Source organism: Podarcis raffonei, chromosome W (genome assembly GCF_027172205.1).
Source record: "Podarcis raffonei isolate rPodRaf1 chromosome W, rPodRaf1.pri, whole genome shotgun sequence".
Lineage (NCBI taxonomy): Eukaryota > Metazoa > Chordata > Lepidosauria > Squamata > Lacertidae > Podarcis > Podarcis raffonei.
The window spans coordinates 3,269,932-3,558,289 of NC_070620.1; the positions used below are offsets into that span (position 1 = coordinate 3,269,932).

General features: G+C 45.9%; 2 non-coding genes and 1 pseudogene across 2 annotated transcripts; 2 read left to right on the forward strand and 1 right to left on the reverse strand.

Annotated features, from left to right (window-relative positions):
- Window positions 1-35,769: 35,769 nt before the first annotated feature.
- Window positions 35,770-35,840, forward strand: TRNAQ-CUG (transfer RNA glutamine (anticodon CUG)). The gene has a single exon. It is a non-coding gene; the product is annotated as a tRNA-Gln (tRNA).
- Window positions 35,841-100,262: 64,422 nt separating this feature from the next.
- Window positions 100,263-208,991, reverse strand: LOC128406111 (inositol polyphosphate 5-phosphatase OCRL-like; annotated as a pseudogene).
- TRNAQ-CUG (transfer RNA glutamine (anticodon CUG)) lies at window positions 171,940-172,010 on the forward strand. Its single transcript has one exon. It is a non-coding gene; the product is annotated as a tRNA-Gln (tRNA).
- Window positions 208,992-288,358: the final 79,367 nt, after the last annotated feature.

The following is a 288,358-nucleotide window of genomic DNA, read 5'->3' on the forward strand; positions in this document are numbered from 1 at the left end:
CTATTCCCTGGGTGCCACCACACTGTTCTGTCTGTGTGTTTGGAAGGGAATGGGAGCTATGCTCCCCTCGGAGACACGCCACTCCTTCTTCCTTAGCTGTGTTGCTCAACAGTTGAGGCAACCTTCACAGTTCTGGGATGCCGAGGAAGCAAACCAATAGTCACGTTCATCTGTACTGGCTCAGTATGACCTATTCTGACAGATGCTGCCTTTCATATTCACACCCAAAGCCCAAGAGCCTTTCTGCTCCAGAGATCTGGGGCTGAACCCGGGATCTGCACGCCAAGGCTGGAGTAAGAAAGAGCCCTTGCCAGCTGGCCACGTTGGGCGCCTGCCTGGAGAGTGGAAGCCGGGGGTTGGAGGGACATCGTGCTGCTCCTGGCAACCCCCACCCAACCCGACGTCCTCCTCCGCCTGAATCCTGCTTCCCCTCGTTCTTCTTCTTCATGCCTCGGGTGTTTTCCTGAGTGTATCTGCAGAACAACCCTCTGTGAGGGAGGCTAAGCTGGCCCAAGGACTGGCCCAAGGTAGCTCAGCCAAGTTGCCAAGGCCAGCGTTTAAGACCGAGCATCCTTTCCCCTCAGATGAGAAAGCCGGGATGAGTCATGCTAGCAGCCTCTGGCCTTGATGGGCTTTGAGGCAGCCCAGCCCCCTTCTCTGCAAGCAGGCTGCCTCCTGGGAGGAGCAGCACATTTCTGACGGGACAGAAGCGCACAACTTCCCCCTCCCACTTGCCGCCCGCCCCAGTCTTTCTCTGGCGGCTCAGTTTCAGTGCGCCAAGCGGCACATCCCAGGTGGTAATTTGGGTGGCGCTGCTTGCAGAAGAAGAAGCGGCTGGCACTAGCGGAAACTCCCATTGTTCTTCTCAGGTAGGACTTCCGGGATCCAGAGGAACGTTTTACCAAAAAGTATGGCTCGACTACTGATTTACCATTTAAAGGATGGCAAAAAGACCCAAGTTTGGCGGACAGGTGAAAAAACCCACGAATTACATTTAAAGTTCTGTAAGATGCAAAGGAAAGCTTGTGTTTTAAACTTGTATTTTACAGCTTGTTGCTTGGTGCGGTTAACGGAATGGGGATATTGAGAAAGAAGAGACTTGGAATTAGAAGGTTAGGATTTCAGGTAAGGTTACCAGATTTTTTTCAAAGAATCCGGGGACACTTTTTCAAAGGAGAAAGAAATGTTATTTTTTTAAAATCATTTTTAAAAAAATAAGAAGTAATACCTTCTCTTCTGGGTCTCCTCTGTCGCGTGGCCTTCCTCTGGGCCCCAGCCTGATCTCTTGGAGTGCTATCTGCCGTGGAGTAGGCTCGAGTCAGGCCTGGGCTCGGCCCCGTGTCCTTGCCCTCCTGGTGCTCTCCTACCTCTCTTCCTCAGTGGCCGCAAGGTCGGGGCTCCCCTCTTTTTTCTCCTTCCTCTTTCTCTCTCTTCCTTCTCCTTCTCCCTGGGTTGGCTCCGGGGTTTTTTCTGGCCCTGGAGCGCCGCTGGGCAGTCGGCCACGTGGCCGGGTGCTCTCGCTCCTGCCTCGATTTGGGTCCTGGGGGGTGTGTGTCAGCGGTTCCCCCAGTTGACACGCCGGGCATCCCTGGTTCCCCCTCGGCAGTGGCAGCGCAGGCGGCAGTCTCAGCAGCCCGGAGCCAGCCTGGTAGTGCACTTGGCTCTGGCTGTCTTCACGAGCTGCTCATTGCCGTGGCACCCGCCATTTTGCCTCGCGGGAAGTCCCCATATGATGTGTCTTGTGCCATTGAACCAATCACGCAACATTCCTTCCCTACTAATAAATCTACAACACTTAAAATATAAATCTGGGGGCTTCGCCGCAGCGGCCAGACCCATGCTTCGCGGAGCCGGTTCCCTCCGGAGTTCAGAGGGAACCCGCCATTAATCGCTGGCGCTGACCGGAAGTCCGAAGGTGGCGCAGTCTGGATGAGTCCCTCTGTCTTGCTCTTTGGTCACTGTGACCGAGCACCATTTTGGGCCGATCAGGATCTATGGGGAAGGGGATCCACCCAGAAGTTGTGGAGGGAACGGGAAGAGAAGCTGGGTCAAGAGACTGGCTCATGTCAGAAGGAGGCCTGAATGCATCCTTGGCGAAGCCCAGGGCAGGGCAGGAAGGCAGCATTGCCCAGCGGGAAGGCATTCGGAGGCAAATCATCAGCAAGGAGCAGAAAATCCCCTCCCCTTCCCTCAAGAAGACTGAAGAATCTCTAGTCGGCCTTCAGGTGAGTTCAGCATCCCAGGTCTCTGGGGTGTTCCTGTCCATTACAAAGCTGACTCGAGGCTCCGTCAACTGAGCCCCTACACTCCTTGCGTACATGAAAGGGGCACAGAAAGGATGGGAGGCAGCCTTTTCCTGGAGCCGTCTTACCTGCAGCAGTTCACTCGCTGGCTGCTGACCCTTTTCCTCCGTCACCTGGATGATCCTCTCAAGAGAGGAGAGTTTCCTGCAGAGTCTGGCCAGCTGCTCATCCCTTCTCCCTGCAATCTCCTTCTCCACCTCTTCCACATGATTCAGCAGACGCTTTTCTTCTTCTTCTTCCAGGAACTGGCGCAGTTGTCTCAACTTCTCCACAGTCTTCAGCCTCTCCGTTTCTGAGGAGGTCTGAGTGAGGAAGATGGTCTGCCTTCAAAACATCAGCAAGAGAATTAGGATTTGAATTGATCTGCTTCCACCCTCTCAGCTCACAAGTCCTCAGGCAGAACCCCTCAAGATACCTTGTATTCCTCGACAGCCTCTTCCAGAGGAATCACCTCGTGGTGTTTGTGGTTCTTGGATCTGCCCCAAACCACACAGATGGGGGCTTCATCCTCCTTGCAAAAGAGTTTCAGGGGCTCCTGGTGCTTCTCACAGACTCCTCCTTTCCCTCTGGAAGACTGAGAGTCTTGGCTACTTCGACAAAGGTAGCCAATTGCCAATTGCGGACGAAGCTCCTTCTCTGGACTCCAACTCGGCCTTGAGGACAGGAAGCCAGCCTCCTTTTTGCCCCGCTCCACTGGATCAGGCCGGACCGGCAGAAGTTGTGCCCACACTCTGGGATGGTCCCTGTGTCGTAAGAGAGTCAGGGTCAGAGAGGGGAATGAAGGAGAAGGACCCTACCAATATCAAATAGATCATATTTGCCTTGGGGAATGGATCCTTTTTCGCTGTATCGAATTGTATCCTTTTTGCTGTATCTTTCTCATTGACTTTAAGAATGGATCTGAATGTATTTTTCGACTCAAATGTATTTTTCCTCAAAATGCTGTACTTTTCTAAATGTATCCAAATGTATCCGAATGGGTTTTTGTATTTCCCCCCAATCTCATCGCCTAGAGAATGTTCCTTAAATGTAACAATCACTTGTTCCAAATGTATTTGATTCAAATGTATTCGAGTGTATACTTTTATGGGAAAACGTAGCTAGGAAAATGTGGATATATATATATATTGCTTATAGTGCCTTTGAACGGTCAACATTCCACCCTCTATCCTTTCACGAGCTGCCAAAAACACTCTCCACACCACACTGCCATCTACTGGGTCCACAAATAATACCATGAATACACACAAATACAAGCTCTAAAATAAATTGGTTTTATTTTCCCATAAGTATGCAAGCATAAGATTATCAAACCCGAATTGATAGCTATGCAGAACAGGATTCCCCCCCTCCCTCCATCGGATAGCTGCCTGCGCGGCTGTCTTTGAGGGGGGTGGAGGGAGGAACGGGCGGGATCGACATCGGATAGCTGCCTGCCTGCCTACCTACCTGCCTGCCTGCGTGCCTGAACATGCCATGCCCCCGGGGGGCGCTGCGACCGGCGCCCATTCGGAAGAAACAAGACAGGAAAAGGAAGGAAATGGGAAAGGTTTTTGTAAGGCCCCACTTTTCACATGGTGTCCTGTTGTGTGGTCGGAAAGTACTCTTTATTGTTTGATTTAGGTTAATGTCAGAATAAAAGCGAGTTCCTTCAAAATAACACATTCCTTTTTATCTTACCAATTTCTCATATTGTAAGAAACGGAAGAAGAAACCATCGAGAGCATTCATATTTTCCTTCTGATCAATGAAGTCAAACGTTACAATTATCCATTTTAGAATGAGCACCTATCGGGAGAAGACAGATCTCAGTAAGCCAAAGCAAGGCCAAGACAACCAACCCCTTCTGGAATATGGTCAGCGTGTACAACATCTAGCCGAATCATCACCAGGATAACTAAGTCAGACTGGGGGAAATATCATTCTTCAGAACCAAGACATCATCACCATGCTTTCCAAGTTACCTGAAAGTCATGAGAACACTTGCGAGCACAGAGCCAAGAGACAGCTGAAAGAAGAGAATCCTCTGTTAGTACGGAAATGGGAATCAGAGTCTTCAGTAGCCTAGTGCTGATCACTGTGCCTGCAAGACCTTGAAAGACACTGCTTAACATTCTGAACATCTTCACTCTTGATAATTTCTCACAAGCTCGAAGCAGCCCCGGTTCTTGTTAAGGGAGAAGGCAGGGCAATGCAGCTCCCTTGACATACTTTGCTGCCAAGGGGAAAGAGAAGAAGCCAAAACATGTTTTCTTTACCAAGCTTGGCACTGAGTGCGATGTTCAGCAAGTTCTGAATTTCTTCTGGTGCCAAGCCTCTCTCTTGCGCAATCTTTTCCACAGTCTCCAAAGGACTCTGCAAAGCTCCCTGCTTCCGTGAGGCACTATCTTGAATTAGGAAAAAGGCCAAGTGTGATTCAAATCCATTCGAAAAACCATCCTCATGCATGATGGCCTGTCCAATGGCTTGCTTTACCATCAATTGGCAAGGGAGCCCCATTGAGATGCCATGGCATTTGGAAAACTCTGGAATGCTGAACTTGCCTTTTGCTTTCTTGCTCCTTCGTTCAGCGGGTAGGGAGGTGTAGGTCGGGGCAAGTCGAAAGCTTCCTTGAAATTCCTCAGCCCCAGCCAGCATTGCCAATGGGCAGGATGATGAGAATTGTAGTTCAGCAACGTCTGGAGGGCCAGAGGTTACCCTCACCTGTTTTATCGGTTAGTGTGCTAAGATCTGGGCACAAGCCCAATTCAGCTGACGGTACTTAACAAGGGCTTGCTTTACACAAAACATGAGAGCTAATACACTATTCTGCTCCAATATACGAAACAGCCCCTTCTCGAGAGAAAGCTCAAGAAAATACAAACTTCGGGCTTTGTAGATGGTTGTAAAGGTTGCTGAAAGGTTTCTAGTTCACTAGTTGGAAACAGCTTCCAGGCTAGGCAGGACCAAGGTTGCTTTGTAACTGTTCCTGTCTGCCTGCTTGCCATCGTGCATATTTGTAAACCATTTCTGCCAAAATATATACATCTGCAATAGTAGATTCTGGAAGCAGACCCTGCAAGAGTGCACACTCCATGAAGTCCATATGAAGAGTGTTACGGAATGGAGGGGGGGCATATGAACGAAGTCTTACTCCCGAGTAAGAGACGTAGAGCCCGAGGCGATGACCTCAAGGGAACCCTGCCACACTAGGACTCCCCTCGCCCCATCACAATGTTGCACCAAGCACCGCACAAAAGTCCAAAACCCAAAGAAGAAAGCGCCATTTTTTTTCATTTTTTTAATGAATATTTATTAGCATTTCCAAAGTAATACAAAGTACAAAGGCAAGAAGCCCAGAATAAAATTTAAGATATTAACTGATGCAAAGGAAAGGGGTGGATTTGCCCTGCCAGACTTTAAACTTTACTATGAATCAGCAGCGTTCTGCTGGTTGAAAGACTGGCTGCTTCTTGAGAACACAGACATTTTGGATTTAGAAGGTTTCAACAATGTTTTTGGGTGGCATGCATATTTGTGGTATGACAAGGTTAAAGCACATAAAGCATTTAAAAACCATATTGTTAGGAAAGCATTGTTCAATGTTTGGATTAGATATAAAGATTTATTGGAAAATAAAACCCCAAGGTGGTTGTCACCAATGGAAGCGAAAGCTCAGAAAAAGCTCAATATGGAGGCCAGATGGCCGAAGTATTGGGAAATTTTGTTTTTTTTAAAAATAAATATTTATTAAGATTTTACAACACAAAACATTCATCATTTCAAAATGTATCCTTTCCATACATAAAGTTCACATTTAAAAAAAAAAACAAATACAACAGAAAAACAAAAATATATAACAGAAAAAAAGAAAGATAGAAAGAAAAACAAGAAAAATGAAAAACCCTTTTTCTTAAAGTTATATAGTTCCATACCCCTCTGTCTTGACCTCCTCACATCCCCCTTTTTTGTGTTCCTCCTTATTCTAATCCAATTCAGCAAATTCAAAACCTTATTGGACCATACTTAATTTTACATTCTTCTAAATATTATGTCCCGATTTTCCATTATTTTAATCCATATCTCATCTTGTGTACTATGACATAATAATGTTCTGTTCATAACCCCTTGTCCTTTTTTAACATTCTTCTTTTAATTCACCTTTAACCAAGTCACACAAACCCTGTTTCCTTCACTTCCCACAACATATTAACACTCCAAGATTTTACAATATTTCTGTAAATAGTCCTTAAACTTTTTCCAGTCCTGTTCGATCAAATCTTCTCCCTGGTCACGGATTCTGCCAGTCATTTCAGCCATCTCCATGTAGTCGATCACTTGCGTCTGCCATTCCTCCACGGTGGGTAAATCTTGTGTCTTCCAGTACTTAGCAAGGAGTATTCTTGCTGCTGTTGTTGCGTACATAAAAAATGTTCTCTCTTTCTTTGGCACCCATTGGCCAACTATGCCCAAAAGAAAGGCCTCTGGTTTCTTAGGAAAGGTACTTTTGAATACCTTCTTGAGTTCATTATATATCATTTCCCAGTAAGCCTTGACCCTTGGGCATGTCCACCAAAGGTGAAAGAATGTTCCCTCAGCTTCTTTACATTTCCAACACTTGTTGTCAGGCAGGTGATAAATTTTTGCAAGCTTGACTGGGGTCATGTACCACCTGTAAATCATTTTCATAATATTCTCCTTTAAGGCAATACATGCCGTAAACTTCATACCAGTGGTCCACAACTGCTCCCAGTCAGCAAACATAATGTTATGACCTAAATCCTGCGCCCATTTAATCATTGCTGATTTGACCGTTTCATCCTGCGTGTTCCATTTCAACAGCAAGTTATACATCTTTGACAAAATCTTAGTTTTTGGTTCTAACAGTTCTGTTTCCAATTTTGATTTCTCCACCTGGAAGCCAATTTTTCTGTCCATATTATAGGCCTCTCTTATTTGATAATAATGAAGCCAATCTCGCACTTTGTCTTTTAGTTTTTCAAAACTCTGCAGTTTCAATCTGTCACCTTCTTGTTCCAAAATTTCCCAATATTTTGGCCATTTGGCCTCCATATTGAGCTTTTTCTGAGCCTTAGCTTCCATAGGTGACAACCACCTTGGGGTTTTGCTTTCCAGCAAATCTTTATATCTTATCCAGACGTTGAACAGAGATTTCCTGACAATATGGTTTTTAAATGCCTTATGCGCTTTAACCTTGTCGTACCACAAATATGCATGCCACCGAAAAACATTATTGAAACCTTCTAAATCCAAAATGTCCGTGTTCTCAAGAAGCAGCCAGTCTTTTAACCAGCAGAATGCTGCTGATTCATAGTACAATTTAAGGTCTGGCAGGGCAAATCCACCTCTTTCTTTTACATCAGTTAGAATTTTAAACTTTATTCTAGGTTTCTTGCCCTGCCAGACAAATCTAGAGATATCTCTCTGCCACTTCTTGAAACAATCCATCTTGTCCAGAATTTGCAAAGATTGAAACAAAAATAACATTTTTGGCAATACATTCATTTTTATAGCTGCAATTCGACCCAACAAGGAAAGCTTCAAATTAGACCAAATTTCTAAGTCTTTTTTAACTTCTGACCAACATTTCTCATAGTTCTCTTTAAATAAGTTCAAATTTTTCGCGGTCATATTAATCCCTAGGTATTTCACTTTCTTAACCACCGTTAAACCTGTTTCATTCTGAAACCTATCCTTTTCCATTGGAATTAAATTCTTCTCTAATACTTTAGTTTTTACCTTGTTTAATCTAAATCCCGCCACATGACCAAATTCTTTAATCAATTCCAAAGCTCTTTTCATACTAGATTCCGGCTCCTGTAGAGTTAGAACCAGATCATCTGCAAAAGCTTTCAATTTATATTGTTTGGCTCCGACCTGAATTCCTTTAATAGACCGGTCCCCTCTAATCATATTCAGCAGCACCTCCAGGACCGAGATAAATAATAATGGAGAGATAGGGCAACCCTGACGTGTTCCTTTTTCTATCATGAAATCTTCAGTCACCACATTGTTTACAATCAATTTTGCTTTTTGTTCTGAATATATTGCTCCTATACCATTTTCGAACCCCTGTCCCACTCCCATCCCTTTCAAATTTTTCTTCATAAAACTCCAAGAAATGTTATCAAAGGCTTTCTCCGCATCAATAAAAACTAGGACAGCTTTCGTGTTGATATTCCTTTGCAGCAACTCCAAAATGTCAATTATATTCCTTGTATTATCAGATAAATGTCTGCCTGGGAGAAAGCCTGCCTGATCCTTGTGTATTACTTCCGCTAACACTTTTTTAAGTCTATTAGCTAAAATGTCTGCAAAGATTTTATAATCCACATTCAAAAGGGAGATGGGACGGTAGTTCTTTAGTTGTGTCTTTTCAGCTTCTGTCTTAGGTATCAATGTGATGTATGCTTCTTTCCACGATTCAGGCGCCCTTTTCCCTTCCAAAATCTCGTTGCACACCTCCTTTAATGGTTGAATTAAAAAGTCTTTCAGAGTTCTATAATATTTGGAGGTTAGTCCGTCCGGTCCTGGAGATTTGCCCAATTGCATGTTCTGAATGGCACCTTCAATTTCTTGTTCTGTAATTTGCTGATTCAATATCAATTTATTTTCTGAAGATATTTTTTGTAATCCATTGGTTCTTAAAAATTGGTCTATCTCAGTTTCTTTCTGCAGCCCTTGCATATAAAGTTGTTTGAAATATCTCTGAAAACACCTTCTGATCTCCTCCGGGTTCTGTATATTTTTTCCATCGATCTCAAGATTTGTAATCGTATTTAGCTTCTGTCTTTTTTTCAATTGCCACGCCAGTAGTTTCCCACATTTATTGGCTGACTCAAAAGTCTTTTGTCTCATTTGTTTAATTTTCCATTCTACTTCCTCATTAATCAGTTTCATATATTGCACCTGGTATAACTTAATCTCTCTTAGAATCTCTTTTGAGTTTGGTTTAGCTCTTAACTTCTTCTCCCCTTGTTTTATTTTCTCCAAAATTTTCCCTTTTTTCTCATTTTGGGATCTCTTTTTTATTGCATTCTGTTGAATCAGGAACCCTCTCATGACCGCTTTGCTTGCGTCCCAGATTGTTCTTTTTTCAACCGTGGTTCTCATATTTATTTCAAAATAGTCTTTCAGAGTCTTTTGGGCCTTCCTTACAATGTCTTGGTTTCTTAATAAGGTGTCATTCATCCTCCATCTGAAGGAACCGATGAGTGTTTACCGCATTATGGTCGGAGCAGGTTTTTGGGCAGATTTCCACCTTTTTTATCTTAGGTGCCAGGCCTCTAGTTGTCCAAATTTGGTCGATCCTTGTCCATGTCATTTTGGCTTCAGAAAAGAACGTTCCCTCTCTACCTAGGGGGTTTTTAGTCCTCCAGATGTCAATCAAGTCCATATTGTCAGTCACTTCAAAAAAAGTTTTTGGTAGTCTGCCCTCTTTCGTTATGATCTGTCTTTGTGCTTTGTCCATATTCGTAGATACCACTCCATTCATGTCTCCCATCATGATAATATTGTTATAGTCCATAAAGTCCATCAATGTCTCATGCAATTTCTTGTAAAACTCTGATTTCCCCTCATTTGGTGCGTAAATTCCTAAAATCAAGAATTTCTCTCCTTGTATTTGGATTTCAATTGCCAAGATTCTTCCTTGTTCATCTTTAAAAAGAAACTTTGGTGATAGGCTTTCTTTTGCATAAATTGCCACTCCTCTCTTTTTAACCTTGTCTGATGAGATAAATTCTTGGCCTAGTTTTTTATTAATTAGCACTTTTCTGTGCAGCCTAATCACATGTGTTTCCTGCAAGCAAATTATGTCCAATTGTTCCTTTTTTAATAGATGGAAAACTTTCCTCCTCTTTTCCGGGGAATTCAAACCATGAATATTCCAACTTAATAATTGCAGAGACATATTGAAATAATGTTATTTTCCTCCTGTTGCTCCCAAAAGTGGTGTCTCTTTCTCAGGATCTTTCAATCCCCCAGGTGCAGGTGTTGGGCTAGATGATCCAGGTCCTAAATCACTTGGCTCTTCGATCCCTTTCTGAAGGTCTTCTCCGTAATCGTTCAAAAATTTGTCTTTGTCTTCCACCGATTTAATTTTGACTTTTTTCCCTCTGAAAGTAAAGGATATCCCCTGGGGGAATTCCCATCTGAAGATAATCCTGTTGCTCCTCAGTAGTTGCACCAAGTCACCGTAATTCGCTCTGAGCTCCAACAGATGCTTCGGAATATCCTTATAAATTTCCAGCCTTGAGTCTTGGATCTCTAGAGGCGTCTTAAAGTGCGCACTCAGAATTTTGTCTCTTTCTTCCCTCGTTCTAAGGGAGATCAGACAGTCTCTCGACTTAATCTTCCTCCCTCCCTTTCCCAATCTGAATGCACTTACAATTTTAAAGTCCTTTTCTTCTTCCAAGGGCCAAAATTGTGTAAATTCTTTTGTAAGGTACTCAATTAAATTTTCCTTATCAATTTCCGGTACAGATCTGATTCTCAGATTATTTTCCTTATTTTTCAGTTCGATCATAGACAGCAGTGCCTGATGTTCCCCTATCTGTTTGCGCATAGGTTTGATTTCTCCTTGAACTTCTTCAACTTTCTGCTTTGCCTCCTCAGCTATTTTACGATTTGCAGTAGTGTCTTCCACAAGCTTTCCAATGGTTTGTGCATTTAAGTTTACTTGTTGGGTCAGGTTGTTAATGCTTGCAGTATTTTGGTCTATCTTAGCTGACTGGTCAGTGACTTGTTTACTTAAACCTTCCAATTTTTCCAAAATTTTGTTTAGCACTGAAGTAAAGTCCCCTCCTGAGGCCATTCCTTCCAGCCTAGGTTGTTCTATATCTTCCACTCGTGCCACAGGAATTGTGGGGACAGATGATCTGCGTAGCTGAGAAGTTAAAGTAGTTTGCACTGTTTTTGCTTTAGCTGATCTTGTCCTTCCACTCATACCCCTTCTTATCTATGCGTCAAGGTCAGTCTCACAGTCTGTCTTTCTCATGGAAATCCCCGAATCCACAGATGGAAAATTCCCCCAGTAGGTTGCCAAACTGAGTTGTTCCACTAGAGGGATACTGTATTCAGGAATGTTCAAAAATGTCGCAGTTCATAAAAGTTAGAAAGTTCCCTCTAGAAGTTAAACAGTATCCAATTTACAAAAAGACCTTCAGGCTCCTCTTAAATCCCTTAAATTTCCACAGAGTTACTCTTTAACAGAAATGAATTGTCCCAGCAAGATGCGAGATACTAAGTAACAGTTCCAAAACAGCCTTCAAATTCCAAACCCTGGCAGCTCAGTAACCAGGGATTCAATATTTTCCAGTCACAAAGTTCAAAGAATAGGCAGGAAAAAGCTGATTTTTCACCCTTCCACCCCACAATAAATTGAGGGGGGGTCTTTAGACTTGATGTGAGAGTTTGAAACTTATTTAACTCCAAGTCCGGGGCTTGGGTTTTTTTAAAAAGTCTTTGCTTTGTTCTTGCAACAAAACCCGGGAGACGGACTTCCTGGTTGCGTCTCCCGCTTGTATGCCAAATTCATAAATTTATCTTCTTAATCCAAATTAAGTCCCCTACTTACGGGTTGAAGTTTGTAGCCAAATAGTTCCCAGGAAAAGGGTCAGCGCTCACCGACAGCAGCTTAGCGGCTTCACTCCGCAAAAAGAGCGATCGACTCACAGCACCGCGCCACCCCCGACACGATCCGGAGCTCCTTACGGGGTCCCTTCACGTAACGGAGGAGCGCTACAGGCGCCCGCCGAGTCCCACGACCACAGGCTATCCCCACCTGTGGGTTTCTGACGGGGGTCTCCGCTTTGCCGTAGCGGACGACCCGTTTTTGCGGAGCTTCCCCTTCACTAGTGAGAGGGGACCGCCATTGCCGTTCGCGCCGCCCCCGGAAGTCCAGTATTGGGAAATTTTGGAACAAGAAGGAGATAGACTGAAACTGCAGAGTTTTGAGAAACTAAAAAACAAAGTGCAAGACTGGCTTCATTATTATCAGATAATGGAGGCTTACAATTTGGATAAGAAAGTTGGCTTCCAGGTGGAAAAATCTAAATTGGAAACAGAACTGTTAGAACCCAAAACTAAGACTTTGTCAAAAATGTATAACTTGCTGCTGAAATGGAACACTCAGGATGAGACTGTCAAATCAGCTATGATTAAATGGGCACAAGATGTTGGACATAACATTATGTTTGCTGACTGGGAACAGTTGTGGACCACTGGGATGAAATTTACGGCATGTAATGCCTTAAGAGAAAATATTATGAAAATGATATACAGGTGGTACATGACCCCAGTCAAGCTTGCAAAAATTTACCATTTGCCCGATAATAAGTGTTGGAAATGTAAAGAAAATGAAGGTCCATTTTTTTCACCTTTGGTGGACGTGCCCTAAGATTAAGGCTTTCTGGGAAACCAGAGGACTTTCTCTTGGGTATGGTCGGCCAGTTGGTGTCAAAAAAGGATAGAACTTTCTTTATGTATGCTACAACAGCAGCAAGAATACTTATTGCAAAGTACTGGAAGATGCAAGATTTACCCACTCTGGAAGAATGGCAGATGAAGATGATTGACTGCATGGGATTGGCAGAAATGACTGGCAGAATCCGTGACCAGGGAGAAGAGTCGGCGGAAGAAGATTGGAAGAAATTCAAGGACTATTTACAGAAATATTGTAAAATTAATGAATGTAGAATGATGTCAGATAGAAATTAAGGGGTTTTTTTAGCTGTAATGTTTTGAGATAAGGATTTGCTGAATAAATAATTTGAATTGGACTACAAGAAGGGGAGGTATGAGGAGGTCAGGGAAATATGTCATTGAAAACTAACTATTGTGAACTATATCTTTAGGCTGAGGTGGAGCCAAGATGGCGACGAAGGTAGTAGCCTAGTTAACTTTGTCCGCTTTTAGATTAAGTTTTAAGTAGTTTTAAGTAGTTTTTTTCTTTAACCCCCTCTGGGCTTTTATTGTTTTATTGTTTTAGATTAGACTTCAAGCAGTTTTAAGTAGTTTTTTAAACCCCTCTGGGCTTTTATTGCTTTATTGTTTTACTACCTGATTCGAGCCTCAGCCTTGCTGCCTTGCCGCACCCCCCGCTGTGCATTTGGTGCTGTGGAGCTGAGTAATCCCCTGAAGCGAATGAGTGGGGAAGGGAAGAGGTCTGGCCTGACTCCCCTGCCGTGAAGGGATCCCCCGTCACTGGAAAGGAAAAAAACTCAAGGTGGGTGATCGGAAACACCAAAAAAAGGTTTGAAGCAAGTCCCCTTTGAGTCCCGCCTGTGTGAGTAAGACCGTCTTCAGCAAAGCAGGCTGATAAAGAGGCTCGGCTTGGAAAATAATTACCATCCTTCACCTTATATCAATTAACCCCCAGCTTCTATCAGCTTTTATCAGCAAAAGGACACTGGGAGCTGACGGAAGAGCTCTCAAACCTTCCTCCCTTCCTCCCTTTTCCTGCTCCACCAAAGAAACATATTGAGAATTAGTGCTTGCTGATGAGCTAAGCAGGAGAAAGCTGCAGATACACCCACATTCATCCGTCGGTCCTGCAAATTAGGTAGAAACACTTGGGGACAACTGGCTTTCTAATTGGAAGACAACTACCCAACATGGTCCTCACCAGAAAGATATGTAAGGAGTTGGGTATCTTGCCAGATACGCCACTTAGCCCCCCGGGACCCGGAAAGAGACAAAGTAAAATTATAAATTATTTCCCTAAGAGGGAGGAATGCATGAGCGAACAAATTGAACTAATTATTGACGAAGTCACTCCTCCCCCCCTTACTTATCTTGAACGGTCACATTACTTCAAAGAGCTTCAACAAAACTCTGGAAATACAAATTCCCCAAGAAGCTTGGCGCAAGAGCTAGTTCTAGCGGAGAAACTTGAGGAAAATATTTCTGTCACCTATAATCAGCGCCCCCTGGCAGAATTAACAACATGCCACCAAGACCAGGCGCCCACTTCTAAATATACTCAAACTGAACCGAGTGATGGCCATTTTCAGGCCCACCTCCAAGATATAAATACAGACCTTTTCAACATAAAACATTACTTGACAATAACAAATGGGTTATTGCTGACCCTTGTGGAAAATTTTATTCCCCAACCAAAAGAGACAACAGCAACTGATGCACCCCAAGTGCATAAACCAGATGAACTTGTGCATAACCCAGATGAACCTGTGAAGATGAGACAAGCAGTAACAACCAAGAAATTGCAAAAAAATAGACCAAAAGCCAGGGAAAAGAAAACTAAGAACATTAAAACAACAAGGAAAATAAAGATAAGCCGACATAAACAATGGCAGAAATTATTTAATTTACTCCCATCGGACTCAAATAAATCTGCTGCACGAGATAGAAAAGAGAAAGGCAGGAAGGGGAAAAAGAAGTCATCGCCACAGCTAATGGCTAAGGTGGCATCTCCGAACCATAGTTCAGAACTAAATGGGAGGATGGAAGCAACGTCCCAGAGCTCTGGTAACAGTTCACTCAGTGAGCTAGAATCTGGGGGAGAAGTGGTGCCTAACAATGAAGGCAGCAAACCGCTTAGCAAACCGGGAAATGGGGACGATGCAATGCCCAATCGTGATGACAACATTATACAAGATCGGCAAGCCTTTACTCAGGCAAGATGTTGGAACTTGATTTTAAATCCCCAAAAATTGGTATTTACAAACTTCCCAAAATCAAAGGGCTTCCTTTCAGGGAAAGATCGAAGAATGAGCTCCTTGAACATTCTGAATGATATATTGCCAGGAGCAGTCAAGCCATATGACATTACTTCTGTAGATTATTTGCATCATGATGGTTGTTCAATGAGAGCAATGATCACATTTAGAGACCAGAACCTGGCCAAGTTTATCTACAGATCAAGATATATATTCTCAAAGGCCCAGATAAAAATTCTCAGATTTTTTGAAAACAAGGCTCCACCGAATCCCCTTCTGGAAACTAAGCATGCAAACCCTAGTAAGGAGAAACAACCTCCCAGAACCTGGCCTGGTCTCCAGAAACAAGAGCCTCAAAAACTAAAAAGGAAAGATGCTCACCTGCAAGACCTGCAATCTCAAGAGAATGAAGATGAGGACCTTTTCTCCGTGGAAGAAAATGCCTTAATTAGGCAATTTTGCCATTTTCCATCTCCAATACGGACTGAAATATTGGAAAGACTAGATTTGCTAAGGGTTAAGCTGGCTGGGAGAGATATAGATAAGGAAATTAATGTGGACGCCCACAATAAGGACCAGACTTCCTATAATTTGAATCCTATACAAGAACAAAACCCAGCGGCCTGTCGGCCACGTTACCTTCAGACGGTGGCTGAGATTAACCTACCTCCAATCATGGAAGCCCAGCACACTGAAGAGAACACCACACCACCTCCAACAAGGAGAACCATCCCTAAGGTGAACTCACCAGGCTCTTGGGACAAGCTGAGGTACCTAGACGAGGCAGAATTAGGCCATAATCAGGTACCGGAAGAATACTTACGGAAAGAGATAACACACTTCAAAGGCCCGGTGACCACTAATGTCAGTATTCAACACTTAACAGCCGAAACTATAGAACACTTGGCTAGTTTGCCATGTATGGAGAGCAATGGGCCGGCTCCTAAAAGAGTAATCCCTAAAAGCACCTTGGGAAATAATTGACAAAGATCAGACCAGAGGCAAACACCAGCCGGCTCCCTATCTCCGCGGAAATTCGACATCATTAGGTTTAAACCGACTCAATCCTCACATACAAATCAAGCAAAAGCAGTTCCTTCCTTTAAAGACGCATCCAATCCATCCCAGAGCCTTAAAATTGTCTCCTGGAATGTTAACGGCTGGGCGACAAAGCAAATGGATCCTGAGGCAATAAACTTCATCTCTTCTTTTGACAATGTGTGCCTTCAAGAGACCTGGTCCCAACAAAGTATCGCTCTCCCTAATTATTGCTCCTTTAGCTCCTGTGCTCGTAAACTAACCAACAGGGGTCGCCCCCAAGTTGGCCTCGCCTGTCTTATTTCAACCAACTTATCCCTCACTATTTGCGAGGAAATTAAATCTTCCCCTTACTTTCTCACTATAAAGATCCATCTTCCAAAGACCAAAAGCCCATGGTTGATAACTACAGTATATCTGCCCCCGGTAATCAATGATTTTGACCGCAATGAAAGGTGGTCTGAACTTTCGTCTTGGCTCCATGATCTTCAAACAACTAACCCAGGACTTCCCCAAATCCTCTTAGGCAATTTTAATGCAAGAATAGGTCCCAACGACGATGATATATTATCTCCCGCAGCACTCTTGGACAATCCCCTGCAGCCCCCCTGGGGAAACAGATGCTCTCTTGATCCTATAACAAATGCGTCGGGGAGGCTGATGGCCCAAATGGCCATGAAAAACGATCTTTGCATCGCGAATGGTAACATCACTCCCTTGTCTTCGCAGCAGTTAACGTGCATCACTTCCCGGGGAACCAGTGTTGTCGACTACATTTTATTGACGCCGGAGCTATTCTCAATTTCTACAAAAATGGAAGTGGCTGAATATTTTGGTGGTGACCACCTTCCATTGACTCTATTGTTAAACCTAATAGAGCCATTTTCAGCCCCCTCAAATTATAGTTCCATGGCACAAAGCCACCCTGTATACAAAACAAAGAAATGGACAAGCCTCAGTTCCTCTCTTGCCCTGGACATACAAAAATCATTTGATATGTCTGCTGTTCCTTCTGACCCAATTCTGCCCGCTGACCAATATCGGAAATTAATTGATGCTTTCTCAACAACTTACACAACCACCACCTCGCCTATCCACCAACGCCTCTTCTCTGAATCACCTTGGTTTGACAAGGAATGTAAAGCCCTAAGAAGGCGAATTAGGAAAATGGTCAGAATCATCAAATTTTCCAACGGCCCCCAAACCCGTGCAAAGCTCATAGATACTAAAAGGACACACAGAAACATGATTCATTGCAAGAAACAGCAGCACATCCTTGAGGCTTGGTCCACTCTTCGTTCGGCTGTAGAGAGGCATGACTCCCGCTCCTTCTGGCGCTTAGTTAGACCTTCGGCACCACTCAATTCAGCTACCCAGATTTCCGCTGATGAATGGATTGCCTATTATTCAACCAGTTTCGCTTCTCCAAATCATCTTACAGATCTCCTCTTGTAAAATTATTGAGTGTTAAAATGCCATGGGTAAAGCATAACAGATTTGCAGCGATAAATGATTGGATAAGAGGGAAGAAAGGGGTTAAAGAAAGGAATTAATAAGTAATTTAGACCAGGGGTTGCTGAAAAAAAAAAAGCTCAAAACAGGGATGCAGAAAAGGGAGGCATGGGGAAGTCGCTGAAATTGGGTACATGAAAAAATTTATGAAATTATACATGTTTATATGTTTGTTTGTTAGTGTTTGTTGTTTGTATTGTCTTATATTATATGTTGAAAAACCAATAAAAATTTTATAATTTTATTTGTTTTATAAAAACAAATCATCTTACAGATCTCCTTCACCCCCCGTCGGACTTCTGTTCCTGTTCTCTTAGTCCCACTTCTTCAATAAACTTTACCTCAACTCGCATCTTCAACAGCATAATGTCCATGCGAAGGAATAAGGCCCCCGGCCCAGACATGGTCCCGTTGGACCTTTTCCTGACTGATCCTCTTTGGTGGAGCGAACAGCTGACTCCTGTATTCACCGCTATCTCCTCCGCCCTAGACATCCCCGACTCCTGGAGAGAAGCTATAATAGTTCCGATCTTCAAAGGCGGCCAGCCAAACATCCCTAGGAACTATCGCCCCATCAGTTTATTATCTATTCCGGGGAAAATATTTGCCGCTGTATTACTGGAAGAACTTCTTTCATGGGTCCAGGAGAGGAACATTCTACCGCTAGAACAGATTGGCTTCCGAAAGTCAGCATCAACCATGGACCACTGTCTAACTCTTTATCACCTTGCCAGTAAATACTCCGCACCAAGGCAAGGCCACCTATTTGCCGCTTTCATGGACCTGGAGGCCGCCTTTGATTCCATTCCTAGGCAGAGATTATGGTCCAAACTTGCCCATCTGGGAATTGATCCGCACCTCCTCTCCCTAATTATTTCCCTTTATTCAAACACCACAGCTTGCGTCCGAAGTGGTCCCAACGGCTCCCTTACCACTCCATTCCCAACGGCCAAGGGCGTCCGACAAGGTTGTCTCTTGGCCCCTCTACTGTTTAATCTTTATCTTCATGATGCAATTCCCCCTTTGAAGCTAGCAACTAAGTATCCTCCCCACTTAGCAGGCCACCCCGTTGCTTCCCTTTTCTATGCAGATGATGCCGTCATCTTATCCAGAACAGCTGCGGACCTGGCAAATGCAGTTAATGCATTTATTGCCTATTGTAAGGCGGAAGCTCTTAATATTAATTATAAAAAATCGAAAGTCCTTCACTTCACTCGTTCCCGCAAACTCAAGCTGGAGCCGCTTAAGATCACAGGTGGCTACTTAGAAAAGGTAAAAGCCTTTAAATATCTAGGCTTAATATTCACTTATAATCTCTCCTGGACCACCCATCTACAATCTGCCTTTCTCGCCGCAACCACGACCTCCAATGCCATTGTCCGATTTTACCACCAGAAGGGCGGCAAACACCTCCCAGTAGCAATTCAAATATTTAATGCCAAAGTTGTTCCTAAATTATTATATGGCTGTGAAGTATGGACTACAGCAATATCAGGTAACTTGGATCGCCCACTTCATATGTTTCTGAGATCTCTTTCCGGTGTCCCGAGATGCGTCTCAGGTGCAGCCCTACGACTTGAGTTCGCCCAGCCCTCAATTGTAAAACGAGCATGGTGTCGAGCCATTTCCTATAGCTCCCACCTACTAGCATCGGATGCTCGAATTAGAGGTGGTTTTTCCAATCTGATCCTAAGAGATATTCATAATTCCCCTTGGAAAACTACAATTAACCTCAAACTCCGCTCTCTTTTCAATCTGAATTGCAAAACTGTTCTTAAATTAGAGTGTATCAGTCCGGCGGCCCTACCTTCAATTAAAAAGAAGCTACAGCAACTTGACTTCTCTAACACAGCTGCCGATGCAAGAGGGCCGTGTTCAGGCCTAGTCCTAGCTATTCCTCCCCCTGAAGGAATCCCTCTATACTGCTTCACAATTTCTTCGGAGGCTAAGCGAAGGGCCTTTACCTGTGCCCGTCTCAACTGTTTTCCTACAGCAGTTCTGTCGGGTCGTTATTCCAGAGTCCCCATTGCAAACAGAACATGCACCTGTAATGACACGGCTCTGGAGACTATGGAACATGTAATGCTCTTCTGTCCCAACTGGACAGATGAAAGATCTCGGTTTTTAACTCCTCTCATGAACAAGCTTCATCTCCCAATCCAGCCCTGGATAGTGTCCCTTTTTTTGCAGGATTCTGACTGTTGGATTACCGAGATGACAGCTAACTTCCTGCTCAGTGTGATGAAGAGGAAAGCGGCACTAACTTCTTTTTTAACACCACAGCTGCAGTCGATACACTGCACAATCGAACGAAGTTCCAAGTAGCTTTATTGTACAAGGACAATGGAGCTAGGACAAATCTGAGGAGCTGAAGGACCCCTTTAACGATCCTCCTCCAGCCTCAGCAGTTTTTTGTCTTTTTGTTTTTGTACTATCGGTCACTCGATGTTTTAAATCCCCTGTTGCTTCTGTTATCTCTTTTTTCCCCTTTTTTCCCTTCTTTCCCCCCCCCTTTAAGTATTTGCCCAGGACGATATCTACCTTTACCTCCCCACCCCCATTTTATGTTGTTATTTCTATGTATATCATGCTATGGCCACACGGCTAATGCAATAAAATCTATTGACTATGTGTTTTTAAACTTTTTTGCTTTTTGTTTGTATAAAAATTGGAAATTTTAATAAATATCTTTTTTAAAAAAGTACAAAAACAAAAAAAACACAACAAAATTAAAAACACATAGAATTTCCATTACTTACTTTTCTTTTAACTTATTTCTCAGACCTCCTCACATCTCCCCTCTCTGTATTCCAATTCAAATTATTAGCTCAGCAAGTCCTCACCTGATTTAATTCACCTTAGAAACCAATTTTACTTTATCTACTCTTAGCTCTCATCCAAACTTGTTCATCGATACTTATTCTTAAATCATTTTTTAAGATCGACCATAATTCCCTTCCACGAATTTCCCAATTTTCATACAAATAGTAATGCAAAAAAAGAAAGAAAACAAATTATAATTATATACCCTTTAAATTCCCAATTTCTGTTCCACCCATACCCCCTTCCCGGTTTCAGTCCCCAACAAATGTCTATCAATCTCAATTTACAGTCAGCCTGGAGATCTAACATCCGAGGCTCTTAATTCTCTCTCACTTCCTCTCTGCCGGTTTTTTTGATAGTCCTTAATGTTAAACACCAAACCTCGGAGAAGCTCCGGCCCAACACGATCCATATTTCTTCCGTCCAAACCTCCATACTCAAAGGTGAAGCCTATGGGGTGTTCCAAATCTTGTTTCATGTTCCTTTCAAGTCCGTTTATCCCCACAGCTCCAACCTCCACCTTAATCAAATTTGTAATCCTTAGGTCTTCAGATCTCCACACGAGGAGATCTCTCCATTTTTCACTCTCCAATTCAGGCCAGACTTTCCACATCAAGCTTTTATTTTCCTTTGTTGCCATCATGTCTTTTTTTAAAAAAATTATGTTTATTGAAATTTTCGAAAAAGAGTATAAAAGAAAAACAGAAAAGAAAAGAAAAGAAAAGAAAGAAAAAAGAAAAGAAGAAAAAACAACAGTTGAAAAAGTTTACCTTAATTACATTCCATATCCAATTTCCTTGCCTTCCCCACACCTGCCCTTCTTGTATTCCAATTCCAATTTTTAGCTCAGCAATTTTTGTCCCCTCCACTTTACCTTATTTCCTCTAATTCAATTTACTTAATCAATTTTAACTTCTAAACCTCAATCTTTAAATTTCAAAACTTATTCTTAACATACTTTTCCTAAATTCCTCCATCAATTTAATTAACCTATTTAAACTTAAAAATCTCAGTCTTTACACACCAACACTTATTCTTGACAATCTTTTGCTAAGGTCGGCCCTAAATCTCTCCCCAAATTCCCCATTTTTATGTTAGTGGCAAAAACCAACTTAATTAAAACAGAATTATATTTTTACACCCTTTGGATTCCCGAAGCCCTACCACCCCCTTTCCCGGTTTCGATCCCCAACCAAAGTCGATCAGTCCATCCGAAATCAGCCTGGCGATCTCACATCCGAGGCACTTAACCCTCTCTCAATTTCTCTGTGCCGGTTTTCTTGATAGTCCTTTATCTTAAATTCCGAATCTCGAAGAGTCTCTGTTCCAATAAGGTCCATATTTCTTCCAGCCAGACCTCCATATTTAACAATGGAGCCAAAATCTTGTTTCTTACTTCTCATAAGTCCAAATGTCCCAAAGGCTCCAAATTCAACATTGGCCATATTTATATTCCATATGTCTTCAGATCCCCATAAGAGGAGATCTCTCCAATTTCCATTCTTCACTTCCAACCAAACTTTCATCGTCATGTTCTTATTTTCCATTATTTCCAACTTAACAGGCCTCTGGCTCTCTTTAGTCATCTGCAACATCCCAGCGCCTCCTTCTTTCTCATGTTCCTCTTTAAACGGCACCTCAAATGACTCAGACTCTTTCTCCTGTTTGGCTGTAAGGATTTTTGGATCAGCAACCACACTTCCCTGTTCATCTGCAGGAGCTTGAATCATATCCTTTCCAGGTTCAGCAATTTTATTTACTGTTCCCTTCATTGTTATTACATTCATAGTCAAAACATTTGTCTGCTCCTGTAGATTTCCCAAGAGATGAAAGGTCTTTTCCAGTTCAGCCAGTATTTTTCCACTTACAGCCATTTTTGTAATGTCCTGAACCCCCTCTAGAGGGATTCTAGTTACTTAATGACAAATTAACCTTTTCTTCTTTATTTTTAACAATTTGTTACCAAATAGTATCAAATGTAACCAGCAAAGACAGCAGAGACACAGTTCTCCTTTTTTTTCCAACTTTGACAGCTAGTTTGACAGCTGTCAAAATCTATAAACCTCTTCCGCAGGCTCTCTCCCCGATCGCTCCCGGGTTTTGGGGGAGGGGTGAATTCCGTTCTCAATGTTAGCTCTTATCCTCCAGCACAGTCACTTAAATTGGCCCAATATAAAGTTAATTGCTCTTTTCCACAAAAAGAAAGGCATTCACACAACCTTAGTAATAAAATCCTTGCTTTACGATGTTTACAAGGCGGGTAGGCTGACTTCCTTTTAAGCACCTTGCCCGATCTTGCCGAATTCCCAGAAATAAATTTCCCTTTTAAGTCCAATTACCGTGTTACTCACGGGTCGTTACTTTTGATCCGAATGTTCAAAGGAAGTAGTTAGCGCTCTCCATCCATGGCATGCGGCTTCACTCAGCAGGGGAAGCAGTCGAACTCTCAGCACCACGCCACTCCCGTCCCCCGTTCCGAAGCCTTTAAAAAGGCTTCTTTGCGGGTCGGGGGGCGCGAATGGTGCCCACCGAGTCACCAGGTCCACAGGCTTCAGCGCCTGTGGTTTCTAAGGGTCCCCGCGTCGCCGCCGCGGCAGGACCCGACCCCTGTTGAGCAGATTCCCTCCGGAGCTCGGAGGGAATCCGCCATTAGACGATGGCGCCAACCCGGAAGTCTCCTTTGTTGCCATCATGTCAGGCATCAAATTACAGCTCTCCTTTGGCTTCTGCAGAATTACAGCTCCTCCTTCCTTTTCTTTAGGGGCAACATATATCTCCTTCTCCAAATTCTCAAAGCTCTCAAGCTTCTCTGTTTGTCCAGTTGGATAGGCTTCCTGTTCCAAATCCTTATCAAATTCATTGATGGTATTTACTGTTAAGTCCAGAGTTGAAACACTTGTAGCCAAAACATCAATTTGGCCTTGTAGCTTTCCCAAGAGAACAAATGCTCTCTTCAGTTCAGCCTGAATTTTCCCTCCTCCAGCCATTCTTGTAATGTCCCAAAACCCCCAAAACCAAAAATCTGATTAGTTTGCATCAGCCTTTCCTTATTTTCAGCAAATTGCAACAAATGTAACCAGCAAAAGCAACAGAAACAAATTTTTCTTTTCCCGTTTTGACAGCTAACTTGACAGCTGTCAGACTCTTCAATACCTCGACAGGCTCTCTCGCGGAGCAGTCCCGGGTCCGGGGGGGTGGCGCTTCAGCTCCCAAATTTAATTCTTTGTCCGCAGGCTCCCCTGCTTCCAGTAAAATTTCATATAATGCCAAACCGTGAAATTAGGATCTTTTGCAAAAAAAAAAAAAAGAAAGAAAGAAAGAAAGAAAGAAAGAAAGAAAGAAAGAAAGAAAGAAAGAAAGAAAGATTCTCTCGACCTTAGTTAACAGGTCCTTTGCTTTAAGATGTTTACATAGAGGGAAGACGGACTTCCTGTTTACGCCTTCCCCGATCGTGCCTAATTCATAAATTTTTTTTCTTTAAAGTCCCAATTTCCATACTACTCACGGGTTGTTACTTTAGAGTCCAATTCTTCACAAGAAGAAGTCAGCGCTCTCCGACAACGGCTGTGCGGCTTCACTCCACGGAAGAAGCAGTCGACTCTCAGCACCACGCCGCTCACCCCGTACCGTTCCAGAGCCTTTAAAAAGGCTCTTTCGCAGCTCGGGGGGCGCAAAAGGTGCCCGCCGAGTCCCCACGTTCACAGGCTTCACCGCCTGTGATTTTTAAGGGTCCCCGCTTTGCCGCAGCGGCAAGACCCGATCTCGCGGAGCCGATCCCTCCGGAGCTCGGAGGGAATCCGCCATTAGTCGATGGCGCTGACCCGGAAGTCCAGAAAGCGCCATTTCTGACCCCGTATCCCAATGCTATACACGATCGATGTATTTGATGAATGAACAATGTATTTGCATGAGGATGCGCTCTAGCCAATCAGATGGCGTTGAATGTAGCCCTTCAGCCAATCGCAGCAATGCCATGGCTCTGCAGAGGCAGCTCAGCTCCAGCTGTTTTGCACGCTCCACTGAGCGCTGACAAGGTGATGACAGCTCCCGCTGCGAGAACAACGGACTGAGTCAATTGAAACCTCGTTACCCTGTTAATCCAATCAAAACTAGATGATGTTTAGTCGTTTAGTCGTGTCCGACTCTTCGTGACCCCCTGGACCAGAGCACACCAGGCCCTCCTGTCTTCCACTGTCTCCCGCAGTTTGGTCAAACTCATGCTGGTAGCTTCGAGAACACTGTCCCACCATCTCGTCCTCTGTCGTCCCCTTCTCCTTGTGCCCTCCATCTTTCCCAGCATCAGGGTCTTTTCCAGGGAGTCTTCTCTTCTCCTGAGGTGGCCAAAGTCTTGGAGCCTCAGCTTCAGAATCTGTCCTTCCAGTGACCACTCAGGGCTGATTTCCTTCAGAATGGAGAGGTTTGATCTTCTTGCAGTCCATGGGACTCTCAAGAGTCTCCTCCAGACCAGAATTCAAAAGCATCCATTCTTCGGCGATCAACCTTCTTTATGGTCCAGCTAGATACAATGTAGCAATGTCAGGCCAGGCCACTTCCGCAAAGAACCGTCTGTATTAAAAAAGCCTAAAAACACTTGGAAATTCATAGAAAACCACTGGTTTCACCGATTCCCTTCATTCCACCGCCAGTCTGCTTCGTTGGCCAAGGACTTGGGAACCCCTCGGTCCCTGCCAGAATTCCCCAAGCGGGATGTAATGGGAATTGGGGTTGCTTATGCGTAAAACTCCAAACTGCTCCAAGCGGGTTGTATAGCTAAACCTTTCCCTAGTTTGACAGCCCCTTACAACGCGACTGTCTCAATCACTGGCAGAATCCGTCAGTGGGCGTTTCCTGAACTTCTTCCAACATAAAAATTCCTTGACAGCCAGTCTCCGCCTAGCTTCTCTGCGCGGAAGCCTTCTGCGCAGAGTAGGCGTGCCAAGCGGAGGTCCTGCGCTCTCCCCACTGATCTCACTGGAAGAGTCTCGGAGCCTTCCCTCCGAAGTACTCTCAGCCTCCCCTTTCTTCCTGGTGTCACCTTGGTTTCCTTCCCCAGCGGAAGCTCTCTCTCTCTCCTTGCTAGTTCCCTCCCCTGCATCATTGGAGCGACTTCCCTCTCCGCTAATCTCTGATGTCAGTTCCCTGACATCCACCTCCCTCCCAGGCCCCTCCCCCTCCCCCGTCCGTCCCGGGGACGGTGAAGCGGGAAAACCCCGGAAGGAGCTATCCTCCTCCTCAGTTGATTCCAACACCGCTCTCCACCTGCTGTTCTCTCTTTCCTCTGCCCAATCTCCCCAGTCGGATTCCTCTTCCTCGGATCTCTCCCCTTCCTCCTCTTCGGAGGCAGGAAATCCCACAAACTCTTCTTCATCCTCCGTGTTGCCAAATTGCTCCTCCCAGAACCTCCCTAATGGCTTGGGCTTCCTTGGGAACCTGCGATGAAACTCCTCCTGCAGACACTCATCCCTGATCTCTTCTGCAGGAACCCAAGTGTTCTCCGATTCGGGCTCCCCCTCCCACGCCACCAAATATTCCACCCTCCTCCCTCTCCACCTTGAATCGAGAATTTCCGCTGCATGACCACTGAGTTCCCTTTCCTCCACCCAGGGATGCCTGGGTGTTTCTCTTTCTTGTCCCAGAAATTCCCTCCCTTCCCTGTACGGTGAGAGTAAGGACCGGTGGAACACCGGGTGCAGTTTCATGTTGGTGGGCAATTTGAGTCTAAAGGTCACAGGATTAACCTGTTGTGTTACCTTGAAAGGTCCCAATCGCCTTGGCCGTAGTTTCTTACACCCCCCTTTGAACGGTAACCCTTGGGTAGACAACCACACCTGGTCCCCCACTCTTATAGTTTCCCCTTCTCTGCGGTGCTTGTCTGCCTGCCTCTTGTACGCTTCCTTCGCCCTCTCCAGGTTAACCTTAAGTTGTTGGTGTAAAGCCTCCATTTCTTCCACAAATTGTTCGGCCGCCGGTACACTCCACCTTCCCCCCTCCTCCCCTGGGAAGGCCCTGGGATGACACCCGTAATTGGCCATGAATGGACTCATCCCCATGGACACATGTTCCGCGTTATTGTATGCAAATTCAGCCAGCGCTAGTTTGTCCACCCAATCGTTCTCCCTTTCGTTGACGTAGCAGCGTAGATACTGTTGAAGTATGCTATTAGCTCTTTCTGCTTGTCCGTTGGTCTCTGGGTGTCTGGCCGTCGAGAAGCTAACTTCAACTTCCAGCAGTCTCATGAGCTTCCTCCAGAATCTGGAAGTAAATTGCCGGCCTGTGTCGGATAAAACCCTCAAGGGGGCACCATGCAAGCTGAAGATGTGATCTACAAACAGCCTAGCTGTTTCCTCTGCAGTCACTGCATGCGAGCAAGCAATAAAATGGCACATTTTAGTCATCAAGTCAACTACCACCATGACTGCTGTTTTCCCCCTGGACTTGGGTAAATCAGTCATAAAATCAATTGATACCCCTTCCCATGGTCTTTCTGGTGTGGGTAAGGGTTCCAGTAACCCCGCGGGTGCTGCCCTCTCTCCTTTAGCTCGCTGGCAGCACTCGCACCCCCGTACGTATTCCCGCACATCCTCCCTCACCCTTGGCCACCAGAACTGCCTGGTGACAAGCAACATGCTCTTGTGTTGACCAAAATGTCCCGCCGTGGGGTTGTCATGCAGTTGTTTGAGTATTCTTCTCCTCAAGTCCCCTTCCGGTATGTACAACGCACCCTTATAGTACAAAGCCCCCTCCTTAACCTCAACCCCCCCCTGATTTTCGGCATCTCGAATCTCCCTGATTTTGGTTTGGGCGTACTGGTCATCCCTCGTTAAACAGGCTAGTTCTTGTCTCCCTACCAACACTCCCCCACACACCCATCGGTCCTCGGGTATGACATGACGTACTTCTGATACTTCCTCTCATTCCGAGTACTCCGATTTGCGAGAGAGAGCGTCTGCTCTGACGTTTTCCTTCCCCAGCACGTACCTAATCTCAAAAAAAAACTTGGAGAACTCCTGTGCACATCGCACCTGTCTTTGGTTCAGGACTCGCGCAGTCCTCCAATATTCCAGGTTCTTATGGTCCGTGCACACCTGGATTTTGTGCTGTGCACCTATTAGAAAATGTCTCCAGCGGCGAAAAGCCTCATGAATGGCCAGCAGTTCCCTGTCATACACCGTGTAGTTCTGTTCTGACTTGTTCAGCTTCCTTGAGAAAAAGGCGCACAGCTTCCACTCTCCCCGATTTCCCGGCTGGAGCAATACGGCTCCCACCGCTCTGTCTGACGCGTCTGTCTCCAGCCTCATCGGCTTCTGCAGATCCACGTGTAAGACTTGCTCTTCCGAAGCGAACGCCCTCTTTAGCTTTTCAAAGGACTGCTGAGCCTCTTCCGTCCATTCAAACTTCTTCTTGCTGCTGAGGCAATCGGTTATGGGTGCCGTTAAGTGGGCGAAGTTCTTGATGAACTTCCTATAGAAGTTCCCAAACCCCAGGAACCTCTGCATGTCCTTCCGGTTCTTGGGAGTCCTCCATTCTAGCACCGCTTGCACCTTGCCTGGGTCCATGGCTAAGCCTTTGTCCGACAACCTGTAACCCAGGAACTCCACCTCTCGGGCGTGGAATTGGCATTTCTCCAGTTTGACCCACAGCTGGTGCTCCTGCAGCCTTTTCAGCACTTCCCTGACGTCCTTTACATGCTGCTCTTCGTTCTCCGAGTAGATTACCACGTCGTCCAAGAAAGCCACGCAATTCTTGTACAGCAGGGACCCCAGCACGTGGTGCATGAAGGCTTGAAATGTGCTTGAGCCTGATTGTAATCCGAAGGGCATAACTAAGTACTCAAAGGCCCCCAGAGGGGTGAACATGGTGGTTTTCCATTCACCCCCCTCCCTCATCCTTATCAAATTGTACGCCCCCCGAAGGTCCAACTTGGTAAAGACCTTCCCTTTCCTTTTTTTTTTTTTAAATATTTTTATTAAACAATTTTTTATACAAACAAGACATACATAAACAAACAAAAGGCAACAAAACAAAAACAAGAAAAAAAAACAAGTACCATTTCATATCCTAATTTCTTAAACCTTTCTTCTTCGACTTCCTCATGCCTCCCATTTCTGTATTCCAAATTCTAGTCAATTGCTCAGCAAATCTTCCCTTATTTTATTATAAATTTAAGCTAATCATTCTTATTCTCCTTGTCTTAACCATTACTAATAGTAACCATTTACTTTAGTCCAACATCATTCTAACTGTCGTTGATTTTGTAGTATTTCTTTAGATAGTCCTTGAACTTTTTCCATTCTTCTTCCGCTGCTTCTCTTCCCTGGTTTCGGATTCTGCTCGTCATTTCTGCCAAGCCCATGTAGTCCATCACCTTCATCTGCCATTCTTCCAGTGTGGGTAGATCCTGTGTCTTCCAGTACTTTGCAATGAGTATTCTAGCTGCTGTTGTAGCATACATAAAAAAAGTTATATCTGTCTTTAACACCCCTTGGCCGACAATGCCCAAGAGAAAGGCCTCTGGTTTCTTAGGGAAGGTATATTTAAATACCTTTTTCAGTTCATTATAAATCATTTCCCAGAATGCCTTAATCTTCGGGCACGTCCACCAGAGGTGAAAGAATGTACCTTCCTTTTCCTTACATTTCCAACATTTATTGTCAGGCAAATGGTAGATCTTTGCAAGCTTGACTGGGGTTATGTACCACCTATAAATCATTTTCATAATATTTTCTCTTAAGGCATTACATGCCGTGAATTTCATCCCGGTGGTCCACAACTTTTCCCAGTCAGCAAACAAAATATTATGACCAATGTCCTGAGCCCATTTAATCATAGTTGATTTAACCATTTCATCTTGTGTATTCCATTTCAGCAGCAGATTGTACATTTTTGACAAGTTCTTAGTACTGGATTCTAACAATTCAGTCTCTAATTTTGATTTTTCCACCTGGAAGCCAATTTTACTGTCCAATTTAAACACTTCATTTATTTGATGATAGTGCAACCAATCTCTCACCTTCCCTTTTAATTTCTCAAAACTCTGCAATCTCAATTTGTCCCCTTCCTTTTCCAAAATTTCCCAATATCTTGGCCACTTCGACTCCATATTTAACTTTTTAACTGCCTTAGCTTCCATTGGCGACAACCACCTTGGAGTTTTATTTTCCAGCAAATCTTTATATCTGACCCAAACATTTAATAGTGCTTTTCTGACAATATGGTTTTTAAAACTTTTATGCGCTTTAACCTTGTCATACCACAGATATGCATGCCACCCAAAAATATTGTTAAAACCTTCCAAATCCAAAATGTCTGTGTTTTCAAGAAGCAGCCAATCTTTTAGCCAGCAGAAAGCTGCCGCTTCATAGTACAGTTTAAGGTCTGGCAGGGCAAACCCCCCTCTTTCCTTTGAATCCGTTAATATCTTAAATTTTATTCTGGGCTTCTTGCCCTGCCAGACAAATCTAGATATGTCTTTCTGCCACTTCTTGAAACAGTCCATTTTATCCATTATTTGTAATGCTTGGAACAAAAACAACATTCTTGGCAATACATTCATTTTTATAACTGCAATTCGACCTAACAAGGAAAGCTTCAAGTTTGACCAAATCTCCAGATCTTTTTTCACTTCTGTCCAAGTTTTTTCATAATTGTCTTTAAATAAATTCACATTCTTGGCTGTCATATTTACACCCAGATATTTCACTTTTTTAACCACAGTCAACCCCGTCTCATTCTGAAACCTTTCTTTTTCAATCTGTGTTAAATTTTTCTCCAATACCTTAGTCTTTAACTTATTCAATTTAAATCCTGCCATTTGACCAAACTCTTGAATTATTTCCAAAACTCTTTTCGTACTAGCTTCTGGCTCCTGTAAAGTAAGTACTAGGTCATCTGCAAATGCTCTCAATTTATATTGTTTAGCTCCGACCTGAACCCCTTTAACCAACTGGTCCTTCCTAATCATATTAAGCAAAACCTCCAGGACCGATATAAAAAGTAATGGGGAGATAGGGCACCCCTGACGTGTCCCTTTTTCAATCTTGAACTCTTCTGTTACCACATTATTTACAATTAATTTTGCTTTCTGTTCAGAGTATATTGCACCTATACCATTTTCAAACCCTTGGCCTACCCCCATCCCCCGGAGGTTCTTCAACATGAAACTCCAAGATATATTGTCAAAGGCTTTCTCGGCGTCCACAAATATCAAAACAGCTTTAGTGTTTATATTCACTTCCAACTTCTCCAAAATGTCAATTATATTCCTTACATTGTCCGACAAATGCCTTTTCGGGAGAAAGCCCGCTTGGTCCCCATGAATCTCCTCCATCAAAACTCTTTTCAGTCTCTTTGCTAAAACATCAGCAAAGATTTTGTAATCCACATTTAGTAACGAGATGGGTCGGTAGTTCTTAAGTTGGGTCTTTTCAGTCTCTGTCTTTGGTATAAGTGTAATGTAAGCCTCTCTCCACGTATCGGGTGCCTTCCTCCCCTCCATGATCTCGTTGCAGACTTCCTTCAAAGGTTGTATAAGCCCTTCCTTCAAAACTTTGTAATATTTGGAAGTCAGTCCATCCGGTCCAGGTGATTTGCCCAACGTCATGTTTTGAATGGCATCTTCTATTTCCTGTGCTGATATCTCCTGGTTCAAAATTGTCTTACTTTCCTGCGAAATCTTTTTCAGCCCATTTTCCTCGAGGAATTGCTGTATATCCATTTCCTTCTGCGGCCCTTGTGTGTAAAGTTGTCTAAAGTAGTTCTGAAAACAGTTCCTAATTTCCGCTGGGTTACTTATGTTCTTTCCTTCCACTTCTATATTTGTTACCGTGTTGAGTTTTTGTCTCTTCTTAATTTGCCAAGCCAATAACTTGCCACATTTGTCAGCAGATTCAAAAATCTTTTGTCTCATTTGCTTAATTTTCCACTCTAATTCTTGATTCGTCAGTTCCATATATTGTGTTTGATAAAGTTTGATTTCTCTTAAAATCTCTTGTGATTTTGGCTTCAATCTAAGTTTCTTTTCCCCTTCTTTTATCTTTTCCAGAATTTTTTCCTTCCTCTCATTTTGTTTTCTTTTATTTAATGTATTTTGTAAGACCTTCCCTTTCCTTACCCTGGCCAAAATGTCGTCAATTCTGGGCATTGGAAATGTCACTGGTTCCAACACCAGGTTCAAAGTCCGGTAGTCTACGACCAATCTGGGCTCTTTAGAGTCTTTCTTGTCCACAAAGAACACTGGACTGCCCCCCACCGCCCTTGATTCTCGTATGAAACCCCTCTTCAGGTTCTTGTCAATAAACTTCCGCAACTCCTGCATCTCCCTGTCCGACATGGCGTACAGCTTACCCACGGGCAGCTGAGCCCCTGGGAGTAGGTTGATCTGACAGTCAAAGGGCCTGTGAGGGGGTAGTCTATCAGCCTCCTTCTCACTGAAGACTTCTTCCAGGTCTGCGTACTGAGATGGTATTCTCCCCTTTTCTCCTACCGCCATCCCTGCCACCCTTGCTACTGCCATCCTCTGGGTCTCCCCTCCATGGCAGTGCTCTACGCAGTGAGCAGACCCAAAGGTGACTGTCCGCTGGTGCCATCCCACCACTGGATCATGCAGTGCCAGCCAACTCATTCCCAGTATGATTGGTGGTCCTGCTAGTGTGGCTACGTGAAAGGCAATAGTCTCAGTGTGTCTGGCGACCCTCATTTTCATGGGGGGGGGTCTGGTGGGTCACTCCCCCCCCCAGGAGTTCTCTCCCATCAATGGTCGTTACTTGCAAGGGGTGTTCTAGAGGCACTACTTGGAGCTGGTGCTCTAGTGCAAAATCCCTGCTAAAAAAGTTACAAGAGCTGCCTGAATCCAGCAACGCCTTCACCTTAATTGGGTGTCCGTTAGGGAGTTCTAGTATCACCTCTATGGCTATGGCCGCTCGGGGAGGGTCTGGTTTGGGCACCTTTACTGGTTGCTCGCCTGGCTGCTGTGCCCGCTCTCTGGCAGCCAAGCATTCCCGTTTCCCTGCTCTTTATTTCTTTCCTCCTCCCCCCCAACTGCCCCCCCATTCCTTGCCACGCCTTTTCTGAGGGCAGACTCTGGCAAAATGTCCCGGCTGCTGGCAGAGAAAGCACGTCTTAGTCGTTTTCCCCTCCTTCTTGCGAACCTCGCTGGAGTTTGAAACCCCGCGCGCGCACGCTCCTCCAATCTCCATTGGTTCCGCGGGCGGCGCAGGTTGCTCAGGCACGTCCGGAATGCGGTTGTCATACCAACGCTCTGCTCTCCCTTCCCGCCTTTCTAGAGCGCGCGCCTCTTGGCGTACTCCCACAGCCAGCGCCATTTTGGTCAGCTGGTCCATCGATTCCGGACGGGGTGCACAGGAGAGTTCATCTTTTACCCAAGGGGATAAGCCTTCCTCAAATAACATTTGCACTGGTGCAGAACCCAGTTCCCACCCAAGTCTATGGATCAGCATTGCAAATCGCGACCAGTACTCTCTCACTGATTGGTTCCCTTGTTTGCACCCCATCAGTTCTTTGCGGGTCACGCTCTGCTCCACATCACTCGAGAACATATGGTCCATGGCGCTAAAAAATTTTCTCAAATCCTTCAAGGCAGCATTCTCCGACGCCATCAAGGGTCGGATCCAATCTCTGGCGCGCCCTTCCAGATGCCCTACCACGAAGGCTACCCTCCCTGCATCGTCTACAAAGTCCTCGTACTGCAGGTCCAGCGCATACTGCACTTCTGTCTTAAATGCATTATAGTCTCTGGGATTGCCCCCAAACTTCTGCACTAGTCCCGGTACCTTCCTTGCGATGGGGGTGGGCTTCCCCTGGGCATCCTGAGTCCGCCTTTCATCCAGCCGCGCCGCTAGTAGGGCCAGTTGCTGCTCCAACTCTCTGTTTCTCTCCTCCAGAGTAGGTCCTCCTCTGCCCCCCTCTCCGGCGCCGGCTCCTCCAGTTTGACTCATGATGCTGCCCCTGTTTCTCTGCGCACAAGCAACTTAGAGGACTGATGGATTGCTGTAATGGGAATTGGGGTTGCTTATGCGTAAAACTCCAAACTGCTCCAAGCGGGTTGTATAGCTAAACCTTTCCCTAGTTTGACAGCCCCTTACAACGCGACTGTCTCAATCACTGGCAGAATCCGTCAGTGGGCGTTTCCTGAACTTCTTCCAACATAAGAATTCCTTGACAGCCAGTCTCCGCCTAGCTTCTCTGCGCGGAAGCCTTCTGCGCAGAGTAGGTGTGCCAAGCGGAGGTCCTGCGCTCTCCCCACTGATCTCACTGGAAGAGTCTCGGAGCCTTCCCTCCGAAGTACTCTCAGCCTCCCCTTTCTTCCTGGTGTCACCTTGGTTTCCTTCCCCAGCGGAACCTCTCTCTCTCTCCTTGCTAGTTCCCTCCCCTGCATCATTGGAGCGACTTCCCTCTCCGCTAATCTCTGATGTCAGTTCCCTGACACGGGAGGTCACGTACTCACAGGAAGGTACTTTACCCGTAGGTGACAATCGCTGGGCAAAAGCTCTCCTCCGGACTTACCCAGGCGGCAGACTATGCAAACCAAAGTTCTATTGTCCTCTTGCAGTAGGTGCTTAGAATGTACTTCCCAAGACATATCCTGTATTTGCATGTTACCCCAACACATTCCTCCTATGTTAATCATGTATAACCCTCCCCTTTTCTGATGGAGTGGTGATGTTTAGGGAACTGTCTGCTGGGATAAGATAGGAACTTTTAAAAGTCCTTGTCACTCCGTTCTCGGGGTTCAATTCCTCTCTGAACCTGTTGCGCAATCAACTTTGGTCTCTGCTATTTGCTCCGGTTGGTGGCTGGACTCCTTCTTTGTTCCGCAGGGACCCACGGGCTCTGAGCAGCCTCCCACCTGGATTTTTCCATAACAACAGAAACTCGACTAACCCTCTTGAGAGAAGAAAGGTGGCTTTTGCTCCCACCGCAATGTTGTAATCTAAATAAGCACATCTTCCTACAAGTGAATAGTAGCCACCTATCTGGGGGGAAATAAAGTGGTATGCTGAGAGACATGGTTACGGTGGAGAGCAAATCTGTGTTCAACAATCCGAACATCCAGAGAGAAACCAGATGGCAGCTTTTTTTTACTGTGTCCACAGAACTCAATGAAAGCCAACCAATGGTTTTGCAGTTGGGGTTTTTTTTGGGGGGGAATGCTTAAGTTTTTTGTTTTGTTTTTGTTAACTTTGTGTTAAATATGTATTCTGTAGTTGACTTCCTTTGTAATGTTTTATTTTGAAATCTTTAATATTTCAGTTTTTTGTTAACTATGTTGCTTTAACTGTATACTCTATATTTGACATTCTTCAGATTATTTTATGTTTTAATATGCTGTAAACTGCTTTGAATTTTTTCTTGAAAATATAAAGTGGTATAGAAATGAAATTAATAATAATAATAACAATAATAATAATGTTCATTGAAATGTTGTGTCTAAAGACTGCAGCCGATGGAGAGATCACCCCTCCCTCAATTTTCTATCAGATTATTTCGATTTGGTAAATAATTCTTATTGCTATTCTTATTGTATTGATTATTATAATTGATTTATGTAGTTCTGACGGTTTAGCTGCCTTGAGCATGAAAATAGAAAGGCAGGATACAAACCTAATCTAATAAAGAGCCCTCCTCCTCCTCCTCCTGAGCCTGGGGCAGGACCGTAGCCTGAGAGAGAGAGGGTTGCACAGTTCCCCGATTCTTTTGGAGGAATTCCACACCACACATTTAAAGCTCTTACACCACTTGAAAGAGTCCAGGCTTTCCCTCAAGAATCCTGGGAACTGTAGTTTGCCAAGGGTGCTGAGAGATGTTAGATCTGTAGCAAACAGAGGTTCCCAGGATGTGTTGGGTGAATCTGTGACTCTTAGTGCAATGGTTCTTGAAATGTGTGGTTGTGACCATTGTCCTCATAACAGCACTGGGGTTCGGATTGCAGTGTGTGTGTGTGTGTGTGTGTTGCAGAATGGTTTAATTAGCTCATTCTCCTCCTAGCACATCGTCTTCATTCAACTCTGGCTGCTGAATGAATGCTTTCTTATAATCATTCTTATGTTTAAGTGGGCTTTGGCCTCCTTCCAGACAGCAGCTTGAAAGGGAAGCAGAGGAAAACTCAAATGATGACAGAAGACAGGGGCATCCAACAACCCAGAGTTTTGGTTTGGATGTGACACTTTGAGAATTCCCCAAGCCATCCCGAAGCCCCCATTTCACTCTGGTCCATCTGAGTATCTCCTTTCCACCCATGCCTCCCCTCCCCCCCAAATATTCACAATTAAGAAATCAGAAAACAACCCCCACCTCTCTTTCGACAGAACTAGATGGAATGATCAGGCATAGCAACTCCTGCAGAGAGGATAAAACCAAAATGTTTCCAAGGGACACATTTATCAAACAAGATATCTGCCCCTAGCTCAGTCAGTAGAGTGTGAGACTCTGCATCTCAGGGTCGTGGGTTTGAGCCCCACGTTGGGCAAAATATTCCTGCATTGCAGGGGGTGGACTAGATGACTCTTGTGGTCCCTTCCAACTCTACAATTCCGTGATATCCTGTGAGGAGTAGTCAACTGAGTTTTACTCAGAAGAGATGCGTCAAAATCAACACAGCCACGTAATTTGTGCCCATCAATTTAAATAGGTCTGCTGTGGAAAGGACTGATGTTGACTACAACCCTGATGTTTTCTGATTATTTTATAGAGCGTTTCCCTCAATACCAAAAAATGGAGGCAGAGACAATTTACTGAATTTCAAAACCACCGAAGCTTTATTGAATGTACGAATCAATTTATTACAGTCACAAACCAGAATATGGACTTATACAGAGATAGAGAACATGTAGAAGAAGAAGAAGAAGAAGAAGAGGAGGAGGAGGAGGAGGAGTTTGGATTTGATATCCTGCTTTATCACTACCCCAAGGAGTCTCAAAGCGGCTAACATTCTCCTTTCCCTCCCCCCCCCAACAAACACTCTGTGAGGTGAGTGGGGCTGAGAGACTTCAGAGAAGTGTGACTGGCCCAAGGTCACCCAGCAGCTGCATGTGGAGGAGCGGAGACGCGAACCCGGTTCCCCAGATTACAAGACTACCGCTCTTAACCACTACACCACACTGGCTCTCATATATATGTAGGTTAAAATCAAAATCTATAAGCTAGAACACAGTAAAGAATACAGATGTGAAACTATTAAAATGTGTAGTTTAAGACCTTAACCGCTAATGTAAAATATGCATGTCAATGCTTTATTATAATTAAGGCAGGTAAAATAATTATTACTCTTAATAGTATTCATTGCTATGAGGCTTCTTGAAGCAATTCAGAATACAATCAACATTAGCAGAACACTTTCCTTTACAAGGACAATTTTAAAAGCAACAATTTAGGACTTCCGGAGGGCGGCGCCAACGGCAATGGCAGTCTCCTTCTAACTACGAGGGAGAAGCTCCGCAGAAATCGGGTCTATCCGCTACGGCGCAGCGGAGACCCTTTAAAAAACCGCAGGTGGGGGAAGCCTGCGGCCGTGGGACTCGGCGGGTGCCAAAAGCGCCCCCCCAATTGGCAAAGGGACCCCGCGAGGGGCTCCGGAGTGGAAGGGGGGTGGTGCGGCACTGAGAGTCGATCGCTACTTCTGTGGAGTGAAGCCGCTGCAGCTGTTGCCGGAGAGCGCTGTCCTTTCTCCTTTGAAATTCGGCTTTTAAACTACAACCCGTGAGTAATATCTTCTAAAGTTAGAAAGATCAAAGGATTTGTTCCTTTGATCGGAATAAAAGAACTTCAATTTGGCTCTGAAGTGGCGAAGACGTAAAAAGGGAGTCCGTCTTCCGATTTTATAGACAGTATTAAAGCAAAGACTATTGGAACAAAGAACTGTGAAAGTTGAATTAAGAAGATTAAATTTTAATGTCAGATCTAAGAACCCCCCTTCAGAGTGGGGGGGGGAGAAGAATGTACCTTTGAAGGGAAAAGTGGAAGGAAAGAAGAGACCACCACTTAATCCCTGACTTTGGTCTGCCAGGAAAGTGGAAAGTATTGCACCGTTTAGTGACATTGTAACTTGATGTGTTTAATCTGCATTTGAACTGAATTTGAAGGACTCTCTTTGCAACTGTTGCCATTCTATGGGAGAATTGGAAAGTAAGAGATACTGCTGCCTTTAGACAAAAGTTGCTTTGAAAAGAGCATTGTTGCCATTGTGCTCCCCTAGAGGAGGATTGGGATACAACTGAGGAATTTCCACTGCAGCTGGCTCAGAGACTTTCTCATAACAAAACAAGTTAAGTTGTGAGAACGACCTTGGGACTTTAAGATAGAGCTATGGATCAAGATAAACCCCAGGAAAAATCTACAAGGATAAAAACGAGGCAGCAGCAACGAAGACAGTCGATACCAGCTCCATCTCTCCCAGAAAAAGAGGACACTGGGCAGACAGGAATAAAGGGAGTAGGCTCTGATGAGACATTAAATGCATCACTTGACAAAATATTTGGAGCTTTGGAAAAGTTGTCAGCTAAAATTGATTTAAACACTACAACCATTAGCTCCAATACACAGGCTATTGACCGGCTGCTCCAGGAATCTAAAGAGACAAGGAAAATTGCTGAAGAAGCAAAAGAGAAGGTGACGGAGATAGAGGGAAAGATATCTCCGATTAATAAGCAACTGGAAGATCACAAGGCCCAACTATCTCTAATTGAACTTAGAGACAAACAGAACAATTTAAGAATTAGGGCAGTACCGGACGTGGAAGGTGGCAACTTGTGTGACTTTCTTACACAGGAGTTTGAGGAATTTTGGGAACTTGAGCCAGATAAAGATTTCAAGATAGTGAGTGCCTTCAGAATTGGCAAAGGGGGAAGAAAGAACAAAGTGAGAGACTGCTTGATTTCACTTAGATCTAAGGAAGAGAGAGACAAACTATTGAGCCTTCATTATAAGAATCCATTGGAGATACAAGATTTGAGAATTGAAATCTACAAAGATATTCCAAAGTATTTACTGGATTTGAGAGCTAACTACGGTGACTTAGTCCAACTGTTAAGAAGAAACAGTATCATTTTCAGGTGGGAGTTCCCTCAGGGTTTGACCTTCAATTATAAAGGAAAAAAAGTGAAGATAAGATCAGAGGAGGACAAAGTGAGATTTTTGAACCATCACGAGGAAGACCTACAGAAAGAGACGGAAAAAGAGCTGAAGATATCAAGACCAGGAGACCTGGACATAGGGAACCTAACATCAGGCATGGAAAAAATAGAGAAAGCATTACCACCCAATGATCAAGAACAACTGACGGGAGCAGTTGGAGGGTCTACAGAAAAACAATACAATGTCTCTGCAAGCACTAAGTTGGAACATTCGGGGCCTGAATTCCCCTGACAAGAGGAAAACAATCTTTCATTTGTTGAAAAAAGAAAATTTGGACTTGATTTGTCTGCAAGAAACCCACGTGATTAGAACACATAGGAAAGTATTGATCAACAAAAGAGTGGGCCAAGAATTTATTTCATCAGACAAAGTTAAGAAGAGAGGAGTGGTGATCTATGCGAAAGAAAGTTTATCCCCAAAATTTGTCCTTAAAGATGAACAAGGAAGATTTGTGGTAATTGAAATACAGGCCCAAGGAGAGAAATTTTTGATAGTAGGTGTTTATGCACCAAATGAGGGGAAATCAGAATTCTTTAAGAAATTGCATGAGACGTTGTTGGACTTTATGGATTATAACATCATTATGCTTGGAGATATGAATGGAGTGGTATCGACAAATATGGACAAGTCAGACAGACAAATAATAACAAAAGATGGAAGACTACCGAAATCTTTTTTTGAAATGACAGACAATATGGATTTAATTGATACTTGGAGAACTAAGAACCCCCTAAGTAAAGAAGGGACTTTCTTTTCTGAAGCTAAAAAGACCTGGACAAGATTTGACCAAATCTGGATGACCAGAGGAATGGCTCCAAAGATTCGAAAGGTGGAAATCTGCCCCAAAACTTGCTCTGACCATAACCCTGTGAAACTGGAAATGAAATTAACAATGACTGGCTCCTTTAGATGGAGGATGAATGACACCTTGTTTAGAGATCCAGAAATTACTAGGAAGGCCCAAAAAATGGTGAAAGACTATTTTGAGATAAATTTGAAGACATCAGTGGAAAAAAGGGTAATCTGGGATGCAAGTAAAGCTGTGATGAGAGGATTTTTGATTCAGCAGAATGCAATAAAAAAGAGATCTCAAGAAGAGAAAAAGGGAAAGATCTTGGAAAAAATAAAAGAAGGAGAGAAGAAGCTCAGAGTTAAACCAAAGTCGCAGGAAATCTTGAGAGAGATCAAATTTTATCAAGTACAATATATGAAAATGACAAATCAGGAGATAGAATGGAAAATTAAACAGATGAGACAAAGGACTTTTGAATCTGCTAACAAATGTGGGAAATTGCTAGCATGGCAATTGAAGAAAAGACATAAGTTAAATACTGTGACTAACCTTGAAGTGAATGGAAAGAACATACAAAACCCACAGGAGATCAGAAACTGCTTCCAGAGATACTTCAAACAACTTTACACACAAGGGCCGCAGACAGAGTCTAAAATTGATCAATTTCTGAAAACCAATGGATTACAAAAAATTTCTCAAGAAAATAAATTATTGTTGAATTCTAAAATATCAGGACAAGAGGTTGAAGGTGCCATACAGACTATGCAACTAGGAAAATCTCCAGGGCCCGATGGACTAACCTCCAAATATTACAGAACTTTGAAGGACTATTTGATTCAACCACTAAAGGAGGTTTGCAACGAAATTATGGAGGGGGGAAAGGCGCCGGAGTCGTGGAAAGAAGCCTTCATCACACTTATACCTAAAACTGAGTCTGAGAAGACACAACTCAAGAACTATCGTCCCATATTCCTGCTTAACGTGGATTACAAAATTTTTGCTGATATTTTGGCTAAAAGACTTAAAAAAGTTTTAGCAGAAATGATACATAAAGACCAGGCTGGCTTTCTCCCTGGTAGACATTTGTCTGATAATATGAGAAATGTAATTAACATTTTGGAAAAGTTACAAGTGAATATTAATACAAAAGCGGTTTTGACATTCGTAGATGCGGAGAAAGCCTTTGACAATATTTCTTGGACGTTTATGAAGAAAAATTTGCAGGAGATGGGGGTTGGACAAAATTTTGAAAATGGTATAGGTGCGATTTACTCCGAACAAAAGGCTAAACTGATAGTTAATAACATAGTGACAGAAGAATTTAAAATTGAGAAAGGGACATGACAAGGCTGCCCAATTTCCCCACTGCTCTTTATTTCAGTCCTGGAGGTTTTGCTAAATATGATAAGAAGGGACCAGCTGATTCATGGTGTCCAGGTTGGAGCAAAACAATATAAACTTAAAGCCTTTGCAGATGATCTTGTATTGACATTACAAGAGCCAGTACCTAGTACTAAAAGGGCTTTAGAATTAATCCAGGAGTTTGGTCATGTAGCAGGTTTTAAGTTAAACAAGTTAAAAACTAAGGTTTTGGAGAAAAACTTGACACCAATGGAGAGAGAGAGGTTTCAGAAAGAGACAGATCTGACATTAGTAAAAAGGGTAAAATACTTGGGGGTGAATATGACTGCTAAAAATGCAAATTTATTTAAAGATAATTATGAGAAATGCTGGTCAGAAGTGAAGAAGGATTTAGAGATTTGGTCGAATTTGAAGCTTTCCTTGCTGGGTCGGATTGCTGTTATTAAGATGAATGTATTGCCGAGAATGTTGTTTTTGTTTCAATCATTACAAATCATTGACAAGATGGATTGTTTCAAGAGGTGGCAAAGAGATATCTCTAGATTTGTCTGGCAGGGCAAAAAGCCCAGAATAAAATTTAAGATACTTACTGATACTAAAGACAGAGGGGGGTTTGCCCTGCCGGACTTAAAACTTTATTATGAATCAGCAGCTTTTTGCTGGTTGAAGGAATGGCTACTTCTTGAGAACACTGACATCTTAGATCTTGAAGGTTATGATAATGTATTTGGGTGGCATGCATATCTGTGGTATGGCAAGGTTAAAGCGCATAAAGCATTCAAAAACCATATTGTCAGGAAAGCACTATTTAATGTCTGGACAAGATATAAAGATTTTTTGGAGAACAAAACCCCAAGGTGGTTATCACCTATGGAAGTGAAAGCTATGAAAAAACTTACATGGAGGCCAAATGGCCAAAGTATTGTGAAATTTTGGAACAGGAAGGTGACAAGCTGAAATTGCAGAGTTATGAGAAGCTCAAAGGGAAGGTGCGAGACTGGTTACATTATTTTCAAATAAGAGAGGTTTATAATCAAGATAAAAAAATTGGTTTCCAGGTGGAAAAATCAAAGCTGGAAACAGAATTGTTGGATCCCAATGCTAAGATATTATCAAGAATGTATAATTTGCTGTTGAAATGGAGTACTGAGGAAGAAACGGTAAAATCTGCTATGATTAAATGGGCACAAGATATTGGTCATAATATTTTGTTTGCCGACTGGGAGCAGTTGTGGACCACTGGGATTAAATTTACGGCATGTAATGTCTTAAGAGAGAATATTATGAAAATGATGTATAGGTGGTACATGACCCCAGTCAAGCTTGCAAAAATATACCATTTGCCCGATAATAAATGTTGGAAATGTAAGGAGATTGAAGGTACATTCTTTCACCTTTGGTGGACGTGCCCGAGGATTAAGGCTTTCTGGGAGATGATTTATAATGAAATGAAAAAGGTATTTAAGTATACTTTCGTGAAGAAACCAGAGGCCTTTCTCCTGGGCATAGTCGGCCAATTGGTGCCAAAGAAGGATAGAACTTTTTTTATGTACGCTACAGCAGCAGCAAGAATACTCATTGCAAAGTATTGGAAGACACAAGAATTACCCACCTTGGAAGAATGGCAGATGCAAGTAATCGACTATATGGAAATGGCTGAGATGACTGGCAGAATCCGAGACCAGGGAGAAGAGTTGGTGGAAGAAGATTGGAGGAAATTTAAAACTTATTTACAGAAGTATTGTAAAATGTATGAATGCTGATGACATTGAATTAAAATGAAGGGGTTCTAGTAATAAGAGATAAAAAATTGAAATTTGGGAGGTAAAATAAATAAGGATAAAGTAGTAGGATACGAATTTGCTGAACTAATTGTTAAAAAGGGATATAAAAAAGGGAGGCGTGAGGAAGTCAGGAAAATAAGTTAATTGAAGATGAATAATTGGGAAAGAGTGATTTGTGTTTTTCTTATTCTACTTTTTGAGTGTTGATTGTCTTTTTTTTGTTTTCTTGTTAAATGTTTGTATTTTATGTATCGTGAAAGTTTGTATTGTTGTGCTTTATATTTTCTTTGTGTTTTTATTGTTTTACTTTTCTATTGTTAAACTTAATAAAATATTATTTTAAAAAAAGCAACAATTTAAAAGCAATAAAAAAGTAATATTGCATAGGAAAGAATTCTAAAACAACAGCAATGATCACAATTAGCAACAACACACAATGAAACAGCAAGCAAAAATTGCCACTCTATCATCGCTGAGCCTTGTAACTTGTGTCTTATCCCCATAATCGAAACTGACATCAAGTCTTATGTCATCTGGAAGAGAATGAAGGAGAAGAGAGATGAATTTCTGCCACATTTACTGATTCACCAAATTGACCTGGCCCCCATTCCACCCTATTTACAAGGAGGCTTTATGGATCCTGTCTTTGGTGGCAACGACTCCTTCCAAGCCTGCAGTTTGGCCATCTTTGTGCTGTGACAGGATTTCACAGCCACATGACCCAGGAGGTCTGCATCAAGCAAGGATGCTGCAGCTACTGAGTGGGCTCTCCTTAGTCTGGAAAGTGCGTCCCATGTCCCCAGGCTGTGGGTGTTACCTTCTTTGGGGCAGAAGTGAGCCAGCTCCAGAGGGACGAGAGCATGCTGTAGAGAAAAGAAAAAACCGTACTGGATCAGATGACTGATCTGATCCTAAACCCTCCCCCCAAAAAAAAAAATAATAATGGGTGCAAGAGAACATGGAAGCAGACCCAAGCCAGGGAAGACTTGCTTCCATCATGGGATGAGTGAGTTCTATTGCCTGGCCCCAAGGTGGAAGTGTAAGATCAAGGAAGAGGGCAGGAAATGTCTCCAGCCTTGTCCGGCATCCCAGGGACACACATTGTGTTGTGCGCCTGATACCAGACTGTGATTCCTCCTGTGGGAATCCTTTCACAAGCCACTCTGGGAGCCTCTTGGGGCTGTGAAGGTGCCAAAGGTGAGACACTTACCTTCAGGCAACTGAGCCTTCTTGCACAGGACATCAGCCAGCTAATGCCACTGGCTGCCAGTTGCCTCTCCGCTGCAATCGCACTTGTTGTGTAACCTCTCAGTTCCTGTGGGAGGAAAGGGGACCTCAGAATCAGGAGGCTGGTCTGGGGGAAAGAGGCAGACCACTGTGAAGCCCTTTACACTCTCAGAGAGAGATCCATTTCTGTTCTAAAATGGCAATGTCCTCCAGCCCCAAATTGTAGCTCTGCATCCAAGGCCCTCCTTTGGCTATCTGGGCAAGTGGGCCTTTGCTGGCTGGTCCATGTGGCCAGCTTGCCTTACAAGAGGGGAAGGGCCCAAGAGGTGCACTGCTAGGTGGCGGCTTCTCCATGAAAGCTTTCTAGGTCAAACAGCCACTGAGGCCATCAAGATACTTACATTCATCAGCAAGTTCAGGGTCTTGGTGCTTGGGGCCTCCCAGACAGCGGCGTAGCGTGGGTTGTCAGCACCCGGGGCAAGGCAAGTAATTTGCGCCCCCTAACCCGTGGATTTGCGCCCCCTAACCCTACAAATCTATGCCTATGAATGATAGTCCCTCCCTCTCTCTCTTTCTCATATTCCAATTGACTCCCATTTCCGCCGATCGATCCCCAAAGCTCTCACCCAGCGAAATTCGTGCGTAATTACGCTTCGCCATCCCTAATCCTGCCGCTTCCACCGGGAAATCATGACAGTGCGTTTCTCCTCTCCAAACTTTCCCCGGCCCTTTGCCGGCCGGCGCAGCCCTTTTGGCTACGAGCTCCCCTCCTTCTCTGCCCGCTTCCGACCCCACCTCCCCGTCCAGCCTCCCTACCTCCTGAAAAAAGGCGACGGCGCCGAGCAGGACACCCCCGCGGCCATCGGAGAGAGGCGGGGCCGAGGGAGGCGAGCCAATGGGCAAGGCGGGGCGGGGTAGGTGGCCACGGGGGCGGGCGCTGCCGCAGTCCTCGGGTGGGCAAGGTAGGAGCAGGCGGAGGCTGGCCGGCCGCTCTGACAATAGGGGCGGGCCGAGGGCAAGACACGGCTGGGCCCTCTGGACTCGCGCCCCCCCAGATGTTGCGCCCGGTGCGGCCGGCACCCCTGGCACCCCCCACGCTACGCCACTGCTCCCAGAGGAGGCCTCCCAGCATCAGAGTATAACGTTCCTCTAACTCCTGCAGGCAATGGCAATGAGGGAGAGGATGCGCCAAGCAGGGGAAAGAGAGATCAGATGTTGAGCAATGGGAGCAATGCTTAAAGCGTGTGAAGAAGAAACAACAACTACAGAAGTCAAATTTCAAGGCTAACAACTTACCTGCTTGTGGGGCTCAGTTTTGACCTCAATGACCGCCGCAAAGGCTGCATGCACAATCAGGCTGTGGAGCTTCAGTGGTAATTTGGGCTTCATGAGGCTGGAGAGAAGGAGGGAAACCTTTTTAGACTCTGTCTCCTTGGAGTCTTCCTCATATTGGTGGGGGGGGGGAGCATCAAATACATGTCATTCTCTTGAAGTTCTAGTGAATGCATGTGTTAGCTTAAACCACTTTTGACAATCAAGCAGCGTATCAATTTTACAGGGTGAAAATGAATAAAGGTAAAATTAAAATAAACACACGAGGGCACTGTTTATGTGGCAGTCTACCTGGCACTTGGTTGCAAGCCTCTAGGTCTTAGTTAATCCCACCCCTAAAAGCTGAGCCATTTCGCAGTCATCTCTAGACAACATATCTTCTATTTTCTCTCTCACATCTCCACTCATCCTGTAAATAGTTGCTGCATAAAGAAAGCTTTTTGAACGCAAGAAACCCAAGAAATTGTAAGCAATTCTTCCAATCTAATTCACTGCAGTGGCAAGGTCTGGTAACACCTTTCCACATTCTGCTCCCCTCCCGGCCCCCCCGCCAGCTCCTCGTCAAGCTCAAAAAACCCGGTATACCTCAGTTGGTAAAGGGCTTCCAGCGCCATAGCAAGGGCCAATTCAGGCTGCGTAAAGCACGCAATCCGTCCCATGAGATCCTGATAGAGAACAGAGGGCGGAGGGGGGAAACGTCAGTTCCCTACGGACATCAGGTGGATTCCTCCAACCCCAAACTCAGTGCAGGAATTGGCAATTTCATGCCAAATGCCTGCACAACCCTTCTCTTGGCCAGACCCCGCCAGTCCTTCCTTCTGCCCAGCATCCCCCCAATCCCATCCCCAGCTCTCCTGCCCCCCTCACCCCTGGATACCTCATGCAACCTCTCACTCACCGCAATTGCCTTGACGGCCATCTTTTTGGAGTACCTCAACCTGTCCTTTTCTCTGGCGCGGGCCTCCGAGCAAGTGGCCAGCACGCAGCAGAGCAACATCTCATCCTTCTCCAGTTGCTGAAATGGCAAGAGTCAGGCTGTCAGTTCATGGCAGGAGGGCTTCTCTGCATCTGAGACCGCCAAAATGGGGGTATAAACAGCACTGGTGGGTGGGGGGGTGGGGGGGTGAGGGATTTCGTATGTACTGTGCTGTTTTCTCAAATACTAACCACAGGCGATGCCCAGACCCTGCCAGTCTCTGAACCATCTGCAACAAGAGAAGAAGGAAAGGACATGGGGGCAGATTAGTTCATTTCTACTTATTTTCCACAGTTGAGGATTAGAGCATTAAGGCCACCCCTCCTTACGCTCCAAAATGAAAAGGAAGCATTTGCTCACGTGGACCCACAGCAACCCTGGACTTCTTGGGGACTTTGCGGGTCCCCTTCTTCTTGCGGGCTGCCATGTCCCTCAGTCGCCTGAACCTAGAAGAGAAGGAGAGGGGCAGACCTTGTTGTTGTTGTCGTTGTTATACCGCCCTATACCCACAGGTCTCAGTTACAACCAGTGCTTTTTTCTGGGGGGATGCAGGGGTACGCACACCCCAAAACATTTTGTGAATCTTTGCACTTTTGTCCATTTACTGTACTGCATTTATTTCCCCCGATTTGAACTATAAAATGGTGATTTTCTTGAGTCAAAATGAGAGTACCCCAAACATTTTTTTTAATACAAAAAAAAAACACTGGTTACAACATAAAAATCGCAATATAAAAACACAAAATGCATAATAAAGGTGAAAAACAACCCAGTAAAGCCCCCTCCCCAACACATTTCAAAACCTGAGACAGAAGCCTACAACCAAAATGGGGTGTGTGTGTGTGTAAGAGAAGACAGGGAGTCTTTGCAGCATAGCCATAACACAAATACGGGTAGCCTAACAGTTGCAGGCAGAGCCGTGTCATTTCACACACTACTTCGGCTGCGGGACATCGTATCAACAAGGAAAGGAGCATTTGGTGTTGTCAGAGGCTCAGGAGCAGAAGAGCAGGGGAGAGAGCAAATAGAGAGCGGAGGAGAGGAATCAGAGGGGAGCGTAGGGGAATATGACAGTGACCCGAGAGATTCCATGAGCTTCTCCAGCGAATCAGAAGATTCCCAGGAGGGGGCGCCTATGATAAGGGCGAGGGGAGTCCCAGGGGGGACGATCCATGAACAAGGAACCAGAGGGGACTCCCAAGGGAGTAGCGGAGGATCAGGACCAGTTCCCCCACCAGAGCACAGGGGGGGGGAAGAGTCACATGAGTCAGGACCAGCTTCTCCTCCAGCGGGGAGAGAAGATGAGTCAGGGGTAACCACGCCCCCATCGGGGAGTGGGGAAACGGAGGGAAGGCCAGGTCCAGCTAGCCTCCCCGAAAGAGGGAGCAGTGACACAAGTGTAACGGTCAGAAGGAAAGTGGGAGGCTGCGCGCGCGCGCCAAGTTCAAATGTGGAGGAGCGCGGGACAGCAGAAAACCCGGATTGGGAGCCAGGTCCTAAAGCCCGAAGGAGGGGGGGAGAAGAGTCGGGGGACTCAGCGTCAGAAGAATCTAGGAGGGCTGAAACTCCGACTAGCAGGAGGACCCAGAGAAAGAAGGAACAGAGGAAGAGGTGGAGTAAGGCTAGAATCTTAAGCTGGTGTCAGGGGGGAGGAGATTCAGATGGGACTTCTACGGTCTGAGGCATAGACGTAGCGTTGCGTGCTGCGCGCCTGGAAATGAAACTGAACTTCAATAAAGACCTTTTTACTTGAGGAAGAAGCAGCGTTGGTCTTGTGTGAGCTGGGACCTTGGGCAGCGCTGACAGTAAGTCCCATCTCACTCTGCAAGCTCACGAAGATAGGCAAAGATGACTACAGAGGAGAAAGTGAAGCAACTGCAGGAGGCAGCCTCAGCGCTCTACGCAGAATTGGCTGCATCTAAGAAAAAGGAAGGAGAAACAGCTGCGCTCTGCCAGGATCTGCAAGCCAGGTGGGACAGTTGGGGAAAGGAGGGGCAGCTGGGAGCCAAGCCGGAGGGAGTTGGCCTCGGGAAAAGGGGGGCCAGTATTGTAACCCACTTTGACGGGAACCTGCAGCAGTACCCTAACTTCAGAGCAGAAGTAGTTTTCGCGCTCAAATTGCTTCGGAAAGACTTTAGGGATGAGGAGGAGAAAGTGGGTTTCATAATCACTCATCTGCATGGGGAAGCTAAGTCGTGGCTGCGAACCTTATTACGTGAAAATGACCCCGCCCTCAAAGATTCAAGCGCCTTTATTGAAGCAATGGACGCTTGCTTTAAATCAACGGTAGATGTGGATGTGGCTAGAAGGGAAATGCATGGATTGCGGCAAGGAAAAGCGACGGTGCGCCAGTATCATTCCCGCTTTTTTGGGTTAGTAAATGTGCTGGGCTGGCAGAAGGACTCAGCTGCCGTCAGGGATCTGTTCTGGGAGGGGCTGAATGGAGCCGTGAAAGATGAGCTGGCGAGGGGGGAGAGACCCCAAAACACCACAGAAGTAGTCCAAAGGGCGCTTGCAATTGGGGTGCGTCTGGAAGAACGCCCGTGGAGCAGGGAGGAGGGGCGAAGAGCAAACACGTCAGTTAGAACAACTCCCTTCCTACCCAGAGAGACAGAGCGCGCTCAATCAACGCTTCCGCTGGGGAGGGGAGAGGAGCCGATGGAGATCGGAGGTGCCAGAGCTCAGACAGCAAGCAGAGCCCAAACACCAGGAGCAGTCAAGGCGAAGGCTCCTAGAGGGAGCAGGAAGTGTTACATCTGCGACAGTGCACTGCACATGGCCAAAGAGTGTCCCCAGAGGCTCCAGAAGCACACTGCAGCCTCAGCAACTGTAAAAGGAGCAATTCAGCAGGAGGAGCAGCCCCAGGGAAACGGAGGAGCCTGGTTGGAGACAGAAGCACTGGGGCTCAACCAGGCGAGTCAGTGAAGCAGTCCCCAGAGATTTTGCAGCCCACAGACCCCCTCCCACCCAAACCAGTGGTGCAACTCACCGCATCGCTCCAGCTGCCCGATGGGCTCACCCTGGAGGTCCCTATTACCATTGACTCTGGTAGCAATGCAGACTTTGTAGGAGTGGACTTCGTCAAGCAGCATCGCATAGCACTCCTGCCAGCCACGATGCCCCTAAATGTTGTCACGGTAGATGGCAGGAAGATACTGGGAGGAGAGGTGGTACAGCAGACACCGCCTCTGGTGATGCAAATTGGGAACCACCGCGAAGTCATCAGTTTCAACGTCACCCACCTGTCGGACACGCCCATAGTGTTGGGCATGAGTTGGCTGGATAGGCACAGCCCGGCATTAGCGTGGTACCAGCGGCAATTGACCTTCTGCTCTTCCTACTGCGCAGCGCACTGCATCCAGACCTGCCAGGAAGAAGAGGGGCAAGAGGATGAACCGCAGCTACACCTAGGCATGGTGCAAGCGGTACCCAACAAGTACAGGGCCTTTTTGGAAGTTTTCTGCGAGAAGGAAGCGGACAAGCTGCCTCCCCACAGGCCCTACGACTGCACGATTGACCTCCTGCCGGGGGCGACGCTGCCGACTGGGAGACTGTATTCCATGTCTGAAGACGAAATGCAAGAACTCAGGGAGTTCATAGATCGCAATTTGAAGCGGGGATTCATCCGGGAATCCAAAGCAGTGGGGGGCAGTCCCGTGTTTTTCGTGAAGAAGAGAGACACGCCCGAACGGAGGCTCATAGTTGATTATAGAATCATCAATTCCAGGACAAAGCCCACGGCATTCCCCATGCCCAAAATTGACGACCTGCTCGCGACGGTGAGGAAGGGACGGATCTTCACCAAGTTGGATCTACGAGGGGCCTACAACCTTATACGCATGCGGGAGGGCGACGAGTGGAAGACAGCCATGTTTACGCCTTTAGGAACCTATGAATACAGAGTCATGCCGTTTGGTCTCCAAAATGGCTCCCATTGTTTCCAAGCTTTCATGCACCACGTGCTAGCGGGACTCCTCTACAAGAAGTGCGTCTGCTTCTTAGATGACATCCTGATCTTTTCGGAATCGCAGGAGGCGCACGAGGAGGACGTCAAGGAGGTCCTGCAGAGACTACGGGAGCACAGACTTTACGCCAAGCTGGAGAAGTGCCAGTTCGACACGACAGAGGTGGATTTCCTGGGCTACAAGCTGTCCGACAAGGGACTTGCCATGGACAGCGCCAAGGTCCGCTCAGTGTTGGACTGGAAGAGCCCGCGCAATCGGAAGGAGGTCCAGAAGTTCGTCGGTTTCGCCAACTTTTATCGCAAGTTCATCAAGGGGTTCGCGAAGGAGACGGCGGCCATCACGGACACCCTCAGCTCCAAGAAGAAGAAGTTCACCTGGACGGACCAGGCGGAGCAGTCCTTTCGGAGGCTCAAGCGTCTCTTCGCGTCCGAAGAACAGCTGCTACACGTAAACCCCAGCAAACCGATGAGGGTTGAAACGGACGCCTCGGACAGAGCGGTGGGGGCGGTCCTGTTGCAGCAAGATCCGCAAGGGGACTGGAGACCGTGCGCATTCTACTCCAGGAAGCTCAGCACGTCGGAGCAGAACTACACCATCTGGGACAGGGAGTTGCTGGCCATTCATGCAGCCTTCAAGGCGTGGCGGCACTTCCTCGTCGGAGCCAGACACACAGTGCAGGTCCGCACGGACCATAAGAACCTGGAGTACTGGCGCACGGCGAAGTTCCTGAACCAGAGACACATCCGCTGGGCGGAGTTCTTTGCAGATTTCGATTTCCGGATAGAATACATCCCGGGAGACAACAACGTCATGGCGGATGCGCTATCCAGGAAGCCGCAGTATCTCGAGGAAGCGGCACCGGCAGCGGCCAAACACATTTTCGCACCAGAGGTGTGGGCGTGCGCTTCAGCCGCCGTGGACCTGGACGCAGTGCGTCGCGCGCTACAGGCAGATTCGTTTGCGCAATCCAAGATGGAGGAGGTGCGAAACGGCACAGCGAGGGACGACGAGTTCCAGATACGCGACGGACTACTCCTCCGTAAAGGGGCTCTCTACGTACTGGGAGACGACCTTCGCGCGAGAGTCTTGCAGCAGCTGCACGACGCGCCCAGCGCTGGGCACTTCGGCAAGGACAAGACGGCGGAATTAGTCACCAGGGACTTTTGGTGGCCCAAGGTGAGGGGAGAAGTTGCGGATTACGTTTCCAGGTGTGACACCTGCCAAAGGGCCAAGCCAGTACACAGGAAGCCGGCGGGTCTGCTGGAACCGCTGCAGACGCCGCTCGAACCATGGGAGAAAGTGGCCCTGGACTTTGTTACAGATCTGCCCAGCTCGCGCGGCAAAACAGCGGTAGTCGTAGACCTCTTCACCAAGATGGCGCATTTCATTCCGTGCGCGAAGGTGGCCACAGCGGAACAGACCGCCAAGCTGTTCATAGACCACGTGTTCAAAGCTCACGGCTTGCCGCGGTCCATCCTGTCCGACCGGGGCCGCCAATTCATCTCGAACTTCTGGCAGAAGCTGCTGGGCATCCTGAACGTCAAGATCAACTTAGCGTCGGCACGACACCCGCAGACCAACGGACAAACTGAGAGGGTCAACGCCATCATGCAGCAGTACCTGCGATGCTACGCCAATCAACAGCCCTCGACCTGGGTGGACTACCTACCGCTAGCCGAGTTTGCCTACAACAACACGAAGCACGAGTCTACAGGGGTGACACCGTTCTTCGCCAACAATGGGCGCCACCCCAGAACCTTCCCGGGGTTGGAGACCGAGGCAGAGGGGGAGCCACGGGGGGCAGAGCACTTAGCCGCAGAGTTACAGGAGGTCCATGAGCAACTCCGAAGGCACTTGGAACTCGCGAAACATGCCTACAAGATGCAGGCAGACAGGCACAGGAGGGTTGGGGAAGACATACAGGTAGGGGACTGGGTCTGGTTAGCAGCTCAGGCAGTGCCGGCCAGAACGCTAGCTAAGAAGAAGCTAGGACACAAGCAGCTGGGACCTTACCAGGTCGCGGCACAAATCAATCCAGTGGCCTACCGGTTGACACTCCCGGAGGGCTCCAGAATGCACCCAGTCTTTCACAGGTCAGTGCTCACACCTTACAAGGCACCCCACAGGTTTCAGGCGCCAGGGACCGCACCAGCCCCACGTAGCCCATCGCCAACAGGGGAGGGACCACAGAGGGCGACACCACTCAATGAGGTCACGGAGATTTTGGACTCCAGATGGGGGGAAGAGGGAGTTGAATATCTCCTCGCCAGGGAGGGTACTCCGGCCAGCGCCAACGACTGGGTGCCGTGCTATGCCGTGGAGGAGCACTACCTCAAAGACGAGTTCCATTCGCTCTTCCCACACAGACCCATGCCGGCGGAGTATTTCGACGACTGGCTTTTCACACCCACACTGTCAGCCAGCACGTTCCAGGGTTTCTCCTCAGATGAGGAGCCGACGCCTGGGACGAGCTCCCAGGAGGGGTCGCTCTCGGGGTTTGTCACGGACCGCTCCTATTGGTGGGACACTCAACCAGAAGTGGGGTGGAGCAGGGAACTGCTGAGGGGGCCCTTGCACACAGCCTCACCCGAGGGACCGGGTGGAGAGGAGGACATGGACGTATGGGGGGAGGATCCTGGTTTTGAGCACGACAGCAGAGAAATGGAAGCAGAGGAAGTCGATGTCGACGAACCCATTGTGGGGGGGGCCTGATCCCGCTGGCCGGTTGCACACCAGGGGGAGAGAACGGAAGCCAGCACTCACACCCCCAGCGCTGGAGCACCCGGAACCCACACCCGAAGAGGGGGAGGGGGGAAGGGGGGCTTCGAGGGGGGGATGGATGTCAGAGGCTCAGGAGCAGAAGAGCAGGGGAGAGAGCAAATAGAGAGCGGAGGAGAGGAATCAGAGGGGAGCGTAGGGGAATATGACAGTGGCCCGAGAGATTCCATGAGCTTCTCCAGCGAATCAGAAGATTCCCAGGAGGGGGCGCCTATGATAAGGGCGAGGGGAGTCCCAGGGGCGACGATCCATGAACAAGGAACCAGAGGGGACTCCCAAGGGAGTAGCGGAGGATCAGGACCAGTTCCCCCACCAGAGCACAGGGGGGGGGAAGAGTCACATGAGTCAGGACCAGCTTCTCCTCCAGCGGGGAGAGAAGATGAGTCAGGGGTAACCACGCCCCCATCGGGGAGTGGGGAAACGGAGGGAAGGCCAGGTCCAGCTAGCCTCCCCGAAAGAGGGAGCAGTGACACAAGTGTAACGGTCAGAAGGAAAGTGGGAGGCTGCGCGCGCGCGCCAAGTTCAAATGTGGAGGAGCGCGGGACAGCAGAAAACCTGGATTGGGAGCCAGGTCCTAAAGCCCGAAGGAGGCGGGGAGAAGAGTCGGGGGACTCAGCGTCAGAAGAATCTAGGAGGGCTGAAACTCCGACTAGCAGGAGGACCCAGAGAAAGAAGGAACAGAGGAAGAGGTGGAGTAAGGCTAGAATCTTAAGCTGGTGTCAGGGGGGAGGAGATTCAGATGGGACTTCTACGGTCTGAGGCATAGACGTAGCGTTGCGCGCTGCGCGCCTGGAAATGAAACTGAACTTCAATAAAGACCTTTTTACTTGAGGAAGAAGCAGCGTTGGTCTTGTGTGAGCTGGGACTTTGGGCAGCGCTGACAGGTGTTGTTGCATCTCCTCGGGTATTTGTTGATTTGTCGCCACGAGGGGTTGTAGTTGTGGAGGTATAGTTTGAGGAGGTTTCTGGTTATTTGTACCCTAGGTGCCCACTCACACACAACAACAAATCTCACTGCAGCCAACCAAAGACCACCAACCACACCCTAGGTCACCCCCCAACCTCTCTCACCACCAAGGAAATGCAACAAGGGAATAGTAAGTGAACCCACACAAGTGATGCTGACACAAAACCCCACACATACAGGGGAAACTCGGGAAATTAGAATATCGTGGAAAAGTTCATTTATTTCAGTAATTCAACTTAAAAGGTGAAACGTCTACTTCTCAGAGGTCAAATATTGCTCTGTTTGCAATCCTTGTTTTGCTGATTTCATTTCATATTCTAATTTTCTGAGATTGTTAATTTGGGGTTTTCATCAGCTGTACGCCATAATATCACAATCATAACAAAGGCTTGACATATCTCGCTTTGCATGTCATGAGTCTATCTCATATATTAGTTTCACCTTTTAAGTTGAATTACTTGAATAAATGAACTTTTCCACGATATTCTACTTTCCCGAGTTTCCCCTGTACACTAAGTAGAAGAGAAGCATTGCCACCCGACCCCACCCTCCCCCTCTTTCCCCCTCTGTTCTTCCTAACCCAACACTGCATGCAACACTAATGTCTCACAACAAATGAAACTGATCTGTAGAAAACACAACTTGACAAAAGAGACAAGGCATGGTTTTTTTGTAAACTAAGAAATCTTTAATCATTTGTTTATTTATTTATTATTTAAAACACCAACAAGGAAAGGAGCAGGAAGGAGTTATCCAAGATGATCGTGGCCTAGGAGAGAAAGCAGATGGAGGGAGAGCTTTGAATCAACTCATTTGAGAATGCTGGTGGGAACTTCTTCACATCATGTTTACTCCGTTTCTGAAATTTGCAGGCAGCCGATGCTACAAGGAAAAGTAGCCTGCAGGGCTGGGAAGCAGATTACACCAATTGTTGGAGGAGAACAACAGCATCTCTTACTATTACTCAGCATAGCAATATAGAGCTTCCAGGAACAGAGGCACTCTACCTCTGAAGCCCACAGCTAGAGGAGAAGCAGCAGGAGTGGGCTTGTGAGTTTGGACTAGACGGGCTTTTCCTCTGATCCAGCAAAGCCACTTCCGCCTACAAAGGAGGTGGAGTTGCGGGAGACTGAGGGAATCCCCAGCCGCGTCAGCCCCTAGACAGCCAATCGGCTGGCTCAGGGGGCGTGACCAGCCCTATTTATCGCTGCCTACCTTGTAGCAAATCGTCACAACTTTCTGGGTATTGGCGGTTAGGCATTGGTATTGGTATTGTTCTGTAGATGGAAGAGGGGAGGAAGCGCCATCACCTTGTTGGAGGGGGATTTCCAGCCGGTGGCAGAGGACAGAGTGACTCCAGGAGACATAGGTGTAAAAACCCAAACTAAAACAAAGACTTTATTACTAAACAATAAACACAAACTCTGGTGGGTGTTATTCCTGCAGGCAGGCCACAAAACTCAGCTTTTTTCCTTTATAGCAACGGTCAGCTGCAGCCAATTAATCCCAGAAACTTCTTAAAGGTATACACACATGTTTCTGTGCCGAATGTCCCCTAACACCCCCTCTCATTCAAACAGAAACAACAGTACTTTAAACATATACAGAACATATTTACACATCAATCACAACAATTCCTAATTTTGCCACTAGTTGTGCATGTTTTTCAAGTTAGTGCTTTTGTAAATACATCAGCCACATTTTGCATACTTTCACAATACTTCAGCATTATCAGGTTTTGCTTCACATTTTCAGCCACATTTTGAAATTTAATTTCTAAATGTTTGGATTTGTTTCTAAACTGCTCAGACCCAGCCAAAGTTATTACAGCTTGATTGTCTTCCCATATTTGAACTGGATAATCACATTGTATATCTAAATCCTTGAGGATCTGAACATAAAATTTTATTTCATTACACAACTCTGATAAAGCACAGTATTCAGCCTCTGTTGAAGATGTGGCCACGATACCTTGCTTTTTGGACTTCCAACCTATCAAGGAATCCCCAAATTGAAATACCATTCCAGAAACTGATTTTCTATCAGGAAGGTTGGCCCAATCGCTGTCAACATAACACTGCAATTTTGTAGACCCTGAAGATGGCAATCTTAAACAATAATCAAGTGTTTGCTTTAAATACCGGAAAATACGTTTTAAACCTTTCCAGGCATTTTCTGTGGGACAGCTTACTAGTCTGCTCAGTATTCCAACTGCATAACTCAAATCTGGTCTGCTCCACAATGAAATGTATAGTAAACTTCCAACTATAGAATGATACATTTCAGGATTTACAGGTTCTGTGCATTCTCCTTCATCCTTGAAAAAACCTATTTCCATTGGGGTTTTTACTCCCTTGCAGTTTTGCATATTGTTTCTTTCAAGTAACTCCATTATTTGTCTTTTTGACTCAACAAAAAACTTCCATCGTTTGTTCTTTGAATTTCTAGACCGAGATAATTTTTTACTGGACCCAAATCTCTTACTTTAAATTCCTTTCTTAGTTGTTCTGCAAACTTTTCCACTTGTATTGTATTGATCTTTATTACGGCCATTGGCCCATCACACGACAGTTTCCCATACCAACATAATGTACTTAAACCTCCAAATTTAAAACCGCCAAGACTTACAAAAAACAGACAAGAACCAAAGCAAAACGAAAACAAAAGACCAACATCATACATTACAATAAATTTGTAACATAAACATCGCCCTCTACTCATAAATTAGTAGAAGACATCAATGGTGAAATCACCTAATTACATCCTAAAACATAGATCATAGTTTAAAGAGATTATCCGAGCCGCACAGGAGTCTGTTTCTCTTCTTTAGGGATAGGACGCTGGTCAAGAATCTGGCAACCATGAGTGATCTTAGGGGGTCATCATCGTTTAATAGATATCTCAGTTTGGCTTCATTCGTATCATCTGCAATTCCCTTTAGATATTGAGCAAGAAACTTGCTCCTGGCCGATGAGTGAAAAGCACAATCAAAAATTATGTGATGCAACGATTCCGGTGCCCCACAATTACAATCACATAAGAGCGATATCTGTCCATTGGAGAATCTATTTCTCAGCACGTTCGATGGGAAGGTGTTGAATCTTGCCTTTACAAAGGCATATCTATGAGCCGAAGAAGTTAAGGAATTCAAATAGTTTGGGAGCCTTAAGAGGGGTAATAAACCAAGGTTTAGAGGTGAGCAGGTACCATTGCCCCAGACCATTTTCTGCTGCAAGTCCATCTCCTCTAGTTTACAGGTTACTGTTCTTTTAGCTGGAACTATATCCTGCTCTAGTAATTTGGATGGGGAGATTCCCATTGCCGTAATTTTCAGTTGTAAATTTTTTACCCATGGGCTCTGGAAATCATCTCTCCACATACATTGTATCAAGTACAAGTTTGGGAGATTGTGCCATAGAGATAACCAGTGACAAAGTATGTGCTTCCACAGAGCGTTTTCCAGGGATACAATATTAAGTTCCATGCGTAGCGCTGTATTACTTACACAATTGGGCAGTTTCAATATCCCTCTTAAAAACTGATTTTGAATAACCTCTAGGTGAGATAGGTTGACAAAAGTCCCCCAAATTGAGATGGCATAAGCAATTGTCGGGATCACCTTGGCCTTGAAGACTTTCAACGCCGATGGGATATGAAGGGCCCCATCGGTGAAGAAGAATCGCAAGATCGCCAAGGAGATAGCTTTGGCTCTATTTGTAACATAGGCTACATGGGCCTTCCATCTAAGGTTATGTTGTAACCAAACTCCCAAGTATTGGAATCTATAGACTTGTTCGATTACTCTCCCATCAATTCTCCAATTATGGAGTTTCCGGCTCTTTGAGAAAATTAGGATGTTAGATTTATCATAATTAATTGTAAGGGAATTTGCGTTACAATATGATCCAAATTTTTTTAAGGCCCTCATAAGACCTACTCTAGAAAAAGAAAGGATGACTGCGTCATCCGCATATAGTAACAAAGGGCAGCGATAAAGTGCTAGGCGGGGTGCATGAATCCTTTCTTGAGCCTCTATTAGGGGAGTCCTCATGTCGCTTATGAACAAATTAAACAGGAATGGAGCCAATATACAACCCTGTCGGACACCTCTGTTAATGGGAATTGAATTGGTGAGATCGCCCTCCGGGGTGAGTCTCACTCTAGCCGCTGAGTTCTCATGGAGTTTGATTATTAGCCAGAGAAGCCTTCTGTCGATGCCCCAGCGGGTGAGTTTTTCCCAGAGGATGCTCCTGGAGATACTATCGAATGCTGCCTTTAGGTCAATGAATGCCACACAGAGTTGGCCACCCTTTGGGGTGGAATATTTCCAGGCAAGATGCTGTAAAATTAGAATATGATTTATTGTTGACTGTTTTGGGCGGAATCCAGCTTGTTCGGGCCCAATTAATTTTTTCTCTTCGGCCCATTGAATAAGTCTGTTCAACAGGAAGCGGGCATACAGTTTCCCCACTATTGAGAGCAGACTGATATTTCTGTAATTCCCCGGGTCATCTGGTGAGCCCTTTTTGTGGATTGGAACGATAACAGCGTCCTTCCATACTTCTGGGATCATTCCAGAGTTGTTAACGGCATCGAAGATGGTTGCCAGGGCTTTGGCCCACCAGTCCGCGTGGTATTTTATAGCTTCTGCCGGGATCAGGTCTGGTCCAGGCGCTTTCCCTGTTTTAAGTTTAACGATCAAGTCATGGATGTCTTCCGGATCGGTGGGGGGCCAGAGGGGAAGCTGATCTTGAGATTCATCTCTTGTGTTAACAATACAGTCAGTTGTGGCAAAGTAGTTTTTTAAGTAAGATTCCCAAACCGGGGCAGGAATAATAGTTAAAGGGTATCTTTTAGTTCTTTTATTTACCAGGAGCCAAAATTGTCTGGAGTTCCGTGATGATGAGGCTTCTATGATTGCCCACCATTGATTCACTTGCCATTCCTGTCTGGCTCCCTTTTGAATTTGCTTGTAGGCCGATTTTGCTTGGAAATATTCTTTTGGCAGGACCGTTGCCCCGGAGGCTTTATACTCTTTGTATATGTTACCAAGAAGTTGTCTAGCCTGTTTACAAGCACTATTGAACCACAATGCACCTATCTTCCTTTGTGTTCGATTTATTTTATGCATCGGGACAGAGAAAAAAGACGTTAGATCTTCCGACAGATTCGAGAATAGTCTTAGAGTTTGGTCATAATCATAATAATCCTCGATTAAGCCTGAGTATGCTTGTTTTAGTCCTTGTTGGAAATATGCTGAGTATTTTTGGGCCTGTAATTCGGACCATTTTATACTTTTGATTTGCAATGCTGAGTTCGTAATCAAATGTGTTGGGTGTCTATCTCCATCTGGGGTCCAGTCTATAGTCATTGTGGCCACCAACGGTAGGTGGTCGCTCAGTTGAATATTTCCAACTTTAAAGTGGGAAAATTTGGGGAATATGTCATGAGATACTAACATATAATCCAGGACACTGTTTGCAGAGGAGCTTATGTGTGTAAACTCACCCAGTACGTCAGGCGGGCAGTTCCCGTTTAGAATCACTAAGTTTAGACGTAGTACCAATTGGTAAAGAAGAGTTCCTGCTTCATTTACCCTTTTGTCTTTGGAAAGTCTTTGATTATGGAGGGAGAGGTCATTAATGAATTCTGGGGTTATCCACCATTTGGCTTTGATTAAGGACTCCCAGTTTGTTGCAATGTGAGCATTGAAGTCCCCTGCTACAACATTGGGTATATTGGGGTATTTGGAGTGACAAAGAGTAAGATGTTCCTCCAAGATTCCCCATTTATTGTGTAAGTCTGCAATGTTGCCTCCAGGAGGAAGATAAACATTTGTTATAACAAGTTCAAATTTTTTCCCCGTAATCAGGGCTGTAATTGCAAAGGTGGAAGCGTTTACAAGCGTGAGTTTTGCCTGTATTTTCAAGGAAATTGCTATAACTAATCCTCCACTAGGCCGGCCTCCTTTAGTAGACGGGCATGCCGGTAATGATGTAACATCAAAACCATTAATATCTACTCTCCCCTCTTCCCATGTTTCCTGCAAGAGAATTACTTGGTGTGAGTTTATTAGTTTTACAAGGTCCGGGTCAGATTTTTTCCCCTTCCAGCCTGCTATGTTCCAGCTTAAAAGGGAGAACAGGAGAGGATTTGACTGAGGTTTGAGTAGTCACAATGGAGAAGGGGGGAACGCTGATCTTGGTGGGTTGTCAAATTTAAAGAAGTCAGTAATTTTCCTTTGCCTAATAGTAGATGACTTCTCTCCTTTTGGCACAGGTGTACTTCTTAAGCTATTTGTAATTATGCTCTGCTCGCCCGATCCTATAGGGGTAGTGTCCTGGTTTAGTCTAGTCTCCTCTCTGAAATCCCTTATTTTATCAGAGAGCTTATCACCTTGGGGAGCAGAGATTAAGTCAGTACAGGTTTTAACTATTATTGGATTTTCCTTCCGTGGATATATCATCTTATTTATATGGCCCAAGGGGTCTTCTGTCCAGTCCGTAACGGTAGCGGATTGAACTTCTAAATCATCAGCTAGAGATTCTCCGTCCGATAATGATGACTCCAGGTCAGGCATTGAGGAATGTGTCAAAATTTTGTTTACATTTTGCTGTTCTTTAGCAGGTATAACCATTCCAGCAGGTGCAGGAAGAGCTGGTTCCAGATTAACTAATAGGGGTGGCGAGACGATTGTCTGTATCGTTGCCTTGGATTTTATGGACCTATTTTGAGGCTGTGGGCTAAATTTGAGAGGGTCCACTGAGCCTCCAATGGCCCTGTTGGTTTGAATTTCTTTGTTTCCTATTTTGCTTTTGGCCTGAGACATCTTCTCCCTTAATTTGTCTAATTTATTTATTATTTTTTCTTTTTCTTGTGACTGTAATTCGTCAAATGAATTCATAAGGGCGCTTTCATCATTGGATATTCTGGAACCACCCAAGTTCGTTCCTGGTTGCGGACTGCAGGCAATCTCCTCCGTTCTCTGTGGGGAGAGCAACAACTCTTTGTCTGACGATTTTGTAGAGCTTGTTTCTGAATCTAATATCTCTTTCTCTTTTTCCACAAGTAGTGGTTTTACTATGCTGTCCGCAAAAACCCTTGTGGGTATGATTTTTATTTTTATAAATTTCCATTTTTGTCTTATTATTAATAAGGGTAGTCTCAGCGAACGGAAAGCTAAAATAACTTTGTAAAAACCATTTGATTGAGTTAGCGGAAGTAAAGCAAGAAGATCAATATGAACTATGCTTATTCTCAGGATTTTACTTAGGGCAATTTTAGCTCCTTCCAAGCTTGACCAGTCCCATATCTCAGACCTTATCATTAGGCATATCTTCTTAGGTTGCAATGTTAGATTTTGCTTACACATGAGATCGTTTAGTTTGTATTTTCCCATCCCCTTTTCCCCCGGAGTTTGGTGGGGCTATCACTGGAGGTCCCCTCTGGTAGTTATTTTTTGAGGGCAATTTTGGCATCCATATCCATCACTTTTTCGGTTAGCTTGGAAATTGAGCATGTCAGAGAGTCTATCTTTTTAAATATACAGTCCAATGTCCTAATGACTAGTTGTAGATGGGAGGACTCATTTCCCAGCTGGTTTTCTTTATCCCGGATCTTTTTCCCATCCACATCGGGCCCGCCCTTGATGGGAGTGCTCATTAGATTACAAGTGTGTAAGGTGGTATTTTGGGACTTGGGAATGTTATTAGCTACATCCAAGTCACTTAGTGGAAGAAAACTATTGTATGTAGTAACTGCTGCTTGAAAATTTGACTGGTCTGTTCTTTCTTTCGCTTGTAGCTTAGGGCTAGGGAGAAGCAGTAATTCCTCTAAATAATGTAAATAATACAGGAGAGAAGAAGGGGACTTCCTACCAGAGTCAATGATTTAGCTATACAGCTGAGTATTTAACTCCAGGGATTTCTCTGCAGTTCGTTGAAGAGCTATAATAAGAGTCAAATTCCGATAAAGATTTACCCCTGTTGAGGGCTCAAGTAGATCATCTCAGCTCAGCCCTCTTCACGATCAATTGTTCAAGGGAAGGGCTCTCAATTTGAATCTTTATCCAGTCCCCCATCCCTCCCCTATTCGGTCTCCGGGAAAAGTGCAGGCAGGCTTTACTTGGAACAGAAGGTCTCACCGCTTTGTGAACTTCCAGGCTTTTGTTTGTTTGATTTAGACTTCCGCCTCCTCTCTCTTCACCCCTCTCTGCCAAAAACTTCTTCTTCTTCACCTCTCCGAGTGTAATTTCAGCAACCCGAAGCCTCGCAGCCTCGCAGCTTTCCACTCTCGCCACTTTCTTTCAGCCTCGGGTGGTCGTGAGACTATGGAGAGACCTGGCGAGGGAGTGACGGGCAGACAGGGCAGCGTCAAGGCTGCTGCTGCTCTAGACAAGTAATTAAAACCAATTGGCTGAGCTCCTTTGCTGTGGGAGTCACAGGCTTTCAAGATTAATGGTGTCGTCTATTGTTCCTTATCTGCAAGGCGCTGACTCATCCGGCACCTCTTCTGCTCACAGCTCAACATTCTTCTGCTCTCAAGCTCCAGGTTAAAAGAAACAGTTGTGATTAAGAAAAATAAAATACTTAGTCTAAAACGAGTTAAAACGAGATAAAATCAATTAAAACTCAGTTAAAATTTGTGGAGCTCTGGAGCTGACTGCCTAGCCTGCCGCCATCTTGACCGGAACTCCCTTAACTTTAAATTCCTTTCTTAGTTGTTCTGCAAACTTTTCCACTTGCTTGTCACTTTTTGTAGAGTAAAGCAAATCATCAACATAAGACAGACATAATTCTTGTTTATCACCCTTTCCTTTAGTGTACAAGCAGTTATCAGCTAAGCTTCTTTTAAAGCCAAGATTTTTAAAAGTATTATCAAGACACTCGTTCCAATTTCTAGCTGACTGTTTGAGCCCATAAATTGCTTTGTTCAGCCTATATACAGAATTCTGTTCGCCTGCCTCAAAACCTGGCACTTGATTCATAAAAAATTCTTCTTGCAGATTTGCGTTAAGATAAGCTGTTTCAATATCAAAATGATTTACCTTAAACCCATGTTGTGCTGCAACAGCTAGCAACAAGCGTACACTTTCGCTCCTTGCAGTCGGAGAAAAGGTTTCATCAAAGCTTTCACCTTTTCTTTGAGTAAAGACTCGTGCTACCAGCCTAGCTTTGTACTTAACACCACCATCTGCCAAATGTTCTATTTTATACACCCATCTACAGCCCACTGTCTTTTTTCCTTCTGGCAATGGCTCAATGGTAAACACATTGTGTTCTGCTAAAGATTTCATTTCTGCTTTCATTGCATTTTTCCACCTTACTATTTCATGGTGTGGTAACTTTAAAACTTCCTCATAATCACAAGGTTCTTTCTTCACAGCAACAGTTTTAACGTCTTGTATAGTAAACCTTTCTGGAGGTACCCCCTTATTGCTTCTTTGTGATCTTCTAACTTGAACACTCTCCCACTCTGAACTATCTTCCCCTTCTGATTCATCTTTGTCAGGGAACTGCCATCGGAGCTAGAGGCGGAGGGAGGGCTCCAGATGGATGCTGGAGAGGGTCCTAGTAGGGAGAGAGGCAGCCCATCTACGGGGGAAGAAAATCAGCGTAACACCAGTGGAGAAGGGGGGCAGATGGGGGAATCGGAGGGGAGGCTCCAGGACTCTTCACCGGAGACCAGCGGAGAGAGTACGGGTACTCCGCTGCCCACACCCTCCCTGCGCAGGAGACTTCCGCGCAGGGAGAGTAGGAGGAGACTTGGCGTCAAACAGCTTTTATGCTGGAAAAGGTTCAAGAGACGCCCACTGACGGATTCTGCCAGCGACTGAGACAGCCACAAACTTGAGGCTGTCCAGACAGAGAGGGTTCAACCAGGCAACCTAGCCAGGAGTGGCAGCAACTTATGCACGAGCAACCCCTAGAACCATTACAGCAATCCGTCAGTCTCCGTCGTTGCTTGTGCGCAGCTCCAGAGAGGCAGCACGATGAGCCAAACCAGGAGAACCAGAGAGGAGCAGCAAGCGGCTGGGGTGCAAGGTCTGGTAGAGAGAAATCGAGACTTGGAAAAGCATGTAGCTCTCCTGACGGCGCGGCTGGACGAAAGACGGACTCAGGATGCACAGGTCAGACCCACCCCCATCGCAAGGAAAGTACCGGGGCTGGTACACAAGTTTGGGGGGAAACCCCAGGACTACAATGCGTTCCCAAAATTGATTTAAACACTACAACCATCAGCTCCAATATACAGGCCATTGACCGGCTGCTCAAGGAATCTAAAAAGACAAGGAAAATTGCTGAAGAAGCGAAAGAGAAGGTGATGGAGAAAGAGGAAAAGATATTCCCAATTAATAAGCAATTGGAAGACCATAAGGCCCAACTATCTCTAATTGAATTTAGAGACAAACAGAACAATTTAAGAATTAGGGCAGTACCGGACGTGGAAGGAGGCAACTTGTGTGATTTTCTTACACAGGAGTTCGAGGAATTTTGGGACCTTGAGTCAGACAAAGACTTCAGGATAGTTAGCGCCTTCAGAATTGGCAAAGGGGGAAGAAAGAACAGAGTGAGAGACTGCCTGATTTCACTTAGATCTAAAGAAGAGAGAGACAAAATATTGAGCCTCCATTATAAGAATTCATTGGAGATACAAGATTTGAGAATTGAAATCTTCAAAGACATTCCAAAGTATTTATTGGATTTGAGAGCTAACTACAGTGACTTAGTCCAACTGTTAAGAAGAAACAACATCATTTTCAGGTGGGAGTTCCCCCAGGGTCTGTCTTTCAACTACAAAGGGAAAAAAGTGAAGATAAGATCAGAGGAAGATAAAGTGAGATTTCTGAACCATCATGAGGAAGACCTACAGAAAGAGATGGAAAAAGAGCTGAAGGCACTAAGACCAGGAGACCAGGACATAGGGAACCTACCATCAAGCTCGGAAAAAACAGAGAAAGTAATACCACCCACTGATCAAGAACAACTGACGGGAGCAGTAGGAGGGACTACAGAATAACAACACAATGTCTCTGCAAGCACTAAGTTGGAACATTCGGGGTCTGAACTCCCCTGACAAGAGGAAAACAATCTTTCATTTGTTGAAAAAAGAAAATTTGGACTTGATTTGTTTGCAAGAAACCCACGTGATTAGAACACATAGGAAAGTATTGATTAACAAAAGATTGGGCCAAGAATTTATCTCATCAGACAAAGTTAAGAAGAGAGGAGTTGTGATTTATGCGAAAGAAAGTTTATCCCCAAAATTTGTCTTTAAAGACGAACAAGGAAGATTTGTGGCAATTGAAATACAGTCCCAAGGAGAGAAATTCTTGATAGTAGGTGTTTATGCACCAAATGAGGGGAAATCAGAATTTTTAAAGAAACTGCATGAGATGTTGTTGGACTTTATGGACTATAACATCATAATGCTTGGAGATATGAATGGAGTGGTATCGACAAATATGGACAAGTCAGACAGACAAATAATAACAAAAGATGGAAGACTACCGAAATCTTTTTTTGAAATGACAGACAATATGGATTTAATTGATACTTGGAGAACTAAGAAGCCCCTAAGTAAAGAAGGGACTTTCTTTTCTGAAGCTAAAAAGACCTGGACAAGATTTGACCAAATCTGGATGACCAGAGGAATGGCTCCAAAGATTTGAAAGGTGGAAATCTGCCCCAAAACTTGCTCTGACCATAACCCTGTGAAACTGGAAATGAAATTAACAATGACTGGCTCCTTCAGATGGAGGATGAATGACACCTTGTTTAGAGATCCAGAAATTACTAGGAAGGCCCAGAAAATGGTGAAAGACTATTTTGAGATAAATTTGAAGACATCAGTGGAAAAAAGGGTAATCTGGGACGCAAGTAAAGCCGTTATGAGAGGATTTTTGATTCAGCAGAATGCAATAAAAAAGAGATCTCAAGAAGAGAAGAAGGGAAAGATCTTGGAAAAAATAAAAGAAGGAGAGAAGAAGCTTAGAGTTAAACCAAAGTCGCAGGAAATCTTGAGAGAGATCAAATTTTACCAAGCACAATATATGAAAATGACAAATCAGGAGATAGAATGGAAAATTAAACAGATGAGACAGAAGACTTTTGAATCTGCTAATAAATGTGGGAAATTGCTAGCATGGCAATTGAAGAAAAGACATAAGTTGAATACGGTGACTAATCTTGAAGTGAATGGAAAGAACATACAAAACCCACAGGAGATTAGAAACTGCTTCCAGAGATATTTCAAACAACTTTACACACAAGGGCCACAGACAGAGGCTAAAATTGATCAGTTTCTGGAAACCAATGGATTACAAAAAATCTCTCAAGAAAATAAATTATTACTGAATTCTAAAATATCAGAACAATTGGAACAAGAAGGGGACAGACTGAAATTGCAGAGTTTTGAGAAATTGAAAGATAAAGTGCGAGATTGGCTTCATTATTACCAGATAAGGGAGGTTTACAATTTGGACAAGAAAGTTGGTTTCCAGGTGGAAAAATCTAAATTGGAAATAGAATTGCTAGAATCCAAAATTAAGACTTTGTCAAAAATGTATAACTTGCTGCTGAAATGGAATACTCAGGATGAGACGGTTAAATCTGTAATGATTAAATGGGCACAAGACGTTGGACATAATATCATGTTTGCTGACTGGGAACAGTTGTGGACCACCGGGATTAAATTTACGGCATGTAATGCCTTAAGAGAGAATATTATGAAAATGATATACAGGTGGTACATGACCCCAGTCAAGCTTGCAAAAATCTATCATTTGCCCGACAACAAATGTTGGAAATGTAAGGAAAATGAAGGCACATTCTTTCACCTTTGGTGGACGTGTCCCAGGATTAAGGCTTTCTGGGAAATGATATATAATGAATTGAAAAAGGTATTTAAATATACTTTCTTGAAGAAACCAGAGGCCTTTCTCTTGGGTATGTCTGGCCAAGTGGTGCCAAAGAAGGACAGAACTTTTTTTATGTATGCCACAACAGCAGCAAGAATACTTATCGCAAAGTATTGGAAGACGCAAGATCTACCCACTCTGGAAGAATGGCAGATGAAACTAATTGACTGTATGGGACTGGCAGAAATGACGAGCAGAATCCGTGACCAGGGAGAAGAGTCGGCAGAAGAAGATTGGAAAAAAATTAAGGATTATTTACAGAAATATTGCAAAATTAAGGAAAGTTAAATGGTGTTGGATTGAAACTGAGTGGTTTCTAGCTGTAATGATATAAAGGAATATAGATGGGAAAAAAGGGTTTGAAAAATAAGGTAATGTTATAAGCTGTAATGCTTTAAATGAAGGATTTGCTGAACAAATAACCTTAATTGGGATACAAGGAGGAGAAGTATGAGGAGGTCTGAGAAATTTGTTATTTAAAAGTATGATTTATGAACTTTATGTTTTTTTAATGTTTTTGTTTGTTCTGTTTTTTGTTCGTTTGTTTAAAAAAATTGGAAAATTTAATACATATTCTTTAAAAAATAAAAAATAAAATATCAGAACAAGAGGTTGAAGGTGCCATACAGACTATGCAACTGGGAAAATCTCCAGGGCCCGATGGATTAACCTCCAAATACTACAGAACTTTGAAGGACTATTTGATTCAACCATTAAAGGAGGTTTGCAACGAAATCATGGAGGGGAAAAAGGCGCCGGAGTCGTGGAAAGAAGCCTTCATCACACTTATACCTAAAACTGAGTCTGAGAAGACACAACTCAAGAACTATCGTCCCATATCCCTGCTTAACGTGGATTACAAAATTTTTGCTGATATTTTGGCTAAAAGACTTAAAAAAGTTTTAGCAGAAATGATACATAAAGACCAGGCTGGCTTTCTCCCTGGTAGACATTTGTCTGATAATATGAGAAATGTAATTAACATTTTGGAAAAGTTACAAGTGAATATTAATACAAAAGCGGTTTTGACATTCGTAGATGCGGAGAAAGCCTTTGACAATATTTCTTGGACGTTTATGAAGAAAAATTTGCAGGAGATGGGGGTTGGACAAAATTTTGAAAATGGTATAGATGCGATTTATTCTGAACAAAAGGCTAAACTTATAGTCAATAACATAGTGACAGAAGAATTTAAAATTGAGAAAGGGACACGACAAGGCTGCCCAATTTCCCCACTGCTCTTTATTTCGGTCCTGGAGGTCTTGCTAAATATGATAAGAAAGGACCAGCTGATTCATGGTATTCAGGTCGGAGCAAAACAATATAAACTTAAAGCCTTTGCAGATGATCTTGTATTGACATTATAAGAGCCAGTACCTAGTACCAAGAGGGCTTTAGAATTAATCCAGGAGTTTGGTCATGTGGCAGGCTTTAAGTTAAACAAGTTAAAAACTAAGGTTTTGGAGAAAAACTTGACGCCTATGGAGAGAGAGAGGTTTCAGAAAGAGACAGATCTGACATTAGTAAAAAAGGTAAAATACTTGGGGGTGAATATGACTGCTAAAAATGCAAATTTATTTAAAGATAACTATGAGAAATGTTGGTCAGAAGTGAAGAAGGATTTAGAGATTTGGTCGAATTTGAAGCTTTCCTTGCTGGGTCGGATTGCTGTCACTAAGATGAATGTACTGCCGAGAATGTTGTTTTTGTTTCAATCATTACAAATCATTGACAAGATGGATTGTTTCAAGAGGTGGCAAAGAGACATCTCTAGATTTGTCTGGCAGGGCAAAAAGCCCAGAATAAAATTTAAGATACTTACTGACACTAAAAACAGAGGGGGGTTTGCCCTGCCGGACTTTAAACTTTATTATGAATCAGCAGCTTTTTGCTGGTTGAAGGAATGGCTACTTCTTGAGAACACTGACATCCTAGATCTTGAAGGTTATGATAATGTATTTGGGTGGCATGCATATTTGTGGTATGGCAAGGTTAAAGCGCATAAAGCATTCAAAAACCATATTGTCAGGAAAGCACTATTTAATGTCTGGACAAGATATAAAGATTTTTTGGAGAATAAAACTCCAAGGTGGTTATCACCTATGGAAGCGAAAGCTATGAAAAAACTTAATATGGAGGCAAAATGCCCAAAGTATTGTGAAATTTTGGAACAGGAAGGAGACAAGCTGAAATTGCAGAGTTATGAGAAGCTTAAAGGGAAGGTGCGAGAAGCTATCTATAATGAACAAAAAGCTAAGCTAATAATAAATAACTCGACATCAGAATTTTTTGACATATCTAAAGGGACTAGACAAGGCTGCCCCCTGTCTCCTCTGTTATTTATAACAGTACTTGAAGTACTTACTAAGAGACTGAGAGAGGCAGAGGAAGTGAAAGGGATTAAGGTAGGGACTAAAGAACATAAGATAAAAGCTTTCGCGGATGATATTGTATTAACTCTAGAAGACCCAAAAAATAGTATGAAAGAAGCCTTGCAAAAATTTGAAGAGTTTGGAGCGGTGTCAGGCCTCAAGATTAATAAAAATAAGACTAAAATGTTGACTAAAAATCTAACTAAGGAAGATATTGTAGAACTAGAACAAAAGATGGGAATTATGACAGCAAAGAAAGTGAAATATCTTGGAGTGTGGATATCAGCGAAAAATATTAACCTATATAAGGATAATTATGAAGTCACTTGGAAGAATATTAAGAAAGATCTTGAAATCTGGGAGAGATTGAGGTTATCTTTTCTGGGGAGGATAGCAGTTATCAAAATGAACGTTCTCCCCAGAATGTTATTTTTGTTCCAAACCATTCCGGTACTAAAAGGTCTAAAGCAGTGTAAAGAGTGGCAAAGAGCCTTAGCGAGATACATCTGGCAAGGCAAAAGACCACGAATAAAAATGAAAATATTGGTGGACAAAAAAGAAAGAGGGGGATTCTCTCTACCGGATCTAAGTTTATATTATGAAGCGGCGTGTTTATTGTGGCTGAAGGATTGGATAAGATTGGAAAATAGGGACATCTTGGACTTGGAAGGTTTCGATAACAGGTACGGGTGGCACTCGTACCTGGGGTACAAAAAGGTGAAAGTTCATAGAGGCTTTCTAAATCATATTTTTAGGGGACCACTATTCCAAGTATGGGAAAGAAATAAAAATATATTGGAAAGGAAGACACCTTGGTGGATTTCACCAATAGAGGTGTTAACTATAAAAAAAATAAACATGGAAGGGAAGAATGCCACCTATGAAGAACTAACTTGGAAGACAGATCAAGGGATTAAACTTAGACCATATGAAGAGATCAAAAATTTATTTACAGGGTGGTTGCAATACCACCAAGTAAATGATCTGCTAAAAGAAGACAAAAAGAAAGTAGGATTTGAAGATAGAAAATCTAAATTTAATGTAGAAGTTATAGAAGGTAAGAACAAAACACTGTCAAGGATGTATGATATTTTGCTGGAGTGGTATACAAAAGATGAGGAGGTGAAGGAGGCTATGACTAAGTGGGCGATAGATATTGGATATAACATCGACTTTGAGAGGTGGTTGGAACTATGGAACAAGAATATGAGATTTACGGCATGCAAGGCACTAAAGGAAAACCTGTGGAAAATGATCTACAGGTGGTATCACACACCAGTGAAATTAGCAAAGATTTATAAGTTGAAGGATAAAAGATGCTGGAAATGTAGAGAGGTAGAAGGTGACCTCTACCATATGTGGTGGTCGTGTTGCAAAGTGAGAGGCTTTTGGGAATTGGTCTATAATGAATTTAAAAAAATCTTGAAATATACATTTCCCAAAAAGCCAGAAGCTTTTTTGTTAGGAATGGTCGGTAAAGAAATTAAAAAAGAAGACAAGATCTTGTTTCTTTTTTTTTTTAATAAATATTTATTAAGATTTTACAACACAAAACATTCATCATTTCAAAATGTATCCTTTCCATACATAAAGTTCACATTAAAAAAAAAAACAAATACAACAGAAAAACAAAAATATATAACAGAAAAAAAGAAAGATAGAAAGAAAAACAAGAAAAATGAAAAACCCTTTTTCTTAAAGTTATATAGTTCCATACCCCTCTGTCTTGACCTCCTCACATCCCCCTTTTTTGTGTTCCTCCTTATTCTAATCCAATTCAGCAAATTCAAAACCTTATTGGACCATACTTAATTTTACATTCTTCTAAATATTATGTCCCGATTTTCCATTATTTTAATCCATATCTCATCTTGTGTACTATGACATAATAATGTTCTGTTCATAACCCCTTGTCCTTTTTTAACATTCTTCTTTTAATTCACCTTTAACTTGCGTCTGCCATTCCTCCACGGTGGGTAAATCTTGTGTCTTCCAGTACTTAGCAAGGAGTATTCTTGCTGCTGTTGTTGCGTACATAAAAAATGTTCTCTCTTTCTTTGGCACCCATTGGCCAACTATGCCCAAAAGAAAGGCCTCTGGTTTCTTAGGAAAGGTACTTTTGAATACCTTCTTGAGTTCATTATATATCATTTCCCAGTAAGCCTTGACCCTTGGGCATGTCCACCAAAGGTGAAAGAATGTTCCCTCAGCTTCTTTACATTTCCAACACTTGTTGTCAGGCAGGTGATAAATTTTTGCAAGCTTGACTGGGGTCATGTACCACCTGTAAATCATTTTCATAATATTCTCCTTTAAGGCAATACATGCCGTAAACTTCATACCAGTGGTCCACAACTGCTCCCAGTCAGCAAACATAATGTTATGACCTAAATCCTGCGCCCATTTAATCATTGCTGATTTGACCGTTTCATCCTGCGTGTTCCATTTCAACAGCAAGTTATACATCTTTGACAAAATCTTAGTTTTTGGTTCTAACAGTTCTGTTTCCAATTTTGATTTCTCCACCTGGAAGCCAATTTTTCTGTCCATATTATAGGCCTCTCTTATTTGATAATAATGAAGCCAATCTCGCACTTTGTCTTTTAGTTTTTCAAAACTCTGCAGTTTCAATCTGTCACCTTCTTGTTCCAAAATTTCCCAATATTTTGGCCATTTGGCCTCCATATTGAGCTTTTTCTGAGCCTTAGCTTCCATAGGTGACAACCACCTTGGGGTTTTGCTTTCCAGCAAATCTTTATATCTTATCCAGACGTTGAACAGAGATTTCCTGACAATATGGTTTTTAAATGCCTTATGCGCTTTAACCTTGTCGTACCACAAATATGCATGCCACCCAAAAACATTATTGAAACCTTCTAAATCCAAAATGTCCGTGTTCTCAAGAAGCAGCCAGTCTTTTAACCAGCAGAATGCTGCTGATTCATAGTACAATTTAAGGTCTGGCAGGGCAAATCCACCTCTTTCTTTTACATCAGTTAGAATTTTAAACTTTATTCTAGGTTTCTTGCCCTGCCAGACAAATCTAGAGATATCTCTCTGCCACTTCTTGAAACAATCCATCTTGTCCAGAATTTGCAAAGATTGAAACAAAAATAACATTTTTGGCAATACATTCATTTTTATAGCTGCAATTCGACCCAACAAGGAAAGCTTCAAATTAGACCAAATTTCTAAGTCTTTTTTAACTTCTGACCAACATTTCTCATAGTTCTCTTTAAATAAGTTCAAATTTTTCGCGGTCATATTAATCCCTAGGTATTTCACTTTCTTAACCACCGTTAAACCTGTTTCATTCTGAAACCTATCCTTTTCCATTGGAATTAAATTCTTCTCTAATACTTTAGTTTTTACCTTGTTTAATCTAAATCCCGCCACATGACCAAATTCTTTAATCAATTCCAAAGCTCTTTTCATACTAGATTCCGGCTCCTGTAGAGTTAGAACCAGATCATCTGCAAAAGCTTTCAATTTATATTGTTTGGCTCCGACCTGAATTCCTTTAATAGACCGGTCCCCTCTAATCATATTCAGCAGCACCTCCAGGACCGAGATAAATAATAATGGAGAGATAGGGCAACCCTGACGTGTTCCTTTTTCTATCATGAAATCTTCAGTCACCACATTGTTTACAATCAATTTTGCTTTTTGTTCTGAATATATTGCTCCTATACCATTTTCGAACCCCTGTCCCACTCCCATCCCTTTCAAATTTTTCTTCATAAAACTCCAAGAAATGTTATCAAAGGCTTTCTCCGCATCAATAAAAACTAGGACAGCTTTCGTGTTGATATTCCTTTGCAGCAACTCCAAAATGTCAATTATATTCCTTGTATTATCAGATAAATGTCTGCCTGGGAGAAAGCCTGCCTGATCCTTGTGTATTACTTCCGCTAACACTTTTTTAAGTCTATTAGCTAAAATGTCTGCAAAGATTTTATAATCCACATTCAAAAGGGAGATGGGACGGTAGTTCTTTAGTTGTGTCTTTTCAGCTTCTGTCTTAGGTATCAATGTGATGTATGCTTCTTTCCACGATTCAGGCGCCCTTTTCCCTTCCAAAATCTCGTTGCACACCTCCTTTAATGGTTGAATTAAAAAGTCTTTCAGAGTTCTATAATATTTGGAGGTTAGTCCGTCCGGTCCTGGAGATTTGCCCAATTGCATGTTCTGAATGGCACCTTCAATTTCTTGTTCTGTAATTTGCTGATTCAATATCAATTTATTTTCTTGAGATATTTTTTGTAATCCATTGGTTCTTAAAAATTGGTCTATCTCAGTTTCTTTCTGCGGCCCTTGCATATAAAGTTGTTTGAAATATCTCTGAAAACACCTTCTGATCTCCTCCGGGTTCTGTATATTTTTTCCATCGATCTCAAGATTTGTAATCGTATTTAGCTTCTGTCTTTTTTTCAATTGCCACGCCAGTAGTTTCCCACATTTATTGGCTGACTCAAAAGTCTTTTGTCTCATTTGTTTAATTTTCCATTCTACTTCCTCATTAATCAGTTTCATATATTGCACCTGGTATAACTTAATCTCTCTTAGAATCTCTTTTGAGTTTGGTTTAGCTCTTAACTTCTTCTCCCCTTGTTTTATTTTCTCCAAAATTTTCCCTTTTTTCTCATTTTGGGATCTCTTTTTTATTGCATTCTGTTGAATCAGGAACCCTCTCATGACCGCTTTGCTTGCGTCCCAGATTGTTCTTTTTTCAACCGTGGTTCTCATATTTATTTCAAAATAGTCTTTCAGAGTCTTTTGGGCCTTCCTTACAATGTCTTGGTTTCTTAATAAGGTGTCATTCATCCTCCATCTGAAGGAACCGATGAGTGTTAGTTTCATTTCCATCTTTACCGCATTATGGTCGGAGCAGGTTTTTGGGCAGATTTCCACCTTTTTTATCTTAGGTGCCAGGCCTCTAGTTGTCCAATTTTGGTCGATCCTTGTCCATGTCATTTTGGCTTCAGAAAAGAACGTTCCCTCTCTACCTAGGGGGTTTTTAGTCCTCCAGATGTCAATCAAGTCCATATTGTCAGTCACTTCAAAAAAAGTTTTTGGTAGTCTGCCCTCTTTCGTTATGATCTGTCTTTGTGCTTTGTCCATATTCGTAGATACCACTCCATTCATGTCTCCCATCATGATAATATTGTTATAGTCCATAAAGTCCATCAATGTCTCATGCAATTTCTTGTAAAACTCTGATTTCCCCTCATTTGGTGCGTAAATTCCTAAAATCAAGAATTTCTCTCCTTGTATTTGGATTTCAATTGCCAAGATTCTTCCTTGTTCATCTTTAAAAAGAAACTTTGGTGATAGGCTTTCTTTTGCATAAATTGCCACTCCTCTCTTTTTAACCTTGTCTGATGAGATAAATTCTTGGCCTAGTTTTTTATTAATTAGCACTTTTCTGTGCAGCCTAATCACATGTGTTTCCTGCAAGCAAATTATGTCCAATTGTTCCTTTTTTAATAGATGGAAAACTTTCCTCCTCTTTTCCGGGGAATTCAAACCATGAATATTCCAACTTAATAATTGCAGAAACATATTGAAATAATGTTATTTTCCTCCTGTTGCTCCCAAAAGTGGCGTCTCTTTCTCAGGATCTTTCAATCCCCCAGGTGCAGGTGTTGGGCTAGATGATCCAGGTCCTAAATCACTTGGCTCTTCGATCCCTTTCTGAAGGTCTTCTCCGTAATCGTTCAAAAATTTGTCTTTGTCTTCCACCGATTTAATTTTGACTTTTTTCCCTCTGAAAGTAAAGGATATCCCCTGGGGGAATTCCCATCTGAAGATAATCCTGTTGCTCCTCAGTAGTTGCACCAAGTCACCGTAATTCGCTCTGAGCTCCAACAGATGCTTCGGAATATCCTTATAAATTTCCAGCCTTGAGTCTTGGATCTCTAGAGGCGTCTTAAAGTGCGCACTCAGAATTTTGTCTCTTTCTTCCCTCGTTCTAAGGGAGATCAGACAGTCTCTCGACTTAATCTTCCTCCCTCCCTTTCCCAATCTGAATGCACTTACAATTTTAAAGTCCTTTTCTTCTTCCAAGGGCCAAAATTGTGTAAATTCTTTTGTAAGGTACTCAATTAAATTTTCCTTATCAATTTCCGGTACAGATCTGATTCTCAGATTATTTTCCTTATTTTTCAGTTCGATCATAGACAGCAGTGCCTGATGTTCCCCTATCTGTTTGCGCATAGGTTTGATTTCTCCTTGAACTTCTTCAACTTTCTGCTTTGCCTCCTCAGCTATTTTACGATTTGCAGTAGTGTCTTCCACAAGCTTTCCAATGGTTTGTGCATTTAAGTTTACTTGTTGGGTCAGGTTGTTAATGCTTGCAGTATTTTGGTCTATCTTAGCTGACTGGTCAGTGACTTGTTTACTTAAACCTTCCAATTTTCCCAAAATTTTGTTTAGCACTGAAGTAAAGTCCCCTCCTGAGGCCATTCCTTCCGGCCTAGGTTGTTCTATATCTTCCACTCGTGCCACAGGAATTGTGGGGACAGATGATCTGCGTAGCTGAGAAGTTAAAGTAGTTTGCACTGTTTTTGCTTTAGCTGATCTTGTCCTTCCACTCATACCCCTTCTTATCTATGCGTCAAGGTCAGTCTCACAGTCTGTCTTTCTCATGGAAATCCCCGAATCCACAGATGGAAAATTCCCCCAGTAGGTTGCCAAACTGAGTTGTTCCACTAGAGGGATACTGTATTCAGGAATGTTCAAAAATGTCGCAGTTCATAAAAGTTAGAAAGTTCCCTCTAGAAGTTAAACAGTATCCAATTTACAAAAAGACCTTCAGGCTCCTCTTAAATCCCTTAAATTTCCACAGAGTTACTCTTTAACAGAAATGAATTGTCCCAGCAAGATGCGAGATACTAAGTAACAGTTCCAAAACAGCCTTCAAATTCCAAACCCTGGCAGCTCAGTAACCAGGGATTCAATATTTTCCAGTCACAAAGTTCAAAGAATAGGCAGGAAAAAGCTGATTTTTCACCCTTCCACCCCACAATAAATTGAGGGGGGGTCTTTAGACTTGATGTGAGAGTTTGAAACTTATTTAACTCCAAGTCCGGGGCTTGGGTTTTTTTAAAAAGTCTTTGCTTTGTTCTTGCAACAAAACCCGGGAGACGGACTTCCTGGTTGCGTCTCCCGCTTGTATGCCAAATTCATAAATTTATCTTCTTAATCCAAATTAAGTCCCCTACTTACGGGTTGAAGTTTGTAGCCAAATAGTTCCCAGGAAAAGGGTCAGCGCTCACCGACAGCAGCTTAGCGGCTTCACTCCGCAAAAAGAGCGATCGACTCACAGCACCGCGCCACCCCCGACACGATCCGGAGCTCCTTACGGGGTCCCTTCACGTAACGGAGGAGCGCTACAGGCGCCCGCCGAGTCCCACGACCACAGGCTATCCCCACCTGTGGGTTTCTGACGGGGGTCTCCGCTTTGCCGTAGCGGACGACCCGTTTTTGCGGAGCTTCCCCTTCACTAGTGAGAGGGGACCGCCATTGCCATTCGCGCCGCCCCCGGAAGACAAGATCTTGTTTCTATATGCTACGACAGCTGCAAGAATTATGTTAGCACAAAATTGGAAATTAGAAGTAATACCCAACATAAGTGATTGGCAGGTTAAAATGATAAATTATGCTGAGCTTGATAGAATATCAGGAAGATTAAGGGACCAAGACGAACAGAAATTTCATGATAATTGGAAGAAATATTTAATGTATATGGAATCTAAATCTCAGGTGACACTGGCGGGGTTGAAATAACTCTAACAGCGGGAAAGGCCTATGTAAAAGAGTTAAAAAGTACGTGACTATATAATTTATTCGATACTTACCAAAGGAGTGGAGGGAAGTCCAAGGCTCAGTTGAGACTAACTCAGTTATGTATTTTATTTATGATTTGTGAAGTGGATATAATTTGTATAAGGTATGTGGTGGATTTTTTGTTTATGTTTTTCCTGGATATATGTGCAAATATGAATAAAAATTTATAAAAGAAAAAATAAAATTTATTTACAGAAGTATTGTAAAATGTATGAATGCTGATGACATTGAAATAAAATGAAGGGGTTCTAGTTATAAGAGATAAAAATTTGAAATTTGGGAGGTAAAATATATAAGGACAAAGTAGTAGGATATGAATTTGCTGAATTAATTGTTAAAAAGGGATATAAAAAAGGGAGGCGTGAGGAAGTCAGGAAAATAAGTTAATTGAAGATAAATAATTAGAAAAGAGTGATTTGTGTTTTTTCCTATTTTATTTTTTGTGTGTTGACTGTTTTTTTCTCCTGTTAAATGTTTGTATTTTATGTATTGTGAAAATTTGTACTGTTGTGTTTTATATTGTTTTTCTGTGTTTTTATTGTCCTTTTTTCTATTGTTAAACTTAATAAAAATATTATTTTTTTTAAAAAAAATACAATGCGTTCCCAACAGAAATAGAGTACGCTTTGGAACTGCAGCATGATGACTTTGCAAACGATGGGGAACGGGTGGCCTACGTTGTGGGGCATCTGGAGGGGGGTCAAGGGAATGGATCAGGCCCCTAATGGCGACGCAGAATGATGCTTTGAAGGACCTTAAGAAATTCTTCCAGGCAATGAATGCGATGTATTCGAGTGAAGTGGAGCAAAGTGTGACTCGGCAACAACTGATGGGGTGCAAGCAGGGGAGCCAATCAGTTAGAGACTACTGGTCACGCTTTGCAATGTTGGTCCACCGGCTCGGGTGGGATCTGGACTCTGAACCGATTCAAATGTTGTTTGAAGAGGGGTTGTCCCCAACTGTGAAGGACGAGCTATCCCTCGCGCCCCGCCCACAGTCGATGGATCAGCTGACCAAGGCTGTACTTGCAATTGGAGTGCGGCAGGAAGCGCGGGCTCAGGAGAAAAGCGAGGGGAGAGGGGGACGTTGCCTTGACTACCGCATTCCTGAAATACCAGAACAGCTTTCCCAGGCGGCTGAGCCAATGAAAATAGATGGCGCGCGCGAAAGAGAGGTTTCAAACTCCAGTGAAGGTCGCAAGAGGGAGGGGAAGGATTGGAAAACTACCAAAAAGTGTTTCCTCTGCCAACGGCCAGGGCATTTTGCCAGGGTCTGCCCTCAAAGAAAAGCCTGGCAAGGGATGGTGGGGGGTGCTGGCTGTGAGGAGAAGGGGGAAGAAGGGCAGGAGCAGGGAAACGACAACGCCTGGCTGCCAACCAGCGGGGCCAGCAGCCGGGCCAGCAGCAACCAATAGAAGTGCCCCAGCCTGACCCCCCCAGGGCAGCTATAGCCATAGAAGTGGTGCTAGAACTCCCGAATGGGCACCCAGTCAAAGTTGAGGGGCTGCTGGATTCGGGCAGCTCCTGAAATTTCTTCAGCAGGGACTTCGCTCTGGAGCACCAACTCCACCTGCTGCCCCTGGATTTTCCATTGCAAGTGACCACCATCGATGGCAGGGAACTTCTGGGAGGGGAAGTGACACACCAAACCCCGCCAATGCGAATGAGGGTTTCCAGGCACACAGAGACCATTGCCTTTCACGTGGCCACACTGGCAGGAGCCCCAATAATACTGGGAGTGAGCTGGTTGGCACTACATGATCCAGTAGTGACATGGCATCAGCGGTCAGTCACCTTTGGGTCAGCTTACTGCTTGGAACACTGTCTGGGGGGGGGACCCCAAGAATGACAGTGGCCAGGGTGGCTGGGCTGGCGGTGGAAACAAAAGGGGAGGTGCCACCACAATATGCTGACCTGGAGGAAGTCTTCAGCGAGAAGGAGGCGGATAAACTACCCCCCCCATAGGCCCTTTGAATGCCAAATCAACCTACTCCCAGGGGCTCAGCTACCGGTGGGAAAACTGTATGCCATGTGTCAGTGGCTCAGGAGCAGAAGAGCAGGGGAGAGAGCAAATAGAGAGCGGAGGAGAGGAATCAGAGGGGAGCGTAGGGGAATATGACAGTGGCCCGAGAGATTCCATGAGCTTCTCCAGCGAATCAGAAGATTCCCAGGAGGGGGCGCCTATGATAAGGGCGAGGGGAGTCCCAGGGGGGACGCTCCATAAACAAGGAACCAGAGGGGACTCCCAAGGGAGTAGCGGAGGATCAGGACCAGTTCCCCCACCAGAGCACAGTGGGGGGGGGGGAAGAGTCACATGAGTCAGGACCAGCTTCTCCTCCAGCGGGGAGAGAAGATGAGTCAGGGGTAACCACGCCCCCATCGGGGAGTGGGGAAACGGAGGGAAGGCCAGGTCCAGCTGGCCTCCCCGAAAGAGGGAGCAGTGGCACAAGTGTAACGGTCAGAAGGAAAGTAGGAGGCTGCGCGCGCGCGCCAAGTTCAAATGTGGAGGAGCGCGGGACAGCAGAAAACCCGGATTGGGAGCCAGGTCCTAAAGCCCGAAGGAGGGGGGGAGAAGAGTCGGCGGACTCAGCGTCAGAAGAATCTAGGAGGGCTGAAACTCCGACTAGCAGGAGGACCCAGAGAAAGAAGGAACAGAGGAAGAGGTGGAGTAAGGCTAGAATCTTAAGCTGGTGTCAGGGGGGAGGAGATTCAGATGGGACTTCTACGGTCTGAGGCATAGACGTAGCGTTGCGCGCTGCGCGCCTGGAAATGAAACTGAACTTCAATAAAGACCTTTTTACTTGAGGAAGAAGCAGCGTTGGTCTTGTGTGAGCTGGGACCTTGGGCAGCGCAGACAGTAAGTCCCATCTCAACTCTGCAAGCTCACCAAGATAGGCAAAGATGACTACAGAGGAGAAAGTGAAGCAACTGCAGGAGGCAGTCTCAGCGCTCTACGCAGAATTGGCTGCATCTAAGAAAAAGGAAGGAGAAACAGCTGCGCTCTGCCAGGATCTGCAAGCCAGGTGGGACAGTTGGGAAAGGAGGGGCAGCTGGGAGCCAAGCCGGAGGGAGTTGGCCTCGGGAAAAGGGGGGCCAGTATTGTAACCCACTTTGACGGGAACCTGCAGCAGTACCCTAACTTCAGAGCAGAAGTAGTTTTCGCGCTCAAATTGCTTCAGAAAGACTTTAGGGATGAGGAGGAGAAAGTGGGTTTCATAATCACTCATCTGCATGGGGAAGCTAAGTCGTGGCTGCGAACCTTATTACGCGAAAATGACCCCGCCCTCAAAGATTCAAGCACCTTTATTGAAGCAATGGACGCTTGCTTTAAATCAATGGTAGATGTGGATGTGGCTAGAAGGGAAATGCATGCATTGCGGCAAGGAAAAGCGACGGTGCGCCAGTATCATTCCCGCTTTTTTGGGTTAGTAAATGTGCTGGGCTGGCAGAAGGACTCAGCTGCCGTCAGGGATCTGTTCTGGGAGGGGCTGAATGGAGCCGTGAAAGATGAGCTGGCGAGGGGGGAGAGACCCCAAAACACCACAGAAGTAGTCCAAAGGGCGCTCGCAATTGGGGTGCGCCTGGAAGAACGCCCGTGGAGCAGGGAGGAGGGGCGAAGAGCAAACACGTCAGTTAGAACAACTCCCTTCCTACCCAGAGAGACAGAGCGCGCTCAATCAACGCTTCCGCTGGGGAGGGGGGAGGAGCCGATGGAGATCGGAGGTGCCAGAGCTCAGACAGCAAGCAGAGCCCAAACACCAGGAGCAGTCAAGGCGAAGGCTCCTAGAGGGAGCAGGAAGTGTTACATCTGCGACAGTGCACTGCACATGGCCAAAGAGTGTCCCCAGAGGCTCCAGAAGCACACTGCAGCCTCAGCAACTGTAAAAGGAGCAATTCAGCAGGAGGAGCAGCCCCAGGGAAACGGAGGAGCCTGGTTGGAGACAGAAGCACTGGGGCTCAACCAGGCGAGTCAGTGAAGCAGTCCCCAGAGATTTTGCAGCCCACAGACCCCCTCCCACCCAAACCAGTGGTGCAACTCACCGCATCGCTCCAGCTGCCCGATGGGCTCACCCTGGAGGTCCCTATTACCATTGACTCTGGTAGCAATGCAGACTTTGTAGGAGTGGACTTCGTCAAGCAGCATCGCATAGCACTCCTGCCAGCCACGATGCCCCTAAATGTTGTCACGGTAGATGGCAGGAAGATACTGGGAGGAGAGGTGGTACAGCAGACACCGCCTCTGGTGATGCAAATTGGGAACCACCGTGAAGTCATCAGTTTCAACGTCACCCACCTGTCAGACACGCCCATAGTGTTGGGCATGAGTTGGCTGGATAGGCACAGCCCGGCATTAGCGTGGTACCAGCGGCAATTGACCTTCTGCTCTTCCTACTGCGCAGCGCACTGCATCCAGACCTGCCAGGAAGAAGAGGGGCAAGAGGATGAACCGCAGCTACACCTAGGCATGGTGCAAGCGGTACCCAACAAGTACAGGGCCTTTTTGGAAGTTTTCTGCGAGAAGGAAGCGGAGAAGCTGCCTCCCCACAGGCCCTACGACTGCAAGATTGACCTCCTGCCGGGGGCGACGCTGCCGACTGGGAGACTGTACTCCATGTCTGAAGACGAAATGCAAGAACTCAGGGAGTTCATAGATCGCAATTTGAAGCGCGGATTCATCCGGGAATCCAAAGCAGTGGGGGGCAGTCCCGTGTTTTTCGTGAAGAAGAGAGACACGCCCGAACGGAGGCTCATAGTGGATTATAGAATCATCAATTCCAGGACAAAGCCCATGGCATTCCCCATGCCCAAAATTGACGACCTGCTCGCGACGGTGAGGAAGGGACAGATCTTCACCAAGTTGGATCTACGAGGGGCCTACAACCTTATACGCATGCGGGAGGGCGACGAGTGGAAGACAGCCATGTTTACGCCTTTAGGAACCTATGAATACAGAGTCATGCCGTTTGGTCTCCAAAATGGCTCCCATTGTTTCCAAGCTTTCATGCACCACGTGCTAGCGGGACTCCTCTACAAGAAGTGCGTCTGCTTCTTAGATGACATCCTGATCTTTTCGGAATCGCAGGAGGCGCACGAGGAGGACGTCAAGGAGGTCCTGCAGAGACTACGGGAGCACAGACTTTACGCCAAGCTGGAGAAGTGCCAGTTCGACACGACAGAGGTGGATTTCCTGGGCTACAAGCTGTCCGACAAGGGACTTGCCATGGACAGCGCCAAGGTCCGCTCAGTGTTGGACTGGAAGAGCCCGCGCAACCGGAAGGAGGTCCAGAAGTTCGTCGGTTTCGCCAACTTTTATCGCAAGTTCATCAAGGGGTTCGCGAAGGAGACGGCGGCCATCACGGACACCCTCAGCTCCAAGAAGAAGAAGTTCACCTGGACGGACCAGGCGGAGCAGTCCTTTCGGAGGCTCAAGTGTCTCTTCGCGTCCGAAGAACAGCTGCTACACGTAAACCCCAGCAAACCGATGAGGGTTGAAACGGACGCCTCGGACAGAGCGGTGGGGGCGGTCCTGTTGCAGCAAGATCCGCAAGGGGACTGGAGACCGTGCGCATTCTACTCCAGGAAGCTCAGCACGTCGGAGCAGAACTACACCATCTGGGACAGGGAGTTGCTGGCCATTCATGCAGCCTTCAAGGCGTGGCGGCACTTCCTCGTCGGAGCCAGACACACAGTGCAGGTCCGCACGGACCATAAGAACCTGGAGTACTGGCGCACGGCGAAGTTCCTGAACCAGAGACACATCCGCTGGGCGGAGTTCTTTGCAGATTTCGATTTCCGGATAGAATACATCCCGGGAGACAACAACGTCATGGCGGATGCGCTATCCAGGAAGCCGCAGTATCTCGAGGAAGCGGCACCGGCAGCGGCCAAACACATTTTCGCACCAGAGGTGTGGGCGTGCGCTTCAGCCGCCGTGGACCTGGACGCAGTGCGTCGCGCGCTACAGGCGGATTCGTTTGCGCAATCCAAGATGGAGGAGGTGCGAAACGGCACAGCGAGGGACGACGAGTTCCAGATACGCGACGGACTACTCCTCCGTAAAGGGGCTCTCTACGTACCGGGAGACGACCTTCGCGCGAGAGCCTTGCAGCAGCTGCACGACGCGCCCAGCGCTGGGCACTTCGGCAAGGACAAGACGGCGGAATTAGTCACCAGGGACTTTTGGTGGCCCAAGGTGAGGGGAGAAGTTGCGGATTATGTTTCCAGGTGTGACACCTGCCAAAGGGCCAAGCCAGTACACAGGAAGCCGGCGGGTCTGCTGGAACCGCTGCAGACGCCGCTCGAACCATGGGAGAAAGTGGCCCTGGACTTTGTTACAGATCTGCCCAGTTCGCGCGGCAAAACAGCGGTACTCGTGGTCATAGACCTCTTCACCAAGATGGCGCATTTCATTCCGTGCGCGAATGTGGCCACAGCGGAACAGACCGCCAAGCTGTTCATAGACCACGTGTTCAAAGCTCACGGCTTGCCGCGGTCCATCCTGTCCGACCGGGGCCGCCAATTCATCTCAAACTTCTGGCAGAAGCTGCTGGGCATCCTGAACGTCAAGATCAACTTAGCGTCGGCACGACACCCGCAGACCAACGGACAAACTGAGAGGGTCAACGCCATCATGCAGCAGTACCTGCGATGCTATGCCAATCAACAGCCCTCGACCTGGGTGGACTACCTACCGCTAGCCGAGTTTGCCTACAACAACACGAAGCACGGGTCTACAGGGGTGACACCGTTCTTCGCCAACAATGGGCGCCACCCCAGAACCTTCCCGGGGTTGGAGACCGAGGCAGAGGGGGAGCCACGGGGGGCAGAGCACTTAGCCGCAGAGTTACAGGAGGTCCATGAGCAACTCCGAAGGCACTTGGAACTCGCGAAACATGCCTACAAGATGCAGGCAGACAGGCACAGGAGGGTTGGGGAAGACATACAGGTAGGGGACTGGGTCTGGTTAGCAGCTCAGGCAGTGCCGGCCAGAACGCTAGCTAAGAAGAAGCTAGGACACAAGCAGCTGGGACCTTACCAGGTCGCGGCACAAATCAATCCAGTGGCCTACCGGTTGACACTCCCGGAGGGCTCCAGAATGCACCCAGTCTTTCACAGGTCAGTGCTCACACCTTACAAGGCACCCCACAGGTTTCAGGCGCCAGGGACCGCACCAGCCCCACGTAGCCCATCGCCAACAGGGGAGGGACCACAGAGGGCGACGCCACTCGACGAGGTCACGGAGATTTTGGACTCCAGATGGGGGGAAGAGGGAGTTGAATATCTCCTCGCCAGGGAGGGTACTCCGGCCAGCGCCAACGACTGGGTGCCGTGCTATGCCGTGGAGGAGCACTACCTCAAAGACGAGTTCCATTCGCTCTTCCCACACAGACCCATGCCGGCGGAGTATTTCGACGACTGGCTTTTCACACCCACACTGTCAGCCAGCACGTTCCAGGGTTTCTCCTCAGATGAGGAGCCGATGCCTGGGACGAGCTCCCAGGAGGGGTCGCTCTCGGGGTCTGTCACGGACCGCTCCTATTGGTGGGACACTCAACCAGAAGTGGGGTGGAGCAGGGAACTGCTGAGGGGGCCCTTGCACACAGCCTCACCCGAGGGACCGGGTGGAGAGGAGGACATGGACGTATGGGGGGAGGATCCTGGTTTTGAGCACGACAGCAGAGAAATGGAAGCAGAGGAAGTCGATGTCGACGAACCCATCGTGGGGGGGGGCCTGATCCCGCTGGCCGGTTGCACACCAGGGGGAGAGAACGGAAGCCAGCACTCACACCCCCAGCGCTGGAGCACCCGGAACCCACACCCGAAGAGGGGGAGGGGGGAAGGGGGGGCTTCGAGGGGGGGATGGATGTCAGAGGCTCAGGAGCAGAAGAGCAGGGGAGAGAGCAAATAGAGAGCGGAGGAGAGGAATCAGAGGGGAGCGTAGGGGAATATGACAGTGGCCCGAGAGATTCCATGAGCTTCTCCAGCGAATCAGAAGATTCCCAGGAGGGGGCGCCTATGATAAGGGCGAGGGGAGTCCCAGGGGGGACGCTCCATAAACAAGGAACCAGAGGGGACTCCCAAGGGAGTAGCGGAGGATCAGGACCAGTTCCCCCACCAGAGCACAGTGGGGGGGAAGAGTCACATGAGTCAGGACCAGCTTCTCCTCCAGCGGGGAGAGAAGATGAGTCAGGGGTAACCACGCCCCCATCGGGGAGTGGGGAAACGGAGGGAAGGCCAGGTCCAGCTGGCCTCCCCGAAAGAGGGAGCAGCGGCACAAGTGTAACGGTCAGAAGGAAAGTGGGAGGCTGCGCGCGCGCGCCAAGTTCAAATGTGGAGGAGCGCGGGACAGCAGAAAACCTGGATTGGGAGCCAGGTCCTAAAGCCCGAAGGAGGCGGGGAGAAGAGTCGGGGGACTCAGCGTCAGAAGAATCTAGGAGGGCTGAAACTCCGACTAGCAGGAGGACCCAGAGAAAGAAGGAACAGAGGAAGAGGTGGAGTAAGGCTAGAATCTTAAGCTGGTGTCAGGGGGGAGGAGATTCAGATGGGACTTCTACGGTCTGAGGCATAGACGTAGCGTTGCGCGCTGCGCGCCTGGAAATGAAACTGAACTTCAATAAAGACCTTTTTACTTGAGGAAGAAGCAGCGTTGGTCTTGTGTGAGCTGGGACCTTGGGCAGCGCTGACACCATGTCTGACTGGGAGATGCAGGAGTTGCGGCAGTTTATTGACAAGAACCTGAAGAGGGGTTTCATAAGGGAATCAAAGGCGGTGGGGGGCAGTCCGGTGTTCTTTGTGGACAAAAAGGAGACTAATCAGCCTAGATTGGTCGTAGATTACAGGGCATTAAATTTGGTATCAGAGCCAGTGACCTTCCCAATGCCCAGGATTGACGACATTTTAACACAGGTGAGGCAGGGGAAAATTTTTACCAAGCTGGACCTCAGGGGAGCGTACAATTTGATTAGGATAAGGGAGGGGGACGAGTGGAAAACCACCATGTTCACCCCCCTAGGGGCGTTTGAGTACTTAGTCATGCCATTTGAATTACAATCAGGCTCCGCCTGCTTTCAAGCATTCATGCACCACGTGTTGGGGCCCCTGCTGTACAAGAACTGCGTAGCCTTTTTGGACAATGTCTTAATCTATTCGGACAATGAGAAGCAACATGTCAGAGACGTCAGGGAAGTGCTAAAGAGGCTGCAGAAGCACCAGTTGTGGGTCAAGCTGGAAAAATGCCAATTTCACGCCAGAGAGGTCGAGTTTCTGGGGTACAAGTTGTCAGACAAGGGCCTAGCTATGGACCCAAGCAAGGTGCAGGCAGTGTTGGAATGGAAGGCACCCAAGACCCGGAAGGACGTGCAGAGGTTCCTAGGGTTCAGCAACTTCTACAGGAAGTTCATCAAGAACTTCGCCCACTTGACAGCACCCATCACAGATTGTCTCAGTAGCAAGAAGAATTTCGCCTGGACGGAAAGTGGCCAGCAATCCTTTGAAAGACTGAAGGAGGCGTTCGCTTCGGAAGAGCAGCTCCTGCACGTTGATCTGGGGAAGCCCATGAGGCTGGAGACCGACGCGTCCGACCGATCCATTGGGGCGGTACTTTTGCAGCCAGGGGCCAAGCAGGGCTGGAGGCCGTGTGCCTTCTTCTCGAGGAAGCTGAGCAAGTCGGAGCTAAACTATACGGTGTATGACCGCGAACTGCTTGCGATCTATGCGGCATTTTGCCGATGGAGACATCTGTTAATAGGGGCGCAGCACAAGATCCAGGTTTGTACTGATCACAAGAACTTGGAATACTGGAGGACCGCGCGAGTACTCAACCAGAGACAGATTTGATGGGCACAGGAATTCTCCAAGTTTTCCTTCGAGATCCGATACGTGCCGGGAGAGGAAAACGTAAGAGCAGATGCACTCTCCCGGAAGCCAGAGTACATGGAAGGAGAGGGACCACCGGAGATACGGCACGTGATCCCCGAGGACCGATGGGTGTGTGGGGGAGCGTTGGTTGGGAAACGAGAGCTGGGCGGGCTCACTAGAAACGACGTGTTCGCCCAAACTAAAATCAGGGAACTCCGAGACGGAAGGGAAAACCATGGAGGGTTTGAGGAAAAGGAAGGGCTGCTGTACTATAAGGGGGCGCTGTATGTACCGGGGGAGACCTTGAGGGGGAAGGTACTCAAACAACCCCACGACAACCCAACAGCGGGGCACTTTGGACAGCACAAAACCATGCTGCTTGTCACCAGGCAGTTCTGGTGGCCAAGGGTGAGGAAAGATGTACGGGAATATGTACGGGGGTGCGACCGCTGCCAAAGGGCAAAGGGGGAGAGGGCTGCCCCCGCAGGGTTACTGGAACCCTTACCCACGCCGGGAAGACCATGGGAGGTGGTGTCCATTGATTTTATGACAGATTTGCCCAAGTCAAGGGGGAAGACAGCAGTCATGGTAGTAGTCGATCTACTGACGAAGATGTGCCATTTCATAGCGTGCTCACATGCGGTGACGGCAGAAGAGACAGCCAGGTTGTTTGTGGAGCACATCTTCAGGCTGCATGGGGCTCCTTCGAGAGTCATCTCAGATCGCGGGAAACAATTTACTTCCCGGTTCTGGAGGAAGCTCATGAGCTTGCTGCAGGTCGAGGTGGGCTTCTCGACAGCGTGACACCCAGAAACCAACGGGCAAGCAGAAAGAGCGAACAGTATACTCCAGCAATACCTACGCTGCTACGTCAGCGAGAGACAGAACGATTGGGTAGAGAAACTAGCGCTGGCGGAATTTGCGTACAATAACTCTGAACATGTATCCACGGGAATGAGCCCGTTCATGGCCAGTTATGGGTGTCAGCCCAGGGCCTTCCCGGGGAGGGGGGAGGAAGGATGGAGTGTACCTGCGGCAGAGCAGTTTGTGGAAGAAATGGAGGCCTTGCACCATCAACTCAAGATGAACTTAGAGCGGGCCAAGGAAGTTTACAAGAGGCAGGCAGACAAGCACCGTCGGGAGGGGGAGGCCATACGGGTGGGAGACAGGGTGTGGTTGTCAACCCAAGGGTTACCCCTAAAGGGAGGGTGCAAGAAGTTGCAGCCAAGGCGGCTGGGACCTTTCGAGGTAACACAACAGGTGAACCCTGTGGCATTCAAGCTCAAGTTGCCTGACAGCATGAAGATACATCCGGTGTTCCATAGGTCCCTACTCTCACCGTACTGGGAGGGGAGGGAATTTCCGGGGAGGGAGGGAGGAGTCACCACCCACCCACGGGTAGAGGAGAGGGAACACCACAACCAAGCCACGGAAATACTCGATTCAAGGTGGCGAGGGCGCCAGGTGGAGTACTTGGTGGCTTGGGAGGGAGAACCCGAGTCAGAAAACACGTGGGTACCCGCTGAGGCGATCAATGACGAGTATCTAGTGGAAGAATTCCACAGCCTGTTCCCAGATAAGCCAAAACCACTAGCGAGATTCTGGGAGGAAGAATTTGGAACCACAGACGATGAAGAGGACTTTGTGGGTTTTCCTGACTCCAAAGAGGAGGGAGGGGAAGTGTCAGAGAGGGAAGAATCAGACTGGGAGGCCCACCCCGCGAGAAGATATCGGAGCGGGTGGGAAGCGGGTTTTCAATCCTCAGAGGATGACGACAGCTCCTTCAGGGGATTCCCCGCATCGTCGGCCGAGGAAAGGGACGAGGTTGGATCAGAAGGTCGGGCCGGGGGTGGAGGGGGTCCTCGGGGGGAGGTGGATGTCAGAGAACTGCCATCGGAGCTAGAGGCGGAGGGAGGGCTCCAGATGGATGCTGGAGAGGGTCCTAGTAGGGAGAGAGGCAGCCCATCTACGGGGGAAGAAAATCAGCGTAACACCAGTGGAGAAGGGGGGCAGATGGGGGAATCGGAGGGGAGGCTCCAGGACTCTTCACCGGAGACCAGTGAAGAGAGTACGGGTACTCTGCTGCCCACACCCTCCCTGCGCAGGAGACTTCCGCGCAGGGAGAGTAGGAGGAGACTTGGCGTTAAACTGCTTTTATGCTGGAAAAGGTTCAAGAGACGCCTACTGATGGATTCTGCCAGCGACTGAGACAGCCACGAAACTTGAGGCTGTCCAGACAGAGAGGGTTCAACCAGGCAACCTAGCCAGGAGTGGCAGCAACTTACGCACGAGCAACCCCTAGAACCATTACAATCTTGTTCAGGAGAAATTGGTTCAGCTTTAGGAGATTGTGTACTGGGACCCTCATCACCTGAGTCCTCACCACTATCACTTTCAGAACTCTCTTTAATTTGTGGCTTTTCTTCCTCAGATTTCACAAATTTATCTGTATCATCAGAAGATAAAACAACTTCTGAATTTCCATGTAAACGAGCCCAACCGTCTTGCTCACAAAACTCTGCATGTCTTGATATCACAATTCTGCCACGCCCTAGTGCAAAACGATACCCCTTCGACCAACTTTGATAGCCAACAAACCTAAGTCTCTTTGCCTTGGGTTCTCCTTTCCCTCTCTGTCCTTTTGGGATGTGAACCCAAGCCCAGCAACCAAAAGTTTTAACATGGTCCAAAAAGGGTTTTTTTTTCCATCAAGCAAAAAATGAGGGGTATTGTTTATGGTAGAATAAAACAATCTGTTCTGTACATAGTTAGCACACAGAAATCCTTCCCCCCAATACTTCCTGGATAAGCCAGAATCACATAGCATAGAATCTAGCATTGTTTGCAAAGACCTTATCTTGCGTTCTGCAACTGAATTTTCTTCAGGTGAAAACGGACACGATTTACGGTGACTAATGCCACGCTTTTTCAACCAGACCTGGAGGGCTTCAGACATAAACTCGCCTCCATGGTCACTCTGCAATTGGGTAACTTTGTAGGGAAACTGCCTTTCTATATAGTTGACCCAATTCTTAATCAGTTGACCAGTTTCACTTTCGTGTTTTAACAAGTATACCGGCTATAATCATTCACAAGAACAAAAAAACCTCCTCCTTCAGACTCTGCAAATGGCCCACAAAGGTCTGAATGTACTAAAGCAAATGGCCTCTTGCTAATTCTAGTACTTTCAGAATAAGACCCTCGCTTACTTTTAGACTCCTTGCAGGTATTGCAGTCCAGAAAAACTGAGCATTTTTTCATTTTAATTCCCTTACTTAATTCTGGCATTTTTGCAATACTGCGGAAATTGGCATGCCCCAAACGACGATGCCACAGATGCTGGCACTCATCATGCAAGGCTCTATTACAGGCTTTAACACATGCCCCAGACTCACTCACTAGCTGGTCTTTCAAAACAAACAAACCATTTTGTAGTGACGCTGTAACCACTTTTCCAGCTTTCTCTATTTTACAGCCTGAAGCAGAGGTTACTTTAAATCCCTGCTTAACAAGACTTGTAACTGAAAGCAATTTTTTTTCTAAACTTGGTACACATAAAACATTGGTAAACTTGGTACTTAAACAGTTGATATTCACACTACCCTTTCCAACTGACTCATGCACTGTTCCATCAGCTAGTACTACATTTACAGATTTACAAGACTGCTTTTCTACAAGGGTTTGTGCAGACTTAACAAAAATGTTTGTCGCTGCTGAGTCTAAAATCCAGTCTTGTCCAACATCGTGACTGGTGCCTCGAACTGCTGCAGAAACATACTGGACTCGTCTCTTCCTGTCTCCTCGCTTCCCAGCAAACACAGGCCGCCCTTTTCTTGTGTTTTCTCCCACAGACACAGTGCACTGACGTACTAAATGCTTGGTTGACCCACAACAATAGCATCTCCTGACTGTGAAAGCTGCTTCCTCTCTGTGGTCAACAACCTCTTTAGGTTGCCGCTCCTCATCAGTTGCATATCTTTTACTGGACTGCCTCCCATTTCTGGAGTTACGGTGAGGGGTTGTGGCCTTCCTCTCATGGCGTCTTTCCTCCTCATCAAGCAAACGCCCAGTTAAGAAATGCATTGTTAATTGGCTTTCTGGAATTGCCTCCAGAGTCATCACTAAATTGTCCCATGACTCAGGAAGTGAAGACAGCACAATAGAAACCTTTCTCTGTTCAGAAAAATGTCCCCCAAGTTCATTTAACTGTGAAAATAAATCACGCATTCTTTGAAGGTTTTTTGAAACACATTCACCCTCACTTAGTCTGGCTCGGTACAGAGCTCTCATTAGGGTAATTTTGCTGCCAGCAGTGTCTCTAATATGTATCGCTCTCAGTGCTTGCCAAATCTCACTTGCTGTTTCAAGGTCTCGCACATGAGATAACTGAGACTTCTCTAAACTCAAAATTAAATTGGCATAGGCTTTGTCCTCCAGCCTTTGGTCTGCTTCATCTACTTCTTCATCCTCCTCTTTTACAGGACGGTTAACAATAACAGTCCAACATTGTTCTTTCTTTAAAAACGCCTGCATCTGTAAACTCCATGACATATAATTGGACTCTCCCAGTTTCTCTACTGGAAAATAGGAAGCTCCCCCTTGAGCTCCAGCTCCAAGTCCAGCCATGGCTCCACCCAGCTTTCAGCTTTCCACTCAGTCCTTACTCACACGTGGCTTGAAGAAATGTTTGGCTCCTGGTCTCAAAAAGACACTCCCTGCCGATGCCTTCACACAGCCAGCTGCTTGAGAAACGCTGAGTTGCTTCCAGTCTCTGGGTTCTTTTCACACTCTGTCTCTGCCCACTCAGGACTGGGGACTGGGCCCATAACCTGTTGGAGGGGGATTTCCAGCCGGTGGCAGAGGACAGAGTTGTGAGGAGAATCAGAACTTACAGGGTTAACAGTTCTGTGTGACGTCTCACATTCTGAGGCATGGTTTGGTTCGCATACGGGAATCTTTTTGTGTGTGAGTTTCCTTTCGTTTTTGGCTGAGAGACGAAAGAATGTCCACTCTCTCGCCGGGCTGATTTATGATGTTTTTCTTCACATTAAAGGCTGTTAGAGATAAGCAAGAAGCCTGCGTTCAGTCTGATTTATTATCCACACACACGGCAACACTTTCTACCGCTGTGCAAAGGACTCTGCTGAGAGCTGCAAAGAGCTAAAGTTTTTTATCGGCACGAGCGTCCAAAGGCACAGGGGAAGAGTGCCGGGCGCCATATTATCTCACAAGAGTGACTCCAGGAGACATAGGTGTAAAAACCCAAACTAAAACGAAGACTTTATTACTAAACAATAAACACAAACTCTGGTGGGTGTTATTCCTGCAGGCAGGCCACAAAACTCAGCTTTTTTCCTTTATAGCAATGGTCAGCTGCAGCCAATTAATCCCAGACACTTCTTAAAGGTATACACACATGTTTCTGTGCCGAATGTCCCCTAACACACCTGCCCCACATATTGAAGGGTAGTCCGATAAAGGATTCTGGGGGGCGTGGCCCTGTCCGAAGCCTATGGAGGTGAGGGCCTAAGGCACGCCCCTGAGCGGTGACCCCCGGGGGGGGGTTCCCGAGTTGATGTGCATTAGCAGGACTCCCCCTACTGGTGGTTAACCCTTCCCGGACCTCAAGCGGACGGGCTGAAGCCGGATAGTCGGTTAGGGCCAATGCCTAAGCCAATACCGCTCATCACCTGTAACCAATAAAGTTGTGGCCATATTTAGCCCATTAACCTTAAATAATTGTGTCATGTGTCTTTATTTCCACTTTGGTGGGGGGGGCGGGAACTCGCCACGCAATAGGGCTCTTTTTGTTTTTTTATGCACCCACAGACCCCAAACGGCTCTCCACAGGAACACAGTGGTGCATCTCATGTATGGGGGGGGGATTCCAACACTCCCCCCACCCCCAGCAAAGCAAAGATAAGGGAAGCATTTCCAGCATTTAAAAGAGCCCTCAGCATAATGCTTTTAGGACAGCAGCCCTGCCTGGAGAGGGAAGGGGGCTGCTAGGAAGGTCGTCAAAGCATCAAGGCATAGATGAGCCAAAGAATGCAATGAAAACTCTCTTAGAGCCAGAGTGACTGACAGGAAGACTGACAGAACCCCTGTCTGTTGCAGTTGATGGCTGAAGAGTTGAGAAAGGGAGAAGGGGTAGAGAGAGGGGGGTGTATAGTGGCTAGAATTCTGGACTAGGAGGACCTGGGAGATCCGAGTGCAAATCCCCACTAAGTCATGAAGTGCACTGTTTGATGTTGGGTCCAGTCACTCTCATCCTAGCCTGCCTAACAGGTTTGTTGTGAGGGGGGAAATGGGGGGAAAGGCAAGCCATCAATGCCACCTTGAACTGCTTGGATGAAAAGTGGGCTATGAATGTAATAAAAAGCATCCCCAGATAATGATCATGGAAGGTACCCTGGGGATCATCTAGTCCAACCCCCTGCAATGCAGGAATATGCAGCTGTACCTTATGGGAATCGGACCTGCAACCTTGGTGCTATCTGCAGCTCCCTCTAACCAGCTGAGCTGCAATGAGATTTGAGGGAGAATGGGAAGGCGGGTGGGAAGAGAAGTTAAGCTGTTCAGGAAGGGGTTGAATTCTATGGGGATGCTGGCTGTGTGGGGGACCCCAAGCCCTCGCCCCAGAAGATTAAAAAAAAGAAGCAGAAGAAATCCTACTTACAGATTCACGATGATGGCCATCTCTTCAGCTGAAATCCGCTCCTGTTTAAACTCAACTGCTTTAAAATGCTCACACAACACTAACTCTGAACCTTGCCTCTAACCCTATTGCTACTCCTCTCTGTCTAAAATATACAGGAAAATATGTGCACAAAATATACAAATGAAAATGAAATGATAAAGTGAAAGCAAAGCAAAGCAAAGTCTACACCTATCTCCCCTGTTGGTCCCTCGCTTGCTTGCTTGCTTGCTTGCTTGCTTCTCTGTCCCAGTTCTGTCTCAGCCAACTCCTTCAAACTATCCCACGACGGGGATGTGTAGCTGCTGTCTTTTCTACAAGCAGCACGAGATGTCACTATGGAATGTTTGATTTGTAGCTTTTCTTTCTGGAGCCCACACACTTCCGCTCAGCGCTCCGCTTACAGGACTTCCCACAGCTACTTGTAGCAGAGTGTACGCAGCGTAGAAACTGTTGCTGTGTGTGTGCGTGTAATAAATCAGGCTTAACGCACGGTGCCTTCCTTATCTTCCAAAAGTCTTTATTTGTGTAGAAAAACAACTCAGAACTCTCCTGGTGACAGAGCACTCATTTTGCCCGTCTCTCCTCCAGTAACGGAACAACACTGAGACACAGGAAAACACTCCCCTCAGTATACTAAACCACGCCTCAGAATGTGAGACGTCACTCAGAACTTCTTAACCCTGTAAGTTCTGATTCTCTCCACACCGCCTCTCGTATTGCATTCTGAGAGGAGTTGTGAACACACATTTACAGACCTCTGAGAGTTCAACACCTTCCCCACTGCCTTTCGCTCCTTCCTGGCATCATTGTCAGGCAACTGTTGAACCTCCTCACAAATCTCAGGTTTGCACTGTGCGAAACCAACCCACGCATTGGTGACCTGAAACCTCTCAGGTGGAATTCCCTTTGTTGCCCAAGATGATCGCCTGGGCACAAACTGGGGTGCTTCTTCTGACCCACTGGGGCCAGTAAGTGTGTCTTCTTCATCAGACGACTCCCCCTCTGACTTGACCCATCTGTGAGCTTTCTCCATTATGCTAACAGGAGATGAAGGCTCACTCTTGGACACTCCTTTAACAACCTGTGGAGACGCCCAACCCTGTTCCTGACCCTGATCATGGACCTGGTCATCATCATCAGGTTCAGCCTCTGGCTCTCCCTCCTCCTCAGATTCAGACAGACAATCTGAGTGAACGTCAGGGCTCGCTTTGCGCCTTGACCAACCATCCTGCTCACAGAACTCAGCATGTTTACTGATCAGAAGCTTGGTCTGATCACCTTCTGGATATGCAAACCTCCACCCCTTTGTCGCAGGTTCATACCCACAGAAGATCATTTCCTGGTACCTTGGGCCACCCTCCTTCTGCTGAAACTTTGGTACAGGCACCAAGGCTCTCGCACAAAACGCACGGAGGAAATGCACCTGCGGTTTCTCTCCGTGGAGTGCAAAATACGGGGTTTCACCTAGCACTGCATTTTAGCACCTGTTCATCGTGAAATTTGCAGATTTTATCGATTCAGCCCAAAACCTCTGAGGCAAACCAGAGTCACACAGCTGAATCTCCGATGCTTGAACCAGAGCTTTACTCCTAAGCTCTGCCATGCCCCTCTCCTGAGGAGAAGTCACCTTGTGACGTATCCCTCTCTGGTGAAAAAAACTCTTTAGAGCAGACCCAGTGACCTCTGAACCTCGGTCACACTTGAACCCCTGCACCTTGGTGGAGAACCGTAGTTCCACCTCTGCAATCCAATCTTTGATCAGTTGCGTTGCGTCCTCCTTCGTTCTCAGCGTGAACGCCCATGCGTTCTGAGTAAAATCATCTGACAGCGTCAGCAGAAACCTGGCCCCGCCCAGACTTGGCTTTGGCAAGGGCCCAAAAAGGTCTGCGTGCACAAGCTCAAAAGGTTTTGTGGTTACTCTCTCCACCCTGGGATAACTGTATCCCTTGGTCTTGGCTTTCCTGCAAGCCCTGCAATTTAGGGGTTTACCACATTCCTTTACTTTGCACCCTTTAGTGCACTCCGGTAACATCTGGATGTCTTCACAAGAACCATGTGACATTCTCTTGTGCCACACGCAAGCACATGAAACATGAGTGTGAACGGTGGCTTTCCTAGCATTCCCTTCACCCTCCAGAGGTGTTTCCAGAACAAAGAGGTTGTTCTGATTTCTCTCAACACTTACTAGTTGCTTCCCCCCTCTGGAAATTGTACAGACATTCTCTTCAAAACAAACCTTATACCCCTCCTGTAAGAGACAAGGTACAGATAAAAGACAATGTTTTATCCCTGGCGACACGTAGACTTCCAGCTGCACCTGCAAAACAGAAACATAAACAATTCCAACATCAGACAATGGCTTTTGTAAACCATCTGCAAAACACACTGATTTCCCAGCTGAAACAGGTTTGCATTTCCACATCTTGACACCAGGTGTCTCAGTTATGAGATGCCTATTGGCAGCAGAGTCCACAATCCAATGCATCACTTTGTCTTCACTGGAGCTGTCCTTCATTGTTGCCTTAGCAACAGACTTCCCGCTGCCCCCGTCCTTGGGGCCTTGGCAGGTGTCCTCTAAAACCGCCATGGATGCAGATAGCTGATAAGCGCCGTCTTCTCCCTCTGAGCCACGTACTCTCTGCGTCTTCCCACGCCTGCCTCCCTTGCTGGACTGGTTGCCATGGAAACCCGACTGGTTCCCATGGGAAGCGACCTTGGAAACATCCTGCCCTGTCTCCCTTGCTCTCTGGGGGCAGTAGCGACGCAGATGGTCAGGAGAATTGCAAATAAAGCAACGACGAGTGGAAAAAGCCTGAACAGAGCATTCCGCTGGCCTGGCCCCCCCTCTGCAACCGGATGGGCTCCCTGTGCCAGCTCGGCCCTCTCTGAGACGGCGTTCCTCCTCGTCACACAAACAACCGGTGGAAAACTTTGCAAACTTGTCTTTGGTCTTCTCTGCCCCCCCAACCTTGCCAGCAGCTCTCCTTGAGGCTGTACTGCATCTGGGGACGTGGCTTTTGGCTTCCGCTGTGGTTTCTCGGCAAACCCTCTCCAGCTCCTGCCAAACAGCCTGGGCACTGTCAAGACCCTCCACCAACGGTAGCTGTGAGCCCTCCAAACTGAGCACTATAGCTTCCAGGGCCTTCTGGTTCCTCCTCTGCGACGCGTGTGCGTTTGCAACATCTGCTGCCGAAGCTCCGGCCGCCGCTTGCTGTGGAGGCCCTCGGACCGCCTCCCACAGACCCTTGGCTACCAGCCAGGCCTTCAGCTTCCTACTCCACTCCTCCCAGTTCTTTCCGTCCAATTTTTCAAAAGGGACTGCGTACGATTCATGGCTGTCTGCCATCTTCTCCCCCGGGGCCCAGCGTACTCACGTAACAGCAGTAGCTTTCCAGCTCCCGGTTCAACAGAGCAGCTCTTCTCCAGCGAGTTCCTCCACCCTCAGACCCTTGGCAGGACTCCAGCTGGCTTCAGCGTTTCTCCAGCGTCTCCTCAGCTGGCTGCAACACACACCGGCACGTCTTTGCACGTCTCTGCTTCAAAGCGTTTGCTGACCCATAACCTATGGAATGTTTGATTTGTAGCTTTTCTTTCTGGAGCCCACACGCTTCCGCTCAGCGCTCTGCTTCCAGGACTTCCCACAGCTACTTGTAGCAGAGTGTACGCAGCGTAGAAACTGTTGCTGTGTGTGTGCGTGTAATAAATCAGGCTCAACGCACGGTGCCTTCCTTATCTTCCAAAAGTCTTTATTTGTGTAGAAAAACAACTCAGAACTCTCCTGGTGACAGAGCACTCATTTTGCCCGTCTCTCCTCCAGTAACGGAACAACACTGAGACACAGGAAAACACTCCCCTCAGTATACTAAACCACGCCTCAGAATGTGAGACGTGACTCAGAACTTCTTAACCCTGTAAGTTCTGATTCTCTCCACAGTCACATAGATGGGCAGGACACTGTTTCCTTGACAACCCACCCAGCTTGACCCTGAACTAATCTCCCCGCTCTTTCGTTGCCATGTTTTCTCCCTAACCTTGGGACACCTGCTGTTTGCAGCTTTACGAATCACTTTTTATCACAAACAGGTTCATACATTTTCTGGCAACGTTTCTCAAGAGAGGCCACCCAAGCAATTCACCACCCACAATTGGCGGACACCGCTATGCCATCATATTGGCATCAGGTGTTTTCCAGGCCAGTGAATGTCAGCAACTCCTTCTTCTAAAGCTGCTTCCCCAGTTTCATCCAAAATAGAAAGAAATGTCATTTGGTAGCCCATTGAGAAGCTTTGGGAAGTAATGAAATACATTTCTGAAAGTTATTTATGGATGCACAAGGTCACCACATCTTTGCTTAAGGTGAATGGAAAGGAACATTTCCCCAGGCGGCACACCACTGTCCCCGAATCTCGTCCGCTGCTTGGTCATTTCAACAGATTATGTGTCTTAGTAAGATTTTGTGCATTTCAGAAAGCTTTCCCTTGCCTACAAATGAAGTGCATGATTTTTCAAAAACTTATTAATGCCCCGTGCTTTTACTTCTGGTGTGGTAAAAAACTGCAGAATCTGGCTATCATTTAAAGCAGTGTAAGATGCTGGTCATAGAATTGTGGAGTTGGAAGGGACACCGAGGACCATCTAGTTCCGCTTTTCCCAATCAGGGGTCCGTGGTCTAGTTCCATCCCCTACAATGCAGGAATAATGCAGTTGGCCTATACAGGGATCAAACTTATGACCTTGGCATTATCAGCACCCAGCTCTGAACATCTGCGTCACCTTCAGAGTTGTTGTTGTGGGAGCTGTAGTTCACCAAAGTAAATATTGAAAGGATCCTCTTTTCACATCCAGGACAGACCATGCCAAACATCTACCTTATGCACAAAATTGACTCCCCAAGCTCTTCTTGTGTTTTAAGACGCTGGGGTGTGGGGAGCCGGAAATTCCACTGGGCTGGCAGAAGCCCCTTTTGTGACTCAATAGAGCTCTGTCTTCAACCCCAATTTTAGTTTGGAAAACTCCTCCCTTTTCCTTTAACACACTCCCCTCCCCCCACTTTCCTTCATTCCACTCTTTTCCATATCGAAAGCAATTTCTAATGTCCACTGCCAGGACCAGCTGAGGATGTTTTTGCTTGAGGCAGAAACACCCTGAGCCCTGCCTCTGCTTCTCCTTTAGGAAAGGAGGCTGGAGAGGAGCAGGTTGTGTTGGTAAAACCCTCACAAGGGCCTGACCGTGGTCACAATAGTGGCATGGCTGCAAGCATGGTGCTCTATGGACCTTGATCTGCCCCCCCTTGAGCCAATGGCCTCGCAACGCCTCATACGCAGGTTGGCCCTGCCAATTCCTAGGGTGCCCAGTTGGATTATTTCAGTGGGGAAGGGGGAAGTTCCCAATCCCGTTCCACTGCTCTCCGCCTGCTCCCCCCCCCAAAGTGATCCATCTAGCCTCCACTCCATCCCACTTCAAATGAAAATAAATAATAAAAGAGCTCCCATCCAGACTCTGCAGTCTCCATAGCTGCTCCCAGAGCTCCAGTCACCTTTGGTCATTTTGGGGACTCCCTTGAGAAGAACAAGTGGACATCTAGGAGTTGCTGTTGGTGGTGGTGGCGGGAGCAGGGCTCAGCTCCTCCTGCTCTTAAGTGTGCTCTGCTCAGTTCTGCAGCCTTATCCCTTGGCACCAGGTCCACATACGCTCTCATAACCCCCTCAAGCCAAGCCCAGTTCTTTTTCTTCCTCTGTTCTCCCTCCTACCACTGAGCCCTGGAGACAAAGCTTAATGGGGAGAGGGGAGGGCAGACCTCCCCTCAAGAGTCTATGCAATAATTCGCAGCCAGCTGCTGCTGGGCTGAAACTTGCAAGCTGCAAGCAGTATGAGGAAGGAGAGCAATTGAGAAACACCTTGGGGAAGCAATGTAGCCCTCTTTCTGCACCTGCAAGCCTTGTTGTGAAGAGCGAAGTCAGATTCCATGGTATCTGCACGACCTGATGCCCCATGCAGCACCCCCTCTCCACAGCCTCTCCCTCATGTGTGCTGCGAGGGCCCAAGGCGGCTACATTTGGAAAGTCTGGCTGAGCTTCAGAGCAGTGGAGAAACCAGCAAAGGCAAGTGTAGCTCCCCTCCAAACACCAGAACAATCTCTGCACAACGGATCTTTCATTTTGAAACAACCGTTTCCCAATAAATTAAGAGTGTACAGGAACCCAGGACAGAAAAGCAGAAAGACAAAGTTGCAGAACTTGGGGTCGGGTGGGGAGCCCAACCCAACCCAGCTGTACCCACTGCCTCAGCTCCCCTCCTGCTGCCCAGCCTGTGCCCCCTCCTCCTCCCTGGTCCCTTTAGGCAGTGCTTAGTGTTGAAGAATGAAGAATGAACACCCTAGAACTCTACTTGGCAGAATGGGGACAGATAGCTGAACTATAGAGAGCAGGCTAAGGCGTACGTGGGCCACAGTGGCTGCCCTGCCCCTTCTTGATGAGCATCAAGGCTGGGGGGACAGAGAAAGAGGTCCTGCAATCCCAGGACAGGCCAGGAATCCTTATGCCTGGTACCCACCAAGAGTAGCACATGCTCAGCTGCAGCAGAAGGGGAGAGCGTGGACTACTGCGCAGGGACTGAGAGCAGCAGTGGTGGTAGTAGGATGGGCAGGGGAATGACTGTCCTCCAACAGGGTCCCTCCCCAAGCACCCTGAACCTGCTGCCAATGCCCTGGAACCATGTGGAAAGCCAAGTGTGCAACCGTGTCAGGAGTCAAGAGGAAAAGGTGGAAAGGGCGAAGCACAGGGAAGGGAGCTGGCACATGGCAAGATGGCACAAGGGGAAGGGCAGGCACCAGAGAACAGAGGCTGGGCCTTGCCTCTTCCCTCCCAACTTCGTCTCCAGTCACGCTTGGCACCTTTCGTAGTCATCCGCCCCCAGCAGGAAGCCCAGGAGGAAGCCGATGGCACTTGGCAGAATGTTGGGCAGAGGCCGTAGCAGGAGGCTGGCAAAGAGGGTGGCTGCAGGGAAGCAGAAACATTTGCATGAGAGGAGGCGGGAGCAGGAGGAAGGCCAGCTCCCAGCCAGGACAGGCAGGCCTTACCTAGCATGTTGCCACTGACGTTGTTGCTCTCAGAGTATTTCAGCAGCTCCCGCAGGAAAGCCACCACGAAGCGGAACACGTTCTGGTGCGACCGCGGCAACTGGCAGATCACCTGCAAGACAGGGAGGGGCAGAGCTTTCCAAGAAGAGACTTGGAATTAGAAGGTTAGGACTTCAGGGTTAGATGGCTTGGATATTTGTGGTAGATAAAGTCAGAGTAAATGCATACCTTGAGAACCACTGTATTAGACGTGCGTGGCGTATTAAGAATCTGAAAATAGATATAAAGTTAGTTTATACACAAAGACTCTATTTTGGGTTTCACCAGAAGACACTTTTTATAGACAAAAGGGTGACGGATAAAGAGAAATGGTTAATCTATTGAGAGTGAATACACAGCGGCCACATGGACGGACGGACACACCCACACACCCCAGAATAGCTTCAACTTTTAGCACAAAAAGTCTTCAGCCAGATGTCATGCAACCCTTTGGCAGGGGCAACTTATCATTTTATTGATTTTCCATAACAACAATTAAAAAGGCGGACAATCTTGCAAAGGAGTGTTGCCATTTAAACTGCTTGTGTGACGTAGGAACCCGAACAAAGAGAAGGAACAAACTACCCAGAGTCTGCTACCAATTGCCCTTGTTCTCCACCTCCCTCTATCCTAATCAGCCGCAAACAAGAGTTCAGATTTGAAAGCCTTGTTATCACCTCATTCCCTTCAATTAGCCAGCTGCTCTGGCAGATGACATCAGTTCCTTCCCGCTCCCAATATTCCTGCTCCTAACCTGTTTAGCCATAGCCCGGAAGCTGAATCTCAGGGGAACACCTTTGGGCTGGGAAAGGCTCATCTTTTCTGGGCCTCTTCTCCCCCTCAGGAAGGGGTGCTTGGCTCCTGGCCTGTGAAATGCGCTCAAAATGTAAAGATGCCTTCTTTCCAGGGAGCCAAGGAAGAAGGATGGAAATTGAAATACCTCCAAACCTTCTCACTTCAGAGATGCAGGAGTTGCGTCACCTCCAACTTCCTCAGGGATGAAGCAGCTACGAAAAACGAAACATCCCACCTGGGCACGGTTTCTGAGAGAGCAACAGCAGAAGACCCAGACTCTGGCAAGATGAGCATTTGCCCAGTGGATTCTGGCCGGTCCATGAGGGCAGACAGGGGATGGCTGCGGTGGCCGACAGCCCCTTCCCACTCCATCTCAGATACAGAATGCATTGGCTCTGCCACTCCTTGGCTCTGGCGCCACCTACTGTTGGCCTCCTTGCCTTCCACCCTCCCAGTCCCAATGAGCACCATCCACCCCTGGTCCAGAGGCGCAGAGCAGTAGTTAGGTGATCTTGCGCCCCAGCAGAACCGTCCAGATTGCGCCCCCAGCCACAGACAAGTTAGCTCTTCTTTCTGCCTCTCCTCCACCCCCCCACCTATTCAATTCACTCTGGAACTACAAGTATCGAAAAGTAAATTGTTAGAGGGCCCCCCCCCCCATAGCAATATAATTGGATTCAGCTAGCTGGTCAGTCTACTTTCGGTTTCACTCCTGGCTCCTTGTTAAATTAATACTGCATCAGAAACCTCCCAAGCAGATATCCAAAGTTCTTTGGCATTTCTCCACTTGTTCATGAGATGTCTCCTCTAGTCCAGGGGAGTCGTTTGATCTTCTTCCAGGAAACCAAGAGTGCAATTCTTTTTAGTCTCCCTTGCTTTCCTGGTGACCTTCAGCTTAAAGACAAACTGCTCTGGAGTGAGAAAAACCCATCACACTCAAAAAGCCCAGCTGGAGGGACCTGGAAGTGTGCGGGGAAGAGCAATTTTGTAGTGGGTTTGTTGCACAGGAGCACCAAGTTCACTAACTGGCTGATTCAGAGTGAATCCCATTCAAAAAGAGTGCAATGGTGTGTGTTTCAGCCAGCCATCCGGCTGCTGCAACTATTCCCTGGGTGCCATCACACTGTCCTGTCTGTGTGTTTGGAAGGGAATGGGAGCTATGCGCCCCCCGGAGACACTCCACTCCTTCTTCCTTAGCTGTGCTGCTCAACATTTGAGGCAACCTTCACAGTTCTGGGATGCCGAGGAAGCGAAACAATAGTCACGTTCATCTGTACTGCCTCAGTATGACCTATTCTGACAGATGCTGCCTTTCATATTCACGTCCAAGAGCCTTTCCACTCCAGAGATCTGGGGCTGAACCCGGGATCTGCACGGCAAGGCTGGAGTAAGAAAGAGCCCTTGCCAGCTGGCCATGTTGGGCGCCTGCCTGGAGAGTGGAAGCTGGGGGTTGGAGGGACATCGTGCTGCTCCTGGCAACCCCCACCCAACCCGACGCCCACCTCCGCCTGAATCCCGCTCCCCCTGGGACGCACTTCCCATCCTGGAGCGGCTGGGGTGGGAGCGCTCCCCACCCCCCTTTCCAGACCCCACTCTCCTCGTTCTTCTTCTTCATGCCTCGGGTGTTTTCCTGAGTGTATCTGCAGAACAACCCTCTGTGAGGGAGGCTAAGCTGGCCCAAGGACTGGCCCAAGGTAGCTCAGCCAAGTTGCCAAGGCCAGCATTTAAGACCGAGCATCCTTTCCCCTCAGATGAGAAAGCCGGCATTAGTCATGCTAGCAGCCTCTGGCCTTGATGGGCTTTGAGGCAGCCCAGCCCCCTTCTCTGCAAGCAGGCTGCTTCCTGGGGGGAGCAGCACTTTTCTGACGGGACAGAAGCACACAACTTCCCCCTCCCACTTGCCGCCCGCCCCAGTCTTTCTCCGGCGGCTCAGTTTAGTGCGCCAAGTGGCTCATCCCAGGTGGGAATTCGGGTGGCGCTGCTTGCAGAAGGAGAAGCGGCTGGCGCTAGCGGACACTCCTATTGTTCTTCTCAGGTAGGACTTCCGGGATCCAGAGAAACGTTTTACCTAAAAGTATGGCTCGACTACTGATTTCCCATTTAAAGGATGGCAAAAAGACCTAAGTTTGGAGGACAGGTGAAAAAACCCACAAATTACATTTAAAGTAATGTGTGATGCAAAGGAAAGCTTGTGTTTTAAACTTGTATTTTACAGCTTGTTGCTTGGAGCGGTTAACGGAATGGGGATATTGAGAAAGAAGAGACTTGGAATTAGAAGGTTAGGATTTAAGGTAAGGTTACCAGATTTTTTTCAAAGAATCTGGGGACACTTTTTTTTCAAAAGAGAAAAAAATGTTATTTTTTAAAATCAGTTTTTTTAAAAAAATAAGAAGTAATACCTTCTCTTCTGGGTCTCCTCTGTCGCGTGGCCTTCCTCTGGGCCCCAGCCTGATCTCTTGGAGTGCTATCTGCCGTGGAGTAGGCTCGGGTCGGGCCTGGGCTCGGCCCCGTGTCCTTGCCCTCCTGGTGCTCTCCTACCTCTCTTCCTCAGTGGCCGCAAGGTCGGGGCTCCCCTCTTTTTTCTCCTTCCTCTTTCTCTCTCTTCCTTCTCCTTCTCCCTGGGTTGGCTCCGGGGTTTTTTCTGGCCCTGGAGCGCCGCTGGGCAGTCGGCCACGTGGCCGGGGGCTTTCGCTTCCGCCTCGATTTGGGTCCTGGGGGGGTGTCAGCGGTTCCCCCAGTTGACACGCCGGGCATCCCTGGTTCCCCCACGGCAGTGGCAGCACAGGCGGCAGTCTCAGCAGCCCAGAGCCAGCCTGGTAGTGCACTTGGCTCTGGCTGGCTTCAGGAGCTGCTCATTGCCCTGGCACCCGCCATTTTGCCTCGTCGGAAGTCCCCATATGATGTGTCTTGTGCCGTTGAACCAATCATGCAACATTCCTTCCCTACTAATAAATCTACAACACTTAAAATATAAATCTGAGGGCCTTATATGAAATCCGGGGACATTCCGGGGACGGATTTTGTTGGGGACAGATATGTAAATCCGGCGACTGTCCCCGGGAGACGGGGACATCTGGTAATCATTCCGTCATAGGGCTTCTCCTGCCTTTGCCAGTATGTCAGCCTTCTCAGCCTTCAGATGCACTTGTACGTCTGGCCATATGGGATTGTGAGTGGAGAAGGTGGCGCAGTCTGTTTTTTTTTTTTGTTTTTTTAATTTTTTATTAAAGATTCCAATTTTTATACAAACAAAAAACAAACAAAGAAATTAAAAAAAAAACATATAGTTCATAAAACATACTTTTCAATAACAAATTTCTCTGACCTCCTCATACCTCCCCTTCTTGTATTCCATTTCAGATTATTTGTTCAGCAAATCCTTAACTTAAAGCATTACAGCTTATCATATCACCCTATTTTCTATCCAAACCCTTTTTTTCCATCCATGTTCCTTTATATCATTACAGCTAGAAACCACTCAATTTCAATCCAACATCATTCAGCATTCCTTAATTTTACAATATTTCTGTAAATAGTCCTTAATTTTTTTCCAGTCTTCTTCTGCTGACTCTTCTCCCTGGTCACGGATTCTGCTCGTCATTTCTGCCAATCCCATACAGTCAATCAGTTTCATCTGCCATTCTTCCCGAGTGGGTAGATCTTGCGTCTTCCAATACTTTGCGATGAGTATTCTTGCTGCTGTTGTAGCATACATGAAAAAAGTTCTGTCCTTCTTTGGCACCACTTGGCCGGCCATACCCAAGAGAAAGGCCTCTGGTTTCTTCAAGAAGGTATATTTAAATACCTTTTTCAATTCATTATATATCATTTCCCAGAAAGCCTTAATCCTGGGACACGTCCACCAAAGGTGAAAGAATGTACCTTCATTTTCCTTACATTTCCAACATTCATTGTCGGGCAAATGGTAGATTTTTGCAAGCTTGACTGGGGTCATGTACCACCTGTATATCATTTTCATAATATTCTCTCTTAAGGCATTACATGCCGTAAATTTAATCCCGGTGGTCCACAACTGTTCCCAGTCAGCAAACATAATGTTATGTCCAACGTCTTGTGCCCATTTAATCATTACAGATTTCACCATCTCATCTTGCGTATTCCATTTCAGCAGCAAGTTATACATTTTTGACAAAGTCTTAGTTTTGGATTCTAACAATTCTGTCTCCAATTTAGATTTTTCCACCTGGAAACCAACTTTCTTGTCCAAATTGTAAACCTCCCTTATCTGGTAATAATGAAGCCAATCTCGCACTTTATCTTTCAGTTTCTCAAAACTCTGCAATTTCAGTCTGTCCCCTTCTTGTTCCAAAATTTCCCAGTATTTTGGCCATTTGGCCTCCATATTAAGTTTTCTCTGAGCCTTAGCCTCCATTGGTGACAACCACCTTGGAGTTTTATTTTCCAATAAAACCTTCTAGATCCAAAATGTCTGTGTTCTCAAGAAGCAGCCAGTCTTTCAGCCAGCAGAATGCTGCTGATTCGTAATAAAGTTTGAAGTCTGGCAGGGCAAATCCACCTCTTTCCTTTACATCAGTTAATATCTTGAATTTTATTCTAGGCTTCTTGCCCTGCCAGACAAATTTAGAAATGTCTTTCTGCCACTTCTTGAAACAGTCCATCTTGTCCAAAATTTGCAATGTTTGAAACAAAAACAGCATTCTAGGCAATACATTCATCTTTATAGCTGCAATTCGACCCAACAAGGAAAGCTTCAAATTTCACCAAATTTCTAAATCTTTTTTCACTTCAGGCCAACATTTTTCATAATTATCTTTAAATAAATTCCCATTTTTAGCTGTCATGTTAATCCCCAGGTATTTCACCTTCTTAACCACAGTCAATCCTGTTTCATTCTGAAACTTCTCTCTTTCAATTGGTGTTAAATTTTTCTCAAGAACCTTAGTTTTTAACTTGTTCAGTTTGAACCCTGCAACCTGACCAAATTCTTGAATTAATTCTAAAACTCTTTTAGTACTAGATTCTGGCTCCTGTATTGTCAAAACTAGGTCATCTGCAAATGCTCTCAATTTGAACTGTTTAGCTCCGACCTGTATACCTCTAACCATCCGGTCCCTTCTAATCATGTTCAGCAGGACTCCAGGACCGATATAAAAAGTAATGGGGAAATTGGGCACCCTTGTCGTGTCCCTTTTTCTATCTTAAATTGATCACATTATTTACAATTAATTTGGCCGTTTGTTCTGAATATATTGCACCTATACCATTCTCAAAACCATGGCCTACCCCCATACCCTGTAGGTTCTTTTTCATAAAACTCCAAGAAATATTGTCAAAGGCTTTCTCCGCGTCCACAAATATCAAAACTGCTTTAGTATTTATGTTCACTTCTAGCTTTTCCAAAATGTCAATTATATTCCTCAAATTGTCAGAAAGATGTCTTCCCGGAAGAAAGCCCGCTTGGTCCTTATGAATCTCCTCAATCAGTACTTTTTTCAGTCTCTTAGCCAAAATGTCAGCAAAGATTTTGTAATCCACATTTAATAAGGATATGGGACGGTAGTTCCTAAGTTGAGTCTTTTCAGTCTCTGTTTTTGGTATTAGTGTAATATAGGCCTCTTTCCACGATTCTGGTGCCCTTTTCCCTTCCAAGATTTCATTACAGACTTCCTTCAATGGTTGTAATATCCACTCTTTCAAAGATCTGTAATAGCTGGAAGTCAACCCATCCGGTCCTGGAGACTTGCCTACTTGCATATTTTGAATGGCACCTTCTATCTCCTGGTCAGATATTTTACAGTTCAACATAAATTTGCTTTCTTGTGAAATTTTTTGTAATCCATTTATCTTCAAAAATCGGTCTATGTCCATTTCGTTCTGTGGCCCTTGTGCATATAATTGTTTGAAATATTTCTGGAAGTAGTTTCTAATCTCAGTTGGGTTGTGTATATCTTTTCCTTCTACTTCCAAATTTGTAATAGTATTTAATTTTTGTCTTTTTTTCAGTTGCCAAGCTAGTAGTTTCCCACATTTGTTCGCTGATTCAAATGTCTTCTGTCTCATTTGTTTAATTTTCCATTCTATTTCCTGGTTCATCAATTCCATATATTGTACCTGAAGTAACTTTATTTCTTTCAAGATCTCCTGTGACTTTGGCTTTACTCTCAGTTTTTTCTCTCCTTCTTTTATTTTCTCCAGAATTTTATCCTTTTTCTCATTTCGACTTCTCTTCTTTATTGCATTCTGTTGAATCAGGAACCCGCTCATCACGGCTTTACTGGCATCCCAGATTACTCTTTTTTCCACGTTAGTAGTCATGTTTATTTCAAAATAATCTCTCAAAGCTTTTTGGGCCTTTTTATACACTTCTTCATCTCTAAGTAAAGTGTCATTCATCCTCCATCTAAAGGAGCCGGGTGTCGTTTGCTTCATCTCCAACTTTACTGCATTATGGTCTGAGCAAGTTTTAGGGCAGATTTCCACTTTTTTTTATCTTTGGAGCCATTCCTCTAGTGATCCAAATTTGGTCAATTCTAGTCCAGGTCATTTTAGCCTCAGAAAAGAAAGTTCCCTCTCTCCCTAGGGGGTTCTTAGTTCTCCAAATGTCAATCAAGTCCATGTTGTCGGTCAATTCAAAAAAAGTCTTTGGTAATCTACCATCTTTGGTGATTACCTGTCTTTGTGCCTTGTCCATATTTGTAGAGACAACTCCATTCATATCTCCCATTAAGATTATGTTGTAGTCCATATAATCCAGAAGAACTTCATGCAACTTCTTAAAAAATTCAGATTTCCCCTCGTTTGGTGCATACACCCCTACAATCAGAAATTTCTCTCCTTGAAGTTGAATTTCAATAGCCAAATATCTTCCTTGTTCATCTTTAAAAATTTGTTTCGGTGAAAGTTTCTCCTTTGCATATATCACAACTCCTCTTTTTTTTACCTTATCAGATGAAATAAATTCTTGTCCCAGTCTCTTGTTAATAAGCATCTTCCTGTGTAACCTCATTACGTGTGTTTCCTGTAGACAGATCAAATCCAATTGTTCTTTTCTTAATATATGGAAAACACTTTTTCTCTTTCGAGGGGAATTTAGTCCATTACAATTCCAGCTTAGAAGTTGCAGAGCCATCGTGTATTACTTACTCCTCCCACCAACTGCACCAAGTTGTTGTTCTTCTTCTGTCGGTGGTGTGTCTTTCCCCAATTCAGAGAGTCCAAATGATAAGTTTGCTATATCTCCAATTCCCTCTGCTGCAGTTGGCTCCTCTCCAGCTACCCCCTTCTGTAAATCATCCTCGTGGTCGTTCAAAAATTTGTCTTTATCCTCCACTGTCCTTATTCTTATTTTTCTTCCTTTAAATTTGAAAGATAGGCCTTGGGGATATTCCCATCTAAAGAGAATTCTGTTTCTTTTCAATAGGCCCACAAGATCTCTGTAATGGGCCCTAACATCCAGGATCAGTTTAGGTATGTCCCTGAAAATCTCCACCGTAGAATCTTCAATTTCCGAGGTTCTTTGATACTGTAAATTCAAAATTTTATCTCTTTCTTCTTTTGTTCTTAAAGCGATCAGACAATCCCTTGCTCTATTCTTTCTTTGTCTTCTGCCAATCCTAAATGCACTCACTATCTTGAATTCTCCTTTCTCCAGATCTTTTTGCCAGAAATCTGTAAATTCCTTTGTAAGGTAGTCCACCAAATTGTCCTTCTCCTTTTCCGGCACTGCCCTGAGTCTTAAGTTCCTCTCTTTCCCCTGCAATTCGATCACAGACAAGGTCAAGTCGTGGTCCTCAAGTTTTTTACATACCGGTGGTATCTTCTCTTGGACAGCAGTTGCAATCTCCTTCGCTTCTTCGGCTAATTTCCGAGTCGAGGCCGATTCCTCCACTAGCTTGTCAATAGACTGTATATTAGAATTCACCTTCTTTCCCAATTCAATTAAACTTGTAGTGTTCAAGTCAATTTTTGCTGAGGCCTCAGCTACTTGTTTATTTGTCTCTGCAACCTGTTTGGCTAGATTTTCCAGAGATGCATTAATTTTAGTAAGTACCTGAGCCAATGGGTCTTGTGCTGACATAGCCTTTGACCTTAGTTGTGAAGCCGCAGCTCCCACTGAACCTACTGCTCCGGATGTTGAGGCCCTTCTCTGCTGAGCAATATCTATTTTATATTGTTTCCCAGACCTGAGCGTCTTTTCTTCCGTCTGTTCTATCTTGCCCTTCCCATCTGCCATAGCACTCCCAGAAACAGTCCAAGGTCAGTCTCATGCCAAGTCACTTTGTTTTGGAAAGGAATTTTCCAGGCTCAGATGTTTAGTAGCAATGCTTGCTACAACATAATCTCCTCTAGGGGGACACACTTCCACTTTCAGTTACAGCAAATAAAGTCCTAGTAGTTCCCCTTTGTTCTCTAAGTATACACAATTTCACCCAAAAGTTACTTTTAAGTCCAAATCCTTTCTAAAAGCAATTGTATCTTTTCACAGAGTATCAATATTCTTTGCCCTTGGCACTTTGACAGCTGTCAAACGCAGTCCGTTCCCAGATTTTAGAGGCAGCAGGTAAAACTTTACTCCACACTGTCTTAGCAGGAAATTAATGCTCCAGCCTCACCCCTCCACCCCTGCTAAGAGGAGGGGAATACACCTTTTTTGGTGATGGATTTAAAATCTTCAAAAAAGTATCTATCAAAGTTACTGCTTTACAATCTCTTTGCTTTGCTCTATCTACAAGCCGGGAGAAGCAGACTTCCTGTTTATACTTCTCCTGTTTCGGTACCAATTTTCAGTCTATTTTTTGGAATTTTAGCTTCTTACTCCTACTCACGGGTAGTTGCATTCAGTTCCAATTGTCCAGAAAGAAATCGGTGCTCTCCGATAATGGCTTGCGGCTTCACCCCGCGAAGAGGGTAGACGACTCTCAGCTCCGCGCCACTCACCCCCGCTCCGTTCAGAAGCCTTTAAAAAGGCTCCTTTGCAGTCGGGGGGGCGCAAATGGAGCCCGCCGAGTCTCCGTGTTCACAGGCTTCACCGCCTGTGATTTCTTCGGGTCTCTGCTTCGCCGCAGCGGCCAGACCCATGCTTCGCGGAGCCGGTTCCCTCCGGAGTTCAGAGGGAACCCGCCATTAATCGCTGGCGCCAACCGGAAGTCCGAAGGTGGCGCAGTCTGGATGAGTCCCTCTGTCTTGCTCTTTGGTCACTGTGACCGAGCACCATTTTGGGCCGATCAGGATCTATGGGGAAGGGGATCCACCCAGAAGTTGTGGAGGGAACGGGAAGAGAAGCTGGGTCAAGAGACTGGCTCATGTCAGAAGGAGGCCTGAATGCATCCTTGGCGAAGCCCAGGGCAGGGCAGGAAGGCAGCATTGCCCAGCGGGAAGGCATTCGGAGGCAAATCATCAGCAAGGAGCAGAAAATCCCCTCCCCTTCCCTCAAGAAGACTGAAGAATCTCTAGTCGGCCTTCAGGTGAGTTCAGCATCCCAGGTCTCTGGGGTGTTCCTGTCCATTACAAAGCTGACTCGAGGCTCCGTCAACTGAGCCCCTACACTCCTTGCGTACATGAAAGGGGCACAGAAAGGATGGGAGGCAGCCTTTTCCTGGAGCCGTCTTACCTGCAGCAGTTCACTCGCTGGCTGCTGACCCTTTTCCTCCATCACCTGGATGATCCTCTCAAGAGAGGAGAGTTTCCTGCAGAGTCTGGCCAGCTGCTCATCCCTTCTCCCTGCAATCTCCTTCTCCACCTCTTCCACATGATTCAGCAGACGCTTTTCTTCTTCTTCTTCCAGGAACTGGCGCAGTTGTCTCAACTTCTCCACAGTCTTCAGCCTCTCCGGTTCTGAGGAGGTCGGAGGGAGGAAGATGGTCAGCCTTCAAAACATCAGCAAGAGAATTAGGATTTGAATTGAACTGCTTCCACCCTCTCAGCTCACAAGTCCTCAGGCTTCTCCTTGACTGCTTTTCACATAATAAACAACAATGGGAAATAAACTCCATTTAGCTGCATTCAAGTGCTTGTTCCCTCACTAGTAACAATAGGGACACTTCCAAGGAGGTCTTTGCTTTCCTTGTCCAGGTCTGCTTGATAGGCCAGAGTTTCCCCTCTCTCTTTCCTCCGAATCCCCAGGCGGCAACAAAGAGAGGCAATGAATATTCTACTAGCTTCTTGGGTCCAGTGGCCTTGCTATAATAGCAAAGTAATTGACTGGAGGAAAGAAAAGTACAGAGGTTTTCAACCTTTTTGGGTCCACGGCTCCCTGGACCAACTCCCTTCTTTCTGCGGCACCCCTGTGGGGCTCAGGAGACCAGTTAGGTCCCCCCTTGCTTGCCTCTTCTCCCCCTTTCTTGAACAGCCTCCCTGGCGGAGTGCTCTCTCAGCCTCCTCTCCTCTCCCCTCTCCTTAGGAGTCCTCCTCTTGGTCTCTGAGCTGCCCCCGCTGCCCCCCAGGGGCCTGGGACTTGCCTGTCCATTCCCAACAGCAAGGGCCCCTCGCCAGTTGGCTTGCTTCCTCTGAGGCCGCCTCAGCTCCTGGCAGCCCACACCCCCTGGCCAGCCCCAGAGGCACCATTCTCTGGGGGAGAACAGCTGGGCAAGCCTTGGGGAGGCAGAGATGGCATCCGAGGAGGGAGGGAGGGAAGGAAAGAGGGACAGAGGCCAGTGTCTCCCGCGGCACCCCAGCTGCCACAGCACACTGCTTGAAAACTACTGCAGAACTGGGATGGGAAAGGTCCAACTAACTGGTCTGAAGAAGAGGAAAGGCAGCCATGCTTGCTCCTTTGTCTTCTCCGAGGAGACTTCCAGCCTGACTTCTCATCTTGAGGCCCCAGGGAGAAGTGGGAAGAGGAGGAGGAGGAGGAGGAGCAAGCATCCCCAGAAGAAGTGTGCTCCCCACCAGTAGGTGCTTCCACCCCCCACTCCTAAATCTGCTCCCAACAGATACTTGGGGGGGGGGCATCCTGCACCATCTGGTCAATTCTTGGTCCTAGGAGAATTAGAAGGTCTAAGATATAAACACATACATAAATACCGTAAGTAGTTATCATCACAAAAGAATATCCAGGTAAACCCATTAACAGGTTTCCTGCCAGACGGGAGTCTGTTGTAGGCCGCCCCTTCTGTGATGTATGTATCGTTTTTCGCTGTATCGAATCGTATCCTTTTGGCTGTATCTTTCTCATTGACTTTAAGAATGGATCTGAATGTATTTTTCCTCAAAATGCTGTACTTTTCTAAATGTATCCAAATGTATCCGAATGGGTTTTTGTATTTCCCCCCAATCTCATCGCCTAGAGAATGTTCCTTAAATGTAACAATCACTTGTTCCAAATGTATTTGATTCAAATGTATTTAAGGCCCCACTTTTCACATGGTGTCCTGTTGTGTGGTCGGAAAGTACTCTTTATTGTTTGATTTGGGTTAATGTCAGAATAAAAGCGAGTTCCTTCAAAATAACACATTCCTTTTTATCTTACCAATTTCTCATATTGTAAGAAGCGGAAGAAGAAACCATCGAGAGCATTCATATTTTCCTTCTGATCAATGAAGTCAAACGTTACAATTATCCATTTTAGAATGCGCACCTATCAGGAGAAGACAGATCTCAGTAAGCCAAAGCAAGGCCAAGACAACCAACCCCTTCTGGAATATGGTCAGCGTGTACAACATCTAGCCGAATCATCACCAGGATAACTAAGTCAGACTGGGGGAAATATCATTCTTCAGAACCAAGACATCATTCCCATGCTTTCCAAGTTACCTGAAAGTCACGAGAACACTTGCGAGCACAGAGCCAAGAGACAGCGGAAAGAAGAGAACCCTCTGTGAGTACGGAAATGGGAATCAGAGTCTTCAGTAGCCTAGTGCTGATCACTGTGCCTGCAAGACCTTGAAAGACACTGCTTAACATTCTGAACATCTTCACTCTTGATAATTTCTCACAAGCTCGAAGCAGCCCCGGTTCTTGTTAAGGGAGAAGGCAGGGCAATGCAGCTCCGTTGACATACTTTGCTGCCAAGGGGAAAGAGAAGAAGCCAAAACATGTTTTCTTTACCAAGCTTGGCACTGAGTGCGATGTTCAGCAAGTTCTGAATTTCTTCTGGTGCCAAGCCTCTCTCTTGCGCAATCTTTTCCACAGTCTCCAAAGGACTCTGCAAAGCTCCCTGCTTCCGTGAGACACTATCTTGAATTAGGAAAAAGTCCAAGTGTGATTCAAATCCATTCGAAAAACTGTCCTCATGCATGATGGCCTGTCCAATGGCTTGCTTTACCATCAATTGGCAAGGGAGCCCCATTGAGATGCCATGGCATTTGGAAAACTCTGGAATGCTGAACTTGCCTTTTGCTTTCTTGCTCCTTCCTTCAGTGGGTAGGTAGGTGTAGGTCGGGGCAAGTCGAAAGCTTCCTTGAAATTCCTCAGCCCCAGCCAGCATTGCCAATGGGCAGGATGATGAGAATTGTAGTTCAGCAACGTCTGGAGGGTCAGAGGTTACCCTCACCTGTTTTATCGGTTAGTGTGCTAAGATCTGGGCACAAGCCCAATTCAGCTGACGGTACTTAACAAGGGCTTGCTTTACACAAAACATGAGAGCTAATACACTATTCTGCTCCAATATACAAAACAGCCCCTTCTCTAGAGAAAGCTCAAGAAAATACAAACTTCGGGCTTTGTAGATGGTTGTAAAGGTTGCTGAAAGGTTTCTAGTTCACTAGTTGGAAACAGCTTCCAGGCTAGGCAGGATCAAGTTTGCTTTGTAACTGTTCCTGTCTGCCTGCTTGCCATCGTGCATATTTGTAAACCATTTCTGCCAAAATATATACATCTGCAATAGAAAGCGCTATTTCTGACCCTGTATCCCGATGCTATACACGATCGTTGAATGTAGCCCTTCAGCCAATCGCAGCAATGCCATGGCTCTGCAGAGGCAGCTCAGCTCCAGCTGTTTTGCACGCTCCACTGAGCGCTGACAAGGTGATGACAGCTCCCGCTGCGAGAACAACGGACTGAGTCAATCGAAACCTCGTTACCCTGTTAATTCAATCAAAACTACTGTACTTTTCTCTCTATAACACGAAGATTTTTTCTCCTAAAAAGTAAGGGGAAATGTCTCTGTGTGTTATTGAGCGAATGTGTGGTCCCTGGAGCCGACTGGCAAAATCAGGCAAAAATCCAATCGCTTGTCAGGGAGGAGGGATGCCTGAAGAGAGGAAGCTGTTGCTTTCCTGCATTCTGCCTCAGGGTCTAACTGCCCACCCACTTCTGTTTCTGTTTCGGTTGCTGTTTGCTCAAACGGAGCAAAGAGCAGGGAAAGCCCCTCCCCTCCAGGATCGCGTCCTTCCTTCTAATTCCTATCCGTGCTCCGGTGCTGCTGCGTTCAGGGAAGCATTTTAGGGACTTGCAGGTAGCCGGAAAACATGCAGGTGGGAGAGAGGGGGGGCTGGCTTGGGTGGGTGGGGGGGGAAACTTTTGCCTTCCTTTCCTCCCTCCCATTAAACCCCTCTCCTGCATTCTTAGCCAGCTGCTCCTCTGCACACCCCTCTCGTGCTCCTTGTCCCTTCTGTGTTTTTCCTTCCCTCCCCACTTAAAACATGGTTACAAAGCACGGATCCACAGGGATTCTCAGGATTTTTGCATTGGGTCACCCCAAATTCACCATCAGATAACATGTCTGTGGCCACAACATGAGGCACAAAAATGATACATCCACTGTTTCATTCAGAATTCCCCCCCCCCTTGTTTTCCTCCTCTAAAAACGATGTGCGTGTTATGGTCAGGTGCGTGTTATAGAGCGAAAAATACGGTAGATGTTGTTTAGTCGTTTAGTCGTGTCTGACTCTGCGTGACCCCCTGGACCAGAGCACGCCAGGCACTCCTGTCTTCCACTGCCTCCTGCAGTTTGGTCAAACTCATGCTGGTAGCTTCGAGAACACGGTCCCACCATCTCGTCCTCTGTCGTCCCCTTCTCCTTGTGCCCTCCATCCTTCCCAGCATCAGGGTCTTTTCCAGGGAGTCTTCTCTTCTCATGAGGTGGCCAAAGTCTTGGAGCCTCAGCTTCAGGATCTGTCCTTCCAGTGAGCACTCAGGGCTGATTTCCTTCAGAATGGAGAGGTTTGATCTTCTTGCAGTCCATGGGACTCTCAAGAGTCTCCTCCAGCACCAGAATTCAAAAGCATCCATTCTTCGGCGATCAGCCTTCTTTATGGTCCAGCTAGATACAATGTAGCAATGTCAGGCCCGGCCACTTCCGAAAAGAACTGTCTGTATTTAAAAAAGCCTTAAAACACTTGGAAATTCATAGAAAACCACTGGTTTCACCGATTCTCTTCATTCCACCGCCAGTCTGCTTCGTTGGCCAAGGACTTGGGAACCCCTCGGTCCCCGCCAGAATTCCCCAAGCGGGAGGTCACCTACTCACAGGAAGGTACTTTACCCATAGGTGACAATTGCTGGGCAAAAGCTCTCCTCCGGACTTACCCAGGCGGCAGACTATGCAAACCAAAGTTCTATTGTCCTCTTGCAGTAGGTGCTTAGAATGTACTTCTCAAGACATATCCTGTATTTGCATGTTACCCCAACACATTCCTCCTATGTTAATCATGTATAACCCTCCCCTTTTCTGATGGAGTGGTGATGTTTAGCGAACTGTCTGCTGGGATAAGATAGGAACTTTTAAAAGTCCTTGTCACCCCGTTCTCGGGGTTCAATTCCTCTCTGAACCTGTTGCGCAATCAACTTTGGTCTCCGCTATTTGCTCCGGTTGGTGGCTGGACTCCTTCTTTGTTCCGCAGGGACCCACGGGCTCTGAGCAGCCTCCCACCTGGATTTTTCCGTAACAACAGAAACTCGACTAACCCTCTTGAGAGAAGAAAGGTGGCTTTTGCTCCCACTGCAATTTTGTAATCTAAACAAGCACATCTTCCTACAAGTGAATAGTAGCCACCTATCTGGGGGGAAATAAAGTGGTATGCTGAGAGACATGGTTACGGTGGAGAGCAAATCTGTGTTCAACAATCCGGACATCCAGAGAGAAACCAGATGGCAGCTTTTTTTTACTGTGTCCACAGAACTCAATGAAAGCCAACCAATGGTTTGGGTCAGGTGAAGTAGAAGCATGTTGAAATCTGCAGATGGCACAAAGTTCAGCGGCAGTAAATCAGAAAGAGGGGCAGTCCTTAAACAGCTGAAGAGAAGGGGATAAACCACAACTGAGCATCCAAGTATTAACATCCTGACGGTAAGGACCTTACCCAACCCTAGTCAGATGTAAACACCATTTTAAAGTATGGCTTCATGAGCTAAAAGGTGAAGAGGAGTACCCATTCAGAAGCACATCATATTGGAAACAATGCAGTTCAGTACTAACACTCCGATATGCACCAGCTTTATTCCCAGTTCGTGATCCAGCAAGAGACAAACGTACTGGAGCTGATTTACATGTCTTGTTCTTCTTTGCTGGATTGGGGCATAAGCACTGAGCCCTATCTTTGTTCTTACCTTTATTCAAACGGGTCAAGGCTTCTTCAATGGAAAGTCGGTCATCTTCTGTCTCTTCTGGTTTGTTTACTACCAGTAGCCAGCAAAGCTTGTTCTGGCACCTTAGAAGTCTCGTGTCTCTTCATTATTTTCTTATTCCAGGAAAGAAACACAAGACAAGGTCAGCTTTTCCCCCCTTTTCTTTTGCTAGTATTTTCCTGTCCTCCGATAATCAAGTTTGGTGCAGAAAAGGAATGGAGAGCTTTGTTGTTGTTGTTTAGTCATGTCCGACTCTTTGTGACCCCCTGGACCAGAGCACGCCAGGCCCTCCTGTCTTCCACTGCCTCCTGCAGTTTGGTCAAACTCATGCTGGTAGCTTCGAGAACACTGTCCTACCATCTCGTCCTCTGTCATCCCCTTCTCCTTGTGCCCTCCATCTTTCCCAGCATCAGGGTCTTTTATAATTCCTCATAGTAATCCCATCTGATCACTACATCTCTGGATATTTGCACTCCTGCATAGGCTGAGCCTGTGACCTGGCTCAGGAACTAAGTATTTGTCATTACAAAAGACTGGCCAGGCTCCCCAGGGTACCCAATCAAGTGAGCACTAACAGGTAACCTGCCAGACAGTAGGTAAACAACGCACTCAGATGTCTGTTGTAGACTGCCCTTTCTGTGATGTAGGTATGATGTATCTGGGGGGTGGTCTTGAGCTACACCCCTTTCTGTGATGTAGGTACGATGTGTCTAGGGGTGGTCTTGGACTCCAGGGCGGGCAATTTAAAATGTCTCTATATGGGCAGGCACATCTTTGTTCGGAGTCCTCCTCCTTCTCCTGCCTGTGGGGGGAGCACCCTGTTGCAACAGTTCAATAAAGATCAGGCTTACTAGCTGCTTTGCTTCTCAATCTTCTCTGCTTGGCCTCTGTTATTTTCTCCGACCGATGGAGAACCTACAAAGGACTCTAGAAGGGCTCTTGTGTTCCCCATAAGGGAATAAGGGCAGATTTTTGTTTATTACAATACGCAGGACCGGGCTGCAGAAGACGGAGTTTGGCCTCATTAGGTCCCCCTACCATGAACTCCTTAGGTGGGCCACCCTGCGTCCGCCTCGGCATCGCGCCTCGCTATTCTGCAACTCGAGATAACACTGAACTGCTCTGCAGGGTTGTTGTAAGGATTGCAAGTCAAGGCATCCAAAGTGCCTTTGAACATTGAAAAGCCCCTAGTCAATGCTTTGAACTACTGTCGCTTTAAAAAGGAAACTCTGATTAGTAAGAGTTGGGGGAATTAAAAATTGGTTTGTCCTGGGGGCGCTGAAGCTGTGTTCTGGCTTGAAACCCCAGTGAGACCACTGGGCCATCTAGTTCTGTATGGTCTGCCACAGCCAGCAGCTGCTCTCCAGGATTTCAGAGCTCAGTTTCTCATGAATGCATCATGTGCCTCTCCCAGTGGGCCACCCAGAGCCATTCCCTGTATAGCGTTCTACATCCCATGTAGTCCTGCTTCTTCCAGCTCAATTCAGTTCATTCTGCAACTGTGCAAGTTAGGCTGCCTCTGCTTTATGCATTCAAAGCACCATCATGCCCCTTGACATTCTAACAGTTGCATATTTGTATTCAATCCCTTCAGCACCTTGGACAGCAGTCTCTCAAGGCTCAGCCACAGGTACCTGGTGCCCCATGCTTCCTAGGCCCAGGTCCGTGCTTTAAAGGCACTGTGTCCGAGTGTTTTGTTGTCCCAGGGCTTTCTAATTGTGACTCATTTTCAGCATCCCTTTCCAGGGCAGCTTTATTTATTTCATGTCTTTAAGGAGTCCTCTGTGCGTGGCAAAGGCTTGTTGCTGGGACAATAGGAGGCTGCCTTATACTGAGTCCCACTATGGCTCTATCTAGCTCAGTCTTGTCCACAATGGATGGCAAAAACTCTCCAGGGTTTCAGACAGAGGACATTCTAGCTGGAGATACAACAGATTGAACCGGAGAGCTTCTGCATGTAAGCAGCTGCTTTACCACTAAGCTATGGCCCTTCTCCCATTGCTTCTGCCCTGAATGAACTGCAAGCCTGTCCTCCAGTCCTCCCAAAACTCTCTTTTGTGGCTACACTCTGCAGGAGGTCATTGGTTGCAGAAGTTGAGCTGTCTGCACAAGTGACTGAATCCGTGAGAAGGCTGATCTGGAATGAAACGCTGACTTTCAGGCATCTCTTGAAGACCTTTTTTATGCCAACAGGTCTGTGCTACCATTTAAACATTTCTTGAGCACCCAGACATTTGAATTCTTTGGACTGATTTTAATGTCCACCCTCCACCCGCTTTTGTACATTGCCGTATTTTATGACATGCCCTAGCTTCTGAGAAGCCTTTTGCTCAAACCAGTTAGACATGACATGAATTAGTCGTTTTATCCACCCGGCATGTATGGAACAGACCCTGACAAATCAAATGACAAGGCATAATTAATCCCCCAGCTGAACTGAACAGGGAGCAGCAGCTGGGGTAGAACATGCAAACAAGAAATTATTAGTTCAAGGTACAGAAGCCCCAGAACACCCCAGCCACATGGAGTTAAGAATAGCAATTCCAGATTAAAGGGCTTGCATCTGAGACATTTGTTCCTTCCTTTTTGCCAAGACAGGTGATGTTCCTACGAATACATTGGAAATTTTGAAAGGACCGTGGGCATTTTCCCTCCACAGCTGAAGATCCAGAGCTATCTGAAGAGGGGAAAATACCAGATCTTGCTCAGCTGGAGATGTCTTATTTCCTTTGAAGTTATAAGCTGATGAGAATTTTAGGCTGCCGGGGGTGGGGCAAAATCTGAGGATGGGAAAAATGATATCACTGGCAGTCACATGGGAGGCTGCTGAAAATGCACATGGAGAAACAATGGGTCCTTGAACTGAGGGGACTGTCTGCCCTGCAGGAGGAAGCCAGTTGTTGAAAGGGAACATGGATCTGAGAAGGAGCTTAGAGGGAGATTTCAACATCCAGCTGGAGCCATCAATGGCAGTTCGTCACTAGTTTGGAGTTGGGGACTCTTTTTCAGGGTTAAGGGCCATATTCTCCTCTGGGAAGCCTTCCAGGGGCCATGTGCCAGTGGTGGGAGGGGCCACAGGTGAAAGTGGGTGGAGTGATGAATGTAAACTTTGTTTTCCTAAGGGAGGCTGGTTTCTACACACATTCAACTCTCCACTTTCTGTCCTTCATGACTCAAGGGTGTGAGGGGAGGGGTAGTACCTCTGGTGGGGGGCACGTTGTGCTCCTTCTGGGGTAGTTTGTCCACCTTTGGTCACTACAGCTCTCACCTGTGGCTCTTAGAAACTGTCAGCCTGCAGCAGCAGCCACACCCCAGGAATGGCTTCAACTGGCGGGCTTATCAGGTGAGGGGAGTTGATGGGTCTCCAACCCTCAGTGAGTTAGGGGCTTCCCCTGCATGCAAAGCTAGTGTCGGGTACTGGCTAGAGGAGGAGGAATGGCAGGAGGCTACAGCCAGGGAACCCCCCAGGGAAGCATCAAAGTGGGAAGGCCCCAAGCCAGGAGACTGCTGGTGGGATGCAGGAGACAGGTCAGAAGAAGAAGAAGGGGGAGCAGATGGCTTGGAGGAGGTGGAGGCTGAGGCTGCAACAGATCCCCAGGCACCTGCCATGTCCACTGTTCCCTTCTCCCCTCCTCCTCTGTCTCCAGGAACAAGGGAGGCATTACATGTAGCAGAACAAAAGGCACAGAGAGCCCCTCCATGACTGTTGAGAAGTCAGCCGACTGGGGAGGAGCCTTAGGCTAGGGATGCCATATTTCTAAAAGTAGAAACCAAGACACCCCGAAAGCTGTGGAGCTATTTTTAGGAACACCCCCAAATTGTTGAGCTTCTTAAAGGAAGACCCAGAAGCTGTTGATGTCTGATAGCCCTGCCTTAGGAGGAGGCTAAGATCCTCCGTTCTGGCCTGTGGAGTTTGTCTGTCGGGTTTTGTCTCTCTGAAGAAAGAGTCCACCTTACTGCTCATCTCTGAGTTTTGATGCTGAACTGCAGCTGAATCAGCCCTGACAGCCAGGCTCCGGACAATTGAGCAGATGAGACCACTAGGGGGTCCAACAGTCAAGAAGGTGGTTTCTGCCCGTGCTGTAGAGGGAAGTGAAGAGCAGTGGGGCTCATCCACCTGGGAAGGTAGCTCATTTAAGAGAAGGAAGTCCCTGATCCTAAACCTTCTTGATCCATTTAGCCCAGTATTGCCCACTTCCAGCCTGAGTGGCAGGAGCTCTCCAAGGTCTTGGGCAGAGAGAGGCTCCTACCTACATTGAGCTTCTAACTGCAGGTGCTAGGGACTGCACCTGGGACCTTCTGCATGCAATGCAGGTGCTGACACACTGAGGCTATGGCGCCTCCACAAAACCTTCAGGTATGGGCAGGAGCCACTACTCGGCATCCTTATATCCCACCCTTCCTCCCAAAGGAGTCCAGGGCAGCAAACACACAACAGTTAAACAACCAAAACATCCAAAAAAAGTTCCTACACAGAAGCAGACTAAGAAAAATCTCTCCTTAGAAGGCTTCTTGAAAGAGGAAGAGGAAGTAGGCATTGACAAGATAGCAGAGAAGGGACCCCCGATAAGATGGTACCTGCAGGAAGCCGTCATCTGCAGAGCAGAGCCATCCATTGGGTATATAAGGGGTGATATGATTTTTCAGGTGCCTTAGCCTCAACCAATACCTCAAACTATCAATCAACCTCCTCAGTCTCCTATATGCTTCTGATGAAATAGGCTATGCCTGCATAAGTTATTGTTATGTTGTCCTAAAATGCCACTACTCTTTTGTCTCTTCCTTCTGAAGGATCCTGGTGAACAAGCAAAAAGCCCTTGAAACACACACACACACTCACGAGGACAAGACAAGACAGGGCTGTGCACCACAAACCATCCCAAAATAAGCCTCCATTCCCCATCAATCAATATTGGGCAAAAAGCTATAGAGCACAAAGCTAAATGCACCTAAAACCTTGTTTTGAAACAGCCTTGGTCTTGCCAAGTCCCTCAGCCTTGTGAGTTTGGGAGCTAGTCTGCAAGAGTGAAAATCTAATGGAGGATTCCATTGTTGAATTAACCAAGCAAGGGTCATAGTTGCCACCTATGTACCTTGTGGTTGCTCTGTGCCAGAGGGCAAATGAGGGTGTGCCTCCTCCCTCGCCTGGCTGGGAATGAGAAAGGAAAAGGTCAGAGTTGTGTGAGAGAGCTGGGCTGGAAGTTGGCAGAAGTCACAGAGAGAGAGCCATGCCTGATTTCTTCTTGATTCAAAGGCTTTAACTAGAAGAAGCAAGACCTTCTGGGGCATTAATGCTGTGAGCCTCTCCATCTTCGGTTCAGGTTGTATATGTGTGTGAATAAACCATATATCATAAAGACACCACAGTCTCCACTGAGCCTCATTCCAAGGAAACTTGCTCTAACAACCTCACTAATGCAGCCCCTTCAGTCCTTTATTCTAGTTCCCCTTTCCATGCCGTACCATACAAGGCTTTGCCAGTATTTTCAGGGTCATCTTCCACCACAATTTAGGGTTGCCATATGTCTGGGGAAACCCGGACATGTCCTCTTTTGGGGGACCAACATGCCTATCTGGGCGATTTTTTACATTTTAAAGGAAATGTCCAGGTTGAGGGGGAGTTGTTGGGGTCTCGGGCTCAGGTGGCTCGGGAGTGGGCTGCTCTGCCCGTCATGGCCCCTGCCAGCCCGAGCTGGGGAAAGGGGCATGGCAGTGGCGACCCCGCACACCTCTTTTCCCAGCTCGGGCTGGCAGTGCCTCAGGCTGTCCTCTTTTATTGCTCTTGTACCCTTGTTTTCAAACAGCTTAGTTCTTGAACGTTTTGGCTCCCGGAACTGATTCCATTCAACTTCCAAGGTACGACTGTAATCAAAATAAAAACAACAACCACCCAGTAACCCACAATTGGATGGCCGGCCCCATTGGGTTCTGGAATTATGGAGGGATGAAAAACTTACCGCATTCCACTTTCTCTACACCAGGCGTGTACCCCTGACCGTGTCCTCCCTTACTCATTTCCCCCCTAAACTAGAAAGCCCCAAATGTTTTAGCTTCTCATCTGGGAGTTGCTCCAGCCCCTTGATAATTTTGGTTGCCCTCTGCTGAACATTCCTGCCCCCCCACCCAAGCTCTGCCTTCAACTGCAAACGTGGCAGACAATGCCTTCCCTGCAGTTGCACTGCCAAAAAAGTTCAGTTTTACTTTGAAGGACAGGAAATTCTCCTGCAGGCCATCTGTGCTAAAGAGAGGGTGCAGATATAAGTCTCCTTCTTTTGGACCACCCAATTTGCATAACAATAAGACAAGATTAAAAGTGTTGAGTTTTCCCCACCCCATGGAAAAGGAGCAAATGAAAAATCCTCTCCTGAGCTCTGGCTGCGACTTCCTGAGCATGAGAGATGAAAAGGGCCTGTATGGATTTGGCAAAGTCAGCATTCAGAGTTCGAGAATCACACTTGGCTCATGACCAAGGGTGTCAAAAAATAGCAAAAGCCAAACTTTTGGCTCAGAGTTGAAATACTGACGTTCCTCTTCTCTATAGCCTGCTGGTCAGCGGATGCCTTGACCAAGACCTGGTTGTCTAACTTTAGACCTTTCGCCTACACCTGCTGTTCTGGGCTATGAAACAACAGCAGCAATTCAGCCCTTGGCTCACTGCAAATCATGTGTGCAAACACAGAACCTGGCTTTGGGCTGCTTTGCCTCTGACTTACTTTGCAACATCCTCTCCCTTCAGAGGAATCTTGCTTTGAACAAAAGTAACCCACAGTGGACGGGACGCGGGTGGCGCTGTGGGTAAAAGCCTCAGCGCCTAGGGCTTGCCGATCGAAAGGTCGGCGGTTCGAATTCCCACGGCGGGGTGCGCTTCCGTTGCTCGGTCCCAGCGCCTGCCAACCTAGCAGTTCGAAAGCACCCCCGGGTACAAGTAGATAAATAGGGACCGCTTACTAGCGGGAAGGTAAACGGCGTTTCCGTGTGCGGCTCTGGCTCGCCAGAGCAGCGATGTCACGCTGGCCACATGACCCGGAAGTGTCTCCGGACAGCGCTGGCCCCCGGCCTATAAAGTGAGATGGGCGCACAACCCCAGAGTTTGTCAAGACTGGCCCGTACGGGCAGGGGTACCTTTACCTTTACCTTTAACCCACAGTGGAGGATCAACTTCACTTTACTTGACTAGACCCAGTGGCGTAGTGGGCTGCGGGGCACAGGGGCAGTTGCCCCAGGCACAAAATTGTTAGAGGTGCACAATTTCAGCACCTGGTGCTGCCTCAATACAGCTGCACGCTTCCATCACTGGGGTCCGATGACAACAGCTTGTCCATGCGATCAGGTAAGTGACCTCTCCAGACAATGGGGTGGCTCTTCTTTTCTTATCTCTGTGGCTGTGATCCCCTGGGTGATGTGGATGCCATTAGGCAGTTGAATGTGCATGCATACTCCGTCTGTTTCCCTCCCTCCTGCCCCCTCCTCCACGTGGCCCCGGGAACTGGCAAGCCATCCTATGTCTCTGACTAGGCAGAGCTCTGGCACCCTCCTACCTTGGTGGAGTCTACCTCTTTCCAAACCTGAGCAATTTTATCTGCAAAAAAACTCATGACAGGAGTCATTACAGGAGATCTGGGACTCTGTATCAGACCCTGATGGCAAAGGTGGTTCTGTTAGACTATGAACCACCTGAAAGAGTCTCCTGGTACTGTTTTCACCAACAGATCACAGCGCCAGGTTTAGACCACAGTGCCACCCGCGTCCCTCCTGCACATCCATACCCTGGGGCAAGTCTGGAGATGGGCTCTTGGTTTCTTTGGCCAACTAACTGCCCAGTAATTCTCACCTTTGGGCTCTTCCCTGGGTGGGGGTGGGCGGGGTGTACACGTGTCCTCACGCTTGAGGGATTATGGCGGGATATAGAGGGGGGGGAAGAGTCCTTTCCTTAAGCGCAAGAATGGCGTTAGAATGGAGGAAATTGATGCAGGGGGTTGATTTTCGAGGATTTTCTGAAGTGAGGGGCTTTTCCTAAGCTGGCAGTCCATAAGGGAAGTGGCTTGACAGATTTCTTTCAACAAAGGATCACTTTTTGCAATAGAAACCAGTTAATGGGCTTTTGATGGACTGAGTCCATTGTTCTCTCAGCAGGCGGCCACTCAGGAGCTCAGTCAAGCTGGCAAAGCTCCGCTGCTCTGCAAAACGGAAACAGGCAGCGGTACAAGACAGATACTGTCCACTAGAGGCCGCTATCCGCTAAGCGCTATTGGCTAGCTGTCCAAATCCGATGCTTTTGATTGGTCTATACGCAGTAGTATGTAAATACAGAGTTCATCCCCAAGCGTTCATATTGATACGCTTTCATACCAGAAAGAGGGAAGCAGGGTCTTTTATTCATAAAAAAAGATGTGGTGCTTGGTGCGACAGGGGAAGGAAAGGGCTTTCTGGAGCCCATTGTCTCGCGCCCTAGCTATGTGGAGGGGTTTCTGGGGAAGGCGAGATCCGTAGCGAATTTCCCCCTCGGAAATTCCGTATAGCACATTCTTAAAAAAGGGGGAAAGGAAAAAGGAGGGGGGGGGGAGAAAAGACTGAAAGACTGAAAGGGAAGAAAGGTTTCCTCTGTTCCCCTCCACTCTTCCAAAAGAATTCCGAGCTGAGGTGCAGAGCTCTTTCCTCCCTTCTGACCTCCCCACCCTCCTCCTCCTCCCTTCCACATAACTGGCTGTGTCACCTTGCCTGCCAATCATACCTCCCTTTGAACTGAAGCAGATTTCCATCCCTGTTTGTGCCAGTTCTGGAGTCTAAAAGCCGAGGACCTAAATCAGCCAAAGGAAAATGACACCCTTCCTACCCACACAAAAATGCAACTTTCATTGGTCTGTTTGCTACTGGACGTGGGTTTGTTTTTTTCTTTTGATTTAAGAAGCGAAGCAATAGCTCATTTGCTTGCGAGTGTGGGAGTCTGCAATTCTTGGTGTTCCAGGGTTTTTTGCAAGTTGGAGTTGCCTCCAGTCCAGCCCGGATGTAAGAACAGTCCTTCTGGATTAGACCAATGGATGATCTAGTCCAGCACCTTGTTCCCCATAGTTGCCCAGCAGAGGCTCACAAGAAGCCCATAAGCAGGACCTGAGTGCAATGGCCTTCTCCCACTCATATTCCCAAGCAGGGCCGGACCTCTGATGAGCCAGAGTGAGGCAGCTGCCTCAGGCGGCCGATGCTGAGGTGAGGGGATTGAGCTGGGAGTGGCCTGTGGCCTGTCCTGTACCCCTACGTTAGCTGACTGCTCTCAAGTGCAGGGAAAGCTCCTGTCCTTTCCAAAGTACTTGGAAGAAGATTCAACAGTCAATCCAATTGGCTTTGGTACAGGAAAGATTTTGGGGTGTTTTACTGCATATAAATCTCAAGGTTGAATTTGTCTGATTTCCTTTCAGAGCCATTCAAGTTGGTACTTTTCAGCACCTAGGGGTGTAGTGGCATCTGGACCATGGACCTCTCAGCTGGTGACTTGTGGGAGTCAGTCTGCAGCTCACCACACCTCAGCCAGTGGGATGTATCACCAGAGATTACAGAACCCCAGCCGAGTCTTCAGAGATGTCCTGCTCTCAGCAGAGCAGCTTCTTCCAGAGCAGTGGCGGAGCAAGGTGGGGGTCATCCTGGGGGGGGACACATTCACTGTAGGCTTGGGAGCTGGGGGTCGTGGGTGGGCGCTCCCGGCTGGAGGAGGCAGGCAGGGGAGAGGACGGGAAGGAGGCAGGTGAGCAAAGAACGGAGGGGGGCAGGAAGGGGAGAGGAAGGAAGCGGGATCGGTGGGTGCGCCTTTCATTCTGCCTGGAAGACCAGCGCCTACAGCTGGACTATCAAGTGGATTGAAAGGGTCACATCGGGGGCAGCGCTGCCAATGCAGAAGGGATCTTGGCCGGTTTCTAAACAGGGAAAGCGAGTTTCCCTCTGACAAACGCTTTCTGCCTCCCCTCTGCAAAGCTCCACATGTTTCCGCCCCACCCTGTCCTCAGCCAACCCCCCACTTAGAAGCCACTCTTGGGTTACTGACTTCTGTGTGCTTGTGTATCTGTGTCTCCCGTGTGGGGTTCCTCTCTGCGTAAAGTCTTCAAGCTGTGCCTGTGTGCACCTGACAAATCTGCCCCATTGCCTTTCCCTCGTCAAAATTTATCTTTCCCCCCACCTCCAGTCTCCGTTGTTGTGGGTCCTGGCTGAGAGGAAAAACAGAAGACGGGGGGCCATCGGTCAGGGATAGTCTACTTGAGATTCCTGCATTGCCCCAGGGGGTTGGCTTGATGACCCTCAGGGGTCCCTTCCAACTCCACTCTTCTCTGGTGCAGGCTTGTGCAGAGTTTTAGGTACAAGTTGGGTGCAAGGGGTGCAGCCCATCTTATGCACCGCCGGCTCGGGAAGAAGTCCCACTGACCATGATGAGACTCGCAGGCGAGTAGATTGCTGCTGTGCAGGCCTGCTGTTGAAATCAATGTTTTCCTTTTCAGAGCATGGTGAAATCCCCATGACTAAAACCTCCCCTTCCGTAGTTTCTGTCAGGAGTTCAGCCTACACTCGAGTAGCACAGTGGCAGAGACACGTGCCCGACTGGCAGGTTCCCTCCCTCCTGGTCGATCGTTTGGGAGCTTCGTAAGCTTTCTTCAGCCCGAACATCACAGCGACCGATGTCAAGCGACACCGGCACACTTAGGGATCCGCAGAGTTTGTGCTTCATGCGTGACAGACCTCAGCAACTCAGCATTTTGGCTAATCGACTTTATTTACATGTAAACACACACACGGAGCACTGCAACATGGCTCCCTCTCTCTCTAGCATCAGACAGCAAAGAGAAAAAGAACAAAGGACAATAGTCCCACTTCACGGAACACAGGAACACAAACATCCTGTCGCCGTCACTTCTCACTCTGTGGAGTCAAAACATAGACAACAATCCTATGACTGCAATCATGGAGCTGGAATTCTCACACTTTCAAGCACTCCTACAGGTTCCTCAGAATATCTGTACTGCATTGTTTAGTGTGGCAGCACCTGCCCTTTGGAATGCCCCGTCTCTTGCAACAAAGCACGTGCTTTTGCTAGACGCTTTTCAGGCACCTGCTAAAAGCATTCTTGTTGAGGCAAGCATACCTAGAAGCTTAGGAAGTTGAAGTAATTTTCATCTCTTTTAATGTTTTAGCTTTTGTATGTTTTAAAGTAGGATTGTTAATTTTTCTTGATTTTACTGCTGTGGTGGTTTTTTTGTTTTTTGTTTTGGTAAACCACCTTGCAGGCTTTTAAAAATAAATTTTATTAAATAAAGAAGCAATAGTAAAGGTAAAGGGACCCCTGACCATTTGGTCCAGTCGTGACCGACTCTGGGGTTGCGCCGCTTATCTCGCTTTACTGGCCGAGGGAGCCGGTGTACAGCTTCCAGGTTATGTTGCTAGCATGACTAAGCTGCTTCTGGCGAACCTGAAGAGCAGCGCACGAAAACGCCGTTTACCTTCTTGCCGGAGCGGTACCTATTTATCTACTTGCACTTTGACCTGCTTTCGAACAAAGAAGCAATACATAGAACTAATAATAGAAATATATAGGGAAATATACCCCCCCCCCATTTTCTTTATTTTTCCTTCTCCTCCTCCTGCTGCTGCTGCTCCTCCTCCTCCTCCTCCTCGTGTTCCTCACCTGAAGGAAAAGCCAAAGAACCACCATTAACATTGGTGCCTGGTATGTGCAACCATATGCTGTATTTTTACTCTTTTTGGCAAGAAAATGGGCACACAAGGAGGCAGCAAACCTTTGTGCCCTTCCGAGGCACATGCACAGTCTGCTACTGGTCTCTGGTCTCCTGCGCATGGGGTGGGGGTGGGGGGGAGGCCACCCCTTCCACGCAGCGAAGGCGACCCTGGCATGGCTACCAGCTGCCCACAAAGGCGCACTGAACTGGGCTCCAGACTGTCGTGGGACTCCCCTAAGCCCCAGCCAACATGGCCAGCGCTCATCAGGGATGATGGGACTTGAAACCCATTGGGAGGGAGGGCCATGTGAAGACAGGATTCTCAAAAATACCTCTGGCTTGCGGCTCCTGGAGTGTTGCTGGCAACGCCTGGAGTTTCTCTTCAAGCTCCTGGAGCTTCACATGCAATGCTTGAGTTTTCTTAAGTACTGTTTCAGCTCCATGCCACACCTCAGCCAAAAGAGCTGCTTTAACTCAGAAAAAGAAGGGAGCATCTGTGCATGTCATTCCGGTCAAGTTGCACCAAAGTGGGACTTGTTCATCTGAGCTCCACAAGCTGGGTTTTTTAATTGTTTGACTGGGGTTGTTTGTTGGTTTTTCTTTAATTTGGGGCAAGGCCTTTTTATGTGCCCTTTCAATCCCCAAGAGCCAGCACTGTAAATCAGTTTTAAGGGAGTCTTACATCCACAGCTGCCGCCACCCCCCAACATCATCAGCAGTTACACATACAGGCTTTTAAAACTTATTTAATATCTTTTAAAAAAAGTTAACATTGTAATTCCTAAATCATTTTAAACACTTTGAAATACTTTCTAAAATTCTGCTTTTTAACATTTATGTAAATGATGTAATAAAGGAACCCAAATGGCCAGATATTTAGCTGTTTCAGTTTTATCCCATAATGTATCCATTTTGCTACATGCCAACGATACGGTGTTGTTAGCACAAACGCAAGTGGGTATGAGGCAATTACTAAAGAACTTTGGGAGACTGTGTCGTAACAAAGATTTGAATACAAATTATTCCAAGACAAAAGCCGTAGTATTGGGGGCACAGCCCAGGAAGCAGAAATGGCTCCTAAATGGACAAGCCATTGAACAAGCCAGGCATTTCAACTACAGTGGTACCTCTGGTTGCGAACGGGATCCGTTCCGGAGCCCCGTTCACATCATGAGCAGAACTCAACCCGCGTCTGCGCGCGTGTGGGTCGCTATTTGCCGCTTCTGCGCATGCGCGTGACGTTATTCTGAGCGTCTGCACATGCGCGAGCAGCGAAACCTGGAAGTGACCCGTTCCGTTACTTCCGGGTCGCCGCAGGACGCAACCTGAAAAGACGTAACCTGAACCGAGCATAACAAGAGGTATGACTGTATTTGAGGATTTGCTTCTCTGATAGGAGTACTGGGTCTTATCAGATGACAGCCTCGCCCTTGAAGGCATCAAGATCTGCACAAGCAATTCTTAGCTTTACCAGAACTGAAGGCGGCAATGGGATTGCCCCTGCTCCGAGAAGATATACAGTGGTACCTCGGAAGTCAAACGGAATCCATTCCAGAAGTCCGTTTGACTTCCAAAACATTCAGAAACCAAGGGATTTGATGATAAAAAAATCAAAATTTCACATAGATATTATAGAAAGCAAAAATAAAACAATGTCCAAAATATATGAGTTATTATTAAATTGGTATACTAAAGATGAAGAGGTGAAGGAGGTTATGATTAAATGGGCCATAGACTTTGGTTATAATATAGAATTAGAAGCCTGGCAAGAATTATGGAATGTGAACTTAAAATTCACGGCTTGTACGGCATTACAGGAAAATGTATGGAAAATGATATACAGGTGGTACCTCACGCCGGTAAAACTGGCAAAGATGTACGGAATGAAAGATAACAAATGCTGGAAATGTGGAGAGGTAGAAGGAGATCTTTTCCATATGTGGTCGAATTGCAGTAAAGTGAAAGGCTTCTGGGAATTAATTTACAATGAGCTTAAAAAAATGTTTAAGTATACTTTTTTAAAAAAGCCTGAAGCCTTTCTACTGGGACTAGTTGGAAAAGATGTTAAAAAGAAAGATAAAAACTTTTTTTTAAAAAAAATATAATAATATTTATTAAGAGTTTCAAAATTACAAAAAGAAAGAAGAAAAAACAAGAAAAAACAACACCACAATATATAAAAAAGGAAAAAAATACATAAAAAACAATACAACAACACAACAAGAAAAGAAAAAAAATTGCAAATCCCTTTTTGCATATCTTTACCTTTCATTGGCTTGTTTCATTGACCTCCTCACACCTCCCTTTTTGTATTCTAGCTTAATTAGTTGTTTCAGCAAATTCTTTCCATCTTTCTCAATTTTTATTAAATAGTTTATCTTAACAGTCTAACCTATTACTTAACTCAGCAGATCCTTTCCATCTTTCACCATATTATGCTATTCAATTTGCCTTAATTTGTTTAACCTTATCCTGCCGTAAAGTGCCTTAGAACTTAAAACTTAATACTTATTTATACATAACTCCTTATATCATTTCTACTAAAGCCTGATAGTTTCATTCCAACATTTTCCCCAATATACATTAATTTACACTAATTCCCAATATAACAATTTTTCTTTATAGACTTTCTTCCAATCTTCATCCAACGTCCCGTCTTCCTGGTCTCGGGTTATGTCAGTCCTTACTGTCCATTCCATCTAGTCCATCAACCTGGTAGTCTTATGTCCGAGGCTCTTAAATCTCTTCCATGCCCCTTCTGCAGATCTTCTTCTTGTTGTTTATACTTGCACTTTTCCTTGTCTTTTGTTGGTCTCTTTCTTAATTTCTTTCCTTTCTCATTGAAGAGTGGGTCTCTGGGGGGTTCCAGCCCAAAATTGCCTCCCCTCATCAGACCAACCCATTCCCCAGAGTCCCACTCCCCACAGTCATCAGCATAATCCAAAAAATATTTAACAGCATGTTTCAGAGTCCCTCCGAAATTAAGAGTCTCCTCAGCTCCAGATTTCCCCTGGCCCACTCCAAATTCAATCTCCAAAAGCAGCGGCTTATGCTCCTGCAGGGCCTCAGATCTCTCCATTTGTATTGCTTGAGGTGCTATCACAACCTCATCCATTATCTTCTGCACTTGAACTTGCCCAGTTAAAACAGGTTCCTGAGTTGGTCCCTGAATAATTTCTGTGACAGTATTCCCTACAGCCGTCATCAAATCCAGCTTTTCATTTATTAAATCCATCTTCTCATGCATCTGCTCCAACAGTGCATTTGTCTTGCAAAAAGCAAGCACCAAAGCTTCCTCCCAACACATTTTGTCCAAGGTCAAAAGACTGATCCCACGATCTTAATCTTACAGCTGTAGAGTCTCCAAGCAGACTGCAGCAACAATTTAACAAGCTCCCTCTAGAGGAGACAATTTCTATTTGTATCCATCTTTTTAAAGCAAGTCCAACAAAGGAAGGTTACTTTCATTTTTCAAATACTTTGTTTCTTTAAAATGCAAAAGGCAACATTGGAATCAGTTTGTTTCTCTTTTTTAACTATCTGTCAAAATGTTCCATTCACAGTCAATGAGCATCTCCGACAATTTCTGTCTCTGACACCCCATTCCCAGGTTTGAGACGGTGGAAACTTATCTTTCTTTACTCCATCTCCTGCAGGCTTAAACAGTCAAAGCCCCCCCCCTTTTCTCCTGCTTCCAAGGGGGTTTTAGTGGTTATAAATGAAGGAAATTTTGACCTTTATAAACGACTTTCCAGGCTATTAGCTTACAAGGTTTTGCTTCAGTCTATTTACAGAAAGCGGAAGGCGGACTTCCTGTTTTGAACCTTCCCGCTTTGATGCCAAATTAATATGTTTCTTGATCCAATTTTCCGTTTCTACTCACAGGTACTTGTTTAGAGTCCAATTGTCCACAGGAAAAAGTCAGCGCTCTCCGGCAACGGCTGTGCGGCTTCACTCCGTAAAAGTAGCGGTCGATTCAAAACACCGCACTGCTCACCCCACGTCGCTTCGGATCCCCGAAAAAGGGTTTCCCTGCGAGTAGGGGAGGCGCTCCTGGTGTCAGCCGAATCCCACGTTCCCAGGCTTCGTCCACCTGGGATTTTTGAGGGGTCTCCGCCTTCGCCGTGGCGGCAAGACCCGATTTTTGCGGAGCAGGTTCCTCCCGGTCAGAGGAACTCCGCCATTGCTGATGGCGCTAACCCGGAAGTCCAAGAAAGATAAAAACTTATTCCCGTATGCCACAACAGCAGCAAGGACTATGTTAGCCCAGAATTGGAAAACAGAAGTAATACCAACTATTACTGAATGGCAGGTCAAAATGATTAATTATGCGGAACTGGCTAGAATATCGGGGAGAATAAAAGATCAGGATGAACAAAAGTTTTATGAAAATTGGAGTAAATACTTGGATTATATAAGAGATAACTGTAAATCTGTAAAGACACTGGCAGGATTTGACTAACTTCAACAGCTTATGATCAAATAGATGAATGTATAAAATACGTGACATAATGAAAATATATGATACTTACCGAAGGGGAGGAAGGAAGTCCAAAGCTCAATAGAGCTAATGTTATGTATGAGATGTATTAATACAATGAATGTATTGGAATGTATGTTTGATGAAAACTAATAAAAATTTAAGTTGGGGGGGGGGAACATTCAGAAACCAAGGCACGGCTTCCGATTGGCTGCAGGAGCTTCCTGCACTCAATCCGAAGCCGCGGAAGCTCCGTCGGACATTTGGGCTCCAAAGAACATTCACAAACCGGAACACTCACTTCCGGGTTTGTGGCGTTCGGGAGCCAAAACATTCGAGTCGCAAGGCATTTGGGATCCAAGGTACGACTGTATTGGTAAGGCGCCCCCACAGGTAACATGGGGGGGGGGAATGATAGGAGGGGATCGGGAGAGACAGGGAAGCCCGGAGGGAACGCCCCACCTAGCCCAGCTCCCACCCCAAGCCAATATCACCAGCGCCTGGAGCAAAAGAGCAGGGGAACCGTGCACCGGGGACCGGCTGGGGGCTAGAAGAACGCGGTGTGGACCCTCCCCTGCCAGTGCAGGGGGGCACAGCAAAAACCATGCTTTATGTTATTGAGTTTATTTTCAGTCCATTTCTTATCAGTATTTTCAAACCCTATGAACCCAGGTAGGCGGCCTGAACCATTGGAGCCCATTTCCTGGAACCGCCGCCTCAGCCCCGATCTAGGGACCCGACACCAAGCCCTGGGGGTCCCACAGGAGAATTCAAACTGCCCCTTTTTCTTGTTCCCTTCTTCTCTCTCTCTCTCTCTCTCTCTCTCTCTCTCTCTCTCTCCCTCCCTCCTTCTTCTTTAGTTATACACACAACCCTCCCGTTTTTATTAATACATTATTACTCATTATTCATCCATTTCTATTCACTTCTTACTCATTTACTCATTTTCATTATTATTACTCATTTTTCCTTTTTTAAAAAAACGTTTTTTTTAATTTCTCATTAATGCATTCTATATATACTGTATTTTTCGCTCTATAGGACGCACCGGACCATAGGAGGGGGAGAACAAGGGGGGGGGGAATTCTCCCCCTCTCTGCTAAGCGTCCCTTCAGCGAAGCGGCAGGAGAAACGGAGCCCCTTCCATTTCTCCTCCCACTTCGCTGAAGGGGCGCTGCACAGAGAGGGAAAACTGTGCAGCGCCTCTCCAGCAAAGCAAAGCCTGGAGAGCAAGAGGGATCGGTGTGCACTGACCCCTCTCACGCTTCAGGCGGCTATCCGCAAGCCTTCGGAGTGCAAAATTCCATTAGCCTTTACATTTTTAACTTTGGACTCTTATCTGCAAACGCCCAACCCCACCTCCCCACCTTAACACTGGGAGGGCCATGTACCCGGAATTTGTGAAGACAGGATTCTCAAAAATACCTCTTCCTTGCGGATCCTGGAGTATTGCTGGCAACAGCTGGAGTTACCTCCGAGGATGTGGACAGGCTGCTTGGACGAGTGAAACCAACCACCTGTCTCCTGGATCCTTGCCCATCCTGGCTTATAAAAGCTAGCCGGGAAGGACTGGGCGATGGGCTTCGTGGGGTGGTGAATGCTTCCCTCCGTGAGGGAGCCTTCCCAGATCCGCTGAAAGAGGCGGTTATTAAACCGCTTCTTAAAAAACCATCTTTAGATGCGGCCACGATGGCCAACTATCGCCCAGTCTCAAATCTCCCATTCTTGGGCAAGGTGATTGAGCGAGTGGTTGCCGAACAACTACAGGCACGCCTGGAAGAAGCGGACCATTTGGATCCCTTCCAGTCGGGATTCAGGCCTCATCATGGGACTGAAACTGCCTTGGTCGCACTGGTTGATGATCTCCGGCGGGCTAGGGACAAAGGTGAGAGCTGTTTCCTAGTTCTGCTGGATCTCTCAGCGGCGTTTGATACCATCGACCATAACATCCTTCTGGACCGTCTTCAGGGGCTGGGAGCTGGAGGCACTGTCATACAGTGGTTCCGCTCCTTCCTCCTGGGCCGTGTTCAGAAAGTGGTGGTGGGGGATGAGTGTTCAGACCCCTGGGCTCTCACTTGTGGGGTGCCTCAGGGTTCTGTCCTCTCCCCCATGCTTTTCAACATTTACATGCAGCCGCTGGGAGAGATCATCAGGAGGTTTGGGCTGGGTGTTCATCAGTATGCGGATGATACCCAGCTCTACCTCTCTTTTAAATCAGAACCAGTGAGGGCGGTGAAGGTCCTGTGTGAGTGTCTGGAGGCGGTTGGAGGATGGATGGCGGCTAACAGATTGAGGTTGAATCCTGACAAGACAGAAGTACTGTTTTTGGGGGACAGGAGGCGGGCAGGTGTGGAGGATTCCCTGGTCCTGAATGGGGTAATTGTGCACCTGAAGGACCAGGTGCGCAGCCTGGGAGTCATTTTGGACTCACAGCTGTCCATGGAGGCACAGGTCAATTCTGTGTCCAGGGCAGCTGTTTACCAGCTCCATCTGGTACGTAGGCTGAGACCCTATCTGCCTGCAGACTGTCTCGCCAGAGTGGTGCATGCTCTGGTTATCTCCCGCTTGGACTACTGCAATGCACTCTACGTGGGGCTACCTTTGAAGGTGACTCGGAAACTACAACTAATCCAGAATGCGGCAGCTAGACTGGTGACTGGGGGCGGCCGCCGAGACCATATAACACCGGTCTTGAAAGACCTACATTGGCTCCCAGTACGTTTCCGAGCACAATTCAAAGTGTTGGTGCTGACCTTTAAAGCCCTAAACGGCCTCGGTCCAGTATACCTGAAGGAGCGTCTCCACCCCCATCATTCTGCCCAGACGCTGAGGTCCAGCGCCGAGGGCCTTCTGGCGGTTCCCTCATTGCGAGAAGCAAAGCTGCAGGGAACCAGGCAGAGGGCCTTCTCGGTAGTGGCGCCCGCCCTGTGGAACGCCCTTCCAGCAGATGTCAAAGCGATAAACAACTACCTGACATTCAGAAGACATCTTAAGGCAACCCTGTTCAGGGAAGTTTTTAACGTGTGATATTTTACTGTATTTTTGGTTTTTATGGAAGCCGCCCAGAGTGGCTGGGGAGGCCCAGCCAGATGGGCGGGGTATAAATAATGAATTATTATTATTATTATTATTATTATTATTCTTCTTCTTCTTCTTCTTCTTCTTCTTCTTCTTCTTCTTCTTCAAGCTCCTGGACCTTCATAGGCAATGCTTGATCATCCTTAAGTACTGTTTCCGCCCCCATCTTAGGGCTATTGGGCGCCTTCTTCAGTATTTCAACATCCTGGAGAGGACAGACACTTCCTGCTAGACATTTACTCCAGACAATTACAGAAGGCACAGAGGCACTGGTTGAAGAAGTTGGGAATGAGCAGACAGTGCTATTGCTGAGAAGGAGCTCCACCCCAGGGTGCTAAAGAGCTCTTTCCCTAGCCTGCAGGTGCCAGAAGGCCAAGCGCTGGTGTTCCAGTGGTGGTACTTCAGAGGAGTATGAGAAAAGGCTGCTCTGGATTCTGGGTATATAAATGGCCTTGCCTGAAGCTGTGGATTGTGCTCTGCATTAGCAGAGAGGCTCTACTTAGTTGCAAATGAAGCACATTTCAGTTATTATAGAAACCCGTGTTTCCATGCATGCTTGTTCAGGAACTATGTGAACTAGACAGCCGCTGTTTTAAACTGGCCCTTTTTCTGGCAGGTTAAACGATTAAAGTTGACTTGATTAACTTCCTCCGCCAACTACCCTTCTAAGCAACCAGAGCAATTACAAATAAAAGGCTCTCCAACCGTGCACTATTGTTGGTACTAAAGGGTTAAGAGGTAACAAGTCGCTCTAATCACTGAGCAGCTGGAAGTCATTAAGCATCCAGGAATGTGAGTTAGTTTGTATAAATAGTCAGTTCACTCAGTTTGTGGCCGGTGGGCTGATGTGAGTTAGGTTTAGAGTAAAGTTTTCTTTATGCCGGAGATAAGAGCATGTGTGCTTTATCGCCAGGGTTTTTTCTTTTGTAAATAAAGCTTTTTCCTGAGTTCCAAAGTGCTTGCTCCAGGATTCTTCATTGAAAGGTACTGACTCTCCTGCCTTCTTCACCGCTGCACGAAATTCTCTGCTGAGATATGATTTATGGCGTTGGAAGCTGTCAGAGGCTCAGGAGCAGAAGAGCAGGGGAGAGAGCAAATAGAGAGCGGAGGAGAGGAATCAGAGGGGAGCGTAGGGGAATATGACAGTGGACCGAGAGATTCCATGAGCTTCTCCAGCGAATCAGAAGATTCCCAGGAGGGGGCGCCTATGGTAAGGGCGAGGCGAGTCCCAGGGGGGACGATCCATAAACAAGGAACCAGAGGGGAGTCCCAAAGGAGTAGCGGTGGAGTAGGGCCAGTTCCCCCACCAGAGCACAGTGGGGGGGAAGAGTCACGTGAGTCAGGACCAGCTTCTCCTCCATCGGGGAGTGGGGAGACGGAGGGAAGGCCAGGTCCAGCTAGCCTCCCCGAAAGGGGGAGCAGTGACACAAGTGTAACGGTCAGAAGGAAAGTGGGAGGCTGCGCGCGTGCGCCAAGTTCAAATGTGGAGGAGCGCGGGACAGCAGAAAACCCGGATTGGGAGCCAGGTCCTAAAGCCCGAAAGAGGGGGGGGGGAAGAGTCGGCAGAATCAGCGTCAGAAGAATCTAGGAGGGCTGAGACTCCGACTAGCAGAAGGACCCAGAGAAAGAAGGAACAGAGGAAGAGGTGGAGTAAGGCTAGAATCTTAAGCTGGTGTCAGGGGGGAGGAGATTCAGATGGGACTTCTACGATCTGATGGATAGATGTAGCGTTGCGCGCTGCGCGTCTGGAAATGAGACTGAACTTCAATAAAGACTTTTTAACTTGAGCAAGAAGCAGCGTTGGTCTTGTGTGAGCTGGGACCTTGGGCAGCGCTGACAGTAAGTCCCATCTCAAAAAAAAAACTCTGCAAGCTCACGAAGATAGGCAAAGATGACTACAGAGGAGAAAGTCAAGCAATTGCAGGAAGCGGTCTCAACGCTCTACGCAGAATTGGCTGCGTCTAAGAAAAAAGAAGGCGAAACAGCTGCGCTCTGCCAGGATCTGCAAGCCAGGTGGGACAGATGGGGAAAGGAGGGGCAGCTGGGAGCCAAGCCGGAGGGAGTTGGCCTCGGGAAAAGGGGGGCGAGTATTGTGACCCATTTTGACGGGAACCTGCAGCAGTACCCTAACTTCAGAGCAGAAGTAGTTTTCGCGCTCAAATTGCTACGGAAAGATTTTAGAGATGAGGAGGAGAAAGTGGGTTTCATAATCACTCATCTGCATGGGGAAGCTAAGTCGTGGCTGCGAACCTTATTACGCGAAAATGACCCCGCCCTCAAAGATTCAAGCGCTTTTATTGAAGCCATGGACGCTTGCTTTAAATCAACGGTGGATGTGGATGTCGCTAGAAGGGAAATGCATGGATTGCGGCAAGGAAAAGCGACGGTGCGCCAGTATCATTCCCGCTTTTTTGGGTTAGTAAATGTGCTGGGCTGGCAGAAGGACTCAGCTGCCGTCAGGGATCTGTTCTGGGAGGGGCTGAATGGAGCCATGAAAGATGAGCTGGCCAGGGGGGAGAGACCCCAAAATACAACAGAAGTAGTCCAAAGGGCGCTCGCAATTGGGGTGCGCCTGGAAGAACGCCCGTGGAGCAGGGAGGAGGGGCGAAGAGCAAACACGTCAGTTAGAACGACTCCCTTCCTACCCAGAGAGACAGTCCACGCCTCCGCTGATGAGGGGAGAGGAGCCAATGGAAATCGGAGGTGCAAGGGCTCAGACAGCAAGCAGAGCCCAAACACCAGGAGCAGTCAAGGCGAAGGCTCCTAGAGGGAGCAGGAAGTGTTACATCTGCGACAGTGCACTGCACATGGCCAAAGAGTGTCCCCAGAGGCTCCAGAAGCACACTGCAGCCTCAGCAACTGTAAAAGGAGCAATTCAGCAGGGAGAGCAGCAGCAGGGAAACGGCGAAGCCTGGTTGGAGACGGAGGCACTGGGGCTCAACCAGGCGAGTCAGTGAAGCAGTCCCCAGAGATTTTGCAGCCCACAGACCCCCTCCCACCCAAACCAGTGGTGCAACTCACTGCATCGCTCCAGCTGCTCGATGGGCTCACCCTGGAGGTCCCTATTACCATTGACTCTGGTAGCAACGCAGACTTTGTAGGGTTAGACTTCGTCAAGCAGCATCGCATAGCACTCCTGCCAGCCAAGACGCCCCTAAATGTTGTCACGGTAGATGGCAGGAAGATACTGGGAGGAGAGGTGGTACAGCAGACACCGCCTCTGGTGATGCAAATTGGAAACCACCGTGAAGTCATCAGTTTCAACGTCACCCACCTGTCGGACACGCCCATAGTGTTGGGCATGAGTTGGCTGGATAGGCACAGCCCGGCATTAGCGTGGTACCAGCGGCAATTGACCTTCTGCTCTTCCTACTGCGCAGCGCACTGCATCCAGACCTGCCAGGAAGAGGAGGGGCAAGAGGATGCACCGCAGCTACACCTAGGCATGGTGCAAGCGGTGCCCAACAAGTACAAGGCCTTTTTGGAAGTCTTCTGCGAGAAGGAAGCAGACAAGCTGCCTCCCCACAGACCCTACGACTGCAAGATTGACCTCCTGCCAGGGGCGACGCTGCCGACTGGGGAACTGTACTCCATGTCTGAAGACGAAATGCAAGAACTCAGGGAGTTCATAGATCGCAATTTGAAGCGGGGATTCATCCGGGAATCCAAAGCAGTGGGGGGCAGTCCCGGGTTTTTCGTGAAGAAGAGAGACATGCCCGAACGGAGGCTCATAGTGGATTATAGAATCATCAATTCCAGGACAAAGCCCACAGCATTCCCCATGCCCAAAATTGATGACCTGCTCGCGACGGTGAGGAAGGGACGGATCTTCACCAAGTTGGATCTACGAGGGGCCTACAACCTTATACGCATGCGGGAGGGCGACGAGTGGAAGACAGCCATGTTTACGCCTTTAGGAACCTATGAATACAGAGTCATGCCGTTTGGTCTCCAAAATGGCTCCCATTGTTTCCAAGCTTTCATGCACCACGTGCTAGCGGGACTCCTCTACAAGAAGTGCGTCTGCTTCTTAGATGACATCCTGATCTTTTCGGACTCGCAGGAGGCGCACGAGGAGGACGTCAAGGAGGTCCTGCAGAGACTACGGGAGCACAGACTTTACGCCAAGCTGGAGAAGTGCCAGTTCGACACGACAGAGGTGGATTTCCTGGGCTACAAGCTGTCCGACAAGGGACTTGCCATGGACAGCGCCAAGGTCCGCTCAGTGTTGGACTGGAAGAGCCCGCGCAACCGGAAGGAGGTCCAGAAGTTCGTCGGTTTCGCCAACTTTTATCGCAAGTTCATCAAGGGGTTCGCGAAGGAGACGGCGGCCATCACGGACACCCTCAGCTCCAAGAAGAAGAAGTTCACCTGGACGGACCAGGCGGAGCAGTCCTTTCGGAGGCTCAAGCGTCTCTTCGCGTCCGAAGAACAGCTGCTACACGTAAACCCCAGCAAACCGATGAGGGTTGAAACGGACGCCTCGGACAGAGCGGTGGGGGCAGTCCTGTTGCAGCAAGATCCGCAAGGGGACTGGAGACCGTGCGCATTCTACTCCAGGAAGCTCAGCACGTCGGAGCAGAACTACACCATCTGGGACAGGGAGTTGCTGGCCATTCATGCAGCCTTCAAGGCGTGGCGGCACTTCCTCGTCGGAGCCAGACACACAGTGCAGGTCCGCACGGACCACAAGAACCTGGAGTACTGGCGCACGGCGAAGTTCCTGAACCAGAGACACATCCGCTGGGCGGAGTTCTTTGCAGATTTCGATTTCCGGATAGAATACATCCCGGGAGACAACAACGTCATGGCGGATGCGCTATCCAGGAAGCCGCAGTATCTCGAGGAAGCGGCACCGGCAGCGGCCAAACACATTTTCGCACCAGAGGTGTGGGCGTGCGCTTCAGCCGCAGTGGACCTGGACGCAGTCCGTCGCGCGCTACAGGCGGATTCGTTTGCGCAATCCAAGATGGAGGAGGTGCGAAACGGCACAGCGAGGGACGACGAGTTCCAGATATGCGACGGACTACTCCTCCGCAAAGGGGCTCTCTACGTACCGGGAGACGACCTTCGCGCGAGAGTCTTGCAGCAGCTGCACGACGCGCCCAGCGCTGGGCACTTCGGCAAGGACAAGACGGCGGAATTAGTCACCAGGGACTTTTGGTGGCCCAAGGTGCGGGGAGAAGTTGCGGATTACGTTTCCAGGTGTGACACCTGCCAAAGGGCCAAGCCAGTACACAGGAAGCCGGCGGGTCTGCTGGAACCGCTGCAGACGCCGCTCGAACCATGGGAGAAAGTGGCCCTGGACTTTGTTACAGATCTGCCCAGTTCGCGCGGCAAAACAGCGGTACTCGTGGTCATAGACCTCTTCACCAAGATGGCGCATTTCATTCCGTGCGCGAAGGTGGCCACAGCGGAACAGACCGCCAAGCTGTTCATAGACCACGTATTCAAAGCTCACGGCCTGCCGCGGTCCATCCTGTCCGACCGGGGCCGCCAATTCATCTCGAACTTCTGGCAGAAGCTGCTGGGCATCCTGAACGTCAAGATCAACTTAGCGTCGGCACGACACCCGCAGACCAACGGACAAGCGGAGAGGGTCAACGCCATCATGCAGCAGTACCTGCGATGCTACGCCAATCAACAGCCCTCGACCTGGGTGGACTACCTACCGCTAGCCGAGTTTGCCTACAACAACACGAAGCACGGGTCTACAGGGGTGACACCGTTCTTCGCCAACAATGGGCGCCACCCCAGAACCTTCCCGGGGTTGGAGACCGAGGCAGAGGGGGAGCCACGGGGGGCAGAGCACTTAGCCGCAGAGTTACAGGAGGTCCATGAGCAACTCCGAAGGCACTTGGAACTCGCGAAACACGCCTACAAGATGCAGGCAGACAGGCACAGGAGGGTTGGGGAAGACATACAGGTAGGGGACTGGGTCTGGTTAGCAGCTCAGGCAGTGCCGGCCAGAACGCTAGCTAAGAGGAAGCTAGGACACAAGCAGCTGGGACCTTACCAGGTCGCGGCACAAATCAATCCAGTGGCCTACCGGTTGACACTCCCGGAGGGCTCCAGAATGCACCCAGTCTTTCACAGGTCAGTGCTCACGCCTTACAAGGCACCCCACAGGTTTCAGGCGCCAGGGACCGCACCAGCCCCACGTAGCCCATCGCCAACAGGGGAGGGACCACAGAGGGCGACGCCACTCAACGAGGTCACGCAGATTTTGGACTCCAGATGGGGGGAAGAGGGAGTTGAATATCTCCTCGCCAGGGAGGGTACTCCGGCCAGCGCCAACGAGTGGGTGCCGTGCTACGCCGTGGAGGAGCACTATCTCAAAGACGAGTTCCATTCGATCTTCCCACACAGACCCATGCCGGCGGAGTATTTTGACGACTGGCTTTTCACACCCACACTGTCAGCCAGCACGTTCCAAGGTTTCTCCTCAGATGAGGAGCCGACGCCGGGGATGAGCTCCCCGGAGGGGTCGCTCTCGGGGTTTGCCACGGACCGCTCCTATTGGTGGGACACTCAACCAGAAGTGGGGTGGAGCAGGGAACTGCTGAGGGGGCCCTTGCACACAGCCTCACCCGAGGGACCGGGTGGAGAAGTGGACATGGACGTGTGGGGGGAGGATCTTGGTTTTGAGCACGACAGCAGAGAAATGGAAGCAGAGGAAGTCGACGTCGACGAACCCATCGTGGGGGGGCCTGATCCCGCTGGCCGGTTGCACACCAGGGGGAGAGAACGGAAGCCAGCACTCACACCCCCAGCGCTGGAGCACCTGGAACCCACACCCGAAGAGGGGGAGGGGGGAAGGGGGGGCTTCGAGGGGGGGATGGATGTCAGAGGCTCAGGAGCCGAAGAGCAGGGGAGAGAGCAAATAGAGAGCGGAGGAGAGGAATCAGAGGGGAGCGTAGGGGAATATGACAGTGGACCGAGAGATTCCATGAGCTTCTCCAGCGAATCAGAAGATTCCCAGGAGGGGGCGCCTATGGTAAGGGCGAGGCGAGTCCCAGGGGGGACGATCCATAAACAAGGAACCAGAGGGGAGTCCCAAAGGAGTAGCGGTGGAGTAGGGCCAGTTCCCCCACCAGAGCACAGTGGGGGGGAAGAGTCACGTGAGTCAGGACCAGCTTCTCCTCCATCGGGGAGTGGGGAGACGGAGGGAAGGCCAGGTCCAGCTAGCCTCCCCGAAAGGGGGAGCAGTGACACAAGTGTAACGATCAGAAGGAAAGTGGGAGGCTGCGCGCGCGCGCCAAGTTCAAATGTGGAGGAGCGCGGGACAGCAGAAAACCCGGATTGGGAGCCAGGTCCTAAAGCCCGAAGGGGGGGGGGGAGAGTCGGCAGAATCAGCGTCAGAAGAATCTAGGAGGGCTGAGACTCCGACTAGCAGAAGGACCCAGAGAAAGAAGGAACAGAGGAAGAGGTGGAGTAAGGCTAGAATCTTAAGCTGGTGTCAGGGGGGAGGAGATTCAGATGGGACTTCTACGATCTGATGGATAGATGTAGCGTTGCGCGCTGCGCGTCTGGAAATGAGACTGAACTTCAATAAAGACTTTTTAACTTGAGCAAGAAGCAGCGTTGGTCTTGTGTGAGCTGGGACCTTGGGCAGCGCTGACAGAAGCGCACTGGACGTTCACTTAACATTAAACTAATTAAAGTTTAATGGACAGGTTATGGATGTTTGTGCGTCAAGAAGGAGATAAGGAGTGCAGTTCAGAGTGATTTATGAAAGGACTGGAGCGAAGACGGAAGCGGTTGCCGACAACGAAAGCCTTCAAAGCAGCTTGAGTCCTGCAACGTGCCTAGAAAAAGTTTTAAACAGGCACTGCGCAGTTTGTACTCGCTGGAAGACGTCTTATTCCTCAAGGAGCCACCTCAGCAGCTGGGAGACGGTCTACAGGTGTGTGAGTATCGTTCCTAAGCCCCAGGGAGGATGGCAGAGTCCCAGGAAAGTTTTGCTGTCCCGTTTATGCGACTCAATGGGAAAAATTGGCAAGATTGGAAGGCTAGAGTAAGGGTTTGGTTGCAAGCAAAAGAGTTGTGGAGTTGTACTGAAGCACCGCCTTTGCAGGCAGCTGCAGACGCGTCTGCAGAAGACAAAGCAGCAGCAGCAGCTTCATAGAAACGTGACAGGAAAGCCCAAGGTCTATTAGTTTTGGCAGTGGGACCAGAGCAAATGCCTTATGTTTCTGAGTTAAAGAACACGCATGAGGTCTGGACGGTTCTGCAGCGGCTAAATTCCAGAAACACTGCGGGGGCCAAGATCCATGCTACAAGATGTTTGTTTGATTTACGTCTCCAACCGGGAGCGTGTGTGAAAGAACATATTGCCAAAATTGTGTCTGCCTTTAATCAACTAAGATAGCTGGGCATTCCTTTCTCTATGGAGCAGCAGTCATACATATTGTTGTCTTCTCTTGATAAAAGCTATGAAACTCTAGCTTTAACTTTGGAAGCTATGCCTTCAGCTGAATTAACCCTTGAATACATTTCTTCTCGGCTTGCAGATGAACAGGATAAAAGGCAAAGAGAAAGAGGTTTGTCTTCAAAGGGGAGTTGTGCTGTGCCTAAGAGTGGGGATGCTGAGTTTGAGAACACAGTAAATGTTTTTGCAGCTAGACACTGTTTCCGCTGTGGTTCCTCTTCCCATTTAATCAGGAACTGCACACGTGAACCTGGTCAAGACAGCACCAAGGCCGTTACCCCTAGTTACCAGACAAGGAGTTCCAGGGGACGTCGAAGAAGAGGAGGAGGTCGTGGCTACTCCCACAGCACACAGCACATGGCTTCAGCAATGGCGTTGATGCAAGGGCGTGGCCAAGGCAGCAATCTACGCTGGTTGATCGACAGTGGTGCATCTCACCACCTGGTGGCGCCATCTAGTGTCCCTTTGCAGAATTGCAGACATTTGCAAACCCTTAAAGTTGTGACAATGGCAGATTCAACTAAACGTTCCTTAGAGACCGTAGGCACAGTGTTCTTGAATTCTTTGCATACAGAAATTGATGCCTACGTGCTAAAGGGAATGAAGGGGTGTATTTTGTCTGTGTCAGAACTTGATAGAGATGGGTTTAAAACTGTGTTTGAAAATGGGGTTTGCACTATTTCAAAGAATAACGTATCTCTTTTGCAGGTGGAATGCAGAAATGGGTTATATTATTTTGAGACAAGTCCAGATGAAGTTGAACAGGTTCATGCTGGTTGTGTGAACTCGCCTACCCATAATTCTTGTGTTCATTTATGGCACCGCTGTTTGGGACATATTAATTTTCAGTATGTTAAAAGGCAACCTGAATTATCAGAAGGGTGCAAAATGAACAAATGTACTAAGTATTTGGATTGTACTGCATGCAAAAGGGCGAAGGTTCATAGATGCAGCTATCCCAGTTCAGATAGGAAATCTGACAAAGTATTCCAACTTGTGCATATGGACCTATGTGGCCCAATGCCTGTTGCTAGCATGGGAGGTTCAAGGTATGCACTGTGTCTCTCGGATGACAAAACAAAAGTCACATGGTTTTTTCCTCTCAAAACAAAAGCAGATACTGCAGAAACAGTTAAAAATTGGGTTCATGCAGTAGAACTTGAATTTGGTACTAGAGTACTTGCTTTTCAGACAGACAGAGGGTCAGAATTTACCGGGTCTGTGTTGCAGAATTTCTTTAAGAAAAAGGGAATTAAGCATCGTCTGTCTACACCTTATTCCCCCCAAGAAGGAGGCGTGGCCGAACGTAAAAACAGGGTTCTGCAAGAGTTGGCAAACTCTATGTTGTTTGATTCTAAACTCCCTCAAAGTTACTGGGCGGAAGCCTGGCAGACGGCTAATCATATTCTGAACCGAGTATATAATTCAGTAATTGATACTACGCCATATTTTGCTTTATATGGGAAGAAGCCCAAAGTTAATTACTTTCGGGTGTTTGGATCTCAAGCCTATGTACTTATCCCAAAAGCGTTAAGGAAAAAGGGAAGTCCAAGGGCTAGGAAACTCATCTTTTGTGGGTATGAACCACACGCCAAATCTTGGAGGTTCGTGAACCCAAATGGGGATACTACAAGAGTGGTCATCAGTAGGAGTGCTGAATTTTGTGAGCAATCCGGATGGACTCACTTACATGCTAACCCTGACATTTTGAGAGATGATTTAGGCATTTATGCTGAGAATGAAAGTCCAGAGGGTGGAGAGCCAGAAGGGGATGGTGCACATGGTTCAGATGCAGATTCTGACCAGGCACAAGGTTCTTCTCCTAAAGCAGAAAAGCCAGAATCTAGGAGTGTTCCAACATCGCCAGTCAGTAGGCCTAGCAGACAGCAAAAGCGAAGCAGGTCGCCTGCAACACCAAGCCCAAGGGAGGTATCTAAACGGAGGTCTTTATCCCTAGGGGCGCACCCAGATATAAAGTCTGAGACAGATTCTGACAGCCAACGGTCAGAGGGGGCACAAGAGGAACAATTGCGCAGATCAAAACGTGCCACAAAGGGCAAACCACCAGAGCGGTTTAAGGTGACAAGTGTATACGTAAATATGGCACAGTGTGAGCCAGATAGCTATATAGAGGTACAACAGCTTCCAAGCTCAGAAGCCGTAAAGTGGCAGGAAGCAATGGAAAAGGAGATGGCTTCAATGAAGTCTCTCGGTGTGTTTACAAGTACAGAGCTTCCGAAAGGGCAACAAGCTGTAGGTTGTCGATGGGTATATCGTTTAAAGCCCACAACTACTGAGGAGTTGCAATATAAAGCCCGACTAGTTGCAAAAGGTTTTTCGCAGCGCAAAGGTGTTCACTATTCTCAAATCTATGCCCCTACTTCAAGACCGGAGTCATTAAGAATGCTTCTAGCCTCTTCAGCTAAGAAGGGAAATAAGCTGTTTCATTTTGATGTCAATGTGGCTTATTTAAATGCAGACTTACAGGAGGAAGTCTATATGACACCACCACCAGGTTTTGAAGGAGACAAGCCAAACCAGGTCTGGCGCCTACACAAATCCATTTATGGGTTGAAACAGTCTGCCCGTAATTGGAATTCCTGCTTAAACGATGCTCTAGAGAGCATGGGGTTCAGAAAGAGCGCAGCAGATGCGTGTCTTTATCTAAAAGGCTCGGGATGTGAACAAGAAGCAGTTTTGATATTTGTTGACGATTTATTATACAGTGGAAAGGATGATAAACTTGCACAACAATTTGCCACAAAGCTTGGAGAAAAGTTTCAGATAAAATCACTAGGCACTGTATCTGTTTATCTAGGAGTTAAAATTCAGCAAGATGAAAATGGGAACTATTGGCTCAGCCAAGAAGCTAAGATCCAGCAGTTGCTGGAAAGGTTTAAAATGGACAACTGTGCTGGTGTTAAAACCCCAATGGAGTTAAGTTACACAAAGGATGCTCAAGCCGAGCAACAGGCAGAGTTCAGTAATCCCGGGGTTTACCAGTCAGCGATAGGCAGTCTACTCCACATTGCACAGTGGACTCGGCCCGATATAACATATGCTGTCAACATGCTGTGTAGACAAGCTGAAAAACCATCAATGCATGCTTGGCAAGGAGTAAAAAGAGTTTTAAGGTATCTCCAAACTACCAAAAGGTTTCGCTTAAAACTATCAGCAGAGGGCAGCACACAACTTGAATGTTGGGCCGACAGCAGTTGGGCAGATGCTGGACCAGATAGAAAATCAGTGTCAGGAATGGCGATAAAATTTGGAAATGCACTAATTGGTTGGAAATCAAGAAAGCAATCACTTATAGCTTTAAGTTCAACTGAATCTGAGTTCAATGCATTATCAGATGTATGTAGAGAACTGGAATATTATAAGCAACTGGTACAAGAATTGTTTGGAGAATGTTCCCTACCTATCAGAGTGTGGGAAGACAATCAACCTTGTATTAAACTAGCTAAATCAGGTCAATTCAAGGCACTCACAAAACACTTGGATATCCGTTATCAAAATGTATGCCAAAGTGTAAAACAAGGTTTAATTGAACTAAAGTATTGTCCAAGCAAAGAAAATCTCGCAGACGGTTTTACAAAAGCTTTGAGTCCGCAGTCTCATAAATATTTCTGTTCAGGTTTAAATTTGAATTAAGGTTGGTACAGCTCAGTGTTACGAGCGAGAGGGGGTGTTGGTACTAAAGGGTTAAGAGGTAACAAGTCGCTCTAATCACTGAGCAGCTGGAAGTCATTAAGCATCCAGGAATGTGAGTTAGTTTGTATAAATAGTCAGTTCACTCAGTTTGTGGCCGGTGGGCTGATGTGAGTTAGGTTTAGAGTAAAGTTTTCTTTATGCCGGAGATAAGAGCATGTGTGCTTTATCGCCAGGGTTTTTTCTTTTGTAAATAAAGCTTTTTCCTGAGTTCCAAAGTGCTTGCTCCAGGATTCTTCATTGAAAGGTACTGACTCTCCTGCCTTCTTCACCGCTGCACGAAATTCTCTGCTGAGATATGATTTATGGCGTCGGAAGCGCACTGGACGTTCACTTAACATTAAACTAATTAAAGTTTAATGGACAACTATCCCTATCTGCAAGCAAGCTCTCCCACAAAGTGTTCTATGAGACACATGAGCCAAATAGCCGAGGAGACAGTTTTTTAGCTGCCTGTCATTCATACACTTTATACTGAAAGGATTTCAGGGGCAGATGCTCTTTTTCTGCATGGAGGGTGGGGGTTTCCAAAGGAGCACTATTCAGACCTGCATTCATGGCTTATGAGTCGTAGCCGTGTGACAACTGCACGTCATGCTGATGTGTTGAAGGGCTGATGTTGCACTTCCAGGTAGAAGAGCTTGTTGGAATTATTTTAGGCTCTGTGTCAATTGACTTTGTGACATGATGGGGGGGGGGGAGTTCTTATTTTTAGAGTATTTACCTGCAACCTGTTATGTGGGAATCTCAAGGTACTTGACAACTAGCTCCGAAAATAGGCAAACATTGAAATGCAGCAGAATAAACAGGCCTACAGTCCAAAAATATCCTTCAAAGCCCATATTGGCTGGCAGCAGCATCCCCCCAAGTCCATGATGGATAAAGACTTTCCCCACATGGAGCAGAATTGCACCCATGTTGGCAAAGGCCTCTTTCTAGAAGGGGGAGCAGAGGCTGCCCCCACCCACTGCTCTCTTCTCCCAGGCATCTGAAGAGACAAACGGCTCCCCTTCTCTACCTGTGTGCCACAAGCCTGAATTGCAAGGCGGTTCCCACTTTGGGGCAACAGGGAACAAACATGCAGAGGACGAGTTCTGAGGCTCCCCCAACAAAGCCATTTCCCTGGGCCCACCTGCCAGCCTGCTGCTGGCTGGCTGGCTGCCCACCCACAGGAAAACGGCACGATTCTCCCCACCAACAGGACATAACAAGAAGATGGGGACTATAACATAGGACTTCCTAACTTGTGAGTTCTGATGAGCCGCTGCTGCTTCCCCAGTTTAAAGGATGGCGGCTCAGGTGAGCCATTAAGCTAGAAGGAGGAAAAGGACCGACCCTGGGATGGGCTGTCTGCCTTCCTTTTGCCTTCCACCTCACGACATCCTTCCCCAGCCTGGTGCACTCCAGGTGTTCTGGGGCTCCATCTCTCACCAGGCCCAGGCAGTATGGCCAGGGGTCAGGGATGGGGGCAGTTGTCCAAACCAGCTGGAGAGACTCAAGGAGGGCATTGCAGCCTCAAAGCCCTTTCCCTACCTCTCAATCTGGACTTACCTGGCCTTGCCCCTGGCCGCCTTTAGCCAGATCAGCTGTGCTCGGAGCTGGGACAGACCCCTCTGGAGACTTAGAGGTAGAGGAAACAGCCTGGGTCCCCGCAACGGTGATCACACTTTTCCTACTCCCAGACTGCAGGCTAGAGAACGTCGCTGCACGCTGGTGACCCATTCCCTGGGTGGTGCACTGGGAAGAAGAAACCTCATCCAGAGATGGGAGGGAAGCACTTTGGCCAGTGCCATGGGGCCTTTCTTCGGAAAGCTGCTCGGGGACCTGCAATGGAGCACTGCCCAAGGAGGAGGAAATGTGGGAGGCCTGCTGGGAAGGCTGCTGGGACCCCGACTCTTCCTGGCTAAGGGAAGCAGCTCTTCCAGGGGTATCTCTGGGAACAGAGGGCATCGAAGTGAGCTGGCAATGAGAAGGCTCAGCCAGGTGGCAGCCGGAGGTCTCTGGGGTCGCACCCAGGGATTCGTTGGGCGAACTTTTCTTCTCCATTCTGTGGACATGAAGGCAAGTCTTCTGACCACTGTACCAGCTGGTTTCAAAGGCTATTTTTTATGAAAGCTTGAAAAACAAAGAAAACACAATATACAGAAATCAGTGTCAGATATCAAGCATTTTGAAAACATAAAAATGAAAAGAAACAGAAGACGAAAAGACTTCTGATTCCTTGTCTATGAGCTTAAAAAACTTATGCAAAACTCTTACTTCCCACCTGGGATGAGCCACTTGGTGCACTAAACTGAGCCGCCGGAGAAAGACTGGGGTGGGCGGCAAGTGGGAGGGGGAAGTCGTGCACTTCTGTCCCTTGAAAAAAAAAATGCTGATCCTCCCAGGAGGCATCCTGCTTGCAAACAAGGGGGCTGGGCTGCCTCAAAGCCCATCAAGGCCACAGGCTGCTAGCATGACTCATCCCGGCTTTCTCATCTGAGGGGAAAGGATGCGCGGTCTTAAATGCTTAAATGCCTTGGCAACCTGGCTGAGCTACCTTGGCCCAGTCCTTGGGCAAGTCCTTGGGCCAGCTTAGCCTCCCTCACAGAGGGTTGTTCTGAAGATACACTCAGGCAGAGGAGGACGTCGGGTTGGGTGGGGGTTGCCAGAAGCAGCACAATGTCCCTCGAACCCCCGGCTTCCACTCTCCAGGCAGGCACCCAATGTGGCCAGCTGGCAAGGGCTTTTTCTTACTCCAGCCTTGGCGTGCAGATCCCGGGTTCAGCCCCAGATCTCTGGAGCGGAAAGGCTCTTGGGCGTGAATATGAAAGGCAGCATCTGTCAGAATAGGTCATACTGAGGCAGTACAGATTAACGTGACTATTGGTTCACTTCCTCTGCTATCTGCCTTTTCGGGCACCTCAGAGGTGGCAGAGAGAGGCAGGGGAGAGACTCCGGCCTCTACAGAAGGCTGCACCCCTTTCCTCCATGTCCCCACCCCAACTCTTAGGACCAGAAGCAAGAGACAGCTTTGCTGAGCACGTGCCCCTTCCCAGGGAGATGCAACTCTGCACTACTGTTCCCTGAATTGCTCGCGAAGCAGCCATACTCCAGGCTCTTATTGTCACAGCCTTGCAGGATCAGACCAAGGCCCATCTAGTCCAGCTCTCAGCAGCCCAGCAGATGTCCAAGGGAAGCCCCAAGCAGACTCCAAATGCAGCCCCACTCTCCCCACTGGGGACGCCCGCAACGGGTAGGCAGAGGTAGACTGCCTCTGCGGCTGGAGGTGCAACATGGTCTAACCCTCCATGAATCTGACGAATCCTCTCTTAAAGCCATCCCCCTCAGTGCCTCTGGAAGGAGGAAATTTCAGTGTCACTAGGCACTCTGTGTCTGGCCTGAATCTGCCAACATTCCTCTTTCTTAAAGAGATCCAGGTTCTGATATTATGAGGGAGAAAACATCGCGCTGCACCTTTCCCACATCATGCATACTTCTATGATGTCTCCACTTTCCCCCCTCTCCCAAAGCCCCAAAGCCTCCTACATTGTATTTTTTATTTTTTTATTTTTAAAATAATATTTATTAAAGTTTCAAACAAAATTACAATAATACAAAAAAGATAAGAAAAAGAAAAAAGAAAATACAAAAAGCAGAAAAATAAAATAACAGTTAAAAACAAATCAGTCTTTCCGTATCTTGTCTTTCATTTACTTGTTTCCCTGACCTCCTCACACCTCCCCTTTTTGCATTCCAGTTCAGTTAGTTAATTCAGCAAATCCTTTCCCTCTTTGTTTTTATCTTAATCCTTTATCTTAATATATTATTACTTTAAATTCACATCTATTAACAATCCATTTTTACATACACCTTTATAACGTTGCTGCTAAAACCACTTAACTTCATTCCAACATCGTTCTAACATTCATTAATTTTACAGTATTTCTGTAGATAATCTTTGAATTTCTTCCAATCTTCCTCCACCAACTCTTCTCCCTGGTCTCGGATTCTGCCAGTCATTTCCGCCAGTTCCATATAGTCTATCACCTTCATCTGCCATTCTTCCAGGGTGGGTAGATCTTGTGTCTTCCAATACTTTGCAATAAGTATTCTTGCTGCTGTTGTAGCATACATAAAGAAAGTTCTATCCTTCTTTGGCACCAATTGGCCAACCATGCCCAGGAGGAAGGCCTCTGGTTTCTTCAAAAATGTGTATTTAAATACCTTTTTCATTTCATTATAAATCATCTCCCAGAAAGCCTTAATCCTTGGGCACGTCCACCAAAGGTGAAAGAATGTACCTTCAGTTTCTTTACATTTCCAACATTTATTGTCGGGCAAATGATAGATTTTTGGAAGCTTGACTGGTGTCATGTATTTTCATAATATTCTCTCTTAAGGCATTACATGCTGTGAACTTCATACCTGTGGCCCATAACTGTTCCCAGTCAGCCATCATAATGTTATGTCCAACATCTTGTGCCCATTTAATCATAACTGATTTCACCATTTCATCCTGTGTGTTCCATTTCAACAGCAAGTTATACATTCTTGACAAATTCTTGATTTTTGGGTCTAACAATTCTGTTTCCAGTTTTGATTTTTCCACCCGGAAACCAACTTTTTTGTCCAAATTGTATGCCTCCATTATTGGGTAATAATGGAGCCAATCTCGCACTTTATTTTTCAATTTTTCAAAGCTCTGCAATTTTACTCTGTCTCCATCTTGTTCCAGAATTTCCCAATATTTCGGCCATTTGGCCTCCATATTGAGTTTTTTCTGTGCCTTCGCTTCCATTGGTGACAACCATCTTGGGGTTTTCTTTTCTAACAAATCCTTATATCTTATCCAAACATTAAACAATGCTTTTCTAACAATATGGTTTTTAAACGCTTTATGTGCTTTTAACTTATCGTACCACAGATATGCATGCCACCCAAATACATTGTTGAAACCTTCCAAATCCAAAATGTCTGTGTTTTCAAGAAGCAGCCATTCTTTCAGCCAGCAAAAAGCTGCTGATTCATAATAAAGTTTAAGGTCTGGCAGGGCAAAACCACCTCTTTCCTTTGCATCCGTTAGTATTTTAAATTTTATTCTAGGCTTCTTGCCCTGCCAGACAAATCTAGAAATGTCTCTCTGCCACTTCTTGAAACAATCCATTTTAACCAAAATTTGCAATGTTTGAAACAAAAACAACATTCTAGGCAATACATTCATCTTTATCACAGCAATACGGCCTGGCAATGAAAGCTTCAAATTTGACCAAATTTCTAAATCTTTTTTCACTTCCGTCCAGCATTTTTCATAGTTATCTTTAAATAAATTCCCATTTTTAGCTGTCATATTAATCCCCAGGTATTTCACTTTCTTAGCCACTGTTAAGCCTGTCTCCTTCTGAAACCTTTCTCTAGAACCTTTGTTTTTAACTTATTCAGCTTAAATCCTGCAACCTGACCAAATTCTTGAATCAGTTCCAAAGCTCTTTTAGTACTAGATTCTGGCTCCTGTAGTGTCAATACTAAGTCGTCTGCAAATGCTCTCAATTTGTACTGTTTAGCTCCGACCTGTATACCCTTAACCAATTGGTCCCTTCTAATCATATTTAAAAGGACCTCAAGGACCGATATAAAAAGCAATGGGGAAATTGGGCAACCTTGTCGTGTCCCTTTTTCTATCTTAAATTCCTCCGTCACCACATTATTAACAATTAATTTGGCCTTTTGTTCAGAATAAATTGCACTTATACCATTTCCAAAACCTTGACCAACCCCCATCCCCTGTAGGTTCTTCTTCATAAAAGTCCAGGAAATATTGTCAAAAGCTTTCTCCACGTCCACAAATATCAAAACTGACTTGGTATTAATATTCACTTGTAATTTTTCTAAAATGTTAATTATGTTTCTCATATTATCAGACAAGTGTCTACCCAGGAGAAAACCTGCTTGATCTTTATGAATCTCTTCCACTAGTACTTTTTTTAGTCTTTTAGCCAAAATATCTGCAAAAATGTTATAATCCACATTAAGCAGTGATATGGGGCGGTAGTTCTTGAGCTGCGTCTTTTCAGTCTCTGTTTGCGGTATAAGTGTGATATACGCTTCCTTCCACGACTCTGGTGACCTTTTCCCTTCCAGTATTTCATTACAGACTTCCTTTAAAGGTTGTACTAACCATTCTTTTAAAGATCTGTAATATCTAGAAGTCAATCCATCCAGTCCTGGAGATTTACCTAATTGCATATTCTGAATGGCACCTTCTACCTCCTGTTCAGTTATTTTGTAATTCAACATTAATTTATTTTCTTGAGAGATTTTTTGTAATCCATTTATTTTCAAGAATCGATCTATATCAATTTCTTTCTGTGGCCCTTGTGTATATAATTGTTTAAAGTACCTCTGGAAACAATTTCTAATCTCGACTGGGTTCTGTATATTCTTTCCTTCCACTTCTAAATTTATAATAGTGTTGAGTTTTTGTCTTTTTTTCATTTGCCAGGCCAACAGTTTCCCACATTTATTAGCCGACTCAAATGTCTTTTGTCTCATCTGTTTAATTTTCCATTCTATTTCCTGATTCATCATTTTCATATATTGTACTTGATGTAACTTTATTTCTCTCAAAATCTCTTGCGACTTTGGTTTTGCTCTCAATTTCTTCTCACTTTCCCCAAAATTTTATCTTTCTTTTTTTTAAAAAATAAATGTTTATTAAGGTTTTACAAATCAAAAAATTCCTCATTTCAAATATAACATTACCATGAATAAAGCTCACGTAAAAAACAGAAACAACAGAAAAACAAAGATATATAGCAAAAAAAGGAAAAACAGAGAAAAAGAAAAAAGAAAAATCCACTTTCTTACATTTACAAAATTCCATACCCCTCTGTCTTGACCTCCTCACATCCCCCTTTTTTGTGTTCCTCTTTATTCCAATCACATTCAGCAAATTCAAACCCTTATTTAAACCATGCTTAATTTTATATTCTTCTAATTATTATGTCCCAATTTTTCATTGTTTTAGCCCATTCCTCATCTTATATACTATGACATAATATTATTCTGTTCATAACCCCTTCTCCTTTTTAACATTCTTCTTTTCATTCACATTTAACCAAATCACACAAACCCTGTTACCTTCACTTCCCACATCATATTAACACTCAAACATTTTGCAGTGTTTTTGTAAATAGTCCTTAAACTTTTTCCAGTCCTGTTCCATCAGTTCTTCTCCCTGGTCACGGATTCTGCCAGTCATTTCAGCCATCTCCATGTAGTCAATCACTTGCATCTGCCATTCCTCCAAGGTGGGTAGATCTTGTGTCTTCCAATACTTGGCAAGGAGTATTCTTGCTGCTGTTGTTGCATACATAAAAAATGTTCTATCTTTCTTTGGCACCCGTTGGCCAACTATGCCCAAAAGGCATATATTGTACTTGATGTAACTTTATTTCTCTCAAAATCTCTTGCGACTTTGGTTTTGCTCTCAATTTCTTCTCACTTTCCCCAAAATTTTATCTTTCTTCTCATTTTGGGTTCTCTTCTTTATTGCATTCTGTTGTATCAGAAACCCTCTCATAACCGCTTTACTTGCGTCCCAGATTACTCTTTTTTCAACAGTAGTATTCATATTTATCTCGAAATAGTCTCTCAAGGTTTTTTGGGCCTTCTTAGTCACTTCTTCATCCCTAAACAAGGTGTCGTTCATCCTCCATCTGAAAGAGCCAATTGATGTTAGTTTCATCTCCATCTTCACAGCATTATGGTCGGAGCAGGTTTTGGGGCTAATTTCCACTTTTCTTATCTTTGGGGCCATTCCTCTAGTTACCCATATTTGGTCAATTCTTGTCCATGTCATTTTGGCTTCAGAAAAGAAAGTTCCCTCTCTACCCAAGGGGTTCTTTGTTCTCCAAATGTCAACTAAATCCAAATTGTCAGTCATCTCAAAAAAGATTTTCGGTAGTCTACCGTCCTTAGTAACTACCTGTCTTTGTTCCTTGTCCATATTTGTAGATACCACTCCATTCATATCCCCCATCAAGATCACATTGTATTTTTTTTAAAAATATATTTATTAAAGTTTTCAAATTTAATACAAATAAAAAGCAAAAAAGTTAAAAACACATAAAGTTCACAATGCTTATTTTTCAATAACATATTTCCCTGACCTCCTCATACCTCCCCTTCTTGTATTCCAATTCAAATTGTTAATTCAGCAAATCCTTATCCGTAATTTTTATTTTTTATTTTTAATATATTTATTGAAATTTTCAAAAAATAAAAAAAGAAAGACAAAAAAGAAAAAAGAGAGAAGATAAAAAAAGAAAAAACAGCAATTGAAAAAGTTTACATTACTTACTTTCCATACCCAAATTCCTTGACTTCCCCACACCTGCCCTTCTTGTATTCCTGTTCCAATTTTTAGCTCAGCAAATTTTTGTCCCCACACTTTACCTTGTTTTCTCTGATTCATTTTAATTAACCAATTTTGACTTATAAACCTCAATCTTTATATTTCAAAACTTATTCTTAAAATACTTTTCCTAAATTCGCCCCATCAATTTAATTAACCCATTTTAACTTTAGAAACCTCATTCTTTATACATCAACACTTATTCTTAACAATCTTTTTCTAAGGTCGGCCCCAAATCCCTTCCCCAAAATCCCCATTTTTATGTTAGTGGCAAAACCAACTTAATTAAAACAAAATATATTTGTACACCCTTTGGATTCCCGAAGCCCTGCCACCCCCTTTCCCGGTTTCGAACCCCAACCAAAGTCCATCAGCCCATCTTCAATCAGCCTGGCGACCTCACAACCGAGGCACTTAACTCTCTCTCAATTTCTCTCTGCCGGTTTTTTTGATAGTCCTTTATTTTAAATTCCGAATCTCGAAGAGGCTCTGTTCCAATAAGGTCCACATTTCTTCCAGCCAGACCTCCATATTTAACAATGGAGCCAAGATCTTGTCTCTTACTTCTCATAAGTCTAAATGTCCCAAAGGCTCCAAATTCCACATTAGCCAAATTTGTATTCCATATGTCTTCAGATCTCCATATGAGGGGATCTCTCCAATTTCCATTCTTCACTTCAAACCAAATTTTCATCAACCTGTTCTTATTTTCCTTTATGTCCAACTTAACAGGCCTCTGGCTCTCCTTGATCATCTGCGACAACACAGCGCCTCCATCTTTTTCCTTCAGATCCTCATGTTCCTCTTTAAACACATCTTCAGATGACTCAAATTCCTTTTCTTGTTTGGCTGTAAGGATTTTTGGATCAATAACAACGCTTCCCTGTTCATCTGCAGGAACTTGAATCATATCTCTTCCAGGCTCAGCAACTTTATTTACTGTTCCCTTCATTATTGTGACATTCTCAGTCAAAACATCCATCTGATCCTGCAGTTTTCCCAGGAGCGTGAAGGTCTTTTCCAGTTCAGCCAGTATTTTTCCACTTACAGCCATTTTTGTAATGTCCTGCTTATCCGTAATTTTTAACCTATTTCTATACTTAATTTAACATATTATTATTTTACTTTTTCTCTTTCATCCATTTCCTCAATTTATTTTTGCTAACCTTATTTTCATTTAATTTAAATCATTTTAAAAACCCAATTTTACCTTATCCAAACTTAAACATCAATACTTATACATCAGTACTCATTCTTAAAACATTTTTTCTAAAGTCGACCCAAATTCCCTTCCACGAATTTCCCAAATTTTCATGCACATAAGAAAAACAAAATAAAAACAGAACAAATTATAATTATGTACCCTTTGGATTCCCAAACTCCACCCCCCCTTTCCCGGTTTCAGTCCCCGACCAATGTCCATCAGTCTTAATCTACTATTCGCCTGGAGATCTCACATCCAAGGCTCTTAATTCTCTCTCAGTTCCTCTCTGCCGGTTTTTTTTATAGTCCTTAATATTGAACACCAAATCTCAGAGAAGCTCTGGCCCTACAGGATCCATGTTTCTTCCAGCCAGACCTCCATACTTAAAAGTGGAGCCCAAATCTTGTTTCTTACTCCTTTCAAGTCCAAATGTCCCCAAAGCTCCAACTTCCACCTTAAGCAAATTTGTAATCCTTAGGTCTTCAGATCTCCACATAAGGAGATCTCTCCATTTTTCAATCTCCAATTCAGGCCAGATTTTCCACATCAAATTTTTATTTTCCTTTGTTGCCATCATGTCAGGCCTCAAGCTCTCCTTTGTCATCTGCAAAATTACAGCTCTTCCTTCCTTTTCTTCAGGGACAACATATATCTCCTTCTCCACATTCTCCAAACTCTCAAGTTTCTCTTTTTGTCCAGTTGAATAGACTTCCTGATTCAAGTCTTTATCAACTTCAATGATGTTGTTTACAGTTGAGTCCAGAGTTGTAACATTTGTAGCCTAAACATCAATTTGGCCTTGTAACTTTCCCAAGAGAACAAATGCTCTGTCCAATTCAGCCTGAATTTTCCCTCCTCCAGCCATTCTTGTAATGTCCCAAAACCCCCTCTAGAGGGATTTTGGTTCCTTGTTATTCATTCCAGTTCAAATCCAAAAATCAAGTTAGTTTGTATCAGATCTTCCTTGTTTTCAACAAATTATAACAAAGTTGTAGCAAATATAACCAGCAGAAACAACAGAAACAAAGTTCTCTTTTTCCGTCTTGACAGCTAATTTGACAGCTGTCAAACTCTTCAATACCTTATCAACAGGCTCTCTCGCGAAGCACTCCCGGGTTCGGGAGGGTGGCACTTCAGCTCCCAAATTTAGCTCTTTATACTCCAGTAAGATTTCTTATACTGCCAAACCATGAAATTAAAGTCTTTTACCAAAGAAGGAGAAAAAAGGGTTCTCTCGACCTTAGTTAACAGGTCCTTGCTTTAGATTATTTACAAGGAGGGGAGGCAGACTTCCTGTTTACACCTTCCCCGATCGTGCCTAATTCATAAAAATTTTCTTTGCAATCCAATTTCTGTATTACTCACGGGTTGTTACTTTAAAGTCTAATTGCTCACAAGAAGAAGTCAGCGCTCTCCGACAACGGTAGTGCGGCTTCACTCCGCAGGAGAAGCAGTCGACTCTCAGCACCGGGCCGCTCACCCCGTCTCCGTTCTGAAGCCTTTAAAAAGGCTCCTTCGCAGCTCGGGGGGAGGCGCAAATGGTGCCCGCCGAGTCACCACGCTCACAGGATTCAGCGCCTGTGATTTTTAAGGGTCCCCGCGTCGCCACAGCGGCAAGACCCGATCCTGCGGAGCCGATTCCCTCCGGAGCTCAGAGGGAATCCGCCATTAGTCGATGGCGCTAACCCGGAAGTCTCTCACGATCACATTGTAATCCAAATAGTCCATCAAGGTCTCATGCAACTTTTTAAAGAATTCTGATTTTCCCTCATTTGGTGCATAAACTCCTACTGTCAGAAATTTCTCTCCTTGTATTTGAATTTCAATTGCCACAAATCTTCCTTGGTCATCTTTAAAAATAAATTTTGGTGATAAGCTCTCCTTTGCATAAATCACTACTCCTCTTTTTTTTACTTTGTCCAATGAGATAAACTCTTGACCCAGTCTTTTGTTGATCACTACTTTTCTATGTAGCCTTATCACATGTGTTTCCTGTAAGCAAATCAAGTCCAATTGTTCCTTTTTTAATAAATGAAAGATTCTTTTCCTTTTTTGGGGGGAGTTGAGACCATTAGTATTCCAGCTTAATAGTTGTAGGACCATGATGTAATTACTTTGCTTTTCCTCCAACTGCGCCAAATGTTTGTTCTTGTTCTGTCGGTGGTATCACTTTCTCTGGGCAGTCCAATCCAAAAGGTAGTGTTGCTATGTCTAGTATTCCTCTTTCTAGTGCTCTTGGCTCTTCTCCAGATTCTTTCTGCAGATCTTCCCCGTGATCTTTCAAAAATCTTTCTTTGTCATCCACTGATCTTATTTTTATCTTTCTTCCTTTAAAGCTAAAAGATAGGCCTTGGGGAAATTCCCACCTAAAAATAATTCTGTTGCTTCTCAACAGGGCAACCAAATCTCCGTAATTGGACCTAAGGTCCAGAAGATGTTTCGGAATGTCTTTAAATATCTCCACTCTTGACTGATGTATTTCCAAGGTCTTCTGAAAGTGCAGACTCAAGATTTTGTCTCTCTCCTCTTTTGTTCGGAGGGTAATCAAACAGTCTCTCACCCTGTTCTTCTTCCCCCCTCTTCCAAGCCTGAAGGCACTCACTATCTTAAATTCTTCCTTCTCCAAATCTGGTTTCCAAAAGTCTGCAAATTCCTGCATAAGAAAATCAATCAGGTTATCTTTCTCAAGTTCAGGCACAGCCCTGATCCTCAAGTTCGTTTGTTTCTCTTTCAATTCAATCATAGACAGCATCGACCTGTGGTCCTCGAGTTGCCTATGTATAGGTGGTATCTTCTCCTCTACAGCAACTGCTTTTTCCTTAGCTTCTTCAGCTGTCTGTCGGGTCAAAGTAGATTCCTGTAGCAATTTCTCAATAGTTTCTGTATTAGTGTTCACCTTCTGTCCCAAATTATTAATGCTTGTAGTGTTTTGATCGATTTTAGTTGATGCTTCAGCTACTTGTTTACTTAACTTTTCCAAGGATTCATTTATTTTACCTAATGCAAGTGCTAAAACATCTTCGGATGCCATTCCTTTTGACTTAGATTGTGCAGATACAGCCGCTGATGGTGCAGAAGGGCCAGATGCTGATGCTCTTCGCTGCCAAGATTTACCAGACCTCGTTGTTTTTTCTTGAAGCAAATCTATTTTTTTCTTTTCCATCTGCCATAGCACTTTAGATAAAACCCAAGGTCAATCCCACGGCCATAATTTGTTTTGAAGTGGAAAATTCCCCTGGCCCAATTGTTGTAACAATTTCAAACTTCCTCTAAGGGGACACAGTAACAGTCAAAACTTGTTGCATTAAAGAGTAACTCTTTTTAAGCCCCCATTTCACAAAATAAGCAACCATTTCAATTTCAGTTACTTTTCAGTTACTTTAAGATCAGGAGAAGCCAACCAGGAACAATGTATCTCTCTTGCAGAATTAGCTGTCAAGGACTTCCGGGTTAGTGCCATCGGCTAATGGCGGATTCCCTCCGAGCTCCGGAGGGAATTGGCTCCGCAGGATTGGGTCTTGCCGCTGCGGCGACGCGGGGATCCTCAAAAATCACAGGTGGTGAAGCCTGTGAACCTGGTGACTCGGCGGGCACCATTTGCGCCCCCCCGACCTGCGAAGGAGCCTTTTTAAAGGCTTCGATGTTACGAAAAAGCAGCAATGCAGAAGCGAGCTCCAGGTGGCTGGAATGGTAAACAGGAAGCTGATGTTATTGGATTGTACCGTGGGAACCAGGGACAGTCTGTAAAGTGCTCTGAGAGCCGGATGTTAGCTCAGAGTGACACATGACCCTGTACTGGAAGTACATGGGTGGAGTTATTCTCTCTCTGCAGTTGGGAATCAGAGTGTACAGACATGTTTTCTCTGTACTGGTGAAAGACAGGAATAAAGACATGTAAATATATTTCTGTCTGTCTCTTTCCCCCTCCCTGGGAGAGGAGTGGGAGGAATGGTGTGTTCTTCTTTCACGTTGGGAAGAATCGCCGAGGGAGACCTCCCTTGATCCTGCCGGGAGTCGCTGGCAGGGGAGGTCAATAAGGATTCAAGCCGGGCACCTGGACGGTGGCCAAATTCCTCTGGACTAAGAGCTGGGACTGGCTCTGGTGGCTTGCAATCCGACATCTGGTAGCAGACCGATGGATATCTGATCTATGAGAATCTGCATGAGAGGTGAGAGGTCGATGAATCGTTGCCATCCTCTGCACCTAAGGAGATAAAGAAAAGCGTCTGCCTGCAGCCAGAAAGCTGAACAGACAGCTGGACACCGAGAGGAGTGTATTTCAAGGCAACGGAGCCCCAAAAAGGTATGCTGCATTTCGGGCTCGAGAGAGTGAACACAGAAAGGATTATTCTCTGTTCACGAAAGAGCTGCATTTTAAGAAAAAGCAGCTCTGAAAGAAAGGCTTGCATACCAGGAATTCCTGTGGTGAGATAAGGAATCCCGTCTTGAGCAGGTTGCTAGGCAACGTCCGCCAGCACTTGTAAAGTTACTGAATGGCTCAAAAGAGCCTGGGAAATATTTTGATATCTGCGCAGAATGTGCAAGGATTTTGAAAACAGCCCAAAGGTTTGCCTGCCAGTGAAACAGTAAACACCCAGAAGAGAACTTTTGGTTTTTACTGACTAGAAAGTGAAAGCTGGCTTGAGATTGAGTGTAAAGCTGACCCTTGGATTCAGCATGGATGCCAAGAAGGGGGGAGCGTTAACGTGTCCACCTCCCCTGAGTGCTGTGGTTCTAGATGGACACAGCTGGCATGCTGCACTGGAAGTAAAGCACAGGGGGAGGGAGGAACGGAGTTCTAATTCCCCCACCGATGAAGCTACTGGAGTGGATGCTGTAGCTTTGAACGCTGTCCGATGTTACAATTGTGGACAGGCTGGGCATCTTCAGCGGAACTGTAAGAAGCCACGTCAGCCAAAAGGAGCGAAGGGCCGCTCAGCAAAGCCTGAGGCGTCAGGCAAAGGTCACACCAAGACTTCGGTGAAACCTGGAAAAGCTTTGATGGCGAAAGGAACCACGCCAGATGTTGGGAACTCGTTTGTTATTGACACGGGAGCGACAGTTCATATGTCTCCACACAAAGAACTCTTTTCATCGTTTAAGAAGCAAAGCTTCGCTGTGAAACAGGCCAACGGTCAGGAGCTGGAAGCGGCCGGCGTGGGGACTGTCTATCTTAAGAGTCTGAACTTGACAATAAACAATGTTTACTTGGTTCCTGAATTGAAGTTCAATCTGCTAAGTGTTTCGCAGATTGCAAAGAGAGGACTGAGACTGTCCTACGATGCTGAGAGCTGCAAGATCTACAAAGATGGAGAGTTATTTCTTTCGGCCAGAGAGAAGGATGGACTATATTTGTTGACTTTTGCACAAAGTGATTACATGGAATGTAATTCATCTGTGTCTAACCTAGTTTCTCTTGCAGGTGTGAGCAAGAAGAAGACCGGAGTCAACAGAGCATTTCAGCGGGTGTATGCTGATGTGATTGGTCCTCTAGAACCATCTAGAGGCAATGCAAGATTTTATCTTGTGTGTGTGGATCATTTCTCTAACTATGTCTGGGTTTATGTGTTGAGAAAGCCACAGGAAGCCTTGGAGAGGTTTCAGGAGTTTTGTGACAAAGTTAAGAGTATGGATGATGCTAACATTGATTGTCTATTCACAGATGAGAAGCAGATTTTTCTTTTACAGGATTTCCAAAGGTTCCTGCAAGAGAAGGGGATCAGACACAAGATTGCTGTTTCAGCGGAAGCGTGGAACAGGGGTGTCTGTGTACGGGTGAACAGAGAATTGCAAAAGGGGATGGAAGCGCAATTGCTTAGTTCACATCTGCCACATGAGTACTGGGCCGAGTCTCTAATGTTGTTCTGTTATACGAAGATGAGAAAGGTTTCAAAAGAGTTGGGAAGTTCTCCTTTTGAGAAACTGTTCCACAGAAAACCTTCTGTTGCCCATTTCAAGGTTTTTGGGTCTCATGTGAGAACAGAAGCTCCAGGTGGAGTAAAGAATGCCAGAGGCATTTTTGTGGGGTATGAAAAGGGTCTCTACAGAGTAATTTTGTCTGAATCTGGTCAGGTGATTCTCACAAAATTTCTAGAGAGTGCTCCTGAACAGGAGAGAGTGATAGTACACACATTTCCCACTGAGGACGATTCAGATGATGATGATTTTACTGATTACAGCTGTACTGAAAGTGATGACACTGATAGCTCGGAGAGCTCAGTTGTCACAGTCATTGAGAGGAAGTCTCACACAATGGATAGGCCTTCACAACTGAAGGATGAACCACTGTTTACCATTGGAACTGGTTCTCCAAAGAGTCCTGAGACTGGACCAGTGAGCAGAGAGGATCAGCACCTCATACGTAGGTCTGAGAGAGTTACAAAGGGTCAACCACCCAAGAGGTACTCAAAGGAGTTTGCTAACTTAGCTGTTGCATGTGTTGCTGTTGTAAACAACCGAGGACAGGTTGGAGCTGTGTCTAAGTCAGAGACAAAGACACAACAGAGAGTTGCTAGCCAAGGTAATGCAGATGCACTCATTCCTTGGAAACCAGACAACCAGAGAGGTACACTGGGGAAACCAGTGGCGGGGAGTTCCAAGGGTGGAACTGAAACAACAGGGGAGTGTTATGTGTATAACAACTGTTTGTTTTCTTCTCTGGATCACGCTTTGTTTGCCGCAACACGCATTGATTCTTTTGGGGGAGGATGTTACGAAAAAGCAGCAATGCAGAAGCGAGCTCCAGGTGGCTGGAATGGTAAACAGGAAGCTGATGTTATTGGATTGTACCGTGGGAACCAGGGACAGTCTGTAAAGTGCTCTGAGAGCCGGATGTTAGCTCAGAGTGACACATGACCCTGTACTGGAAGTACATGGGTGGAGTTATTCTCTCTCTGCAGTTGGGAATCAGAGTGTACAGACATGTTTTCTCTGTACTGGTGAAAGACAGGAATAAAGACATGTAAATATATTTCTGTCTGTCTCTTTCCCCCTCCCTGGGAGAGGAGTGGGAGGAATGGTGTGTTCTTCTTTCACGTTGGGAAGAATCGCCGAGGGAGACCTCCCTTGATCCTGCCGGGAGTCGCTGGCAGGGGAGGTCAATAAGGATTCAAGCCGGGCACCTGGACGGTGGCCAAATTCCTCTGGACTAAGAGCTGGGACTGGCTCTGGTGGCTTGCAATCCGACATTCGGAACGGGGGACGGCGTGAGCGGCGCGGTGCTGAGAGTCGACTGCTTCTCCTGCAGAGTGAAGCCGCATTGCCATGGTCAGAGAGCGCCGACTTCTTCTTGTAAGCAATTGGACTTTAAAGAAAGCAACAACCCGTGAGCAGTACGGAAATTGGAATTGTAAAGAAAAAAAATTTTTGAATTAGGCACGATCGGGGAAGGCGCAAACAGGAAGCCCGTCTCCCTGTCTTGTAAATAATCCAAAGCAAGGACCTGCTAACTAAGGTCGAGAGAACTCCTTCCTTTTTACTTGGTAAAAGACATTAATTTCAGGATTTGGCAGTATAAGAAAACTTACTGGAGGATAAAAAGCTAATCTTGGGAGCTGAAGTGCCACCCTCCCCCGGACCCGGGAGTGCTCCGCGAGAGAGCCTGTTGATGAGGTATTGAAGAGTTTGACAGCTGTTAAATCAGCTGTCAAGACGGGAAAAGAGAACTTTGTTTCTGTTGCTTCTGCTGGTTATATTTGTTACAATTTGGTCATAATTTGTTGAAAACAAGGAAGAACTGTTACAAACTAACTTGATTTTTGGATTTGAACTGGAAGGAATATTAAGTTACCAAAATCCCTCTAGAGGGGGATTTGGGACATTACAAGAATGGTTGGAGGAGGAAAAATTCAAGCCGCATTGGACAGAGTTTTTGTTCTCTTGGGAAAGTTACAAGGCCAAATTGATGTTTTGGCTACAAATGTTGCAACTCTGGACTTAACAGTAAACAACACCACTGAATTTGATAAGGATTTGATTCAGGAAGTCCATGCAGCTGGGCAAAAAGAGAAACTTGAGAGCTTTGTGAGTGTGGAGAAGGAGATACATGTTGTTCCTGAGGAAAAGGAAGGAGGAGCTGTAACTTTGCAGATGCCAAAGGAGAGCCAGAGGCCTGACATGATGGCTACAAAGGAAAATAAGAACTTGATGTCGAAAATTTGGTCTGAATTGGAGATTGAAGAATGGAGAGATCTCCTTATGTGGAGATCTGAAGACCCAAGGATTACAAATTTGTTTAAGGTGGAAGTTGGAGCTTTGGGGACATTTGGACTTGAAAGGAGTAAGAAACAAGATTCGGGCTCCACTTTTAAGTATGGAGGTCTGGCTGGAAGAAACATGGATCCCGTTGGGCCAGAGCTCCTCCGAGATCTGGTGTTTAATATTAAGGACTATCAAAAAAACTGGCAGAGAGGAATTGAGAGAGAATTAAGAGCCTCGGACGTGAGATCTCCAGGCTGATAGTAGACTAAGACTGATGGACATTTGTTGGGGATTGAAACCGGGAAAGGGGGGGTGGAGTTTGGGAATCCAAAGGATGCATAATTACAATCTGTTTTGTTTTTACTTTGATTTGTTATTTGTATGAAAATTGGGGAATTCGTGGAAGGGAATTTGGGTCGACTTTAGAAAAATGTTCTAAGAATGAGTATTGATGTATAAGTATTGATGTTTAAGTTTGGATAAGGCAAAATTGGTTCTTTAAAATGAACCAAATAGAAAAAGGTCAAAAATTAGGGATAAGAACTTGCTGAACTAACAATTTGAATTGGAATATAAGAAGGGGAGGTGTGGGGAAGTCAGGGAAATATGTTATTAAAAAATAAGGAGTGTGAACTTTATTTGTTTTTAAACTTTTTTGTTTTTTCTTTTTTGATTCTTTTTTAATGTATTAAAGTTGAAAATTTCAATAAATAGGACTTCCGGGTTGGCGCCATCGTCTAATGGCGGATTCCCTCCGAGCTCCAGAGGGAATCGGCTCAACAGGGGTCGGGTTCTGCCGCGGCGGCGACGCGGGGACCCTTAGAAACCACAGGCGCTGAAGCCTGTGGACCTGGTGACTCGGCGGGCACCATTTGCGCCCCCCCCCGACCCGCAAAGGAGCCTTTTTAAAGGCTCTGGAACGGGGGACGGAGAGCGGCCTGGTGCTGTGAGTCGACTGCTTCCCCTGCTGAGTGAAGCCGCATGCCATGGACGGAGAGCGCTAACTTCTTCCTCTGAACATTTGGATTAAAAGTAATGACCCGTGAGTAACACGGTAATTGGACTTAAAAGGGAAATTTTCTTTGGGAATTAGGCACGACCGGGTAAGGTGCTAAGAGGAAGTCCGCCTACCCGCCTTGTAAACATCGTAAAGCAAGGATTTTATTACTAAGGTTGTGAGAATATCTTTCTTCTTTGTGGAGAAAAGCAATTAACTTTACGTTGGGGCAATTTAAGTGATTGTGCTGGAGGATAAGAGCTAACATTGAGAACGGAATTCACCCCTCCCCCAAGACCCGGGAGCGATCGGTGGGAGAGCCTGCGGAAGAGACATAAAGACTTTGACAGCTGTCAAACTAGCTGTCAAAGTTGGAAGAAAAGGGAAACTTTGTTTTTGCTGACTTTGCTGGTTATATTCGCTACAATTTGGTAACAAACTGTTAAAATAAAGAAGAAAAGGCTAACTTGGCTTTTGGGTGGGAATTGGAAGACATTAAGAAACTAGAATCCCTCTAGAGGGCGTTCAGGACATTACAAAAATGGCTGTAAGTGGAAAAATACTGGCTGAACTGGAGAAGACCTTCTCTCTCCTGGGAAAACTGCAGGAACAGACGGATGTTTTGACTGTGAACGTTACAATACTGAAGGGAACAGTAAATAAATTTGCTGAGCCTGGAAGGGATATGATTCAAGTTCCTGCAGATGAACAGGGAAGCTTTGTTGTTGATCTAAAAATCCTTACAGCCAAACAAGAAAAGAAATTTGAGTCATCTGAGAATGTGTTTAAAGAGGAACATGATGATCTGAAGGAAAAAGAAGGAGGAGCTGGGGCTTTGGTGGGGCTTTGGGAATCCAAAGGGTGTATAAATATATTTTGTTTTAATTAAGTTGGTTTTGCCACTAACATAAAAATGGGGATTTCGGGGAAGGGAATTGGGGCCGACCTTAGAAAAAGATTGTTAAGAATAAGTGTTGACGTATAAAGATTGAGGTTTTTAAGTTAAAATGGGTTAATTAAATTGATGGGGCGAATTTAGGAAAAGTCTTTTAAGAATAAGTATTGATATATAAAGATTGAGGTTTATAAGTTAAAATTGGTTAATTAAAATGAATTAGAGAAAATAAGGCAAAGTGTGGGGACAAGAATTTGCTGAGCTAAAAATTGGAATTGGAATACAAGAAGGGCAGGTGTGGGGAAGTCAAGGAAATTGGTTATGGAAATGTAAACTTTTTTAATTGTTCCTTTTTCTTCTTCTTTTTTCTCTCTTTTCTCTTTTTTGTCTTTCTTTTTTAATTTTTTTTTGAAAATTTCAATAAATATATTTTTTTAAAAAAAACAAACCACAGCACTCTTAAGAAAAAAAAAGAAAATTTCAATAAATATCTTTTTTTAAAAAAAAAAAAAAAAGCAGAATTAGCTGTCAAAAAGTACTCTATTCACAAACAGCACATTTCACAAAACGGCAGTCTTATTGTCCATTGGCAGCCCGTTCCCAGGTTTTAGGCGGTGGATTTTTATTTCCTTGCCTCTCTTTTTGCAGGAAAATATAGTTCAAACCTTTCCCCCCTCCTCTCCTGCAGCCAAGGGGGGAAATCACTTATTTTGATGTTAGGATTGTAGTCCTTCCCAATCGACTTTCCAGGTCTTTAGCTTACAGCCTCTTTTCTTTAGTCTATTTACAAGAAACGGAAGGCGGACTTCCTGTTTGTGCCTCCCCGCTTCGGTGCCGAATTAAGCCTTTTCCCCCCTTCCTTTATTTCCAATTTTATCCTACTCACGGGTAGTTGCTTTTGTGGCCGGATTGTCACAGGAAAAAGTCAGCGCTCTCCGGTAACGGCTGTGCGGCTTCACTCTGCGGAAGAAGCAGTTGACTCACAGCACCGTGCCGCTCGCCCCGCTTCGCTCCGGAGCCCGTAGTTGGGTTCCTTTGCAAATTGGGGGGGCGCGAAAGGTGCCCGCTGAGTCCCACGCTCACAGCCTTCACCCGCCTGTGATTTTTGAAGGGTCCCCACTTCGCCGTAGCGGTACAGACCCGATTCCCGCAGAGCTGGTCCCTCAGAGTCAGAGGGAATCCGCCATTACCGATGGCGCCAACCCGGAAGTCAGTAATGTATCCTTTTAAACACAGTTCAAACAATCCAAAGTTAGTTTCAGTTTTCAGTTACTTTTACTCCTTTTTAAAAGCAGCCGGAGACCGTAGAAACAATGTATTTCTCTTATTTAGCCAACTGTCAATGAACGTTCTAAATACTGTCAATGAACATTCCAAAAGACGTCAATCCTGCTAGCAGCCCGTTTCCAGGGTCAGAGCGGTGGTATTTTAACTCTCTTCGCTCTCTCCTACAGGCATACTCAGTCCACAACTCCCCACCCTTTTCTCCTGCCTCCAAGGGGGGGGGTTAATGTTCTTTACCGATGGAAATTTAGTCTTTTACGAAAGGCTTTCCAGGACTTCAGCTTGCAGCCTCATTGCTTCAGTCTATTTACAAAAGGGGGAAGGCGGGCTTCCTGTATTGAACCTCCCCGTTTCGATACCAAAATAAGCATTTAAAAATCCAATTCTCCCGCTTCAGCTCTACTCACGGGTAGTTACTTTGAAATCAAATTTTCCACAGGAAAAAGTCAGTGCTCTCTAGCAACAGCTATGCGGCTTCGCTCCGTGGAAGAAGCAGACGACTCAAAGCACCGCGCCGCTCACCCCACGTCGCTCCGGACCCCCCAAAACCGGGTTTCCCCGTGAGTAGGGGAGGCGCAAAAGGTGCCCGCCAAATCCCACGCTCACAGGCTTCTCCCGCCTGTGATTTTTTGCAGGTCTCCACTTTCAACGTGGAGGCCAGACCCAGATTCCCACGGGGCAAATTCCTCCCGATCAGAGGAATTCCGCCATTACCAGAGGCACCAACCCGGAATTCCTCCATAGCTCCCATTCCCTTCCAAACACACAGACAGGACAGTGTGGTGGCACCCAGGGAATAGTTGCAGCAGCCGGATGGCTGGCTGAAATACACACCATTGCACTCTTTTTGAATGGGATTCAATCTGAATCAGCCAGTTAGTGAACTTGGTGCTCCTGTGCAACAAACCCACTACAAAATTGCTCTTTCCCTCACACTTCCAGGTCCCTCCAGCTGGGCTTTTTGAGTGTGATGGGTTTTTCTCACTCCAGAGCAGTTTGTCTTTAAGCTGAAGGTCACCAGGAAAGCAAGGGAGACTAAAAAAAGTTGCACTCTTGGTTTCCTGGAAGAAGATCAAAAGACTCCCCTGGACTAGAAGAGACATCTCATTAATGCCAAAGAACTTTGGATATCTGCTTGGGAGGTTTCTGATGCAGTATTAATTTAACAAGGAGCCAGGAGTGAAACCGAAAGTAGACTGACCAGCTAGCTGAATCCAATTATATTGCTATGGGGGGGGGGAGGGAAAACCTCTAACATTTTACTTTTCGATACTTGTACTTCCAGGGTGAATTGAATGGGTGGAGGGGGGGTTGGAGGAGAGGCAGAAAGAAGAGCTAACTTGGCCATGGCTGGGGGCGCAATCTGGACGGTTCTGCCGGGGCGCAAGATCACCTAACTACTGCTCTGCGCCTCTGGACCAGGGGTGGATGGTGCTCATTGGGACTGGGAGGGTGGAAGGCAAGGAGGCCAACAGTAGGTGGCGCCAGAGCCAAGGAGTGGCAGAGCCAATGTGTTTTGTATCTGAGATGGAGTGGGAAGGGGCATGCGGCCATCGCAGCCATCCCTTGTCTGCCCTCATGGAGCGGCCAGAATCCACTGGGCAAATGCTCATCTTGCCAGAGTCTGGGTCTTCTGCTGTTGCTCTCTCAGAAACCGTGCCCAGGTGGGATGCTTCGTTTTTCGTAGCTGCTTCATCCCTGAGGAAGTTGGAGGTGACGCAACTCCTGCATCTCTGACGTGGGAAGGTTTGGAGGTATTTCAGATTCCCCCCTTCTTCCTTGGCTCCCTGGAAAGAAGGCAACTTTACATTTTGAGCGCATTTCACAGGCCAGGAGCCAAGCATCCCTTCCGGAGGGGGAAAAGAGGCCCAGAAAAGATGAGCCCTTCCCAGCCCAAAGGCGTTCCCCTGAGATTCAGCTTCCGGGCTATGGCTAACCAGGTTAGGAGCAGGAATATTGGGAGCGGGAAGGAACTGATGTCATCTGCCAGAGCAGCTGGCTAATTGAAGGGAATGAGGTGATAACAAGGCTTTCAAATCTGAACTCTTGTTTGCGGCTGATTAGGATAGAGGGAGGTGGAGAACAAGGGCAATCGGAAGCAGACTCTGGGTAGTTGGTTCCTTCTCTTTGTTCGGGTTCCTACGTCATACCAGCAGTTTAAATGGCAACACTCCTTTGCAAGATTGTCCGCCTTTTTAATTCTTTGTTATGGAAAATCAATAAAATGATAAGTTGCCCCTGCCAAAGGGTTGCATGACATCTGGCTGAAGACTTTTTGTGCTAAACGTTGAAGCTATGCTGGTGTGTGTGTGTGTGTGTGTGTGTTGCAGAATGGTTTAATTAGCTCATTCTCCTCCTAGCACATCGTCTTCATTCAACTCTGGCTGCTGAATGAATGCTTTCTTATAATCATTCTTATGTTTAAGTGGGCTTTGGCCTCCTTCCAGACAGCAGCTTGAAAGGGAAGCAGAGGAAAGCTCAAATGATGACAGAAGGCAGGGGCATCCAACAACCCAGAGTTTTGGTTTGGATGTGACACTTTGAGAATTCCCCAAGCCATCCCGAAGCCCCCATTTCACTCTGGTCCATCTGAGTATCTCCTTTCCACCCATGCCTCCCCTCCCCCCCAAATATTCACAATTAAGAAATCAGAAAACAACCCCCACCTCTCTTTCGACAGAACTAGGTGGAATGATCAGGCATAGCAACTCCTGCAGAGAGGATAAAACCAAAATGTTTCCAAGGGACACATTTATCAAACAAGATATCTGCCCCTAGCTCAGTCAGTAGAGTGTGAGACTCTGCATCTCAGGGTCGTGGGTTTGAGCCCCACGTTGGGCAAAATATTCCTGCATTGCAGGGGGTGGACTAGATGACTCTTGTGGTCCCTTCCAACTCTACAATTCCGTGATATCCTGTGAGGAGTAGTCAACTGAGTTTTACTCAGAAGAGATGCATCAAAATCAACACAGCCACGTAATTTGTGCCCATCAATTTAAATAGGTCTGCTGTGGAAAGGACTGATGTTGACTACAAGCCTGATGTTTTCTGATTATTTTATAGAGTGTTTCCCTCAATACCAAAAAATGGAGGCAGAGACAATTTACTGAATTTCAAAACCACCGAAGCTTTATTGAATGAACGAATCAATTTATTACAGTCACAAACCAGAATATGGACTTATACAGAGATAGAGAACATGTAGAAGAAGAAGAAGAAGAGTTTGGATTTGATATCCCGCTTTATCACTACCCTAAGGAGTCTCAAAGCGGCTAACATTCTCCTTTCCCTCCCTCCCCCAACAAACACTCTGTGAGGTGAGTGGGGCTGAGAGACTTCAGAGAAGTGTGACTGGCCCAAGGTCACCCAGCAGCTGCATGTGGAGGAGCGGAGACGCGAACCCGGTTCCCCAGATTACAAGACTACCGCTCTTAACCACTACACCACACTGGCTCTCATATATATGTAGGTTAAAATCAAAATCTATAAGCTAGAACACAGTAAAGAATACAGATGTGAAACTACTAAAATGTGTAGTTTAAGACCTTAACCGCTAATTTAAAATATGCATGTCAATGCTTTATTATAATTAAGGCAGGTAAAATAATTATTACTCTTAATAGTATTCATTGCTATGAGGCTTCTTGAAGCAATTCAGAATACAATCAACATTAGCAGAAAACTTTCCTTTACAAGGACAATTTAATTTTTTTTTTTTTTTAAATAATATTTATTAAGATTTTCAGAGATACAGAAAGAAAAAGAATAGAATACATTCAAAGCCTTCTTTTCAAACACCCTCTTTCCGGGACTCCCTCCTTCCCCCACCCCTACCATATTCCCCTATCATATTGTTGGCTCCACAAGTTCTCAGTTCTAATTAAAACTTAATTTGTTTAAACCATTATTCAAATTTAAATTTAAAATTATTCAGTCCTCACCAGTACCCTTAATAAAAGACAAGAGTTCTCTCCCCAGGGCCCACCCCCTTTCCATTCCACAATTTCCCCTTTTTTTTTAGTGATAAAGACACCTCACACAATAAAGAAATAAGAAACAAGAAATAAAAAGTATAGTAAATGAAAAAAAGCCAATTCAAAAAATAGTTGACAAGCCTTTGGATTCTAGTTCTCCCCCCCCCGTCCCCGGTTTAATTTCCCCCTGACCACTAATCCATATTGTCTGCCTGGAATTCTTAAAGTCCATAAATCACCTTTTCCCCCCGATTCCTTGCTGGCTTTTTTCTTTTTATAATTATTTTTAAAGTTATTTTTAAACCATTTAATTTCCAATCTTTAATAAAGCTCCCCCCATTGTTCTTTCCAAGTTGTAGTCCAGTTTCCTCTTGTTCCGCTGCCAAAACGTTCTAATTCAGAAGTTTAGTAGGTCTGCAGGGATTATTGTTATTCAGGAACAAAAACATACGTTCAGTCCCTTCCTTTCTTCAATAGAAAATTCTATTGTTTAGCTAAACACCCTGTAGACACAATATTGTTTCCGTTTCGCAGCTTTCCCAGAAGATAACCAGTCCTGTAGAATTCCAATGGTATTTTTCCACTTACGACCTTCTTTGTAATGTCCCGAAACTCCTCTAGGGGGATTGTTGTAACTTTGTTTTCTCTAGTCCAAAAGTCCGATTGTTATCCATGTTTTCGCCATTTTATATCCAAGTTTTGACAAATTGTAACAAATTGTAGCAAAATTAACCAGCAAAGTCCTCATAATCAAGTCCTCTTTAAATTTCGGACTTTGACAGCTACTTTGACAGCTGTCAAAATCTCCTTCGCTTTTCGCCAGGCTCGCTCCTCAATCACCCCGGTTCCCAGGGGGGGGGTTACGTTTTCCTTCTCCCTCAATTCTTCCTCCAGCACAGTTCTTGTAGTTTCCCATCGTGGAATTCTTAGTTCTTATCAGCAATTCAATTCTTTTTGGACCTTGGTTTCCCAGTCCTTGTTTTGGAAGGTTTACAGTAGGGAGGGGGACTGACTTCCTTTTTGGATCCCCCCCCCGCTCGTATCAAATCCGAAAAAAAAATTCTTTTTTTCTCCTTTTAAACCCGGTTTCCAAATTACTCACGGGTTGTTGTTACAAATCCGAATTCTCAATGGAAGAAGTCAGCGCTCTCCGCCGGATGGCATGCGGCTTCGCTCGGCAGGGATAGCAGAGGACTCAAAGCACCACGCTTCTCCCCGGCACCCGATCCGTAGCCTTTAAAAAGGCTCCTTCACGAGTCGGGAGGGCGCTAGCAGTGCCAGCCGAGTCTCCATGTCCACGGCCTCCGTGGCCGTGGTTTTTAAGGGTCCCCGCGTCGCCGATGCGGTAGGACCCAGCCCCTGCCGAGCAGGCTCCCTCCGGAGCTCGGAGGGAGTCCGCCATTCGGCGATGGCGCCAACCCGGAAGTGCTTTACAAGGACAATTTAAAAAGCAACAATTTAAAAAGCCATGTCCCCAGGCTGTGGGTGTTACCTTCTTTGGGACAGAAGTGAGCCAGCTCCAGAGGGACGAGAGCATGCTGTAGAGAAAAGAAAAAACCGTACTGGATCAGATGACTGATCTGATCCTAAACCCTCCCCCCCAAAAAAAAATAATAATGGGTGCAAGAGAACATGGAAGCAGACCCAAGCCAGGGAAGACTTGCTTCCATCATGGGATGAGTGAGTTCTATTGCCTGGCCCCAAGGTGGAAGTGTAAGATCAAGGAAGAGGGCAGGAAATATCTCCAGCCTTGTCCGGCATCCCAGGGACACACATTGTGTTGTGCGCCTGATACCAGACTGTGATTCCTCCTGTGGGAATCCTTTCACAAGCCACTCTGGGAGCCTCTTGGGGCTGTGAAGGTGCCAAAGGTGAGACACTTACCTTCAGGCAACTGAGCCTTCTTGCACAGGACATCAGCCAGCTAATGCCACTGGCTGCCAGTTGCCTCTCCGCTGCAATCGCACTTGTTGTGTAACCTCTCAGTTCCTGTGGGAGGAAAGGGGACCTCAGAATCAGGAGGCTGGTCTGGGGGAAAGAGGCAGACCACTGTGAAGCCCTTTACACTCTCAGAGAGAGATCCGTTTCTGTTCTAAAATGGCAATGTCCTCCAGCCCCAAATTGTAGCTCTGCATCCAAGGCCCTCCTTTGGCTGTCTGGGCAAGTGGGCCTTTGCTGGCTCGTCCATGTGGCCAGCTTGCCTTACAAGAGGGGAAGGGCCCAAGAGGTGCACTGCTAGGTGGCGGCTACTCCATGAAAGCTTTCTAGGTCAAACAGCCACTGAGGCCATCAAGATACTTACATTCATCAGCAAGTTCAGGGTCTTAGTGCTTGGGGCCTCCCAGAGGAGGCCTCCCAGCATCAGAGTATAACGTTCCTCTAACTCCTGCAGGCAATGGCAATGAGGGAGAGGATGCGCCAAGCAGGGGAAAGAGAGATCAGATGTTGAGCAATGGGAGCAATGCTTAAAGCATGTGAAGAAGAAACAACAACTACAGAAGTCAAATTTCAAGGCTAACAACTTACCTGCTTGTCGGGCTCAGTTTTGACCTCAATAACCGCCGCAAAGGCTGCATGCACAATCAGGCTGTGGAGCTTCAGTGGTAATTTGGGCTTCATGAGGCTGGAGAGAAGGAGGGAAACCTTTTTAGACTCTGTCTCCTTGGAGTCTTCCTCATATTGGGGGGGGGGGAGCATCAAATACATGTCATTCTCTTGAAGTTCTAGTGAATGCATGTGTTAGCTTAAACCACTTTTGACAATCAAGCAGCGTATAAATTTTACAGGGTGAAAATGAATAAAGGTAAAATTAAAATAAACACACGAGGACACTGTTTATGTGGCAGTCTACCTGGCACTTGGTTGCAAGCCTCTAGATCTTAGTTAATCCCACCCCTAAAAGCTGAGCCATTTCGCAGTCATCTCTAGACAACATATCTTCTATTTTCTCTCTCACATCTCCACTCATCCTGTAAATAGTTGCTGCATAAAGAAAGCTTTTTGAACGCAAGAAACCCAAGAAATTGTAAGCAATTCTTCCAATCTAATTCACTGCAGTGGCAAGGTCTGGTAACACCTTTCCACATTCTGCTCCCCTCCCCGCCCCCCCGCCAGCTCCTCGTTAAGCTCAAAAAACCCGGTATACCTCAGTTGGTAAAGGGCTTCCAGCGCCATAGCAAGGGCCAATTCAGGCTGTGTAAAGCACGCAATCCGTCCCATGAGATCCTGATAGAGAACAGAGGGCGGAGGGGGGAAACGTCAGTTCCCTACGGACATCAGGTGGATTCCTCCAACCCCAAACTCAGTGCAGGAATTGGCAATTTCATGCCAAATGCCTGCACAACCCTTCTCTTGGCCAGACCCCACCAGGCCTTCCTTCTGCCCAGCATCCCCCCAATCCCATCCCCAGCTCTCCTGCCCCCCTCACCCCTGGATACCTCATGCAACCTCTCACTCACCGCAATTGCCTTGACGGCCATCTTTTTGGAGTACCTCAACCTGTCCTTTTCTCTGGCGCGGGCCTCCGAGCAAGTGGCCAGCCCGCAGCAGAGCAACATCTCATCCTTCTCCAGTTGCTGAAATGGCAAGAGTCAGGATGTCAGTTCATGGCAGGAGGGCTTCTCTGAATCTGAGACCGCCAAAATGGGGGTACAAACAGCACTGGGGGATGGGGGGTGGGGGGTGAGGGATTTCGTATGTACTGTGCTGTTTTCTCAAATACTAACCACAGGCGATGCCCAGACCCTGCCAGTCTCTGAACCATCTGCAACAAGAGAAGAAGGAAAGGACATGGGGGCAGGTTAGTTCATTTCTACTTATTTTCCACAGTTGAGGATTAGAGCATTAAGGCCACCCCTCCTTACGCTCCAAAATGAAAAGGAAGCATTTGCTCACGTGGACCCACAGCAACCCTGGACTTCTTGGGGACTTTGCGGGTCCCCTTCTTCTTGCGGGCTGCCATGTCCCTCAGTCGCCTGAACCTAGAAGAGAAGGTGAGGGGCAGACCTTGTTGTTGTTGTCGTTGTTATACCGCCCTATACCCACAGGTCTCAGTTACAACCAGTGCTTTTTTCTGGGGGGATGCAGGGGTACGCACACCCCAAAACATTTTGTGAATCTTTGCACTTTTGTCCATTTACTGTACTGCATTTATTTTCCCCGATTTGAACTATAAAATGGTGATTTTCTTGAGTCAAAATGAGAGTACCCCAAACATTTTTTTTAATAGAAAAAAACACTGGTTACAACATAAAAATCGCAATATAAAAACACAAAATGCATAATAAAGGTGAAAAACAACCCAGTAAGACTTCCGGGGGGCGCCACCGGCAATGGCAGACTCCCTCTGAACTGGAGGGACTGGTTCTGCGGGAAACGGGTCTTTTCCGCTACGGCGAAGCGGGGACCCCTTCAAAATCACAGGCGGAAGAAGCCTGTGACCATGGGACTCGGCGGGCACCCTTAGCGCCCCCCCAACCCACTAAGGAACCCACTAACGGGCTCCGAAGTGAAGAGGGGGAAGTGGCGCGGTCCTGTGAGTCAATTGCTATTTCCGTGGAGCGAAGCTGCATAGCTGTTGCCGGAGAGTGCTGCCTTTTTCCTGGAACAATTTGGACTCTAAAATAAGCACTCGTGAGTACTCAGAATTTGCACAATTGGATATCAAACAAAGATTTGCGAGTAGGGAAGAACTGGACTTTAAAAAATATATCTGAATTCGGTACGGAGCGGGAAGGGCTAAACAGGAAGTCACCCTTCCGTTCTTTTGTAAACAGAATAAAGCAAAGGTAATTTAAACTAAAGCTTAGAAAATCGTCTTTATAAGGTTGGCTTTCAACATTTAAAATTGTGATTTTTTTCTTTTTGGACTGTTTGAAGTGAGTTTTGAAGTGATTTTTGAAGTGATTCTAAACGGAAGTAATTTTCCTCCGTCCTGATCCTGGAGCGGGGTGTCAGGACTGACGTGTCCATTGACCAAAGACAAGTGCTTTTTGACAGATAGCTAAAAGAAGAGAAACTTAGCGATTCCACTGCTCCCTTTCGCATTTTAAAGGAATATATATGGACAAAGTATCTCAAAAAAGGAAACTTTGTAGCAAGAACAAATTTAAGTTCTCCCCCTAGGGGGAGTCTGTGAAACTGTAACTAACTCCAGGGAACTGACAGCTGTTACAGATTAACCATGGGAACAAGTATTTGACCTTGCAGGACAATGTATTCAGAAGCCTTGGTGCGAGCTTTTTCCAAAACAAACGCTCTACTGGAAGAATTGTAGGAATCAAGCCTAGTCAGAGGAATTGGCCACTCTTCAGGCACCCGGCTTGAGTTCCTTGTTGACCTCCCCGTCTGCGACTCCCGGCAAGAGCAGGCGAGATCTCAATCGGCGATCCTCCTCTAACGTGAGAAGAACACACCACTCCTCCCCTGCCATCCCCAGGGAGGGGAAGGAGACAGACAGAAATGTATTTACATGCCTTTATTTCTGTCTTTCCAGCAGTACAGAGAAACGTGTCTGCACTCTCTTAACACCAACAGCAGAGAGAGAAAAACTCCCCTGTACTTCCAGTACAGGTCAGATGACACTCTGAGTTAACATCCGGTGCTCAGTACAGTGAATAGACTGTTCCTTTGTTCCCACGGTACAGTCCCTAGCATCAACATGCTGTTTGGCTTTCCAGCCATCTGGAGCTCGCTGCTGCATTGCTCCTTTTTCATAACATCCTCCCCCCAAAGAATCAATGCGTGTTGCGGCGAGCAAAGCGTGATCCAGAGAAGAAAACAAACAGTTGTTATACACATAACACTCCCCTGTTGTTACAGTTCCACCCTTGGAACTCCTCGCCACTGGTTTCCCCAGTGTACCTCTCTGGTTGTCTGGCTTCCAAGGAATGAGTGCATCTGCATTACCTTGGCTAGCAACTCTCTGTTGCGTCTTTGTCTCTGACTTAGACACAGCTTCAACCTGTCCTCGGTTGTGTACAACAGCAACACATGCAACAGCTAAGTTAGCAAACTCTTTTGAGTACCTCTTGGGTGGTACACCCTTTGTAACTCTCTCAGACCTTCGTATGAGGTGCTGATCTTCTCTGCTCACTGGTTTAGCCTCTGGACTCTGTTGAGAACCAGTACCAATGGTAAACAGTGGTTCTGCCTTCACCTGTGAAGGTCTATCTATTTTGTGAGATTTCCTTTCAATGACAGTGTCAACTGAGCTCTTTGAGCTATCACTGTCGTTCTCAGTACCACTGTAATCTGTAAAATCATCATCATCATCTGAATTGTCCTCTGTGGGAAATGTGTGTACTATCACTCTCTCCTGTTCAGGAGCACTCTCTAGAAATTTTGTGAGAATCACCTGACCAGATTCAGACAAAATTACTCTGTAGAGACCCTTTTCATATCCCACAAAAATGCCTCTGGCATTCTTTACTCCACCTGGAGCTTCTGTCCTCACATGAGACCCAAAAACCTTGAAATGGGCAACAGAAGGTTTTCTATGGAACAGTTTCTCAAAAGGAGAACTTCCCAACTCTTTTGAAACCTTTCTCAACCACGTATAACAATACGACATTAGCGACTCCGCCCAGAACTCATGTGGCAGATGTGAACTAAGCAATTGCGCATTCATCCCCTTTGCAATTCTTTGTTCACCCGTACACAGACATCCCTGTTCCACGCTTCCGCTGAAACAGCAACCTTGTGTCTTATTCCTTTCTTCTGCAGGAACTCCTGAAAATCCTGTAAAAGAAAAATTTGCTTCTCATCTGTGAAAAGACAATCAATGTTAGCATCATGCATATTTTCAACCTTGTCACAAAACTCCTGAAACCTTTCTAAGGCTTCTTGTGGTTTCTTTAACACATAAATCCAGACAAAATTAGAGAAATGATCCACACACACAAGATAAAATCTTGCATTGCCTCTAGACGGTGCTAGAGGACCAATCACATCAGCATACACCCGCTGAAATGCTCTGTCGACCCTGGTCACCTTCTTGGTGTCCGTTTTGGTCACACCTGCGAGAGAAATCAAGTTAGACTCAGATGAATTACATTCCATGTAATCACTTTGTTCATAAGTCAACAAATACAGTCCATCTTTCTCTCTGGCAGAAAGATACAACTCTCCATCTTTGAAGATCTTGCAGCTCTCAGCATCATAGGACAGTTTCAGTCTTTTCTTTGCAATCTGCAAAACACTCAGCAGATTGAACTTCAATTCAGGAACCAAATAAACATTGTTTATAGTCAAGTTCAGACTTACAAGATACACAGTCCCTATCCCGGTCGCTTCCAGCTCCTGACCGTTGGCCTGTTTCACAGTGAAGCTTTGCTTCGTAAACGTTGAAAATAGTTGTCTGTGTGGGGACATATGAACAGTGCACCCCGTGTCGATTACAAACGCGTTCTCAACATCTGGCGTGGTTCCTTTCGACATCAAAGCCTTTGCAGGTTTCACCGTAGACTTGGTATGACTTTTGTCTAATGCCTCAGGCTTTGCTGAGCGGCCCTTAGCTCCTTTTGGCTGGCGTGGCTTCTTACAGTTCCGCTGAAGATGCCCAGCCTGTCCACAATTGTAACATCGGACAACGTTCAAAGCTACAGCATTCTCTCCAGTAGCAACATCAGTGGAGGAATTAGAACTCCGTTCCTCCCTCCCCCTGTCCTTTACTTCCTGTGATTCCCAACCTCGCGTTGGTGCTGCAGGGATGGGGTTCTCAATCACGTCAAAGATCCTCTGATTCTGCAGCAGGGCCTTCATCTTTACAGACCAAGATGAATAATTGTCATTAGTCAGGGGAGGTGGATAAGGTAAACCTCCCCCCTTCTTGGCATCCATTTTTGAATCCAAGTCTCGGCTCTTACTCTCGAGCCTGTAAAATCCAAAAGTCTTTTCTGGGTTGTTTACTGCCTACTCTGGCAGGCAAACTGCAAGCTGTCTCAAAGTTCTTGCACAGCAGCGAAGATAGCCAAAACAACTCCACTTCCCAGGCTCTGACTGAGCCAGCCCCTTTGTCAGTAGCTTTCCACTTTACTGACGGTCGTTGCCTAGCAACTGTGCATACCTTTCTTTGAACAGGAAATCTTATCAACCACAAGAATTCCTGGTATGCAAGCCTTTGCTTTCAGAGCTGTTTTTCCAAACGCAGCTCCCATGAACCAGAAAATGAATCAATCTGCGTTCACACTTTTAGCCTGAAATGCAGCATACCTTTTGGGGCTCCGTTGCTTGGGAAACACCCCCTCTCGGTGTCCAGCCGTCTGTTCAGCTTCTGGCTGCACGCAGACGTTATCTTATCTTCTTTGGTGCAGAGGATGACAAACGATCCATCAACCTCTCATGCTGATTCCCATGGATCAGCAACCATCGGCTTATGCTACCAGATGTAGGAATCAAGCCTAGTCAGAGGAATTGGCCACTCTCCAGGCACCCGGCTTGAGTTCCTTGTTGACCTCCCTGTCTGCGACTCCCGGCAAGAGCAGGCGAGATCTCAATCGGCGATCCTCCTCTAACGTGAGAAGAACACACCACTCCTCCCCTGCCATCCCCAGGGAGGGGAAGGAGACAGACAGAAATGTATTTACATGCCTTTATTTCTGTCTTTCCAGCAGTACAGAGAAACGTGTCTGCACTCTCTTAACACCAACAGGAGAGAGAAAAAAACTCCTCCCCTGTACTTCCAGTACAGGTCAGATGGCACTCTGAGCTAACATCCGGTGCTCAGTACAGTGAATAGACTGTTCCTTTGTTCCCACGGTACAGTCCCTAGCATCAACATCCTGTTTGGCTTTCCAGCCATCTGGAGCTCGCTGCTGCATTGCTCCTTTTTCGTAACAAGAATTACATGAAAAAGTGAACTGGATGGTGACTTCGAGTAGAAATTTTGATCAGGCAGTGGGATATTTTGACCAGACAGTGGCAAAATATGTGGAGCCCACTCAGGATTTAAAACAGAAGGGTGTTTCGACAGAACAGGAGTTTGTGACATTAAACCAGGAGTGTGGTTTGACAGAACAGACCCAACAGGAGTATGATCTTTTGGACTTGACAAATGAACATGAACTTGGAAGGAGCCAGATTTGGAAAGGAAAAGTTTGTTCTGGTTTGGAAATGGGGGGCTGGATTGACCCCCCTATGTTGGGAGGTCTGGACCTTTCAAATATGGCAATGGGAGGTGAGATGTTTGGGACTGTGGGGGCTCTCAATTTTGGAGGGCCCTTGAGACATGCTTTTAAATACTACATGGAATGCAGTGATGAATACGGAAAAGGGTTTGATCTGTCGAGAAGGGTTAAAAACATTGTCAAGTTGGAGTTATCACGAGTAAGAGACATTGTCAAGCTGGAGTTATCACAAGCCGGAGATAAGGGAAATTACAGTTACAAATATGAAGAAGAGCTGCGGAAGGACCATGGAAGTGACAAGAGGGCCTTGGAAATAAGGTTACCAGGTTAATGGGCTAGATTGATGAAATAAGGACTGACAAAACCCGGAACCAGGAAGAAGGGACGTTGGATAAAGATTGGATTTGTTTATATCTTTCTTTTTTCTTTTTTTCATTATTAGAATGTTTTATAAAGTTGTTGAATGATAGAAAAATGTTGGAAGGAATTACTCGGCTTTAGCAAAGATGCTTAAGAATTATGAAAGAATATTATGATTATAAAAAGCTGGTAAGGATAAGATTTAAGTTTTAAGTCTTAAGGTTTATTTTATTATAGAAAGATAGGATTAAAATAGTCTACGGTATTGTAATGATAGAATTTAAAGGATTTGCTGGGATAATCTATAATTAGGATACAAAGAAAGGGAGGAGGAGGAGGTCTAAGAAAGAAGGTAATGACAGTTAAGGATTTGAAAATAATGAATCTGTTTTTAAATGCTTTTAAAGATTTGGGATTTTTGTATTTTTGTCACTTTTTTGTTTTTCTATGTTGGTTCTTTTTTCTTTTTACACGGGGGGAAGGGGTTTTTTATCTTTTTTTATTACTCTGTTGACTATTTTTACTCTTTGTATTTTCCTCTGTTTCTATTTTGTTTGCTTTTTCTTGTTGTAATATTTTGAAAATTTTAATAAATATCTTATTAAAAAAAGAAAAGAAAAAGAAAAACAACCCAGTAAACCCCCCTCCCCAACACATTTCAAAACCTGAGACAGAAGCCTACAACCAAAATGGTGTGTGTGTGTGTAAGAGAAGGCAGGGAGTCTTTGCAGCATAGCCATAACACAAATACGGGTAGCCTAACAGTTGCAGGCAGAGCCGTGTCATTTCACACACTACTTCGGCTGCGGGACATCGTATCAACAAGGAGAGGAGCATTTGGTGTTGTTGCATCTCCTCGGGTATTTGTTGATTTGTCGCCACGAGGGGTTGTAGTTGTGGAGGTATAGTTTGATGAGGTTTCTGGTTATTTGTACCCTAGGTGCCCACTCACACACAACAACAAATCTCACTGCAGCCAACCAACCACACCCTAGGTCACCCCCCAACCTCTCTCACCACCAAGGAAATGCAACAAGGGAATAGTAAGTGAACCCACACAAGTGATGCTGACACAAAACCCCACACATACAGGGGAAACTCGGGAAATTAGAATATCGTGGAAAAGTTCATTTATTTCAGTAATTCAACTTAAAAGGTGAAACGTCTACTTCTCAGAGGTCAAATATTGCTCTGTTTGCAATCCTTGTTTTGCTGATTTCATTTCATATTCTAATTTTCTGAGATTGTTAATTTGGGGTTTTCATCAGCTGTACGCCATAATATCACAATCATAACAAATAAAGGCTTGACATATCTCGCTTTGCATGTCATGAGTCTATCTCATATATTAGTTTCACCTTTTAAGTTGAATTACTTGAATAAATGAACTTTTCCACGATATTCTACTTTCCCGAGTTTCCCCTGTACACTAAGTAGAAGAGAAGCATTGCCACCCGACCCCACCCTCCCCCTCTTTCCCCCTCTGTTCTTCCTAACCCAACACTGCATGCAACACTAATGTCTCACAACAAATGAAACTGATCTGTAGAAAACACAACTTGACAAAAGAGACAAGGCACGGTTTTTTTGTAAACTAAGAAATCTTTAATCATTTGTTTATTTGTTTATTTATTTATTATTTAAAACACCAACAAGGAAAGGAGCAGGAAGGAGTTATCCAAGATGATCGTGGCCTAGGAGAGAAAGCAGATGGAGGGAGAGCTTTGAATCAACTCATTTGAGAAAGCTGGTGGGAACTTCACATCATGTTTACTCCGTTGCTGAAATTTGCAGGCAGCCGATGCTACAAGGAGAAGTAGCCTGCAGGGCTGGGAAGCAGATTACACCAATTGTTGGAGGAGAACAACAGCATCTCTTACTATTACTCAGCATAGCAATATAGAGCTTCCAGGAACAGAGGCACTCTACCTCTGAAGCCCACAGCTAGAGGAGAAGCAGCAGGAGTGGGCTTGTGAGTTTGGACTAGACGGGCTTTTCCTCTGATCCAGCAAAGCCACTTCCACCTACAAAGGAGGTGGAGTTGCGGGCGACTGAGGGAATCTCCGGCCGCGTCAGCCCCTGGACAGCCAATCGGCTGGCTCAGGGGGCGTGACCAGCCCTATTTATCGCCGCCTACCTTGTAGCAAATCGTCACAACTTTCTGGGTATTGGCGGTTAGGCATTGGTATTGGTATTGTTCTGTAGATGGAAGAGGGGAGGAAGCGACATCACCTGCCCCGCATATTGAAGGGTAGTCCGATAAAGGATTCCGAGGGGCGTGGCCCTGTCCGAAGCCTATGGAGGTGAGGGCCTAAGGCACGCCCCTGAGCGGTGACCCCCGGGGGGGGGTCCCGAGTTGATGTGCATCAGCAGGACTCCCCCTACTGGTGGTTAACCCTTCCCGGACCTCAAGCGGACGGGCTGAAGCCGGATAGTCGGTTAGGACCAATGCCTAAGCCAATACCGCTCATCACCTGTAACCAATAAAGTTGTGGCCATATTTAGCCCATTAACCTTAAATAATTGTGTCATGTGTCTTTATTTCCACTTTGGGGGGGGGGCGGGAACTCGCCACGCAATAGGGCTCTTTTTGTTTTTTTATGCACCCACAGACCCCAAACGGCTCTCCACAGGAACACAGTGGTGCATCTCATGTATGGGGGGGGGATTCCAACACTCCCCCCACCCCCAGGAAAGGAAAGATAAGGGAAGCATACTCCTCTCTGTCTAAAATATACAGGAAAATATGTGCACAAAATATACAAATGAAAATGAAATGATAAAGTGAAAGCAAAGCAAAGCAAAGTCTACACCTATCTCCCCTGTTGGTCCCTCGCTTGCTTGCTTGCTTGCTTGCTTCTCCGTCCCCGTTCTGTCTCAGCCAACTCCTCCCAACTATCCCACGACGGGGATGTGTAGCTGCTGTCTTTTCTACAAGCAGCACGAGATGTCACAAAGATGGGCAGGACACTGTTTCCTTGACAACCCACCCAGCTTGACCCTGAACTAATCTCCCCGCTCTTTCGTTGCCATGTTTTCTCCCTAACCTTGGGACACCTGCTGTTTGCAGCTTTACGAATCACTTTTTATCACAAACAGGTTCATACATTTTCTGGCAACGTTTCTCAAGAGAGGCCACCCAAGCAATTCACCACCCACAATTGGCGGACACCGCTATGCCATCATATTGGCATCAGGTGTTTTCCAGGCCAGTGAATGTCAGCAACCCCTTCTTCTAAAGCTGCTTCCCCAGTTTCATCCAAAATAGAAAGAAATGTCATTTGGTAGCCCATTGAGAAGCTTTGGGAAGTAATGAAATACATTTCTGAAAGTTATTTATGGATGCACAAGGTCACTACATCTTTGCTTAAGGTGAATGGAAAGGAACATTTCCCCAGGCGGCACACCACTGTCCCCGAATCTCGTCCGCTGCTTGGTCATTTCAACAGATTGTGTGTCTTAGTAAGATTTTGTACATTTCAGAAAGCTTTCCCTTGCCTACAAATGAAGTGCATGATTTTTCAAAAACTTATTAATGCCCCGTGCTTTTACTTCTGGTGTGGTAAAAAATTGCAGAATCTGGCTATCATTTACAGCAGTGTAAGAAGCTGGTTTACGTTTTCCCTCACATTTGGTGACTAGGTAGGGATATGCAGTTTTGTGTTTTGTTTTTTGAAGAGTTCCTAAGGAGTCCTGCTGCTTCCGAGGTTTATTTTGGGGGTTGTTGTTGTTTACAAAAAGGTAATCCAGTTGTAACCTTTTTCTAGGTACAATTCTGTACATTCTGGTACTACCTGTTCACTCATGGTCCCTCCAAATCCCTTTGTTTCTTTTAGCAATGTGTCCTTGTGTATCTGCATAAGCTTTTCAAAGCCTGCTACCTTTGCTTACAGAATTTCTCCTTGGTCTAAATTAGCCATTTCGACAGAAAACACGAGAACTGGAATTTTGCTCTTGAATGGATTTTTGGGTCGCCTGCATGCCAAGCACATACTTCTCCCACTGGGCCAGCGCCCTTCCTCAGTGACTGAGCTCTCATTGCACACAGCCATTCAGCAAGCAAAAAAATGTTACTGTCAGAAGGGGAGAATGGGGAGCAAGAGATTCAGGGGCCGGTTTTAGACCCACAGTGCTGGGGTTTATTCTGTTGCCTGCTTGACATTGTGCCTCCTTCCCCCCTACCTTTTATTCCTATGAATGTTTCACAATGTCGCTGCTTGGGATTCTGGATAATCTATGGTGTTTTTCTTTTCAGTTTTTTAAATTAATTTTCCAAATTTTTTTTAAGGCAAACAAACAAACAAACAAACATCCTAATTGTAATTAAACCAATCTTGATAACATTGTTAAGTGACTTCCTCAAACCCCCCTGGTTGAATTTCATTGTATTTCATTTTAACAGTTTTCCAAAATCAATCTTCTCAAAAAAAAAAATTAACTTGATCACTTCACATCTTTCATTCTTTCTAATCTAGCTTGAAACATCTTAATTCCTATCCTTACATATTTAAATCCTAAGCCTATCTCGTATTTGCAAGCTTTTCCAATTAGGTTATCTTGACATATTTAGCTAAATAATCTTTGAATTTTGTCCATTCTTCCTGGTACTCCTCCTCCTCCTGGTCGCGGACTCTTCCCGTCAGGTCGGCTAGCCCCGGGATGTGACTAGATGCTTGTAATGTATGCCAGGCAATCTGGCACAAGTGGGTAGGGTTGCCATCCGCCCAGAATTGCCGGGATTTGACAGAATATAGTGAAAGATGGAAAGGATTTGCTGAGATAATTAATAATTAGAATACAAAAAAGGGAGGTGTGAGGAGGTCGATGAAACAAGTTAATGAAGATAAGGATATGGGAATATTGGATTTGTTTTTAAACTTTTTTTCTGCTGTGGAGATCTTTAAAGATATCCCGAAGCATATTTTGGACGTAAGAACCTACTACAGAGATCTGGTTGTTTTACTGAAAAAAAATAAGATATTCTTCAGGTGGGAATTTCCACAAGGTCTATCTTTTAAATACAGAGGAAGGAAGATAAGAATAAGGACACTGAGTGATAAAGACAAATTCTTGAGAGACCACGAAGAGGATCTGCAGAAGGAGGTGGAATCTGGGGAGGAACAGACGCCATTGGGAGGAACACTGGACATATCAAACTTGTCATTTGGGTTGAAACCACTGACAGAGGAAGAACAACTACTTGGAGCAGTAGGAGGTAAATAGTTTCATCATGGCTCTGCAACTTCTAAGCTGGAATTGTAATGGTTTGAATATGCCTCGAAAGAGGAAAGCTGTTTTTCATATATTGAAGAAAGAACAATTGGACTTGATTTGTTTACAAGAAACACATGTGATGAGGTTACACAGGAAAATATTGGTGAATAAAAGATTGGGACAAGAATTTATTTCATCTGACAAAGTCAAAAAAAGAGGAGTTGTGATATATGCAAAGGAAAAATTGCTACCGAAATTAATTTTTAAAGACGAACAAGGAAGATTCTTGGCAATTGAAATTCAAGTCCAAGGAGAGAAATTTTTGATTGTAGGAATTTATGCACCGAATGAGGGGAAATCTGAATTTTTTAAGAAGTTGCATGAGACTTTGTTGGACTATCTGGACTATAATTTAATTTTGATGGGAGACATGAATGGAGTTGTATCTACAAATATGGACAAAGCACAAAGACAGGTACTTACTAAGGATGGAAGACTACCAAAAACTTTTTTTGAAATGGCTGACAATATGGACTTGATTGACATTTGGAGAACAAAGAATCCTCTTGAAAGAGAGGGAACTTTCTTTTCTGAAGCCAAAATGACATGGACCAGAATCGACCAAATTTGGGTCACTAGAGGAATGGCATCAAGGATAAAGAAAGTGGAAATCTGCCCAAAAACGTGCTCCGACCACAACGCAGTAAGAATGGAGATGAAGCAAATAACAACTGGCTCTTTCAGATGGAGGATGAATGACACCTTATTTAGAGATGAAGAAGTGTATAAGAAGAAGAAGAAGAAGAGTTTGGATTTGATATCCCGCTTTATCACTACCTGAAGGAGTCTCAAAGCGGCTAACATTCTCCTTTCCCTTCCTCCCCCACAACAAACACTCTGTGAGGTGAGTGGGGCTGAGAGACTTCAGAGAAGCGTGACTAACCCAAGGTCACCCAGCAGCTGCATGTGGAGGAGCGGAGACGCGAACCCGGTTCACCAGATTACGAATCTACCGCTCTTAACCACTACACCACACTGGCTCAAAAAAGGCCCAAAAAACATTGAGAGACTATTTTGAAATAAACATGAATACTAATGTTGAAAAAAGAGTAATCTGGGACGCAAGTAAAGCCGTTATGCGAGGATTTCTGATACAACAAAATGCAATAAAAAAGAGAAGCCAAAATGAGAAAAAAGATAAGATTTTGGAGAAGATAAAAGAAGGGGAAAGGAAACTAAGATCAAAACCAAAGTCTAAAGAGATTTTGAGAGAAATCAAATTATACCAAACACAATATATGGAACTGATGAATCAAGAAATAGAATGGAAAATTAAACAAATGAGACAAAAGACATTTGAATCAGCAGACAAATGTGGTAAACTATTGGCTTGGCAAATGAGGAAAAGACAAAAATTAAATACGGTTACAAATTTAGAAGTGGAAGGAAAGAACATATATAAGCCAAATGAGATCAGAAATTGCTTCCAGAGATATTTTAAACAATTATACACACAAGGGCCGCAGAAAGAAATGGATATAGACAAATTTCTTAAGACTTATGGATTACAAAAAATCTCTCATGAAAGTAAAATAATTTTGAATCAGAAAATAACAGAGCAGGAAATAGAAGGTGCCATTCAAAACATGCAATTGGGCAAGTCCCCGGGACCAGACGGGCTCACTTCCAGATATTATAAAATGTTGAAGGAGTGGCTATTACAACCTATGAAGGAAGTTTGCAATGAAATTTTGGAGGGGAAAAGGGCACCAGAAACGTGGAAAGAAGCTTATATTACACTTATACCGAAGACTGAGACTGAAAAGACTCAACTTAAGAACTACCGCCCTATTTCGTTACTAAATGTGGATTACAAAATCTTTGCTGACATTTTGGCTAAGAGATTGAAAAAAGTTTTGATGGAGGAGATTCATAGGGACCAAGCGGGCTTTCTCCCAAGAAGACATATGTCAGACAATGTAAGGAATATAATAGACATTTTGGAAAAGTTAGAAGTGAATATAAATACTAAAGCAGTCTTGATATTTGTGGACGCGGAGAAAGCCTTTGACAATATTTCTTGGAGTTTTATGAAGAAGAATCTCCAGGGGATGGGGGTAGGCCAAGGATTTGAAAACGGTATAGGTGCAATATATTCAGAGCAGAAAGCAAAGTTAATTGTAAATAATGTGGTTATGGAAGAGTTCAAGATAGAAAAAGGGACACGTCAGGGGTGCCCAATCTCCCCATTACTTTTTATATCGGTCCTGGAGGTTTTGTTAAATATGATCAGAAGGGATCAGCTGGTTAAAGGGGTACAGGTCGGAGCTAAACAATACAAATTGAGAGCATTTGCAGATGATTTGGTACTTACGTTACAAGAGCCAGAATCTAGTACCAAAAGGGTTTTAGAATTAATTCAAGAGTTTGGCCAAGTAGCAGGATTTAAACTGAACAAATCTAAAACTAAGGTATTGGAGAAAAATTTAACACCTATGGAAAAGGAGAGGTTTCAGAATGAGACAGGTTTAACTGTGGTTAAGAAAGTGAAATACTTGGGGATTAATATGACAGCTAAAAATGTGAATTTATTTAAAGATAATTATGAAAAATGCTGGACAGAAGTAAAAAAAGATTTAGAAATTTGGTCAAACTTGAAGCTTTCCTTGTTGGGTCGAATTGCAGCTATAAAGATGAATGTTTTGCCTAGAATGTTGTTTTTGTTTCAAACATTGCAGATTGTGGACAAGATGGATTGTTTCAAGAAGTGGCAGAAAGATATTTCTAGATTTGTCTGGCAGGGCAAGAAGCCCAGAATAAAATTTAAGATATTAACTGATGCAAAGGAAAGAGGCGGATTTGCCCTGCCAGACTTTAAACTTTACTATGAATCAGCAGCATTCTGCTGGTTGAAAGATTGGCTGCTTCTTGAGAACACAGATATTTTGGACCTAGAAGGGTTTAATAATACTTTTGGGTGGCATGCATACTTGTGGTACGACAAGGTTAAAGCTCATAAAGCTTTTAAAAACCATATTGTCAGGAAAGTATTGTATAATGTCTGGATCAGGTATAAAGATTTGCTGGAAAATAAAACTCCTAGGTGGTTGTCACCAATGGAGGCAAAGGCTGTGAAAAAACTTAATATGGAGTCCAAATGGCCGAAATATTGGGAAGTTTTGGAACAAGAAGGGGATATATTGAAATTGCAGAGGTATGAGAAATTGAAAGATAAAGTGCGAGACTGGCTTCATTATTATCAAATAATGGAGGTTTTTAAGTTAGACAGGAAAATTGGTTTCCAGGTGGAAAAATCAAAATTGGAGACAGAATTGTTAGAATCCAAAACTAAGAACTTGTCAAAAATGTATAACTTGCTGTTGAAATGGAATACACAGGATGAAACAGTTAAATCAGCTATGATCAAGTGGGCACAAGATATTGGTCATAACATTATGTTTGAGGACTGGGAACGGTTGTGGACCACTGGTATAAAATTTACGGCATGTAATGCCTTAAAAGAAAATATTATGAAAATGACTTATAGGTGGTACATGACCCCAGTCAAGCTCGCAAAAATTTACCACTTGCCTGATAATAAGTGTTGGAAATGTAAAGAGACTGAAGGTACATTCTTTCACCTTTGGTGGACATGCCCAAGAATTAAGGCTTTCTGGGAAGTGATTTATAATGAAATGAAAAAGGTATTTAAATATACCTTTTTGAAGAAACCAGAGGCCTTTCTCCTGGGTATGGTCGGCCAATTGGTGTCAAGGAAGGACAGAACATTTTTTATGTATGCTACAACAGCAGCAAGAATACTCATCGCAAAGTATTGGAAGACAGAAGATCTACCCACCGTGGAAGAATGGCAGATGAAGGTAATAGATTATATGGGACTGGCAGAAATGACCGGCAGAATCCGAGACCAGGGAAAAGAGACGGCGGAAGAAGATTGGAAGAAATTTAAGGACTATCTTAAGAAACATTGTAAAATTATTGAATGTTAGAACGATGTTGATTTTGAAATTAAGGGGTTTTTAGCTGTAATGATTATGTAATTAAGAAAAGAAAGGTCAAAAACTATATAGAAATTAGGGGAAGGATTTGCTGAATTGAACTAATTAGAGATTGGAATACAGAGAGGGGAGGTATGAGGAGGTCGGGAAAGTAAGTTTTATGAATATAGGGGATTTGTTGTTGTATGTGTTTTGTATGTATTTTTGTTGTTTCTGTTTGTTCTTTTGTTTTTTCTATTTTATATAAATCTTTAAAACTTTAATAAATATCTTATTTAAAAAAAAGAATTTATTTCATCAGATAAAGTTAAAAAAAGAGGAGTAGTCCTCTATGCAAAGGAGAACCTATCACCGAAATTTATATTTAAAAATGACCAAGGAAGATTTGTTGCAATTGAAATTCAATCACAAGGAGAGAAATTTTTGATAGTAGGTATTTATGCACCAAATGAAGGAAAATCGGAATTTTTCAAGAAGTTACATGAGACCCTGATGGACTATATGGATTACAATATGATTCTGATGGGAGATATGAATGGAGTGGTGTCTACAAATATGGACAAGGCACAGAGACAGGTAGTCATCAAGGATGGAAGACTACCAAAAACTGTTTTTGACATGACTGAAAATATGGATTTAGTTGATATCTGGAGAATGAAGAACCCCCTGGGAAGAGAGGGAACTTTCTTCTCTGAGGCTAAAATGACATGGACAAGAATTGACCAAATTTGGGTAACTAGAGGACTGGCTCCGAAGACTAGTAAAGTGGAAATCTGCCCCAAAACTTGATACGACCATAATGGTGTGAAGATGGAAATGAAACTGACGCCAATTGGTTCCTTTAGATGGAGGATGAATGATACTTTGTTTAGGAATGAAGAAGTGACTAAGAAGGCCCAAAAAACTTTGAGAGACTATTTTGAGATAAATATGAACACTACCGTGGAAAAAAGAGTAATCTGGGACGCAAGCAAAGCGGTTATGAGAGGATTTCTGATACAACAGAATGCAATTAAGAAGAGAATTCAAAATGAGAAAAAAGATAAAATCCTGGAAAAAATAAAGGAAGGAGAGAAGAAACTGAGGGTGAAACCAAAGTCGCAGGAGATTTTGAAAGAGATAAAGTTATATCAAGTACAATATATGAAAATGATGAATCAGGAAATAGAATGTAAGATTAAACAGATGAGACAAAAGACATTTGAATCGGCAAATAAGTGCGGAAAATTGTTGGCTTGGCAAATGAAAAAAAGACAAAAACTTAATACCATTACGAATTTGGAAGTGGAAGGAAAGAATATACAGAATCCAGTGGAGATTAGAAAGTGCTTCCAGAGGTATTTTAAACAATTATATACACAGGAGACGCAGAAAGAAATGGACATTGATAGATTTTTGAAAACTAATGGACTGCAAAAAATCTCTCAGGAAAATAAGTTAATGCTGAATTACAAAATAACGGAGCAGGAAGTAGAAGGGGCCATTCAGAACATGAAATTAGGTAATTCCACAGGACCGGATGGATTGACTTCAAGATACTACAGATCTCTGAAAGAATGGTTAATACAACCTTTAAAGGAAGTTTGTAATGAAATATTGGAAGGGAAAAGGGCACCAGAGTCGTGGAAGGAAGCTTATGTTACACTTATACCGAAAACAGAGACTGAAAAGACACAGCTTAAGAACTATCGCCCCATATCACTGCTTAATGTGGATTATAATTTTTTTGCAGATATTTTGGCTAAAAGACTAAAAAAGGTGTTAGCAGAAAAAATTCATAAAGATCAAGCGGGCTTTCTCCCGGGCAGACATTTGTCTGATAATACAAGGAACATAATTAATATCTTAGAAAAACTACAAGTGAAGCTTAATACTAAAGCAGTTCTGATATTTGTGGACGCGGAGAAAGCCTTTGACAATATTTCTTGGAGTTTTATGAAGAAGAATCTACAGGGGATGGGGGTGTTAGGATATTTCCGTTCCACCTTAAAAGGGAGCAGGCTTTGTGAGTCACAGAGTCTGCGTATTTCCTGTCTCACAGGATGTTTATGTTGTCAGTTGCTTTCGTTTCTTCTTGTTGCCTGAGCAGCCGGAGCAGGCGGTCATGGTTTCTTTGTTCTGACCAACGCTGAATAAACTGTAAATATGCTCTCCTGCTGTGCATCTTTTGCTGTGTGAATTCTGCTGATAGAGTGTGCACCAGCCTGAGGCTTCGTGTCGCTAATTGCTGATACTGCGTGTCTACCAGAGATCGATGGATCGTCCGGCAGCCAGCTTGGGGGCTCAGATGGACTTTGTCTCCCTGGCAGTATCCCAACAGGGGGTTGGTCAAGGTTTTGGAAATGGTATAGGTGCAATTTATTCAGAACAAAAGGCTAAATTAATTGTGAATAACGTAGTGACGGAAGAATTTAAGATTGAGAAAGGAACACGACAAGGATGCCCAATCTCTCCATTGCTTTTTATATCGGTCCTGGAGGTCTTGCTAAATATGATTAGAAGGGACCAATTGGTTAAAGGTATACAAGTGGGAGCTAAACAGTACAAATTGAAAGCATTTGCTGATGATTTGGTATTGACTTTACAGGAGCCAGAACCCAGTACTAAAAGAGTACTGGAATTGCTTCAAGAATTTGGTCAGGTAGCAGGCTTTAAGTTGAACAAGATGAAAACTAAGGTTTTAGAGAAAAATCTAACTGTGATTGAGAGAGATAAGTTTCAGAAGGAGACAGGATTAACACTGGTTAAGAAAGTGAAATATTTAGGGGTTAACATGACTGCTAAGAATGTGAATTTATTTAAGGACAACTATGAAAAATGTTGGACTGAAGTGCAAAAGGACTTAGAAATATGGTCAAACTTGAAGTTATCACTGTTTGGCCGAATTGCTGTGATAAAAATGAACGTATTGCCAAGGATGCTGTTTTTGTTTCAAACATTGCAAATTTTGGATAAAATGGACTGTTTCAAGAAGTGGCAGAGAGACATCTCTAGATTTGTCTGGCAGGGCAAGAAGCCTCAAATAAAATTTAAGATATTAACTGATGCTAAAGAAAGAGGTGGATTTGCCCTGCCAGATCTTCAACTTTATTATGAATCGGCCGCTTTTTGCTGGCTGAGAGAATGGCTGCTTCTTGAAAACACTGATCTGTTGGATTTGGAAGGTTTCAATAATGTATTTGGTTGGCATGCATATCTGTGGTATGATAAGGTTAAAGCACATAAGGCTTTTAAAAACCATATTGTCAGAAAAGCACTGTTTAATGTCTGGATAAGATATAAGGACCTGCTAGAAAATAAAACCCCAAGATGGTTGTCACCAATGGAAGCAAAGGCTCAAAAAAAAACTCAATATGGAGGCCAAATGGCCGAAGTATTGGGAAATTTTGGAACAAGAGGGAGACAGATTAAAACTGCAGAGTTTTGAAAAATTAAAAAACAGAGTGCGAGACTGGCTCCATTATTATCAAATAATGGAGCCATATAATTTGAACAAAAAACTAGGCTTCCAGGTGGAAAAATCAAAATTGGAAACAGAATTGCTAGATCCTAAAGTTAAGAATCTGTCAAGGATGTATAACTTGCTGTTGAAATGGAATACTCAGGATGAAACGGTAAAATCTGCTATGATTAAATGGGCACAAGATGTTGGACATAACATTATGATAGCTGACTGGGAACAGTTATGGACCACAGGTATGAAGTTTACGGCATGTAATGTCTTAAAAGAGAATCTAATGAAAATGATCTACAGGTGGTACATAACACCAGTCAAGCTTGCAAAAATCTACCATTTGCCCCGATAATAAATGTTGGAAATGTAATGAGATTGAAGGTACACTCTTTCACCTTTGGTGGACATGCCCAAGGATTAAGAATTTCTGGGAGATGATCTATAATGAAATGAAAAAGGTATTTAAATATACCTTCCTGAAGAAACCAGAGGCCTTTCTCCTGGGCATGGTCGGCCAATTGGTGCCAAAGAAGGATAGAATTTTCTTTATGTATGCTACAACAGCAGCAAGAATACTTATCGCAAAGCACCGGAAGACACAAGATCTACCCACTCGGGAAGAATGGCAGATGAAGGTGATGGACTACATGGAATTGGCGGAAATGACTGGCAGAATCTGAGACCAGGGAGAAGAGTCGGTGGAAGAAGATTGGAAAAAAATTAAAGTATATTTACAGAAATATTGCAAAATTAATGAATGTTAGAAGGATGCTGGAATGAAGCTATATGGCTTTAGCAGAAATGTTATAAAGAATTAAGTAAAAATAGATTGTTAACGGGCCAAAGTGGAAAATTTAAGGTTAGATTGTGTTAAGATAAATTATAGAACAAAAATTGAGAAAGATGGAAAGGATTTGCTGAAATAGCCAATTGAACTAGAATACAAAAAAGGGAGGTGTGAGGAGGTCGATGAAATAAGTAAATGAAAGATAAAGATATGGAAATATTGGATGTGTTTTTAAATGTTTTTGTTTTTCTTGTTGTTTTGTTGTATTGTTGTTGTTTTTAATGTATTGTAAGGTATTGCTTTGTTTTGTTTAATTTTTCATTGTTTCTTCTTTCTTCTTTTTTCTGTAATCTTCAAATTTCTAATAAATATTATTTAAAAAAAGAAAAAGAAAACATTTGCATGAGAGGAGGCGGGAGCAGGAGGAAGGCCAGCTCCCAGCCAGGACAGGCAGGCCTTACCTAGCATGTTGCCACTGACGTTGTTGCTCTCAGAGTATTTCAGCAGCTCCCACAGGAAAGCCACCACGAAGCGGAACACGTTCTGGTGCGACCGCGGCAACTGGCAGATCACCTGCAAGACAGGGAGGGGCAGAGCTTTGCTAGAGGAGGGGCATGGATCACTAGCACGGTGTGCATGTTATGTTTGCAGGTTTAGACCTGGCATAAAAAAAAGAATGTTTAAAATGGTAACCGGACTAGAACTCTGCTGGGAACTTTGGGGAACAATACAACTGTAGAGTTGGAAGGGACCACGAGGGTTAACTAATCGAACCCCCTGCAATGCCTAAGGTGGGGCTCGAACTCAGGACACTGAGATGAAGAGTCTTATGCTCTACCAACTGAGATATCTTGGGGGAAGGGCCATAGCTCTGCAGTAAACCACCTGCTTTTCATGCAGAAAGTCTCAGGTTCCACCCCAGCATCTCCCAGGAGGGTAGGGAACATCCCTTGTCTGAAATCCTGGAGAGCCACTGCTTGTCAATTTCGACAATACTGAGCTAGATGGCCCAGTATATGGCCGCTTCCTGGGTTGGAAATTCAAGCGAGGTTCACTGAAACAGGTGGGCTATTGTTACAAGTCCTGGTCAGAAAGCAAAAAGGCAACATGTGCGCACCCCACCCCCCTCCACAACTGAGAGGGATGGTTATCAAAGGAGACATCAGCAACCTCTGCAGTTAACAAGGCTTCCCAGACCAGACTAGCCCTCCTGCCAGTGTGCCAGTTTACTGGCTTTCAGGGATGTTTTAGTGGATTTCCTGTTACTCGCGGCAACATTTGGACTAGATGACTTTGGAAATCCCTTCTGATTCTATGCTTCTGTACACACCGCAGACCAGCCAGGAAGAGATGGGGCTCTGGGGCCGACCTGGCGACAGAGGTGGCTGTCATGTGAGCACTCAAGGCAGCGCTGATACAGTTCATAGCAAAGGACTGGTTCTGGCACTGCCTCCAGGAAGATGAGCAGAGCTTCGGCCACCGAGTGGTCACTGCCAGCTATTGACAGCCTGTCAAGGAAAGTGTTCTGTCCTGTTACCTGCAGCCTGCCTCCTTCCCAGGCTGATCCAAAACAAGAAGCTTGGTCCTTATACATCTGGGCCCACCTTGCAAGTTCCCCCTTTTGGCGCAAGGTGGACCTTGAACCCGCAGCCCTGAGATTAAGAGTGTCACACTCTACCAGCTGAGCCATCCCACTGTAATTATCCCACACCTCCCCTCTTGACGAAGCTGCCTGCAAAGCTGATCTGCCAAGGAAATGTCCTTCTGCAGGCATGGTTTCAATCCAAACAACAAATACTCGTGGTCAACTCCAAAAGTGCGGTCAAGAAACCCTGCTTGCCAAAGAACAATTGAACGCACCCTTGAAGCTCCTTTGCAGCCATGTCTTTACCTGTCTCCACACCTGACACCACGTATGATGCTAGATGTGGGGCCTGCGGGTCTGTCAAGATTCCCCACCTCTGCTCTATCTAGCCAGGCTGATGTTTTCAAATGGGGGTTAAAGCTGTGAAGCTGTTTGGATGCATGACTGGACTTGACTGTGGGCATTTCATTGTGCTGTGTCCCAGAGCCTTAAGAATGGGCTGGCCTAGGAACCTAAGCCACCAGGTATATAAAAGTGAGGTCCACTCCAGCCAAGAGCGAAAGAAAACCACCAAGCAGCCCTGCTCCCCAACAATGCCCCCCAAAGAGGATACGGATCGTCTCGGGAATGCTGGTGTCCAGGCACTCAGTTATCTCCTGCAGCTCGTCCTGCATGCCCGGGGTCTGGAAGAGGTCCTCCTGAAGCAGAGTATCACCCATGCGTTAGGAAGGGATGAGGTACATCCTGGATAGCATGCAGAACAATCCAGCCCTGGGGTGCATAATGTGAGGTCGAGGAATGCCACAATGGAGAGAAGCCCATCACCAAGAGAGCTGGCACAAGGGCTGAGAATTGTATCCCGCCTGCTTTCCACAGTAGCATTCCTACTACCCTTCTCCTGATTTGGGGCAATGGGAGAGTGAAATCATTCCCCGCTTCTTCTAGTGGCGAGTCTCAGAGAGCCGCTTTGCTAGGGATAGACAGACAATGGTTGGGAACACTTGGGTTCTTCTGAGCCACTCTAAGGAATAGCATATGCTGGATGTCCCACCCGCTACCGCTCCACCAAGGTGCCACTATACTCACAGCAGGAGCTTGTAAGAGCGAGTCGGTAGCTAAGATATAAATCAATTGTGGCGTTTGGAACCTGCACACCCCAAAACTGGTACTGGATTCCAGCCCACACCCATCCTTTCAATGGTACCGTCCCCCTCAGCTCACCTGGTGGCAGGCATTCTTGAAGAGGTGGTCCACCAAAAGCCAGATCTCCTTGGCCGCTCAGTGGAGTCATCACCATCCTGGGGTACGATATCCAGAAACTGCTTCTCCTGGAGGTCCAATGACAAGCGGGGCTGGCATGAGAGCCTGACAGAATGTGTGCCTGTATGCATTCTTTCCTTGCTCCAGCTGGGTGGACAAGTCTTGCCCTCTGAGGCCACAACTAGGGCTGGGCGATAGCTGGCTTTCAACACGGTGATATATCACTAGCTAAACATTGCAATACACCAATATATCGCGATGTCTGAAATAAGATGGAGCTATGTAGAGGCATTGGCTGGCTTCACGGTTTCCCCCGCATTGTGATTTTTGCTGCCCCCTGCAGGAGGGCAGGGGAAAGCTGAACCGGCAGAGTCCACAGGGGCTGCAGGAATCTAGAGAAGCATTGTCTGGCTTCACAGTTCCCCCCCACATGGTGTTTTTTGCATAGTACACACACACATCATGATTCGCAATATATTGCCAGGTCAGAAATTATGAAACCAGTCTCACTATCTAGACTTCAAGCTGAGTTGAAAATATATCGCCCGGCCCTAGCCACAGCAAGCATCTCAAGTGGGGAAACAAAAAACAAATTGCTCGCACCCCAAATCCAAGCTCCCCCTCCCCCTATTAATATGCAGCCAGTAATCCTCCCACTCTGGATGTGCAGTTCACCCAAAAGCTTACTGAATATGCAGCTGTGGACATGAGGTTTGGCTAACATTTTATTTAAATTGTTGGGTGAAGGGCAGGAAATAAGTAACAAAAACAGCAACAGAACATGGATGGGTCTTCATAGGTTGATGGGCTGCAGACCCAGCCAGCATGATGAGATGATGGGGTCACATGTTCACCACCCCTTGTCTAGAGCACGTTGCAGAGGCAGTGGTAGAAACTGAGCAACAGCTGGAGCCCCAGCCCACGACTTTGTATGGGCAATGCAGCACACAGCAGCTGCTGAACCATGCCTCCTGCCTCCTTCCCATCTTCCTCTCCAGAAATGTTCAGGGTGGTTAGTTCTATCTCAAGCTACCACATTCAAGAGAAAGAGAAAGAGAGGAGGGGGGAGCAAGAGAGCTTTAGGAGCACAGCAGTGGCAAGCAGCCCATCACTAAAAGAAGTTGGCAAGGGTGGAGAATTTGATCCCCTCATCCCCAGGGCAGCTGTTGATTTGGACCCAGTTCATCCCCCCTCCCCCCCCGCCGCCAATTCTCCCCGCCCCTGTCTTGAGAGAGAGAGAGAGAGAGAGAGTGTATTGGTGTGGGGAATGACACATGCTGTATCAGAGTCTTAGTGCAAGAGTAGCTGGTGCATGCTAAAAAACACAGGAGCCTTGCTGGGTTAGATCAGCATTTTGTCATAGCTGTCAACTAACAGATTTGAAAATAAGGGACCAGCAGTCTTGAAAATAAGGGACCAGCAGCCAAAATAAGGAACCTGCATCCTCACCTGTTCCAGGCACTCCAGTCTTCCTGTCCTCCTGCAGTCTGGTCAAACTCACGCTGGCAGCTTCAAGAACACTGTCCAACCAACTTTGTAACCAGAGGTTCAACTGAATAGAATCTGAATCACATGCACCACAAGGCCTATGCAGCCGCAACTTAAGATGGCTCCCCGGCCTGGCTTTGCACTGCAAAGTTTGCAGCAGCACGTGCAACAAAATGGCGTCCAGCATTCAAAAAACCCCTCAGCTTGCATTAACTAGCCACACACAAGGCATGCAAGCTCCACCCCCCAGTCGTTCTTAGACTTCTTATTGGGTGAGCAACACAGTTGGAGCCTCCCTCCTCCCTGGCTGGCAGGGAGGGAGGGAGAGGAGCTGCTTCCTTTGAAATTTAAGGGACATCATTTAAGGGACATTTAAAGGACATCCATCAATAAGGGACAGCAGCGGTACATGGCGCTGGAATAAGGGACTGTCCCTTCAAATAAGGGACACTTGACAGCTATGCATTTTGTTCCCACAATGGCCAACCACATGCCCTTGGGAGTCCATAGGGACACGGGGACAATAGCACTCTGTCCATAATGTTCCCCAGAAACTGGCAATCAAAAGCATGTGGTTTGTGATAATAGTGGCAAGAAATAGCCCTGACTGGTAGCCACTGATAAACATATCCTCCATGATTCTAAATGTCTACAGCTGTCCAAATTGACAGTCACCACTGTCTCCTTGTGGCTATGATAATACACCCAAGTAGATATGATTTCGAGAGGAGTGACATTTCCCTGAGCCACCCCAAAGCAGCCACTACCGCTTCCCAAATGCCAGTGCTCAGGTGGTAAGAGTAAGCCAGAGTGGCATAGTCTGTGCAGCAGTGGCTGAGCACAGAGACAAGGAGAAAACTGGCTCTTGGGGCCAGAGGGGGCTGGCGCCTGCATCATGAGACTGAGCTTTCTGCCTCCCGTGCTGCCAATCGCAAGCGGACCCAGAGTCGAGCAGTGCAAAATCAGTTACAAGCAGTGATGGCAAATTCTGGTTTCGTCTCCGTTCTCCTCTGCCGAGTTCTACAAGGGCCACGTTGAGACTAGGGAAGAGACCAAAGCAGAGAGCTAGAGCCACCACCTGGACTGGATTTGAGTCAGAAGGCAGGCAGGTGCGGGTTGCCTGAGAGGAAAGTCAGGTTGGTGGGGTAGTGCCTGGTTTGCCCTAAGGGACCAGCTGCCACTGCATGGAGCAGCTGCTGATCGCTGACAAGGGCAACTCCATTTACGTGCCTTCGAGGCACATGCACACTGCCGCAAAGCTGGAAGGGGCACTTGAAGGGGCAAAAATGTCCCCCCCAAGAACACAAAAGCGGCTAAGCGGCATGGAAACAGCATCTCGACTCCCTCCCAGGAGCTTTGGCACCGACCTCTCAGGCCTGCGGAGAGTTGGAGAAAGGAGTTTTGCAGGGAGGCTGGCAAGTGCTGCTGGTTTTCAAAGGCCTTTCAAAAGGGTTTCCGGAAGTTTAGAGGGTGTTTGCAGGCTTTTCCAATGCTGTCCCCAATATACGCAATTTCATTTAAACGCACGGTACCACGGGGCGTTGCCTGTACCTGATTTGAGCCCGCTACAAGAACATCTAGAGGATAGCAAACCAGCTGTTACCTTTTCTAGGAAGCTGTCTTCTCCCTGAGATCAGAGGAGGAAGACAAGAGCAAAAGACAACCAAGGGTGTTAATGGCACAGGCCCTGAGAAGAGAAAGAAACAGCCCGTTGGCTGAACAGTATCTGGGCAGATGGCAGGGAAATGCACACGGTTCAGTGGCCCTGCGAAAGGGCAGGTGGGAGGACCAGAACCTGGGATGACTCAGTCAAGGCAAACAAAGGGCATGAACAGCACACAGGAAGCGGATGCACAGCTACAGAAGCTGAAGCTGAATACAGCAGAGGACCCCCAGCCCCCACATTTCTGAGTGGAAGAGCAGCTTTTTTTCAAGCAGGCAAGCAGAGTGGGAAGGGTAGACATCCAGCACAAGGCTTCCAAGGAGGTCCCGAAGCAGCTTGATAGATAGTTCCCACTGATGGTGAGGAAATAGTCCTTGCCACGGTCAAGGTGAAGGACAAAGATAGCCTCAATCTTCTCTTCCTTGCTGACGTACACATCCAGGGAAATGTCCCCCGTCTCACCTAAAACGGGAGGAGGTCAGGTAGATACACTCTTTGGCACAGCCAAGTTGGCTTGTCTGTAAATTAAAAGTGAAGACAGTGAAGAATTGAACAGAAGGACGCAATAGGAGCCTGCTGGATCAGGCCAATGGCCCATCTAGTACAGCATCCTGTTCTCACAGGTGTATGGGGGAAACCTTAACTTCAAGAATTAGGAAAAGAAGCGACTCAGTTCCCACCCCCACCCCACTTTCCTCTCTAGTCCTCCAAAGCAGCAGCTGCACAGAAGATGGTGACAGGATACTGGGGGGGGTGAGAGAAAGTGATCCTAACAAAAGAATATAAAAAGGGAAAGCACTTATTTGTCTCCTAAAGGATTTTTGCGCCCCCAATGTAACTTTCTTTTTTAGTTTACATTTCACTGAGTTTTTAAAAGTTTGGCTAGTTCTATATGTTCCCCAAGATATTTTTGTGCCTCCACAACATAAAAATACGCATTTTTTTTAAAAAAAAGTAATTTTGGGACGGACTGCTCTCACTGGTTCCCTGCGATGCCAAAAGGTGTTTTGGGACCCTCCAGCATTGTTTGGCTTCAATTCATTTGTGTGTGTGTGTGTGTGTGTGTGTGTGTGTGTGTGTGTGTGTGTGTGTTTAAAGCTGGTCACACACACTTTTACACTTTGGGCTCAGCTGCTTTGACGTGTGGCCCTTGGAGGCTTGAGCATGGGGCAATGCAGCCCACAAATGTTAAGCCTCCCCTGCTCTACCAAACTCCCAAGGTTTGAGGGAGGAGGGTTGGGAAGAGGAGGAGAAAAGGAAGGCCTTCCCTAGATGACCCTTGGGGTCCCTTTCCAACTCTACAGTTCTACGATTCCAGAGAGAGACTCGCTGGGCTCCAAGTATCCCTCGCAGGGCTCAGCGCGAAGCCATGGCTTCCAATACTGGCTGTCACTGAGCTTGGGGATAAAGGAGAAGTGGAGGGTGACCTGCCCGTTGTTTGTGATCTGGAACTTCTCCTTCTGCAGCTGCCGGAACTTCACATTCTCAAGCGGAAACTGCAGAGCAAAAGGGGGGTGGGGAGGAAAGAGAGTGCTTACCTTCAGCAGAGGCAAGGAAACGTGCTCCAGGGGGAAGTTTTGTTGGGATATTTCCGTTCCACCTTAAAAGGGAGCAGGCTTTGTGAGTCACAGAGTCTGCGTATTTCCTGTTCACAGGATGTTTATGTTTTCAGTTGCTTTCGTTTCTCCCTTGTTGCCTGAGCAGACCGAAGCAGACGGTCATGTTTTTCTTTGTTCTGACCAACACTAAATAAACTGTAAATATGCTCTCCTGCTGTGCATCTTTCGCTGTGTGAATTCTGCTGATAGAGTGTGCACCAGCCTAAGAATGTGGCAATCTATTTCTGAGGCTTCGTGTCGCTAAGAGCTGATACTGCGTGTCTACGGGAGATAGAACAGTGTCAACTGCTGTTCTTAGTAGCTCAGAGAAGGTGTGGGAACCTTCAAGCTTCAAAGAGGTTCAGGAGTTAACCTCTAAAGATGCTGAGCCTTGGCTAAATGCCATGAAGGCTGAAGTTGATTCCTTGAACAGGAACCAAACTTGGGAGCTGGTACTGGAAGTCCCAGGGATGAGACTGGTTGGCAGCAAATGGGTCTTCAAGGCCAAGACAGACCAGAATGGCAAGGTTGTCAGACACAAAGCCAGATTGGTTGCCAGAGGTTTTTCACAGGTACCAGGACAGGATTACCACGAGACCTACTCGCCGACCGTCAAATATGAGAGCATTCGGCTGATGCTCAAGATCGCTGCGGAGGAGAAACTGCATGTTTCCCATCATGACATTAATACAGCTTTTTTGTACGGGATTTTGGGGGAGGAGCTGTACATGCTTCCACCTGATGGAATGCAGATACAGAAGAGAATGGTCTGTAAACTGCGGAAATCCTTATATGGTCTCAAGCAGAGTGCCAGGTGTTGGAACACAAAACTCACTGAGAAGTTGCTTTCTCTAGGTTTTCACCAGGGCAAAGCTGATCCATGAGTGTTTGTCAAGGAGGAGGGGCAAAACAAACTGTATTGTTTATGTTTTGTTGATGATCTTCTGATGTTTTGGAAGAATCAGGCTTTTTACCAAAGCACCCTAGCTCAACTGAAAGAGCACTTTGACATGAAGGATCTTGGTGAGGTATCCAACTATCTTTCTCTGCAGGTGGAGAGGGACCAAGCAGGTAATTTTCTGGTACACCAGACACAGAAAATTGCTGATGTATTAACCAGGTTGAATTTGGTTGATGCAAACCCAGCAGACACACCGATGGTGACAGATTACCAGGTAGATAGTACTGCTGAAGCATTTTCTGACACAACGCTGTACAGATGCATTTTAGGCAAGTTGAATTTCATTGCTAGATGTTCAAGACCTGACATTGCTGTAAGCACTAACCTGCTTAGCAGACATGCTAACAATCCTACTGTTCAGGATTGGAAAGCTCTGAAGCGCATAGCCCGGTATTTGAAAGGGACTATGCACTACAGGCTGAGGTTCACCAGTCAGAAGACTGGAGGTCTTGAAATCTTTGCAGATGCGAGTTTTGGAAGTGACACCACGGATGGTACAAGCACTTCTGGAGTATGCTACATGTACAACCACTGTCTGTTTGACTGGTTGTGCAAAAAGCAGACGACAGTTAGCCTAAGTTCCTGTGAAGCAGAACTCAATGCTCTGTCATTTTCACTCATGGATTGTGAATGGTTGATGCAACTGTTTAAGGACATCGGGGTTTCTGTGAAATGTCCTATACAAGTGTATCAAGACAATAGATCTTGTTTGGCTTTGTTGAACTCGGAGAGTTGCAAGCAAAGAACCAAGTACTTGCAGATTAAGCTACATCGTGCAAGAGAGTGTATTCAGAAAGGACTCATTCAGGTGTCCTACTTGGCAGGAAATGAAATTCTCCATCCTGTCCATCAACTGAACAATACCCTCCACAACCTTCACCTATGGGGGGGGGCAGAGCACATTTGTTGGGGCTATGGACTAAAGGGGGGGGGGCATGAGTTAAGAGCAGAAAGGCCTGATGCACCCCCCCTGTTCCCAGCCCTGAAAGAGGCAAGTACTGTAACTCTGAGAGCTTCCCCAGGATGGCAGCAGCTGTGACTTCCAGAGCCAATGGGCTGAAGCCAAATGCTCCAAGCCAAGTACCACAGAAGCTCCATTGGATGAATGGAGCCAACGGTTAAGGTATACAGTTCAGCCCATGTGGTCTGCCATGCCTGCAGGAGCAGCGTGTACTCAGAAGAGTGGAGAATGGAAGCCTAGGGATTTAACAGAGCCAAAACCTGCCCACTCCTTGCACCGGAAGTCATTGGCCAAGGAGCAGCTCTGTGGAAAGGGGCCTGGTTGTTGGTCAGGGCCTGCCCAGATTCGAGGAGGTGCCACATAGCAGGCAACTAAAAACCCTGAATAGACGATAGCCCTGGCCAGGGCAGGTGTTACCCCTGTGAGGAAGAGGGAGCTGACGGGCTTGTGATCGCTCCTTTTCAATTCCATGTGGCTTCGGTAGCTGAGCTGATTCATGCTGCCTCCTCTCCAGAGGCTTGGCTCACGCCATGCTGGCACACGGCATTTCCCACTGCAAGGAGACAGGAGAGACACCAGGACTGTTGGACTGGCTGAGGCAACACACAAGGCTCACACAGTCAAACTTTGGCTCCACACACGGCCTGTGATCTTGACCACGGTCAAGAGCTGGAGATGATGGGGCTTGGGAGTCCAACTTCTGAAGGGGCGGACCTTGCAGGTGTGCAGGCATTTTGCCTCATGGAGAGAGTTGTCAGGAAATCAAAAGCTTCCTTCTACCAGGTCAGAATGAATTTCTGACCGGACTTCCGGGTTAGCAGTATGGCTTGGAGGAGGGGAGCGTGCTGTTGCATCTCATTGGCCAATGTGAGAACAGGATGCTGGGCCAGATGGACCAATGGCCTGATCCAGCAGGGCTGCTCTCATGTTCTTATGCCCTGGCAGACTCATCTTGAGAGAGCACCAAGTCTCATTCCCAGACTTCCTTGACACAAACAGGATTCTCTGCTTATACACGCCATGAAACAGAGGATGCTGGTTATCAGGACAAATGTGGGGGAAAGGCTGCTTGTGGAAAAGGAGCCAAAACATTTCCAGAGACTTTGAGCAGGGATGGCTTGAGGAAGACAACATATCACAGCCTTGCATTTCACAACTCGCCCAGCAGCCTTTGGCAACCCGGAATTCCATGCAAGCAAAGTGAGCAGGTGAAGGAGAGCTGGATCTCTCTCTTCCTCCGTGGCTTGGTGTCCATTCTGGCTGCAGAGGAAAGGAAGTCCGCCCAGCCCTTAACTCTAGCCCTCCTCCAACAGCTTGCTTAGCAGAAAGCCATTTGTTACTAGCCTGCTGAGGAGGATGGAAAGGCAGGACACTACTAGCATCTCAACAGACTAGGAAAAACAAACAAGCCTTGCAGAAGAATGATTGAGAGGACTTACTTACAAAGGCTCAACTATCAAGCAGGATCTGTTTTAGAGACAAATTTGTACGTCGGGATGAACTTGATCTCTCCCTCTGTGAAATCAGCAAAAGCTGTCTTTTGGATACGCTGAATGTTTAAAGGTAAAGGTAAAGGTACCCCTGCCCGTACGGGCCAGTCGTGTCCGACTCTAGGGTTGTGCGCCCATCTCACTTAAGAGGCCGGGGGCCAGCGCTGTCCGGAGACACTTCCGGGTCATGTGGCCAGCATGACTAAGCTGTTTCTGGTGAACCAGAGCAGTGCACGGAAACACCGTTTACCTTCCCGCCGGAGCGGTACCTATTGATCTACTTGCACTTGGACGTGCTTTCGAACTGCTAGGTTGGCAGGAGCAGGGACAGAGCAACGGGAGCTCACCCCATCGCAGGGATTCAAACCGCCGACCTTCTGATCGGCAAGCCCTAGGCTCTGTGGTTTAACCCACAGCGCCACCCGCGTCCCTACTAGTAGGTTAGCCAAGTGCAAAAAAAGGGGTATACCTGCTGAAATCCTATCTTATACCCAATTATTAAAGGTACAGGATGCTTGTGCATTTTTGCCCCATTTCATCTTAAATTACTTTGCTGCTTCACACGACAGGAAAATCCTCTAACTCAGGAGCAGCAGACACGTGGCCCTCACAATGCTGCAGAACTACAATTCCCATCATCCCTGATTACTGGCCATGATGGCTGGAGCCAACAGGAACTGCAGCTCAGTAACATCTGGCAGACCACAGGTTAGCTATACCTCCAATAGACAATGTTATATGTACCAATAATCCATACAAACTGTTAACAACCACCAGAATACACCCCCGACACTATGAGCAACTGCAAAACCATCCTTTTGCATCCTACGTTGGCTCCCAGGACGTTTCTGAGCACAATTCCGAGTGTTGGTGCATGACTACGCTCACAGAGTTGAAATCCACCGTAAGGTGCAGCAATCAGGCCTCTGTTTCAACAAAAAATACCAATGATCCTTATGCCAAGTGGGAGAAAGGTCGTCACCATGATGAACACACAAACCTTGGAGAGAAAAATGTAAAACAAAAAGCATCAGCAATTTAATTGGACTTAATGGAAGTATCTGCTGATAAGAACATGTGAGCAACGCAGATTTTCCAGACAGATGCAAAACCTAGAGCAGGAAACCTTAGACCTGTAGATATTGCTGGACAGCAGCTATGCTGGGGCTGATGGGAGTCCAACAACATCTGGAGTGTGTGCTGAGCTAGGAAAGCCCTCTAACTGGGAAACTGCAGAGCAGTCCTACTTATTCCAAGGCAACCCTCCAACTTAATTGGGACTTGCTTCTAATTCAGGTTGCACAAACCTGCAACCTTAAAAAGCATTTGTAGAAGTCGCAGTCATCCTATGTTATAGCTACACTTTGCTCCTAACTGTCTGAAAGTGGTTTCTCTAGCCTAGGCTGGGGTATCCCAGACAAAGGAAATAAACAGGGCAATATCCTAAACCACCACATATAACACAAAGATGTCTCTCACCTGGTCGTAGGTCAGAAGTCTCTGAAGCTCATTTTTAGTGATCAGATGACAATGCTGGAAAAAAGCAAAGAAACCACAGCTACAGGCTAGCTCACGGGGTCGGGGGTCGGGGGGCAGCCTGCTGCCACTTCCTGCAATATGTAGTAAGACTGATAACTAGGATTGGGCAGTATGATCATATTAGGCTAGTGCTCTGTGAACTAGACTGGCTCTTGAACTGCTTCCAGGCCCAATTTAGAGCATCCCATTTGGCCTTTCAAGTGTTTCAAGGTTTGGGAAAAGGGTACCAGAAGAAGGCCCACTTATTTTTGCACTGCCTCTCCACTGACTAGAATCTTTAGCAGGGGCAGCCCTTTCCCAGGGAACTCCTGCTCTTTCAAGTATGGCAGGGCCTTTTCAGTCATGGCACCCGACCTTTCAGAATAATCTCCCAAAGAGGTTCACCTGGCCCCTGCTTTGATGTCCTTTCAGCAAAGTCTTTTAGAATTTCCCCTGGTTCTTTAATTCATGGGCAGGGCGCTTGTGGCCCTCCAAACCCTGCTGTAGTACACAGGAACATAGGAAGCTACCTTATACTGAGGCAGACCATTGACCCATCAAGCTCAGGACTGACTACATGGACTGGCAGCAGCTTTCATGCAGAGATCATGCCCAGCCCTATCTGCACACACTGGTGACTGAGCCTGGAACCTTCTCCATGCAAAATGGCCGCTCTGCTTTCACGTTACTGCCCTTAACAAACTGCAACTCCCACCCCGATCACTGGAGAAGTTGCCCACATTTGCTATAATCTAATCTAATACATCTCTGCCACTCGGTTTATGTTGCTCTCTACTGGCTGCTCTAGTAGAAACCTTAGTGGTGCAGCTGCAGCAGCAGGGATCGCCAACACTGCACCCTCCTGGTGTTGCTGAAGTGGAACTCTCATGAGCCCCAGTCAGCAAGGCCAATTCTTAGCAATTATGGGAATTTTGGTCTATCAACATTTGGAGAGCACTATGCTGCCTGCCATAAAGAAGGCTGATCACCAAAGAAATGATGTTTTTGAATTCTGGTGCCGAAGGAGACTCTTGAGAGTCCCATGGACTGCAAGAAGATCAAACCTATCCATTCTGAAGGAAATCAGCCCTGAGTGCTCACTGGAAGGACAGATCCTGAAGCTGAGGCTCCAATACTTTGGCCACCTCATGAGAAGAGAAGACTCCCTGGAAAAGACTCTGATGTTGGGAAAGATGGAGGGCACAAGGAGAAGGGGACGACAGAGGACGAGATGGTTGGACCGTGTTCTCGAAGCTACCAGCATGAGTTTGACCAAACTGTGGGAGGCCGTGGAAGACAGGAGGGCCTGGCGTGCTCTGGTCCAGGGGGTCACGAAGAGGCGGACACTGTCAGTATATGAAAACATCGAAGCAGCAAACAGCTAGCTTGTTGACATCACATGATACTGTAGGAATCAAGCCTTGTCAGAGGAATTGGCCACTCTCCAGGCACTCAGCTTGAGTTCCTTGTTGACCTCCCCGTCTGCGACTCCCGGCAAGATCAGGCAAGATCTCAATCGGCGATCCTCCTCTAACGTGAGAAGAACACACCACTCCTCCCCTGCCATCCCCAGGGAGGGGAGAGAGACAGACAGAAATGTATTTACATGCCTTTATTTCTGTCTTTCCAGCAGTACAGAGAAACATGTCTGCACTCTCTTAACACCAACAGCAGAGAGAGAATAAACTCCTCCCCTGTACTTCCAGTACAGGTCAGATGACACTCTGAGCTAACATCCGGTGCTCAGTGGTGTGAATAGACTGTTCCTTTGTTCCCACGGAACAGTCCCAAACATCAACATCCTGTTTGGCTTTCCAGCCACCTGGAGCTCGCTGCTGCATTGCTCCTTTTTCGTAACATCCTCCCCCAAAAGAATCAATGCGTGTTGCGGCAAGCAAAGCGTGATCCAGAGAAGAAAACAAACAGTTGTTATACACATAACACTCCCCTGTTGTTACAGTTCCACCCTTGGAACTCCTCGCCACTGGTTTCCCCAGTGTACCTCTCTGGTTGTCTGGCTTCCAAGGAATGAGTGCATCTGCATTACCTTGGCTAGTAACTCTTTGTTGTGTCTTTGTCTCTGACTTCGACACAGCTCCAACCTGTCCTCGGTTGTGTACAACAGCAACGCATGCAACAGCTAAGTTAGCAAACTCTTTTGAGTACCTCTTGGGTGGTACACCCTTTGTAACTCTCTCAGACCTTCGTATGAGGTGCTGATCCTCTCTGCTCACTGGTTCAGTCTCAGGACTCTTTGGAGAACCAGTTCCAATGGTAAACAGTGGTTCTGCCTTCACCTGTGAAGGTCTATCCATTTTGTGAGATTTCCTCTCAATGACAGTGTCAACTGAGCTCTCTGAGCTATCACTGTCGCTCTCAGTACCACTGTAATCTGTAAAATCATCATCATCATCTGAATTGTCCTCTGTGGGAAATGTGTGTACTATCACTCTCTCCTGTTCAGGAGCACTCTCTAGAAATTTTGTGAGAATCACCTGACCAGATTCAGACAAAATTACTCTGTAGAGACCCTTTTCATATCCCACAAAAATGCCTCTGGCATTCTTTACTCCACCTGGAGCTTCTGTCCTCACATGAGACCCAAAAACCTTGAAATGGGCAACAGAAGGTTTTCTATGGAACAGTTTCTCAAAAGGAGAACTTCCCAACTCTTTTGAAACCTTTCTCAACCACGTATAACAATACGACATTAGCGACTCCGCCCAGTACTCATGTGGCAGATGTGAACTAAGCAATTGCGCATTCATCCCCTTTTGCAATTCTTTGTTCACCCGTATACAGACACCCCTGTTCCACGCTTCCGCTGAAACAGCAACCTTGTGTCTTATTCCTTTCTTCTGCAGGAACTCCTGAAAATCCTGTAAAAGAAAAATCTGCTTCTCATCTGTGAAAAGACAATCAATGTTAGCATCATGCATATTTTCAACCTTGTCACAAAACTCCTGAAACCTTTCTAAGGCTTGTTGTGGTTTCTCTAACACATAAATCCAGACAAAATTAGAGAAATGATCCACACACACAAGATAAAATCTTGCATTGCCTCTAGATGGTGCTAGAGGACCAATCACATCAGCATACACCCGCTGAAACGCTCTGTCGACCCCGGTCACCTTCTTGGTGTCCGTTTTGGTCACACCTGCGAGAAAAATTAAGTTAGACTCAGAATTACATTCCATGTAATCACTTTGCTCATAAGTCAACAAATACAGTCCATCTTTCTCTCTGGCAGAAAGATACAACTCTCCATCTTTGAAGATCTTGCAGCTCTCAGCATCATAGGACAGTTTCAGTCTTTTCTTTGCAATCTGCGAAACACTCAGCAGATTGAACTTCAATTCAGGAACCAAATAAACATTGTTTATAGTCAAGTTCAGACTCTCAAGATACACAGTCCCTATCCCGGTCGCTTCCAGCTCCTGACCGTTGGCCTGTTTCACAGCGAAGCTTTGCTTCTTAAACGTTGAAAAGAGTCCTCTGTGTGGGGACATATGAAAAGTACACCCCGTGTCGATTACAAACGAGTTCTCAACATCTGGCGTGGTTCCTTTCGCCATCAAAGCCTTTGCAGGTTTCACCGTAGACTTGGTATGACTTTTGCCTGCTGCCTCAGGCTTTGCTGAGCGGCCCTTAGCTCCTTTTGGCTGGCGTGGCTTCTTACAGTTCTGCTGAAGATGCCCAGCCTGTCCACAATTGTAACATCGGACAACGTTCAAAGCTACAGCATTCTCTCCAGTAGCAACATCAGTGGGGGAATTAGAACTCTGTTCCTCCCTCCCCCTGTCCTTTACTTCCAGTGCAGCAAGCCGGTCGTGTTCATTTAGAACAACGGCACTCAGGGGAGGTGGATAAGGTAAACCTCCCCCCTCCTTGGCATCCATTTTTGAATCCAAGTCTCTGCTCTCACTCTCGAGCCTGTAAAATCAAAAAGTCTCTTCTGGGTTGTTTACTGCCTACTCTGGCAGGCAAACTGCAAGCTGTCTCAAAGTCCTTGCACAGCATACCAAGATAGCCAAAACAACTTTGACTTCCCAGGCTCTCACTGAGCCAGCCCCATTTGTCAGTAACTTTCCAAGCCTACTGACGGTCATTGCCTAGCAACTGTGCATACCTTTCTTCGAACAGGAAATCTTATCAACCACAAGAATTCCTGGTATGCAAGCCTTTGCTTTCAGAGCTGTTTTTCCAAACGCAGCTCCCGTGAACCAGAAAATGAATCAATCTGCGTTCACACTTCTTAGCCCGAAATTCAGCGTACCTTTTGGGGCTCCGTTGCCTGGAAAACACCCCCTCTCGGTGTCCAGCCGTCTGTTCAGCTTCTGGCTGCACGCAGACGTTATCTTATCTTCTTTGGTGCAGAGGATGACTAACGATCCATCAACCTCTCATGCTGATTCCCATGGATCTTGAGAACCATCGGCTCCTGCTACCAGATGTAGGAATCAAGCCTTGTCAGAGGAATTGGCCACTCTCCAGGCACCCGGCTTGAGTTCCTTGTTGACCTCCCCGTCTGCGACTCCCGGCAAGATCAGGCGAGATCTCAATCGGCGATCCTCCTCTAACGTGAGAAGAACACACCACTCCTCCCCTGCCATCCCCAGGGAGGGGAAAGAGACAGACAGAAATGTATTTACATGCCTTTATTTCTGTCTTTCCAGCAGTACAGAGAAACGTGTCTGCACTCTCTTAACACCAACAGCAGAGAGAGAATAAACTCCTCCCCTGTACTTCCAGTACAGGTCAGATGAAACTCTGAGCTAACATCCGGTGCTCAGTGGTGTGAATAGACTGTTCCTTTGTTCCCACGGAACAGTCCCAAACATCAACATCCTGTTTGGCTTTCCAGCCACCTGGAGCTCGCTGCTGCATTGCTCCTTTTTCGTAACAGATACGGCTATCTGTGGGAAAGAATTTCCCAGGAACTTCACAGGCTGGATAAGTCTTTGTGAAGAGTGTAATTTGAAACCTTCCGACTGCGCATGTTCAGGAAGTTTGTCAGACTTGCTAGAAGAACTGAACTGAAAGGACGTGTTTTTCTTTAGTGCTGTAATGTCAGAAATAAACATCATGTAAATAGATTTCTGACTTATTTTCTTTCCCCTGCGGAAGCAGGAGGGAGGGGTTGTGCATTTTACCCATGCTTGGGAAAATGTCGCCTATCAAAATCTCCCTGGTCAGTCTGAGATATCAGCCAGAGGAGGTTACCGGTAAGCAAGCTCCGAGGACAGTGAGAGGGGCCAGCCTCTATGGAGGGGGCTTGCAAACCGACAAGTGGTAGCAGAGCCCGATGGTTGCAACAACAAGACAGCTGAGCACCAGGTGGGAGACGTTTTTTTTGCTGATAAGCAGCGATCCACGGACCTCTGCGATGCTGATTTATGGCTGGATGCTGAACGCGAATTGGAAAACTTCTTCGGTTCCCTGAGAAAAAAGCTCCTGTTTTGGATAAAACAGAGCGCAGAGAAGCCACATACTTCGCATTCCAGAGCTGATAAGAAGTTCCGTTGCTATGCGACAAGACGTGAGTACTTTTTGAGCAAAATTTATGGGCTAGTTAACTTTAAAAAGCAAAGAGAGAAAAGAAGCTTCAGAAGCGAAAGCAAGGCTGGATTTTTCAGCGACGCTTGTTGTAAACAAACTGTTGGAAAGGGGACTTTCCAAGCAGAGCGCAGCTTGCTGATTGCTGTTGGATTGCAGCGAAGGCTTGTTGTTTACAGATTCTCTTGGAAGGGGATTTCCAAGCAGCTGGGCTGACTGCCAAGTGCAAGCAGCTTGTAAACAGCCCAATAGACTATTGGATTTTCCAGTTTGCTGCTAGAAAGCTGCAGCTTGGGATTAAAGATGGCTCTGTTCTCTCAGAAATTGAATAGCCAAAACTGGCTAGAATGGTCATTTGCAATGGAATTCTTGCTGGTGGGAGAGCAATTATGGGACTTAGTCCAGACCCCACAGCCTGTTGCTGTACAAGCACAGGGGAAGAAGGCTGCAATTCAAAGTGAATTGAAACAGCGTGTGTTAAGAATTTTGGCGGAAAATGTGGACGCTTATCTTGAGCCAGTCCTACAGGGTGCAGAAGAACCAAGGGTCGCTTGGGAGTCACTCCGCAAAGCTTGTGAAGCTGGGGTGGGAAGCAAGGACCGAGAATTGGTCGCACCAAAGGGGGAGAGCTAAGATGAAGCTAGCCAAATTCTTGAGAGCTCATCAAAAGCTGGGAGGAGCTTTGAGCCACAACAAGGAAGTGAAGGAACTGTTGCTGCTGATGATCCTGTTTTTGCTGCAATGGCTGTTGCTGATGGGGAGAGTGAAGCTCAGAAATCAAGCACCCCCACTACTATTGCTACAGAGGAGAAAGCTTTAGCTCAGAACGCTGTTCATCAGGAGACACCACGTCAGGAGAAAGGAGCTAGAGGGAGCTCTGTAAAGCCTGAGGCTTCAAGCAAAGGTCGTACCCAGTCCCAGGCAAAACCAGATATGGTTTTGATGTCACTAAAAGCCACATCATCCGTGGAGAACTCAATTATTGTAGACACAGGAGCGACGCAACACATGGCATCACGCCGGGAACTGTTTTCTACGTTTGAGAAGCAACGCTTCACTGTGAAACTGGCCAATGGTAAGGAAATGGAAGCAACCGGGATCGGAACTGTGTATCTAGAAAGCCTGAACTTGACTATAAACAATGTTTATTTTGTTCCTGATTTAAAGTACAATTTGCTGAGTGTTTCTCAAATAACTAAGAAGAAACTGGTGTTATCCTATGATGAGGAAAGCTGCAAAATCTACAAAGATGGAGAGCTGTATCTTTCTGCCAGAGAGAAAGACGGACTGTATCTGTTAACTTTTGATAAAAATGATTATAAAATGTGCACAGCATGTGAATCTAAAATGCTTTCTCTTGCAGGTATCTCAAAAGAAGACACGAGAGGAAAGGCAACAAAGATTAACAAAGTTTTTCAGCGAGTGTATGCTGATGTAATTGGTCCTTTATTTTATTTTTATTTTTTAAAAAATAATATTTTATTAAGTTTAACAATAAAAAAGTAGAACAATAAAAACACAAAGAAAATATAAAACACAACAATACAAACTTTCACGATACATAAAATATAAACATTTAACAAGAAAATAAAAAAAGACAATCAACACTCAAAAAGTAGAATAAGAAAAACACAGATCACTCTTTTCCAATTATTCATCTTCAATTAACTTATTTTCCTGACTTCCTCACGCCTCCCTTTTTTATATCCCTTTTTAACAATTAGTTCAGCAAATTCGTATCCTACTACTTTATCCTTATTTATTTTACCTCCCAAATTTCAAATTTTTATCTCTTATTACTAGAACCCCTTCATTTTAATTCAATGTCATCAGCATTCATACATTTTACAATACTTCTGTAAATAAGTTTTAAATTTCCTCCAATCTTCTTCCACCAACTCTTCTCCCTGGTCTCGGATTCTGCCAGTCATCTCAGCCATTTCCATATAGTCGATTACTTGCATCTGCCATTCTTCCAAGGTGGGTAATTCTTGTGTCTTCCAATACTTTGCAATGAGTATTCTTGCTGCTGCTGTAGCGTACATAAAAAAAGTTCTATCCTTCTTTGGCACCAATTGGCCGACTATGCCCAGGAGAAAGGCCTCTGGTTTCTTCACGAAAGTATACTTAAATACCTTTTTCATTTCATTATAAATCATCTCCCAGAAAGCCTTAATCCTCGGGCACGTCCACCAAAGGTGAAAGAATGTACCTTCAATCTCCTTACATTTCCAACATTTATTATCGGGCAAATGGTATATTTTTGCAAGCTTGACTGGGGTCATGTACCACCTATACATCATTTTCATAATATTCTCTCTTAAGGCATTACATGCCGTAAATTTAATCCCAGTGGTCCACAACTGCTCCCAGTCGGCAAACAAAACATTATGACCAATATCTTGTGCCCATTTAATCATAGCAGATTTTACCGTTTCTTCCTCAGTACTCCATTTCAACAGCAAATTATACATTCTTGACAATATCTTAGCATTGGGTTCCAACAATTCTTTTTCCAGCTTTGATTTTTCCACCTGGAAACCAATTTTTTTATCTTGATTATAAACCTCTCTTATTTGAAAATAATGTAACCAGTCTCGCACCTTCCCTTTGAGCTTCTCATAACTCTGCAATTTCAGCTTGGCACCTTCCTGTTCCAAAATTTCACAATACTTTGGCCATTTTGCCTCCATATTAAGTTTTTTCATAGCTTTCGCTTCCATAGGTGATAACTGTTACGAAAAAGGAGCAATGCGGAAGCGAGCTCCAGGTGGCTGGAATGGTAAACAGGAAACTGATGTTATTGGAATGTACCGTGGGAACAAGGGACAGTGTACTGAGCACCGGATGTTAGCTCAGAGTGTCACATGACCCTGTACTGGAAGTACATGGGTGGAGTTATTCTCTCTCTGCAGTTGGGATGAGAGGGTACAGACATGTTTTCTCTGTACTGCTGGAACGACAGAAATAAAGACATGTAGATATATTTCTGTCTGTCTCTTCCCCCCCCCCTGGCTATGGGAGGGGGAGGAGTGGTGTGTTCTTCACGTTGGGAAGAATCGCCGAGGGAGACCTCCCTTGATCCTGCCGGGAGTCGCTGGCAGGGGAGGTCAACAAAGATTCAAGCCGGGCACCTGGAGGGTGGCCAATTTCCTCTGGACTTCGCTGGCTCTGCTGGCTTGAATCAACATCTGGTAGCAGTGCCGATGGTTTAAATGATTCATGAGAATCAGCATGAGAGGTGAGAGGTCGATGAATCGTTGCCATCCTCTGCACCTAAGGAGATAAAGAAAGCGTCTGCCTGCAGCCAGAAGCTGAACAGAACAGACAGCTGGACACCGAAAGGCAACGGAGCCCCAAAAAAGGTATGCTGAATTTCGGGCTAAAGAGAGTGAACGCAGAAAGATTTATTCTCTGGTTCACAAGAGCTACGTTTGAAAAAAACAAGCTCTGAAAGCAAGGCTGGCATACCAGGAATTCCTGTGGTAGATAAAAATTCCCGTCCTGAGCAGGTTGCTAGGCAACGACCGCCAGTACTTGGAAAGTTACTGAATGGCTCAAAGAGCCTGGGAAGAGGAATTGTTTTGAATTCTGCGCAGCTGTGCAAGGATTTTGAAAACAGCCCAAAAGTTTGCCTGCCAGTGAAGCAGTAAACAGCCAAAAGACTTTTGGGTTTTACTGGCTTGAAAGTGAGAGCTGACCCTTGGATTCAGCATGGATTCCAAGAAGGGGGGAGGGTTACCCTATCCACCTCCCCTGACTAATGACAATTATTCATCTTGGTCTATAAAGATGAAGGCCCTGCTGCAGAATCAGAGGATCTTTGATGTGATTGAGAACCCCATCCCTGCAGCTCCAACACGAGGTTGGGAGTCACAGAATCTGAAAGCCAGAACGGCTATAATTCTGTGTGTGTCAGATGACCAATTGGTGCATATTCAGGGTTTGGAATATGCACGGGAAATTTGGGAAACGCTGCGTAGAACACATCAGAGGGATGCTGGTTCTTCAGCGTTGCTGTATTTTGAGAAGCTGACCAATCTGAGGCTTGCGCCTGATGGAGATGTTCAAGCGCACCTGACGGAGATGAAATATCTGCGCCAGCAGATGGTGGAACGCAATTTCCGTCTGCAGGAGGAAGTGTTTTGCTTCATGATGATCAACAGCCTAAATCGGACTTACAAAACGGTTGCCAGTCAGCTTGGTTCCCTCCCCGCTCAAGATTTGACCGCGGAAAGGGTGTGTGCCGTCGTTCTGAATGAACACGACAGACTTGCTGCACTGGAAGAAAAGGACAGGGGGAGGGAGGAACGGAGTTCTAATTCCCCCGCAGATGAAGCTACTGGAGAGAAAGCTCTAGCTTTGAACGTTCTCCGATGTTACAATTGTGGACAGGCTGGGCATCTTCAGCGGAACTGTAAGAAGCCACGCCAGCCAAAAGGAGCGAAGGGCCGCTCAACAAAGCCTGAGGCGTCAGGCAAAGGTCATACCAAGCCTATGGTGAAACCTGCAAAGGCTATGATGGCGAAAGGAACCACGCCAGATGTTGGGAACGCGTTTATAATTGACACTGGATGCACGGTCCATATGTCCCCACACAAAGGACTCTTTTCAACGTTTAAGAAGCAAAGCTTCGCTGTGAAACAGGCCAACGGTCAGGAGCTGGAAGCGACCGGCGTAGGGACTGTGTATCTTAAGAGTCTGAACTTGACTATAAACAATGTTTATTTGGTTCCTGAATTGAAGTTCAATCTGCTGAGTGTTTCACAGATTGCAAAGAAAGGACTGAGACTGTCCTATAATTTAACTTTAATTAATTTAACTTTAATTTATTTACGGCTATTAGCCCATAAAATATGTACAAACATAAAAACACAGAGACATAAAAACCAATATATCCGACAACAGAAGGTGAACACCACGATGCAAGGGTGGGTCATTGAGCAGAGCCAAATGACAGCTTGGGGCCAGGAGAGCTCCAAGGGACGGATCACAGAAAAAGGAAAACTGAAGACGAAATCCGACATGCACTCTCATCATAACAGTCCGATTAGTTTTGATGTTGTTGTTGTTTTTTGGTGGTTTTTGAGTGTGAGATAACCGCATTCAGGAATCTCGCCACCTGCAGAGTTACAGAAGGATCTGTATCCTGCAAAAGCAGTGCGGCGTGTGACTCAACAGGCCTGCCAACCAAGCGCAGTAAAGCAGGACCCAGGAATTTAGTCCTGGCTATGCTATGTAGGGGACAGTTGAACATTATATGTGAAAGAGATTCAACAGTTTCCCCGTCACACACGCATAGCGGAGACACCAAACCCTTGGAAAATCTGTGGCTCAGCTGTTTCGATGGAAGGACATTGAACCTTGCCCGAATAAATGCAAGTCGGTGTGGTACTGATGAAAGAGATGACATGTATGATGGAAGGCCAAGTGGTGGGGTTATTCCGTGATACCTGGGGGAGCAGACACCCCCACCCCTGGCGAGGTTGTGTTGATTTTCAATGTCCGCTAATCTTTGCTCAATAAGGCTTTTGGCTGAGCGTAAGTTCATCTTTAAGGAGTCCGCTGGGGAAATTCCGATGCTCAGAAGTTTGGCATGGATTTTTCCTACCCACGGGTTGACAAAGACGTCCCGCCAGAGGCACTGAAAAAGGTAATGGTCGGGAAGCCTATGCCAGCTGGACAGCCAATAGCCAAAGACTCGCTTCCAGATGACAGTCTCCAATGATGCAATCCTTAACTCCAGACGTATGGCTGCGTTGCTCACACACATGGGGAGTTTCAGAAGGCGACGGAGAAACTGATTCTGCAATGTCCCCAGCGATGTTAAATTGGACTCTGGGGCCCAGAGCGGGGCAGCATAACAGAGGGTGGAGACCACTTTTGCGTGGTATACCTTCAATGCAGAAGGGATGTGAGAGGCTCCGTCGACCGCAAAAAATTGGAGTAGAGTATAAAGTATTGTTTTCCCTTTGTTTAGTAAATACTGTATCTGTGGCTTCCAGCTTAGATTGTAATGAAAAAAGACTCCCAGGTATTTAAATTTGAAAACCTGTTCTAATTGGACTCCATCTAACTTCCAGCTGTAAGTTTTCCGAGACCTGGAAAAGACCAGGACTTTAGATTTCCCATGATTAATTGTCAGATGGTTAAGTTTGCAATAAGCCGCAAAAATCTTTAGAGCTCTGCATAAACCAACTCTAGAGTAGGAAAGGATCGCTGCATCATCGGCATATAGGAGCAGAGGGCAGCGAAAATCAGCTAGGCGGGGGGCATGAATGTTGGCTTGAGACTCATTCAGAAAGAGCTTCATATCGCTAATAAACAAGTTGAAGAGGAGTGGGGCCAAAATGCAGCCTTGGCGCACACCTCTATTTATTGGGACCTCGTTGGATAGGTTTCCCGCCGGTGTGAGTCTCACTTTAGCCGACGACCCATGGTGTAATTGGGTTATAAGCCATAACAGCCTTCTATCTATGCCCCATCTCTCTAATTTCTTCCATAGGCAGTTTCTTGGGATACTGTCGAAGGCAGCCTTTAGGTCTATAAAAGCGACACATAGGCGTCCCCGACTCGGGGCAGAATATTTTCTGGCAAGATGATACATGATTACCATATGGTCAGAGGTCGAATAATTGTTCCTAAAGCCCGCTTGCTCATAGCCAATCAAATTTGAGTCGTTTGCCCAATGGGACAGCTTAGACAGCAAAAATTTTGCATAGATTTTCCCGATGATAGACAAAAGGCTGATGTTCCGATAGTTCTCCGGGTCAGCAGGGGGACCCTTTTTATGGACTGGCACGATCACGGCCTCCTTCCATGACCTAGGGATAAGCCCCGTAGAATTAATTGCATCAAAGACTTTGGCCAGAATTTCAGCCCACCACCTCGGTTGCGCAACAATAGCCTCAGCAGGGACTAGATCCGGCCCGGGGGCTTTGCCCGTTTTCAGATCTAATATCAAGTCCATTATCAGGTCTGGGTCGGTGGAGGGCCACAAAGGTAGATGGTCGGCTCGGAATTCCGTGGGTGAGTTGGATTCCTCTGCCAAGGAGAAATATTTACTCAAGAATTGTTCCCATGTGGGCGCAGGGATAATCGTCAGTGGGTACTTCCTTCCTCTTTTGTTTATCAGAGCCCAAAATTCCTGTGGTCTGCGGGATCTCGAGGCCGCAATCAAGGCTCGCCAACGCTTTTGATGCCACTCGCGTTTGGCCAGCTTTAAAGTCTGTTTGTATGCTCTTTTGGCTTGTAAATAGGAGGATGGTAGAGCCTGGGCATTAGAGTTTTTGTATTCATTATAGATGGAACGAAGAAGGGATCTTGCTTGTTTGCAAGAGGTGTTAAACCAAGGGGCCCCAGCACTGCAATACGCCACTTTCGCCTTTTGAGGAGGTGATGTAAAAAAAGTGGTAAGGTTTGTTATAAGAAGGTTAAAAAGTTTCAAAACCGAATTGGAATCTTGTAAATCAGTAGTTATTTGAGGTAAGTAGGCAGTGATTTCCCTATGGAAAAAAACCTGGTATTTTTGGGCCACAGCCTCCGACCATTTGATCCCTTTTATTTTGATCGATGATGAGGTTTCCAGAAGGACTGAGTGTTTATTGTCGTTCTGGCACCGGAACAATGACAAAGTGGTCACTATTGGGAGGTGATCACTGAAATGTTGGTTTTCAACTTGGAAGGAAAGTACATTAACGGCCAGATTTGCGGAGATCAAGAAGTAATCGATAACACTGTTAGATGTTAGTCCCAGGTGAGTGAACTCCCCCGGTATATCGGGGGGGGAGGTGCCGTTCAAAAATACTAGATTCAGGCGAATGGCCATTTGGTAAAGGGTCACTCCTGCTTTGTTTACTCTGTTGTCCTTTGAAGTTCTAATTCTGGCATGTTCCAAGTCAAAATTGTCCAGACATGGGGGAGTCCACCATTTGGACTTGGTTAGTAGGTCCCAATTTGTGGCAATACGAGCATTAAAGTCTCCCCCAATTAAGGAGTACGAGTTAGGGCATTTGGTATGACATGACAGTAGGTGATTTTCAAATGATTCCCATCTCCAATCAAGATCAGGCGCTGAGCCTTCGGGGGGGAGATAAACATTAGTAATTAGTAATGAGGACTTCCCTTCTGTGATCAGTCCAGATAGAGCAAAAGGCGGGGAAGCCCGTACCAGAGTGAATTTGGCGCGAAGTTGGAGTGAGATCCCAATCAAAAGACCCCCTTTGGGGCGTCCACCTTTCAAAGAGGGGGAGGCCGGAAGTGTTAGAAGATCAAAGCCGTCTATGGTAATCTCTTCCTCATCCCATGTTTCTTGGAATAGAATGATTTTAAATGAATTTATGTACTTCCTGAATTCAGGGTCTGAATTTTTTGGTTCTCCAACCAGCAATGTTCCAGCTAAGTATTGATAATGTCGGGTCCTTGTGCTGTCCCGGTAATTGTCACTTTGAGTTGTTTAATGGGTTCTTGGGGGTAGAACGAGGACCCATAAGGAAATCGGTAATTTTAGTTTGTGCGGATAAGGTCTTCTTCTGTGTTAATTGTATCGATGATTTGGTAACATTAACAGACAGGAAGGGCTTTGCCGGGAAGGAAGAATCAGGCAAAGTTGGTGAGGTCGGATGCTGTTCATTAAGGTGAGTAGTAACAAGTCTTTGATGGGCTACACTGGTAGATCCGTCAGAGTTATCAGTCTTAACCAGGGTAGCGCTCAGAGGTGTTCCAGCCATCACTTGTAGTTGCTGCACAGATGGAGAAGAATTATCACGCAGATGTATTAAGGGACATGAACGTGAGGATGGTGCATGCATAGTCATTTCCTGGTGATCTTCAGACAGGGTAGATTCTAGCTCAGGCATTGAGGCAAAGGAGTCATCAACTTCCATATTTTGATTGGGCATAAGGTCTGAGACGGGAGTATTGAGTTTATCGACTTCCTCCACGGTTGAATGGTGCTGTTGGTCAACAGGTGACTGCTGATTCAGATCAGTAGGGGGTAACAAGGTAGCGGGTTGAGAAATTATCAAGGCATTTGATGGAGATGCCGTGTGGGACGTGGAGCGCCTGCTCTCCTCTCTCATCGGTATAGAGGGGTCCCCTTGTGATAGGAGTCTTTGTTTGAGTAGATCCAATCTATTGAGAATAGCCTGCTGTTCTTCTGAAGGGAGTTTTCCATAAGAGGAGATAAGATTTCTCTCTTCAGGGATATTCCAATCTCCGCTTGCAATTGGATCATTCCTCAACGTAGCTAGATGGGCACTTGGGGTCGCAGGTGGAACAGGGGATACCCGGCTAGGTGTTTTTCCCGTTATTATAGGAACAGAAGAGGGAAACGAGCGTTCATTGCCAGTTAAGATGTTGGCAAAAAGAGGTTTAACACTCGTGTCTTTAAAGACTCTTGTTGTTACAATCTCCCAGGGTGCCAGCCGGTCTTTTTGTCTTGCAAGAAGATGTGGGATCCTTGCAGACTGGAAGGAGAGCATAAATTTCCTTGGCCAGGGCGTGGCATTTAGGGGTGCTACAGATATAAGATCTATCTGGAAAAAAGGAATATTTAACAAATCACGTAGGTACCCTTTAGCCATCCTCAGGTTATTCCACCTGAGACTGGGGGCGTCACGGGAAAAAATGGATAAACATATTTTATTAGGTTGAAAAATCAAAGATTGCTTATTCCTTTGGAGCAGTGGCAGCCTGCATCTTAGGCCCTTAAGGAGAGATTTCTGATCAAGTTGTCTCTTTAAGGCACTTACAAGCTGCACAGGAGATTGATGCAAATTAGATAGCTCAGTTGAGGAAGGTAGATGAGCCAGAAGGGCCCGTGAAAGTTTGTTCAATGACAAAGAAATCCCCTCCAATTCCTTGAAAATGAAGCTTAAAGTCCTGATTACCAGTTGTATTTGATCAGGTACTAATTCATGGGCAGTTTGCCCTAATGCTTCCCGTTTCGGTGACGGAGGGGTAATTAAGGTGTCAGGGAGGAGGGCTTCCCTATGGCTTCCATCTCCCGCTGGATCAGCTAGCTTTTCCAACTCTCCTTGATCATACAGAGGCCAGAAGCGGTTGTATGTTTCGACCGCAGGAACAATTACTTGCTCCGTTTTGCTGTTATTGTTAGTAGATGGTGGGGGAGATTCAAGCTTTGACTGCTTTACTCTTGGAGGTGAACAACCTTTCTCAGCAGATCTTGGTCGCTTGCCATGACCCATTTGTCGCTGTCTCACTAACTACGGTGGTTCGAAGTAGAGGAAAACGGAGATAAAAGAGAACTTATCTTTTTTGGACGCAACTCCTCTGCTACTCCTCCTCCACTGCTCAACGTAACTCAGTCTTCAAGGCGGCGTTACTAATCAGCAGAAGGTTTGAATATCCTTGTTGATACGTATATTGGCCAACCATAGAAGTAAAACGATTAAAACTTCTAACAAAGGTAAAATGATTTAAAAGTCTAATAAAAACAGCTAAAAAGACGGCTGTAAAAAGCTATAAAAGGCTATAAAAGGTTTGTAATCCGGAGGGTTAATGAAGGAGAAGTTGTTACAGCCGCCATCTTCGGGCTCCTCCCCCAGATACTCCGTCCTATAATGCTGAGAGCTGCAAGATCTACAAAGATGGAGAGTTATTTCTTTCTGCCAGAGAGAAAGATGGATTATATTTGTTGACTTTTGACAAAAGTGATTACATGGAATGTAATTCATCTGTGTCTAACCTAGTTTCTCTTGCAGGTGTTACCAAGAAGGTGACCGGGGTCAACAGAGCATTTCAGCGAGTGTATGCTGATGTGATTGGTCCTCTAGAACCATCTAGAGGCAATGCAAGATATTATCTTGTGTGTGTGGATCATTTCTCTAACTTTGTCTGGATTTATGTGTTGAGAAAGCCACAGGAAGCCTTGGAGAGGTTTCAGGAGTTTTGTGACAAGGTTAAGAATATGCATGATGCTAACATTGATTGTCTATTCACAGACGAGAAGCAGATTTTTCTTTTACAGGATTTCCAGAGGTTCCTGCAGAAGAAAGGGATAAGACACAAGATTGCTGTTTCAGCGGAAGCGTGGAACAGGGGTGTCTGTGTACGGGTGAACAGAGAATTGCAAAAGGGGATGAATGCGCAATTGCTTAGTTCACATCTGCCACATGAGTTCTGGGCGGAGTCTCTAATGTCGTTTTGTTATACGAAGATGAGAAAGGTTTCAAAAGAGTTAGGAAGTTCTCCTTTTGAGAAACTGTTCCATAGAAAACCTTCTGTTGCCCATTTCAAGGTTTTTGGGTCTCATGTGAGGACAGAAGCTCCAGGTGGAGTAAAGAATGCCAGAGGCATTTTTGTGGGATATGAAAAGGGTCTCTACAGAGTAATTTTGTCTGAATCCGGTCAGGTGATTCTTACAAAGTTTCTAGAGAGTGCTCCTGAACAGGAGAGAGTGATAGTACACACATTTCCCACTGAGGATGATTCAGATGATGATGTTGATTTTACAGATTACAGTGGTACTGAGAGTGACAATGATAGCTCGGAGAGCTCAGTTGTCACAGTCATTGAGAGGAAGTCTCACACAATGGATAGGCCTTCACAGGTGAAGGATGAACCACTGTTTACCATTGGAACTGGTTCTCCAAAGAGTCCAGTGAGTCCAGTGAGCAGAGAGGATCAGCACCTCATACGTAGGTCTGAGAGAGTTACAAAGGGTCAACCACCCAAGAGGTACTCAAAAGAGTTTGCTAACATAGCTGTTGCATGTGTTGCTGTTGTACACAACCGAGGACAGGTTGGAGCTGTGTCTAAGTCAGAGACAAAGACACAACAGAGAGTTGCTAGCCAAGGTAATGCAGATGCACTCATTCCTTGGAAGCCAAACAACCAGAGAGGTACACTGGGGAAACCAGTGGCGGGGAGTTCCAAGGGTGGAACTGAAACAACAGGGGAATGTTATGTGTATAACAACTGTTTGTTTTCTTCTCTGGATCACGCTTTGCTTGCCGCAACACGCATTGATTCTTTTGGGGGAGGATGTTACGAAAAAGGAGCAATGCGGAAGCGAGCTCCAGGTGGCTGGAATGGTAAACAGGAAACTGATGTTATTGGAATGTACCGTGGGAACAAGGGACAGTGTACTGAGCACCGGATGTTAGCTCAGAGTGTCACATGACCCTGTACTGGAAGTACATGGGTGGAGTTATTCTCTCTCTGCAGTTGGGATGAGAGGGTACAGACATGTTTTCTCTGTACTGCTGGAACGACAGAAATAAAGACATGTAGATATATTTCTGTCTGTCTCTCCCCCCCCCTGGCTATGGGAGGGGGAGGAGTGGTGTGTTCTTCTTCACGTTGGGAAGAATCGCCGAGGGAGACCTCCTTTGATCCTGCCGGGAGTCGCTGGCAGGGGAGGTCAACAAGGATTCAAGCCGGGCACCTGGAGGGTGGCCAATTTCCTCTGGACTTCGCTGGCTCTGCTGGCTTGAATCAACACCTTGGGGTTTTGTTCTCCAAAAAATCTTTATATCTTGTCCAGACATTAAATAGTGCTTTCCTGACAATATGGTTTTTGAATGCTTTATGCGCTTTAACCTTGCCATACCACAGATATGCATGCCATCCAAATACATTATCATAACCTTCAAGATCTAAGATGTCAGTGTTCTCAAGAAGTAGCCATTCCTTCAACCAGCAAAAAGCTGCTGATTCATAATAAAGTTTTAAGTCCGGCAGGGCAAACCCCCCTCTGTCTTTAGTATCAGTAAGTATCTTAAATTTTATTCTGGGCTTTTTGCCCTGCCAGACAAATCGAGAAATATCTCTTTGCCACCTCTTGAAACAATCCATCTTGTCAATGATTTGTAATGATTGAAACAAAAACAACATTCTCGGCAATACATTCATCTTAATAACAGCAATCCGACCCAGCAAGGAAAGCTTCAAATTCGACCAAATCTCTAAATCCTTCTTCACTTCTGACCAGCATTTCTCATAATTATCTTTAAATAAATTTGCATTTTTAGCAGTCATATTCACCCCCAAGTATTTTACCCTTTTTACTAATGTCAGATCTGTCTCTTTCTGAAACCTCTCTCTCTCCATTGGTGTCAAGTTTTTCTCCAAAACCTTAGTTTTTAACTTGTTTAACTTAAAACCTGCTACATGACCAAACTCCTGGATTAATTCTAAAGCCCTTTTAGTACTAGGTACTGGCTCTTGTAATGTCAATACAAGATCATCCGCAAAGGCTTTAAGTTTATATTGTTTTGCTCCGACCTGGACACCATGAATCAGCTGGTCCCTTCTTATCATATTTAGCAAAACCTCCAGGACCGAAATAAAGAGCAGTGGGGAAATTGGGCAGCCTTGTCGTGTCCCTTTCTCAATTTTAAATTCTTCTGTCACTATGTTATTAACTATCAGTTTAGCCTTTTGTTCAGAGTAAATCGCACCTATACCATTTTCAAAATTTTGTCCAACCCCCATCCCCTGCAGATTTCTCTTCATAAAAACCCAAGAAATATTGTCAAAGGCTTTCTCCACGTCTACGAATATCAAAACCGCTTTTGTATTAATATTCACTTGTAACTTTTCCAAGATGTTAATTACATTTCTCATATTGTCTGACAAGTGTCTACCAGGGAGAAAGCCAGCCTGGTCTTTATGTATCATTTCTGCTAAAACTTTTTAAAGTCTTTTAGCCAAAATATCAGCAAAAATTTTGTAATCCACATTAAGCAGGGATATGGGACGATAGTTTTTGAGTTGTGTCTTCTCAGACTCAGTTTTAGGTATAAGTGTGATGAACGCTTCTTTCCACGACTCCGGCGCCTTTTTTAAAAAAAATAATAATAAATGTTTATTAAGGTTTTACAAAACATAGAAGTCATCAAATCACATAAATCAAACAATTACATATAACAAAACAAAGAACAGAAAAACAAAAAAATACACACTTAGCAAAGAAAAGAAAGAAGAAAAAAGAAAAATCCACTTTTAAGTTTCAAAATTCCATATCCCTCTGTCCTGACCTCCTCACATCTCTCTTTTTTGTGTTCCTCTTTATTCCGTCAAATTCAGCAAATTCTAACCCTCTTTCAAACCTCATTTATAATTATATATTTCCACTTATTATGTCTCAAATTTCCCTTATCTTGGTCCTTTACTCCACCTTGTATACTTTGACATAATATTATTCTAGTCATACCCCCCTTCTCCTTTTTAAGATTCTTCTTTTCATAACTCTTTTAACCATATCCCAAATGCCATGTTACCTTCACTTCCCACATCATATTAACACTCAAACATTTTACAATATTTTTGTAGATAGTCCTTAAACTTTTTCCAATCCTCTTCCATCAATTCTTCTCCCTGGTCACGGATTCTGCCGGTCATTTCTGCCATCTCCATGTAGTCGATCACTTGCATCTGCCACTCTTCCACGGTGGGTAAATCTTGTATCTTCCAATACTTAGCGAGAAGTATTCTTGCTGCTGTTATTGCATACATAAAAAATGTTCTATCTTTCTTTGGCACCAGTTGGCTGACTATGCCCAAAAGGAAGGCCTCTGGTTTCTTAGGAAAGGTAAATTTAAATACCTTCTTCAGTTCATTATATATCATTTCCCAGTAAGCCTTAACCTTTGGGCACGTCCACCAAAGATGAAAGAATGTTCCCTCAGCTTCTTTACATTTCCAGCACTTGTTGTCAGGCAGGTGATAAATTTTTGCAAGCTTAACTGGGGTCATGTACCACCTGTAAATCATTTTCATAATATTCTCCTTTAAGGCATTACATGCCGTAAACTTCATACCAGTGGTCCACAACTGCTCCCAGTCAGCAAACATAATGTTATGACCTATGTCCTGCGCCCATTTAATCATCGCTGATTTGACCGTTTCATCCTGTGTATTCCATTTTAACAGCAAGTTATACATTCTTGACAATATCTTAGTTTTTGGTTCTAGCAGTTCTATTTCCAATTTTGATTTCTCCACCTGGAAGCCAATTTTTTTATCCAGATTATAGGCCTCTCTTATTTGATAATAATGAAGCCAATCTCACACTTTATCTTTTAATTTCTCAAAACTCTGCAATTTCAATTTGTCACCTTCTTGCTCCAGAATTTCCCAATATTTTGGCCATTTGGCCTCCATATTTAGCTTTTTCTGAGACTTAGCTTCCATTGGCGACAGCCACCTTGGGGTTTTGCTTTCCAACAAGTCTTTATATCTTATCCAGACATTGAACAATGCTTTCCTGACAATATGGTTTTTAAATACTTTGTGTGCTTTAACCTTGTCGTACCACAAATATGCATGCCACCCAAAAACATTATTAAAACCTTCTAAATCCAAAATGTCTGTGTTCTCAAGAAGCAGCCAGTCTTTCAACCAGCAGAAAGCTGCTGATTCATAGTACAATTTAAAGTCTGGCAGGGCAAATCCACCTCTTTCCTTTACATCAGTTAGAATTTTAAACTTTATTCTAGGCTTCTTGCCCTGCCAGACAAATCTAGAAATATCTCTCTGCCACTTCTTGAAACAATCCATCTTGTCCAAAATTTGCAATGATTGGAACAAAAATAACATTTTTGGCAAAACATTCATCTTTATAGCTGCAGTTCGACCCAACAAGGAAAGCTTCAAACTTGACCAAATTTCTAAATCTTTTTTAACTTCTATCCAACATTTCTCATAGTTATCTTTGAAGAAATTCAAATTTTTCGCAGTCATATTGATCCCTAGGTATTTCACTTTCTTAACCACAGTTAAACCTGTTTCATTCTGAAACCTTTCCTTTTCCACTGATGTTAAGCTCCAAGAAATATTATCAAAGGCTTTCTCCGCATCAATAAAAACTAACACTGCTTTCGTATTGATATTCGTTTGCAACAACTCCAAAATGTCAATTATATTCCTTGTGTTATCAGATAAGTGTCTGCCTGGAAGAAAGCCTGCCTGGTCCTTGTGTATTACTTCAGCTAACACTTTTTTAAGTCTATTAGCTAAAATGTCTGCAAAGATTTTGTAATCCACATTTAAAAGGGAGATGGGACGGTAGTTCTTTAGTTGTGTCTTTTCAGCTTCTGTCTTGGGTATCAATGTGATGTATGCTTCTTTCCACGATTCAGGCGCCTTCTTCCCTTCCATAATCTCGTTGCAAACCTCCTTTAATGGTTGAATTAAAAAGTCTTTCAAAGTCCTATAATATTTGGAGGTTAATCCGTCCGGTCCTGGAGATTTGCCCAATTGCATGTTCTGAATGGCACCTTCAATTTCTTGTTCTGTAATTTGATGATTCAATATTATTTTATTTTCTTGAGATATTTTTTGTAATCCATTGGTTCTTAAGAATTGGTCTATATCAGTTTCTTTCTGCGGCCCTTGCGTATAAAGTTGTTTGAAATATCTCTGGAAACACCTTCTAATCTCCACCGGGTTCTGTATATTTTTCCCATCAATCTCAAGGTTTGTAATCGTATTTAACTTCTGTCTTTTTTTCAACTGCCACGCCAATAGTTTTCCACATTTATTGGCTGACTCAAAAGTCTTTTGTCTCATTTGCTTAATTTTCCATTCTACTTCTTCATTAATCAATTTCATATATTGTACCTGATATAGCTTGATTTCTCTTAGGATCTCTTTTGAGTTTGGTTTAGCTCTTAGCTTCTTCTCTCCTTCTTTTATTTTCTCCAAAATTTCCCCTTTTTTCTCATTTTGAGATCTCTTTTTTATTGCATTCTGTTGAATCAGGAACCCTCTCATAACCGCTTTGCTTGCGTCCCAGATTGTTCTTTTTTCGACCGTGGTTTTTAGATTTATTTCAAAATAGTCTTTCAAAGTCTTTTGGGCCTTCCTTACAATGTCTTGATTTCTTAATAAGGTGTCATTCATCCTCCATCTGAAGGAACCGATGGGTGTTAGTTTCATTTCCATCCTTACAGCATTATGGTCGGAGCAGGTTTTTGGGCAGATTTCCACCTTTTTTATCTTAGGTGCCAGGCCTCTAGTTATCCAAATTTGGTCAATCCTAGTCCATGTCATTTTGGCTTCAGAAAAGAACGTCCCTTCTCTACCTAGGGGGTTTTTGGTCCTCCAGATGTCAATCAAGTCCATATTGTCAGTCAGTTCAAAAAAAGTTTTTGGTAGTCTGCCCTCTTTCGTTACAGTCTGTCTTTGTGCTTTGTCCATGTTCGTAGATACCACTCCATTCATGTCTCCCATCATAATGATGTTATTGTAATCCATAAAGTCCATCAGTGTCTCATGCAACTTCTTGTAAAACTCCGATTTCCCCTCATTTGGTGCATAGATTCCTAAAATCAAAAATTTTTCTCCTTGTGTTTGGATTTCAATTGCCAAGATTCTTCCCTGTTCATCTTTAAAAAGAAATTTTGGTGATAGGCTTTCTTTTGCATAAATAACCACTCCTCTCTTCTTCACCTTATCTGATGAAATAAATTCTTGGCCTAGTTTCTTATTAATTAACACTTTCCTGTGAAGCCTAATCACATGTGTTTCCTGCAAACAAATTATGTCCAATTGTTCCTTTTTTAATAAGTGAAAGATTTTCCTCCTCTTTTCAGGGGAATTCAAACCATGAATATTCCAACTTAGTAGTTGCAGAGACATGTCGAAGTAGTTCTATTTTCCTCCTGTTGCTCCCAAAAGTGGCGTCTCTTTCTCAGGATCTTTCAATCCCCCAGGTGTAGGTATTAAACTCAGTAGTCCAGGTCCTAAGTCACTTGATTCTTCTTCAATCCCTTTCTGGAGGTCTTCTCCGTAGTCGTTCAAAAATTTTTCCTTATCTTCCACAGATTTGATTTTAACTTTTTCCCCTCTAAAGGTAAAGGATATCCCCTGGGGGAATTCCCATCTGAAGATAATCTTGTTGCTCCTCAATAGTGTCACCAGATCTCCGTAGTTCGCTCTAAGCTCAAGCAGATGTTTCGGAATGTCCTTATAAATTTCCACCCTTGTATCTTGGATCTCTAAAGGCGTCTTGAAGTGCGCACTCAGAATCTTATCTCTTTCTTCCTTCGTTCTTAGGGAGATCGAACAGTCTCTCGACTTGATCTTCCTCCCTCCCTTTCCCAGTCTGAATGCACTTACAATTTTAAAGTCCTTTTCTTCTTCCAGAGACCAAAATTCTGTAAATTCTTTTGTGAGGTAAACAATTAGATCTTCCCTCTCAATTTCTGGAATTGATCTGATTCTCAGATTATTTTCTTTATTTTTTAACTCAATCATAGACAGAAGTGCCTGATGCTCCCCTATCTGTTTACGCACAGGTTTAATTTCTCCTTGAACTTCCTCAACTTTCTGCTTTGCCTCCTCAGCTATTTTACGATTTGCAGTGGTGTCTTCCACAAGCTTTCCAATAGTTTGCGCATTTAAATTTACTTGCTGGGTCAAATTGTTAATACTGGCAGTATTTTGGTCTATCTTGGCTGACTGGTCAGTCACTTGTTTACTTAGACCCTCCAATTTTTCAAAAAAATTATTTAGCACTGCAGTAAAGTCCCCTCCTGAGGCCATTCCTTCCGGCCTAGGTTGTTCTAAATCTTCCTCTTGTGCCACAGGAATCGTGGGAACAGATGATCTGCGTAGCTGAGAAGTTAAAGTGGTCTGCAATGTTTTAGCTTTGGCTGATCTTGTCTTTCTGCTCATCCCCCTTCTTATCTATGCGTCAAGGTCAATCCCACAGTCTGTCTTTCTCATGGAAATCCCCAAATCCACAGATGGAAAATTCCCCCAGTAAGTTGTCAAATCTAGATACTCCACTAGAGGGACACTATGTTCAAGAGTGTTCAGAAATGTCGCAGTTTGTAAAAGTTACAAAGTGCCCTCGACAAGTTAAACAATATCCAGTTTCCAAAAAACCTTCAGACTCCTTTTAAGTCCATTAAATTTCCACAGAGTTACTCTTTAAAAGTTAATATGTCCCAAACGAAATGCGAGATACAAAGTGACAGTTCCAAACAGCCTTCTAGTTCCAACACTGGCAGCTCAGTAGCCAGGGATTCAGTTTTTTTCCCAAGTCCAAAAGTCCAAGAAACAAGTAGGAAAAAGCTGTTTTTCACCTTCTCCACCCCAAAATAAATTGAGGTGAGGTCTTCTGCTTAATGTGGAAGTTTGGATCTTGTTAGCTCCCAAATTCCAAAGGCTTGGGTTCTTTAAAAGTCTTTGCTTTGATCTTAAAACAAAAGCCGAGAGACGGACTTCCTGGTTGCGTCTCCCGCTCGTATGCCAAATTAGTTAATTTTTAATCCTGATTCAGTCACCTACTCGCGGGTAGTAGTTTTCTTGCAGCCGAATGGTCCCCAGGAAAAGGGTCAGCGCTCACCGACAGCAGCTTAGCGGCTTCACTCCGCAAAAAGAGCGATCGACTCACAGCACCGCGCCAACCCCGACACGTTCCGGAGACCCTTACGGGGTCCCTTCACGCAATCGGGGAGCGCTAAAGGTGCCCGCCGAGTCCCACGACCACAGGCTATCTCCGCCTGTGGGTTTTCCAGCGAGGGTCTCCGCTTCGCCGTAGCGGACGACCCGTTTCTGCGGAGCTTCCCCTTCACGAACGAAAGGGGACCGCCATTGCCGTTCGCGCCGCCCCCGGAAGTCTCTGGCCTTGTAACTTTCCCAAGAGAACAAAGACTCTGTCCAGTTCAGCTTGGATTTCCCCTCCTTCAGCCATTCTTGTAATGTCCCAAAACCCCCTCTAGAGGGATTTTGGTTATTTAGTGTTCTTTCCAGTTCAAATCCAAAAATCAAATTAGTTTGTATCAGTTCTTCCTTGTTTTCAACATAATATAGTCAAATTGTAACAAATATAGCCAGCAGAAGCAACAGAAACAAAGTTCTCTTTTTCCGTCTGACAGCTAATTTGACAGCTGTCAAACTCTTCCAATACCTTCAACAGGCTCTCTCGCGGATCACTCCCGGGTCCAGGGGGGTGGCACTTCAGCTCCCAAAATTAGCTCTTATCCTCCAGTAAGGTTTCTTCTAGTGCCAAATCATGAAATTAATGTCTTTTGCCAAATAATAAAAGAAAAAATTCTCTCGACCTTAGTTAACAGGTCCTTGCTTTAGATTATTTACAGGAGGAGGAGGCTGACTTCCTGTTTACACCTCCCCCGATCGTACCTAATTCACCAAAAAAAATTTCTTTAAAAGTCCAATTTCCGTACTACGGAATGAAGTGTTCAGACAGGATAAGCAGATGGGTTTTGAAAAGGAGCCTTCAAGATTTGAAAGAGAACTACTGAATAGTAAAACCAAAATAATCGCAGAAATGTATAGACTTCTTTTAGACTACGAAGTAATGGATGAGGAGGTTAAGGCTTCAATGATAAAGTGGGCCCAAGATGTGGGCCGTCCAATTATGCTAAAAGATGGGGAAAACTGATGGAATGTAAATTTGAAATAACAGCCAGCTATAATATAAGAGAGAACATGATGAAAATGGCTCATAGGTGGTACCTCACTCCTTCCAGATGATCAAGAATGTATCAAAATTTGGTGAATGCTTATTGGAGATGTGGAGGAAATAACGGTGACATGAGCCACGTGTGGTGGACGTGTGAAAAGATTAAGATTTTTTGGGGGGATGGGAATATACGATGAATTAAAAAAGATGATGGGGATAACTTTTACGAAAAAAACGGAGGCATTTCTATGAAGTATTTTAGATAAAGAGATCCCAAAAAATCTTAGAGAGGTATTCTTGTATGCAACCGCAGCAGCTCGTATACTTGTGGCCAAGGGATGGAAAGATCACGAGGCTCCAAAAATAACAGATTGGCAAATCAAATTACAGGAATTGGTGGAGACGGCTCAGTTGACTAGCAAACTCAGAGGAATCTCAAAGCAAAAATTTACAGAAAAATGGAATGGTTATATAAGATATGTTCAAAAATACAATAATAGTTTTGACTCCGTGCTAGCATTCGAGTGATAAAGGAACTAAAAGGAGGTGGACAACAATTAAGGATTTATTATGTTTTCAGAATGTATTGGAAAATTTATATAGAAAGGATTATTGTTTTGTGTACATTCCATTGTAAGAATGGAAACAGAGCCAGAGCCAGAGCCACAGCCTAAGTCTGAAACAGTCCTTGATAGAGTGCCAGAGCCAGAGCCAGAGCCAGAGCGAGACCCTGAATCAGTGCCAGAACCAAGTCCTCATTCAGAACCAGAGCCTGAGAAAGAGCCAGAGCCAGAACCAGAGCAACAGCCACAGCCACAGCCTAGAGCCACAGCCTGAGTCTGCAACAGTACTTGATACAGTGCTGGAGCCTGAAATAGAGACATAGCCTCAAACAGAGCCTGAGCCTGAAACAGAGGCAGAACCACAGCCACAGCCTGAGTCTGAAACAGTCCTTGATAGAGTGCCAGAGCCAGAGCCAGAGCGAGACCCTGAATCAGAGTCAGAGTGAGACCATGAATCAGAGCCAGAGCCAGAGCCTCATTCAGAGCCACAGCTGAAAGAAAGCCAGAGCCAGAGCCAGAGCCAGAGCCAGAAATAGGGCTTGATACAGGGCCGGAGCGCAAAACATAGCTGCAGCCACAGCCTAGAGCCACAGCCTGAGTCTGCAACAGTACTTGATACAGTGCCGGAGCTGGAGCCAGAGCCAGAGACACAGCCAGAGCCAGAACAAAACCCTAATTCAGAACCAGAGCCCGAAAGAGAGCCAGACCCTGAAACATAGCTGGGTCAGAGGCAGAGGAAGAGCCATCATGAGACCCTGAATCAGAGTCAGAACCAGATCTTCATTCAGAACCAGACCCTGAAAGAGAGCCAGAGCCACAGACAGAGCCACAGACGGAGCCTAGAGCCACAGCCAAGATCCACAGCCACAGCCGAGATCCACAGCCTGAGTCTGAAATAGTGCTTGATAGAGTGCTGGATCCTGAAACAGAGACACTGTCTGAAACTGAGCCTGACGCTTAAACGTAGCCAGGGGCAGAGGGAGAGGCAGAGCCTGATACAGTGCTTGATAGGGCATAGGAGCCTGAAGCAGAGACACAGCCAGATCCAGAGACACAGCCAGAGCCAGAACAAAACCCTACTTCAGAACCAGAGCCTGAAAGAGAGCCAGAGCCAGAAACAGTGCTTGATAGAGTGCCAGAGCCTGAAACAGAGGCAGAGGCAGATACAGGGCTTGAAACAGCGTCGGAGCCTGAAACAGAGAAACAGCGTGAAACAGAGACAAAGGCTGAGACACAGGCCGACCCTGAAATAGAGCTAGAATAAGTGCTAGAGCCAAAGACTGAGACAAAGCTTAATAAAGAGCAGAAGCCGGAGCCTGAGCCGGAGCCGGAGCCTGAAACAGTGCTTGATACAGTGCCAGAGCCTGAAACAGAACCAGAGCCACAGCTACAGCCATAGTGCCACAGCCTGAGTCTGCAACAGTGTTTGATACAGCGCCGGAGCCTGAAACAGAGACACAGCCTGAAACAGAACCTGAGCCTGGTTATTAGCATGGCAATTAAAGAAGAGAGAGGCAGAAAGGCTTATAAATAGAGTTAAGTGCGAAGGCAAAATAATAAACAACCCTAAAGAAATAGAGAAACGATTTCTTGAATTCTTTAGAGAAATCTATAAGGAAGGAAATGAAACAACAGAAGAAGTTAAAGAACATTTAGAACAGAACTGTCTTCCGAAACTTACTAAAGAACAAAAAGAACTGTTGAATGCCCCTATTACATCGTACGAAATTCAAAGAGCAATTAAGGAAGCAAAGATAGGAAAGCCACCAGGGCCAGACGGCCTACCGGCAATATATTATAAAAAAATTGAGGACTTACTGTCTGACCCATTAAGAAGTATCATGAACAACATCTTCAAAGACGGAACCATGCCGGATTCTTGGAAAGACAGCCTTATTGCATTAATTCCAAAACAGGGAACGGACAATCTACTTATTAACAACTATAGGCCTATCGCGCTTCTAAATAACGATTATAAATTATATGCAAATATTTTAGCCGAAAGATCAAAAAAAGTCTTCCAGATGATGATACACAATGACCAAGCTGGCTTTTTGCCCGGGAGGCACATTTATAGCAACACTAGAAACATTATAAACTTATTAGCGTATTTAGACTTAAGAATAGAAAAGAAGGCAGTCTTAATGGCTATAGATGCAGAAAAAGCTTTCGACAGGGTATCCTGGAAATTTATGAAAGGTCTATTACACCATATGGATTTTGGTATACAGTATATAGAATCATAGAATCATAGAATCATAGAGTTGGAAGAGACCACAAGGGCCATCGAGTCCAACCCCCTGCCAAGCAGGAAACACCATCAGAGCACTCCTGACATATGGTTGTCAAGCCTTTGCTTAAAGACCTCCAAAGAAGGAGACTCCACCACACTCCTTGGCAGCAAATTCCACTGTCGAACAGCTCTTACTGTCAGGAAGTTCTTCCTAATGTTTAGGTGGAATCTTCTTTCTTGTAGTTTGGATCCATTGCTCCGTGTCCGCTTCTCTGGAGCAGCAGAAAACAACCTTTCTCCCTCCTCTATGTGACATCCTTTTATATATTTGAACATGGCTATCATATCACCCCTTAACCTCCTCTTCTCCAAGCTAAACATGCCCAGCTCCCTTAGCCGTTCCTCATAAGGCATCGTTTCCAGGCCTTTGACCATTTTGGTTGCCCTCCTCTGGACACGTTCCAGTTTGTCAGTGTCCTTCTTGAACTGTGGTGCCCAGAACTCACATTCTGAGGCGTGGCTATGTTCACAGAGGGGAGTGTTTCTCTGTGTGTCTTTTCTCTTTCGCTTTTGCCGAGAAGCGGAGAGGATGCCTGCCATTTCGCCGGGCTGAATTTACGATGTTATTCTACTCATTAAAGGCTGTTGGAGATAAGAGAAAAGCCTGCGTTGCAGTCTGAGTTATTACCCATGCAAGCAACAGCTTTCCCCGCTGTGTAAACTCTGCTAAGAGGGCCAAAGAGGCTGGAAGAGATTATTACCGGCACGGACAGCAGTGACGCAGCTAAGAAGAGTGCCGGACGCCATTTGGCCCCATAGGTTATGGAAGTCAGCCAAGCTTTGGAGCTGTTGCTGCGTTGTGCCTGCGTGTGGGAGAAGCCAGCTGAGGAGAAGCTGGAGCCAGTTGGAGCTGTGCCTAACGTTTGAGGCAGAGAGGAGCTCGCTGGGGAGGATCTGGTCTGCTGAACCGGGTGCCGGAGGAGCTGCTGTTACGTGAGTAAGCTGACCCCCGGGGAGAAGATGGCAGACAGCCAGGAATCATACTCCGTCCCTTTCGAAAAATTAAATGGCAGAAATTGGGAGGAGTGGAGCAGGAAGCTGAAGGCATGGCTGGTAGCCAAGGGTCTGTGGGAGGCGGTCCAAGGGCCTCCACAGCAAGCTGCAGCCGATGCTTCGGCAGCAGATATTGCAGCTGCACATGCTTCGCAGAGAAAAAATCACAAAGCCCTGGGAGCTATAGTGCTCAGTTTGGAGGGCTCACAGCTACCTTTGGTGGAGGGTCTTGACAGTGCCCAGGCTGTTTGGCAGGAGCTGGAGAGGGTTTGCCGAGAAACCACAGCGGAAGCCAAAAGCCACGTCCCCAGATGCAGTACAGCCTCAAGGAGAGCTGCTGGCAAGGTTGGGGGGGCAGAGAAGACCAAAGGCAAGTTTGCAAAGTTTTCCACCGGTTGTTTGTGTGACGAACAGGAACGCCGCCTAAGAGAGTGCCGAGCTGGCACAGTGAGCCCATCCGGTTGCAGAGGGGGGGCCAGGCCAGCAGAAGGCACAGTTCAGGCTTTTTCCACTCGTTGTTGTTTTGTCTGTGGATCAGTTGACCATCTGCGTCGTTCCTGCCCCCGGAGAGCCAGAGATGCTGGGCAGGATGTCTCCAAGGTCGCTTCCCATGGCAGTCAGCCAGGTTTCCATGGCAGCCAGTCCAGGAAAGGAGGCCAGCGTGGGAATGCGCAGGGAGGACGTGACACAGAGAGTGAGAAGGACAGTTCTTATCACCTAGCTGCCTCCATGGCAACGCTACGGGACAACTCCAGTGAGGAGAGAGTGCTGCGTTGGGTCATCGACTCTGGAGCGAGCCATCACCTGGAATGTGGAACTGCAGGGCTGTTTCAACTGGGAAAACAGTTGTTTTTGCTGATGGGTCACAGAGACATTTAACCACTGTTGGAAATGTGTTTGTTTCTTTCTTGCAGGTGGAGCTGGAGGTCTACGTTGTGCCTGAGATGAAACATTGTCTTTTATCTGTATCTTGTCTCTTACAGGAGTGGTACAAGGTTTGCTTTGAAAACAATGTCTGTTCTATTTCCAGGGGTGGGGACCAACTGGTCAGTGTTGCATGTCAGAACAACCTCTTTGTTCTGGAGACACCTCTGGAGAGTGAGGGGGACGCTGAGGAAGCACAGGCGAAGTGTGCGAACGTTCCACCTCATGATTCATGTGCTCATTTGTGGCACAGGAGAATGTCACATGGCTGTTGGGAAGGTATCCAGAAGTTGCCCCAGTACACTGTAGGGTGCAAGATAAAAGCATGTGACCGATCCCTAGATTGTAGGGCATGCAGAAGGGCAAAGGTGAAAGGGTGCAGTTATCCCAGGTTGGAGAGGGTAACCACAAAGCCTTTTGAGCTTGTGCACACAGACCTTTTTGGGCCCATGCCAGAGAGTCTGGGCGGGGCCAGATTTGCACTGACGCTGACAGATGATTTTACCCAGAACGCTGTTAGGATATTTCCGTTCCACCTTAAAAGGGAGCAGGATGTTTGTGTCACAGCCTGCGCATTTCCTGTCTCACAGGATGTTTCTGTTGTCTGTTCCTTTCGTTTTCTGCTGTTTGCCTGAGCAGTCGGAGCAGACGGTCATGTCTTCTTTTGTTCTGACCTACGCTGAATAAACTGTAAATATGCTGTCCTGCTGTGCAACTTTTGCTGTGTGAATTCTGCTGATAGAGTGTGCACAAGCCTGAGGCTTCGTGTCGCCAAATTGCTGATACTGCGTGACTACAGGAGGTCAATGAATCGTCCGGCGCCGAGCTTGGGGGCTCAGATGGACTTTATCTCCCTGGCAGTATCCCAACAACAGGTTTCGGGCCCAGATTCACGGCACTTGCAGGAGAGTAAGACAGCGACAGACTGCTGAGGTATGTGCTGGAAAAGTGAAAGCAGAGGCTTTTCTGGATGCCGCGGAAAAGGCCTTTGATGTCCGGCAAGTCTAATTGGCCTGGGAGCCGAGCCAGAGGCATCGTGATTTATGTGCTGCCGAGATAAGACGTCTTTGAAGGCATAAAGGCTCACGGCTCACGTAAAAAGCTGGAATGGATTTTTTCCAAGCTTCTGAGGCCACTGAGTGCCCAAAGTTAAATCGGCACAATTATCAGACCTGGGCAAAATGGTGTGAGAGTTTGCTGCGTCAGTTTGGAGTCTGGCATACTGTGTCTGAAGCCACTCCAGTTCCTCGGACAGAGAAATGGGAGGTCCAGAATTCGAGGGCCATTGATATAATAGTCTTATCCATCTCTCTGGAGGAAATAAAGACGCTTGCTGGAAATCTCACGGCACGTGACATGTGGGATGCTTTGAAAAAGGCCCACCTGCCAATAATCCCAGCCCAGTGTTTGAATGCATCGGAGGTCCTGGCTGTTTCCCAGAATGCGAGTGAATGCAGGGATGCTGAGGGCACCGATTGCAAGCTGCAGGGGGAGCAGACTGCCACGTCATCCCAGGCAGCATTCCAGCCTCCAGGGGGAGCCAAGGAGTCGGCAGCTGAGAGCTCTGTTTCTCGTGAGAACCAAGGTCAGAGCCTTAGCAGAGGCCGGAAGGCCAGATGTAAACAGAGCAAGATGCCTGCAGATGGCCCGAAGCAGAAGGGGAGTGGAAAGCCAGGGAAAAACAAGGCTATGTTTGCTGGCACAGCTCCACCAAAGGCTAAAGGCACGTCTGATGGCCAGGAGCAGGGGGGCAAGCTGCAAAAGCCCACGCTGGTGGAAAACAAGGTTATGTTTGCCAGCACACCTGCTCTAAAAGCTAAGGCCAGGTTTGTAATTGACTCTGGGGCCAGTCGCCATCTTGCCAAGGACCGCCATCTGTTTGTCTCCTTCACACCTCAAGATGGAGAGATCCACCTGGCTGATGGAAGGACTTTGCAAATTGCAGGAGTTGGGACTGTGAAACTTGCAAGTCTGCATACTACCATCAGAGATGTACTTTTTGTTCCAGGAGCTGCGGACAATTTGATTAGTGTCCCACAGCTGACTGGGCGTGGTTTTGAGGTTTCCTTCAAGAGGACTGTCTGTGTCATCAGGAAAGGCAAAGAGGCAATGTGGCATGCAAAGTTGATGGATGGTTTGTTCTGTCTAACTTATGATGACAATGCTGTCATATCAAATGTTGATACTTGTTGTGTTGCACAAACTAACAAGGTTCTTCATGCAGGATGTATTCATGATGCACATAGAAGATTTGCTCACTTATCTTGGCAAGCGCTAGCCAAGATGCCTGGGTTGGTTGAAGGTTTGAACATCAAACCCTGTAAATTTCACATGAAATGTGTATCTTGTGCAGAGAACAAGGTGAAGGTTGCTCCAAAAGGCAAGGAGTCTAGCAGGCAGGCTTCCAAACCCTACCAGCTAGTGCATGCAGACCTGGTTGGGCCTCTTGCGCCCTCTTTGGGAGGAGCAAGGTACTTCATGGTTCTAATTGATTCTTTTTCTAGGTACATTCATGTGTTTATGCTCGAGCAGAAATCGCAAGCATTTCCTAGGTTCAAGGCATTCTGTGCTTGGTTGGAGAATGCTCACGGTAAACGTATCGGTTGTCTGTTTACTGATCGAGGCGGGGAGTTCACTTCTCAGCAGTTTGAAGCTTTCCTGACTGAGAAGGGAATCCAGCATGACTTGTCAACGCCTAGATCGCCATGGATGAATGGGCTTGCGGAGAGAGCAAATCAAACGTTGCTGCAAGGACTAAAAACCTTGTTGCATGATGCCAACCTCCCTGAGAAGTTTTGGGGGGAGGCTCTCTCGAATTTTGTTTACACTTTTAACAGGAGATTGTCATCACCTATTGGCTGCACTCCCTACGAGAAGATGTTTGGTAACAAACCAAATGTCAAGCACTTGAGAATCTTTGGTTCTGACATGTGGGTGCACACCCCACAAAGCAACAAGCTTGGGAAGCGTGGGGCACATGGTTTGCTCATGGGGTACGAAAAAGGTGCATACAGGGTATGGATGACTAACTCTAAATCCATAAAGTTCACAAGGAGTGTTGAGTACAATCCTAAGTGGGGGGGAAATGTGGGAATTTTCCAGAGTTACCCAGAGGAGGATGAAGGTGATGTGAAGAAAGCAGATCATGCTGAGAAAGCTGAGGAAACTGAGGATGATGATGATGATGATGATGATCAGAGTTCGGATTCCAGTTCAGTGGGCGGCGCTGCTGCTGCTGTCAGTGACAGTGATGACACAGCAGACTACAAGAGCGCAAAGGCCTCAGTCAGACCATCTGATGCGTCTGACAATGAACTAGAAGAACCACTGTTCACCATTGGTCATTTTTCTCCTAAGAAGGAGGAGATGAGTCCAGAAGACTTGCGTCTGGTTCACAGGTCTGATAGGGCGACCAAAGGCAGACCTCCGAAGAGATTTGCTGATGAGTTTGCTAAGACGGCAACTGCTGTTCTTAATAGCTCAGAGAAGGTGTGGGAACCTTCAAGCTTCAAAGAGGTTCAAGAGTTAACCTCTAAAGATGCTGAGCCTTGGCTAAATGCCATGAAGGCTGAAGTTGATTCCTTAAACAGGAACCAAACTTGGGAGCTGGTACCGGTAGTCCCAGGTATGAGACTGGTTGGCAGCAAATGGGTCTTCAAGGCCAAGACAGACCAGAATGGCAAGGTTGTCAGACACAAAGCCAGATTGGTTGCCAGAGGTTTTTCACAGGTACCAGGACAGGATTACCACGAGACCTACTCGCCCACGGTCAAATATGAGAGCATTCGGCTGATGCTCAAGATCGCTGCGGAGGAGAAACTGCATGTTTCCCATCATGACATTAATACAGCTTTTTTGTACGGGATTTTGAATGAGCAGCTGTACATGCTTCCACCTGACGGGATGCAGATACAGAAAGGAATGGTCTGTAAACTGCGGAAATCCTTATATGGTCTCAAGCAGAGTGCCAGGTGTTGGAACACAAAACTCACTGAAACGTTGCTTTCTCTAGGTTTTCACCAGGGCAAAGCTGATCCGTGTGTGTTTGTCAAGGAGGAGGGGCAAAACAAACTGTATTGTTTATGTTTTGTTGATGATCTTCTGATGTTTTGGAAGAATCAGGCTTTTTACCAAAGCACCCTAGCTCAGCTGAAGGAGCACTTTGACATGAAGGATCTTGGTGAGGTATCCAACTATCTTTCTCTGCAGGTGGAGAGGGACCAAGCAGGTAATTTTCTGGTACACCAAACACAGAAAATTACTGATGTATTAACCAGGTTGAATTTGGTTGATGCAAACCCAGCAGACACACCGATGGTGACAGCTTACCAGGTAGATAGTACTGCTGAAGCGTTTTCAGACACAACGCTGTACAGATGCATTCTAGGCAAGTTGAATTTCATTGCTAGATGCTCAAGACCTGATATAGCTGTAAGCACTAACCTGCTTAGCAGACATGCTAACAATCCTACTGTTCAGGAGTGGAAAGCTCTGAAGCGCATAGCCCGGTATTTGAAAGGGACTTTGCACTACAGGCTGAGGTTCACCAGTCAGAAGACTGGAGGTCTTGAAATCTTTGCAGATGCAAGTTTTGGAAGTGACACCACGGATGGTACAAGCACTTCTGGAGTATGCTACATGTACAACCACTGCCTCTTTGACTGGTTGTGCAAAAAGCAGACGACAGTTAGCCTAAGTTCCTGTGAAGCAGAACTCAATGCTCTGTCATTTTCACTCATGGATTGTGAATGGTTGATGCAACTGTTTAAGGACATTGGGGTTTCTGTGAAATGTCCTATACAAGTGTATCAAGACAATAGATCTTGTTTGGCTTTGCTGAACTCGGAGAGTTGCAAGCAAAGGACCAAGTACTTGCAGATTAAGCTACATCGTGCAAGAGAGTGTATTCAGAAAGGACTCATTCAGGTGTCCTACATGCCAGGAAATGAAATTCCTGCTGATCTGTTGTCTAAGGTTGTTAACAGAGAACAACTTAAGGTTTACGCACAAAGGTTGCAATTGGGTTGAACCACAGGTACTACAGGTTACACGGAAAGGGGGAGGATGTTAGGATATTTCCGTTCCACCTTAAAAGGGAGCAGGATGTTTGTGTCACAGCCTGCGCATTTCCTGTCTCACAGGATGTTTCTGTTGTCTGTTCCTTTCGTTTTCTGCTGTTTGCCTGAGCAGTCGGAGCAGACGGTCATGTCTTCTTTTGTTCTGACCTACGCTGAATAAACTGTAAATATGCTGTCCTGCTGTGCAACTTTTGCTGTGTGAATTCTGCTGATAGAGTGTGCACAAGCCTGAGGCTTCGTGTCGCCAAATTGCTGATACTGCGTGACTACGGGAGGTCGATGGATCGTCCGGCACCGAGCTTGGGGGCTCAGATGGACTTTATCTCCCTGGCAGTATCCCAACAAACGCATGGGTCTTCTCGCTGAAACGCAAAGGCGAGGCAGCGCAACTGATCAAAGATTGGGTTGCGGCAGTGGAACTACAGTTTTCCACCAAGGTGCAGGGGTTTCAAAGTGACCGAGGCGCAGAGGTCACTGGGTCTGCTCTGAAGAGTTTCTTCCGCCAGAAGGGAATACGTCACTGGTTGACGGGTGCTACTTCTCCTCATGAGATTGGTGTGGCGGAGCACAGAAGTAGAGCACTAGCTGAAGCTACTGACATTCTACTGTGTGACTCTGGTTTGCCTCAAAGTTTTTGGGGGGAGGCGATAAAGATGGCCAATTTCACGATGAACAGGTCCTACAATTCAGTGGTAGGTGACACCCCGTATTTCTTGCTCCACGGAAAGAAGCCGAAGCTGCATTTCTTCCGTGTGTTTGGTTGCCAAGCCTGGGTGCTGGTGCCAAAGGTTCAACGAAAGGAAGGTGACCTGAGGTTCCAGAAAATGATCTTTTGTGGGTATGAGCCTGGGACAAAGGGGTGGAAGTTTGCATATCCAGATGGTGATCAGTCCAGGATTCTAGTTAGCAGAAATGCTGAGTTCTGTGAGCAGAATGGTTGGTCAAGGATCCATGCGAATCCTGACGTTCTCTCAGAATGTCTATCTGATTCTGAGGAGGAGGGAGAGGCAGAAGCTGAACCTGTTGATGAGGACCAGGTCGCTGACCAAGGTCAAGAACAGGGTTGGGCATCTCCACAAGTTGTTAAAAGAGAGCCCAAGAGTGAGCCTTCGTCTCCCGTTAGCAAAGTTCAGAAGGCCCGAAGACGCAGTAAGTCAGAGGGGGAGTCTTCTGGTACCAGTGAAACACTTGCTGGACCCAGTGGGACAGAAGGAGCACCTGAGACTGTGCTCAGACGGTCCGCACGCACCACGAAGGGGGTACCACCTGAGAGGTTTCAGGTCACCAGCGCATGGGTTGGTTTCGCACAATGCGAACCTGGGAGTTTTGAGGAGGTTCAACAGTTGCCTGAGACAAAAGCCAGGAAGGGGCAAGAGGCAATGGGAAAGGAGTTGAACTCAAAGAGGTCTGTAGATGTGTCCTCACAATTTCCCTCAGGATGCGAGACGAGAGGGGGTGTGAGGAGAATCAGAACTTACAGGGTTAAACAGTTCTGAGTGACGTCTCACATTCTGAGGCGTGGCTATGTTCACAGAGGGGAGTGTTTCTCTGTGTGTCTTTTCTCTTTCGCTTTTGCCGAGAAGCGGAGAGGATGCCTGCCATTTCGCCGGGCTGAATTTACGATGTTATTCTACTCATTAAAGGCTGTTGGAGATAAGAGAAAAGCCTGCGTTGCAGTCTGAGTTATTACCCACGCAAGCAACAGCTTTCCCCGCTGTGTAAACTCTGCTAAGAGGGCCAAAGAGGCTGGAAGAGATTATTACCGGCACGGACAGCAGTGACGCAGCTAAGAAGAGTGCCGGATGCCATTTGGCCCCATAGTGAGGTCTGACCAGAGCAGAATACAGTGACACTATTACTTCCCTTGATCTAGATGCTATACTCCTATTGATGCAGCCCAGAATTGCATTGGCTTTTTTAGCTGCCGCGTCACACTGTTGGCTCATGTCTAGTTTGTGGTCAACCAAGACTCCTAGATCCTTCTCACATGTAGTGCTCTCAAGCCAGGTGTCACCCATCTTGTATTTGTGCCTCTCATTTTTTTTTGCCCAAGTGCAATACTTTACATTTCTCCCTGTTAAAATTCATCTTGTTTGTTTTGGCCCAGTTCTCTAATCTGTCAAGATCGTTTTGAAGTGTGATCCTGTCCTCTGGGGTGTTAGCCACCCCTCCCAGTTTGGTGTCATCTGCAACTTTGATCAGGATGCCCTTGAGTCCATCATCCAAGTCGTTGATAAAGATGTTGAATAAGACCGGGCCCAAGACAGAACCCTGTGGCACCCCACTAGTCACTCTTCTCCAGGATGAAGAGGAACCATTGATGAGCACCCTTTGGGTTCGGTCAGTCAGCCAGTTACAAATCCACTGAGTGGTAGCATAGTCAAGACCGCATTTTACCAGCTTCTTTACAAGAATATCATGGGGCACCTTGTCAAATGCTTTGCTGAAATCAAGGTAGGCTACATCCACTGGGTTCCCTTCATCTACCAGGCTTGTAATTCTGTCAAAAAACGAGATCAGGTTAGTCTGACATGACTTATTTTTCAGAAATCCATGCTGACTATTGGTGATCACAGCATTCCTTTCTAGGTGCTCACAGACTGTTTGCTTAATGATCTGCTCCAGAATCTTCCCTGGTATTGATGTCAGACTGACTGGGCGGTAATTATTTGGGTCCTCTCTTTTCCCTTTTTTGAAAATAGGGACAACATTTGCCCTCCTCCAGTCTGCCGGGACTTCGCCTGTTCTCCAGGAATTCTCAAAGATGACTGCCAGTGGTTCTGAAATCACATCTGCCAGTTCTCTTAATACTCTTGGATGCAGTTCATCTGGCCCTGGAGACTTGAATACATCTAGACTAGCCAAGTATTCTTGTACTATCTCCTTAGTTATTCTGGGCTGTGTTTCCTCTGCTGAATCCTTTGCTCCAAATTCTTCAGGTCGGGCATTGTTTTCTTTATCGGAGAAGACTGAGGCAAAGAAGGCATTGAGGAGTTCAGCCCTTTCTGTGTCCCCTGTTTGCATTTCACCATCTTCTCCTCTGAGTGACCCCACTGTTTCTTTGTTCTTCCTTTTGCTACGAACATACCCATAAAAGCCTTTTTTGTTGCTTTTAACCTCTCTAGCAAGCCTGAGTTCATTCTGTGCTTCATTCTGTTCATTCAGTATATAAAAGGGATTGAAGCAATATAATCAAAACAAAAAGCTAAAATCATAATCAATGGAAATTTATCACAGGAGTGTGAAATCAGTAAAGGGGTCAGACAAGGTTGCCCACTATCCCCCTTAATTTTCATATTAACATTGGAAGTTTTATGTAAACAAATTAGGGAAGAAAAAGAAATAAAAGGGATTATGCTGGGAAACAGAAGTTACAAAACGAGGGCATTTGCTGACGATTTAATGATAACTACGGAGCAACCAAAACAGAGTTTAAGAAAGGCGTTGGAAATAATATATGGCTACGGTAAAGTTGCGGGGTTCAAAATGAATTTCAACAAGACAAAACTATTAGTTAAAAATATGTCGCCAGCTGAAAAAGCAGAATTAGAACAAATAATACACATTGAAATCTACCCCAAAATCAAGTATCTAGGATTATGGATAACACCAAAGAATCTTAACTTATATGAAGATAATTATACCAATTGTTGGAAAGATATCAAAAGACAGTTGGAGACATGGACAAGGTTAAATTTATCATTCCTGGGCCGTATTTCAGTAATTAAAATGATAGTTTTACTGAAGCTACTCTTTCTATTCCAAACGATTCCAATTAGAGGAAAGACCAGCAGTATCAACAGGTGGCAAAAAGAAATTTCTAAATTTTTGTGGAAGGGTAAAAGACCAAGAGTAAAGCATAAGATATTAACAGATACTGTAGAAAGAGGTGGCTACGGGTTACCGGATTTGAAGCTATATTACGAAGCCTCATGTCTTCTCTGGTTGAAAGATTGGTATTTATTAAAAAATTGGGATATTTTAGAGCTAGAAGGTCATGACACCCGTTTTGGGTGGCATGGCTATCTTTATTATGGGAAAATAAAGACGCATAGGAGTTTTTCAAATCATATAATAAGAAATGCTACATATAAGGTATGGGGAAAATACAAAAGATATTTGGAACAGAAAACCCCAAGATGGAACTCTCCACTAGAAGCAATCGCTGTTACAAAAAGCAACAACATCAAAGAGAACCGGATAACGTATAACACAATATTAAGGGGGGGAGGAGGAGGGTCAACTAATATTGATAAGTTATGAGAAAATAAAAGATCACTTTTCTAGTTGGCTAGATTACTTCCAGGTGAATGAAGTGTTCAGACAGGATAAGCAGATGGGTTTTGAAAAGGAGCCTTCAAGATTTGAAAAAAACTGCTGAATAGTAAAACCAAAATAATCGCAAAAATGTATAGACTTCTTTTAGACTACGAAGTAATGGATGAGGAGGTTAAGGCTTCAATGATAAAGTGGGCCCAAGATGTGGGCCGTCCAATTATGCTAAAAGATGGGGAAAACTGATGGAATGTAAGTTTGAAATAACAGCCAGCTATAATATAAGAGAGAACATGATGAAAATGGCTCATAGGTGGTACCTCACTCCTTCCAGATGATCAAGAATGTATAAAAATTTGGCGAATGCTTGTTGGAGATGTGGAGGAAATAACGGTGACATGAGCCACATGTGGTGGACGTGTGAAAAGATTAAGATTTTTTTGGGGGGGTGAATATACGATGAATTAAAAAAGATGATGGGGATAACTTTTATGAAAAAAACGGAGGCATTTCTATGAAGTATTTTAGATAAAGAGATCCCAAAAAATTTAAGAGAGGTATTCTTGTATGCAACCGCAGCAGCTCGTATACTTGTGGCCAAGGGATGGAAAAATCACGAGGCTCCAAAAATAACAGATTGGCAAATCAAATTACAGGAATTGGTGGAGACGGCTCAATTGACTAAAGATTGGTATTTATTAAAAAATTGGGATATTTTAGGGTTTTTTTTATTTAAATATTTATTGAAATTTTCAAAAAATAAAAAGAAAACCATTAAAAAAAAATAAAAGAAAAACAACAATTAAAAACACTTAAAGTTCACCTCTTACTGTCAATGACCAATTTCCTTGACTTCCCCACACCTCCCCTTCTTGTATTCCAGTTCCAATTTTAGCTCAGCAAGTTCTTGTCCCCAAACTTTATCATATTTTCTCTAATTCATTTTAGTTATCCAATTTTAACTTATAAACCTCAGTCTTTGTACATCAATACTTATTCTTAAAAATCTTTTTCTAAGTTCACCCCATCAATTTAATTAACCAACTTTAACTTAAGAACCTCAATCTTTATACGTCAATACTTATTCTTAAAAGTCTTTTTCTAAGGTCGGCCCCAATTCCCTTCCCTAAAATCCCCATTTTTATGTTAATGACAAAACCAAATTAATTAAAACAATATATAGTTATACACCCTTCGGATTCCCAGGACCCCACCACCCCCTTTTCCCGGTTTCGAACCCCAACAAAAAGTCCATCAGTCCATCTGCAATCAGCCTGGCGACCTCACATCCGAGGCTCTCAATTCTCTCTCAGCTCCTCTCTGCCAGTTTTTTTTGATAGTCCTTTATATTTAACACCAAATCTCAAAGAAGCTCTGTCCCAATAATGTCCATGTTTCTTCCAGCCAGGCCTCCATATTTAAAAGTGGAGCCAAAATCTTGTTTCTTACTTCTCTTAAGTCCAAATGTCCCAAAAGCTCCAATTTCCACTTTAACCAGGTTTGTATTCCATATATCTTCAGATCTCCACATAGGGAGATCTCTCCATTTTCCATTCTTCAATTCAAACCAAATTTTCATCATCCTGATCTTATTTTCCTTTATATCCATCTTGGCCGGCCTCTGGCTCTCCTCAACCATCTGTGGCATTGTAGCTCCTCCTTCTTTTTCCTTCAAATCATCCTGTTCCTCTTTCATCATATTCTCAGATTTCTCAAATTTCTTTTCTTGTTCGGCTGCTGAAATTTTAAGGTCAACTGCAAGACTTTCTTGTTCATCTGCAAAAACTTGAGTCAAGTCCCTCCCAGGCTCAGCAACTTTGTTTACTGTTCCTGTCAGGGAACTGCCATCGGAGAAGCAGGAGGTGAAAGGGCTCACAGAGGCTGAGAGAGACTATTCAGCTGAGGAGGGAACCAGCAGGGGGAGAGGAGGAGGAGTTCCAAGGGAAAGTGAGTCGGAGGGAGGGCTCAGAGACACTTCCAGCGAAAATAGTGGGGAGGTTTCAGGACCTCCCATAGGGACACCTACTCCTCGCCGGAAACTGTCACGCCGAGAGTCCAGAAGACGCGTTTCCGTTAAGGAACTTTTATGCTGGAAGAAGTTCCGTAAACGCCCACTGTCCGATTCTACGAGCGACTGATGGAGCCATGCTTAAGGAGCTCCGTCACAGACAGAGGTTTGTGGACTTAGCCAAACTCTGAGGGACTAGGACTTTACGCACAAGCAGCTCACCATCCCATCACAGTTCCCTTCAGTATTGTGACGTTATTAGTCAAAACATCAGTCTGTTTCTGTAACTCTCCCAAGAGAAGAAAAGACCTCTCCAGTTCAGCCAGTATTTTTGCACTTACAGCCATTTTTGTAATGTCTTAAATCCCCTCTAGAGGGATTCTAGTTTCTTGTTATCTTCCAGTTCCAACCCAAAAGTCAAATTAGTCTTTTCTCTTTATTTTTAACAATTTATTACCAAATTGTAACAAAAATAAGCAGCAAAGATAGCAAAAACAAAGTTCTCCTTTTTTCTCAACTTTGACAGCTAGTTTGACAGCTGTCAAAGTCTTTATTTCTCTTCCGCAGGCTCTCCCATCGATCACTCCCGGGTCTTGGGGGGGGGGTGAATTCCGTTTCCAATGTTTGCTCTTATCCTCCAGCACAATCACTTAAATTGCCCCAACGTTAATTGCTTTTCTCCACAAAGTTAATTGCTTTCCTCCACAAAGAAGAAAGGTTTCTCACAACCTTAGTAATAAAATCCTTGCTTTACGATGTTTACAAGACGGGTGGGAGGACCTCCTTTTAACACCTCACCCAATCGTGCCTAATTCCCAAAGAAAATTTCCCTTTTAAGTCCAATTTCCGTATTACTCACGGGTTGTTACTTTTAGTCCAAATGTTCAAAGAAAGAAGTTAGTGCTCTCCGTCCATGGCATGCGGCTTCACTCAGCAGGAGAAGCAGTCGACTCACAGCACCACGCCACTCTCCGTCCCCCGTTCCGGAGCCTTTAAAAAGGCTCCTTTGCGGTTCGGGGGGGCGCAATGGGTGCCCGCCGAGTCACCAGGTCCACAGGCTTCAACGCCTGTAGTTTATGAGGGTCCCCACGTCGCCGCCGCGGCAGGACCCAACCCCTGCTGGGCTGATTCCCTCCGGAGCTCGGAGGGAATCCGCCATTAGGCGATGGCACTAACCAAAAAAAAAAAAAAATTGGGATATTTTAGAGCTAGAAGGTCATGACACCCGTTTTGGGTGGCATGGCTATCTTTATTATGGGAAAATAAAGACGCATAGGAGTTTTTCAAATCATATAATAAGAAATGCTACATATAAGGTATGGGGAAAATACAAAAGATATTTGGAACAGAAAACCCCAAGATGGAACTCTCCACTAGAAGCAATCGCTGTTACAAAAAGCAACAACATCAAAGAGAACCGGATAACGTATAACACAATATTAAGGGGGGGAGGAGGAGGGTCAACTAATATTGATAAGTTATGAGAAAATAAAAGATCACTTTTCTAGTTGGCTAGATTACTTCCAGGTGAATGAAGTGTTCAGACAGGATAAGCAGATGGGTTTTGAAAAGGAGCCTTCAAGATTTGAAAAAAACTGCTGAATAGTAAAACCAAAATAATCGCAAAAATGTATAGACTTCTTTTAGACTACGAAGTAATGGATGAGGAGGTTAAGGCTTCAATGATAAAGTGGGCCCAAGATGTGGGCCGTCCAATTATGCTAAAAGATGGGGGAAACTGATGGAATGTAAGTTTGAAATAACAGCCAGCTATAATATAAGAGAGAACATGATGAAAATGGCTCATAGGTGGTACCTCACTCCTTCCAGATGATCAAGAATGTATAAAAATTTGGTGAATGCTTGTTGAAGATGTGGAGGAAATAACGGTGACATGAGCCACATGTGGTGGACGTGTGAAAAGATTAAGATTTTTTTTTGGAGGGGGGAATATACGATGAATTAAAGAAGATGATGGGGATAACTTTTATGAAAAAAACGGAGGCATTTCTATGAAGTATTTTAGATAAAGAGATCCCAAAAAATCTAAGAGAGGTATTCTTGTATGCAACCGCAGCAGCTCGTATACTTGTGGCCAAGGGATGGAAAGATCACGAGGCTCGAAAAATAACAGATTGGCAAATCAAATTACAGGAATTGGTGGAGACAGCTCAATTGACTAGCAAACTCAGAGGAATCTCAAAGCAAAAATTTGCAGAAAAATGGAATGGTTATACAAGATATGTTCAAAAATACAATAATAGTTTTGACTCCGTGCTAGCATTCGAGTGATAAAGGAACTAAAAGGAGGTGGACAACAATTAAGGATTTATTATGTTTTCAGAATGTATTGGAAAATTTATATAGAAAGGATTATTGTTTTGTGTACATTCCATTGTAAGAATGGAAACAGAGCCAGAGCCACAGCCACAGCCTAAGTCTGAAACAGTCCTTGATAGAGTGCCAGAGCCAGAGCCAGAGCCAGAGCGAGACCCTGAATCAGTGCCAGAACCAAGCCCTCATTCAGAACCAGAGCCTGAGAAAGAGCCAGAGCCAGAACCAGAGCAACAGCCACAGCCACAGCCTAGAGCCACAGCCTGAGTCTGCAACAGTACTTGATACAGTGCCGGAGCCTGAAACAGAGACATAGCCTCAAACAGAGCCTGAGCCTGAAACAGGCAGAACCACAGCCACAGCCTGAGTCTGAAACCGTCCTTGATAGAGTGCCAGAGCCAGAGCCAGAGCGAGACCCTGAATCAGAGTCAGAGTGAGACCATGAATCAGAGCCAGAGCCAGAGCCTCATTCAGAGCCACAGCTGAAAGAAAGCCAGAGCCAGAGCCAGAGCCAGAAATAGGGCTTGATACAGGGCCGGAGCGCAAAACATAGCTGCAGCCACAGCCTAGAGCCACAGCCTGAGTCTGCAACAGTACTTGATACAGTGCCGGAGCTGGAGCCAGAGCCAGAGACACAGCCAGAGCCAGAACAAAACCCTAATTCAGAACCAGAGCCCGAAAGAGAGCCAGACCCTGAAACATAGCTGGGTCAGAGGCAGAGGAAGAGCCATCATGAGACCCTGAATCAGAGTCAGAACCAGATCTTCATTCAGAACCAGACCCTGAAAGAGAGCCAGAGCCACAGACAGAGCCACAGACGGAGCCTAGAGCCACAGCCAAGATCCACAGCCACAGCCGAGATCCACAGCCTGAGTCTGAAATAGTGCTTGATAGAGTGCTGGATCCTGAAACAGAGACACTGTCTGAAACTGAGCCTGACGCTTAAACGTAGCCAGGGGCAGAGGGAGAGGCAGAGCCTGATACAGTGCTTGATAGGGCATAGGAGCCTGAAGCAGAGACACAGCCAGATCCAGAGACACAGCCAGAGCCAGAACAAAACCCTACTTCAGAACCAGAGCCTGAAAGAGAGCCAGAGCCAGAAACAGTGCTTGATAGAGTGCCAGAGCCTGAAACAGAGGCAGAGGCAGATACAGGGCTTGAAACAGCGTCGGAGCCTGAAACAGAGAAACAGCGTGAAACAGAGACAAAGGCTGAGACACAGGCCGACCCTGAAATAGAGCTAGAATAAGTGCTAGAGCCAAAGACTGAGACAAAGCTTAATAAAGAGCAGAAGCCGGAGCCTGAGCCGGAGCCGGAGCCTGAAACAGTGCTTGATACAGTGTCAGAGCCTGAAACAGAACCAGAGCCACAGCTACAGCCATAGTGCCACAGCCTGAGTCTGCAACAGTGTTTGATACAGCGCCGGAGCCTGAAACAGAGACACAGCCTGAAACAGAACCTGAGCCTGGTTATTAGCATGGCAATTAAAGAAGAGAGAGGCAGAAAGGCTTATAAATAGAGTTAAGTGCGAAGGCAAAATAATAAACAACCCTAAAGAAATAGAGAAACGATTTCTTGAATTCTTTAGAGAAATCTATAAGGAAGGAAATGAAACAACAGAAGAAGTTAAAGAACATTTAGAACAGAACTGTCTTCCGAAACTTACTAAAGAACAAAAAGAACTGTTGAATGCCCCTATTACATCGTACGAAATTCAAAGAGCAATTAAGGAAGCAAAGATAGGAAAGCCACCAGGGCCAGACGGCCTACCGGCAATATATTATAAAAAAATTGAGGACTTACTGTCTGACCCATTAAGAAGTATCATGAACAACATCTTCAAAGACGGAACCATGCCGGATTCTTGGAAAGACAGCCTTATTGCATTAATTCCAAAACAGGGAACGGACAATCTACTTATTAACAACTATAGGCCTATCGCGCTTCTAAATAACGATTATAAATTATATGCAAATATTTTAGCCGAAAGATCAAAAAAAGTCTTCCAGATGATGATACACAATGACCAAGCTGGCTTTTTGCCCGGGAGGCACATTTATAGCAACACTAGAAACATTATAAACTTATTAGCGTATTTAGACTTAAGAATAGAAAAGAAGGCAGTCTTAATGGCTATAGATGCAGAAAAAGCTTTCGACAGGGTATCCTGGAAATTTATGAAAGGTCTATTACACCATATGGATTTTGGTATACAGTATATAGAATCATAGAATCATAGAATCATAGAGTTGGAAGAGACCACAAGGGCCATCGAGTCCAACCCCCTGCCAAGCAGGAAACACCATCAGAGCACTCCTGACATATGGTTGTCAAGCCTTTGCTTAAAGACCTCCAAAGAAGGAGACTCCACCACACTCCTTGGCAGCAAATTCCACTGTCGAACAGCTCTTACTGTCAGGAAGTTCTTCCTAATGTTTAGGTGGAATCTTCTTTCTTGTAGTTTGGATCCATTGCTCCGTGTCCGCTTCTCTGGAGCAGCAGAAAACAACCTTTCTCCCTCCTCTATGTGACATCCTTTTATATATTTGAACATGGCTATCATATCACCCCTTAACCTCCTCTTCTCCAAGCTAAACATGCCCAGCTCCCTTAGCCGTTCCTCATAAGGCATCGTTTCCAGGCCTTTGACCATTTTGGTTGCCCTCCTCTGGACACGTTCCAGTTTGTCAGTGTCCTTCTTGAACTGTGGTGCCCAGAACTCACATTCTGAGGCGTGGCTATGTTCACAGAGGGGAGTGTTTCTCTGTGTGTCTTTTCTCTTTCGCTTTTGCCGAGAAGCGGAGAGGATGCCTGCCATTTCGCCGGGCTGAATTTACGATGTTATTCTACTCATTAAAGGCTGTTGGAGATAAGAGGAAAGCCTGCGTTGCAGTCTGAGTTATTACCCACGCAAGCAACAGCTTTCCCCGCTGTGTAAACTCTGCTAAGAGGGCCAAAGAGGCTGGAAGAGATTATTACCGGCACGGACAGCAGTGACGCAGCTAAGAAGAGTGCCGGACGCCATTTGGCCCCATAGGTTATGGAAGTCAGCCAAGCTTTGGAGCTGTTGCTGCGTTGTGCCTGCGTGTGGGAGAAGCCAGCTGAGGAGAAGCTGGAGCCAGTTGGAGCTGTGCCTAACGTTTGAGGCAGAGAGGAGCTCGCTGGGGAGGATCTGGTCTGCTGAACCGGGTGCCGGAGGAGCTGCTGTTACGTGAGTAAGCTGACCCCCGGGGAGAAGATGGCAGACAGCCAGGAATCATACTCCGTCCCTTTCGAAAAATTAAATGGCAGAAATTGGGAGGAGTGGAGCAGGAAGCTGAAGGCATGGCTGGTAGCCAAGGGTCTGTGGGAGGCGGTCCAAGGGCCTCCACAGCAAGCTGCAGCCGATGCTTCGGCAGCAGATATTGCAGCTGCACATGCTTCGCAGAGAAAAAATCACAAAGCCCTGGGAGCTATAGTGCTCAGTTTGGAGGGCTCACAGCTACCTTTGGTGGAGGGTCTTGACAGTGCCCAGGCTGTTTGGCAGGAGCTGGAGAGGGTTTGCCGAGAAACCACAGCGGAAGCCAAAAGCCACGTCCCCAGATGCAGTACAGCCTCAAGGAGAGCTGCTGGCAAGGTTGGGGGGGCAGAGAAGACCAAAGGCAAGTTTGCAAAGTTTTCCACCGGTTGTTTGTGTGACGAACAGGAACGCCGCCTAAGAGAGTGCCGAGCTGGCACAGTGAGCCCATCCGGTTGCAGAGGGGGGGCCAGGCCAGCAGAAGGCACAGTTCAGGCTTTTTCCACTCGTTGTTGTTTTGTCTGTGGATCAGTTGACCATCTGCGTCGTTCCTGCCCCCGGAGAGCCAGAGATGCTGGGCAGGATGTCTCCAAGGTCGCTTCCCATGGCAGTCAGCCAGGTTTCCATGGCAGCCAGTCCAGGAAAGGAGGCCAGCGTGGGAATGCGCAGGGAGGACGTGACACAGAGAGTGAGAAGGACAGTTCTTATCACCTAGCTGCCTCCATGGCAACGCTACGGGACAACTCCAGTGAGGAGAGAGTGCTGCGTTGGGTCATCGACTCTGGAGCGAGCCATCACCTGATGCCAGCGCCACCTAGGGGTGAAATGTGGAACTGCAGGGCTGTTTCAACTGGGAAAACAGTTGTTTTTGCTGATGGGTCACAGAGACATTTAACCACTGTTGGAAATGTGTTTGTTTCTTTCTTGCAGGTGGAGCTGGAGGTCTACGTTGTGCCTGAGATGAAACATTGTCTTTTATCTGTATCTTGTCTCTTACAGGAGTGGTACAAGGTTTGCTTTGAAAACAATGTCTGTTCTATTTCCAGGGGTGGGGACCAACTGGTCAGTGTTGCATGTCAGAACAACCTCTTTGTTCTGGAGACACCTCTGGAGAGTGAGGGGGACGCTGAGGAAGCACAGGCGAAGTGTGCGAACGTTCCACCTCATGATTCATGTGCTCATTTGTGGCACAGGAGAATGTCACATGGCTGTTGGGAAGGTATCCAGAAGTTGCCCCAGTACACTGTAGGGTGCAAGATAAAAGCATGTGACCGATCCCTAGATTGTAGGGCATGCAGAAGGGCAAAGGTGAAAGGGTGCAGTTATCCCAGGTTGGAGAGGGTAACCACAAAGCCTTTTGAGCTTGTGCACACAGACCTTTTTGGGCCCATGCCAGAGAGTCTGGGCGGGGCCAGATTTGCACTGACGCTGACAGATGATTTTACCCAGAACGCTGTTAGGATATTTCCGTTCCACCTTAAAAGGGAGCAGGATGTTTGTGTCACAGCCTGCGCATTTCCTGTCTCACAGGATGTTTCTGTTGTCTGTTCCTTTCGTTTTCTGCTGTTTGCCTGAGCAGTCGGAGCAGACGGTCATGTCTTCTTTTGTTCTGACCTACGCTGAATAAACTGTAAATATGCTGTCCTGCTGTGCAACTTTTGCTGTGTGAATTCTGCTGATAGAGTGTGCACAAGCCTGAGGCTTCGTGTCGCCAAATTGCTGATACTGCGTGACTACAGGAGGTCAATGAATCATCCGGCGCCGAGCTTGGGGGCTCAGATGGACTTTATCTCCCTGGCAGTATCCCAACAACAGGTTTCGGGCCCAGATTCACGGCACTTGCAGGAGAGTAAGACAGCGACAGACTGCTGAGGTATGTGCTGGAAAAGTGAAAGCAGAGGCTTTTCTGGATGCCGCGGAAAAGGCCTTTGATGTCCGGCAAGTCTAATTGGCCTGGGAGCCGAGCCAGAGGCATCGTGATTTATGTGCTGCCGAGATAAGACGTCTTTGAAGGCATAAAGGCTCACGGCTCACGTAAAAAGCTGGAATGGATTTTTTCCAAGCTTCTGAGGCCACTGAGTGCCCAAAGTTAAATCGGCACAATTATCAGACCTGGGCAAAATGGTGTGAGAGTTTGCTGCGTCAGTTTGGAGTCTGGCATACTGTGTCTGAAGCCACTCCAGTTCCTCGGACAGAGAAATGGGAGGTCCAGAATTCGAGGGCCATTGATATAATAGTCTTATCCATCTCTCTGGAGGAAATAAAGACGCTTGCTGGAAATCTCACGGCACGTGACATGTGGGATGCTTTGAAAAAGGCCCACCTGCCAATAATCCCAGCCCAGTGTTTGAATGCATCGGAGGTCCTGGCTGTTTCCCAGAATGCGAGTGAATGCAGGGATGCTGAGGGCACCGATTGCAAGCTGCAGGGGGAGCAGACTGCCACGTCATCCCAGGCAGCATTCCAGCCTCCAGGGGGAGCCAAGGAGTCGGCAGCTGAGAGCTCTGTTTCTCGTGAGAACCAAGGTCAGAGCCTTAGCAGAGGCCGGAAGGCCAGATGTAAACAGAGCAAGATGCCTGCAGATGGCCCGAAGCAGAAGGGAAGTGGAAAGCCAGGGAAAAACAAGGCTATGTTTGCTGGCACAGCTCCACCAAAGGCTAAAGGCACGTCTGATGGCCAGGAGCAGGGGGGCAAGCTGCAAAAGCCCACGCTGGTGGAAAACAAGGTTATGTTTGCCAGCACACCTGCTCTAAAAGCTAAGGCCAGGTTTGTAATTGACTCTGGGGCCAGTCGCCATCTTGCCAAGGACCGCCATCTGTTTGTCTCCTTCACACCTCAAGATGGAGAGATCCACCTGGCTGATGGAAGGACTTTGCAAATTGCAGGAGTTGGGACTGTGAAACTTGCAAGTCTGCATACTACCATCAGAGATGTACTTTTTGTTCCAGGAGCTGCGGACAATTTGATTAGTGTCCCACAGCTGACTGGGCGTGGTTTTGAGGTTTCCTTCAAGAGGACTGTCTGTGTCATCAGGAAAGGCAAAGAGGCAATGTGGCATGCAAAGTTGATGGATGGTTTGTTCTGTCTAACTTATGATGACAATGCTGTCATATCAAATGTTGATACTTGTTGTGTTGCACAAACTAACAAGGTTCTTCATGCAGGATGTATTCATGATGCACATAGAAGATTTGCTCACTTATCTTGGCAAGCGCTAGCCAAGATGCCTGGGTTGGTTGAAGGTTTGAACATCAAACCCTGTAAATTTCACATGAAATGTGTATCTTGTGCAGAGAACAAGGTGAAGGTTGCTCCAAAAGGCAAGGAGTCTAGCAGGCAGGCTTCCAAACCCTACCAGCTAGTGCATGCAGACCTGGTTGGGCCTCTTGCGCCCTCTTTGGGAGGAGCAAGGTACTTCATGGTTCTAATTGATTCTTTTTCTAGGTACATTCATGTGTTTATGCTCGAGCAGAAATCGCAAGCATTTCCTAGGTTCAAGGCATTCTGTGCTTGGTTGGAGAATGCTCACGGTAAACGTATCGGTTGTCTGTTTACTGATCGAGGCGGGGAGTTCACTTCTCAGCAGTTTGAAGCTTTCCTGACTGAGAAGGGAATCCAGCATGACTTGTCAACGCCTAGATCGCCATGGATGAATGGGCTTGCGGAGAGAGCAAATCAAACGTTGCTGCAAGGACTAAAAACCTTGTTGCATGATGCCAACCTCCCTGAGAAGTTTTGGGGGGAGGCTCTCTCGAATTTTGTTTACACTTTTAACAGGAGATTGTCATCACCTATTGGCTGCACTCCCTACGAGAAGATGTTTGGTAACAAACCAAATGTCAAGCACTTGAGAATCTTTGGTTCTGACATGTGGGTGCACACCCCACAAAGCAACAAGCTTGGGAAGCGTGGGGCACATGGTTTGCTCATGGGGTACGAAAAAGGTGCATACAGGGTATGGATGACTAACTCTAAATCCATAAAGTTCACAAGGAGTGTTGAGTACAATCCTAAGTGGGGGGGAAATGTGGGAATTTTCCAGAGTTACCCAGAGGAGGATGAAGGTGATGTGAAGAAAGCAGATCATGCTGAGAAAGCTGAGGAAACTGAGGATGATGATGATGATGATGATGATCAGAGTTCGGATTCCAGTTCAGTGGGCGGCGCTGCTGCTGCTGTCAGTGACAGTGATAACACAGCAGACTACAAGAGCGCAAAGGCCTCAGTCAGACCATCTGATGAGTCTGACAATGAACTGGAAGAACCACTGTTCACCATTGGTCATTTTTCTCCTAAGAAAGAGGAGATGAGTCCAGAAGACTTGCGTCTGGTTCGCAGGTCTGAAAGGGCGACCAAAGGCAAACCTCCAAAGAGATTTGCAGATGAGTTTGCTAAGACGGCAACTGCTGTTCTTAATAGCTCAGAGAAGGTGTGGGAACCTTCAAGCTTCAAAGAGGTTCAAGAGTTAACCTCTAAAGATGCTGAGCCTTGGCTAAATGCCATGAAGGCTGAAGTTGATTCCTTAAACAGGAACCAAACTTGGGAGCTGGTACCGGTAGTCCCAGGTATGAGACTGGTTGGCAGCAAATGGGTCTTCAAGGCCAAGACAGACCAGAATGGCAAGGTTGTCAGACACAAAGCCAGATTGGTTGCCAGAGGTTTTTCACAGGTACCAGGACAGGATTACCACGAGACCTACTCGCCCACGGTCAAATATGAGAGCATTCGGCTGATGCTCAAGATCGCTGCGGAGGAGAAACTGCATGTTTCCCATCATGACATTAATACAGCTTTTTTGTACGGGATTTTGAATGAGCAGCTGTACATGCTTCCACCTGACGGGATGCAGATACAGAAGGGAATGGTCTGTAAACTGCGGAAATCCTTATATGGTCTCAAGCAGAGTGCCAGGTGTTGGAACACAAAACTCACTGAAACGTTGCTTTCTCTAGGTTTTCACCAGGGCAAAGCTGATCCGTGTGTGTTTGTCAAGGAGGAGGGGCAAAACAAACTGTATTGTTTATGTTTTGTTGATGATCTTCTGATGTTTTGGAAGAATCAGGCTTTTTACCAAAGCACCCTAGCTCAGCTGAAGGAGCACTTTGACATGAAGGATCTTGGTGAGGTATCCAACTATCTTTCTCTGCAGGTGGAGAGGGACCAAGCAGGTAATTTTCTGGTACACCAAACACAGAAAATTACTGATGTATTAACCAGGTTGAATTTGGTTGATGCAAACCCAGCAGACACACCGATGGTGACAGCTTACCAGGTAGATAGTACTGCTGAAGCGTTTTCAGACACAACGCTGTACAGATGCATTCTAGGCAAGTTGAATTTCATTGCTAGATGCTCAAGACCTGATATAGCTGTAAGCACTAACCTGCTTAGCAGACATGCTAACAATCCTACTGTTCAGGAGTGGAAAGCTCTGAAGCGCATAGCCCGGTATTTGAAAGGGACTTTGCACTACAGGCTGAGGTTCACCAGTCAGAAGACTGGAGGTCTTGAAATCTTTGCAGATGCAAGTTTTGGAAGTGACACCACGGATGGTACAAGCACTTCTGGAGTATGCTACATGTACAACCACTGCCTCTTTGACTGGTTGTGCAAAAAGCAGACGACAGTTAGCCTAAGTTCCTGTGAAGCAGAACTCAATGCTCTGTCATTTTCACTCATGGATTGTGAATGGTTGATGCAACTGTTTAAGGACATTGGGGTTTCTGTGAAATGTCCTATACAAGTGTATCAAGACAATAGATCTTGTTTGGCTTTGCTGAACTCGGAGAGTTGCAAGCAAAGGACCAAGTACTTGCAGATTAAGCTACATCGTGCAAGAGAGTGTATTCAGAAAGGACTCATTCAGGTGTCCTACATGCCAGGAAATGAAATTCCTGCTGATCTGTTGTCTAAGGTTGTTAACAGAGAACAACTTAAGGTTTACGCACAAAGGTTGCAATTGGGTTGAACCACAGGTACTACAGGTTACACGGAAAGGGGGAGGATGTTAGGATATTTCCGTTCCACCTTAAAAGGGAGCAGGATGTTTGTGTCACAGCCTGCGCATTTCCTGTCTCACAGGATGTTTCTGTTGTCTGTTCCTTTCGTTTTCTGCTGTTTGCCTGAGCAGTCGGAGCAGACGGTCATGTCTTCTTTTGTTCTGACCTACGCTGAATAAACTGTAAATATGCTGTCCTGCTGTGCAACTTTTGCTGTGTGAATTCTGCTGATAGAGTGTGCACAAGCCTGAGGCTTCGTGTCGCCAAATTGCTGATACTGCGTGACTACGGGAGGTCGATGGATCGTCCGGCACCGAGCTTGGGGGCTCAGATGGACTTTATCTCCCTGGCAGTATCCCAACAAACGCATGGGTCTTCTCGCTGAAACGCAAAGGCGAGGCAGCGCAACTGATCAAAGATTGGGTTGCGGCAGTGGAACTACAGTTTTCCACCAAGGTGCAGGGGTTTCAAAGTGACCGAGGCGCAGAGGTCACTGGGTCTGCTCTGAAGAGTTTCTTCCGCCAGAAGGGAATACGTCACTGGTTGACGGGTGCTACTTCTCCTCATGAGATTGGTGTGGCGGAGCACAGAAGTAGAGCACTAGCTGAAGCTACTGACATTCTACTGTGTGACTCTGGTTTGCCTCAAAGTTTTTGGGGGGAGGCGATAAAGATGGCCAATTTCACGATGAACAGGTCCTACAATTCAGTGGTAGGTGACACCCCGTATTTCTTGCTCCACGGAAAGAAGCCGAAGCTGCATTTCTTCCGTGTGTTTGGTTGCCAAGCCTGGGTGCTGGTGCCAAAGGTTCAACGAAAGGAAGGTGACCTGAGGTTCCAGAAAATGATCTTTTGTGGGTATGAGCCTGGGACAAAGGGGTGGAAGTTTGCATATCCAGATGGTGATCAGTCCAGGATTCTAGTTAGCAGAAATGCTGAGTTCTGTGAGCAGAATGGTTGGTCAAGGATCCATGCGAATCCTGACGTTCTCTCAGAATGTCTATCTGATTCTGAGGAGGAGGGAGAGGCAGAAGCTGAACCTGTTGATGAGGACCAGGTCGCTGACCAAGGTCAAGAACAGGGTTGGGCATCTCCACAAGTTGTTAAAAGAGAGCCCAAGAGTGAGCCTTCGTCTCCCGTTAGCAAAGTTCAGAAGGCCCGAAGACGCAGTAAGTCAGAGGGGGAGTCTTCTGGTACCAGTGAAACACTTGCTGGACCCAGTGGGACAGAAGGAGCACCTGAGACTGTGCTCAGACGGTCCGCACGCACCACGAAGGGGGTACCACCTGAGAGGTTTCAGGTCACCAGCGCATGGGTTGGTTTCGCACAATGCGAACCTGGGAGTTTTGAGGAGGTTCAACAGTTGCCTGAGACAAAAGCCAGGAAGGGGCAAGAGGCAATGGGAAAGGAGTTGAACTCAAAGAGGTCTGTAGATGTGTCCTCACAATTTCCCTCAGGATGCGAGACGAGAGGGGGTGTGAGGAGAATCAGAACTTACAGGGTTAAACAGTTCTGAGTGACGTCTCACATTCTGAGGCGTGGCTATGTTCACAGAGGGGAGTGTTTCTCTGTGTGTCTTTTCTCTTTCGCTTTTGCCGAGAAGCGGAGAGGATGCCTGCCATTTCGCCGGGCTGAATTTACGATGTTATTCTACTCATTAAAGGCTGTTGGAGATAAGAGAAAAGCCTGCGTTGCAGTCTGAGTTATTACCCACGCAAGCAACAGCTTTCCCCGCTGTGTAAACTCTGCTAAGAGGGCCAAAGAGGCTGGAAGAGATTATTACCGGCACGGACAGCAGTGACGCAGCTAAGAAGAGTGCCGGATGCCATTTGGCCCCATAGTGAGGTCTGACCAGAGCAGAATACAGTGACACTATTACTTCCCTTGATCTAGATGCTATACTCCTATTGATGCAGCCCAGAATTGCATTGGCTTTTTTAGCTGCCGCGTCACACTGTTGGCTCATGTCTAGTTTGTGGTCAACCAAGACTCCTAGATCCTTCTCACATGTAGTGCTCTCAAGCCAGGTGTCACCCATCTTGTATTTGTGCCTCTCATTTTTTTTTGCCCAAGTGCAATACTTTACATTTCTCCCTGTTAAAATTCATCTTGTTTGTTTTGGCCCAGTTCTCTAATCTGTCAAGATCGTTTTGAAGTGTGATCCTGTCCTCTGGGGTGTTAGCCACCCCTCCCAGTTTGGTGTCATCTGCAACTTTGATCAGGATGCCCTTGAGTCCATCATCCAAGTCGTTGATAAAGATGTTGAATAAGACCGGGCCCAAGACAGAACCCTGTGGCACCCCACTAGTCACTCTTCTCCAGGATGAAGAGGAACCATTGATGAGCACCCTTTGGGTTCGGTCAGTCAGCCAGTTACAAATCCACTGAGTGGTAGCATAGTCAAGACCGCATTTTACCAGCTTCTTTACAAGAATATCATGGGGCACCTTGTCAAATGCTTTGCTGAAATCAAGGTAGGCTACATCCACTGGGTTCCCTTCATCTACCAGGCTTGTAATTCTGTCAAAAAACGAGATCAGGTTAGTCTGACATGACTTATTTTTCAGAAATCCATGCTGACTATTGGTGATCACAGCATTCCTTTCTAGGTGCTCACAGACTGTTTGCTTAATGATCTGCTCCAGAATCTTCCCTGGTATTGATGTCAGACTGACTGGGCGGTAATTATTTGGGTCCTCTCTTTTCCCTTTTTTGAAAATAGGGACAACATTTGCCCTCCTCCAGTCTGCCGGGACTTCGCCTGTTCTCCAGGAATTCTCAAAGATGACTGCCAGTGGTTCTGAAATCACATCTGCCAGTTCTCTTAATACTCTTGGATGCAGTTCATCTGGCCCTGGAGACTTGAATACATCTAGACTAGCCAAGTATTCTTGTACTATCTCCTTAGTTATTCTGGGCTGTGTTTCCTCTGCTGAATCCTTTGCTCCAAATTCTTCAGGTCGGGCATTGTTTTCTTTATCGGAGAAGACTGAGGCAAAGAAGGCATTGAGGAGTTCAGCCCTTTCTGTGTCCCCTGTTTGCATTTCACCATCTTCTCCTCTGAGTGACCCCACTGTTTCTTTGTTCTTCCTTTTGCTACGAACATACCCATAAAAGCCTTTTTTGTTGCTTTTAACCTCTCTAGCAAGCCTGAGTTCATTCTGTGCTTCATTCTGTTCATTCAGTATATAAAAGGGATTGAAGCAATATAATCAAAACAAAAAGCTAAAATCATAATCAATGGAAATTTATCACAGGAGTGTGAAATCAGTAAAGGGGTCAGACAAGGTTGCCCACTATCCCCCTTAATTTTCATATTAACATTGGAAGTTTTATGTAAACAAATTAGGGAAGAAAAAGAAATAAAAGGGATTATGCTGGGAAACAGAAGTTACAAAACGAGGGCATTTGCTGACGATTTAATGATAACTACGGAGCAACCAAAACAGAGTTTAAGAAAGGCGTTGGAAATAATATATGGCTACGGTAAAGTTGCGGGGTTCAAAATGAATTTCAACAAGACAAAACTATTAGTTAAAAATATGTCGCCAGCTGAAAAAGCAGAATTAGAACAAATAATACACATTGAAATCTACCCCAAAATCAAGTATCTAGGATTATGGATAACACCAAAGAATCTTAACTTATATGAAGATAATTATACCAATTGTTGGAAAGATATCAAAAGACAGTTGGAGACATGGACAAGGTTAAATTTATCATTCCTGGGCCGTATTTCAGTAATTAAAATGATAGTTTTACCGAAGCTACTCTTTCTATTCCAAACGATTCCAATTAGAGGAAAGACCAGCAGTATCAACAGGTGGCAAAAAGAAATTTCTAAATTTTTGTGGAAGGGTAAAAGACCAAGAGTAAAGCATAAGATATTAACAGATACTGTAGAAAGAGGTGGCTACGGGTTACCGGATTTGAAGCTATATTACGAAGCCTCATGTCTTCTCTGGTTGAAAGATTGGTATTTATTAAAAAATTGGGATATTTTAGAGCTAGAAGGTCATGACACCCGTTTTGGGTGGCATGGCTATCTTTATTATGGGAAAATAAAGACGCATAGGAGTTTTTCAAATCATATAATAAGAAATGCTACATATAAGGTATGGGGAAAATACAAAAGATATTTGGAACAGAAAACCCCAAGATGGAACTCTCCACTAGAAGCAATCGCTGTTACAAAAAGCAACAACATCAAAGAGAACCGGATAACGTATAACACAATATTAAGGGGGGGAGGAGGAGGGTCAACTAATATTGATAAGTTATGAGAAAATAAAAGATCACTTTTCTAGTTGGCTAGATTACTTCCAGGTGAATGAAGTGTTCAGACAGGATAAGCAGATGGGTTTTGAAAAGGAGCCTTCAAGATTTGAAAAAAACTGCTGAATAGTAAAACCAAAATAATCGCAAAAATGTATAGACTTCTTTTAGACTACGAAGTAATGGATGAGGAGGTTAAGGCTTCAATGATAAAGTGGGCCCAAGATGTGGGCCGTCCAATTATGCTAAAAGATGGGGAAAACTGATGGAATGTAAGTTTGAAATAACAGCCAGCTATAATATAAGAGAGAACATGATGAAAATGGCTCATAGGTGGTACCTCACTCCTTCCAGATGATCAAGAATGTATAAAAATTTGGCGAATGCTTGTTGGAGATGTGGAGGAAATAACGGTGACATGAGCCACATGTGGTGGACGTGTGAAAAGATTAAGATTTTTTTGGGGGGGTGAATATACGATGAATTAAAAAAGATGATGGGGATAACTTTTATGAAAAAAACGGAGGCATTTCTATGAAGTATTTTAGATAAAGAGATCCCAAAAAATTTAAGAGAGGTATTCTTGTATGCAACCGCAGCAGCTCGTATACTTGTGGCCAAGGGATGGAAAAATCACGAGGCTCCAAAAATAACAGATTGGCAAATCAAATTACAGGAATTGGTGGAGACGGCTCAATTGACTAAAGATTGGTATTTATTAAAAAATTGGGATATTTTAGGGTTTTTTTTATTTAAATATTTATTGAAATTTTCAAAAAATAAAAAGAAAACCATTAAAAAAAAATAAAAGAAAAACAACAATTAAAAACACTTAAAGTTCACCTCTTACTGTCAATGACCAATTTCCTTGACTTCCCCACACCTCCCCTTCTTGTATTCCAGTTCCAATTTTAGCTCAGCAAGTTCTTGTCCCCAAACTTTATCATATTTTCTCTAATTCATTTTAGTTATCCAATTTTAACTTATAAACCTCAGTCTTTGTACATCAATACTTATTCTTAAAAATCTTTTTCTAAGTTCACCCCATCAATTTAATTAACCAACTTTAACTTAAGAACCTCAATCTTTATACGTCAATACTTATTCTTAAAAGTCTTTTTCTAAGGTCGGCCCCAATTCCCTTCCCTAAAATCCCCATTTTTATGTTAATGACAAAACCAAATTAATTAAAACAATATATAGTTATACACCCTTCGGATTCCCAGGACCCCACCACCCCCTTTTCCCGGTTTCGAACCCCAACAAAAAGTCCATCAGTCCATCTGCAATCAGCCTGGCGACCTCACATCCGAGGCTCTCAATTCTCTCTCAGCTCCTCTCTGCCAGTTTTTTTTGATAGTCCTTTATATTTAACACCAAATCTCAAAGAAGCTCTGTCCCAATAATGTCCATGTTTCTTCCAGCCAGGCCTCCATATTTAAAAGTGGAGCCAAAATCTTGTTTCTTACTTCTCTTAAGTCCAAATGTCCCAAAAGCTCCAATTTCCACTTTAACCAGGTTTGTAGTCCATATATCTTCAGATCTCCACATAGGGAGATCTCTCCATTTTCCATTCTTCAATTCAAACCAAATTTTCATCATCCTGATCTTATTTTCCTTTATATCCATCTTGGCCGGCCTCTGGCTCTCCTCAACCATCTGTGGCATTGTAGCTCCTCCTTCTTTTTCCTTCAAATCATCCTGTTCCTCTTTCATCATATTCTCAGATTTCTCAAATTTCTTTTCTTGTTCGGCTGCTGAAATTTTAAGGTCAACTGCAAGACTTTCTTGTTCATCTGCAAAAACTTGAGTCAAGTCCCTCCCAGGCTCAGCAACTTTGTTTACTGTTCCTGTCAGGGAACTGCCATCGGAGAAGCAGGAGGTGAAAGGGCTCACAGAGGCTGAGAGAGACTATTCAGCTGAGGAGGGAACCAGCAGGGGGAGAGGAGGAGGAGTTCCAAGGGAAAGTGAGTCGGAGGGAGGGCTCAGAGACACTTCCAGCGAAAATAGTGGGGAGGTTTCAGGACCTCCCATAGGGACACCTACTCCTCGCCGGAAACTGTCACGCCGAGAGTCCAGAAGACGCGTTTCCGTTAAGGAACTTTTATGCTGGAAGAAGTTCCGTAAACGCCCACTGTCCGATTCTACGAGCGACTGATGGAGCCATGCTTAAGGAGCTCCGTCACAGACAGAGGTTTGTGGACTTAGCCAAACTCTGAGGGACTAGGACTTTACGCACAAGCAGCTCACCATCCCATCACAGTTCCCTTCAGTATTGTGACGTTATTAGTCAAAACATCAGTCTGTTTCTGTAACTCTCCCAAGAGAAGAAAAGACCTCTCCAGTTCAGCCAGTATTTTTGCACTTACAGCCATTTTTGTAATGTCTTAAATCCCCTCTAGAGGGATTCTAGTTTCTTGTTATCTTCCAGTTCCAACCCAAAAGTCAAATTAGTCTTTTCTCTTTATTTTTAACAATTTATTACCAAATTGTAACAAAAATAAGCAGCAAAGATAGCAAAAACAAAGTTCTCCTTTTTTCTCAACTTTGACAGCTAGTTTGACAGCTGTCAAAGTCTTTATTTCTCTTCCGCAGGCTCTCCCATCGATCACTCCCGGGTCTTGGGGGGGGGGGTGAATTCCGTTTCCAATGTTTGCTCTTATCCTCCAGCACAATCACTTAAATTGCCCCAACGTTAATTGCTTTTCTCCACAAAGTTAATTGCTTTCCTCCACAAAGAAGAAAGGTTTCTCACAACCTTAGTAATAAAATCCTTGCTTTACGATGTTTACAAGACGGGTGGGAGGACCACCTTTTAACACCTCACCCAATCGTGCCTAATTCCCAAAGAAAATTTCCCTTTTAAGTCCAATTTCCGTATTACTCACGGGTTGTTACTTTTAGTCCAAATGTTCAAAGAAAGAAGTTAGTGCTCTCCGTCCATGGCATGCGGCTTCACTCAGCAGGAGAAGCAGTCGACTCACAGCACCACGCCACTCTCCGTCCCCCGTTCCGGAGCCTTTAAAAAGGCTCCTTTGCGGTTCGGGGGGGCGCAATGGGTGCCCGCCGAGTCACCAGGTCCACAGGCTTCAACGCCTGTAGTTTATGAGGGTCCCCACGTCGCCGCCGCGGCAGGACCCAACCCCTGCTGGGCTGATTCCCTCCAGAGCTCGGAGGGAATCCGCCATTAGGCGATGGCACTAACCAAAAAAAAAAAAAAATTGGGATATTTTAGAGCTAGAAGGTCATGACACCCGTTTTGGGTGGCATGGCTATCTTTATTATGGGAAAATAAAGACGCATAGGAGTTTTTCAAATCATATAATAAGAAATGCTACATATAAGGTATGGGGAAAATACAAAAGATATTTGGAACAGAAAACCCCAAGATGGAACTCTCCACTAGAAGCAATCGCTGTTACAAAAAGCAACAACATCAAAGAGAACCGGATAACGTATAACACAATATTAAGGGGGGGAGGAGGAGGGTCAACTAATATTGATAAGTTATGAGAAAATAAAAGATCACTTTTCTAGTTGGCTAGATTACTTCCAGGTGAATGAAGTGTTCAGACAGGATAAGCAGATGGGTTTTGAAAAGGAGCCTTCAAGATTTGAAAAAAACTGCTGAATAGTAAAACCAAAATAATCGCAAAAATGTATAGACTTCTTTTAGACTACGAAGTAATGGATGAGGAGGTTAAGGCTTCAATGATAAAGTGGGCCCAAGATGTGGGCCGTCCAATTATGCTAAAAGATGGGGGAAACTGATGGAATGTAAGTTTGAAATAACAGCCAGCTATAATATAAGAGAGAACATGATGAAAATGGCTCATAGGTGGTACCTCACTCCTTCCAGATGATCAAGAATGTATAAAAATTTGGTGAATGCTTGTTGAAGATGTGGAGGAAATAACGGTGACATGAGCCACATGTGGTGGACGTGTGAAAAGATTAAGATTTTTTTTTGGAGGGGGGAATATACGATGAATTAAAAAAGATGATGGGGATAACTTTTATGAAAAAAACGGAGGCATTTCTATGAAGTATTTTAGATAAAGAGATCCCAAAAAATCTAAGAGAGGTATTCTTGTATGCAACCGCAGCAGCTCGTATACTTGTGGCCAAGGGATGGAAAGATCACGAGGCTCGAAAAATAACAGATTGGCAAATCAAATTACAGGAATTGGTGGAGACAGCTCAATTGACTAGCAAACTCAGAGGAATCTCAAAGCAAAAATTTGCAGAAAAATGGAATGGTTATACAAGATATGTTCAAAAATACAATAATAGTTTTGACTCCGTGCTAGCATTCGAGTGATAAAGGAACTAAAAGGAGGTGGACAACAATTAAGGATTTATTATGTTTTCAGAATGTATTGGAAAATTTATATAGAAAGGATTATTGTTTTGTGTACATTCCATTGTAAGAATGGAAACAGAGCCAGAGCCACAGCCACAGCCTAAGTCTGAAACAGTCCTTGATAGAGTGCCAGAGCCAGAGCCAGAGCCAGAGCGAGACCCTGAATCAGTGCCAGAATCAAGCCCTCATTCAGAACCAGAGCCTGAGAAAGAGCCAGAGCCAGAACCAGAGCAACAGCCACAGCCACAGCCTAGAGCCACAGCCTGAGTCTGCAACAGTACTTGATACAGTGCCGGAGCCTGAAACAGAGACATAGCCTCAAACAGAGCCTGAGCCTGAAACAGGCAGAACCACAGCCACAGCCTGAGTCTGAAACAGTCCTTGATAGAGTGCCAGAGCCAGAGCCAGAGCGAGACCCTGAATCAGAGTCAGAGTGAGACCATGAATCAGAGCCAGAGCCAGAGCCTCATTCAGAGCCACAGCTGAAAGAAAGCCAGAGCCAGAGCCAGAGCCAGAGCCAGAGCCAGAGCCAGAGCCAGAGCCAGAGCCAGAGCCAGAGCCAGAGCCAGAGCCAGAGCCAGAGCCAGAGCCAGAGCCAGAGCCAGAAATAGGGCTTGATACAGGGCTGGAGCTCAAAACATAGCTGCAGCCACAGCCTAGAGCCACAGCCTGAGTCTGCAACAGTACTTGATACAGTGCCGGAGCTGGAGCCAGAGCCAGAGACACAGCCAGAGCCAGAACAAAACCCTAATTCAGAACCAGAGCCTGAAAGAGAGCCAGACCCTGAAACATAGCTGGGTCAGAGGCAGAGGAAGAGCCATCATGAGACCCTGAATCAGAGTCAGAACCAGATCTTCATTCAGAACCAGACCCTGAAAGAGAGCCAGAGCCACAGACAGAGCCACAGACGGAGCCTAGAGCCACAGCCGAGATCCACAGCCACAGCCAAAATCCACAGCCTCAGTCTGAAATGGTGCTTGATAGAGTGCTGGATCCTGAAACAGAGACACTGTCTGAAACTGAGCCTGACGCTTAAACGTAGCCAGGGGCAGAGGGAGAGGCAGAGCCTGATACAGTGCTTGATAGGGCATAGGAGCCTGAAGCAGAGACACAGCCAGAGCCAGAACAAAACCCTACTTCAGAACCAGAGCCTGAAAGAGAGCCAGAGCCAGAAACAGTGCTTGATAGAGTGCCAGAGCCTGAAACAGAGGCAGAGGCAGATACAGGGCTTGAAACAGCGTCGGAGCCTGAAACAGAGAAACAGCGTGAAACAGAGACAAAGGCTGAGACACAGGCCGACCCTGAAATAGAGCTAGAATAAGTGCTAGAGCCAAAGACTGAGACAAAGCCTAATAAAGAAGCAGAAGCCGGAGCCGGAGCCTGAACCTGAGCCTGAAACAGTGCTTGATACAGTGTCAGAGCCTGAAACAGAACCAGAGCCACAGCTACAGCCATAGTGCCACAGCCTGAGTCTGCAACAGTGTTTGATACAGCGCCGGAGCCTGAAACAGAGACACAGCCTGAAACAGAACCTGAGCCTGGTTATTAGCATGGCAATTAAAGAAGAGAGAGGCAGAAAGTCTTATAAATAGAGTTAAGTGCGAAGGCAAAATAATAAACAACCCTAAAGAAATAGAGAAACGATTTATCGAATTCTTTAGAGAAATCTATAAGGAAGGAAATGAAACAACAGAAGAAGTTAAAGAACATTTAGAACAGAACTGTCTTCCGAACCTTAAAAGGTAAAGGTAAAGGTACCCCTGCCCGTACGGGCCAGTCTTGACAGCCTCTAGGGTTGTGCGCTCATCTCACTCTATAGGCCGGGAGCCAGCGCTGTCCGCAGACACTTCCGGGTCACGTGGCCAGCGTGACGAAACTACTCTGGTGAACCAGAGCCGCACACAGTTAAGCCATTTACCTTCCTGCTAGTAAGCGGTCCCTATTTATCTACTTGCACCCGGGGGTGCTTTCGAACTGCTAGGTTGGCAAGCGCTGGGACCGAGCAACGGGTGTGCACCCCGCCGCGGGGATTCGAACCGCCGACCATGCGATCGGCAAGTCCTAGGCACTGAGGTTTTACCCACAGCGCCACCTGCGTCCGAAACTTACTAAAGAACAAAAAGAACTGTTGAATGCCCCTATTACATCGTACGAAATTCAAAGAGCAATTAAGGAAGCAAAGATAGGAAAGCCACCAGGGCCAGACGGCCTACCGGTAATATATTATAAAAAAATTGAGGACTTACTGTCTGACCCATTAAGAAGTATCATGAACAACATCTTCAAAGACGGAACCATGCCGGATTCTTGGAAAGACAGCCTTATTGCATTAATTCCAAAACAGGGAACGGACAATCTACTTATTAACAACTATAGGCCTATCGCGCTTCTAAATAACGATTATAAATTATATGCAAATATTTTAGCCGAAAGATCAAAAAAAGTCTTCCAGATGATGATACACAATGACCAAGCTGGCTTTTTGCCCGGGAGGCACATTTATAGCAACACTAGAAACATTATAAACTTATTAGCGTATTTAGACGTAAGAATAGAAAAGAAGGCAGTCTTAATGGCTATAGATGCAGAAAAAGCTTTCGACAGGGTATCCTGGAAATTTATGAAAGGTCTATTACACCATATGGATTTTGGTATACAGTATATAGAATCATAGAATCATAGAATCATAGAGTTGGAAGAGACCACAAGGGCCATCGAGTCCAACCCCCTGCCAAGCAGGAAACACCATCAGAGCACTCCTGACATATGGTTGTCAAGCCTCTGCTTAAAGACCTCCAAAGAAGGAGACTCCACCACACTCCTTGGCAGCAAATTCCACTGTCGAACAGCTCTTACTGTCAGGAAGTTCTTCCTAATGTTTAGGTGGAATCTTCTTTCTTGTAGTTTGGATCCATTGCTCCGTGTCCGCTTCTCTGGAGCAGCAGAAAACAACCTTTCTCCCTCCTCTATGTGACATCCTTTTATATATTTGAACATGGCTATCATATCACCCCTTAACCTCCTCTTCTCCAAGCTAAACATGCCCAGCTCCCTTAGCCGTTCCTCATAAGGCATCGTTTCCAGGCCTTTGACCATTTTGGTTGCCCTCCTCTGGACACGTTCCAGTTTGTCAGTGTCCTTCTTGAACTGTGGTGCCCAGAACTCACATTCTGAGGCGTGGCTATGTTCACAGAGGGGAGTGTTTCTCTGTGTGTCTTTTCTCTTTCGCTTTTGCCGAGAAGCGGAGAGGATGCCTGCCATTTCGCCGGGCTGAATTTACGATGTTATTCTACTCATTAAAGGCTGTTGGAGATAAGAGGAAAGCCTGCGTTGCAGTCTGAGTTATTACCCACGCAAGCAACAGCTTTCCCCGCTGTGTAAACTCTGCTAAGAGGGCCAAAGAGGCTGGAAGAGATTATTACCGGCACGGACAGCAGTGACGCAGCTAAGAAGAGTGCCGGACGCCATTTGGCCCCATAGGTTATGGAAGTCAGCCAAGCTTTGGAGCTGTTGCTGCGTTGTGCCTGCGTGTGGGAGAAGCCAGCTGAGGAGAAGCTGGAGCCAGTTGGAGCTGTGCCTAACGTTTGAGGCAGAGAGGAGCTCGCTGGGGAGGATCTGGTCTGCTGAACCGGGTGCCGGAGGAGCTGCTGTTACGTGAGTAAGCTGACCCCCGGGGAGAAGATGGCAGACAGCCAGGAATCATACTCCGTCCCTTTCGAAAAATTAAATGGCAGAAATTGGGAGGAGTGGAGCAGGAAGCTGAAGGCATGGCTGGTAGCCAAGGGTCTGTGGGAGGCGGTCCAAGGGCCTCCACAGCAAGCTGCAGCCGATGCTTCGGCAGCAGATATTGCAGCTGCACATGCTTCGCAGAGAAAAAATCACAAAGCCCTGGGAGCTATAGTGCTCAGTTTGGAGGGCTCACAGCTACCTTTGGTGGAGGGTCTTGACAGTGCCCAGGCTGTTTGGCAGGAGCTGGAGAGGGTTTGCCGAGAAACCACAGCGGAAGCCAAAAGCCACGTCCCCAGATGCAGTACAGCCTCAAGGAGAGCTGCTGGCAAGGTTGGGGGGGCAGAGAAGACCAAAGGCAAGTTTGCAAAGTTTTCCACCGGTTGTTTGTGTGACGAACAGGAACGCCGCCTAAGAGAGTGCCGAGCTGGCACAGTGAGCCCATCCGGTTGCAGGGGGGGGGGGCAGGCCAGCAGAAGGCACAGTTCAGGCTTTTTCCACTCGTTGTTGTTTTGTCTGTGGATCAGTTGACCATCTGCGTCGTTCCTGCCCCCGGAGAGCCAGAGATGCTGGGCAGGATGTCTCCAAGGTCGCTTCCCATGGCAGTCAGCCAGGTTTCCATGGCAGCCAGTCCAGGAAAGGAGGCCAGCGTGGGAATGCGCAGGGAGGACGTGACACAGAGAGTGAGAAGGACAGTTCTTATCACCTAGCTGCCTCCATGGCAACGCTACGGGACAACTCCAGTGAGGAGAGAGTGCTGCGTTGGGTCATCGACTCTGGAGCGAGCCATCAATGTGGAATGTGGAACTGCAGGGCTGTTTCAACTGGGAAAACAGTTGTTTTTGCTGATGGGTCACAGAGACATTTTATTTTTTTATTTATTTATTTACGGCTATTAGCCCATAAAATATGTACAAACATAAAAACACAGAGACATAAAAACCGATATATCCGACAACAGAAGGTGAACACCACGATGCAAGGGTGGGTCATTGAGCAGAGCCAAATGACAGCTTGGGGCCAGGAGAGCTCCAAGGGACGGATCACAGAAAAAGGAAAACTGAAGACGAAATCCGACATGCACTCTCATCATAACAGTCCGATTAGTTTTGATGTTGTTGTTGTTTTTTGGTGGTTTTTGAGTGTGAGATAACCGCATTCAGGAATCTCGCCACCTGCAGAGTTACAGATGGCGACGGCTTAGCAAGCAGGCTTTGGAGCTCCGCAGAGGACGGGAATGTAGTTGGCATTGACTGCCACCCAGGGAAGTAATTTTTCCTTTTTTGCTTCTCTACTTTTTAACTTACTGAGAGTCTGGCAGCACCTTCTCGTCTATGCTGCGGGCAAGTTCTGTGAAGCATCCTGGGCAGGCCGCCAGCTGCTAGCTATTAACCGCCAACTCCCTTCTATACTTTGTCCCTGAAACTCCTGGCAGTCTCCACACAGAGAAGCTCTTAAATTGAACAAACTGAGCACTTTCTATTCTTTTCTCTCTTTTCTGGTTGGGGAAACCTCTCCTTGTTTACTCCCCACGGTGACGCTATGCCTGCTAGTAAACGCCACAGGGATCCAGAGGATGTAGCTCTCTCACCGGTTCCCAAACAATCTAAAATAGAGGACTTTTTTAACAAATCTGCTTTTACAGTTCCAACAAAAAACTGGTTTTCTCCTCTTGAAGATGATTGTGAGTGTGGGGAGAGTATTCAAGGTGAGAGCGTGGAACTGGATCCAGCAATGGAGCAAGCTGATCCTGTGCTCCTCAGAGAGGAAGGAATAACAAGTAGGGAGAGCACCCAATTAACTCTAATTGCAAGAACGGTTGAGCATATCTTCCAGCAAATTAGAGGTATTGCCTCTCAAATAACCCAGTTATCCAAAGAGGTTCACAGTTTATCAGTTAATAACAAGCAGGCATCAACAGAACACCATAGTACCAAAGGAAATTGGCGACAACAAGAGCAGACTCCTAAGCTCAACATGGAACGTGCAGAGGCTCTTAAAACAAACTCTTCTTATTTAATCTTCCAACCAAAAAAGATCTGCATGACAATTTGTGGAAGGCCAGATCAAACTCCTAGCTGGAAAGGTGCCCGGCGTTCCAAACGACATTTATCAGATTTACTTGGCATTGGACTTACGGAGATCGACCTCGTTAGGACTGAACTCTTGAGTACCACAAATCAAAGCCAAAAAATTATGTTAACTTTTTCCTCTACTAGACTGCCCTCACTAATTCACAAGCTGAAATTCAGATTGTCAAGCAGAGGAGTTTTTCCAACCCGGGTATTTCGCGATTCTATTGTTGCACCCTTATGTAAGATGAGGACTGCTGCTTCAGAGGGGCTCGCAAAACCAAAGCCTGGATCCCCAATGGAAGTAATGACATCACAAAAAAACTTGGCTGGTGGGGAGGAAACAGACATGTCTGAGTTGAATCCGCAGGATCATGCCCAACATCAAAATAACCAGGTGAGCCAAAAGGAACAGCCGATTCCTCTAGACAATCATCTTCAGGAATCTGAGCACTCTGTAAATCCTTTGGAAGAGGATTTTCTCAGCTCCTTTAGGAATCTCCCTCAGGAAGAGCAACAAACAGTTATCAAGAGGCTTGATCTTATGAGCCAGACATTGAAAGAGATTAAAGAACTGGAGGCAGAGACTGATAATAGACCCAATGGCCACAACAGAATGATAACTATAGAATCACCGGAGCATTGGACAAAGATGAGATATTTAGAAGAGGAGGAGTCAGGAAATACACCCAAGAAAGCCCCATTGGCAAACAATTTGCAAAGAAAAGGCCCAGTGATTACAAATGTGAGCACTTTATGTACGACGACTGAAATAATCGAACATCTGGATTATTCCACTAGCATTAGCAATAACCTGTTGCCTCAAAAACCGGTAAACTCCGAGAGCACATTGGCCAACAATTGACTAAGAGTAAATCACTGTTGTCAGAGGCTCAGGAGCAGAAGAGCAGGGGAGAGAGCAAATAGAGAGCGGAGGAGAGGAATCAGAGGGGAGCGTAGGGGAATATGACAGTGGCCCGAGAGATTCCATGAGCTTCTCCAGCGAATCAGAAGATTCCCAGGAGGGGGCTCCTATGGTAAGGGCGAGGCGAGTCCCAGGGGGGACGATCCATAAACAAGGAACCAGAGGGGAGTCCCAAAGGAGTAGCGGAGGATTAGGACCAGTTCCACCACCAGAGCACAGTGGGGGGGAAGAGTCACATGAGTCAGGACCAGCTTCTCCTCCATCGGGGAGTGGGGAAACGGAGGGAAGGCCAGGTCCAGCTAGCCTCCCCGAAAGAGGGAGCAGTGACACAAGTGTAACGGTCAGAAGGAAAGTGGGAGGCTGCACGCGCGCGCCAAGTTCAAATGTGGAGGAGCGCGGGACAGCAGAAAACCCGGATTGGGAGCCAGGTCCTAAAGCCCGAAGGAGGGGGGGAAAAGAGTCGGCGGACTCAGCGTCAGAAGAATCTAGGAGGGCTGAGACTCCGACTAGCAGGAGGACCCAGAGAAAGAAGGAACAGAGGAAGAGGTGGAGTAAGGCTAGAATCTTAAGCTGGTGTCAGGGGGGAGGAGATTCAGATGGGACTTCTACGGTCTAAGGCATAGACGTAGCGTTGCGCGCTGCGCGTCTGGAAATGAAACTGAACTTCAATAAAGACTTTTTAACTTGAGGAAGAAGCAGCGTTGGTCTTGTGTGAGCTGGGACCTTGGGCAGCGCTGACAGTAAGTCCCATCTCAAAAAAACTCTGCAAGCTCACGAAGATAGGCAAAGATGACTACAGAGGAGAAAGTCAAGCAACTGGAGGAAGCGGTCTCAACGCTCTACGCAGAATTGGCTGTGTCTAAGAAAAAAGAAGAAGACACAGCTGCGCTCTGCCAGGATCTGCAGGCCAGGTGGGACAGATGGGGAAAGGAGGGGCAGCTGGGAGCCAAGCCGGAGGGAGTTGGCCTCGGGAAAAGGGGGGCGAGTATTGTGACCCATTTTGACGGGAACCTGCAGCAGTACCCTAACTTCAGAGCAGAAGTAGTTTTCGCGCTCAAATTGCTTCGGAAAGACTTTAGGGATGAGGAGGAGAAAGTGGGTTTCATAATCACTCATCTGCATGGGGAAGCTAAGTCGTGGCTGCGAACCTTGTTACGCGAAAATGACCCCGCCCTCAAAGATTCAAGCACCTTTATTGAAGCCATGGACGCTTGCTTTAAATCAACGGTGGATGTGGATGTCGCTAGAAGGGAAATGCATGGATTGCGGCAAGGAAAAGCGACGGTGCGCCAGTATCATTCCCGCTTTTTTGGGTTAGTAAATGTGCTGGGCTGGCAGAAGGACTCAGCTGCCGTCAGGGATCTGTTCTGGGAGGGGCTGAATGGAGCCGTGAAAGATGAGCTGGCCAGGGGGGAGAGACCCCAAAATACCACAGAAGTAGTCCAAAGGGCGCTCGCAATTGGGGTGCGCCTGGAAGAACGCCCGTGGAGCAGGGAGGAGGGACGAAGAGCACACACGTCAGTTAGAACAACTCCCTTCCTACCCAGAGAGACAGAGCGCGCTCAATCAACGCTTCCGCTGGGGAGGGGAGAGGAGCCGATGGAGATTGGAGGTGCAAGGGCTCAGACAGCAAGCAGAGCCCAAACACCAGGAGCAGTCAAGGCGAAGGCTCCTAGAGGGAGCAGGAAGTGTTACATCTGCGACAGTGCACTGCACATGGCCAAAGAGTGTCCCCAGAGGCTCCAGAAGCACACTGCAGCCTCAGCAACTGTAAAAGGAGCAATTCAGCAGGCAAACGACGAAGCCTGGTTGGAAACGGAGGCACTGGGGCTCAACCAGGCGAGTCAGTCAAGCAGTCCCCAGAGATTTTGCAGCCCACAGACCCCCTCCCACCCAAACCAGTGGTGCAACTCACTGCATCGCTCCAGCTGCCCGATGGGCTCACCCTGGAGGTCCCTATTACCATTGACTCTGGTAGCAACGCAGACTTTGTAGGGTTGGACTTCGTCAAGCAGCATCGCATAGCACTCCTGCCAGCCACGACGCCCCTAAATGTTGTCACGGTAGATGGCAGGAAGATACTGGGAGGAGAGGTGGTACAGCAGACACCGCCTCTGGTGATGCAAATTGGGAACCACCGTGAAGTCATCAGTTTCAACGTCACCCACCTGTCGGACACGCCCATAGTGTTGGGCATGAGTTGGCTGGATAGGCACAGCCCGGCATTAGCGTGGTACCAGCGGCAATTGACCTTCTGCTCTTCCTACTGCGCAGCGCACTGCATCCAGACCTGCCAGGAAGAAGAGGGGCAAGAGGATGCACCGCAGCTACACCTAGGCATGGTGCAAGCGGTGCCCAACAAGTACAAGGCCTTTTTGGAAGTCTTCTGCGAGAAGGAAGCAGACAAGCTGCCTCCCCACAGACCCTACGACTGCAAGATTGACCTCCTGCCGGGGGCGACGCTGCCGACTGGGAGACTGTACTCCATGTCTGAAGACGAAATGCAAGAACTCAGGGAGTTCATAGATCGCAATTTGAAGCGGGGATTCATCCGGGAATCCAAAGCAGTGGGGGGCAGTCCCGTGTTTTTCGTGAAGAAGAGAGACACGCCCGAACGGAGGCTCATCGTGGATTATAGAATCATCAATTCCAGGACAAAGCCCACAGCATTCCCCATGCCCAAAATTGACGACCTGCTCGCGACGGTGAGGAAGGGACGGATCTTCACCAAGTTGGATCTACGAGGGGCCTACAACCTTATACGCATGCGGGAGGGAGACGAGTGGAAGACAGCCATGTTTACGCCTTTAGGAACCTATGAATACAGAGTCATGCCGTTTGGTCTCCAAAATGGCTCCCATTGTTTCCAAGCTTTCATGCACCACGTGCTAGCGGGACTCCTCTACAAGAAGTGCGTCTGCTTCTTAGATGACATCCTGATCTTTTCGGACTCGCAGGAGGCGCACGAGGAGGACGTCAAGGAGGTCCTGCAGAGACTACGGGAGCACAGACTTTACGCCAAACTGGAGAAGTGCCAGTTCGACACGACAGAGGTGGATTTCCTGGGCTACAAGCTGTCCGACAAGGGACTTGCCATGGACAGCGCCAAGGTCCGCTCAGTGTTGGACTGGAAGAGCCCGCGCAATCGGAAGGAGGTCCAGAAGTTCGTCGGTTTCGCCAACTTTTATCGCAAGTTCATCAAGGGGTTCGTGAAGGAGACGGCGGCCATCACGGACACCCTCAGCTCCAAGAAGAAGAAGTTCACCTGGACGGACCAGGCGGAGCAGTCCTTTCGGAGGCTCAAGCGTCTCTTCGCGTCCGAAGAACAGCTGCTACACGTAAACCCCAGCAAACCGATGAGGGTTGAAACGGACGCCTCGGACAGAGCGGTGGGGGCGGTCCTGTTGCAGCAAGATCCGCAAGGGGACTGGAGACCGTGCGCATTCTACTCCAGGAAGCTCAGCACGTCGGAGCAGAACTACACCATCTGGGACAGGGAGTTGCTGGCCATTCATGCAGCCTTCAAGGCGTGGCGGCACTTCCTCGTCGGAGCCAGACACACAGTGCAGGTCCGCACGGACCATAAAAACCTGGAGTACTGGCGCACGGCGAAGTTCCTGAACCAGAGACACATCCGCTGGGCGGAGTTCTTTGCAGATTTTGATTTCCGGATAGAATACATCCCGGGAGACAACAACGTCATGGCGGATGCGCTATCCTGGAAGCCGCAGTATCTCGAGGAAGCGGCACCGGCAGCGGCCAAACACATTTTCGCACCAGAGGTGTGGGCGTGCGCTTCAGCCGCAGTGGACCTGGACGCAGTCCGTCGCGCGCTACAGGCGGATTCGTTTGCGCAATCCAAGATGGAGGAGGTGCGAAACGGCACAGCGAAGGACGACGAGTTCCAGATACGCGACGGACTACTCCTCCGTAAAGGGGCTCTCTACGTACCGGGAGACGACCTTCGCGCGAGAGTCTTGCAGCAGCTGCACGACGCGCCCAGCGCTGGGCACTTCGGCAAGGACAAGACGGCGGAATTAGTCACCAGGGACTTTTGGTGGCCCAAGGTGCGGGGAGAAGTTGCGGATTACGTTTCCAGGTGTGACACCTGCCAAAGGGCCAAGCCAGTACACAGGAAGCCGGCGGGCCTGCTGGAACCGCTGCAGACGCCGCTCGAACCATGGGAGAAAGTGGCCTTGGACTTTGTTACAGATCTGCCCAGTTCGCGCGGCAAAACAGCGGTACTCGTGGTCGTAGACCTCTTCACCAAGATGGCGCATTTCATTCCGTGCGCGAAGGTGGCCACAGCGGAACAGACCGCCAAGCTGTTCATAGACCACGTGTTCAAAGCTCACGGCTTGCCGCGGTCCATCCTGTCCGACCGGGGCCGCCAATTCATCTCGAACTTCTGGCAGAAGCTGCTGGGCATCCTGAACGTCAAGATCAACTTAGCGTCGGCACGACACCCGCAGACCGACGGACAAGCGGAGAGGGTCAACGCCATCATGCAGCAGTACCTGCGATGCTACGCCAATCAACAGCCCTCGACCTGGGTGGACTACCTACCGCTAGCCGAGTTTGCCTACAACAACACGAAGCACGGGTCTACAGGGGTGACACCGTTCTTCGCCAACAATGGGCGCCACCCCAGAACCTTCCCGGGGTTGGAGACCGAGGCAGAGGGGGAGCCACGGGGGGCAGAGCACTTAGCCGCAGAGTTACAGGAGGTCCATGAGCAACTCCGAAGGCACTTGGAACTCGCGAAACACGCCTACAAGGTGCAGGCAGACAGGCACAGGAGGGTTGGGGAAGACATACAGGTAGGGGACTGGGTCTGGTTAGCAGCTCAGGCAGTGCAGGCCAGAACGCTAACTAAGAAGAAGCTCGGGCACAAGCAGCTGGGACCTTACCAGGTCGCGGCACAAATCAATCCAGTGGCCTACCGGTTGACACTCCCGGAGGGCTCCAGAATGCACCCAGTCTTTCACAGGTCAGTGCTCACACCTTACAAGGCACCCCACAGGTTTCAGGCGCCAGGGACCGCACCAGCCCCACGTAGCCCATTGCCAACAGGGGAGGGACCACAGAGGGCGACCCCACTCAACGAGGTCACGGAGATTTTGGACTCCAGATGGGGGGAAGAGGGAGTTGAATATCTCCTCGCCAGGGAGGGTACTCCGGCCAGCGCCAACGAGTGGGTGCCGTGCTATGCCGTAGAGGAGCACTACCTCAAAGACGAGTTCCATTCGATCTTCCCACACAGACCCATGCCGGCGGAGTATTTCGACGACTGGCTTTTCACACCCACACTGTCAGCCAGCACGTTCCAGGGTTTCTCCTCAGATGAGGAGCCGACGCCTGGGATGAGCTCCCAGGAGGAGTCGCTCTCGGGGTTTGTCACGGACCGCTCCTATTGGTGGGACACTCAACCAGAAGTGGGGTGGAGCAGGGAACTGCTGAGGGGGCCCTTGCACACAGCCTCACCCGAGGGACCGGGTGGAGAGGAGGACATGGACGTGTGGGGGGAGGATCTTGGTTTTGAGCACGACAGCAGAGAAATGGAAGCAGAGGAAGTCGACGTCGACGAACCCATCGTGGGGGGGCCTGATCCCGCTGGCCGGTTGCACACCAGGGGGAGAGAACGGAAGCCAGCACTCACACCCCCAGCGCTGGAGCACCTGGAACCCACACCCGAAGAGTGGGAGGGGGGAAGGGGGGGCTTCGAGGGGGGGATGGATGTCAGAGGCTCAGGAGCAGAAGAGCAGGGGAGAGAGCAAATAGAGAGCGGAGGAGAGGAATCAGAGGGGAGCGTAGGGGAATATGACAGTGGCCCGAGAGATTCCATGAGCTTCTCCAGCGAATCAGAAGATTCCCAGGAGGGGGCGCCTATGGTAAGGGCGAGGCGAGTCCCAGGGGGGACGATCCATAAACAAGGAACCAGAGGGGAGTCCCAAAGGAGTAGCGGAGGATTAGGACCAGTTCCCCCACCAGAGCACAGTGGGGGGGAAGAGTCACATGAGTCAGGACCAGCTTCTCCTCCATCGGGGAGTGGGGAAACGGAGGGAAGGCCAGGTCCAGCTAGCCTCCCCGAAAGAGGGAGCAGTGACACAAGTGTAACGGTCAGAAGGAAAGTGGGAGGCTGCGCGCGCGTGCCAAGTTCAAATGTGGAGGAGCGCGGGACAGCAGAAAACCCGGATTGGGAGCCAGGTCCTAAAGCCCGAAGGAGGGGGGGGAAAGAGTCGGCGGACTCAGCGTCAGAAGAATCTAGGAGGGCTGAGACTCCGACTAGCAGGAGGACCCAGAGAAAGAAGGAACAGAGGAAGAGGTGGAGTAAGGCTAGAATCTTAAGCTGGTGTCAGGGGGGAGGAGATTCAGATGGGACTTCTACGGTCTAAGGCATAGACGTAGCGTTGCGCGCTGCGCGTCTGGAAATGAAACTGAACTTCAATAAAGACTTTTTAACTTGAGGAAGAAGCAGCGTTGGTCTTGTGTGAGCTGGGACCTTGGGCAGCGCTGACAACTGTAAAACAATTAAACTTCTCTCATGGAATGTAACAGGGTGGACGAACAAGATCCAAGACAGTGATTTCTGTTCTTATCTACAAACACATGATATCATCTTTCTTCAAGAAACCTGGGCAAAAGAGGGCACTATGGTTGAACTACAGGGTTTTACAAGTTACACTCAACCAGCTCTTAAAACAGTAAAGTATGGAAGGCCTAGAGGGGGGCTGGCAGTGCTGGTGTCAACCTCTCTTAACGTATCAATTCAACAGTGTCCCTCGTTGACCACCCCTAATTTTTTAGTGTTGTCCCTTTCTGATAGTCTCCTGAGAAATACTTATTGCATATGTGTGTATAAGTCTTGTGGGGAACTGAGATCATATTGGGATAAACTTGACCAACTACTCGAAAGCATAGACTCTCTGTCACCTAACCCTCGGTTTATCTTGGGAGGTGACTTTAATGCCCGGATCGGCCTTGTTTCCCCACAAAATACAATATTTTCTGGTCTAAACTTGGAGGACGAACCTGAAATCAGTCAGAGGGCAGCAATGGACACCACCTCTAATCGCGCTGGGAAACATCTTTGTGAACTTATAATAAAGCATAACCTTTTGTTATGCAACGGGCATGGTCAAAGGGATCAAGAGGGTTCTTTTACTTTTATCTCCCCCAGAGGATTTACTAGCACCATAGATTATATCCTAACATCTAATGATGTGCCAGTTAACCGAGATACCTTCAGGATAATTCCCAGAGCTGAAAGTGACCACTTTCCACTTGAGTTATCTCTGACATTATTCTTTTCTCCTGCCTTTCCTAAATTATTGGATGAAACAGAATATCTGATACTTGGAAATAGAAGGCTAAAATGGAATGCACAGGTCCAAGAAAAAATGATTCAGATCCTGGATTCCTATGAATTTGCTTTATTAAAGGGGGAAATGTTGTTAGAAACAGGAAACGTAATTGGACTTTATGAGAACATAATCAACCGAATGCGCCCACTGATGACCACAGCTAGTGTGATAAAAAACAAAAAGTTTAAGAGACAGACTTGGTTTGATAAGGAATGTCAGAATAGCAAAAAATCCCTAGCTAGGGTACTTAGAAAATTGAAGTTAAAACAGGATAAGCACAATCTTGCCCTACAAGCTGAGGTAGCCCAGTTACGAAACAACTATAAATTATTACTTAAAAGCAAGAAACAAATATATTATGAACAACAGTGGAAAGAATTGGGAGATGCAGCACTTCAGAAGGACTCACGGAAATTTTGGCATCTGGTTGCCCAAGGCACAAATGGGCTGGGCTACTCGTTAGAAGCATCTGTCCAAGGAAAGGATTGGGTGACATATTTTACAGAAATATATGGCCCCTGTCCTGACCTACCCCCACTAGTTTACTATACTCAGTTATCAGAACTGCCAGAATGGCCAGACGTCACGCCCAATCAGATTAAGAGGCTATTCGCAAGCCAACTAGCTAATAAAGCTCCAGGAGAAGACATGATCCCAATGGAGATCTATAAGATAAGACCTGATTTCTGGTCACCCATATTTGCAAAATTGTTTTCATACATTAACAGCTCAGGTCGTATACCTGAAGGGTGGAAGTTGAGTATAATTGCCCCAATATATAAAAAGGGCGATAAGAAAAACCCTGCCAATTATAGACCCATTAGTTTGTTAGATGTAGCCTCCAAACTATATGCCAGGCTCCTTCTTGGGAGACTAGAAGAACGGGCAGAAACAAATAAGGTGATATCTGAAGTCCAGGCAGGTTTCCAAAGAGGGAAATCCACATTGGACCAGTGCTTTGTGCTGAACTTTCTGCTATGTAAATACATCCATAATTTGAAGCAAAAGTTATATGTTGCTTTTATCGATCTAAAGTCAGCTTTTGATACGGTCCCAAGACACGCATTGTGGCAAAAATTGGAAAAGACAAATATAGACCTCCGTCTATTATTTCTCATCAAAACATTATATACTGACACATCAATACAAGTAAAGGTGGATCTGGCTGGCCATCTCACCGCTAGAATTAAGACCACTACTGGAGTCAAACAGGGATGCATTTTGGCACCTTTCCTGTTCAATTTTTATATTAATGACATGGTTAAAGAACTGGAGGGCCCACAGTTTGCCCCTGTCACAATTCTCGACCAAAAACTCTCAGTTTTAATGTATGCTGATGACATAGTACTGGTATCTAGAACCCAGGTGGGCCTGAGACGGCTGCTTGCAAAATTAAGTTCATATTGCAAGAGGAATGCTTTATCTATAAACTATGATAAGACGCAGGTCATTGTATTTGGGAAGCGTTCTAAAAAGCATGTTTGGCACCTGGATGAACACATCATAAACCAAGTAAATACGTTTAAATATCTGGGATTGATTTATTCAGAAACGGCATCTTGGAATACACAGCTATCCAATATTAAATTGCAAGCCTTTAAATCAGCAAAAGCCATTCTGAAATTCGCTGCATGTAAAGGTGGAAATCTGGTCAACCCGGCTCTATCTGTGTATAAAGCAAAAACAATGGCCCAGATTTTATATGGTGCAGAGGTTTGGGGTACCTCAAAGGTCTCCGGTCTGGAACCCCCACAGAATTATTTTTTAAGAGTTCTTTTAGGTTTACCCAAAGGCGTGCAATCTGCCATGGTCAGGTTGGAAACTCGCATGTTGAGCATAGAGAGCCAAATAGATAAAAGAATTCTCTGCTACTGGTTTAGAGTTCAACAGATGGATAACACTAGGCTACCAAAAAAATGCCTGATTGAGCTCTCAAATGGATTACCCCTTAAAAACTGGGTACATCATGCTGCCCAACTGATGGGCAAATATGATCTCTCAGTGACTGAGATTAAAGAACTCCCCTTATATTCACAGAAAAATATTTTTAAACGAACCATAAGGGCAGTTGCAACTAAAAACGATCTAAACTCTATGTGCACATCCACATGCGCCCCATTGTATTTTAAACTTAGAGAGGTCAATGAACACATCTCTTATTTTAATGAATTGACTTTTGCACAGCTTCGAAAAGCTTTTACAGAGCTACGACTAAATACAATAAGCTCTGCTTATAGAGACGGGAGACATAGAGGCATACCAAAAAACGAACGTGTTTGCATTAGGGGATGTTCTGAAGTAGAGGACCTTATGCATTATATCTTGCACTGTCTGTTATATAATGATGCAAGAAAAAGATTTTTGGTACCTATAATGACAGGGTCCCCTGGCCAGAACCCCCTTGATATGATGTTATATCTCCTTGCAGACACAGATAAGTATGTGACCTGGCGGGTAGCACTTTTTGCAACTGCTGCTAGGAAAATAGACCAAATTATATAGCCAAGGTAGCCATTAACTGTAAAGGAGATGAATTTATTTGATCCTATCTATCTACCTCAGGCTATGCTCTATCTTTGTCACCAAACTCTGAGTATAAATTGCACACTGTATTAATTGATATTGTTTTTAACATTCGTGACCATGTGATGATTTTAGCTTATGAATTTTACTGTTTAATGTTTTTATTTGTACATTGGGGTACTTTTATAGCTTTGTTTAGAGTACGTAATGTTTTAATAATATAAATGTTTTAAGTCTTTTTTTTACCAATTCAGTATATTTTCTTTTAATTGTCAAATAATTCTGTGTACATTGCGGCAGCCTTTGGCTATGTGCAATAAAACTGACTGAGACTGAGACATGTATGATGGAAGGCCAAGTGGTGGGGTTATTCCGTGATACCTGGGGGAGCAGACACCCCCACCCCTGGCGAGGTTGTGTTGATTTTCAATGTCCGCTAATCTTTGCTCAATAAGGCTTTTGGCTGAGCGCAAGTTCATCTTTAAGGAGTCCGCTGGGGAAATTCCGATGCTCAGAAGTTTGGCATGGATTTTTCCTACCCACGGATTGACAAAGACGTCCCGCCAGAGGCACTGAAAAAGGTAATGGTCGGGAAGCCTATGCCAGCTGGACAGCCAATAGCCAAAGACTCGCTTCCAGATGACAGTCTCCAATGATGCAATCCTTAACTCCAGACGTATGGCTGCGTTGCTCACACACATGGGGAGTTTCAGAAGGCGACGGAGAAACTGATTCTGCAATGTCCCCAGCGATGTTAAATTGGACCCTGGGGCCCAGAGCGGGG